We start from the raw sequence: 288,358 nt of genomic DNA, 5'->3' as shown, positions 1-288,358 counted from the left end.
TGATTTAGACTAAAATTATGTGACCTGTTCAATGTTAACAAAAGGTGGAGAGGAATTCTACTGACTTCTCAAATGTTCAGAAATGATTAAATGGTTAAGATGTAGACAAATTCATTTAGAGTGGTTTGATGTGAAATGCGCTGTTCTAGAGTCTGATTTGTTCAGTGGTGGTGATCCAGACATCTGAAGAGTTTAATGCCTCTAAAAGCTCCCTCAAAGAAAGTTATACTGTGGCATTGTTTTACAATCATTTTGGGAATATTTTGGTCTAAAATGCAATATTTCAAATTCATTGATGACAGAGAGGGATATGCAGGGCAAAACAACCTCGTTTTCTGGGATTTACCACCATTTTCACTATTTTGGATCGTAAATAAAATGGCTAGATTTGTGTTGTGGATTTCACCTTTAACTACATCTCACCAGAGTTAAAATCTCCTCTGCCTGATCAGGACTGTGTGGGTGTTTTGGGGCCGCGTGGTGACTGAGAGTGGTTTAGTTTTGGCAATGTAAGCAAACCTGCCACAAGCAAATCTCAATCTGTGCGAGATGTTGAATTATGCAGGTCAAGTAACATTCAGCCAGGAGTGATCAGTGTTAGTGGCTAATGCATGGATTTGGCCAACATGTGATGCAGACACTGTTAGTGTTTGTTAACCCTCTGGGCTCTGAGGGCATTTTCTTGATTTTTTGCATATCTTCTTAAATAATTCGCCTTAAAGCTCTTCCATATAACATGATGCCCATATGTTTCATATCAAAATGCTTCATTATCTTCATCGCTACTCTCCAAAGATGCTGCAGCAACTTCAGCAGCTGTCAACTCTTTCCTGTTCATATATGTGTGTACATATATATATACATACATGTGTGTATATATATATGAAATGAACACTCAGCAGACTCTGTCTTGTTTTGAGGTTAAGTTTAGGGTTAGGATTAGGTTTTGGGTTGAGGTTGGTAAGGTTAGGTTTTGTGTAATGGAAATAACATACTAACAACACATTTACTTAATGTAAATAATGTATCAACAGAACATCTACAAGATATTTGCTTCAGTGTATTCAGATGCTTCACTACTGCTACTCCACTGATATGTTGTTGATGTGTTACTGATAGTCTGTTAAGAGTTTATTATCATCTATAAAGGACCACTCCAAATAAAGTGTTACCATATCCCTATTGTTGGAAGAAAACCCTCGTATCTCCAAAATGGTAGCTTTACAGGAGAAGGAAAAAAACCTACTTTACTTTGAATGTAAGTAAATGAAACCATATTTTTTTCTAAGTCATTTTGGCCCTGTTTCTTTTGGTCCATTCATCATGCAATTTAGATACAATGTAAAGGTCAACAGGTATTTTCAAATAATGTCAAAAACGGAGAAACAACAAAAATGGAGTTTTCTTCCAAAAGCAGATATACATAATATACAATTATATATATATATATATATATATATATATATATATATATATATATATATATGAAACAAGTTAATTTGTTGAGACGTTAATTATCTTGTATTAAGTTTGTAGAATTGAGTAGAATTAAGTTTGAAAGAAATAAGAGGTTTACTTACATTTTTATCCTGAATTCCATAATGGAACATAACCACACAATGTGTCTCAATCCGCATGCTACTGTACTAAATAGTATGTGATAGAATGTGTGCTGAAAAAGAGAGAGACCTAGAGAGAGAGAGAGAGAAAGAGAGAGAGAGAGAGAGAGAGAGAGAGAGAGAGAGAGAGAGAGAGAGACCGAGAGAGAGAGAGAGAGAGAGAAACACAACATGGCTAAAATGGCACCTTACCTACTTCAACAAATATGCATTTAAAGTGAAACCCAACCAGACGTTGTAATATCTGGATGCTGGAGAACAGCACTCAAAACTTGAGTGTCCTATCCAACACTGACCACCTGGCAACCTTACCAACTTTAAGAGCTGGTGTGAGATAGTGTGAAAGTGTGCAGACATGAGTTTTCTTATTAACCGTTTCACCACAGCTCACTAAACAATACTGTTTTTGAGCACAATCTCAGAAAGGCAGTAGAAATATCAGCACTGATCTCAGCACTAAATGCACATTCATGAATTCCAGAAAAACAAAAGATGACTGCTTGATAATATAAAGAAATCTGACCTTTTTCACTTTGTCTTGCTCTAATAATGAACAGCTGAGAGCTGCTCAGAGCAAATTATCTATGTGACAAAGGCTTGTTCTCTTAGTTCACATTGATGTAATTGATTTAACATGAGCAAGTAGGTTGTTTAATGGCATTAATGACGGAGACCAGTCAGTTACCCACGTGAATCTGGACCGTCGAATTAGAAAGATTGGATCTGAGCAAAAAACTGGAGCAATGAGGCTTGTAATGTGACTGTAGCCTGAGAGAGAGCAGGCAAGCTCCCTGTCTTCAACAGAAATATCCTTTCTGTTTAATTAATGCATATACATACATAGTAAATGCATGTTCACCTTATGTTGTCATCGGTTTGTGACTGAACATGTCACTTTGAGTGTGCCTATAGAGTAAGAGCTAAATAATGCATCTCCCCCTTCACTTGTGAAAGGCCCACCCTCGGTCAGCGGGAAATAACCAGCGACGAGGCACTGCGCACACACATAACACATTTGTGCCCAGCTGGCGTTCTCCATGATGAATTGGAGGGATATTTTCGGCCTCGGCTCCCAGCAGAAGCACCTGGCTCAAGGCCAGCGGCAGGTCATATTGGCACCTCCAGATCGGGCCAGGCCTGGACAAAGCAGGACTGCCTGGATGAGTCCGGAAATGCCTGGATGCCACGCAAGAAGCTTCATCCCACGCCCTGCAGCACTGCATCCAGCTCAGAACGGGACTTATATTTCATAACTGGTTATTTTGCACTTTTGTTGAACTCCTGACTCGTGATATTTGTAGATTTTGCACATTTTGTACAGCACATCATCTCCAACAGCTGCACCTGTTAGTCATATCTCATCTGATCTGTACTTTAAATGGCCTGTACACTTTTCATGCACTGCATTTTCTAAAATCTCATCTTTGTGTTTGTTTATATTATTTTTACTACCTGTAATCAGCACATTTATGTACAGACCACTCTTCATTTATTTAATTTCCATTCAAAACAGCTATTAAGGCCATTAAGGCAAGTACGTTATTCATTTTTTGGGAGATATTTCTGAGGAGATCAGATATACTGTAAGATAATCAGCTTTAATAGGTCAGTCCAAGAGGAGCTTCCAAAACTGTTCAAAAAATGATTAAAAGCTACAGAGAAAATGGGGCTCCTAACAGCCACCTGGAAGACCTGGTAGACACCAAAACTGCCCCCATCAGATAAACAGCACTTAAAGCTTGCATCTTTGAGAGAAGGGTTCCCGTTGTGAAGAAAATGGTTCTATATAGAACTATGAACACTCAAAGAACCCTTTGCATAATTAAATCATGCAGGAAAATGATCATTAAAGGGTTCTTTAGATTGATTGAAAATGTGCATGAATGTGCTATAGATGGTTCTATATAGCACCTTTTTTAAAAAGGGTTCTATAAAGCACCCAAAAGTCTTTGGTGCTATATAGAACCCTTTTTGTTTTAAAAATGTTCTATGTAGAACTATCTACTGCACATTCTCCATCAATCTGAAGAACATTTTCATGATACAAAGAAACCTTTAATCATGCAAAGGGTTCTTTGAGTCTTCATGGTTCTACATAGAACCATTTTCTTTACTAAAGAACCTTTAAAGAACCATCTTTTTAAGTGTGTGTGGAAAAATTATCTTTGCATTTTGTGGAAACTGTTTAATTCTTTACTTTAAACATCTCGTTTGCGATAATCTCCCTTTAAAGAACCGCCCACTGAAAAGTTCTTCATGGCAATGCTCCTCAAAACCAGACCTCACAGACCCCAAGATGGTTCCATTTTCGTTCAATCCCAGTGGGCCGTCTGGGATCTCTGAGGACTGGTTTGAGAACCTCTGCGTTATGGAGCCACAAGTGGTTCTTCTTTGGTACAGCTTCACAGGAACCTTTCTAACATAGTTATTTTTAAGATTGTACATAGAGGTCAACATAAAAAAGGTAATAAAGGGATCGTGATTCTGGACAATGCTGGACTGCCAGGGCTTGGGCTATTCTCAAAGAGCAGACGGAAAGTTGTGGAGGTTCATGTTCTCAGGCTGTTTGACTGCCTGGGAGGATAGATGGATCAAATCCAGTTGGTGGAGACAAATCACAAAGCATGAAAGATGCTTGGGAGGCTTGGGGGGGGCATCGCTCCGCACCAGCACCACCTCAGGGAGAGCATGTGGTCTAAGGAGCTTTGAACAGCACACACAGAGGGTGAATGATTTGCTGATTAACATACACTCTTACCCCCATGCGTGCAGAGATACACACTGTTCGGTGTCTTCTACCCAGCTGTGGCGTCTGTCACCACCGACTCACTGACGGGGTGTGATGGCACACTTCTGAAAAACAGCTATTTATGTGGTGTTGGTGGTGTGTGTGTGTGTGTGTGTGTGTGTGTGTGTGTGTGTGTGTGTGTGTGCTCGCTGTGTTCCTGACAGCGGGCCCAGATTTAACGAGGCACACCTGGCCCTCATTCATAATGGAAGGCATATTTCATATTAATTTGGTGGCACTTCTCTGTGTCCTGGGTGATGTTCAACAGCTGCAGGACCGCTCTCACCGCTGCATAATGCATGGCCCTTCACTTTCATTCAACCCACAGATAAGGTCTTTATTGTTAATACACCCAGCCTATTAAAGCCTGTCTATGCCCCCCCCAGCCTCGGTCAGTCAGCCAGAAAGATGCATCACTTCATGAGGATAAAAATAATAATAATAATAATAATAATAATAATAATAATAATAATAGTGATAATAATGATAGTAATGATGGCACCTTTGGGTTCTGCGCCCTAAATCTGGAGGTACTGCTGTGCAAAGACAATAAACATATTCTATTTTATTCTATTCTATTCTATAATCATGGATCGTTTGAATGTTTTTCATGAGACAAAATATGAAACACTTAAAGAAGATATGAAAGTGGAATTCCACCAATTTTTCAAAATTGCTACACCATTAAAAGGTACATATGTGAACAAAGTCTTTCAGAGTGGTTTGGGTTGAAATGCTCCTTTGTAGAGAAACTTACTAAGAATTGTTCACAGTGGTGGTGATAGGAACCAGACGTCTGAAGCCTCTAAAAGCTCCTTCACAGACAGTTATTACGGAAAATAGTGACGTTATGGTGGAGAGTTATTTGCAGGTTGTTGTGAAGCAAAATAATCCCCAAATAAAATGTCTTTTTTCAGATTTATCACTGTTTTACCATCTTCAAAACTCATAAGACAGATTCACAGGTGGTACATATTTGCATCTTAGAATTGCATTTTTTTTTCTATGAGCAAGACTGTAAAGAAATCTGAGTCAGTAAAGTTTCTCAAGAATGAAGAATTTCACATCAAACCACTCTGAATGACTTTGTTTACATTTGAATGATTAAATCATTCAGGAGTTTTAAAAAAAAATGGTGGAATTCCCCTTTAATATGTTCTTTAAACATTGCTGCATGTGTTGTTTTAATTATTATTATTGTTATTATTATTATTATTATTATTATTATTAATGCTGTAAATATCACTTCCAAGCTCAATTTGGATCAATTGTAGGGCTACTTGGATTGTTTATAGGGCAGTGTTATCCAATCCTTGTCCTAGATTGGAAAAAACACTTGAATGAACAATGTCATGTTTCTCTCACACTTGAATGAGCAGTTTGATGTTTTCCCCACTCCAGCACACCTGACTCAACTCATCATCTAATTATCCAGCCCTCCATGAATGAATGAGAGGCTTCAGAGCAGGAAAACACAAAACCATGCATCAAACCATCTTCTCTGCATCCAGGCCTGGGATGCACTGCTATAATAGAAGCTTTTGTGTTGAATCTTTTTGTAGAACTTCTGACATCAAGACCTCCATACAACATCATCTCTTTAAAGCATGAAGGAATTTAAACCTAGAACTCATCATACCTTCTTCACCATCACTACCCGTCCCACCAGGATCTCTTTTGTTATTGTTGAAGGCTAAAATGCTGCATACAGAACTGTAGGAATGTGTGATCATAATGATACCTGATATACTTCCTGATAAAAAAAAACAAGAAAATAAGTGTAGAGTTTTAATCATTTAATCATCATTATTCATAGTTAAATTACAATCATTTGCAAAAGTTTGAACACTCCTAGTTAAATTCCATGTTATTTGTTGATTTTCTAAGTGAAAATAGGTAAACATTCTTTACAGAGAACATATTTTAATGTGGCATTTTCTCTTCATACTGTAGTGAAAAATGTATATTTATTTGCTGAGATTAACGTATTATAAAATATAAAATGTGCCATAACCTTCGCACAATCCACATTTTATTATTATTTTTTCAATATGTTAAATTCAGCAAATGAACAGTAATTGTACAGTAAAATGTTCTGAAGTGTGGATGGCCAATGGAAATTGGCCAGGGGCGCCCAAACTTTTGCATATGACTGTATGATCTTGAATTTTAATCAATAATCTTTTGTGATCAAGTGCTTGTAGAGGGTAACCAAACCATCCGTGTGACAAATCAAGGCAGAACAGGCAAGGTATGTAAATATAGTACAACTGTAAATAAAATGAAGTGGAAACAAATAAACAAACAAATAAACAATGACTGCTCATGCAAACCGTCTACATGTGCATGAAAATTGCATATATAGACTGAAAGATTCCAGATTCTGAATTTCATTCCATATTAATTTGTACATAGTTTGTATGTTTAATGCGTAAATAATGTGGCGATAGGACAAAATTGTAAACGCTTGCAAATATTGCAAGGGTTCGTTTCATTTGCAAGAATTCTGAAACCGTATAGACATATTTAAACTGTCCAGGAGACCAAAGGATTTTCAATCAGCAGCCCAAACCCATAATAATTGTTATTGGTTCAGACTGAGGCCATCTGCCCGTTCTCATAAATAAAAACTCCCCATAACTGCACAAATAAGCAAACGCTGCAGATCCAGTAGTCTCTGATATGCCTGCAGCCTCCAAAATGTGAAAGCTATACCTCAAAGGCTTTAACTGGCCAAAGCCTTTGAGCCATTTTCTGCTGGACCCTAAACAAAGATGGCCAAAGATGCACATTCTGCATAGGAAAATATGCAGACATCTTTCCTTTCATGTGCTGTGTTGCTATAATCTTGTTTTTAATTTCTATCATAGACGGCCTTGAGTTCTCTCAGATGGAGACCGCACAGATGCACCGTTATCTGACCAAAGCACTGTGAGTCTTTCAATGGGGAAAAAAAGCTTATGGAAATAGAAGATTTGGTCTATTGTGTGGGACTTAATGATGTGAGGCCTGCCTGAGAGGATGAATCATAAGAACAAGGACTTTAGAATTTTTTCTTTTGTAACCCATTTAGCCATATAAACACACACTTGTGTGAGCAAGCACACACACACACACACACTCACAGACACAGCCTTGAATACATTATATTCCCGATTAATTAATTATTTTTCATTAAGCTATTCTACAGCAGTCCAGCCTGTCCAGGCCTATCTGAGTTCTGCCCATTAGACTGAAATACGTCTGACCTAGCACTTTTAGCAAAGCCAATCGATGAGCTCTTAACCATTAATCAATCAAAAGCCCTAGTCATCCTCTCGCACAAAGCCAAGAACAATACCCATGATGCAAACACTTAGCCTGCTGATTGTGCAGGCTAATCTCCACGACTTTAAACAGCACTTTAAATTCTAAATACAAAAAGGCCCCACTAAAAGCTAATTGAATTGCTAGGTACAATGCACATTTACAACCCATGTGGTTAGAGACCCCCACTTTAGACTGTCTGTTAGTGTACACACATACAGTGGATCTATGAGGTAGGTGTTTCTAATAAACTGGCCGGTGAGTGGGAGCACAAAGTTGGTGTTTCTAATAAAATGGTCAATTAGTGGAAGTATAAGGCAGGTGTTTTTAATAAGGTGGCCATTAAGCAGAAGCACAAGGTGGGTGTTTCTAATAAAGTGGCCAACAAGTGGATGCACAAGGTTGTTGTTTCTAATAAAGTGGCCAATAAGTGGAAGTACAAGATAGGTGTTTCTAAGAAAGTGGCCAGTGAGCAGAATCACAAAGTTGGTGTTTCTAATAAAGTGGTCACTGACCACAAGGACAAGGTTGATGTTTCTAATAAAGTGGCATGTGAGTCGAAGCACAAGGTAGGTGTTTCTAATAAAGTGGCCAGTGAGTGGAAGCACAAGGTAGGTGTTTCTAATAATGTGGCCAGTGAGCGGAAGCACAAAGTAGGTGTTTCTAATAAAATGGCCAGTGGGTGGAAATACAAGGTAGGTGTTTCTAATAAAGCGGCCATTGAGTCCAAGGACGAGGTTGATGTTTCCAAGAAAATGGCTATTGAGTAGAAGTACAATGTTGTTCTAATAAAGTGGCCAATAAGTGGAAGTACAAAGTAGGTGTTTCTTATAAAGTGGCCAGTGAGTAGAAGCACAAGATATGTGTTACAAATTCCCAAACCACTACACCAAATCAAACTTTGCTATAAAAGAGTTCAGTGCTGAGAATGATCAAACATAAATAAAAATGACTAGAGAATAAATTATAAACATTTTCCAGAAAACATAAAAACAGTGTAATGTATACCTCAGACATATAATGGACACTGAAATGTGTTCAATGAATCTACGCCAAATTGTTGTTGTATTGTGATTATGTAAGAGAAGCAGGTGTTCGTTTTTTCCCCATGCTGAGTTCAGCTCTTGCGAGGGACTCCGTGTCTGCCAGCAGCAGCCGTGGAGCAAACAAGGCCAGGAAGCAATTCAGGATCTCATCAGAAGCCCTCTGTTACCAAGTCGTGAGAAAGAGAGAGGGAGTGGATTCTGTCAGCGGTGGGTAATTATATACATGCCGGTCACCCCACAGCTATCACAATGAGTGCTATAGAGCCCTGCTTTCACATTAACGAGGAACGTGTGATATTGATTCTGATAGGAGAACAGTGAAATTGAGCACAGTCTTTTTTTCCACTTTGGGTCTGCGATTGTCAGTCAAGTGCAGATGTGATTCATAGTGAAATCTACGAGCCTTTCTTCAGAGCTTGCACAGAAATCCTACCGTATAGTTCAGAAGCTTTCCTGAAACCTTTTTTTTCTCTTCCAAATTGCTTGAAATTTAGCCCAATCAAGTCACCTTGCTGCGCTCAAAAGTGGTGCCCTTTGATTTTATTTTGGATACTCAGCTGTCAGTGCTTTGTGCAGTGCTGTGGTGTAACAATACACATTTTCAGGTTTTATGCTATTTTTGATTCTGCAGGTTAAGACATTTGATTTTCTCTATTTTGTGTGGGTTAAAAATCTCTTAATTTTACAGAGCTATATTTATATATTACTCCACTGGGTTTGGCCCAGAAAATACATTTTTTAAGATCCAGTATATTTAAGATCCAGTATAGTGATCTTATAAAACAGTAAGTTGAACAGGAAACCTCACTAGCATGTGTCTTACCTTCCTGATGCAATCAGAAGCCTTCAGCCTTAGCTAGGAGGCTGTTGGTACAGGTCAGGGGTTGGCAACATGCGGCTCTGGAGCGGGTCTTTTACTGTCCTGTTGTGGCTCCACAGCAGAATTAGATTGTTAGGTAAAAATAAAATAATCCTCCTTTGCAGTAAAATAAAGCTCTGCTGATCGTTCAACACAGTTTAACAATAAATGGTCTTAAACTCTGGAGTTAATGTGTAACTGCTAATTCACCCTTTGACCCTGAAGATTGGCACACAGACTGCTGGTACCATAGCAACACAGACAACAATCCCACCTAGCTAGTAGCTTCAAAAGACAAAGAGAGAGAACATCGATAATTTGGTGATAACTTGACTTATTTGCATTTATAATCACTCCAGCTGGTTTCCTGATATGTTTAATCTGCAGCGAGAAACTGTCAAACACTAAAAAGTTGTGGGGCTGAAGTCGCTTCTCATTCACCAACTTCTTGTTCGAATTCTCCCGTTCCACCTTAAATGGTGCAGCAGTTACATTCTGGCGCTCAGGCACCATTTAAGGTGGAACGGGAAAATTCGAACAAGAAGCTGGCAAATGAGAAGCGACTTCAGCCTCGTAAAAAACCCAACATTGAGAAACATTTTACAAGAAACTGTTCTACTTTTGCGGAAAGGTTTCCTGCTGGAGATGCGATAGTTAGGTCTCCTGGATAGTATTTTTTTGAGATCACAACATTCTCGCCTTGTGTTCTTAAGATAACAAAAGTCGTTTTCTCAAAAAACTTGATCATCTTGATATTCTTGAGATCATGTGAAATGATCTTGAGAAAACAACATTTGTTATCTTGAGATCAAGATAGTCCAGAAAAGTCCAGAAAGTTAGAACTGCCTCATGGCCTCTCTGAACTTCCATACCCTTACCATATAAACTCTTCAAAATAAAGATTTCTGAACGGTTCTTTTCTTAGATGTGTGGTTCTAGATGAAAAAAAAAACCTTTTAACTGATGAACCTTTATGTTACGCTTCACACAACTCATTTACGAGAACAGTTCCATATGAAACGATCCATTGAAAGGTTCCAAAGCTGGTTCTTCAATTGCATTTGTCCAAAGAAACGCTTTCTGGCATTTTTTAGAGTGTATGAACCTGCCATTACGGAGGCCCAATCAGGGATATTTCACAGGGCTGTTATTTAGCCAGCGGAGCGCAGTAATCCCCGACCCCCGCTTGCACAGGCCCCATAATGACAGCGAAAGCCCCTCGTTCCAAGTGCTCGGTGAAATCCCCCGGTTTTGTCCTGAAATTGTACTTACAAGAGGCTTACGGCAAGCCAGGCATCAGCGAGGCGCTGAAGACAGCCCCTTTGTCTCTATACAGGATTACACAAGCCAGTGATCTCGGCCCAGAATGTTCTTCCAAACACTTGGAAGAAGCCTCGTTCCCTACCGGAACCAATGGCTGAGCCTTTTAAATCCAGCAGCTATTTTTTGCACATATATACATATGAGACATACACGTTTTTTCATTTGGGCTCTTCGTTCTGATGCACTGGAATTATGATCGAAAGGTTAAATCCTCTCCACGGAGGTTTGATTTACGTTTCACAGGATCGACGTACGTCACTGAGTGACACACTCCGGAGGCCCCCTACACATGAATCATCTCTGAACGCTGCTTAATTCACGAATGCTCCAAGCTGTACCTGCAGGCTCGCCATAAAAAAGTCCCACAGTTTACAGCATGTTAAGCAAAGTCTTTCCAACTTCTCCGTTGCTACAGAACCGATGATCGGATAGAGTCCTCGGAAGCAGACAGCATTACTCACACTTTGTCATCAAAGGGATTTAGCGCGTGCCGTATCTGGGGACAAAACCGGCCTGACCTTTATTAAAGAATCTCTCCCTCTCCGCCCGAGCTAAGCCGAATTAGAGTGCGAAACGATCAGACTAATTGCAACAGAGGGATGAAGGTCCCCTTCCTCATTATTTACACTGATAGCATGGGAGTTTACTCTGATGTCCAGGGTATAAAAGAAGATGAGCCAGGGACTCCATTTACATTCACTCAAGTACAAACGGGAACTTGGCATGCAGAGTTTTCCACACAAATACAAAGAACAGTAGAACTCAGCTCAGTGCTGCACTTCATATGAGTCACTCCAGCACTGGAGGATATTTTTGAACGTTTACCAAAATGGCTTTGTCTTCTGTTATTACTGCCAATACACTGAATAAGAGACACATTAAACTACCAGAAGAACCTGTCACACTTTTAGCACAATGTTATTCTTTTAAATGTTTATATGTTTGTTGTGTGTGAATTATGGTCTGTCTGTGTGGAATAAAGTTTTGTGAAAAAACAAGTAGATCTTAATATAAAAAACATATCTCATGTAAGTGGGCACTTAAGTCCTCTTACACTTTAGCATTGCTGGTGTACAGTTAGAGACTTACACCATCTGTTGTGATGAGAAATGCGCATTAGTCACCGTCTAGCCCTTCAACAATGGTCAGTTTTTGACCAGAAAGCCACTCTGTATATTTATGTTATATATTTTTGTTGGAAACTCTTGTACGCTCAGTATTTGGTCCACCACCAAAATGATATCTGGTCAACAGCGGACCAGCTGACCAATAATGGACGGGGTAGAGGAGTGCTGACAAATTGTGCAGCAACAGATGGGCTACAGACTGTAGACACCTATTGTAGACTTACAATGTACACCCTTGTAAAAAGGAAGCATATTTAAGTATATTGAATGTGTACTTGAAATACATAGTAAATTATTGTATTATTACATAGTAAAGTATTGTATGTAAATGCATATATAATATACTCTTTTGGATTTTTTTGAAAATGAAATACATGTTTTAAAAATACATGTTTTATTTCTTCTGAATGTATTCAAGAGTATTTAATGATATTTAGTGATAATCCATTTTAAAATGCATTTTAAAGTGCATTTTAGTTGCAGTGTAATTCAATAAATTACACTGTATAATAATGTACCTATATATTAACTAGTATGTTTACAATACATTCCAAGGGTAATAAGTTCTATTGATAAATACCTTCTTACATTCATAAATCTACTTAAGTGCAACTTAAGTTGTTTAAAAAAACTTGAAAGCACAATTAAATGTATTTTATGTATAACTTATCGTAGCTTAATTATGATTAAAATACGCTTAGGTTGTTAAAAATTATTCATAATCATACATTTAGTATGTATTAAGGTATGTTAGAAGTTGTACTTTTTATATTAAATACACTTTTGGAAAGTACACTTGCATTATGCAAAAGTCTGAGATTGCCCTTATTTTTTTAAATTTCCAGTCAAAACAACCATTTAAATATTTTTCAGTATTCAGTGAGTCACTCTTTCCCTTTATTCCAGCTTCCATTCTTTTCAGGAGACTCACTTTCAGTTCCTCAAAGAATCTGCAGACACACCTCCAAAGTTCAGTCTTAGAAGCTGGTTGATCATTTTCTGAAGTAATCTAACACATTCAGTGGTGTTGAGGTCTGGACTCTGGGGTGGTCAGTCCATCGTTCAGCTTCTTTGTTTGACGTGTCCGTCTCCTTTTCTCAGTGAGGTTCTTCTTGACAGCTACACATCCTTTCAGACCCACAGCGCTGAGTCGTCTTCTCACAGTGGAAGGATGGACAGAAACACCTGTGGATGTTTTCAGATCTGAAGCAGCTTGATTTTCTCCTCTCTCTCAGAGATGAAAGCTTTAAGTGCTGTTAATCTGATGGGGGCAGTTTTTGTGTTTACCAGGTCTTCCAGGTGGTTGTTAGGAGCCCCATTTTCTCTGTAGCTTTTAATCTTTTTTCAACCTTAGTTTTGAAGACTTCTATTTTGCATTTTCTCTTTCCGTATGCAAATTTTAGATCTAAGACCTAAGATCTCAGAAATATCTCCTGAAAAATGAACAACATGTACTTATGACTAGAAATTAAATTCCTGAAGGCTGGTCTCTGACTTTTGCACAGCACTGTATAAGGTAGGTGGAGCTTATTAAGTGGCCAGTGAGTGAAAATTAGCTTTCTAACATGGATGGCGAATGCAGCAACACAGCAACATGCTAAAAACATCTGGACTGTACTGGGCATTTCCATTCATAATACATGAAAAAAACAACTATTCCAACAGCATTTCAACGCTGACCTCATTACTCGCATTTCAATTATGCATTTATCAGCAAATATTCACACATACACTCTCTCTTTTGCTTTTAAAGCGTTCCCTCGCTCGTCCCCTGGGTGATCAATATTGAATGGCTGCTTTGGGAAATGCTTCCTGTGTGTTTAAAAGCATGAAGTCACTAAAGTTCGAACATAGAATGACTTTGCCTTTCTAAATTGCTTTGGTTGCAGGTTTTTTCCAGAGCTCCTCTGCAGTGAGCAGGGTTACTTTTAAAGCATCCGAGTGGGTGTTTAGAAGTGCGTGATTTAGGAGAAAACTTTCAGCCTTTTGCATACCATTCAGACACTTTTAGCACTTCCTCTCCCGTGGATAAAAAAAGGTTCCGCAAATTTACTTGGTTCAAATATGTGTATATTTCATCCACATGTACTACCGGAACACAATCATTACCAAATGTATGGAAAAAAAAAAACAATTGTGTTGGTTTGTAGACAGCTGCTCAATAGTTCTTCTGAAATGAAGGGTATTAATAGGGAGTTTGTTCCCCTTTGCTGCAGTAACAGCCTCTACTCTTCTGGGAGAGATTTACACTAGATGTTGGAACATTGCTGTGAGGATGTGATTGCACTCAGCCACAAGAGCATTGGTGAGGTCAAGTATTGACGTTGGATGAGCAGTTCTGGAACTCCAACTCATCCCAAAGGTATTGGATGGAGCTCCATCTCTCCAGAGAACACAGTTTCACTGCTCAACAGCCCAATGCTGGGGGGCTTTATTGAGCATGGTGACCTTAGTCTCATGTGCGGTTGCTCCAGAGCGTCCCATTCTATTGGTCCATAATTTTCGATGGAGATTATACAGGTGCTTGTGCAACTGAACACCTGTTCCAGTAATAAGTGACCTTAAAGTAGCTGAATTCACTAATTAAAAGGGCTGTCTATATACTTTTGGACATATATTGTGATTTATTGATGCGCAACAAGGATACACGTTTTAACCCGATTAAATCAAAGTGAAGTCATTTTTTAAGGCTTCAGCTGCTATTCAACATCAACAAGACTGACAGAATAACTTTCTCATGGCTTCTAAACAGGGCCTCTTGTTTGTAACACATAGAAAAGTGTTATTAGAGTGTTATTTCGCTGTTATTAGAGTGTTATTACAGCTGGACTGAGAACAGTCACCTTTCAAAAATATCCAGCCAAACAGCTTCCTGTGGGCAGAAACAGACCAGTGATGAAGTGCTAGCAGATAACAAACACAAACTGGGTAGAAGAAAATGAACTATCATCTGTTATTTCTGCAAAGTGGGCCAACAAAGTAGTTGTGTCACACATCAACTGATCATGTCGAATGACACACTGTCAAACGACTGATTACACCAGATCAATGGACAAGATAATAAAACAGAAGGTGGTTTATTTGGGCGGTTGAAAATAAAGACCCCCTGACTGACTCAAGGTTGGTAGTTTTTCATTTTGTCAGTTTCCAGAGTCATGACAACAACAGTGACGGTTAACATTTCTGTAAACAGCTGGATAGTTAGCTCCCATTAACAGCTGTTTAGTCTGCTTATGCCACCTTTTATTCTTCTTTGTTAGCCTGCTGTTATCGTGATCTAAGTAGTTTTATTCATTTTCTCCTCTTTCGACAGCCCCTATTTTTACACAGAACTCATTCACTTGAAAGCCAAAGGGTGAAAAATATTCCGGAAGAGAAATCAAGATGCACTTCATGATGAGCTTGTTGTGCTTCTAGGACAGGATGAGTGAGGCATGAGCTATAACTGTAACAGCCGCTTAAACTTTCATTTTCAAAAGCGTAACACACTCAATATATAAAAAATCAGACATGTAGTAAAGAACCCTCGGTAGACAGATAAAAGAAAAATATATAGAAAAGAAACGACAATCACAGCTGGAAAAAGTATGAAGATAATAAAAATGCTGCAAATATGTAAATCACACTTCGTGGAAGACTTTATGGCGAGAATGATATGGTGTTTCAAAAAATACCAGCTGCTTATTTGGCTAACTAGTGGAGTAACTGAATATGTTGCATGCAGTAAGCATGTAGATTACATACAGTAAAATTAAACATTATCTCTTGCAAGGTAAACAGTTCTGTTAGCTAACAGTAGCGTTTTGCTAGCATGCGTGTTTTGCTTGTGTGATTGGTGGGTTTAAAAGGGGACGTATGTAAGTTTTGGGTATTTGGAGACCTCCCTGGTGGAAATGTGGAATTGCATGTAACATGCAAATGTTATGACCCCCGGTCGTAATAATAGCCTTTCTTTGTGTTTGTCTATGTATTTCCGTTGTTGTTGTTCCTGTGCAGGTACATGATTGGCCACTTGGGGGCGCCCTCCTGTATAAAAGGTCACCAAGCTTCCACCTGGAAGATGTTCCGGGCTCTCTCCCATTTGACATGACCTGGAAGAACACCTGTCCAGACCAGCCCAGCACTCTTCACGACACTCTTCACGAGACTCTTCGCTTCGCTTATAAAATTCATGAAAGCTTTGTTAGATTCTGTGAAACTTTCTGTGACAATTGGAAAGTAGGGGACGAGTCCTACTTTGTTTTGGTTACTGTTTCTCCTGGTTTTGAAGCAAGGAGATTGGGTAGCCCTTCGTATTTTTGTTTTGTTTTTAGGTTTAGTTAGTTAGATTTGTAATCATTAGTTATTTTGTTTGTTATTTTGGCGTACACTCATCCCTGAAGCCATCGCCCAACTTACGAGCTTTTAAAGTAAATAAACCTGCCATTTTCTGGTTTCCATGCTGTCTGGTGTCTGGTCTGGCAGCAGGTCTGAGGAGAGGGCCCACTCTCATTCTCTGTTATGGCCTGACCCCAAACCAGGTCATAACACAAAAGAACATTTTATAGCGTGAGTTGTGTTTCGGACCCCTTCCCTGAGTGGATGAATCTCATAATTGAAAGAGAACTCAGTCAAAACTTTGTGAAGGACGCTTCTTTTGAGGATGTGAGTGGATTATCTATTATTGTCATCATATCTTCATCAGTATAATGCTGATTTTGCATTTGAGACCTAAACATCGAGCCGGACCTTCTTTTTCAGCCTGTGCATGTAAAAAAAATTGTTTAAATGATTTTTTTCAGATTTTACAGTGTGACTTACAGCAGCGCAACACATCACATTTTAGCCAGTTTTAATTCTCCTGACACTCATCCTACTTCAATCAGTTTTAACAAAAACATCTGATTAGTGCAGTTTAAATTAGGCAGTGATAAGTTAGAGATAATGAGTGAAACCAATGTGTTGTTACGCCTCCCGCTGGCTTAGCAGAGACTAATACGCCTCACTCTGTTCAGAACTCCAACTCCCAGAATCCTCTGGGGGAACACATGACCACAGACTCTCAACCATCCACCTATCCACGCTCCCGTTCACCTGATTATTGATTGTTGACACCTGTTCTAGTGCCTATATAACCTGTTTCTGTCCGTGGCCTCATTGTGAAGTGTTGTATCAGCCTACTGTGCATCACCGAGCCATTATGTCTGTGTTTGACTTCCTGGTTTTGTTTTCTTGCTCATTTTTCTCGTTCTCAGTTCTAGCCTGACCCCTTTTTGACTCTGTTTTCTTTTTTGTGTAGTGACCTCTAGCTCGTGTTCTCTCATTCTGATTTAGCTTTGCCTGCATTGCCCCGTTTGCCCATGTTTAGACGCTTGCCTATTTTTACTACATATCTGGATTAGCCCTTATTAAACATTTTAACCACAGCCTGCTCTGCGCACGTCTGACTCTTTCAAAGCCATCACATACACACATGCATACATACATACACCAATCAGGCATAACATTATGACCACCTCTTTGTTTCTACGCTCATTGTCCATTTTATCAGCTCCACTTACTATATAGGTGCACTTTGTAGTTCTACAGTTACAGACTGTAGTCCATCTGTTTCTCTGCATACTTTGTTAGCCCCCTTTTGCCCTGTTCTTCAGTGGTCAGGGCCCTCATTGACCCTCACAGAGCAGGTACTCTTTGGGTGGTGGATCATTCTCAGCAATGCAGTAACACTGACATGGTGGTGGTGTGTTAGTGTGTGTTGTGCTGGTCAGAGTGGATCAGACACAGCAGTGCTGCTGGAGTTTTTAAACACTGTGTCCACTCACTGTCCACTCTATTAGACACTCCTACCTTGTCAGTCCACCTTGTAAATGTAAGGTCAGAGACGATAGCTCATCTGCTGCTGCACAGTTTGTGTTGGTCATTCTCTAGTCCTTCATCAGTGGTCACAGGACGCTGCCCACAGGACGCTGTTGGCTGGATATTTTTGGTGGGTGGACTATTCTCAGTCCAGCAGTGACAATGAGGTGTTTAAAATCTCCAGCAGCACTGCTGTGTCTGATCCACTCAGACCAGCGCAACACACACTAACACACGACCACCACGTCAGTGTTACTGCAGTGCTGAGAATGACTCACCACCCAAATAGTACCTGCTCTGTGAGGGTCCATGGGGGTCCTGACCACTGAAGAACAGGGCAAAAGGGGGCTAAGAAAGTATATATATACATACACACAGCAAATTCCAAGGTCAAAATTGTGGCATTTATTTTTTTTTACATTGAATATAGATTTTGCCAAAAGCCTCTGCACAAAGCGGGAAAACATCAATTAGCTCAGGCTCTTTTATTATCACTGCTGTACGTCTGAGTCATTTCATATATGTGTTTTGATCATAAGAGAGCAGACCTTGATCTTGTTTTCCTCAGTATAGACTTACATTCGTTCACAGTTTACGGTGAGGCTTATAGAGGCGAGGCTCTCTGAAGTCTTTAAAGACAGATGGATCCATGCGCACATCACCCTCCTCATCATCATTACCATCATCTCACGTTTCATAAAACATGCCTCTTGCGTTTAAAGCAAATTTGCAACCCTAGCTCAGTCCATCTGGAGCAATTATGCTGGAGAGTGCCGTGTAGGTGGATATCGTTTAAGCGTACAGAATGAGAGAGACATATTACTGTATCGTACCCTTGGGCAAACATGGTGTTCTCATGGAACAATAAATCTTCCAAGACCATAAAAGAGAAAAGAAAACAAAAAAAACAAAAAAGATATTGTTGAACAGTTTTTGAAGCATCATGTTCGCTGTCAATAAGAGAATTCTGCCTTCGGGTGAGAGGATCGCACTTTTTTAATTTTTCATACATCGTGTATACCTCAAAGCATAATGTGGCTAGCCAACCCTGACTGCCAAAAAACGTTGAAGTCGGAGAGAGTTTGTGTTAGATTTTTCAGCCTCTGAAGCAGGAGGGTTTTGTTTTGGGTGGTATTTTATTGCTTTTCTTGTGTGGTTGCTTGTGTTGTAATCCTGTGAGTAAAGGGTCTAATTTTTCCAATTTAGCATCCACATGTTCTTTCACAATCGTCCCCCATGTACTTGTCACCGCAGAGAAGGAGAGAAAAGAGGCTCGAAATGGAGCGTGATAGTAGGGCTGTGGGAGTGAGTAATAGAGGCAGAGAAAGCTTGTATGTGTGAGAGAGAGAGAGAGAGATAGAGAGAGAGAGAGAGAGAGAGAGAGAGAGAGAGAGAGAGAGAGAGAGAGAGAGAGAGAGAGGCTGGAGAGAAGAGTTACACTCGTGAGACAGAGATAAAACCAAAGTAAATGGCTAAACAAGTTCACAGCGTTGATCCAGAAGTTTCTGGTCAGGATAATAATGAGGTCCCCCTGCTCTGGCCACTCTCAGAGCCGGGCTGATTGGAGCTCAGGTCTGTCTCAGCTTCTGTCCTCCAAATCTGCTGCTCCATCATGCTTACAGAGCAGGTGAGGGACTCCAGACGATGCCTCTCTTCAAAGATTGGCTGTGCGTGGTGGGATCAGAATACTAAAGCAGGCTGATGTGATTCCACACAAGCAATCAAACTTCGAAAGATTGCTGGATGGGCACTTCGCGGCATGAGAATGTGCAGTCTCATTGTGAAGACAAAGTGAATGAAACAACAACAGTCCTGACTGGGGAGACATTTTGCTGGTTGGAGATTTTTCCATTTTAAATAAAAATGCATGCATAGCCTACAATTACATTTACTTTTTCACCTCAGGTCCACTTTTGTGACATTTGTGTAGAGTTTTGTACCAAAACAAATTTGATTTGACCATTTTCCTCTCTTCATCCATCAGAATTAACCCTTGTGTTCTAACTTTACTGCTTTGTTGTTTGGGGTAATACAGACTCCTATCGAGCCCCTGAAGGGATGTGGTGTATTTTTGTTTTAGATACATATCTGGTGCACACCACATACTATCAGGTTAGCACCCAATACTATGTGGTGAGCACCAGATACTATGTGGTAAGCACTTAATGGTATGAAGTGAGTACCCAATACTATGTGGTGAGCACCAGATACTATGTGGTGAGCACTCAATGCTATGAAGTGAGCACCAGATACTATGAGGTGAGCACTCAATGCTATGAAGTGAGCACCAGATACTATGTGGTAAGCACTTAATGGTATGAAGTGAGTACCCAATACTATGTGGTAAGCACCAGATACTATGTGGTGAGCACTTAATGCTATGAAGTGAGCACCCGATACTATGTGGTAAGCACCCAATACTATGTCATGAGCGCCCGATACTATGTGGTAAGCACCCAATACTATGTCATGAGCGCCCGATACTATGTGGTAAGCACCCAATACTATGTCATGAGCGCCCGATACTATGTGGTGAGCACCAGATACTATGTGGTGAGCACGAGATACTATGTGATGAGCACCCGATACTATGTGGTGAGCACTAGATACTATGTGGTAAGCACCAAATACTATGTCATGAGCGCCCGATACTATGTGGTAAGCACCCAATACTTTGTCATGAGCGCCCGATACTATGAAGTGAGCACCAGAGACTGTGTGGTGAGCACTCAATGCTATGAAGTGAGTACCCAATACTATGTGGTGAGCACTCAATACTATGATGTGAGCACCCAATACTATGTGGTGAGCACCTAATACTATAAGGTTAGCACCCGATACTATCAGGTGAGCACCCTACTAAATGTAGGCTGCCTTTGCTAGATATCGTTAGCTATAAACAATGTGAAAACTCACAGAAAGTCCCAGATGTGTAAAAAAAAACTTCTAAATTAACCATTTTTCTTTCAAATACTGTTACATCAGTCTATACCACAGATGTTTTAAGTCAGTACACATAAAATAAGTGTATTTTTCACCCTCTTTTTAAACAACATATTGGGCTTTCGAATTTCAGAAGGTAAATCCATATGTAAATTACTGTAATAATGTATTAGAAGGGCAAATGGGGGGTATATCTAATATTTTTTTCACACTTAAACATATTTCAGATTTCTTTTCATTAGTAAAACTCATTTACAGATTAGGAAAATTATGTTGTTTTATGTGAGAAACAGAAAATGCATCTGGTTAAAGTAACATCAGGTTCCACGTCATATTTTGTGAGGTTAGACTATACACCAACATGGTGGTGGTAGTATGAGGGACGACTGAGTGAGGGAGGGGGAGAACTCTGAGAACTTGGGCTGGAGTTCTGGGCAGCTTCTGCCGGTAGCTAGAAGGCCAGATCCCCCTCATAGCTCTGGTAGGACTGAGGAACAGGGAGGAGATGGGGTGGTGGTGGGGATTGCACACCCTACGTCATGGGAACGGAAGGTGAGGATGTGAATTTATGGGGCATTAGATTAGAAGAAGGAGGGCTTTCAGGCATGGTCCTCCCCCCAAACAACAGTTATAACGCAACGACATTAAATGACCAGATGTAAACGGGGTCTTTGTTTACTTCTCTACAATTTATTATGCAGAAATAAAGGTTTGATTTTGGTTTGGAAAGAAATAGAACCAATAAAATCACTAAGCCTACTAAAAAAATACAACTGATATTGGGTTAGAAATCTTTCCAGTACTGTTTATAGACAAACATAATTCGACAGTATGTAGTTGTAACATGTTGCTTATGGTTTTTAATACATTATTCAGCCCTTTTATACATTTCATAATTGAGCAATCTCATTTTTGGACACAGCTACCCACAAATTAAGCCCAGTTTGTGTCTGGTAAACACGGTTGCAGTGCATTTACATCCTCAGCCTCCACTTTCTGGCTTGCTAGTCATGACAGAGTCGTCTCCGCACGTACTGTATCTATGTGAACTCTTCTCTCGCCTCAGCAGTTGGCGAACGTGTCTGGGGCGAAGCTCATCTTCAGCCTGGTCGAGCAAGAGATGGCGGCAGCTTGCCGTTGGCGTGCCAGAGGCACAGCGGCTCTGTGCGAGCTCTCCCATGCGTGAACGTTGTGGCAAGGGGCAACCTTCACACCCTATTGACTAGCACAGAGGGACCAAGTCTGTAAGTGAGCTTAATTAAGCCCAAAGTGACAGACACTAAGGAGAACTGGAGCGCTGGTTGCTTTTGTTCAGATGATGCCATTTTGTCATGATCATTGCTGTGTTGGTGGACGGTGGGACAGGAGAGCTCTCTGTATGGACGGAGTGTCACTTTAGATCATAGCTTGGGCGTTGTCTCCGAGACGAGTCCTGAAGCTAATGGCTTCGTACTACACTATGAAATATTAATCATGATCCAAACCAAATATTCATGCTTGTCATTCATATTTCAGCACCCCATCAACCTATGTTAAGTCGCCTCCGCCCAACCCAAGGGTGTAGATGCACGAACTGTACACTTCAAAACATCTCCATCCATCCACATCAAGGCACCTGTCCTTAAGTAAGAGGCCATCGTTTGGTTTTGCAAAGCCACTTTTAAAACGCTGATGCATTCGGGAAATGTTTTCCACAAGACTTGATAACATACAGATTTACCTTCTCGGTACTATGAACAGCTTGTGTCCTATCATTCATATTCAATATCCTCTTACCGCAATCAGGAGTACATGGAGAAGGTAGGGCGACGCTGGGGAGCCATGCCAAAGCTCAGCCTGATAGACGCGAAACCTGATTGATTGTGTTGTTATTGCTGAGGACTCTTACTCTTTGTGCCTGAGGGACTCTCGCCTCTCTCCATTCATCCATCCCCTCTTCTATTCGTTCCTCCTCTCATAAACTTAGCAGGCAAGAGCCGGGCTCTGCTGGGAGCTTAACTGTTTTATTGATGTATGCTCATGTGTGAGGGAAAAGAGCACCAATGGTGAATATGCAGGAGCTTCCTGCTCTTGCTGCATCCGTGCACTGCAAAAATTAGTATCTTGTCAAGTAAAAGTATCTTAATTCTAGTGGATTTATCTAATATTTCTTATACTGGCAGATAATTTAGCTGGTTTCAAGCACAGAGATAATTTTACTTAATAACACTACTTAAAACAAGTCAACAAATGTTTGCAAATAAGTTAAATAATCTTAAAAAAAATGCTTTACAACAATCTCAACAGGAGAAATATTGGATATATTGACTAGACTTAAGATAATTTCACTTGACAAGATAGTATTTTTTGCGGTTTGGCCTTGCTCTTCTTCTTTCTGTAGGATAGTGGAGAATAAAACTCATTTCTGTTATGCTACGCCAGAACTTAATCACAAGTGGGGCATCCAAAAGCCGCAAAAGGGCTTGCAGGAGGAATTAGTTTATCTTCTCACAACATACATCTCTAAAATGCAGCCAATACAGAATGATGAATTCAAACCCTAATGTGTTACTCGATGTAGTCTTGTGTATATGAAGGCACTTTTACTCTCACTTTGATTGTTTTCTGCCACCTGTTGCTATAAAAGCATGTATAAAAATACAACCTCATTTTCCAAAAAGCTGGGAATTTGGCAAAATGTAAAAAAAATGTAGTGCAATGATATGCAAAACATGTAAACCCTGTATTTAATTGGAAAGAGTACAAAGACAACATATTAAATGGCAAAACTGTCATTGTTTTTTGAAAAATATATGCCCATTTTGAATTTGATACCAGCAACATGTTTCAAAAAAGTTCGGACGGGTCCATGTTTACCACTGTGTTTCATCACCACTTACACTCTGTAAGCATTTGAGAACTGAGGAGACACTGCCCTAGTTTTGAAAGTGAAATGTTTTCCCATTCTTGCTTGACCTAGGATTTCAGCTGCTCAAGAGTTTGAGGTCTCCTGTGCTATATTTTTATATCATAATGCACCAAATGTTTTCAGTGGTGACAGGTCTGGACTGCAGGCAGGCCAGTTTAGCACCCGGACTCTTTTAATACAGAGCCATGCTGTTGTAATACATGCAGAATGTGGTTTGACATCATCTTGCTCTAATAAGTAAGGCCTTCCCTGAAAAAGACGTCGTCTGGATGGCAGCATATGTTGCTAAAACCTGTATATATCAGTCAGCATTGAAAGTGCCCCCACAGATGTGCACGTCACCCATGTTCAGTAGATGATGAGATCCCCAATTTTTTTCTTTTGCTATTTTTACAATGAGAAATGTTATTCTTGAATTGTTGCACAATTTGCCGCAGCAATCTTTTACGGAGTGGTGAACTCCTCCCCATCTTTACTTCTGAAAGACTCTGAGATTGTGATTCTGAGATGCTCTTTTTATACCCAAGCATGTTACTGTCTAGCTGCCAATTAACCACCAGTTATTTCTTTTTTTTTTGTTAAGTGTCAACTTTACCAGTGTTTTGTTGCCCCTTTCTCAACTTTATGGAACATATTGCTGGCATTAAATAAAAATGGCCATACATTTTTAAAAAGACAAGAAAATTTCTCTGTTTCAACATTTATATCAAGTCAAGTCAAGTCAGCTTTATTGTCAATACTACAATATGTACAGGACATACAGAGTATTGAAATTGCGTTACTCTCAGACCCCATGGTGTAGCAATAACATTAAATAGAAAGTAAACAGGAAAAGTGTGAATTTAAATAGACACTAAATAAACACTAAACATTAATCGTTAAAATAAGCACAAAATATATATATATATATATATATATATATATATATATATATATAAAATAAAATAAAATTTGAATAATAAATATATATGTATATATATATATATGTTGTCTTTGTAATATTTTCAATTAAACTTAAGGTTTAAATAATCCACACATTATTGCATTCTGTTTTTATTTACATTTTGCACAGTGTTCCAACTTGGGAATGGGGTTGCAGTTGGTTTAGTGTTGGTGCAGCATTGCCCAACTAAATGACCCCCTGGTACTAGGAATGATCTAGAATGACAGCAGAATAATATGGAGCCCCATAAGGCACCGTGAACCATCCTCCTCACGGTGCCTGGATGGTTCAGGTGGCAAAAATCTTCTCCAAAGATCTACAGAGTGTTGAAGACATCAGTTGCATTTTTTTTTAAATATTGATGCTGTTTAAATAAATAGGCGAGAGACTGCACCCCGGAACCGGGGGGGGAAAAAAAGAAAAGAAACAAAGCGTGACGTCAGAGAGAGGCCGTAACGCCACTGACTGACTATGCAGATGCAATGGGGTCTGGGCAGGACGGCTCCAGCTCTTTGAGTCAGATCTACAGTACTGTGCAAAAGTCAGAGACCACCTTTTGATTTAGTTCGTTTCCAGTCGAAACAAATACACAGATGCCATGTTGTCTGTTGTCAATAATCCACACATTATTGCATTCTGTTTTTATTTACATTTTGCACAGTGTTCCAACTTGGGAATGGGGTTGCAGTTGGTTTAGTGTTGGTGCAGCATTGCCCAACTAAATGACCCCCTGGTACTAGGAATGATCTAGAATGACAGCAGAATAATATGGAGCCCCATAAGGCACCATGAGGAGGATGGTTCAGGTGGCAAAAATCTTCTCTAAAGATCTACAGAGTGTTGAAGACATCAGTTGCATTTTCATATATCTTCTGAGATATAAGATAAACAGTAGTGTGTAAAGTTTCAACTACTCTTTCCCTTTATTCCAGCTTCCATTCTTTTCAGGAGACTCACTTTCAGTTTCTCAAGTAAATTTGCAGACACACCTCCAAAGTTCAGTCTTAGAAGCTGGTTGATCATTTTCTGAACTAATCAAACACATTCAGTGGTGTTGAGGTCTGGACTCTGGGGTGGTCAGTCCATTGTTCAGCTTCTTTGTCTGATGTGTCCGTCTCCTTTTCTCAGTGAGGTTCTTCTTGACAGCTACACATCCTTTCAGACCCACAGCGCTGAGTCGTCTTCTCACAGTGGAAGGATGGACAGAAACACCTGTGGATGTTTTCAGATCTGAAGCAGCTTGATTTTCTCCTCTCTCTCAGAGATGAAAGCTTTAAGTGCTGTTTATCTGATTATTTTTAAACTCCAATTTCCCCATCATACCAAACCTCCTCAGAAATATCCCCTGGAAAATGAATATCAACTACTTAAGTCAAACACAGGTGCACACGTTGTTTATGTCACTCTTTTTCCAACATAAGATGCTTTAAGCTGTTCTCTTTAGGCCTAGATTGCATGTAATATTCTGTACTGCTGATTTCTAGCAGGTTAATAACAAAACTGTGCTGTGAGTTCTGCCTATTATTCAATCAAGACAGTTCAAGATAGTTCAGCAACCCTCCCCCATCCACACTTGTTCCATTATCATCAGATTTATACATGTGTGGTGAAAAGTGTTCAGCGTATGGAAGCACTGTCGAGTAATGGCCTCAGGTTTTACAGTGAAGTGCTCAAAATATTGGAGGGTTAATTGGGTAATTGTGCTGAATGTGTGATGAGAGGGAGGTGAGCTGAAGAGATTATGCATGTGAATGGGAGGATTACATGTTATTAAGTGAGTTAAAGGCACCGGATATCAGCATGTGTCTGCCTGCCTTTATGTGTGTGTGTTTCTTAATAATATCACCATTATCACAGAAAGCCTAAATAAGCCTTGTGGCATGCTGCTCCAGCAACCACCCCTGCAATGTCCTGTCTGCTTTTTTTTTACGAAACAGAATAAATACTGCAAGCAAACATGTTTAATTCTTGCACAGATCAGCTCGAAGGCACACGGCGAGCCGGTGGGGATGCTGGCGCAATGGAGCGCTTGAAATATTTATCAGAGCCTTGCATATTCAGTCGAGGGTCCCTTTGTGAGTGCTCGTGTGATCTCCGGCAACACGTTCGGCAATAAAATATTGATGCTGTTTAAATAAATAGGCGAGAGACTGCACCCCGGAACCGGGGGGGGGAAAAAGAAAAGAAACAAAGCGTGACGTCAGAGAGAGGCCGTAACGCCACTGACTGACTATGCAGATGCAATGGGGTCTGGGCAGGACGGCGCCAGCTCTTTGAGTCAGATCTACAGTACTGTGCAAAAGTCAGAGACCACCTTTTGATTTAGTTCGTTTCCAGTCGAAACAAATACACAGATGCCATGTTGTCTGTTGTCTCTATCTGAGGTGATATGTCTGTGCGTCTGCCATGCTGGAGCAGTCAAGAGCCACTTGTAAACGAGTACAAATGTACTGAGATATGATGAGTTTTCATGATTAAATTATAAATTAATTACATAACTTCCTTATTACCCATCTGATAGACATTTCTTCATGTTGCTAATTATTTAAAAATATGGTTTATATGGCGCAATACCTCTAGTGCATCTCGGTATCCAACACTTGTGGGAACACCTTTTGTTGGAAGGCGCACACAGCTGTAACTCTTTGTTTTTTAGATTTGGAAGAGTTTATGTGGCAGTAGAGTGCAGAAGAGTAAAGAGCGGACAAATGAAATACAGATAGATTTGATGTTATATTCAGTTCAGGACCTGAGACACTATGGCCCAATCCCATTTCACCCCTACCACTTAGCCCTTAGCCCTCCATTTTCTGTGTTCATGCCTAGGGGTGGGGTGTCCCAATTCTTGTTGAGATAGAGGGGTATGGTGAAGTGTTAGGGCTACATGGCCCTCCAAACAGAGGTTTTTCAGAGACTCCAAACAGAGAGATATGGGGAAAAAAAGAAGAAAAACAGGCAAGATGGCTGAACAAGAGACCAAAGAAACCCACAAATGTGAGAATTTTCTCTGTTAAAAATAAATGATAACTACTGTATTATTTTAGTTTGTTGTTCTAATGTATTGTGGTCCTTTTCTTCATGATAAACATAAAAAAATCACTTCTATTATGCTGATATCTCAATAGCTAGCCAGCTAAATTTCCTGTTCCACCTTAAATAGTCCAGCAGTTCTGACACCTGAAGTGCCAGAATGTAACTGCTGCTCCATTTAAGGTGGAACAGGAAAATTTGAACGAGAAGCTGGTGAATATCTGACTTCAGCTTCATATCACTGAAGAATCAGGGGTGGGTGATAATAAATAATTGTCCCTCTTTGAAGGCATTTGATGCCCTAAATGTAACTAAAGCCCAGCAGTGAGGAGCTGAACTTTACCCTCCTCTGCTGTCACTGCAGACTGGCAGGGTCGCCTACAGAGCAGCGCTGGTAGCTGTTAATGAAGTAATGCTCTTTTTATTTGAGGGTCCCATTTCAGAGGGAAGATTTCAACCACTACCCCCTGTAACTCAGTTCCAAGGCACAAGGTGACACTCAGAAAAAAACGAGGGGTAAGGGGTAAAAATAAGAAATGGGATGTGGCCTATGTCTCAAATCTGAGGATGCTAGAGTTCGGGTTTTTCTGACATCATTTGCTTTGTTTGGTTTTACAAATCTAGGGGCTAAAATGCAGCTGTGATTTTTGCTGCACCTGAGTTCAGGTGGATTGTTCACACCTGTCAAAATGAACTGAACTAAAGAAAAAGTTTGATTAGTATGCATCTAACAAAGTATGTGTGAAAGCTCGCTATGGGAATTAAATAAAGGAGCAAGAGTGAAATAGAGAGAAAACTGAAGCAAATGCAGGACAAATTCTGACAATGAGAAAATTAAATCTGAAATCTGACCTGAAATTATGCCAAACATGATCAAATCTCACATGAACAGTTGGATTCCGTTGAGTTCAGACAAATATTTGAAGCTTTAACAACAGTAATCCAGGACAAGCATTGGAAACCTCTAGTCTAGACATTGAGGATGAGTAGTAGCAGTGACCAAGACCACTATAAAAGCAGATTAAGGGTTTGGACTGTTAGAGGTACAGAGCTAAAAGCTGCTGTTGGACTGTTTGAGTTCATATTCAGGCCCAGTGTGTAGAAGAGAGGCTAGCTGCGTGTGGGACAGGTTCCCAGCGAATGATCCTTCCTGCTGTGGAAGACGTATCAAAAAGGAGCCAGACGTGGGCCGTAATTAGAAGTGTCAGCATGGGGGAGGAGGTAATGGATAGAGAGATCAAACTTTATATGTTCCCCCCTCTTTTCAAGGCTAGTCAGGTTGCCTTCTTACAGCATCAAGAGAGGAAACAGCAAATTAAAGTCTGAACACAGACATGCTCAGCTGAGAGTTTAATCTTTTTTGTGTTGTCTGGAGAACCTTTGTGCTCTCAGTACACCCTTGCTGTTGTTCTAGCAGTATATCATCGCTGTCAGAACAAAACCTCCCCATTTTTATTGTTTTTTGATATAATTTGAAAGTGCCTGTTGATTTTTACATTGTGCCAAAATTTCGTGAAGAATGAACCAAAATAAACGGCCAAAAATTACTTGGAAAAAGTCTGGTTCCATTGACTTACTTTAAAAGTAAAGTGTGTTTTTTCATCCTGTAAAGTTCTCGTTTTGGAAATACGAGGTTTTGTTCCAACAACAGTGATACGTTGGTCTGCTAATTGTTCTGCAGCATCTCTTGAGCCTGAGCAGAGGTTTAGCCCAAATAAGAGAAAGACATAGGAGTCCGACAGCTTGCTGGCTTCCTGCTCCACTGTAGAAAAAGAAAAGTCAGGTCAACTTGAGAATTTAAGTCAATCATCTGCACAGCTGTCTTTAATTTTCTCAATCTAGACAGTCTCAGTCAAAAGTTCTCTTAACTTAGATCCAAGGCTTTGTCCACACATATCCAGATGTGTTTAATGTACACTGCACAAAGCAGAGCATGTCATGAAGCTAAAGAGATTTTCTAACAAACTGATGGCTTTGTGGTACAAACACAGTAGACTTTGGGTTGCAGACCAGAAATCATCTTGAATTTAGTTGATATATCTATTATTTATTATGTTGAGATTGTTGAAAGCTTGTTATAAGATTATTTACTTTATTTCTTACTTTATTATTATTATTATTGTCTTTACTTTAAGATTATTTAGCATATTTCTTAAAAAACCCACAGAAATGTAAAAAACCTTAGTGGTGCATCATTGAGTGCATCTACATGCACTCAATAATCCAATCATAATCAGATTTCTGCAGTCATCTGATTATTCAAATGGGCATTGTAAACAGCACAATCTCTGATCTAAGAAATCAGAGTAAGGTCTAGATATCTGATTAAGAAATCCAATAGCTGGATTTTAGCTCAGGATTAGTAATCAGATTTCTCAGTGCATGTGAACTCTTACTCTGATTTCTTTCGGGTTTCTCAGTCCACACATGTGCGAAAACAGACGGCAGTACTGGAAATAAGCGAGCAGCAAAACACTTTTGGAGCGACGCTGAAACCAAATATATGTTTAACGAAATGAAGGATTGAAATATTCTTCATCTTCTAGATGATGTATGTTCATATTTTCAGGTAGGGTGGTGTGATGTTTACTAAAAAAAGCTCCTGTGTGAAGTTTGAGTTTTACATTATGTTTACATCACGTCTTCTTCTGTGAGTTTATTGGCTGGTTGCAAAGCATAAATCCAATTACTGTCTGACTCATGTAGACCTGGAGATTTTCCATTATCTGATTACTTAAGTGCACGTAAATGCATTGATTGGATTACTGACAAAATCTGATTTTCTGCAGTTATCGGATTATTAAGGGGACCTTCCATTAAACTAAGTTCTCCATTGTTCTCCAACCTCATCATCTAAGATGCTTATCCTCCTGGGTGTGTGTGTGGGGGGGTGGGTAGCTGAAGCCAATCCCAGTGCACATTGGACAGAAGGCAGGATACTCCCTGGACAGGTCGCCAGTCCATCACAGGGCAAATTTAAACTAATTTGAGAAATTTAAACAAAGCTTTGTTGATTTAAAATTCTAAATTGATGTGGCTTTTCATTTCATACAGTGCCAAAAACAACATTAATGTGAACTTAGCATGGCTTACCACTATTTTCTTATTCATTACAATGGAAACCAGTCCAGATGACTTCATTAAGACAACACAAGCTCTACATTTCAGTGTTGCTTTGGTGTGTACACATGCTGTTTGTCACTGAGGGTATAAATAGTGACCCTTTGGCTGTCAGACACAGGCTAGCGGGGCTCTCTGGGGATATGAACTAGATTTAAAGATCCCCCTGAGGAATGAAGCATCCCGGGCTACATTATACACACTATAAATAAGCAAGTGTCATGAAATCAAAGCCGATCTGGTAGTGACCTATACAGGAAAACGTCTCTTTGAAAAATTCTTTCCTATTCCGGAAGTGTACTGGGTTGTCTGTCTGTCTGTCTGTCTGTCTGTCTGTCTGTCAGCTTGGCAACATTTGAAGACTCTATTAGCTGAAAGTGTCTAACATGAATAGATTTAAAGTCCTTTATCATGTATACTTCTTAGTTAGTATGTACTGTAATTAGAGTCTGAACTGTTTTTTCAATGCAGCAGAGCTTAAAAATATATATTTATTTATACATTCACGTTTCATGTTCAATTCAAAGGCTGTTTTATATGTAGATGGGGAGGGAAGTTCTGGGTTGAAAAGCGGCTCAGAGCTTTAAGTACCTGTCGTGGTAAGTTGTCTCTGCTCAGTCAAGAACAGAACTCTTTTTTCCACCAAAGAGTAGCTCATACGCAGACAGAGGGAAATTCAGACAGTTTAGAGAAGCAGGTGATGTATTGACAGCTCTGACTTTCAAAGAAAAGTTTGACGGGTTTCATCTTTCCATGAGAGCTGAAGTTCAGTAAAAGCTTTGTATTTTTTGTAAATATCTCCTTATTGTAACCGTAGGCTTACTGTATTTCAAGGTGGGGGTCACCAACCAGGCCTATTGAGCATGTATCTAGGACCCCCAGCCACAAAGGGGCCCTTGATCAGGGAATATTCAAAGTAAATCGTTAAGATAAACAACATCATTCAGAGTGATTTGGTCTGAAATGCTTCAACTTAGAGTCGAAATTGTTCACAGTGGTGTTGATAGGAACCAGACGTCCACCTCTAAAAGTTCCCCTACTGAAAGTTATTACAGGAAATGGTTATGAATTCACTGCCTGATGTCTTAGACTGTTTTACCAGAGTTTGAGAGGTATTTTTTTAATACATTCATGGTAAAGAGGTACATGTAGGGTGTTGATTCCTATATAAATTCCTATATTTCTTTATCCCTATAAAATATTTCTTTAGAATTAAAGAGGTTGTTCACATGACTGTCTTTAAGACTGAAATATGTAAATGAACTATGTTCTGATTGGCTGCTTTGTATTGTCTATCTCATTCAAGAAGCAGTCTGAGCTAAAGCACTTACCATGACTTTAGCTCAAATGGGCCCAGCTAAACTGCTGTAGGATGAATAGACAAATAAATGTAAATGTGTTGCTTTTAATGACATTACAAACATAATGAATTCAAAACCAGCTGTTTTGGCAGCTTAGTTTCCCATTGGGACTGTATGGTTTTGAGAGTGACTGGCACATTTTAAAAGGTTAACAATGTTTACATGAAGCTCTTTCATTTCAAAAAAGCAGGTTTCCATGATGTGGGAAGGCACGCCAGAAAAGACAGAATAGGAGATGTAACAAAAGACATGTCAGATGCTTGCTTAACATATCTGAACCACCCAAGGCCCCGGTCCCATCCAGGTTTGCCATAGCTGAAATCTGGCAGCCCTTGCTTGTGTCTGCATGTTGGGGTTGTATCTCTGCAGACGTTCATGCCCAGGGGGGAATTTATTAATCCATCCCTGAGCAAAGGCAACATGAAGACTACGTTTAGTGCAGTGAGTCACAGTGATGAAGACATTTCACAGCAACCAGCTAAAAAAGTTATTACTCATCTGACAGCTTGCACATTCCGTTAAATCCAGCAGCAGTGGCCTAAATGCTGAAGAGTAAGTTAAGAAACACTTGATCTTCACTCTGGTTGTCACACGGGGAGTCATGCAGCCCTGCATTCACGGTGCCGGCATCAGTAGCAGGCCTCACATCATCTCTCAGAAAAACTGTGCTGCCTGGAAAACCTCCGAGAAAGTGACTCTGGGAGATCGGCTAATTGGCAAGGATGCGATGTAGCAGGTCAGGGCTGCGCCAGGAAGATCTTTCTCTTTTTAATTAGTACCAGTGGGCCGAACGAAGCCTCCGAATGAGAAGCCCTGAAAGACGAGGCGTTCAGTCAACCGTACCGCTGGCCGGCTGAGAGAGAGGGCATTTGCATCCCTCGGTGTGTTTGTGTTGATTTCTGGCTCGATGCGTGCGTATCACTCTCAACGTACATGGCCCACGTGGGTCAAAACAGGCAGCGTCAAAAAGCTCGTAGTAAAATCTACAGTTAATTCCCACAGAGTTCAATTTAACCAGCTGAATTATGAACATGTTTGGCATGTTTATCTACCACAAACATTCCAGGAGTGTTCTATAGTGTAACATTTCCAGCCGTGCGCATTCATGTGAAGATAATGTGGTGTTCTTGTAATGGATATGCTATGGCACAATCATGGAAATATGTAATAATATGTAATAATGAAACTATTAGTGAATGAGTTTCACTAATTAAAGCAGGCGAATGCACAAACTGCATGTTTACTCTTTATTCTATACAGTCCATATGTGGAAACTAAGCTGCAGAAACAGCTTGTCACATTTGTGATTTGTGATGACAACCTATTACATATATCTCCCTAATTAGGCTACTGCAATTTAGCCCCGCCCACTCATGCTGAAGTTATAAGGAGTGTTTCACCTCCTACTGCTTTTTGAATGAGGCACAGCCAATCAAAACAGAGATCTTTTGCATAAGTCAGTCTTAAAGGTACAGCAATGACTGTTTTTGGTAAATAAAATGACATAAATGTTAAAAATATTGCCAAGTGAGTAGTAATTTTATCCTGAAGATATACACTGATAAGGCATAACATGATGACCACCTTCTTGTTTCTACGCTCATTGTCCATTTTATCATCTCCACTTACTATATAGGTGCACTTTGTAGTTCTACAGTTACAGACTGTAGTCCATCTGTTTCTCTGCATACTTTGTTAGCCCCCTTTTACCCTGTTCTTCAGTGGTCAGAACCCCCATGGACCCTCACAGAGCAGGTACTATTTGGGTGGTGGATCATTCTCAGCACTGCAGTGACACTGACGTGGTGGTGGTGTGTTAGTGTGTGTTGTGCTGGTATGAGTGGATCAGACACAGCAGTGCTGCTGGAGTTTTTAAACACTGTGTCCACTCACTGTCCACTCTATTAGACACTCCTGCCTTGTCTGTCCACCTTGTAGATGTAAAGTCAGAGACGATAGCTCATCTGCTGCTGCACAGTTTGTGTTGGTCAACCTCTAGTCCTTCATCAGTGGTCACAGGACGCTGTTGGCTGGATATTTTGGTTGGTGGACTATTCTCAGTCCAGCAGTGACACTAAGGTGTTTAAAAACTCCAGCAGCACTGCTGTGTCTGATCCACTCAGACCAGCGCAACACACACTAACACACCACCACCGCGTCAGCGTTACTGCAGTGCTGAGAATGATCCACCACCCAAATAGTACCTGCTCTGTGAGGGTCCATGGGGTTCCTGACCACTGAAGAACAGGGTAAAAGGGGGCTAACAAAGTATGCAGAGAAACAGATGGACTACAGTCTGTAACTGTAGAACTACAAAGTGCACCTATATAGTAAGTGGAGCTGATAAAATGGACAATGAGCGTAGAAACAAGGAGGTGGTCAGAATGTTATGCCTGATCGGTGTATATCTAAATGTAAACTAACTAATTTTATTCAGTGTGTCATTAGCAGTGTTGAAACTCCAGTTCTGAGCATGAAAATGCACCACATGAAACACAGAAGCTTTGATAATGACGTAATTAGTTAGTAAGACAGCCCTCTTTGTCTCTGCGTGCGTGTTTATCCTGTCTCTTAATACTTGTCTTTATGCATACATTAATTAAGGAGACGCTTAATTGCGGTATTAAAAACGTGAACTGCTGCGCTTCATTGTGAGTTCACTCAGAGTTCATCAGCGCGCAGTGACTCCACTTTAACTGTCACGAGGATGTAATTTGGCAGCCGAAGAAAACGTAAGTGGCTTCTGTTTCAATCCATCCTCCATTGTCTGTAATTACTTTCACAAAGGATATGACATCTCAATTTACTGATTGCAGCGTTGTAGTAGTAATGACACACCTGAGCGCGAGCTCTTCACTGGAGATCCACTGTTTGGCTCCAGCACACCTGCTTCTAATATTCAGAAACCACTGAAGGCCTTGATTAACAGGGTCAGGTATGTTAGATTAGGGCTGGAAGGAAACTCTTCTGAGCTGTACATCTTGTTGTAAATCTTTTTCGGTGCCAAATTTGAGAGTCAGGAGACTGAAGCGCAGAGATGAAGATTTTATTAAGAGCGTGGTGTCCATCAGTCTGCAGTAGCCCAGTCTGACGACAGACCTATCATACAGGCTTTTATACTGTGCATCTCCCCTGGAGCTTTTGGTACGTCTGCTAAGGATTACATCAGGACAATGGATATAAATGAATGTGAACACATACAAATAAGATGTTTGTGCAAATACTAGGGACAATAGACATTCTATTCTCAGGAAACCCAAGAACAGCTATGTGTGAATCTATTGGAGATGCAGATAATCAGTAGTTGTGGTAGACATCTGCTAGGCATCCGATGAGTCATTGATGAGCTCTGCAATTTAAATTAAGCATAAATATAAAGGAAATAACTAAAACTAAAGAAAGAAAAAAAAATGATTTACACAGCCTTTGAAAAGAGGGTCAAACAGCCATGCCTGGGCCCAACTGCTATATCGGCTGGCTGATAATATTGACTGATATTGATAATATTTATATAGTGGTGGTAAAAACAATCTTTTGGAACTCTTGCATGCAAGGAAGAGGTTTTAAAACAGTTTAAAGTGTACATTCTCTGCATCATCACATGTAGGATTCAGCTCTCCCCAGTCAAGTCTTATTATGTGTGTCTTAGTCTTGCGCATAGTTGATGAAGAGGTTAAACAAAAAGATATGAATTAAAGTTTTAAACCAAGAGATTTCACGTTTTTAAATGAGAGAGAGAGAGACTTAGAGAGAGAGAGAGAGAGAGAGAGAGAGAGAGAGAGACAGATCTTTTTTAGACTTTTCAAACACCTTCATTTTCCATCAGACACAAAAATAAAAAAAAACTAAAAAATTCATCGTGAATGCAACAAAAACGATACACAAGTCACAGAAATCCCCCTTTACAAAGTTACTACAAACCCACCCTGATCATCCGGTTGACAGATGATTCCCCGATCCCCCACACATCAGAGAGAGACAGAGAGAGAGAGAGAGAGAGAGAGAGAGAGAGAGAGAGAGAGAGAGAGAGGCTGTTTATTTGTTCAGCTTTTAGCATTACAACCCTTTTTTGGCCTCAAACCCACTGAGGTTTCACCTTTTTAGAGTTTTCAGTAGCAGCAGAATGATGTGAATAAATAAGCTAATCTTAGTATAATACATTATTTATACTCTGCAGATTCACATTAATCAAATGTATGAAGGGGCTTTATTCCAGGCACAGAACATATACACCAGTCAGCCATAGCATTAAAACTATCTCCTTGTTTCTACGCTCATCGTCCATTTGATCGGCTTCACTTACTATATAGGAGCACTTTGTAGTTCTACAGTTACAGACTGTAGTCCATCTGTTTCTCTACATACTTTGTTATCCTGTTCTTCAATAGTCAGGACCCCCACAGGACCACCACAGAGCAGGTAATATTTGAGTGGTGGGTCATTCTCAGCACTGCAGTAACACTGACGTGGTGGTGGTGTGTCAGTGTGTGTTGCGCTGGTCTGAGTGGATCAGACACAGCAGTGCTGCTGGAGTTTTTAAACACCTCAGTGTAACTGCTGGACTGAGAACCGAAAACATCCAGCCAACAGCGTCCCTGTGACCACTGATGAAGGACTAGAGGATGACCAACTCAAACTGTGCAGCAGCAGATGAGCTATCGTCTCTGACTTTACATCTACAAGGTGGACTGACAAGGTAGGAGTGTCTAATAGAGTGGACAGTGAGTGGACACAGTGTTTAAAAACTCCAGCAGCACTGCTGTGTCTGATCCACTCGAACCAGCACAACACACACTAACACACCACCACCACGTCAGCGTTGCTGCAGTGCTGAGAATGATCCACCACCCAAACAGTACCTGCTCTGTGAGGGTCCATGGGGGCTCCTGATCGGTGTATATCTAAATGTAACTTAACTAATTTTATTCAGTGTGTCATTAGCAGTGCTGAAACTCCGGTTCTGAGCATGAAAATGCACCACATTTACTTTATGCAAACACACCATCACCACGTCATAACATGTTATAACACAAATGACTTTTTACTATGAAAAGGACTAGTGAGAAATAAAAAAATATAAAAGGTTATTTCACAGAAATCAAACCTGCAAAGAATTCTGGGCAGCTCCACCTGTGGTGCTACAATATATAATTCAATATTTTTAATATGTTAATTTGTTGATTTGACTGACATTCATATCTGACAGTAAAGCATTCTAACTGAAAGGATTGGAGAATAAAACATTTTATAACATACAATAACTTTTTTTTAATTGATGTATAATGTGTGTATATATATATATATATATATATATATATATATATATATATATATATATATATATATATATGTGCACACACACACACAGACATGCAGACAGACAGAGGGTGGCACAGTGGGTAGCGCTGTCACCTCACAGCAAGAAGGGTCTGGGTTTGATTCCCGGCCGGGCGACCAGGGTCATTTCTGTGTGGAGTTTGCATGTTCTCCCCGTGTCTGCGTGGGTTTCCTCCGGGTACTCCGGTTTCCTCCCACAGTCCAAAAACATGCAGTCAGGCCAATTGGACATGCTAAATTGCCCCTAGGTGTGTGTGAATGTGTGTGTATGTCTGTCTGTCTGCCCTGCGATGGACTAGCAACCTGTCCAGGGTGTATCCTGTCTTCCACCCATTGACAGCTGGAATAGGCTTCAGCACCCCACCGCGACCCAGAAGGATAAGCGGTTTAGATGATGTATGTATGTATTTATATATATGTAAGCTTATTTGGACTTTGGACTCTTATTTGTATAGTGCACTTAGCAGAACGCCTAACTAATGGCTGTGTGACTTGGCTGTGACTTGGCTGTGTGACCTAACTAATGGCTGTGTATTAGTTTTAAATGTGGAGATTTTACGTGAATGTGGACAAGATTCATAATTTTAATGCAGTATGAATCAGAGCTCCTTCAGTAACCCTGGTCCTATTCCAACTGCCCTTACAGTGATGTATCAACAACACCAGGCAACAGGGCTGTGTTGTTATTGTTACTGAAGGTGGCATCTGACACATAACACTGACATGTACGTCTGAGCTTTCAGTTTGGAGAAATGACCCAGATATTATAACCCATATACTTCAAACAGTCACACCCCTTAAATATTATAAATTATTGATTTCACCCTGATAAAACAATCCCAGCTCAAACTGTTTTTCTGCGGTTCACGTTGTCAGAACTGTGTTAGCCAACCAGAAGATCTTTGGCTCCATTTGATTTTATTTACTTTATAGAAGCACTTTGTAACTTCTTAGTCCATCCAGCATCTTTTACCATAGGAACTAAAGTTTTTCAGGCTTTATTATCCTCTTTTCAAGCACTTTTGGTTTGAAATAAAATAATAATGCTTAAAAGTCAGAGGTGTGACCAATCAGCAGTAACGATGCTCTCACCCACATGACCAAAAAAAATTACAAAAAATGAATTAGGAACTAAAATGGAAATAATAAGACAAATATTGCACAGTGAATGTAACTAGTTGGTATCCGTCTTTGGTTGGATTGCTGATCTAGGTTTAAGTGTTTCTTGTATATAAATGCAGATACGTGACCAGAGGGAGGCTAATCCCACATCATTCTGATGAACATGGCCCAGGCTCTGTACAAAGAAACTATTTTGGGCTCCATCTAAGCATGTATTGAAGCGCTTCAGACTGAACGTCACTCAAGCCTAACCTACACAATGCACAAATGGAGACACTTTGACAAGATCGAGGGCGTTGGAATTACCACTTGTGTAACGAATGCATTGCGGTGCTGGAAAATGAACAGCTTTGAAATATACAGCCGTATCGCTATAAAGACGTCATTCAGCCTCGAGTGAGAGCGATATTTCTCAGGATGTAGGCAGCTCAAGAGAGTCAGAGGGACACAATGGAAAGAAGCGCCTCAAAACTGATTACCACGCGTTTGTCTCAGACGGACCCTGATAAGATGTGCGGGACCTTCGTATGTGTACAGCGCCAGAGAACCCCAAAGCTCAACGGGAGGCAAAAGTAGCGCGATGCCCTCGACCTCCTGAAGATGCAGATGGACTGAGAGACTCTTCACCTGCCTCGCTTTTGAAGTTCCAAAACCACAGCAGGAGGCCCACCAAATAAGGGGATCAAATTCTGTTTGATGCCATTTTTCCTCCACACACACTGCAACAGCAGATAAAGCAGTGTTCTGAGAGCTAGCTACGTGGGATCAGGAATAAGGAACCCGCAAAGTGTGAGCTTTTTACAGAACCTGTTGGCATAAATGTTTCGTTTAAAGGCTGGAAAAACTATACTTGCTTTAATTACTCGAACAAAGGACCCTAGGGATTCTACACTCTCAAAAAGGATGGTTCTTCAAGAACTATGAACACTTTGCATGCTTAAATGGTTCTTTTCATGGTCAAATGGTTCTATATAGCACTGAAAAAGGTTTTGCTGTTGTTATAAGTTTGACATCGTAATAATAGAGGAACCCCCATTTTGTGATGCAAAGGATCCTAAAGCATGCAAATGGTTCTTGGTAACAGTTCTATAGAGAGTCATTATCCTTACTAAAGAAACTTTGAAGAACCATCTTTTTTAAATTGTAGGTATTAACCAGTATAACTCCGAAGTACTAGATAATTATTTTGGGTAACATGATGGTACGTTTCAGGACTGCTGCTCATCTAAATTACAATGAAATTCCCTAAATGTTCTAGATATTAACTGAGCAAGTGTGGGGTACAGTGTTCTACGTGCTGGCTGTGTATTTTCAGTTAAATGGGGAAATGGTTCTATATAGCACCTTTTGGTTTAGCTGTTGTTTCAAGCTTGACATCGTAGTAATAGAGGAACCCCTTTTGGTGCTACATAGAACACTTTTCAAAAAGTTCTATACAGAACCATACACAACACATCCTCCATCAATCTGAAGGACCATTTTGTGATGCAAAGGATCCTAAAGCATGCCAACGGTTCTTGGTAATAGTTCTATAGAGAACCATTGTCCTTACTAAAGAACCTTTAAAGAACCATCTTTTTAAATTGTAGGTATTAACCAGGTAAATGTGAAGCATAACTCTGAAGTACTAGATAATTATTTTGGGTAACATGATGGTACGTTCCAGGACTGCTGTTTGTCTAAATTACAATGAAATTCTCTAAATGTTCTAGATATTAACTGAGCGAGTGTGGGGTACAGTGTTTTAAGTGCTGGCTATATATTTTCAGTTAATGGGGAAATGGTTCTATGTAGCACCGAAAAGGTTTTAGCTGTTGTTTCAAGCTTGACATCGTAGTAATAGAGGAAGCCCCTTTTGGTGCTATATAGAACCCTTTTCAAAAATGTTCTATATAGAACCAGACACAACACGTTCTCCATCAATCTGAAGAACCATTCACAATGCAAAGAACCCTTTAAGCATGCAAATGGTTCTTTGAGTGTTTACATTTATACATAGAAACCATTGTCGTAACTAAAGAACCCTTGAAGAACCATCTATTTTAAATTGTAGGTATTAACCAGGTACAAGTCTACAGTACTAGATAATTATTTTGAGTAACATGATGGTATGTGTGAAGATTCCTGTTTATCTAAATTGCAGTGAAGATATTAGGTTCTAGATATTAACTGAGTGAGTGTGGGGTACAATGTTCTTAATGCTGTCTATGTATTTTGAGTTTAATGGGGAAATGGTTCTATACAGCACCAAAAAGGTTTTAGCTGTTGTTTCAAGCTTGACATTGTAATAATAGAACAACCCCTTTTGGTGCTACATAGAACACTTTTCAAAAATGTTCTATACAGAACCATACACAACACATCCTCCATCAATCTGGAGGACATTTTGTGATGCAAAGGATCCTAAAGCATGTCAATGGTTCTTGGTAATAGTTCGATATAGAACCATTGTGTTTACTAAAGAACACTTGAAGAACCATCTTTTTTTAAATTGTAGGTATTAACCAGTATAACTCCGAAGTACTAGATAATTATTTTGGGTAACATGATGGTATGTTCCAAGACTGCTGTTTATCTAAATTATAATGAAATTCCCAACAGGTTCTAGATATTGACTGAGCAAGTGTGGAGTACAATGTTAAAAGTGCTGTATATGCATTTTCAAATGAGTATACGTGCCAAGGCAGTCTAACTAACAGTCGGACTAACACGTTCTAGATAGTAAGCTGACAAAGGACATAGACAAATATCTTATAATTTGAAGCAACATGAAGTGATATGAAGTAACGAGGTGATCAGCAGAAACATACATTAAATGTTGCTGTGATGTCACATGTTTATACAGAAGAAATACGAGAAATAGAAGAAATACAAAGACGGTTTTCTGCAGGAAAAAGTAGGAACCCAGTAAAACCACAGAATCATTGCATTCTTTTAGTAACCCAGATTCAGTTTCAGTTCTAGGTGATATATAGATTCATATCTAAGAGTTTTGTACTTTATTCATGTACAGTCTTTTTACATCATATAACTACTTGCTACTTTTTATCCCTTAATTAAGCTGTTTTTGTTACCGTGCCTTTAAGACTGACATATGTAAATGAGCTCTGTTCTGATTGCATGCCCTGTATTCTGCCTCATTTAAAAAAAAGTCCAGGCTGAAACACTCCATATAACTTCAGCGTGGGTGGGCGGAGCTAAACTGCTGTAGGCTGAACAGGTGAATACGTCTAAATAAGTTAGTTTTTTTTTGTGTCATGAAAAGAATTTGAAATTTGAAAACTGCTGTTTCGGCAGTTTTGTTTTCTCATATGGACTGTTTGGAGTGTGGAACAGTATACTCTTAAATAAGATGGTTCCCCAAGAGTTCTTTAGTAAAGAAAATGGTTCTATAAAGAACCATGAACACTCATAGAACCCTTTGCATGATTAAAGGGTTCTTTGAATCATGAAATGGTTCTTCAGAATGTGCTGTAGATGTAGACGTCCAGCTTGTAACAACAGAAGAACGCTTTTGGGTCCTACATAGAACCCTGTTCAAAAAGGTCCTATATAGAACCCTCTGTAGCACATTCTCCATCAATCTGAAGAACCTTTCATGATGCACAGAACCCTTTAATCATGCAAAGAGTTCTTTGAGCGTTTGTTGTTCTTTATAGAACCATTGTCTTTGCTAAAGAACCCTTGAAGAACCATCCTTTTTTTAAGAGTGCACATTTTGAAACTTGAACAATGTACTATATTAAATTTATTTCTTATCTTATTTCAAAAAGCAAGGAAATTCAGTTTAACATGATATGAGCCCTTTAAAAAAGGCAACAATAGAACAATGTCTGTACATGAGATGTGTGAGTGTGCAGAACCTTTTAAAGGTTTAAAGAACCTTCCCATAATGTAAGTGTTCTTAACCAGTTTAAAGGTTTTTCCTTGAACCTTTACATTATATGGAAGTTCTTGAAAGGGCCCATAGCCTACATTTTTCTTCCACAGAATTCATTTCTACAAAACATTTTCTCTAACAATTAATCCAGCTGCTTTTGTTACTGTGCCTGTAAGACTAACATATCGCTGTTGTAGGAAGAAAACCTCGTATCTCCAAAATGGTAACTTTATAGGAGAAGGAAAAAACCTACTTTACTTTTAATGTAAGTCAATGGAACCAGACTTTTTTCCAAGTCATTTTGGGTCATTTCTTTTCATCCAATCATCATGAAATTACAGACAATGGCTATGTTTACATGCAAAGATTTTTGCCAATCCGATTGAATACAATCCGATTACAGATTCAGACTGAGGTGTTTATATGCACACTCTACTCAACAATCTGATGGAAAATCTTCGTTTATATGCTCACTACAAGTAATCCGATGCAAAATGACGCGCATGCGTGGAGTAGCGTTTAGAGTAAACGTTACCATGACAGCGAACATCACGTGAGGTCCAGTCCGCGTGAGATGAGTTTCCAGTTGGCGTGCTTGTGTTTTAATTGCTTTAAAATGACGTCAGACTCAGGAAAACGTCCTTCACATGTCCTTATTAAAGAAGGCCGAGAGGAAGACGTCGTGTTCTGAGACACATAAGCTGGACGTCCGTCCCACCGCCGTCTTTTAAAGCTCAGAGCACAAACCTCGTCTCCTCTGCAGACCAGTTTCTGCTCCGCCATGCTGAACGGTATAAACTTTCGCCTCGACGCGACGCACATGCGCAGAACATACTTACACGTTCCGATTGGAATGTAATCGGATTCAGGCGTTTACATGGCTATTATTCTTCTATTTAACGGATTATTTAGAAGTTTACCCACCTCGATCAATCGGATAGAAATTGTATTCCGAATGGCCTCAATCGGACTAGACTATTCCGATTGAGGTGTTTACATGGACGTGTTCTATTCCGAATGAGCTATTAGTCGGATTATTAACGGATTATCAGGCTGCACGTAAACGTGGCTAATGTAAAGGGCAAGATGTACTTTCAAATTATATCAAAAACCAAAAAATGATGTTTTTGATATTATAAAGGTTTTTCTTCCAACAGCAGCGATATGCAAATGAGCTCTGTTCTGGCTGCCCTGTATTCTGCCTTGTTTGAAAAGCAGTCCGGGGCTGAAACACTCCCTATAACTTCAGTGTGAGTGGGCGGGGCTAAACTGCTGTAGGCTGAGTAAGTGGATATTTGTAACAACACAAAAATGCAAACAATGAATTCAAAATGGGCTCTTTTTACAGCTTATATAAGCTGTGTGGACTATGGAGAGAATGCCTTTGGAGACTTTTGTTATGTTTACATACTACATCAAACTTTTATTTCAAGAAAGGGAGGAAACACTCAGTCTTCCATAATACGGGTCCTTTAATAGTGCCGTTTCTTATATGGACTCATTTCTTTTCATGCACCTTCCATCCAGACCTGCTTGGAAGCTTTTTACTGCTTCGTTGCATACACCCCATAATATTCTCGCTGTCTTTGTGTGTTTTTAGGTCTCACTATTATACTGCTTGTTTAGAGAACAGTTAGCCTCCAGCTAGACGAAACAGTTGATAATACTGCCCACCGAAGTGAACCGTCTCAGTGCTCTCGGTGTTCTGCAGGGAGGCGCGGACATGCCGCTGACCTGGAAAATGATTTCTTCCCCGGATTAAGGGAGACTACCTCAGGACACTGTGTACACAGCGCTAGGCCTGCCAAATATAAGGAATTATTCACCAGACACTTTTCAGGCACCCTTTTGCTCTTTTTTTCCGGTGTGTGCACCATCTCTCGCCCTGTTTCTCAGAAAGAACACCATGTTTCGACATGAGGTCAAAGAGAGGCCCGCACCCTGAGGCCTCGGCGCTCCGCCGTGGATCTCGCCTGTAAATGCATTTCTTGTGGATTTATAAAGTTGCTGTTCTTTTTTAATGGTATGTCTTGTACTAGTTTAGAGAAACACATTATAGAAGATATTGCAGGATTAGTAATTACACAGAGTAAGACGAGGGGTCTTGGGAGTGGAATAAAAGAAGAAATAAGTCCCCTTTGTGTCAGTGTGGAACCTTGTTTGACAGAGCAGCATAGCATGGCGATGAAAGCTACGTTCCCATTTGAAGAATGTTTTGTAAAAATGCTTTAAAAAGTTTGACGATGTGGGCTATGGCAAAAATATTTTACGAATAAAACTTTTTTGCCCTTGGAACCACCGGTGGTTCCAAAACGCACTTCGTCATATTCTTCATAACTTTCATATTTCATAAGCTACATTCAGAAGGTGGGGGTCGTATGAGAGCTGTAACTGTCTTCTTTCCAGTCAAATAGATGGGTGATGTAATTTTAAACCCTTATAATAAAAGAAGCTGAACTCACAATTTTTTTTCTACTGAAAGTCGACCCATTTTTCCACAAATCTGGGCTATAAACTGTAAACAGATGGCGTCTCTTCAGTGATCTGCTCTGTAAAAGTTATTTTTATAAAATAATACAAAGAGCGTCTAAGATTTTTGGCAATATTGCATTGTGTGTATGATCATAAACCACATTTTCTGTTAATTTGAAGGGAGCTTTTACAAAAAAAAATACATAAATAAATAAAATAAACTTTTACATTTATTTCATGCAGTTACTGAATAATTTGCTCTACGATTTGGGCGTATAAATTCAGATGGAAAAAATAAAATATACCCTGGGGTACATAAGAGGTTTTGTTTACTGATACCTGAAACGGTGCATAAACCTCAGGCATGCATCATTAAGCTATCGGGCCCTGGGCACAAATATTTGGTGGGCCCCTTTTTGACTACTTTTTTGGGTAGTCAGTGAATGTGTAATGTGTAATCCATGTTAGGTTCAGCTCTAGCTTTACCTCCAGTGCTGTTTGCTATGTAAGCTAAAACAGTAACCTACTAGTAGCTAATAGTAACTTCACACATTAACACAAAAATATAGCCATATATAGTAATAATGTAGTCATCCATATAACAGCAGGATGCTTGTTCATGACATCCTTTACTGCCATTTATGTGGTAAACTGGTACTACGCTACCAAAAATGGCATCTTGTCAAGTGAAATGGTCTTGAATCCAGTCGATATATATCTAATATTTCCCATTCTGAGATGGTTGTGCACTTATTATAAGATTATCTATCTTATTTCTGTACATTTTTCACTTGTTTTAAGTAATTTTATCAAGTAAAATGATTTCACTATAGTGGCAGATAAGATTGCTGGTTTCAAGCTCATTTCTTACAACAAGCAAAACTATCTGCCAATATAGTGAGATAATTTTACTTAATGAAATTACTTAACCCCTTAAAATCTCAGGCTTATTACATACTACGCTCTTTAAAAAGGTGGTTCTTCAAGAGTTCTTTAGTAGAGAAAATAGTTCCACATAGAACCATAAACACTCAAAGAACCCTTTGCATGTTTAAAGAGTTCTTTGCATGGTAAAAAGCACCAAAAAGGGCTCTTCCACTGTTACAAGCTTGACAGTGTAACAGTAGAAGAACCCTTTGGGGTGCTATATAGAACCATTTTCAAAAACAGGCTATATAGAACGGTCTATAGCACATTCATGCATATTTTCCATGAATGTGAAGAACCCTTTCATGATGCAAAGAACCCTTTAATCATGCAAAAGGTTCTTTGAGTGTTCATGGTTCTATATAGAACCATTTCATTTACTAAAAAACCTTGAAGCACCTTTTTTTAGGAGTGTAAGGCTTATTATTCAGTAACTACAGTACTAACTGGCTGAGTTATTCTTAAGTTATAGAACATTTACATTTACAGCATTTAGCAGACGCTCTTATCCAGAGCAACTTACAAAAAGTGCTTTGTCTATCCAGAGAAGTGTGTAATAAACCTTTGGGCCCACTGATGGGGCCATTTAAGGGGTTAAAACAAGTAAAAATGTCTAGAAACAAGGTAAATAATCTTAAATTACACTTATAACAATCTCACCAGGACAAATATTAGATTTATTGACTATATATGAGATAATTTTACTTCACGAGATACCATTTTGTGCAGTGTAATTTTCCCAAATAAATGGGGGCAACATATGTTTAAAAACAAACTCTCAGGCCGTTCCTCCAAACTGGCTCTGCTCCTTTATCGTAGGAGCTTGCGATGCAGAGGCTCACAGGAACTCAGGGGTGAGAAGGACACATCATTGCATCCTCAGAATTCTGTCGAAAGAAGGCCGAATTCACGGCCGCATTTCAAGGATCCTCCACGTTCGTTTGAAATTGGACAGTGCTTATGACATATGTGGCTGAGAAATGGAACCTCCGAAGGTTGTAGCCTCGTAAATGAGACACAGCAGATATCATAGCAGGTTACATGAGACCTATGCAGCACCACCAGGGCAGCACACTAATTACAGCGTTGGGCACATCACCACTATAAGCACATACACCGATCAGGCATAACATTATGATCACCTCCTTGTTTCTACACTCATTGTCCATTTTATCAGCTCCACTTACTATATAGGTGCACTTTGTAGTTCTACAGTTACAGACTGTAGTCCATCTGTTTCTCTGCATCCTTTGTTAGCGCCCTTTTACCCTGATCTTCAGTGGTCAGGACCCCCATGGACCCTCACAGAGCAGGTACTATTTGGGTGGTGGATCATTCTCAGCACTGCAGTAACACTGACGTGGTGGTGGTGTGTTAGTGTGTGTTGCGCTGGTTCGAGTGGATCAGACACAGCAGAGCTGTCCACTCTATTAAACACTCCTATTTTGTCAGTCCACCTTGTAGATGTAAAGTCAGAGACGATGGCTCATGTGTGTCAGCACAGTTTGTGTTGGTCACCCTCTAGTCCTTCATCAGTGGTCACAGGAAGCTGCCCACAGGACGCTGTTGGCTGGATATTTTTGGTTGGTGGACTATTCTCAGTCCAGCAGCGACACTGAGGTGTTTAAAAACTCCAGCAGCACTGCTGAGTCTGATCCACTCAGACCAGCACAACACACACTAACACACCACCACCATGTCAGTGTTACTGCAGTGCTGAGAATGATCCACCACCCAAATAGTACCTGCTCTGTGAGGGTCCATGGGGGTCCTGACCACTGAAGATCAGGGTAAAAGGGCGCTAACAAAGGATGCAGAGAAACAGATGGACTACAGTCTGTAACTGTAGAACTACAAAGTGCACCTATATAGTAAGTGGAGCTGATGAAATGGACAATGAGCGTAGAAACAAGGAGGTGGTCATCATGTTATGCCTGATCAGTGTATTTTTTCCAATTCAGAGAGAACAGTAGCAAGATTACACACACATTAACGACAGCGGGGGTTAACACAAACCCAAAAACCAATGCAACATTTCTTTATAAAGCATGCCTCTGCTTGAGAAGCAGCACATTCACCTCAATGAAGATGACCAATTCAAATCAGACAGCTGAAACGCAGATATAGATGGAGAAAAGCAGCAAACTTAAAAAACCCAAACCACCCGGCATCCAAGCCAAAGCATACTGTCGCCACAGATGGGGATAGTGTGGTTTTTTTTGTTGTTTACATATAATCTCTGATGACAATTCACAGATCAGTGTTGACAAGGATGATGAGATTTTCTATTTGGCTTTGGAAACTGGCTTCCTCTACTAGTAACGGGTCTTGCTGTTACAGACCCCCCTAAGCACATCTTTTGAATATCTGGGGCTTCAAATTCAAAGTACATTCAAAGGAACTAATGATAGCTCACTACTAAACACCTGATAGCTTGACCGAGGTAATAACGGTAGTTAAACAGTTGCTAAGCACAGATTGAAGGAGAAAATGAAGTGGACGTTTAGGAAAGATGTGGAAAGCGGCTAGATCTGAGGTGGGGATCCCTGACCCTAAATGTCCAGATTCCTGCACAGACTTATTTTCCTGCCCAAACACACCTGATTCAACGCACCAGTTAATTGTTACATTTGATGGAATGTTCGAGCAGGGAAATCAACAAACTGTGCTGGACTTTAGGCCTCGGTTCCTGACCCCTGGCCTAGATTATGATCGTCTGTAACACAATGACAAAGTAATTTTTTCTGCTGTGCTCTAGTAAATTTTCCACCACTACTGGCACTGCAAGTTAAAACAGTTGTGTAAATTTTCTCATAATTGTTCGAGGGGGCCCCCTGGTGGCTCCTGTATGTGCATGTGCCCATAAAACCCATAGGATGATCCGAGCCTGAACCTCGTTGGAAATAACACTCTGAAATATGTACGATTTGTAAAACCAGAACTGGATTTTCGTCCTCATAGGTGAGCAAGCACGTCAACATTAAAAAGTGTTGTTATTGTGTTTGTTGTACAGGATTGTTTGTTATGAAGAAAGCTGCGGTTGTCCATTTTATCTCAGCGAAGCCATCTTTGTGGAGAGGTGTGAATTGTTTTGCACAGCAGGGGGTTTTCACTCATCATTGCTCACTAGCAGCTCAACACTAGGTCATAACATTTCACACACAGAGAGACAACAGAGTGCTAACTGATCTCATAACAGAGATATTTTATTCGGTTATATTCATTTTAAATTTCCAGTCAATTTCCATTCTACTGCTAGAATGATCACTAGGGGGAGCTGCAGGGGTTAAAGGGAATGCTGCCACTTTGCAGCTCTTACAGAGAGAGCTGTCCAGAAAAGACTACAGCCTTTCTAAAAGGAAAGAGCTCAGAAAGCTCTGTATGGCATGGAAATATGATTTCTCGCCTCTTACCAAAAAGTTGCCTAATAATAATAAAACAAAATAAAAATTAAAATAAGCTAAAATAAACAGAATGTCTTTTTCAGGAGGTTATAGGGGAAGCAAAGGTGCACAATTGTGACATATATTGATACAGAGACCAAAACATGCCAAATACAACTTATTTGATCTATAAACCCGTATTAACATGATTGTGTAAAGCATTTTATCACTAAAAGTGAGTGTGATTTAAAACAACCTGCTGCATTTTCTTTCTTGTTTTCAGTTTATTGTGTGCAATTTATGCAGAAAGTGGATGGAAACATGACTAATAATTATGAAAACTAATGGAAATGGGTGACCAGAAATAAGCAAATTTTATTTTAATACTCCACAGCACCCTCACAGTAATAAATAGCCCCCTTTTCCATTTTTTTGTAGTCTACGAATCTACATAGCAAACAGGCCAAATCTCCAATAATTCCAACCAATTACGATGAGTCATGCTGAACTGCACTTTTATACTGACAATGTAATAAAGGACAGCAGTAGAACTTCCCCAGTGAACTAAATATAAAGTCCTGCTTCTCGCACTTAAAGCACAACATGAGCTTTAAAGTGCCACACATTGTCTTGACTGACATCAGTACGGGACAGATCATTCCCTTTAAAACACTTACAGTCTCCCGTTTTCCTTTCAATTGTAAATGTAAAGTTACCTTGAATGTGAGAAAGGTGCCATATAAATGAAAGGTATAGTAATAATAATAACGATTATAATGATAATAATTGCAATAATTAACTTTTCTCCTTTGCCCTTATGATGAAGGCCCTTCTGGAAATTATCTGCAGTTATTCTACAGAATTCTTTAGTAATTGTATAGTTAATATGGATAATTACTATAGTAAACTGCAGGATATGAGACAAGTATTACAGATTACTACAAGAGAGCACTACAGGTGAAAAAAAACTATTTTTCTCCCCAGTTTTTCTCCAAAGCAGCCTTTATGACAGATGATGCCTTTTGGACTATAAATAGTAATATATGTTTATGTCAGTTGTCATGACAACCTTATGTAGGGGTCATGTAACCTCATGAAAACAGGCCTACAGTAAAGTGTCACAGAAATCTTATTGTTTCTTATAGTTTCTTTTCTTTCTCCTTTTATAATGTGTGTGTGTGTGTGTGTGTGTGTGTGTGTGTGTGTGTGTGGATTTATATACCATAAAAATTAATCTTTCATATTCATTTTCCAACTTCTACTTTTTAGAATTAAACAGACTGTTTTTGTTGCTGTGATATCATACAAACGAGCTCTGTTTTGAGTGGCTGCCTTGTATTGAGCCACATTCAAAAAGCTGTCCGGCCTGAAACACTCCTTATAACTTCAGCGTGAATGGGCAGGCTAAACTGCTGTAGGCTGAACAGCCGAATGTATGTAAATGTTTTGGTTTTTGTGACATCGCAAAAAAAAGTAAAAGACAGAAATTTTAAATGGGCTGTTTTTGCAGCGTAGGCCCAATTCTATTTCACCCTTTGTCCTTACCACTTAGCCCTAGCCCCTCATTCATGTGTGGGGGTAGGGTGTCCTGATTCTTGTTGAGATAGAGGGGTAGGGTGAAGTGTGACGGCTACATGACCCTCCAAACGGAGGTTTTTCAGAGACTCCAAACAGAGAGTTATGACAAAAAAAAAGAAAAAACTGGCAAGATGGAGCACAAGCGACCAAAGAAACCCACAAATGTGAGAATTAATAACACATAATCACAATGTGAGAATTAATAACAACTGTATTATCTTAGTTTAATGTTGTTTCAGTGTATTATGGTTCTTTTCTTCATAACAAGCATAAAAAAATCACCAATAGTAGCTCGGTAGCTAGCCAGCTAAATTTTTCCGTTCCACCTTAAATAGTCTAGCAGTACCGATGCCTAGAGCAGCGGAATGTAACTGCTGCTCCATTTAAGGTGGAACAGGAAAATTCAAACAAGAATCTGGTGAAGATCTGACTTCAGCTTCAGAACACAAAAGAATTGGGGTGGGCGTTAATAAATAATTGCCCCCCTCTTTGAAGGCATATGATTCCCTAAATGTAACTAAAGCCCAGCAGTGAGGAGCTGAACTGTACCCTCCTCTGCTGTCACTGCAGACTGGCAGGGTCGCCTACAGAGCAGCGCTAGTAGCTGTTAATGAAGTGATGCTCTTTTTATTTGAGGGTCCCATTTTAGAGGGAAGATTTCAACCACTACCACTCATAACTCAGTTCCGAGGGGCAAAGGGGCAAAGTGACAGTTGAAAACAAGGGGTTGGGGTAAAATAGGAAATGGGGTTGGGCCTTAGTTTTCATATGTGGACAAAGGAGTTTGAAACTAATGTTTACATACTACATAACACTTATTTAAAAGCCAAAGAAGCTGATTCAGTTTTCACTGACATGGACACTTCAAAGCTGTGTGATTATAACTGATAACACACGGCAATTTTGGACATAATGTAAGCAGGGATGAACTGTGGTAGTTATCATTTTGGACAGTAGGGGGTGCTGTTCTGCAACTTGGAGATTTGATCTGGAGCCTAAAATGAATCAGATGTATCAATACAACTTGCTGTTAACCTAATACACAGTTCTCCATCCTCCTACTTTTAAGGATGATAAAGCATTTACACCATGTTACGTTTAAATGTTCCACGAATATGTTTGCAGTGCAAGTAGTGCCCAGTACTGGTCAGCAGCTCCTCCTTCCCTAATGAAATGCAAATAATCGTCAGCACTGCACGGAAAAATGTGGCCAAGCAGTTTGATGGTGCCTTTATCCACCTAAGGAGCCCGTGCGTAACGCCTCTCGAGAGCTGAAGGCTGAGCGAGGCGAATAAACATCGCCACCCTATTAAACCCCGGACTTCTGCACTTGGAAAGTGGGGCGCGCGCCGGAGATTATCAGACCCACGACACATTGGTGGTGCATTGGCAGTCCGTGTGCGCGCGCGTATGTGCGTGCGCGTGTCAAGTCATCGCCACTGGCGCTTTGCTCTCTCTCTCTCTCTCTCTCTCTCTACAGCGCGGCCACGGAGAAGGAGGCGCAGAATCCACAATCTGCTCTCTGAGGCGCCGCGCGCTCTGCTCGTCCTCAGATACGCACTCTCTCCTGAGCTCAGAGTGAGTGAGTGAGTGAGTGAGAGAGAGAGAGAGAGAGAGGCGTGATTCCTGGACTTAATCCGGAGCAGCATCTCCTGCAGAAGGGATAGGCGTGATTTTAGTGCATGTGCGCGTGTGAGGAGAGGGATCTTCGCTCCAGCGCGTGCACATCCTTGGAGAAACTGGAGAAATGGTAGAGAAGAGCACGAGGGCTCCGTCCCGCACCTAAAGTGGAATTAAGAAAGACGAGGCGAGCCTCTGCGCGTAAATTGATGAAGAGGAGGAAAACGTGAACGGAGCACGAAGACCTCGCTGATACATCTGGGTACGTAGATACCGAAGTTGCATTGAAGCTCTTGCAGCTCTGTGATAATGCATTGCAGGGGACATGCATCTTCTAAGTTTCCCGTTATGACCTGTCGAGGTTTTGCTGCACATTAAGCTGTCTCCTCTTCCAAAATGTGCTGGATATTCTACTCAGTGTAAGATGTGACTTGGTGAGCATCGTATGCGCATCATAGCCGTATGTTTTGGCCAATTTCCTACGTTCTTTGGGGCAGCTGGCTGGTACATGCTTTAGTATTCTGAGGAATAGGCTACCCTGCTAAACTTTAAGCATCTGCTTCCATTGGACATAAACGCTTTTCAGCAGGGTTGGGAAAGTGAGGGCACCAGGCAGCACCTCTCATGCATCAGTGCCCTCCTTAATGCTCTGACAGTAGGGCTGAATCAGGGGCCCCCAGGCGGGCCACATTTGGCTGACATGCGGGCTCGTTTCAGTCATCCAGGGATGAAGTCCGGCCCATTTCAGTCATCCAGGGATAAGGTCTGGGCTCTTTTCGATCATTCTGGGGTATAATTAGACTCGTTTGAGTCATCCAGGGATGAAGTCCGGCTCATTTCAGCCAGCCAGGGAGGAAGTCAAAGCTTATTTCGGTCATCCAGGGCTATACTCAGCCTTATTATGGTCATTCAGGGCTATAGTCAGGCTTATTATGGTCATTCAGGGCTATAGTCAGCCTTATTTTGGTCATCCAGGGCTATAGTCAGGCTTATTTTGGTCATCCAGGGCTATAGTCAGGATTATTTTGGTCATCCATGGATGAAGTCCAGACTTATTTAGTTAATCCAGGCTTAGGTTAGGCTTGGTTTAGGCATCCAAGGACAAAGTTTGGCTCATTTCAGCCATCCAGGGATGAAGTCTCGGCTTATTTTAGTCATTCTGTGGTATAATTAGACTCGTGTGACTCATCCAGGGATGAGGTCCAGGCTTATTTCGGTGATCCAGGGCTATAATCACCTCATTTCAGCCACCCAAGAATAAAGTCCATGCTTATTTTGGTCATCCGGGGTTATAGTAAGGCTTATTTCAGTCATCCATGGATGAAGTTCAGACTTATTTAGTTAATCTAGGTTGAAGTCAGGCATGGTTTAGTCATCCAGGGATGAAGTTTTGCTCATTTCAGCCATCCAGGAATGAAATCCAGGCTTACTTCGGTCATCCAGGGCTGTAATCGGCTCATTTCAGCCATACAGGGATGAAGTCTCATCTTATTCCTGTTATTCTGTGGTGTAATTAGACTCGTGTGACGCAGGCTTATTTAGTTCATCCAAGTTGAGGTCAGGCATGGTTTAGTTATCCAGGAATGAAGTTTGGCTCATTTCAACCACCCAAGGATGAACTACAGGCTTATTTTGGTCAATCAGGGCTATAGTCAGGCTCATTCTGCCACTCAGCATTGAAGCCTGGGCTTGTTTCGGTCATCCCGGGCTATATTCCGCCTCATTTCAGCCACCCAAGGATTACATCCATGCTTATTGTGGTCATGCAGAGCTGCATTTCGGTTCATTTCAGCCTCCTAGGATTGAAGTCCATGCTTATTTCGGTCATCCGGGACTAAAGCCAGGCTCATTTCAGCCATCCAGGCTCATTTTGGTCATCCAGCGCTGCCTTTGGGCTCATTTTGGCCATCCAGTGCTAACGTCTGGGCTCATTTCTCTCATCTCAGGTTCATTTGGGGGCTACAACATCACTCTTGCTTCATATTTACTCCCACTCGCTGCACATTTCGAGGTATATGTGAAGAAAGACATTAAAAATAAGTCTGGACAGGTGCTGCCTGTAGTTCATTAGCCCTTGAGTTCCTCTGTAGGTCTCCCTGGACATCCGTAACGTAACTGTGTTATAATGCTCCTGTTTTAGCGCGCCCTGAGGGCAGAGGAGCCGAGATAGGAGGCAGGCCGAGCAAGAGAGGCGGGAGGAGAAGGGAGAGTCTTAGAAGAAAGAAGAGAAGTGTAGTACGAGATAGCGATCATCTTTTATTCCATGTTGGCTGTACTTTTTTACACTTGCTGAGCTGTGCGGTGTGACCCTTGTCGAAGATATGTCCAGCCTGGGTTTGTTTAATCTGATTTAGACCTTCATACAGGCGAACGGGCTGGATCAATATGCTGTCAGTCTCCTGACTCCAGCTCGTAGAGTTATGTGGAAAGAGAAAGAGAGAGAGAGAGAGAGAGAGAGAGAGAGAGGGAGGGAGGGAGGGAGGGAGGGAGTGTCAGCCAGACACACTCAGAAAGCAAGAAGAGACAGAAAGTGAGTGAAATAGAGAGAGAGATGGAGAAAGCGAGGGAGAAACAAAGAGAGAGACCGAGAACTGGGGGGGGCTGTAAGATGCCTCTGGAATGTTTAGTTCTCTACACAGCGCATCTCCCATCATGCGCTATTCAGAAGGGAACGGGTTCGTTTCTCTTGTGTTCATGTTTATTTATAGGTGCATCTGGGATGCTTGGCTCATCTCATTTTGTAGCTAACAAGCACAGCCAAATTAGAGGTGAGAACACTGGGAAACAGCAGTGTTGCAGAATCCTGCTAAAACGCACCCCTATCCTGCCGGAGCCTCGTCTTCTGAGGCCCTTTAGGGCTGCATCCTTCATCTGCTCCGCTAACACGAGGGCTGAATGAATAGCGTGTTTGATTACGTGATTAAGGGTATTAATCTGTCAATGTCACTTCTCTCTGAATCGTTCTTTATATTTGCTCAATTTCCGTCTTTGGATAAATCCCTGTCTTTCTTATCTGTGCATTAGGGCTGCGTGACGTAGATTATATGTGATTATACTGCTGCGTGTCACAATACAGCTTACGAGATGTTAAAAACACTGAGGATGGAATCAGAGCAGTGTCAGAAGATTTCGCTGTTGTCGGAAGAAAATCTTGGATCTCCAAAATGGTAACTTTACAGGAGAAGGAAAAAACCTACTTTACTTTTAATGTAAGTCTATGGAACCAGAATTTTTTCCAAGTCATTTTGGGTCGTTTCTTTGGGTCCATTCTTCGTGAAATTTACACACAAGGTAAAGGGCAACAGGCATTTTCAAATTATGTTAAAAACTGAAAAACGACAAAAATGGAGATACGAGGTTTTCTTCCGACAGCAGCGATAAGCAGCTTTATATGATTTATGAGGTTCTGTTTGTTGAACTCCAGAAGAGCAGAATGTTCAGTTCTACATTTATTCATTTTACTGCACTTAAAATCCTGCAGAAATAAAAGTTTCTCTCTAATGTCAGTCCAGCCAGTCCCACATTCTACACTCTTAAAGAAAGATGGTTCTTCAAGGGTTCTTTAATAAAGGATTAGTTCTTTTTAGAACCATTTCATGCTTAAATGGTTCTTTGCGTGGTGTTGTGTATGGCTTTTAGAGAACCTTTTTGAAAATGATTCTGTATAGCATCAAAAAGGTTCTTCTGTTGTTACACACTTAAAAAAAAGATGGTTCTTCCAGGGTTCTTTAATAAAGGGAGTGGTTCTATTTAGAACCATTTCATACTTACATGGTTCTTTGCATGGTGTTGTATATGGTTTTTAGAGAACCTTTGTGAAAATGATTCTATGTAGCATCAAACAGTTTCTTTTATTGTTAAACACTCTTAAAAAAGATGGTTCTTCAAGGGTTCTTTAATAAATGGAGTGGTTCTGTTTAGAACCATGAGTTCTATATGGAATCATTTCATGCTTAAATTGTTCTTTAGATTGTTGGAAAATGTGTTGTATATGTTTTTATAGAGAACCATTTTGAAAATGGTTCTATATAGCGTCAAATGGGTTCTTCTATTGTTAAACCCTCTTAAAAAAAGATGGTTCTTCAAGGGTTCTTCAGTAAAGGGAATGGTTCTATTTAGAACTATGAGTTCTGTAAAGAATTGTTTCATTCTTTAATGGTTCTTTGCATGGTGGAGTGGTTCTTCAGATTGATGGAGAGTGTGCTGTATATGGTTTTTAGAGAACCTTTTTGAAAATGGTTCTATATAGCATCAAAAAGGGGTTCTTCAAGGGTTCTTTAATAAAGGAAATGGTTCTATTTAGAACCATGAGGTCTGTCTAGAACCATTTCATGCTTAAATGGTTCTTTGTATGGTGAAGTGGTTCTTCAAATTGATGGAGAATGTGTTATATTAGTTTTTTAGAGAACCTTTTTGAAAATGGTTCCATATAGCATCAAAAAGGGTTCTTCTATTAAACACTTAAAAAAAAGATGGTTCTTAAAGGATTCTTTAGTAAAGGGACTGGTTCTATTTAGAACTATGAGTTCTGTATAAAACCGTTTCATGTTTAAATGGTTCTTTGCTTGGTAAAATGGTTCTTCAGATTGATAGAGGGTGTGTTATATACGGTTTCAAAGAGAAACATTTTAAAAATGGTTCTATATAGCATCAAAAAGGGATTTACACACAGAACCGTTTTTGTGCCTAAATGATTCTTTGCATGGTGAAGTGGTTCTTCAGACTGAAGGAGAATGTGCTGTATAAGGTTTTATGTAGAACCTTGTTGAAAATGATTCCAGAAAGTGTTCTTCTACTGTTACAACGAACACTCAAAGAACCCTTTGCATGATTAAAGGGTTCTTTGCATTGTATAAAAATGTTCTTCAGATTAATATAGAATGTGCTGTAGATGGTTCTATGTAGCACCTTTTTGAAAAGAGTTCTATAGAGCACCCAGAAGGGTTCTAATGATGAAAAAGGTGCTATATAGAACCATCCACAGCACATTTTCCATCACTCTGAAGAACATTTTCACAATGTAAAGAACTCTTTAATCATGCAAAGTCTTCTTTGAGAACCATTTTTACTAAAGAACCCTTAAAGAACCATCTTTTTTATTAAGAGTGAAGACACCTGAGTGCGGCCTGTCTAGTTATGTATTGGTTATAGCTCAGTTGCAATATTTTATAAACATAATACTCTGAAAACTTTTGTTCTGAAATAAAATGATTGCGTTTCTAAGCCAGACCAGTCTGTGTAGTATAATTATAATCAGAGTAAATTAGAGATCTAGATAATAGAGTATACTTAGGGCTCTGTAGACTCAGAATACAGAAGGTATTGGAAGAATTTTGACCTCAGAATCATCACCTCAAACCTAAACAGATGTCAGAAGGCTGGATACTGAAATTCGATACTTTTATGGTACAGACCGAATTATTTCAGTACAACTGAGTATTAAAGTATTCTGCGTCATTCACCACCAGACTTCAACACCTTAAGTACTTGGTCTGTCACTAATCAGCCAATAACCCTGCTTGTTCCAAAATCTAGACTGCTGATTGGCCGTCCAAATTACAGTCTGCGTGCTTCTTATTGAAGTCAGAGGTTTGTTATTAATCTCTAATACAGTGCAGGTATTGAGAAAAGTACTGTCCAGTAATCAGTATCGAAGTCAAGGTACCTATATTACTATCAATATTGTCCTAGCCTTAATATACCACCCCAGGTCATTTGCATATTGCAGCCAGAGGTGGGAAACACGACAATATTTATTGTTGTGACGTAATTTGTCACAACATTATGTCACAATATACCTCTTTGAGCAGACTGTAGGTGTAACACTTTATTTGAAGTGGTCCTTTGTAGATGATTAATAAACCCTTAATAAACCTAAACAGATGTGTGCTGCAACAGAAGGCTGGGTGCTGAAATTTAATACTTTTAAGGTACAGACCGAATTACTTTAGTACAACTGAGTATCAAAATATTCTGCGTCATTCACCACCCAACTTCGGTCTAATCACCATTAGTGAGCCAATAAGCCTGCTTGTTCCAAAATCTAGACTGCTGATTGGCTGTCTAAATTACAGTCTGTGTGCTTCTTATTAAATTCAGCGCTTTGTTATTAGTCTGTAATACATTGCAGGAATTGCAGTAAGTACTGTTCAGGAATCGGTATCGAAGTCAAGTTATTGGTTGTAATATCGACATTGATCTAGCCCTAATATAATCAACGTAAAGTCAATAATATACCAAAAGTCATTTGCATATTGCAGCTAGGGCGGGGCAGTATGAGGACATTTATTGTTGTGATAAATTATGTTACAGTATACTTTTCCGTGCATATTGTGGTATTTTCATGACTTAATGAACCAGCTGCATGTTTCTTTACAGTATAATTGGTGCTGCTTAATTACTAGTCTTTGATAGTATTTTTTGAAGATGGCTCTACTGATTCTTTTGTCTTTTCCAGCTATGAAACCTCAGAAAACATAATGTTGTATTGCAGTATTTCTTTATCATGGATAAAGAAAATGTTTTGAATTGTGGTTATATTTTTGCCATTTTGCCCACCATTAATTGCAGCTTTTGTCCAATATTACAATAACTAGAGATTCAGTGATATAGGAATCGTGGGCCGATGCCAGTGTCCAGTATTTTTCATGTACAGTTGTATGCAAAGGTTTGGTTACCCTTGGTCAAATTCCATAATATAAGATCAGAGAACAGAGAACACATTTCTGCACATTTTAATGCACATTTACTGTTTATTTGCAGAATCTAACATACTCTTGAAAATGTGAAACATTAAATGTAGTCTGTGCAAAAGTTACAGCACAGTTTATATTTTACATCGTTTAAAAATGTTAAACTGTACAAAAAAATAGAAATTCTGCACTAAAATTTGCTGAATAAAATGCCATATTTAAGTTTGTTCCTTCTAGAAGGTGTGTTAACTTAATATTACCTAGAAAACAAACAATAAATATTTTTCCTGTAGGTTTATAATGTATTTAATGTATTAAAATGAATGGAGGTCTATCACTTCAGCTCTGAATTTCATTATTTGTGATTACAATAGATAATTTAAAAATGTTCTAATTAAAATATAAGTATATTTTGAATGAAACAATTTATTCGAATATATTAATGAAATATCTGATGAGTCAGTTTCCATTCTGCCAACAGAATCCAATGTTTTGTATTAATAGAATTAAAATATTTCAATTCAAAATATAACTAAAATATTTTACAGATTTCTATATGAATTAATAATCTTAAAATTACCCTCTGCAGGGAACAAACTAAAGGCCACTAGGACGCCTGCAGAAAGGGTTAAAGCAGTTATCGGCCGATAACAATACGATTCCAGTATCATCGTCCATCCTGAGCAATAATAATTAAAGAATTATTTATTGTGTGACTCCACTACACATCTATTCCTCCTCCTCTCTCTCTCTCTCTCTCTCTCTAGCACTCACTGTCTTCTCCCTCCTCTCTCTTTATCGCCGTCTCTTACTCTCCTCTCCCCTCCTTTCTCTTTCTCTTCTTCTCTGCTCTCTCTTCCTGTTTTTTCTCGCTTTCTTTATTAGTCTCTTTCTCTATCTCTCTCTCTCCACTGCTCTCTCTCTCTCTCTCCTCTCTTTCTTTCTTGCTCTCCCTCTCTCTTCTTCCTCTCTCATCTCTGTCTTGTTCTCTCTCTCTCCCCCTTCTCTTCTCTTTCTCTGTCTCTCTCTCCTCTCTCTATTGCTCTCTCTTTTCCCTCTCTTTCTCTCTCTCTACCGCTCTCTCTCTCTCTTTCTTTCTCTGCCTCTCTGTTCTCTCTCTGTACCACTCTCTTTCTCTCTCTCTCTCCTCTCTCTCCTCTCTCTCTTTTTTCTCTGCCTCTCTGTTCTCTCTCTGTACTACTCTTTCTCTCTCTTTCTCTCTTTGTTTCTCTGCCTCTCTGTTCTCTCTCCCTTTCTCTCTCACCTCTCTCTATCATTCTGTCTCGCTCTCTCTCTCCCAATCTCTTCTCTCTGTCTTTCTCTCCCCCCTCTCTGTCTTCTCCCCCTTCCCCCAATCTCTCTGTCTCCCCCTTCTCTCTCCCCTTTCTCTTTCTTTTCTCTTTCTTCTCTCTCTCTTGTTCTCTCTGTTTCTCTGTCTTCTCTCTCTCCCTCTCCCCCTTTCTCCCTCTCTCTCTCTGGGTGTGGAGCTGAAGGGAGGGGTCTGGTTTTGGAGTACTGTGGGGAGTGGGTCAGTGTGATGATGGGTTGTGGAGCGGATCACTGGCCGCCGCCTCCCCTCTCTGTTAAGTGCACTTACTCCCCTGGCCCTGCCACTTATCCCTGGGATTCACCCTAACATTTTGCGTGCACTGAAAAACGAGCAAGCCTCCAGGAATTTCTCTCACTCTGCACTCCGCCGTGCCTCCTCAGAGCTTTTGTCGAGCGCAGTGTAGAAAAGAAAGGGGGGAAAAACACACACAGCTAAACAGACAAGAGGTTGGCGAACATGGGGAACGCATTTTGATCGTCTGATGCTCTCTGTTCGCTTTACGTTTGGGCTTATTTTCAAGCTTTTGTTGAGCTCAGTGCAGGAAAAAGGAAAATCAAAAAAGTGATAAAAGCGATCCCATTACAGTGATTGTATACACCCCTTTTGTCCAAGGCTCTTGGCAAAGACCACGCAATCTGTTGCTATTTGCTTTAGACTTGGCTTTTCTCTCAGTTAGCGACGCAAATAGCCTGCCAGTTAACTGTGTTCAACGTCCGACCATCTGAAGCAGTTGGACGCATTCTGCTTACTGTGTGTCGTTCACAGAGTTGAGCGGGTGCAGTTCTGAGTATACAGGTGCAGAGGGCTGAAAAGCAGCACTAGAACTCATTATTAAGGGTTTTACCCTTTAGTAGGGGGGAGAAAAGTGAGCACTGGTGGGCTAATGACGTTCGGCTCGTCTGGTTCTGATATTCGTCTAAGAAAGCTTTGATGTATCAGGAAAGGATGGGAATGAAAGAGATGCTGAGTCATTTTCTCCTTTGCTGGGCGGCCTGATGAACTCTGAGGATGTTGCAGCGACGCACTATTGCTTGCTTATTTCCTTTAAGGAATATAGGCTCATTAACATGGTCGAGTGTCAAATGCATGCAAATTAGATGTGCTGCGATGCCAGGCGCCCTCACTCATACACGTTCCATATGGCAGTCGAGGGAATGCAAATATTCTCCTGCTAGTAAGTTTCGCTGCCAAAGCAGGACGGCCTATCAGAGACAATGACAACTCCTGGACTCCTTTATGTGTTGGCAGGAGATGCAATTTCATGCTGCGTTCTACAGAATATATAGAAACCAGTGCTGGGTAGGGCTGAACGATTTGGAGAAAATACCTAATTGCGATTTTTTGGACTAATATTGCGACTGCGATTTAAACTGTGATTGTCTTCTATAAAGCTTCAGGCTTTTTTTGCCAAAAAGACCAGAATATCTGGTCTTTTTCTAGCTTGAGATTTGACCCCGAATGTGGTGTGCCAAACAGCTAGTAAGTCATGGTTGTGATGTCACAACGCATGGAGGTTTGGTTGCCTCTGACTGATCTAACTGATCTACAGGCAGTTCACAAGCTCTGTGTTATCAGGTTAAATTTCCCCTCTTTAAACTTAAGACAACTATATATAATCTAAGCTATAATCTTAAAAAAAAATTGGTGCTGGGTGACGTATTGTCTATAAGTATCCAAATCGCCCCCTGCTGTTTACATTGAAAATATAGGTTATAAGCCAAGCAGTAAACTGGAGGTGGTGCACATTGCAGGCTGTATCACACAACGTGTCATATCTTCCCCATATTCATTATATTTAACCCTATCGATGATAATTAAGAGGTACTGGCACTGATGTGCTGCGGACGTTCAGCCTCATGCCGTAGATCAGCACAGCAGTGCCAATATCTCATGCTGTAGCATTGTCTCAAAGGTATTTTGCAATTATGCCACTGATTATGCCACAGTTTTGTTATTAATATTTAGTTAATATTAGTTTATTATTGAGACATTTATGAATAATGAATAAGAAAGTGAACAAAGTGTCGTTTTGCAAAAACATCTGGATGTCTACGCTGGGAACGTCAAGACTTCTCATCAAGGCTGAATGTAAACAAACTATGAACTTATTAGGTAATAGGTGAGAAACTTACCTACGCATTTCATAACACATTCAGTAGAAATATCAGTGCCTCACAGCACATTAAAAAACATGATACTGCTAACAGACAGGCTAGCAGTGAGTTTATGGCTAGTATTACTGTGTTTTGACAAAATATGGTGGGCTTAATTGCAGTACTTAAGGTGGAACATCAGCGCAGTGTCGCAGTGTGTCAGCTCTGCCATATACGTCTTGGTGCAAACAGCTTTACGGCTTGTTACTGTAATAAACTTGTGACTGTTGCTTTTGTAATGGCTGGTTGTCATTGCTACATTGCTATAATATGTATCACCAAATTAAGCCCATAAGTACTGTCCTACCTCAAAAGTACGACTACAAACATTAAAGCATGTAAAAAGAGACTAAAAAGTGTTTTGTTTTTTTTTGTGGCAATGTTGACACATCGCTTTCACTCAAACCTTTATGGTACACAAACTCACTCGTACATCACATTTTATGTTTCTATATCTGTTTCTGTGTCTTTGTGATGATCCAGCGCAGAAATACGGTTCAAACTTTTCCTGAATCTGTAGAGTCGCCCTTTCCATTCCATCTTATCATGAGATCATACGACTCACATTCGGAGTTATGAGGCTGTGAAGAGGGGCTGAGATACACGTCATCTACCTCTCACCGTGTGTAATTGGTGGGTTTGTGTGTCCGTCTGTGTGAAAATGACCAATGGACACCCAGGAACAGTAAAAGAACCCTTTGCATGATTAAAGGGTTCTTTGCATCATGAAAGCGTTCTTCAAATTGATGGAAAATGTGCATGAATGTGCTGTAGATGGTTCTATATAGAACCTTTTTGAAAAGGGTTCTATATTGCACCCAGAAGGGTTCTCTTATTGTTAGAAGCTTGACACCATAACAATAGAAGATCGCTTTTGGTTGATATATAGAACCATTCCCAAAAAGGCCCTATAGAACCATGTAAAGCAAGTTTTCCATCAGTCTGAAGAACGCTTTCATGATGCAAAGAACCCTTTAATCATGCAAAGGGTTCTTTAAGTGTTCATGGTTCTATATATAACCATTTTCTTTCAAGCTCGACACCATAACAACAGAAAAACCCCTTTGAGTGCTATATAGAACTATTTTCAAAACAAGTTCTATATAGAACCATCTATAGCACAATTTTCATTAGTCTGAAGAACCCTTTCATGATTCAGAGAGCTTTTAATCATGCAAAAGGTTCTTTGAGTGTTCATAGTTCTATATAGAACCATTTTCTTTACTAAAGAACCCTTAAAGCACCATCATTTTAAGAGTGTAGCTTTCTTGGAGTTTCAGCATCATATTATCTCTGGTATGGTTCTCTTGCTCCCTTGAGGTTCCCTTCTTTTTTTAGATGCTATGATCAGTCGGTCATCCACAGAGCCTGATAGAGGATCGATTTCTTAAACAATGACTACAAGGCCGCCTCGCAAAGCAACATGGCTGACAAGAACATGGAATCCATTGTGAGAGCATGAAATCCATTGCAATCGTTATAGTGGGCTTTTAGTGTCAAACGCCAACCATCACTACCACGCAATTTATCTCCACTGTTTTCATCCCATGAGTTCATGCGTTTATCATTCGGAGTATTAGAGCGTAAAGTACCATTTACACACAAACAAGGGAATCTGTCAAGTCCCATCTCGCAGAAAGCAACTTTTACCATAACATTGGAGCTGAAAACCTCACAATACAGACAGGAATCCTCTTCAGTCTGAGCCGTGTAGATTTTGGAGAGAGTTTTGGAATGTAGGCTTTGTCAGTATCTGGCCACTAATGCTCAAGCATCTGGTCCATTAACTGTGACAGCAAGTGACAACCATATAAATTCCCCCTTCATATGTTTGCTGGGTTTGGAACGCATTTGGTGATTAAGTTGCATTAAATGTAGCACATCATGCATCAGCGCATTTACAGTGGAGGCGATTCCAGCAATGTACACATGACTGTGTCTGACTGTAACTGGGCAGTTCAGTAATGTGTCGTTTGAGAATGAGTTCGCTCTTTAAGAGCTTTTAGGTGAACGTTGGGAGCCGAATTCAGCTCTAAACATAAACCTGTTTGTCAGAACATTGCCAAACATTTTATCCCTTTAGCTCTTCACAATTACAAGCCACATTTAAGCTAATAAGATCATTCTATTACCACTGACAAGCCGTGACTATTACAGCTAGGTCTTCAGTTAAGGCCATGGATGTGAACTGTAAAATGTTTAAAAAATCACCAGACAAAAAATCATTCATATTTTTATCTGAAGATTGTATCCACATTGTTATTGTGGCATCAGCCTAGAAGACGACGCAGGAAACATGGTGCTTCAGATGAGTGCTCTTTTATTTACACAGCAGCAGGAAAGACCCACCGAACCTCCCTACAACCCACCGACAATATGTGCACACACACTTTAAACCCAGCAATACAACTATGTATGTATCAGGTTTACAGTGACTCAGTGAAGAGTCCTGGCATAGAGCTGCCCTCTTGTTTGCATGTTTAAATGGTTCTTTACATTATGAAATCTTTCTTCAGATTGATGGAGAATGTACCATGTTCTTCTATTGTTATGATGTCAGCTTGTAACAATAGAAGAACCATTTTTGGTGCTATGTAGAACCCTTTTCAAAAACCATACACAACACGTTCTTCATCAGTCTGAGAACCATTTAAGCTTGCAAACGGTTCTTTGAGTGTTCATGGTTCTATAAAGCACCACTGTCTTTGCTAAGCAGGTTTCAGTTAGATGTTAGGAATGGAAAACAGCGGCGGCAGCTCTACGGCAGGACTCTTTACTGAATCACTGTAAACCTGATACATATATAGTAAAACATATTTTATTTTCTGACCATGGACACACGGGAGAAGTGGCCAGGCGGAGCTGCGAGCACGAAGCACCACAGTTATCACCGAGACGGTGGTGAGAGACTTAAATCCTGTAAAGAAGTTGTGTTGCTGGGTTTGAAGTGTGTGTACATATTGTTGGTGGGCTGTGGGGAGGTTAGGTGGGTCTTTGTAGCTACCAGGGACTAAAGTTGTGTGGCTAATGGTCACTTGCCTGCTTCCCCTCTGTTTCAGCCAGCGCTGGCAGACGGTCTTCCTGCTGCTGTGCAAATAAAGAGCACTTGCTTGAAGCACCATGTTTCCCGCGTCTTCATCTACACTGACGGCACAATAACAATGGACCTCATTCGCCAATATCTTCCTAAGTATTTCTTAAATTTATTCTTGAGAAACGTCCTGCGAAAAAGTCAACATCAGATTCGTGACGTGTTCTTAAAGCGCAGAACTGTTCTCACCTTTGTGCTCTTGATTGTGTGTAGATTCTGTTCCTACTTAAAAACGAATCCCAAATCAGAAAAACGTAGGTAAATCTTTGTGAAAACTGCGTAAGTGGCTTTTAAGAAGAAATTTCTTAGTAAGAATGGTTGGTGAATGGTTTTTTGACATTTTACATTTTACATTCGTGGCCTTTACTGAAGACCTAGTCACGGTTCACCGCAGGTAACCGAATAATCAGCTTAAATGTGGCCTGTAAATGTGAAGAGCTAAAAGAATAAAACGTTTGCCAATGTTCTGAGGTTCTGTTCACCAAGAGCTGAATTCTCACCACAGTAAAACAAAAACTTTTACAGCATTTGTCAGACGCTCTTATCCAGAGCGACTTTCCATTTGATCATTTTTTACACAGGTAGGTGAAGGTAGTGTTAGGAGTCTTGCCCAAGGACTCTTATTGGTGTAGTATAGGGTGCTTACCCAGGTGGGGGACTGAACCCCAGTCTACAGTGTAGAAGGCAGAGGTGTTACACACTACACTACACCAACCACTCAAATGTGCTGCTTTGTTTAAGCCGGAATATCATTTTGAGCTGCAGTCAATGATAAGCAGTAGCAGAAAGTAAGTGATATAATAAATATGTAGATTAATGTTATAGCTCTACAGGCTGCAGCATCATTTAACTAGTTTAACTGGTTTACTAGACGAGCTCTGTGTGAATGGCACGATCCCAGTTTTCTCATGTGAAAATCATGTTTAGAAAATGAGCTGTATTTAAGTGCGCAGCTGTACGTAGTTAGCTGGCTAACACTGTGAGGAGGAGCTGCGGCATGTTCAGTAGTTTTTTGAAGTAGCTGTGAAAGATTTCTAATGAACAGAAACTGATACAGCTCAGAATATTCCAGTGACTAACGTTAATAATGTAACATAATGAGCTTTAGTGAAGTTTGTAGCTCCTCATGTGCAGTGTGAACTGCGATAGTAGTTCAGTTCATCAGAACACCACATTGAGTCCACAACATGTTATTTATTTATTTATTTTTTTTTGTGGTCAAAGGTAACATTATGCTTCTGTTAAAGCTATATCAGGCCTAATTTTAAAATGGCATCTGCTCTTTGTGTTGTGTCAGATTTCATGATGAATTGACCAATAGAAACACTACAAAATAAAATTTTGTTGCATTAACTTATTTGAAATTTAATTTTTTTTTCTTCTTATGTAAAGTTACTTTGTCTGAGATCTGAGGTTTTGTTCTTATAGTGACAGTAGGTTGAATGTGACTCCCTGACTGTACTTACTTTAAAATTTCATCCATAATTGTTCTAGTTCTGCCCACATATATAACATTATAAGTAAACCTCTTCAGGTTAAGGTGCTAGCGTTAGGTTGGACGTCTTTTTGAAAAAGTACATCAAAAATTGACAAGATGATGTCTATTAATAGTTTCAGCCCTAACATCTAGCAAGAACAGTGAGATTTGTGTTTGACACTCACATGTGTGTAGTCTAATCAACATTAGCAGACTGCAGTGCTGCTTTCATGATACTGTGTATTGTATTGGGCATCTGTGCAATAAACAGCCAAAGCCTAGAATATGTGGGCTATTTGAGGGAATACCGAAATCATAAACACCTGCCTTCCTTCATGTTAGCTTTGCTGTAAATGCTGTACATGTAAAACGAGGTCCAGAAGGAATAAACAACTAAAATATTTCAGTGATCTTGAAATTATATATGTGTTGATCACTTTAAGATTCATGTCACAAATGCATTCAGAAAGGAAGAGAAAGAAACTGAGATTTCATACACTGTAAAAAAATAGAAAAATGGAAAAAAATCCAGTAGCAGGGTTTCCAGACAAAACCTGTTAACTAACAGTAAAAAAATGTTTCTCAATGATGGTAAAAATCTGTAAAATTACAATCATTTAATTTCTTTTACTGTAATTCAATAGTTCACTAGTTCAGTAAGTTATTCTGATATCATGTTTACCATAATATGAGTAACAGCCAGTGCAAATGTCTGTAAAATAAAGGTGCTCAACTGTTTTTGTAAATTTACCTTGTTTCTGTAAATTAACAGCAGTGTTAAAATACAGTATATGCATGGTTTAATTACATGCATTTAACTTTTTTTCCAAAAAAGGGGTATTTATCATTAAATTCTACAGTACTTTGATGGTGAACATATTTTTTTACAGTGTACATGGCCTCAATTAGTTTTTATAAGAAAATAACATGCAATATGATGCTTTTTTATTCATTAGGAGTTCGCAGAAGATTATTAATGAAAAAAAAATGGTGTAATAGGTTGCTAACTTTGGCTGAGCTTGAAAAAAACTGGCAGTGCGAGTGAGCAAAGAGCTGTTGGGGAGCTGACAGAGCCTCTTCTATTGGGTAGCTAAGTCAGTTGATACGACTCACTGAAAAGAGCTGGGATGCCTGTCCTTAGTGCAGCTACAGTGCATCCCCTGCACCGCAGAGGGTCCTTTTCTCCAGATTTTATCAGATATTTTTGCGGTTGGACGTCTTTAACCGTCCCAAGCATGTGCCAGAACAACTAAGCAAGAAGTCCCCTCATTTGCCAGAGAAATAAGCTCGGTCAGTGGATTTCATTATACAGCGCTAGTGTGGAGGTGAGGTTGCAGCGGCTCATTACGTTTGGCAGTGCAATCTTGAGCTTATCGTTCTGCTTCTCGCCCTCAATGGATAATAATAGCACACTGTCCTTATGGGGACACATGAGAGATTGGTTGTAATTACAATGCATGCCGGTGTCTTTCGCGCGGGCTGGGCCTTTTAGAAGCTGCCACAAACAGTTAGGAAGCAGGAGGCCGCAGTTTGCCGTTTTGTCAGCTCATTATCATTTCGATCCCAGTCGAAAATGTACTCTCAGAATATAGACTCGCTCGGCTCTCCTGGCGGAGTGAAGACGTGAGTTCAAATTAAAAGGTGCCATGGAGTGACATCACCACCGGCGATCGGAGGATTGTGCCCGTTAATTCTCTCGTTTCTGTGTTTGGGTGAAAGCGGAGCCGTGTAATCTAATCTGACGGACCAAACGCAGTGAAAGGCTGCTTCCCCAAAAACTTAAGTCGGCAGGCAAATCCTCCCAGAGGCCCCCCCCCCATCCTCACCATCGCTACAGACGCCCACCGATTATTCACACCAGCACTGCCAAGGCCTTCGCCGAAGATTATGCAACCCCTAACCAAAGCAACAGCAGCTCATCCTCGCTCCAGATCTCTATTTATGGGGTTAGGAGGCATAACTAGTGGAAGGCAAGAGAAATCTTAGCTTGAGCCAAAGCCCAAGAACAGACTGTGTGTACAAATAATTCTGAACCTCGGGGGTGACATCTTTAAATGCTTTGGGACTATTCATCTCATGTTTGGAGAAGATGAGCTTGTCTGGTAGGCTGAATGCAATGAAAAGATTCTGCATTTTCTCAGAGTTGCAGCGCTGGCACGATGACAGTTCTTGGCTTCCAAAGAAAAAGTGGGATACAATGGAGAGAAATAATGTTCAGTATTGCAAAGAACATTTTCAAATGGTGCCAAGTGGCAGTCTTGAATAGTCAGTTTTGGTATTGTAGAAACAATTGAAACAGTCTTGCTTTGCTGGGACGCTCTTAAAAATAAAGATGCCAAAATGGGTTCTTTGCTGTGATGCCAAAGAACAGCCACTTTTGGTCCCCTAAAGAACCTTTCAATTGAATTAAATTTCAATTATTTTTTAACCATCCATCAGTAGTAAGATTGGGCCCGGCAGGCTTAGGCCCACCCACTTTTGTCCTTGGCCAACCCAAAAACAAATCCCAAAACCACAAAAAATATGAATATGAAATCCTCTTCCCACCACAAATGCACACAATTAACCAAGCAGATCTACATCTCATTAACACAATAACAGTTAGTAGTGCGCGGTATGCAAGTTCACCTGGTATTCTGGTTGAAATCCAGTTCAAATTATGCTAATTTTATTCTGTTTAGCTGAGTGGCTGAATCAGGGATGTTTCACTCACGTTTCAAATGAAAACAAAAACAAAGCAGACCCTCGATCACCCTGTCAAGTCTGTTACATCTGAAGTTGTTTTCGAGGCAGCAGACATAAAGGAATGGGTCAGCCAAGGGGTCGGCAACATGCAGCTCTTTTACTGTCCTGTTGCAGCTCCACAGCAGAATCAGATTTGTAGGTAAAAATAAAATAATCCTCCTTTACAGTAAAATAAAGCTCTGCTGATCGTTCAACACAGTTTAACAATAAATGGTCTTAAACTCTGGAGTTAATGTAGAACTGCTGATTCACCCTTTAACCCTGAAGATCAGCACAGACTGCTGGTCACCATAGCAATGCAGACAACAATCTCGTCTGGCTAGTAGCTAACGAAAAGGCGAAGAGAGAGATTTAAGACAGACATCAATAATTAGGAGATGAATGGACTTACTTGCGTTTATAATCACTCCAGCTGGTGTCCTGATACTTTTAATCTGCAATGAGAAACTGTCAAACGCTATAAAGTCGTGAAGCTAAGTCAGTTTCTCATTCGCCAGCTTCTTGTTCGAATTTTCCCGTTCCACCTTAAATGGTGCAGCAGTTACATTCTGGAACCTCAGGCACCATTTAAAGTTGAACGAGAAGCTGGCGAATGAGAAGCGACTTCAGCCTCATAAAAAACTGAACGCTGAGAGACATTTTACAAGACACTGTTCTACTTTCGAGGAAAAGTTTCCTGCCAGAGATGTGAGAAAAGTGGCTATAACTGAGAGCAAAGTAAGTCTTTGTTTTCTTTTTTTTTTTATTCTTTAGCCTGTACTAGTACATTAGCACACACTGAGACATATTTACAGCCATGATGGTAAAATGGACATTAAATGTTGTGGCACCCCGGGATTAGCCTCTTGTACCGCCTGAGAACTCGGTCAGCTGAATCAGACGATGCTGCGCTTGAAACAAGCACAAAACAAGCCATAGATCAGCTGATACTGAAGTATGAATGCATGTAGTATTTTCCTAATTCCAGCAGTGTCTGATGGTTGAAAAGACGAGTGAAATTAGACAAATGACTTCGAGAATTTCTGCATTGCTGAAGTTTGTTTTTTATTCAAATTTCCTGTTCCACCTTAAATGATAGCAATTATATTCAGGCGCCTGTACAGGTGTCAGAAAGTAACTGCTGCTTCATTTAGCGTGGAACTGAAAATTTGAACAAAACGCTGCTAAGAAGCTTCAGCCTTTAATAACACATTCTCTACAGGGAACTTAAATATGGCATTTTCTGCAAATTTTAGTGCACAAGCTGCATTTATTTGGTATATTGGAAAAAAATAAAACCTCAAATATAAGATGTGTCATTTTTTCCCAATGTGCAGAAAATAAGCAGTATTTGTGCATTAAAATGAGCAGAAGTGTGTTCTCTGTAGAGGATGTGTTAACTTGCTTTAAATAAACAAAACAATGTAATTTAACCAGGATACCCAAATTTTTGGATTCAACTGTACATGACATAAATACAGTACCTGTAATTCAAAATAAATCCATTTTCCAGGCAGTATAATATCTTAATATCTTTTTGTCAGCACTGTATTGCTCCTCAGTGAAATCAAGAACTTCTTTGCAGGTGGAACCCTTCAACGCTACGGCAGAACATCCTGCCATACAACTGCTAAACATGCTCGCTACAGTATGACATCAAAGGGCTAGATCAGGGGCCCTGAGAGCAGCCGTCAGTGACCATGATGTTGAGCTTTGTTGAAGGCGGGTCCAGCTTTGTACCGGCTTGGCACAGATCCAGGCTTCCCGGGAAGCGTAACGTTCCTGGAAGCTCTGCAGAAAACAGGTAGCTGGTAGAAAGTATAGAATGATCAGGCTTAGCACAGCTCTGCATGGAGTTTTGATGGAAAAGCAGCAATATTTAGGCCGAGGGTGTCTATTAATGGGTGAGGGAAAGCAACTGTTGAGGTCAGCAGATTTCAATCTCTCGATTTTTGTGAAAAAGCAAGTTTCTGTTTGTTTTTTGGGCTCGACAAGCAGCGCATAATTTAGATGGCGCTGAGCTTCTTAACCTTCCGAACTACAAGGCATATATTTTCTAAGAGGCTGAGGTTAAGGGGTTCCAATTACAGAGCACTTTAAAAGGACACGGCTCCGGCTCTTTCCTACGGTTCATAATCAAAATGTCATCTCGCTGTTACAGCTGGCGCTTTCCGTCTCCATCTACATACAGCCTTTTCAGCCAGAGCGGAGTGTGCTGAAGGTCTCTTGAACGTTTGAGACGTCGCTCTCTCTCTGGTGAAAGGAGGAGAAGCTGATATTTCCACTTTTTTTTTTATTTATTTACCCTTTTTTCTTTGATCCCAACCATTTTTAACAGCTTTTGTCTCTGGAGTGAAGGTGATCACTCCTACAAAAGTGTAATCATTGCTGTGTCTGTAAAGCTCAAAAGACAGAGAAAGCCTGTCACATTTGGCCCAAAATGTCTCATTTTAATTATTTCTGTAATTACTTTTCCCACAGATTATACATCTTGCATTCAAGGGAAAAATCGTTCCATTCACAAGCAATTGGATGAGAGTCATATTCGCCCTTGGCAACTGAAGATGACGTTACTATGGAAACGGCTACTGCTGCTATCAATCATAGGCTGCCTCGCAGGTAAAACGTCTTATTCAGAAACGTTGCTTTTTTTCCTTTTTCCTTGTTGTTTTTCATTTTCATTTCATGTTAAATGCACACTCACAATCCGGTAATGCCATGTTTGCTGTAATTGAGGGGAGAAAATTGAACTGTGTGGATGTATCCCACTTTTTGAGGATGCTGAGAGAGGGTTTAAGATGAAGAGGTGCAGAGACTGGATACGCATTCATAGCAAAACGTGTTTGAATTGTTTTGAATAATTGTCTCGGCAAATATAGCACTGTGTAAAAGTCAAAGACCGCCCTCCGTTTATCTCATTCCCAGTCAAAATGACTAAAAGTGTGAGCTACTCATTTTTCTGGAGATATTTCTGAGATGATTAGATTCATGTGCATAAGGAAGGAGAAAGTTAAAGAAAGGTAAATGAAAAAAAAACAGTTTCCAAAACTGAACAAGAACTGACTACAAAGCTACACAGAAAATGGGCTCCTGACAACCACCTGGAAGACTTGGTAGACAACAAAACTGCCCCCATCTGAAAAACAGCACTTAAAGGCTTTGTTCACACAGCAGGTAAAAGTGGCCCAAATCTGATCTTTTTCTTCATATGTGACACAGATGTGTGTCTGTGTGTCTGTGTGAACAGATAAATACACTGAATCTGACATTTTCAGTTCAGATTTGAGACGCTTTCATATGTGGTGCTGAAATCTGATACGTATCCGATCTGCGGCAGTGAGTCTGAACAGCCAGATCGGAATTCATGAGACTTTTACATCAGTCCAACTCAACATTTATCATAATTTCGCGCTGCTGAGACTCAAAAACATTTGGGGTGATATTTCTGTAGAAAAATTAGAGGAGACTCTGTGTTCGGAGAGATTTAGAAAGAAATGCCGAACGCGGCCACAGGAGACCAACCACAGCGTCAAAGAACAGTTAAAAGTCTGAAAGCAAAGTTTAAAGAATCTGAGGACACAAACCAAAGAAGTGACCGCGCCCTTTTTACGGCTCAAACACATTCTGGGCGATGAGCCCAGCTGTCGGCCATTGAAGCTTCATGATGGCTCCTGTGATGCTGGCGAAGATGAAGCTAAACTGGCGCTCGTTGGCAGTTATGATTGTTTACCTCTGGATGAGCCGCATGAAGCAACATGAAGCTCTTTTCTTTTGCACTTGCAGGTCAGTTTCGGAGCTGATCTGTTCAGACTGATGTCGAATACAGATCACATTTAAAGATATTATGAACAGACAAACCAAAAAATCAGATTTGGTGAGAAAATCAGATTTGGGCCACTTTTCCCTGCTGTGTGAACGCAGCCAAAGCTTTCATCTTTAAGAGAGAGGAGAAAATCAAGCTGCTTCAGATCTGAAAACATCCACAGGTGTTTCTGTCCATCCTTCCACTGTGAGAAGACGACTCAGCGCTGTGGGTCTGAAAGGATGTGTAGCTGTCAAGAAGAACCTCACTGAGAAAAGGAGACGGACACATCAAACAAAGAAGCTGAACGATGGACTGACCACCCCAGAGTCCAGACCTCAACATCACTGAATGTGTTTGATTACTTCAGAAAATGATCAACCAGCTTCTAAGACTGAACTTTGGAGGTGTGTCTGCAGATTCTTTGAGGAACTGAAAGTGAGTCTCCTGAAAAGAATGGAAGCTGGAATAAAGGTGAAGAGCGACTCACTGAATAATAAAACCAATGATATCATAAATAGTTGTTGAGGCTTCTGTTAAATACATGCTTCCTGTTTTTCCCTGATGCTGAAAACATTATATCTTGTACGTAATGGCAGTTTAATTAGAAATTAAATCAATAAAAAGGTCTGACTGATGTTTGCTCAGTAATGTAAGTACCTTTCAGATAATCTGAATATTCAATGTGGGATTGAAGTGAATCAGGCCGCTCACACCAGTCATTATCACTTACCATGTCTTTAAGGGTTTTTACTGCCGCTTATTTTATACGTTTGACATTATCTACTTTAGCTATAATTAGCCGCCTTACTCACACATATTTTCCCAGAGAACAAAGTAAATATCACGCCTGCCATACTATTGTTACAGCACCGCAGCCCTTTTTGATCGTCGCCGTGTTCATGCGGCCTGCATGATTTAGATTCCTGGCCCTGAGTAGAGCTTTGAACGTGGTCTTTGAAACTGATTAGAAAAGCACTTTTTCAAGCGCTGCCCTTCACCCGTTCGTTCTGGGGCCTTTTACATTCAGGCTCCTGCGGCTCCGCTGGCACTCGAATCCTATCTATGGCTATGGACATGTCAGAGATGATTATCTGGAACTTTGGGATGGAACTGTGTCTGCATCTCCCCAGAAATCACTGCCTCTCTACGCCCTTCTGCACTCATGGGATTAACAGTGAATTTCATTCTCTCTTTATTTTTGCGTCGGCTGAGCTCAACACTTGAAAGGGAAGGTTGAGGCCAGTGTGAATCAAATGGGCCATTCACTGTACCCGAGTGACGAAGCCCCTCACCCAGCATTTAGGCCAGAAACTATGGTCTTGGAATGAACAGACCCCATGCAAAAAAAATACTTTCAATGAATTAAACAAAAATGACAACGTAATTTGTAGAGCTGCAATAAAAAGAATTTATAAACATGGTCATTAAAATATTTGGAAATGGAAAAGCTATTTAAATAAGCAACTTTATTAGCACTGTTGTGAAACTGCACACTTCTACGGGGAAACGAACATTTGTTTATCAAGCTAAATGCTAACTCATCACCAGTAGCATGCATTTGCCAGCTCTGCACACCAGACTCTTTGGCACTAAGTGTCTGATTTGAGGCGATAATTGTTTTTGCATTCCAAATCAATTTCCTGCTGCTCTGGATTGCTAAATAATGTGCGCTCAGTTGTATTTGTTTCTGAGGATAAATGAGAGCACTCTGGTTAGCTGGCTGTCCAGAGCTGTTGAAAACATTTGGCCAATGTGGTGAATAATATTACTACTACTACTACTAATAAACTACTACTACTACTACTACTAAACTCCTCATCCTCCTACTACTACTACTACTAAACTCCTCGTCCTCCTCCTCCTACTACTACTAAACTCCTACTACTACTACTAATAAACTACTACTACTACTACTACTAAACTCCTCCTACTACTACTACTACTAAACTCCTACTACTACTACTAATAAACTACTACTACTACTACTAAACTCCTCCTCCACTTCCTCCTCCTCCTACTACTACTTAATACCTACTACTACTACTACTACTAAACTCCTACTACTACTACTACTAATAAACTACTACTACTACTACTACTACTAAACTCCTCCTCCTCCTCCTCCTACTACTACTACTACTAATAAACTACTACTACTACTACTACTACTACTAAACTCCTCCTCCTCCTACTACTACTACTACTACTAAACTCCTACTTCTACTACTACTAATAAACTACTACTACTACTACTAAACTCCTCCTCCTCCTCCTACTACTACTAATAAACTACTACTACTACTAATAAACTCCTCCTCCTCCTCCTCCTCCTACTACTACTAAACTCCTACTACTACTACTAATACACTACTACTGCTACTACTACTACTAAACTACTACTACTACTACAAATACACTACTACTACTAAACTACTACTACTACAACTAATAAACTACTACTACTACTACTACTTCTTAACTCCTACTACTACTACTAAACTCCTACTACTACTACTACTACTACTAAACTCCTCCTCCTCCTCCTACTACTACTAATTAACTACTGCTACTACTACTACTAAACTCCTACTACTTGTACTACTAATAATTAACTACTACTACTACTACTACTAATAATAATAATAATAATAAACTACTACTAATAATAATAATAATAATAATAATAAACTACTACTACTAATAATAATAATAAACTACTACTAATAATAATAATAATAAACTACTACTACTACTACTACTAATAATAATAATAATAATAATAAACTACTACTACTACTACTAATAATAATAATAATAATAATAATAAACTACTACTAATAATAATAATAATAAAAAACTACTACTACTACTACTAATAATAATAAACTACTACTACTAATAATAATAATAATAATAAACTACTACTACTACTAATAATAATAATAATAAACTACTACTACTAATAATAATAATAATAAAAAACTACTACTACTACTAATAATAATAATAATAAACTACTACTACTAATAATAATAATAATAAACTACTACTACTACTACTACTACTAATAATAATAATAATAATAATAATAATAAACTACTACTAATAATAATAATATTAGTGATTGTTATCTGATTTATGTTCTTCCTCTTACAGTTTTCACACAATCTTCGTTAAATTACAATTTTTTTCCCATAGTAATAAATGAATGGGGTAAACAAAAGTGCACACCCATCTACTGCTCTTCTGCTCGACCGAAAGACACCATTTCGCATGTACTATCTCAGGGCAGGGCCCCGAGCACGGATTCAGTGCTGTTGTGACCCGCACTCACCATTTTTTTCTCATCCCTCGTTTCTCGCATGCACTCCCATTCATTTTTTCCCTCACACAAGCCCAATTGTTTATTGTCCTGACAGCCACCAAACTGCATGTACTCACTCAGGGCAGGTCTAGTGCACAGCGGTACTGACCCGCACCCTTCTCTGTCTCATTTTTTCATCCCTCGTTTCTCCCATAGAGTCCCATTCGTTTTCGACCCTAACAAAGCCTTGATCTTTCTTTTTCCCGACAGCCACCAAAGTACATGTACTCACTCAGGGCAGGTCCCCAAAGCTCTAATCCACAGTCACACTGACCCGCACTCCTCTATGTGTCATTTTTTCATCCTTCGTTTCTCCCATAGACTCCCATTCATTTTCAACAACAGCTAGCGTCCACTTGACAATTTTCTAACAACCACACACCTAATGCCATAGCAACCGTCTAGCAACATCTTAGTAAACACCTAGCATTAAGCTTAAGCTGCGCAATCACTCTGCATTTTCTTCAGGAAATGTTCTATTATTATTAGTAGTAGTAGTAGCAGTAGTAGTAGTAGTGGCCGTAGTATTTAATTATTATTATTATTATTATTATTATTAATCAGATATTCACAAAATTTTCAATATTCAATAGTTGCAGCCTTAGTAATTTCCATGTTTACTCCCTATTAGAGGTGGGCAGCATGCCAGCATGTTATCATTAATATGAGATTATATTATATTATGGCTTTATATTATATTATATCTTATATAATTATATTATATCTTTATTGGGATAAATTATATCCCAGTACACTTGTGTGAGAACATGATGGGTCTAGTCAGCATTTACAGAACATTGAACAACTGCATAGATGAAGACTAGCGTTGTGCATTCTGGTTAAATAAAACTAGGGGGTCTAAAAAATTTAGTCAAAAAGACATTTTGTAGGATGCAGAGAAATATCATTATTCAAAAATAGCCAAGAAAAATCGAGGCTGCTTCTTCAGATGAGCTAATGCTAACACTAGAGCTACAGCGCTGGATGCTGATGAGGACATGTCGTCTTCTACACAAGGTCTTTTTTCCTCTGCGAATGATGTTCCAACATGTTAGTTTGCCAGGGAAATATATCTTCTGTGTTTCTGGACCAGCTAACATCAGCTAGAGTAGGTAGCCTAGTTAGTGATAAAGCTGCGCTGTCTCTGGCTTCTGAGTCACATCCTTAACAAAGCCTTTTTGGCAGCGTGCTCACATTCAGGCACATCCCTAATCTAAACTGATTACAGACAGCAGGCAAACAATAACCAGTGTATTATAGCTACATGAACTGCGTAGTAACAAGTAGCTGATTGGATGTCAGTCCATATACAGTTATTATATTTTATTCATTCATTTTTTATGTATTTGATCTATGAGCTCATTGCCAATTTGCCCTCTTTTACTCACTGTTGTTTTGTCTCAACCAACTTGGTGCTCTAATGTTTGCTAATGGTTGCAGTATCTTGTGTCTGTTGTGCAAAAACCTCATATCTCCACTTTTGCTGTTTTTTACTTTTTGCATAATTTTTAAACACCAGTTCCCCTTTGCATGGTGATGAATTTTAAGATGAATGGACAAACAGAAACGGTCCAAAATTACTACAACCCCGTTACAGTGAGTGTATTTACATGCACTCAACAATCAGATCATAATCAGATTTCTGCAGTGATCTGATTATTCAAGTGGTTGTGTAAACAGCACACTCTGATTTCTTAGATCAGAGTAAGGTCTAGAAATCTGATAAAGAGAGCTGGATTTTAGCTTAGTAATCAGATTTCTCAGCGCATGTAAACTCTTACTTTCAGATTTCTCAGTCTGTGCATGTGAAAAAACAGATGGTGGTACCGGAAATAAGTGAGCAGCATTTAACACCGCACCCGCGAGATGCAGCAAAACACTTTTGGAGCGATTCTGAAACTGACTAAACACTTGACAAATGAAGGATTTAAATGTTCTCCATCTTCTAGATGATATATGTTCATATTTTCAGGTAAAGTGGTGCAATGTTTTTTTTTTAAAAGCCACGGCATGAAGTTTGAGTTTTACATTACGCCATCTTCTGTGAGTTTATTGGCTGGTTGTAAAGCAGAAATCTGATTACTGTCTGACTCATGTAGACCTGGACTTTCCCCGTTATCTGATTACTCAAGTGCATGTAAACGTGTTGATCGGATTACTGACAAAATCTGATTTTCTGCAGTTATCAGATTATTAAGTGCATGTGAACACACTCACTGACAACTGCTACAAGTTAAGTTTTTCCTTCTCTTTTAAAGTTTCATTTTGGAGATATGAGGTTTTGTTCAGACAGTAGCGAAATTGTATTCTTATCATAGCTACCCATGAGTCATGGGTGACATAAGCTCTACAGGCGCCAGTGCAATTGCCCCCGCCTGTACTTTAAGCAGTGACCCTTGACTGAGGCCATTCAAATCTGAAGAATTTTTCCGACGGCCTGCCAGACTAGCTGAAAAAAAAAACAGCAAGAAAGTGCAAGAAAATCAAAATTGCTACAGCAAAGCAGTGCTGAGGCAAACATGCCTCACAGATGGGGCTTGACAACTGAGTTGGAAGATAAGGTTTCAGAAACAAAGTCCCGTCAGTGGATGTCGTGCCTCCGAACTGCGCCGAAGCTGATCTGCACAGTGCTGTATCAAACATTTTTCAGCATGAGCAAGATCCCTTGATTTTTACAAAAAGCTCTGAAATGATATTCTCCCAGCTCAAACTGTGTCGCTAAAGACTCAGGGTCCCTCATTCTTCCCTCTGCTCGTCAATAAAAAATCTGCTGAGCAAATAGTTCAGTTTGCAAGTCCTTACATAACTCAGTGTGGTACTGTCAGGATATTCAGTTCGTTATCTATAAAGTGTAGCATAAGATGTGGCCTGTGCTAAAGTTATATTTTTTTCCAATATGATAACAGCAAATAAATAGAATTTTTTAAATAGAAATTGTTAGATAAGATAATCCTTTATTAGTCCAACAACTGGGAAATTCACAGTGCTACAGCAGCAAAGGGACAGCAAGGCACTCAAGAATTATTTAACATGGTTACAGTTTTTTACTGATTACTGTGTAGACAATATATTTAACACTACAGATAAAAAATATAAACTCTATCCTTAACAAAATTAACAATAAACATCATAAATAGAGAAGCAAAAAAAAAAATCTTTACACTATAAGAATATTTTGCACACCAAGTATTGCACATGCAGTATTGATTATATTTCACAAGGGTTTCTTGCATAAAAATATGCATAAAAATGCCACATTTAAGGTTTCAGAGGACGTGGGGCTGAAAGCCAGGACTGAGTAATTATGGCTGAGCAGTAGCAGCTGTGGGTACCCTATTTAAGGAGTGCTCACACGCTGCTAGCTGCTCAGTCTTGAGTTCCCTCTGCCACATGCAGGATTCTCTGACTCAACCAGTAAATTTGGCAGCTCTTTCTTGAGTTTTGAGTCCTTCCAGTGTAAGTATTTAAAACAAAAACAAAAAAAAACAACAACAATTGTCTCTTGAGTGTTCTCTTGCCCTCAATGTTCAGGAAGAAGCGAAGGAGAGGTTAAGAAGGGGGGTTTACGTTCAGTTTTGGGGCATCCTCAGTTTATTTTATCCTTGTAAGCCTTTTGAGTGAGCACGGCCATCACCCCTCAGTGGTATGGTGTGTTGTGTGTTAGTCTGGGATCACAGTGTTGGAGGGTTCGGTTCCTGTGACCAGTCACTTTTGTTTATTGCATTTTCCCCCTTTATATATTCTCTCCTCATTCAACTCTTTCCCCCTGCTCTTAGCCTTTTCATCATCTTTTGAAGTTTGTTTCCTGGACCCTCAGCTGCTTTGCGCTTGAGCCTGCTCCCCATTGTCCACCAGGTGGTTCGTCCCTTAGCACTCCTGGTTTTGAACATAAGGGTTGTGAGTTTGAGTCTCACTCAGAGCGAATCCCCTTATAACGCCTTATAACACCTTCCATGTGCAGGTCTGGCCACCGTTATTGGCACACCTGGATTTTAAGTACATAATATCTCCTGAAATGAATGTGTTGTGAAATATCATTGGTCAATATACACATGAATAAAACACAACAGCTAAATAATAATTTACAAAGTGATGGAAAAAAGCATTAAAACAAATATAAATGTGCTACAATTGCTGGCACCCTTTTGATGAATTCCAGTGGACTACATTAGACTCACCAGTGATAAAGTAGCATTTAGAATCACCTGTGATAAATGAGGGCTCACATGACTTGAATTAGCCAATGAATGATGGCTTTAATGCTTAAAAAGGCCACTTTACCTTCCCTGATCCCTCTTCACAATGCTGAAGATGAGAGCTGTCTAAGAGCATCTGAAGTGCTTTTATCTCCAAAACACAAGAATGGTAAAGGGTGCAATTCCATCTCCAAAGCCCTTGAAAACATACCTAGACAAACCACAATCATTTTGGGCAAATGTTTTGTGGACAGATGGAAAAAAAATGAGCTGTTTGGGAATGCAGGCCAGTAATTTGTTTATGGAAGATGAAATAAAGCTTATAAGCACAAGAACAACCTACTTACAGTGAAACATGGTGGTGGTTGCATAATGTTATGGGGCTGCTTTACTGCCTCAGGTGCTGGAGGCCTCAACTGAATTGAAGGACTAATCTACCAGCAGACAGGTGCAAGAAGCTTGTACATGGCTACTAAAAACATTTAAAGGCTGTTATTGCTGCTGAAGGGTGTACAACTAAATATTAGAAATGGTTGCCATTAATACTGTCCATGCAATATTTGGTTTATTTTTAAATCGCTTCCTACAAGTTTCTTTTTTTTTTGTTTTGTTTAATCACTTTAGACACCCATTAAAATAATCATAAGTTATATAATTTCTGTATATTTCTGTTTATTTATATTGTAAATTATATGTAAAAAAGGAAAAGGTTGCCAATAATGGTGGCCAGAACTGTATTTCCTCATTGTGAATTTATTTTGTCAAAAAATAGTGTCCAAAAGTCCACATTGGCCATCTGTTTTTTTTTGTTTTTTTTTGTTTTTTTAAACTTGGAAATAAACAAAGTTTTTGAATCTTGAACATTTTGAAATCAAAGAAAAGTTATCACCTTTAAAATGAAGAAGAAATGTTTGAAATTCTGTACCATTTCTTGGTCACTACTCAAACTGAAGCAAATTTATGAAGTTGACCATGTTGAGGCCTTTTTGTGCAAAAAGGCCAGATTGTTTGTTTTTATTCCTTCCATTAAAGCTTGTGCTCAGATGACTCTCAGGAGGGTTTTATCTGCTGATAAGAGGCTTTCACACTCGTGAAGTCCGTGCCAGCTCAAGTCCACAGTGTCATTAAGGCAAAAGGGAAACACATCACCAAATACTGAGAAATTCTGAAATTCACGTAAACATTCAAAGATTGTTTTGCTGATAATAATTTGTATTGAAAAACTTTGTATTCAATTATAAAGTAATGCAAAACAAAAGCATTCTAACCAGTGCCTTCAGACTTTTGGACCCCACTGTATGTTTAGGCCAAAAAGTTATCACAAAAGTACCGGTAAACTATGTCTCACTCATCAGGCAGCATTTACATGCTTGTCTATTAAAAAGTTCTAGTAGCTGGGACAATGTTCGATCTTGGTTGTTGCCGTGCCAACGGCAGAGACAACAGTGATTGGTTGAGTGAGTTCCTGTCGCTTGCAAAATAAACATAAAGCCAGAGAACTTGTAGAGAGAAGAATTTCCACTCTGTAATGTCTTCTGGGTTTCTCAAACGCTAGAGGGCGCTCCAGAGCGAGTCTAAAATGAATGGGTTAAGTTGGATCATTTGAGCAAAATCATAGTTTATAAATACTCAGACATTTTAAATATAAAATAATACATTCATTTCCTGAACACAGAACAGCATAAAACATTTTAACACTGCTGTTATATTTTTAAGAGTTTTTAAACTCGAGTTATAGGAGTTTAAAACGGCGCCTCATGTACATTCATGACGTCAGTGAGCGCAAATAGCCAATGAGCTGTTCTGCTCGCCAACCAATCAGCACTCAGTTCCCGTAATATTAGCGTCCTGCTGCCCAAAACCCATTAGCCATAGAAAAAAGGAAACATACAGGTCAGTTTTCTTTGCTTTTTTACTGAAATACATTCTTCTGCTTTCTAAAATTAAAGGAAGGTTCAGGGCGAGTGATTAGAAACTATTGTAACTTTTCATTTTTAGCTGTTTAGCTCAATTTACCCCCATTCTTTGAGGACTCGCTCGCAGGCGCCCTCTAGCGTTTTGCAGTCCTGTTTTTGATACAACGGGTGAAATAGGAAGAGGCCAGTCTCCTCATAAACCGGCTCTGATAAAGCTACTATTTGGTTGCTTTATAAATTTCTAAAGCACTTTAAGCTGTTCCAGCTGTAAAGTGCTATATGAGTAAAGTATTATTGTTCATAATAATAATAATAATAATAATAGAGACAAGGAATTAGCCATTATAAACATTCTGTATTCGAGAGCTCACATATGTGAATGAGCACCCACAACCAGAGCGGCCCACACGCGCACAAGAAGACAGGAAATGCATTTGTTGAAACTTACATAAGCTTTTATATTTTGACAGCCACCATCCATAGAAGTAGTGCAATACTTTAGACTTTTCTATGAAGGTAGTGATTAGAAAAATGTCACTCTGGCAGTTAAATGAAATGAGAGGAGATGATCTGATTGGATATCACTGTTGCATATTTAACCACACCTGTATTAATGTGTTCGTTGTAATCCAGCACCTTTTACAGCTCAGCCTTGAGTCACGTTAGCGCCTGCGCCACTCGGCTTGTAAAAATCAAAAGGCAGCACTGTGATTTCGTGCCTTATTTTTGATCACAAAAAGAAGGCCCTGAGCATCCCTCAAGGGTTCTTAAGGGGAAACTTTAGCCTTAAGATGTTTTACGTAACAGGCCTCATTGTGTTGATTCACAGCCATGTTTCACAGCTCCAGTCCTGCACTGCACTCCAGGGCAAGTGTGGATAATCTCGCCATACAGAAGGACATTTGTCTAGTAAAGTAGTAGCTGCTTATATTATATCCACATGATTTACCTGATGAAATAGTCCAAAATACATTTTTAAGTTTTGTTATTTTTGGTTACTGAATGGTATGATATGCATAATATTTAACAATATACAGAAGAGGTTGTTCTAGCCTTACAGCAATGGTTTAATAATCAATGAAATCAGAAAGTATGTGAGGACTTGGGTTGGGTGAAAAGGGAATTCCACCACTTATTAAAAATTTCAGCATAATTCAATGGTTGAGGAGATATAAAGAGTTTGGTGTGAAATGGTTCAGATTTCTTTACAGTGGTGGTGATAGGAACCAGGGGTCACCATGACTACAACATGAATATAGACATTTTATTTACTATCCAAAACCACCAGTGAACCTACATGCGACTTCTGAGTTTCTGTACATTATGTTGATGATTTGAGTAGCAATCTTTTTGTTATAGGGGGGGATTTTAGCCTAATAACGCCCTCCATGTGTCTCTCTATTGTGATTTTATTTTTGAAAATAAGTTTAGGCCAAAACCTTATTGCAAAAGTACCATTAAACGGCGTCTCAGACAGCAGGCAATGTATTAATAAATAATTCACAGAATACCTTTCTGTGAGGGAGCTTTTAGAGGTGGATGTCTGGTTCCTGTCACCACCACTGTAAACGATTCTAACACTAAGATTCTCGAGAATAGAGCATTTCACACTAAACCACCCTGAATGACTGTGTTTCACATCTAAATGGTCTAATAACAGAGACAATTTGATAGTCAGTTCACCATTCAGTGATGTGAATATCCATCCCTGTGTGCTTCTGAGGACTGACACCATACCTGCCATTATGAAAGGACATACATCTACATTGAAAAGTCTTTATATAATGACTCTATTATGATGCTACTGCTCTACAGCTTTGTAGGTTTCAACTAATTAGCATGAATCAATAAATAATGAAGAAATGTTAGATATGTCCAGAATGATGAACAGAGCTGTGCAGGATTCGAAAATGACTGACTGAGAAAGCTGTAAAGCCCATTTTAACCCGAGATATACTACAGTCCCCAGCATGCACTGCAACATAGTGTGCATTCTGACCCCCTTGTTCCAACAACAATCTGTGGGCCAGCGGTTACACAAAAAGAAAAGATGCCTGGTGTCTAGTTTAAGCAAATAAGCGGTTAAAGAAAACTACTAAAATCAAATTATTTTTATTTAGAATTATTTTTTAATACATATTCAGTGCTGCCCTGCGATGGACTGGCAACCTGTCCAGGGTGTATCCTGCCTTCCACCAATGACAGCTGGGATAGGCTCCAGCACCCCACCGCGACCCAGAAGGATAAGCGGTTTAGATGATGTATGTATGTATGTATGTATGTATGTATGTATGTATGTATGTATGTATTCAGTGCCTATTTTGCTGTTGCAGTTTTGGCGTATTTTGAATAAACAGTGTCCTGTTGGGGTCAAGGCAAAATGTCAAGTAAAAATGAAATAAAAAGGCTTACAGAATCACACTGTTTTACTCTAGCCAGCATGGACACGCATGTCGTCACTGTCAAAAGAAAAACCTATATATTCAAAATGATAACTTTACAGGAGAGTTCAAAAATGATCTTCAATTTTAATGTAACTTGATGTAAAGAGATTTTTTTCCCAATAGTTTTGGAGCATTTCTACTGATCCATTCATCATCACATTTTCACACAATGTAAGGAACAGCTTCTGTGCTCAAATGATGTAACTCCTCGGGCGGAGTTACATCATATTTAATTGGCCTAAACGGGCCATTGACATTTTCAGAATGGAAAAACTCTCCCCACAAATACTGAGTAAAACATCTCAAAGTACCTTCTGGTGTCTAGCTTATAGTATTTCAATGTACACCCTAATTTTTTATGGCATAACAGTAATTATTAATGACAAGCTTTCTATCATTAGTGTATTTTTAAGCAGATGGCTAATTGGCCACATTATAAAGAAAAGTAGCTCAGTTCTTTTTCTATTATTATACACAGATCAGCCACTTCATTAAGTCCACCTCCTTGTTTCTACACTTTGTCCATTTTATCAGCTCCACTGACCGTATAGAAGCACTTTGTAGTTCTACAGTTACAGACTGTAGTCCATCTGTTTCTCTGCGTACTTTGTTACTGTGTTCAATGGTCAGGACCCCCACAGAGCAGGGACTATGTGGGTGGTGGATCATTCTCAGCACTGTAGTAACACTGTCATGGTGGTGGAGTGTTAGTGTGTGTTGCGCTGGTACGAGTGGATCAGACACAGCAGTGCTGCTGGAATTCTTAAACACTGTGTCCACTCACTGTCCACTCTATTAGACACTCCTACCTTGTCAGTCCACTTTGTAGATCAGAGACGATAGCTCATCGGCTGCTGCACAGTTTGTGTTGGTCAACCTCTAGTCCTTCATGAGTGGTCACAGGACGCTGTTGGCTGGATATTTTTGGTTCCTATATGATCAGTGGAGCTGATAAAATTGACAATGAGTGTAGAAACGAGGAGGTATACTTAATGAAGTGGCTGGACAGTGTAAATGTCCTGTCATTGATCGCTTTATGTTTGTTAGACTACTGGACCACAAAAATGACTCAGAATGGCCGTCAGTGATGGTAGCTCTCTTGGTCAGTGACTCTAGTCTGCTCTTCCACTGTATTGTGATTGTGCTGAAGCCTGTGCCCAGTAGTAGGTTTAGGGTCACAGAACCTTTAATCAATGCTAAAAAGGTGGACAACCTTGCAGTGATTCGGCAGTGAATGTGGTCTTTTGATGGAGGAGATTCAGTGGCACTCTTTTTCCAGCTGTGCTGACCATGGTGTCCATGTGAGCAGAACTAGCATAATTTTTATGTCCCTGTTTATTTCAGAGAAATGTCGACCAATCAAAAGTGTCTCCTACGTAAAGAGTACAGACATTAATCATGACGTCTATCTGAATGTAGGCTTAGCATCAGTTCAGAATGTATTCACTAAGCTTTAATCTGTTTCTGACCATCGTTCCTGAAGACGCTCCTGATACACAAACACTATTTCTTGCGTAGCTCCTGAGATATAACCCTGTAACCTTATATATTTTGTGCCAAAGTCTTTGGCCATCTGAGAAAATGACACACAAATCCATCATGAATTTATTTGTTTTAAAAAATAATAATAACATTAAAATAGATAGAATAAACTGCCTGGACAAGCAGACCATGCTACACCAATAAAATGATCTGGGTAAGGCTTCTTATGCTACTTTTGCCAGTGTCTGTAACATGATTAGGTAGTAAGTCACTGTGATGAGGTCAGATAGCCCTGATACATGACTGTTTTCATGCACCTCGCCTTAAAGAGACTGTTAAATACTACAATAGTAACATGCATTAGAAGAATGGACATTGTGAAGACCAAATGTTGCTCACCTAGGCCGCTGAAGGAGTGGGAGCCCAGGTGAGCCCATTCTTTTCTGGATCCGGAAGGGCCCATTGTGATCCAGAGGAGGGGGGAACCTTTAAGAGAAACGTGTGTAAAGATAAAAGCATGCTGACTTAGATGTACAATCGAATGGTACCATGGCATCTGTGTGTACTCTTATATATGTAAGAAGGATGAATGTGAACGTGATGGTGATGTTGTATTATTATGATAATACCTTTGACTCTATGCTCTTGTCATCCAGAGTATAGACATGGGTTGGCCTAGATCCTTGGTGGGAGGGGCCAATTATTTATAAAGGGATAGAAGATCATGTCAGGAGTTTTTTTTTTTTCTTTTCTCTGATGGAGAGAGTTCTGTGTGGCTTCACAGCCCCAGACTTGGAGATTTTGGATGTGTTCCTTTGTCCAAGAGCACAGAATAACCATCTAAAGCTGACCTTGTATCAAAGATCTTGTATCTTCAACTGTTTAAGTTCTTTTAATGATTGTTTTTTGTCTTCGGGAGTGTAAATATTTGTGTGTAGCTTAACTGAGCGCTTTTGGGGATATGAAGATGGACATGTTGTGGTACTGCTCCTGGGGCCTCTGATACACTCGACCCCTTAACTGCCTATGAGTGTTTCTGCTTTTGCAAGTGGTAACACCGTAACAGTCACTCTGGATAAGAGTGTGTTCCGAATGCATACATGTAAATATTATGTGTGTGTGTGCTTTAGCTGTATTTCAAATATCCTTAACCATTTTCCAATAGTAAGCAAATATCGTATCTGCATTTAATAGTGTATATATCAGTGCTGAGGCTAGCAGACAGGTTTTCTTTGGATGTGCTCCGTTCACCTGTGCCAACTCGTCACTTTTTATGTAGCGGCGAGAGCAGAGAAACCTGTTTAAGCCCTACCTGCAGTCACTATAGTGGCCATTCCGCAATTAACTGAGATATTCTTGAATTAATTAATGTAATCAGATATTTCCCCCATAATCTGTTATCAGATGGACTGGGACAGTGTTGTCTCTCTGTGTGTGAAATGTTGTGACTGTGTTGAGCTGCTAGTGAGCAATAAGGGGTGAAAGGGGATGGGGGAAAAACTCCCTGCTGTGAAAAATAATTCACACCTTCCCACAAAGACAGCCATGCCGACATAAAACAGACAACTGGAGCTTTCTTTATATCAAACAATCCTGTACAGCCCTTACAAAAACAAAGCATGTTTAAAGTTTATTTTATTAAGTAAATGTAAGTAAAGTTCAAGTATATTTCCCAAGTATGTTATGTAGTAAGTATATTAATATCACTATGCTAGTAGTATACTTATGGGTGTACTCTTCAGACTAAATTGGCCCACTTTTTAGTTTATAAAAGTATACTTTAGGTGTAAGAGTTGTAAACTTTTAGAATTGAAACTTTGTACTACAACTATACTGTGAACTATACTATAAGTGAACTTATATGTACTAGTTATAAACTTTTAGTCCACTTTTTAGTTTATGAAAATATACTTTAACGTATACTGCAAGTAAACTTATATATATTTACTGTTACTTTACTACCTATGTAGTACTAGCCCACTTTTTAGTTTAGAAAATTCACTTAAGTATATTTTACGTGTAAGATTTGTAAACTTTGAGTATACAACTACTTTACATCTGTTTTATTTTGTACTGCAACTACACTATAAAGTACGCTATAAGTGAACTTATAAGTATACTTTTAGTTTACTAATTATATACTTATATCCCACTTTTTAGTTTATGAAAGTACACTTTATAAAGCATAACTACAATTACAGGCCACAAGTATAAGTATAGACAAGTATATGTATATATACATATATATGTAAGTACACACACAGACCACGTTTTCTAAGAAAACACCCTGGACAGGTTATGTAAGTACAATTATAGCAAAATTAGCTTAAACTTTCCTGTATGTATGCTTCTATATGCTTGTCAGTATAACAAGTATACTTAAGTATAAGTTTATTTAGTATATCTAAAAAATACATAAAAAGACAACTAAAAGCATACTTCATTTTATTAAGCTTAAAAGAAGTATACTAATAGCACACTTGAATAAACTTTTTAAGGGAACTGATATGATGTAACATTATTTAAGAAAAATGTGTCGCTTCAAAACTGGATGAAATGGTGTTATATGGCTACTGTGAAAGGGGTAAACTGGAGTGTCGGTGGCACTTATACAGACCCCTACATAAATTGTTGTGTAAACTACACAGCAATCTACAATTAAAAATATCACCAGAAACTGTTCTTGCTGTCTTGATTGAGGACGAGTGGTCACTTCAGAAAGAACATTTTACTGTACGGCCCATGTGGCATTTGTTATGATACGTTTGAAACTTCACCAACTGAGCTGGAGCTTTCGGGCAGCAAAAGCACCACTGTATCATGGCTTTTATAGGAGCAGAAGCTACAACCACATAGCACAGCCAGCAAATGTGCTGGGCGGATATAAGAGCACACCCTTTATCCCATTACGGGAGGTTTCCCAGCAGCTGCATGACGTGTTTATGTATTGCTTGCTGGGTATTGTAGTGAGAGAAAATTGACGTATGAAAACACAAAAAGGATACTAAACTGAATTCTTTCACACTGATGAGGCTGAGGAATACAATACTGCGCTACAGAGTACTGCATAACATTTTTAATAAACTAGTTTTTAATAAAATACTAGTTCAAGGCCAGAATGGCCCTATTAAATAACAATGTAACCTCTGAAGTGATTCGCTTTAATGCTTAGCGTATTTGTGTCAGTTTGCTCTCACTGGTAACTCCTTTTTTCCCATTTTTCTCACCAGCTTATGCTCAAAATACACTTTTCCACGGTCCGAGCTGGAGAGCAGAACCCTCTGACCTGATTCTACCCATCCACTCCCCAAATCAGGAAGCTGTTCTAACATGCGAGGCGTCTGGTGTCCCCTCTCCGCAGTACAGGTAAGAGTCAGCCATACTACTCAAGACCATTTGTGACCGTTCAGTGCTTCTGTGGTGCAGTTGAGCGGTTTGGTTTTGGCAGTGCTTCCCTCAGGGGGATCAAATGGGAGACTAATAGTGCTGATTGCTATTGATTTTCCGGGGCAGTGGTGATTTGTTTGTCCCATCAGTTTAGTGCTGTAGAAATACGGTAACCTACTGTATTTCCAAGTGCTTCTTCTGCGCCGCATCTACCATGACCCAGTTTCTGTGAGCTTCTACCGGCGCTGCGCTGAATGCCAAGATCAACATTTTCTTTTCCTATAGTACATCGACCTCATACGCTAAACGGCTTAATCTGAATATTATAAAAGTGGCAAGTTCAATACAGCAGCCATGCTACAGCTATAGACTCATTATTTTCCTGGTGTGTGCAGATCTCAGCGTGAGCTTTGGGTATTAGCAGGCTTGATGTATTAGCTTTACCCGGAGAGTAATGTACACTTTCATCGCAGTGGGAAAGAAAAAATGGCTTTGAATATAGGAAGGATCTAAATGACTTATTTGTGCTCAAGATTCCCAGATACTGCCCTGCTTGGTCCCCGGAGGGACGTCTGGCCTGAAAATAGCAGCCGGCAGTGCCTCTGTGGTAGATTGTGTTTCGGAGCTTGGGTCAGCATCATGCAAATCCTCATGTGAGTGCTCGGTGGAAAGGGGGTTGGGGGTTGCGAGGCTGGTGGGGAAGGTGGGGGGAGTGCGACAACCTTGCGAGTGACATTCCATTAAATGCATGCATTTTGCTTTCTTCAGTGGAGAACACAGGCCTGGCTCAACCGTGGGGTGCACGATTATACTCGCTGTGCAAGATGAGGGGGTTTAGGAGAGGAGCTAAACCATTACACTAACAGGCACTGAGCGAAACAAAGGAAAACAAGTGCAAGGCTCAGCGCTGCTCTTCAAACAGACGAAATGACTTGGATTTTGCACTCTAATTAAAACGCTCAGCTCTTGGTTTATTTATGAAGACTTTGGTAAACACAGAGATGGAATAGGATACTGCCGCTTGTGTGCGTTCAATACACACAACAGCCTATTGCAGACACAGAAACAGACCTGGCTACTGTGCACTACACCTGTTTAATGCTCTTCATTGTGATCACAAAAAAACTCATTTTACAGGAGAAGAAAAAGACATTCTTAACTTTATCATTCTTCATATCATTTTTACATGACCATTTTGCAACCTCTCTTTATCCGTTAGAATTAAATAGGCTTTTTATACATCACTGCTGTTTGAACAAAACCTTGTATTTTTCAGTTTTTGACATAATTACAAAATGCATGTTGCTCTTTACACTGTGTGTAAATTTTGTGATGAATGGACCAAAAGAAACGGCCCAAAATGACTTGGGAAAAACTCTGGTTCTATTGACTTACATTTAAAGTAAAGTATGTTGTTTGCTTCTCCTGTAAAGTTATTTTGGACGTTTTGTTCTGACAGCAGCGATATGTAAATATGTGTGATATATGTAAATGAGCTTTGTTCTGATTGGCCACTCTGCATTGTGCCTCATACAGAAAGCAGTCTGAGCCGAAACATTGCTTACAACTTTAGCATCAGTGGGCGAATTTTGACTGCTGTAGGTTGAATGGGTGGATATATGTAAAAGCAGTTTTTATGACATCACAAAACCAAAAAATTTTAAACAGGCTGCTATTGTAGCTTAGCTTCCACGTATGGACAGTATGGACTGAGTATATTTTGAAATGTAATCAGTGTTTACATGCTACATGGAACTCTTATTTCTAAAAAGTGAGGGAAATTTGGTTTTCACCATTTTAAGGATGCTAAGTAGCTCTTGGCTTGGACGCACGGTTCTAAGGAAATACCCTTAATGAGTATAGAACCTTTACTTTATGTTGCATTCTTTATTATGAAGATCCTTTTTTAAAGTTTAATCACCTATAAAAATTACTAGAAGTTTAGCGACACATATTTTATTACATATTTTCATGATATTTTGAGCAACATATGAATTAAGCAAGTAATGACTGTATCCATGTTTTCGCACAATGAGATTGAGTGGCGCATGATTGCGTGATTGACGATGAGCAAGGTTTGGTCTGGTCTGGTTCAACAAACAGCTGAACCAGTCCAGTAAAACCTGCAGGTCTCGGGCTGCTTCCAAACGAACTCTGTTCAGTTCACTGCTGGTGGAAATGGGTTTCATGATGAAACAAGGGAATTCATCAATAGAGCTTGCCTTTCTCCTCTTTTATCAGCTTGTCGGTGCTGTACCGTCAGCATAATCTGCCTGTTTAACGTCCGACTCTTTACAGACTCTCATTTGCTCCTATATCATTCCTGCAGCATGAGCTGCTGTTAAAAATGACAGACAAGCCATAAAATAATAGCGAAGTTCCACGTTTGATTTCCGCCGATGGATCACAGAGCGTATTTTTGGCCGAGCATCACCGACCTGAGTGGTTAAACTCAAAAAGATAAACCAATCACAAAGAAGCAGATATAAATGAGGGTTTATTACTATTGTTGATTGTGACAACTCTAATCCAGAAGCCTAGCGAGTGAGTGAGGTTTGGCTTTTTAGAATAAATCATAAAAAACCCTCAAAACTAAGGAGAGAGCTCAAGAGCAAACACTCTTGTGGGAAAGCCAGTGGAGTATTTTCAGTGACAGTGCGCTCCAAATCACAGTCCACATTTACCTTATTTCTATTCTTTTTTTTCTTTTTTTCTCCCTTTTTTAACATCATCGCTACCACATGTTTTTAACATGATATGTTTTAACATAAATGCAAATTTTGGTTTCTGTCATTGAACCGAAATGGATGATCTGATCTTTTTCAGGCCCTGATTCTCAGGTTTTTAGTGTCGGCACCCAAGAACAGAAAAAGAAAATTGTATTTAAAAAAGTTTATTTTAATTTTCTCGTGGGCCGCTATGCTTTGTAGTTATAAACGAGTGGGCCGTGGAGTGGAAAAGGTTGAGAAACCCTGTTCTAGAGTGAGGTATTGATTTGTGGTCGTTGCTTGCAAACTGTAATGTTCAAACAATGCAGTGATATTAGCTAAAATAATAAATAGAATGCCTATTCTTTGCAAGGCAGGTTGTCACATATTTGCATCACAGTGTCATGATCTAAAAACTAGATATAGTACCGATACAGAAAGCAGGAAACGTAGGATCGGATGTCACAGAAAAAAAGAATAAATCTCATCCGTCTAGCTTAGAGGTCGGCAACCCAAACGTTAAGAAGAGCCGTTTTGTCCTTTCAACAAAAACCAAACCACCTTGAGAGCCACAACATTTTATGTCCATTTTACCATCTTGGCTGTAAATATGTCTCAGCATGTGCTGATGTACTAGTATAGGCTAAAAATATAATATCAACGAAAAACGAAGACTTACTTTGCTCTGCTTTAAGCTTTAGCTCAGTTATAGCCGCTTTTCTCGCATCTCTGGCAGGAAACCTTTCCGCAAAAGTAGAACAGTTTCTTGTAAAATGTCTCTCAGCGTTAAATTTTTACGAGGCTGAAGTCGCTTCTCATTCGCCAGCTTCTTGTTCGAATTTTCCCGTTCCACCTTAAATGGTGCCTGAGGACGGCAGAATGTAACTGCTACACCATTTAAGGTGGAATGGGAAAATTCTAACAAGAATCTGGTGAGCAAGAAAATTACAGCTTCACAACTTTTTGGTGTTTGACAGTTTCTCATTGCAGATTAAATGTATCAGGAAACCAGCTGGAGTGATTATAATCACAAATAAGTAGTTTGTCTCCAAATTATCGATCTTCATCTTTCTCTTTGCCATTTCTTTAGCTCCTAGCTAGGCAAGATTGTCTGCGCACCAATCTTCAGGGGTTAAAGGGTGAATTAGCAGTTCTCCAGCGTTTAAGACCATTTATTGTTAAACTGTGTTGAACGATCAGCAGAGCTTTATTTTACTGTAAAGGAGGATTATTTTATTTTTACCTACAAATCTAATTCTGCTGTGGAGCCACAACAGGGACAGTAAAAGAGCCGCATGCTGCTGACCCCTGATCTAGCTGATGTGGCCTGAAATCTCACAGAATTGCTTGCGGTGCCGCAAAACCTTAAGTAAAGTAAAAGTAGGTCACATGATAACATCAGTAACTACATGATAACAGTACACAATGTTCTTTAGTAAAGTCAGTGATTATATATAGAACCGTGCAAACTCAAAGAACCATATGGATGCTTAAATGATTCTTCGACAGGTTAAATGGTTCTTCTCTATGATGAAGAGCATCTTGTAGATGGTTCTTTTGAAGAAAAAAAAATATTTTTTTTAATTTATCTGTAAAGCTTACAAGTTTTTAAAGAAAAAATGATTAGATTGGTATTGGTCAGTGCTGAAGATTTCAGTACCAGAAAAGAAAAAGTGGTAGGTTGTGCCATCTCTAATAAAAACAGTTCTCTTAAAGAACCACCCACTAAAAGGTTATTTAGGAAACCGAAAGTGGTTTTTCCATGGCATCATTCCAAGGAACACTTCCTGGCCCCTTTATTTATTTTTAATAGTGCATGTACGGGGCAGCTGGCAGCTTCACAAGTTAGTTACATGGTTTTGATATGAAAGCGACAGCTTGCATCGCACTTGCATGTATCCTGTCAGTTTTCACTGGTCTGGTACATGTAACGCATTTACGACGTTGGCTTTTCTTTGTTGTGAAAGTACAAATTGCAGTGTCAACACTGATAGCTCTCTGCAGCTGCTGAATCCGTTCAAGTTAGGATTGATTTGAACGTTAAAAGAAAGATAAAAGGAGGAGCAAATCAGGGGAAATGTGTCATGGCATGGCTTACTTTGAAGTCAGCAAATATTTGAAAGGATCCACCTTTTTTTGAAGATCCTTAATCTTTTTGATTTGACTGAAAAGCCTCACACCTACAGTACCGTCCCAGCTATGACTTTGACACGACGTTCAGACGCTCAAACATAAAATCTGCACTTCTTAAACAATTATTACGGTGGTGTCAGGAAAAAAATTGATCATCTGATAAGTTTTTACCAGATCTGCCATTTTGAAGAATCGCGCATGGCAGCGAAATCTCCACACGTCGTTCATCTCGGCACACGGCCCAACAGGTGAAGCCTCCTACATCCGTCTCCCTAATGCGCAGCGCTTCCCACGGAGCAGGGGAGGCAGCTAAATGTTGACTCAAGGACATCATCTCCGGTCCAACTGCAGCCAGCGAGAAAGCAGCCCGGTCCCTGAAGAAGATTCTGTTACTTTCTCGTTTCAGAGTTGTTTGGGAGTCTGGTCCTATTCCAGCGAGGCCTGCGTAAAGCATGGAGAATTACACAGCGCCAGGCGTTTTTTGTTTCTCCGTCTCAGATTCCCACAGAGCTGCAAGAACAGTGTTGAGTCAAAGAGGAGCGTTTTGGCATGCTTTACATCTTTTCACAAAGGCTGCTTCAAGAAACTTGGAATATTTATGCTCGTTTGTAGCGACAAAACTAGCTTTAATAGGATAAAACAGGGCTTTTGTGAGTAATTAATACAGCTCCTTTGGGCAAAAGCTGCTTGCATTATTTGTGTAGGTAATTTGACAAGGACTCGGCATTGTTGGATTTGATTGCTGTCCAGAATTTCTATAAGAAAAAATTCAGTAACTGTGAGTTCATAAGGCACACATAAACTCACAGAGCAGGGCCTGATAAGTACTGAAGCATACAGCCTGGAAAAATGCCTATTTTCTGTTGTGTCAGTTCTAAACTGCCTCTGGATGCAACATAAGCGCAAAGACTTTGTGGGTTTCCATGACCGAGCAGCTGCACACAAGCCTATGATCACTATTTGCAATGCCAAGTGTCGGCTGGAGTGGTGTAAAGCACACCACCACTGGACTCTGGAGCAGTGGAAACGTGTTCTCTGGATTGATGAATCACGCTTCACTATCTGGCAGTCTGATGATGAATCTGGGTTTGTTGAATGTCAGGAAAATGTTTCCTACCGGAATACATAGTGCAACAGTAAAGTTTGGTGGAGGAGGGATGATGGGGGGATGAGGAGGGTTTGGGCCCCTCAGTTCCACTGAAGGGTGATGTTAATGCTACAGCATACAAAGACATTTTAGACAGTTGTATGCTTCAAATTTTGTGTCAGCAGTTCGGGGAAAAGCCTTTCCTGTTCCAGCATGACTGAGGCCCTGTGTACAAAGCAGCTCCATACAGACACAGTTTGACGAGTTTGGTGTGGAGGGACTCCAGTGGCCTGCATTTTAAATTATGAGCATAAAACCACACAAATATAGGATATCAGCCCTTTAAGTTTGATCCATGTTCATCCAAGTTCTGTTAAAGCACGTTTTTGCACACAGGCCTCAAGTTTAGGTCAACTGTTCCACTTGCCAGTGTTTGAATACTAAAATCACATGAGAGAATTCATTTTCTCCTGACGCAATTTAATATGTAGACAATTTGGTGCAAAAAATTTGGTTGTTTAATTTTAAGGTCAGAGATAGCTTAAGAGATTAAAGATTGTGTAAGTATATTACATTATAATTTACTACATTGCCGTTTGAGTATCTTATTGTGAGCACATTACCAAGGATGTGTTGTTAAAGACATGATTAGGAAGGTTGTAACTAGACTAACTACTCTAGCTGGTGTTAGCTAGAACCAAAAACAATGAAAAGATATGTCTCTATTTTCAGTGTTACTGCATACTGACAGGTTGTCCACTGAGGAGAAAAAAACACTGTAAAGGCCACCATCTACTGCTGCACTGGTTAGCTCTAATGTTAACATGATCTAATTAGCTCATTCAAAGGGAGAACGCTTATTATTCAAGCACAGTAACCAGAATATTACTGGCTATTTTATTAATAATAAGACCTTTGCAAATGTACACTGAAAAAAGTTTGTGAATTATTATCATGCTAGCACATGTGCACAGGTTTAGATGTATTATGATTTGTTAATATCTGATAAAAAGCCCATTTTTCCACCAGGGTTAATCAAATATCTGGGGCTGGACCCGAACATTCAACTGTTCGGATATTTGTTCGTTGGGTAGGTGTTCGGTTTTTAATTTTGGGATTCGGATTTTCTTTCTTTGGCTAAATGTAGGTTATCAGTAATGATGAACAGCAAATACTCTAACGTTTTGGGTTCTTGTAGACGAAATGTAGACGTCTCAAGGTTCAGCACTAACAGCTGAAAACACAGCCCTCTGCTCTACTCTGGAAAACCCACCACTCCACCCGTATTCAGGCTCTTCAACGTAAAAGTCTTTGTGTGAATGAACCTAAAACAGCCCAACATAAACATTTCTTCTCTTTAAAAACTGAACTCTTGGCTCCCGAGTGGCACAACAGTCTAAGCGTTGGCCCTCATCAGGAGATCGCGAGTTCGATCCCTGGTGATGCTAGAGCCGTCCGTAGCCGGGAGTCCGAGAGAGCACAATTGGCCTCGCTCTCTCTGGGTGGGTGGGATGGCCCCTCTTTCTCCCCCCGTCACTCAGCGCGATGCTAGTCAGCGCAGGGCTTCTGTTAGCTGACGTAACAGATCTGGCGGTTGGCGCTTTCCTCCGAGCGCGTTCAGCTGTCCAGTGACGTTGCGTGAGTGGCAGTTCGAAAAGAAGCGGTGGTTGGCTTCACAGGTCTCGGAGGAAGCCTGTGTTAGCCTTCAGCCTCCTAGCGTTGATAGCATCGTGTGATTGGGGGAGTCCTAACTAGCGGGTGGAATTGGAGACGACTAAATTGGGGAGAAAATCGGGTAAAAATAAATAAATAAAATGAATTTAAAAAAAAACTGAACTACTTACAACACAGCGTAGCAATATCACAATACGTTTTGGCAGCTTCATACCTCAAGTTAGACAATGTCCATGAAGCACTGGTTAACCTGTGCATACGCTGTGCTATTACTCCCTAGCCCACTGCTAAGAGAGGCTAGCAGGCCTGGTAGATGGAGTGAAGCTGTGCTGCGAGGAAAGAAGCTAGCCTGGAGATACGGAATTTACATCAGATGAAGCTGCAGATGTGCTTTCAACACTGACATCAGACTCAGATTTTCTCAACAACTATCTCAGCACCTTTCCCCCCAAACAATGGGCAAAACTTCAAATATTCGCTTACTCGATTATTTGATTACTGCTGAAACTCTAGAGCCCCAAAAATAGCATTTGCGACAGTCCTACAAATATCCATTCATTAACTAACATGGAGACTCAGAACAAACATCCCTGCTAACAATACCACTAAAACCTGAACTGAATGTTGTTGTGTGACTCCAACACCGGCAATATATAAGCCATATATCAGTCAGCTGTAATTGTTGTGCCGTAGAGTGAATCCTCAGGATGTAAGCAGGTTGGCGATTCGGCCGAGGCCGCTCGGGCAGTGGCTGGTAAGCAGGAAGGGAGGTTGAGGGCAAGCCTCTTGCAAAATTGATGCCGCCCTGAAGGTCGGCCAGAGTTCATTCAGACCAGGCCAGGAGCCGCAGCATTCCTTGCCACACTGTCCCCTGAGGCAGAGCAGTTTAAAACACAAGAGCCATCATCCCTGCCCCAAAACCGCTGCGGCCTGCATGTGGCTATAAAAGCATGGAGGCAATATGAGTGAACTAAAGGGGAAAATAGAGAAGCAATACCAAGCAACAGCACTTAACACTTTACCTTGATGGAGTTTCCTCCATGAAAGATCTCGAGTGTCAGATAAAGAACATTTTCTTCTCCATAGATACTTTAATAGTGATGGATTGGTGAAAAATCTGTGGGCACAATGTTCCCTTTACCCCAGCCATTATATGTTTTGCCAAGTTTGATTCTTTAGTTTTGTACTGGAGCAGTGAAGCCAGTTCAACTTAGTATTTTTTTTCTGTGTCTTACAGGTAACACTGTGTTATACAATGTCGGAAACCGCATAAGCAAGTTTGTTTGAGATTTTTATTTAAGCTTTCCTTAACAACTTGATGGTGATCTAAGCATGTAGGTAGTGCAGTGCTAATTGGTGGGGCATAAGCTATGGCTGTTTATCTGCTATGGCAGATTTCCAACACTAAGGTATTTGGGTGCATTACCACTGTGATATGAGATACCACTGACGAGGTGGACGCATATATGCAATAATTTGAATATTTGTTTAATACTGACAAAAAACAGGCCTAGACTCTATATCTAATTAAAGTGTAACTAGGTCACTTCCTGCTGTGTATCTTAGAATATAAAACAATAAACAACACAAATGAGGCTAATGCTAGCTTGTTTTCTACCAGAAGTCACACGGCACATCAGGAAAGCGTAATGCTTCTGCAGTGCTTTAGATGTTCATATCATTCGCAAGTGGCGTCACATTTAAATTTAGCCTATATGCTTTTTAAATGAAAAGCACCTTGTGGACCTGGCTTGTAACTTGCTCATTCACTCACTCAGGCTGAAAATTCTCCACAAGGGGTGGAATTAGCGGTGAAATATTGTTTGATGCTTCATAAGAGCAGTGCTTCGCCTCAGTGACACTGTGTGGCCTTGTTTAACATTGAATGATTTAATGAAGTATTGATATCGAGTAATTCATTTTTTTGGTAATAGCTCTTTCACATTGTGTTTCTAAAATTGCAAACCTGTGCATTTGTGAGCTCCTGCTGGTGTGGGTTTCATCTCTAAGTGGCCCACAAAAAAAAGCGGTTTGCATGGTAATAGTGCCCCCTTGTGAAGAAGATCCAGATTGCTACACCTGCTCAGGTAAATGACTGAGTTACTTTAAATTAACGTGCTTTACAATTTTGAAAAAAAAACAAGGTGTTTCCTGTCATTATCACAGAGGCACTCTGGAATTCACCTATAGATACGAGGCTGTACAGAAATAGCTCAGAATTTTCTTCAGACTATGTCAAACTTAGGGAACTGTGCAGCAGAGTGGCCTAATGGCTTATTAAAGCCCCAGAATAATCCATTGATTTAACCATGCATGACAGTGAAACAGTGCATTATTATAAATAATTATTATAAACGAAGACCTCTATCAGTTCTTTTCCAACATGGCTTATGAAGTATTGTCATTGGGATACTTGTCAATTATCACCCATATCTGATTACATCACCCTATTGCGGCCTAGTTGTAATGTGCCTAGCTGTGTGGTTAACATTCTACACTTACAGTGTTGTGGGGATCATTGCAGCTCTTACTTAGCTACATTACTCCAATGCTCCAATGCAAAACTGAAGAAGTAGCTTCACACGCCAAACATATCTTGGCTGCTTCACGATATTTGGGGTAAAAAGGGTTAAGGTTGATCTCTTCAATGCAGCAAGGGCTGCAGTTTTTAACCTTAGAATCAGAGACATTGTGTCTGGACCGTTTGAACGGAGTCGGAGTCGAGCGCAGGTCTGTTCATCAGAGGGCTGAGAGCAGAGCTGTTTAAAATGCAGAGACAATATGCACACAGAGTCGGAGGTGTGTTTGCACTGGTCCTCATTAGCCCTGCTCTGCTCTGATCTTTGTGAGCATGGGTTGCTCTCCTCGTGGACGGCTTTGCTGGCCTCCACCAAGTATTTTTTGGAAAGATAATTGGAGCTGCTTTGTAAAACACATTATTTTCTGTCTGTGGCCAGTAGGTACATTTTTCATGTATGCTTTAGTTTTCTTTTAGCTAATTAGCAGGTTTATACAGTGGAACTTTGGAGATACAGGCAGTGTTGTGACACAAGAGCGTACAATGACTGTGATGAAGATAGTTATGAAGTAATGCTTTGAGTTTGGATAGGGATGTTCTGATCCAGGTTTTTTGCTCCCCAGTCTGATCTGATTACTAGCTGATACCGAGTATAACATTTTAGGTAGGATAAAAATTTTCTCAAAGTTGTGAATGGTTATCTGTAGTGGTGTATCTGTACGATCAGATTAAATCTGAGTGCAGTAGTTTAACAACCTGAAAAAATGCTTGATTTGTGGTTACATAACCAAAACTATTATCGGTATAGTCTATAATTCCAATATTAAGAATAAAAACAAAAAATCACAGTAATACTAAATGGCACGTACTTATTTGACATGCGCATCGGTACAAACAAATGCACTAAACAAACTATTCCATGTTCTCATGCCCACAAAATAAACAACACAAAACAAAGCTTGTGCAGAAGTAGGAGTGGGAATCTCTAGGCATCTCATGATTCGATTCGATTATGATTCAGAGGCTGCGATGCGATTATAAAATGATTATCGATGCATCTTTTTTTTCTATACAGGATTTCTTTTTTTTCTCTGTGTGAGGACTTGGAACTTTTAAAGCAAAGTTTTGGTCTCGTTGTAGAGAGTGGGGGAGTCGCTGTGTCAGTAAAACATCTTCAAGATGGGACGTGTGCAACATAGCACGAAAGCCCTGTTTCTCAACGACTGAGAACTGACGTTCAGACTGCAGGTCACATAGCAACGAAGTCTCGCCTTGCTAGTAGCGAGCGAAAAGGCAAAGAGAGAGATTTAAGATGAACATTTGGAGACGAATGGACTTATTAGCAATTATAAGCAGTGCAGTTGGTTTCCTGCAAAGTTAAATCTGCAACAAGAGACTGTCAAACACTAAAAAGTTGCGAAGATGAAGTCAGCTTCTCTTTCTCATTTACATTCGGCGCCTCAGTCAGAATTTAAGGTGGAGCTGGCAAATGAGAAGCTGACTTCAGCCTCGTAAAAAAGTCGAACGATGAGAGACATTTTACAAGAAACTGTTCAACTTTTGAGGAAAAGTGTCCTGGCGAAAATGAGAGGAAGGCAGCTATAGCTAAAGCTTAAAGCAGAGTAAAGTAAGTCTGAGTTTTCGTTTAGATTTTTTGCCTATATTAGGACATTAGCACATACTGAGACATACTACTTTTGTTATGTGCCGTCGCAGACTGTCCAGACGCTGCACTTCCGCACTTCCAAGTTCCACCCTTTACGTTCCGTCAACATTACGTTATAAATAAAAATTTAGAAAATTGATTTTTGACATTTGTGAATCGATTCAGAATCATTCACGTCCGCATCGCGATGCATCTAAGAATCGATTTTTTCCCCACCCCCGTGCAGAAGCATCTCATACACTGCAGTAATGCAGCATTTAAATATGTTATTTAAGTAAAACAATCACACTTCACGATCATATCCTTAGCTTAACTTAGTCGTGGGCTCAAGGTTAGGGAAACCAGCCTTGTGACCGGAAGATCACCGATTCGATCCCCTGAACTGACAGGACATGACTGAAGGCACGTAACCCCCAACTGCTTCCCGGGCGCTGTGGATAGGGCCGTCCACTGCTCTGGGCAAGTGTGCTCACTGCCCCCTAGTTTGTGTTCACTAGAGTGTATGTGGGTGTTTCACTGCACAGATGGGTTAATAAAGGTTAAAAAAAAATATTTTTTTAATAAAGGGTAACTTAACTTAGGGGAAGCCATGCCTCCCATGTGGTCTTAAAGCAGCCACTTGTAATGGATTCGCTCTGATCCTTTGGAGCAGATTGGGCATCTCTGATACAGGACTATACCTACAGTGAAATTGATGCTAAATGCCATGAAATCTGTGACTAGCATCAAATCGTGGACAAGGGTACGTCAGCCTGCTCTTGGCACACTGCTCATTACCTGAAAATAGCTTAATTAAGTAACCTCCTGTAGGCTCTATTACCAAATCTACGTCATCTATTCTCTTTCAGCTCCCCTGAAATGAATGGAGGAATGAATAAACAGGCACCGCAACTGTTTACTGTTTACTCATTTAACTATTGAGCGGTGCAGCTATGGCAGTGGTGGGTTTATTTCTGTGTGCGCATGTAAGTGAGCACGTTCCTCCTGCTGAACGGTCTGTAAAGCTTTTCTCAGCCTGCAGAGAGGACTCAGCCACCCTATCAGCTCAGTCTGCTTCCTGTCCTCCTCTATTACTTTCAGTGAAGCTCCACTGGTCCTCCTCTCAGCACTCGCATCCAGACAGAGCCTACAAGAATGGGCTCTTCTATTTCCGAACTAACAGGCGCAAAAGACAGCGATGCATTGTGAATGTATAACAGTGGACATTCGGTTAAGCATGGTCACAGTTAGGCCTGAGGAGGAGCGAGCTGTTAGAAAACAGCTGCCACATTTAGAAATGTAAGAGTTCTTTCACAGCCTGATGTGAAGAGAAACATTTCAGTGCAGCAGCATCATTAGAAATAAGTTTTAAAGTGATATTTGGCAAAAAAAGTCAAGTTAACAGATTTTTTTTTTTTGGACCTATAGTCAGACAAAGCATGTTTGCTGTCCAAAGTTTGTTTCTTTAGATTTGCACTGGAGCTACAGTTAATGAATAATGGATGCTGTATGATATACTGTTACCTAAGGCTGTCACTGTCCATTAGCAATAGATGATTGATTATTTTGACAGTTAATTGAGTAATCAATGGTGAAAATAGACTCAAGTGAAGAATAATAAACCTTGCAAAGATTACAAAATAACTTTTGGGTAAGTATAAGCTAGGAAGGCTTTAAAAACACTTAAAAACCAAAGAAAATAAACCAGCATGTGGCAAAAATGTGTACAAATGTCCATCAGGCTATTCATTATCATCATGGAAATTACTAATATATCAAGAAGGTTCATTTTAATCAATGATTGTTTTGTAATTTGAGTTATCACTGTTACTTGAGTAATGTGACAGTCCTGCTGTTAACTACGAAGACGGACAAAAAAGGCTGGATGACATCAAATTCATCATGATGATGATATCTAAATATATCACAGTATCACAGTATCAGACACCATTCTTCATGCATATTTGTGCTCTGTGCTAACAAAATGTCTCACAAACCTAACACGTACAGTGCTGTGATTTTTCCCAGTTTCTTCTATTTTCAGCCCTACCTGGCCCTATCTGAAAACGTAATCACCCACCTTAATAAATCGACCAGTTAACTAAATTCACCTGACTATTGGGCTCAATTTCACAAGCCACACCCAGGAATGATTACTGCCAGACCTGTTGTATCTAAACATCACTTAAATAGAACCTGTCTGGCAATGTGAAGCAGACTAGAAGGTCTTAAAAAGCAGCACATGGTGCCATGTTCTAAAAAAAAAAATCAAATACAGATGTGTGACAAAGTCATTAATTTTTGTAACAGAGAGTTACAAAGCCATTGCTAAGGTGAACCACAGTCATTATCCATAAATGGAAAAAAACTTAGAATAGTGGTGAATCTTCTCAGGAATGGCCGGCCTACCAAAATTTCACCAAGAGCGCATCGACAACTAGTCCAGGAGATCACAAAAGAGCCAAGATGAACATCTAAATAACTGCAGGCCTCACTTGCCTTAGATAAAGTTCAGTGTGCTTGATTCCTAAATAAGAAAAACACTGGGCAAAAATGGCATCAATGGGAGAGCCGAAAGGCGCAAATCTCTGCGGATCAAAAAGAATAAAGAGCCTTGTCTCACATTTGCCAAAAAACTTGACTTTTTGGAAGACATGGGTCTTGTTATCTGTGTAAAGCTAACACCACATTCCACCATAAGGACGTCATACCAACAGTTAAACATGATGGAGGTAGTGTGATGATCTGGGGCTGCTCTACAGGACCTGGACGACTTGTCAAAATTGATGGAACCATGAATTCTGCTATCTGTCAGAAAGTCCTGAAGGAGAATATCCGCCTGTCAGTGAGTGACCTAAAGCTGACGCGCAGTTGGGTTTTGCAGCAGAATCACATGATCCGAAGCACCTCTGAATGGCTCAAAAGAACCAAATTTAAGGTTTTGGAGTGGCTGAGCCAAAATTTTGACCTGAATCCTATTGAGATGCTGTGGCAAGACCTAAAAAGGGCACTTTATGCTTGAAAACCCCCCAATGTAGCCAAATTAAAACAATTCTGCAAAGAGTGGGCCAAAATTCCTCCACAGCGATGTGAAAGACTCATCACACTTATCACAAACGTCCGATTGCGATTCTTACTGCCGAGGGTGGCACAACCAGTTATTAGGTTTAGGGGGGGCAATAACTTTTGTACATGGGTGATACAGGTTTTTAATTATTCTTTATTTTTTTAATAAATGGAATGGTCATTTAAATGCGTTGTTCTAAGTTCCCTCTTGTTGTCTTTTATCTTATTTAAAAATTAGTTAGATGATCTGAAACATTTAAATGTGACAAATTAGCAAAAACAGAGGAAATTGGGTGGAGACAAATACTTTTTCACAGCACTGTAGCTTTTAAGTCTCAAAGTTCACATTTCTTATGGCAGTGAATGTAAATCTTAGAGGTTTTTACATCCTAAAGAAAAGTTTACACAAAACTCTATTGAGCGCTATCAGAGTCACAGCCATCACTGGTGTCTTGAATGCAGCATTTAGTCAAATCTAGGGCAAAATGGAGAGTGTGCATCTGCAGTCTTGATCATTCAAGCATTAAAGTTTATGCGCATATATATATATATATATATATAGTTTACACATCCCTTACAACACGCGCACTTCTGCACATTTTAATGCACAATCACTGTTGTACAGCTGTTTTGCTGCTGTTACTACTGAATTTTAACATATTGAAAAATAAAAAGTTATGTGCAAAATTTATGGCATCTTCATGATGTTAAATAAATAGAAATTGTGCACGAAAATTTGCAGGAAGATGCCATATTGAAGTGTGTTCCCTGTAAAGGATGTGTGAATTTATTTTCACTTAGAAAATCAACTAAACATGTAATATGACCATGTGTTTAAGCTTAGTCATTGAACTTCAGCTTGTTTGGATTTGACTGTTTTGTTCCAATTACACTAAAGGTAACCAGACAACAAGCATATTTCCATAAAGGAGACCACTATATATTACTCAAAGGATCTCTAAACCTGAAAAGCAGTATCACTGTCTGTCAGGATCACAGTATGCCAGTATAGACACTATATCACCCAGCCATAGACAGAAGTGCGTTATATAGCAACAAACAGTAGCAGTAGCAGCGCTAAAGTCTGTGCTTTAGTGTATGATGGTTTAAACGTACAATTCACATAATACTAATTGGTATACTTAAGCTTCTGGTACTTGTTAGCTACATTAGCTACATAAATGTGTCTTGGCTGAATGACTACATTTGTAGTACGAGAAAAATTCTTGGATAACTTTACATGCATAATTATGTACAGTTAGAACTGAGGACTTGACAGTTTGAGTCGAAGCCATTGCAGACTGTAGTTTGTGTAAATGGAGCTGAAGCACAGTTGTCTAAAACACACTTGCGAGTTCAGAGTTAAGTTCTTGGGCGCATGTCTCGGTGTCAATTAAAGCGAATGTAACATCTGTCTCTCAAACGGTGATTAAAGAAGTCAGATTAGCTGAAAGCCGTGCTGCGGAAAATAAAATAATAATGAGGAGAGAATCAGCATGAGAGACAGCTACAGCATTGCTTTTGTAGTCTGTCGGGAGCCTGGGCACAGTCATGGCTGCTTTTTATAAGAAAGCAGCACTGTCTTCCCCACTCATTAGATTTCCATGGCAGAAGAATAATATTGATTTTTTTTTTCCTCCTTCTTTCCCTTTTTTCCTCCTCTAAAATCAGCATTTCACACATTCTCTGAGCTGTAACACCAGCAGCCTCACACTAATAACCAATCTTGTCTTTTCTTGAATTCTAAAGAGAGGGATTATTAGCGCCCACCATGCTTTTGAGCCATTCTTTATGCAAGCGTGTTCCTGATGATTCAACGTTATCTTTGCGGCTCTAGAGGATTTATGAACATTCTGAATGTCCGAACTGACACATGTCTGGACTGATGATGGCAGGAACTCCCTGATTGCATCATTAGGTTTCTTTATGATTTTAAATTTTCTATTTTTTTTTTTGTTCTTATTATTCAGAACTGGACCAGAGCAGCCGTGCTGAGTCCAAGATCAAATTAAAATCAAATCAAAAGTCAAATCAAAGTCAATACTTACTGGTCAGAATAGCTCATGACAGCAGTGATTGAAACAGCACGGAGTGCTGGACAGCAAGACGAATGATGGATTGGTATCCTGCTCATCAGCCTTCAGAGCCTCTCTGACAGCGTGCTACTGTCTACAGAGAAAATACATTCACACCTTCAATCAGAAAGCCTGTTTTGTTCTAAACGCAGCCAGACGCCTGTCAAAATCAATCAATGTCAGTTTATGGCAAATTATCATCCTCAAGACACTGGATGACTTTCAGTGCTTTATCAGTCCTCATGATGGTTTTTAAGCATTTCTTATTTTTTTAAATTAGTAGCCTAAACTCTAGTCTCACAGCCCAGGCTTCTTCATGTTCCAAGTCTGGTTCATTTAGAGTTGCCACCTGTCCAGGATTTCCATTGGATTTTCATTTTTATTCAAAACGCCCCAAAAACCTATGTATTTACATTTGATTGTATTTTTTATAAAGTTTAAATGTTTTTTTTTTCCTCTAGTCAAACTTTGTATACACAAAATGGGTTTCGTTGGTTTAGATAAAGACAATTGTTTTAGATGCACTGTTGGTGACACAGGCACTAGGCAGCACTTGATCCCCGAGAAGATTAGGTTCTGTAGCAGAACTGACGTCTATCTACCATCATGAGCACAGCTACTTCTCTGCTGATTAAAAAGTCAAGCCACTAATCGGGTGTCCAGATATTTCACAGGGATGAGTTGGTAACATCAGATGTGTTTACTGTCTTACCATGGCAAAGAACCGCCTACTTTGACAGGAGTGGGCCGTCTAACTGATTTGCAAAGTAACTAACCAAAGACCGTTTGTTTTTGTGTCAGGCGATTTTCAAAAACAGTGGCACAACAAAAAAAGATGTGCAATAAACTGATATAAACATCAGCAAACACATAAGGATATCTACTAAATGCTTCAGTGAAAGAAGTAAAAGTGTCTTTAAAAAATGATTAACATTATAAAAATATGACATCCAAAAAGTGCTTTTGTGCTGATTAACTTCTAGAACTGCAGACTGCAGTTAAACTTCTTAGTACGTACAGCATTTATCAGCATAGGAACTGAAGACTGTGTTGTGCTCTTTTTGATGCGCTCTCGGTCTAAAACAAAATGATAAACTTTGAAGGTCAGAGCTGTGACCAATCACAAAGCAGTACAAATGAAGTCATCTATTTAAACAAATTAAATGTAAAAAGGGAATTAATAACTTCATGACTAAAAGGTAGCAAGTGAATTACTTTTCCCACAAATATACTTGAGTAGAAATAAAAATATTATTTGAAAATGTTTAAAGATATACAGATTCATCATAGGTGTGCTAACGTCTGACCTATCGCCTTTAGAGGGCAGCGGTGAGTAACATTTGTTTATTTGATGTTAATGACTCCTTAGGGGGCGGCAGTGAGCGGCATTTGTTTGTTTGATGTTTGTTAATGACGCCTTTAGAGGGCGGTGATGAGTAACTTTTTTAATGTGATGTTTGTTAATGATGCCATTAAAGGGCGGCGGTGAGCGACGTTTGTTTGTTTGATGTTTGTTAATGAGGCCTTTAGAGGGTGATGTTTGTTTATTTGATAGTATTGACAATTAGGAAGTGAGATTGCTAGTCAGCCAATCTGGGCACTTGACCTGTAATAGTTACACAAAATAAGCAGAAAAAGATGAAATAACTGTGAATAAATCTTTAATTGCAATTATTCATATGCTGATTAATTGTGACAAGCTTAACTCTACCTTCATACTTCCTCCATGTCAAGTCAAGTCAAGTCAAGTCAAGTCAAATTTATTTCTATAGCGCTTTTTACAACAGATGTTGTCACAAAGCAGCTTTACAGAGAATCCGGGTCCACGCCCCCAGTGAGCAAGCCTTGGCGACAGTGGCAAGGAAAAACTCCCTCAACAGGAGGAAGAAACCTCGAGAGGAACCAGACTCAAAAGGGGAACCCATCCTCCTCTGGTCGACACCGGATAACAGCTCAGACACAAAACAGTATAAGTGGATACAGTTTAACACGCATCTCAGGTCAGACCCTCTTTGGACAGGCAGCCGCTCAGCTCAGGGAAAGAGGGGGCGGGGCGAGGGCGGGGTTGGGGGGGGATAAGGGGGACAGATAGTTAGGAAAGCAAATTAACCAAAGGCTCGACTAAACAGGTAAGTTTTTAGCCTAGACTTGTGTCCCAGATGAAGTGATAGACCTTGATACTTAAGCTTTAGTCATCAGCTTTTTATTTTTTTGTCCATCACACTGGTACATGTCCACTCATAAGTCTTGAACTGAACAGGCTTGTGTTGTACTTTCCTAGAAAAGTGAACCAGACTGTTCTGTTCCAGAGGCTACTAGTGCTCCTTACCTTCTTCTGCCCCTTTTAGATTCTGTAATTGTTGTGCAGGAGTTTTCAGAAAATGGGTTTTTAACTAATTGCAGCTGGACCACTCCATTCTGGAGTGTGCATTTTCCAGTGTTCGCTGCAGCTGAAGTGTCCTGTATGAGCTGTATGGTCTTTTACACAGCCTGTATTCTTGAGAGCGCTCCTTATCTGTTGGTCCATGCTTTGTGGCTTTTTCTTCACAGCTGAAGAGATTAGTTGGCAGTTATTCTGGTCAGGAAGTGCTCAGATGGCAAGTTTAGCTTTTTTTTTTGACATTGCAGCCACTGAAACTTTAAAACAGCCGTTACACAAAACTACAAAGCACTGTGTAAAATAACCTTTGTGCTTTTAAGATGCTCTTTCAGTCGGATTCCCTAACCCTAAACCCTAAGGGTGTCATTTAAACCATTAAAAAATCATCTATGTTAAATAATTAATTCGTTAAACATTTTACATAATTTTATGCCAAGGAAAAATGGCCTTGGAGCATCTTTACACCTTTACCCTCATAAAGATTGCAGAGAACCATGAATATGCATGATTATGCAAATTAGAAACACTCATATGTTCTCCCGACATCCCAGCTAAAGCCCTTCTCCACCGCCCTGGTGGCATAAGCTTCTGTGTCCTAGCACATAGGAGAAACCAGAGAACCCCAACCAGAGGTGTGGTCTCAAGTCATGTGAGTCAGACTCGAGTTACAAATTCGATGACTTGACTCAACAAAATTGGAAAAACATTTGCGACTTGACTTTGACTTGAACTGTGACTCGGTAAGACTTCCAAAGTGGAGGAAACGCACTGAAGCGTCTGTCTGCAGACGGAACTCTCTGCAGTCGCTTACTGTCCATGTGAATGCATTCATTTCTCGGTGCAGACGTGCTAGGACTGCATCGAATGTAAATTTGATATACAGCACCATCCTCAAATGTCTGTTACTATAGTTACGCTTGGATTATTTTATTTCAGAAGACGAGTGAAGCGTGAGAATTCAAATTCGCCCCATAAGCTGAAAACAAGCGAAGCATCAACAGCATCAGTAAGCCCTCGCTCAGGACTTAAACTCCAGTCTTACTGGAGAATCTCACCAGCCGAACTTACAGTTTCCCTCAAAAGAACCAGAGCGCTCTCTCTCTCTCTCTCTCTCTCTCTCTCTCTCTCTCTCTCTCTCTCTCTCTCTCTCTCTCTCTTATTCCCTCTCTCTCTCTCTCTCTCTCTCTCTCTCTCTCTCTCTCTCTCTCTGTGAATGATTTCTACTTCTGCAGTTAAAACAAGCACAGGGTTCACCACAAAGTTGAAGTTGACTTTTTGTTTGCCTGCTTCGTTATTACATTTTCCGCTCCACCTTAAACGGTGCAGCAGTTAAGGACGGAAAATTCGAATAAGAAGCCAAGTGCAGCCTCGAACACTGACCAGCAGTTTGTCAGCTTGTCTTTCACAGTCTTTTCTGTAAGCTTTCTTCAGCTCGGTTGTTTCGGTTTGTCATTTGTCGCCTTAATTCGGTTCAAACTAGAGGTTTGTTTAGTTTGCTGAGCTAGTTTTTATTTTAATCCTATGCTCCCAAAAATTATATTTAACCAGAAACCTTTTTGTCAATAGTGCTTTTCTGTGTATTAGGGCTACACAATAAATTGCACTGTTCACGATAAACAAAACGTTAAGAGCTGCATTGACATAACAGATGAAGTTGCTGGCACAAACCGTTGTCTTGTGTGGTAAAAAAAGTAACTTAACCATCAGGCTAAACAGCCAATCATAAAACACAAAGAGCACTGCTCAAACACTACTTTATCCTGAGTTACAAGCCTGTAAGAATGTCTTTATATGTAAAGTGTATGTGTACTTTGTGGTGAAATTTGTTTCGGTAGTGAAAATTATTAACGTTCTCCACAGACTTTCAGACTTTGAAACACGGTTACTTGGGATCTGACTGCTCACCATGTGGCCATGAGGGACAGGGATGCAGTCTCACTTCCTGCTCTAAAATGCAGGGGTGTGGCTAAAATAAGGCTCTGCCTACAGACTAAACCTCTTTGTGTTTTGGTAACGACATGACAACATGGGGCAGCTTTGACTAATTTTCACTTTAAAAGAAGAAATAAAAAAGAAATCTTGACAAAAAAAAAAAGAAAATACTGAAAATCTTATTTTCACAACTGTTATTTAGGGGTTGGGGTTTGGAACAGACTCCACAGAAAGTAACCAATAAATGATGATTTTGTATATATTTATTATCTCAGTAAGTGCCTTGGGTTTAAATAGATCATGACATAATCCTTATAAACATCTAAAGTTTGAATACTTCATTTTTATATTTATTTTACTGTGGGACTGCAGTTTGAACCAATTCAGTAAAATGGTCCATTTAATCATAATAAGCCATGATCATTTGAAAAGCACATTTTTGAGTCTAAATGTGGGTCTATAATGCTAAATATTGCTGTGATGATCATGTTACTGGTTTTGGCAAAAATTTAGGACATTAATAATGTACAAAACAGTCGAGTTTGGCATTCATACTTTGGCTGAACTGCAGTTTCAGCCCCATGACCTGCTTTTATTGCATTCACTCTTGTTTGGTCCTGATGCTGTGAGATACAGAGATATGAAAATCAAATGTAGATGTAGAACAGATGCTACACTTTACACTTTTTTTGCATGCATTGTGGATGCACTAACAATGAACACACCTTGCTAATAACAAACAGCTGCAGAGTCACTTGTCAGAATACATTTGCTGCTATTAAAAGAGAGCTTGTTTAATTATGCAGTGATTTTTGAAAATGGAATTTTTCAAAATTGCCGCATAATTAAACTTTTGAGGTGTCAAGAGTGCTTTGATGTGAAATGGGCCATTGTAGAAAAACTTACCAATATCTGTAACACAAATATAGCCACTGTATTTACTATCTAAACCACCAGTAAACCTGCATGTATCCTCTGAGTTTTATATGGAGTGTTGATGATGGTAAAATAGTGGTCAATCTGACTGATTTTAGGCCAGTGGTTAATGGAATGAATATTCATAACCATTTGATATATTACGTTTCTGTGAGGGAGCTTTTAGAGGCATTAAACACTTCAGACGTCTGGTTCCTATCACCACCACTGTAAACTGTTCTGACTCTAAGTTTCTCTAGAATAGTGCATTTCACATCTTAATAATGTAATTAGGCAGAAACTGTGAAAAGAATGGAATGAATTCTTCTTTAAAGGTAATAATAGATCCAAACATGCCATTGTTTCTTCATCTGCTTCAAGTAAAGAAAATTATTTTAAAATAAAAGCTGACTGTAAACACTCATTGTGTGTCACTCAGCATGCAGGCCTACACACGGAAGACAGCAGAATTACCATTTAAATACCTCTGGAACGTATTCCGAACTCAGTGTGAATACTTGGAATCTTATTGAAATAGAAACAATGTGAAGCTCTGAGCTCATCTTTACAAATCCGTTTCTAAAACCATTACTGTTCATTACAGACGGTTATTTGTATGCTTCCCTCATCAGGTCCTACTTTTATGTAAATCCTGTCATACAATGTTAAAGAACAGGCTCAAGTGTGATGTGTGAGCTTTGATTCATTCTTTGTTCTGCCAGCATAATGAAGGTGGGTTGATGGGATCGATGCGGGTGATGAATGCCAGCGGTCGCGACTCTCGTGAGACGGGAACTGATTGTGTTTGCGTCTCTTGCAGATGGTCTCTAAACGGGACGCTCATTGATCTTCGTGGTGACGAGAGGCGTCGCATGTCTGGAGGGAACCTGATCATTAAAGGGCTGGACCGGGACCAAGACACCGGGGTGTACCAGTGCTCTGCCTCCAACACCCGCGGAACCATCCTGAGCCAGAGAGCCAGTCTGCAGTTTGCATGTGAGTTGGAAGGGTTTAATGTTTCCCCAACTCAGCCCTGGAGCTTTGTGTCCAAGCACTGCATGGTGCAGCGCTGCTGTTCCAAATCCTGGCCCTGCGCACAAACTTCAACAAAGGACCGCCTTGTTAAAGTGATAGTCCGGCAAAAAATCGAATTTACTCAGTTTTCCCCCAAATGTAGTTGGTTGGCCAAAATATGTTTGGTGTCTGAAGTTTGCACCTTACGTTTTACACTGAAACTATGAAGGTAATATGGCTACCAAGTAATGCCTATGGCCATCAGTTAGCATGCATGCAAATTCGTGCACAGGTGAAAGTTGTTAAATGAAAATTCAACTGAATTTTAAAAATCTTGGCATAATTCTTTCATTAATATGTAAACAAAGGTCACATCCTATTTCTTATTTTTATCCCTACCCCTTGTTTTCGAGTGTCACTTTGCCCCTTGGAACTGAGTTACAAGGGGTAGTGGTTGAAATCTTCCCTCTAAAATGGGGACCCTCAAATAAAAAGAGCATCACTTCATTAACAGCTACCAGCGCTGCTCTGTAGGCGACCCTGCCAGTCTGCAGTGACAGCAGAGGAGGGTAAAGTTCAGCTCCTCACTGCTGGGCTTTAGTTACATTTTAGGGAATCGTGTGCCTTCAAAGAGGGGGACAATTATTTATTATCGTCCACCCCTAAATCTGTGTAGCCCTAACACTTCACCTCACCCCTCAGCCTCAACCAAAATTGGGACGCACTACTTCTTAGGCATGAATGGAGGGGTAGGGCTAAGTGGTAGGGATAAGGGCCAAGGTCATTCAGAGTGGTTTCATGTGAAATGGTTTATTGTAAAGAAACTTTACAGTGGTGGTGATATGAACCAGAAGCTGCCATGTCTACCACACAAATATAGCCATTTTACTATCCAAAACCACTAGTGGACCTACATGAGTCTGTACTCTCCACTATGAATGGAGTAAAATAAACATATTTCAATATGTTGTCAATTCAATATGTCTCAGGGATCAGGCAGCATATTCATAACTGTTTCATTTAATAACTTTCTGTGAGGGAGCTTGTAGAGGCGTTAACCTCTTCAGATGTCTGGTTCCTATCACCACCACTGTGACTAAGTTTCACTAGAACAGGGCATTTCACACCAAAGAACTCTGAATGACTTTGTTTACATCTTAACCATTTATTTATGTGGAAATTTTGAAAAATTGGTGGAATTCCTTTTCAAGGAACCTCAAACAGACTTGTTTATTTGGTTTCTGACACTGTGTGACAAACAGTTATACCGAAACCTCACTTAAACTTGCAGGTTATGCAGTGCTAACTGGACATAAGCTTCCATTACTTGTTAGTTCAGCCTTGGAGCACCAGTGCAAAACTACTGAAGAAACTTCACACCTTCACTACGTAAGCAAGAGCAAAATTATGTACATTTGACTTTTTAATTTTTTTTCACTGAACTATCGCTTTAATTAAAGCTGATTAGTGGGATCAGCTTTCTTAGAGCAGGAAGACACACGGGACTGGAAGAACATTCATAGAGTGGGGAAAGTATTAACACAGCTCTGAAGAGGTGCTGGGATTGGAGATGTATTGGGGTATATGTTAGACGTATGTGTGGGTGTTCATTTGCCTGTATTTCGGTGTATAAGCCGTTTCTCGCTCATCTCTCGTGGCTGTTCGGTTTATAAGGCAGCAAATGAGATTTCTCAGCAAAAGAAAGCGGAATCGAGCTGGATGTCAAATGCAACAAGCTCAGAAGGGTGGAGCGGCGTTTGATTAGCTTCAGACTCCACCATCGATTCCCATTAGTCAGTGCATTGCCAGCTTTAACAGAATCTTTGAACAATCAATTGACTCATGCTGCCATGCTCCTAAGATGGTGTTTCCCAGACTGCAGGGCCCACCACCCACGGGACTGTCAGAAAGCCACTGAAGCATAGAGGTATTCAAAGGAAATTTATATATATATTTTCTAAATGGGGCTGTCAAAGCTTGTGTTTTTTTCCTCGGGAAACCAGTTTCCACCAGAAGTCGAAGCGCTCACCTCGAACACTCGGTGAGACGATAAATCAAATGAGTCAAGACAATTTTCCTACTTGACTCATCGGAACAGGTTTTACTCGTAGCTGCTCTTAACCTTTTGAGCTCATGAGCTTGCGCTGAGGCTCACGCCTCATCTCAGAGGCGAGAGGAGATAAGAGCCGTCCTTGCTGAGGGCCGTTTCCTGCCGGAGAGCGCAGGTCCTGTAGGTTTCTCTGCCCTCTCTCGCTTTCTCCACGTCATGTCTCCTCGCTATCGATCGGCTCTCTGGCCGAAGAGAGCATCCCACTCTCCCCTTAGGAGACAGGCTGCCACTATCCTCATGGGTAGGATAATGAATCTCGCTTGAGAGGATTGGTTAAAAGGAGCCGCTTGACATTTATTTCCCTTATTGATCACTGGGCAGTTGAAGGGGAGTGGTGGTTTTAATAGGGCGCTATTGCTGCCAGCTTTCATTACCTGCCATTAAGGTGAGACCTTGTTATTTTGGACGACTTTGAATAAATCAGCGGTCATGTCAAAGCGTCTGATCTCTTTTTCTTATTAGCAAATTGCTTAGCCAGCAGTTTGGATTGTGCTTTGTTAACGAGGCATATAGAAACTCTGTACGTCTTTCTTTATGCTTTCAACTATATGAGCGCACATCGTTATGGACCGCAGATGGTGAGAACCTGAATGGAAAAGCTGAACTCGCTACTTTCGATGCCCACTTCATAACTTCATACCAAATCAATACAAGAAACAGAGATAGAATCCCGCAGCATCAGCTTCCAGCTCCTGGCCTCACCTGTTTGACCTCCGTATCTGGACTGATATTAATGTTCTTCATTACAAAGCACCCAGACACACGCCGCCACTGTGGAGGTGCCTGGCCTCTCTGCAAACTTTGCGCCGCATGGGCCGAGCAGTATAGATTCCAGGCCGAGAGCTCATTAATCAGCCCCGGAGCCTCAGCCTCTGTGACTCTGCTCCCTTTTCCTCCTCCGTTACGGTCTAGGACGTCTCTTTCTTTCAGCAGGGAATCTCTCATTAGGCCGAGGCAGACCGAGTCCCTCCACCACCCTCAAACTAATCCCGCTGTTTTCTTTGCTTTTTGAGTCCACCATCGCACCGCCTCCCGTCCAATTTGTCTTATCGGTCACATTGACTTCCTTTTGTTTGGCTTGGGGAGCTCCAGGCTCGGCTGTTTGCTCGAGGATGCGAGGCTGGCAAGCGTAAGCCACGGTCACTATCAGCTTTACTGCCATGATTAGAGAGCATGCTTTATATCAGGCCAGGTTAAGGAGTGTGTCATGGGTATTGTCAGTGCTTCTAGAACACCTAAAGGGGAATTCCACTCATTTTACAGGATTTCTGCGGAGTTAAATGGTTAAAGTGTGTGCAAAGTCATTCAGAGTGGTTTGGTATGGAGAACTGTTCACAGTGGTGGTGATAGGAACCAGACGTCCACCTCTAAAAGCTCCCTCACAGAAAGTTATTACGAAGTGTTTACGAATAGAATCGGAGAAATCTGAATCATTTTATTTCGCCAAGCATGTTGTACATGCGGGGAATTTATCATGGTGAGCGCACACTTATAAGCAGACTAGACAGGCTATTTATAAATATTAATAGAAAATAAGATATTAACCAAAAGAAATAACAATGAAATAAATATACTGTCGTTATTGTGTTAAATTACCTCACAGTGTTGCTGAGTCTGATGTCTGAGTCATTGTTTTAGTGGGAGGTGTTGATAAGGTTTTGGCCTAAAATGTGCATTTTAAAACCTATACATAGTGGAGGGATACATGCAGGGTGTTGTGAGGCAAAATAGTTCCCATATATATATATATATATATATATATATATATATATATATATATATATATATATATATATATATATATATAATATACACATTTATTTATTTATTTATTTATTTATTTATTTGTTTATTATACAGTTCTCAGGGTTTGTATTTTGGTCTAAAGCACTAATCGAATGCCTCTAAGTGATATTTGTGAGCCAGCAGAGTATTAAACATACCCTACTTGTACAATGTTAATGCAAAGTTTATGCATAATAATACCTTTATAAACCACATATGGTATACGACAGTAGTGCACCACATATGCTGAATCACGTGACCCTCACTATTCAATCTGTTTGTGTAATTTAGTTTATATTATTAAATATATCACGAACAGTCCGAGTTCCTTTGCTTGCATTGCACACCAGAGAAATCCAGGAACTAGAGAAGTGCAGAACAGCAACAACTGCACTGTTATTTTGAATAGATTTTGTATTTTGAGTTCTCTGTTCAGTAGAGATGTAACCAGATGTGAATAGGCTGCATTAGTCAGAACGAAGAGATGCATTCTCCTGCATTCAAAACAGATACAGATACAGATCTGAATACATGGAACATTTTTGTTATTGTTGTTGACGCTTTAACTGCAGAGATATTTTTATCTGCAGAAAACAACTGAGAGCTTACTTGTACTTTTATACTCACTCCAGAGACTCGCTTTTCATACTCATTACTCATTATACCATGTTAAGAGAAGATAAACCCGCTGTCCTTCTACAAAGATGACATTTTTCTCACAAACTACCTCCTGTTCAAGGATGTCATTCATTTTACATAGTTAGCAGGTCTGACTAGTTACAACCAGCGAGGAGATATTAAAAATGCAGTAAACATCAAAGCAGTCTCAGGAGGTGAATAGAGGTATGATGTAGAGGTCTTATCTGAGCTTTGTGATGATGGCAACTATGATGGTTAGATGGTTGTAGCTGTGGAATTTCTCACTAAATAAAAATAAAATACATATACTTTTGTTGTGTTAAATTATATCACAGTGTGCTGAGCCTGATGTCTGACACATTGTTTTAGTTATGAGTTTGGGGAAGGTTTTGGCCTAAAATGTGCATTTTTAAATCTGTTCATAGTGGAGGGGTACATGCAGGGTGTTGTGGGTGTTTTTTCAGATTTATTACTATTTTTCTATTTTTAAAGAATCCATATAAAACTCAGACAGGTATAGGTTCACTGGTGGTTTTGGATAGTAAATAAAATGGCTATATTTGTGTTGTGGACATTGTAACCTCTGGTTCCTGTCGCTCTGAATGAAGATTTAATTATGCAGAGCACTAAAAAATGGTGGAATTCCCCTTTAACGATTGCATATATCATTAAAAGCTTTAGACTACTTACAGAGAGCCTCTGACCAACAGCACCCAGTTTATGCATAAGCTGAAAAGCACTGTCAGCCCATTATGCTTATCCAGTTTTACTAATGCATTTTATATTTATTAAGAAATAGTTTACTGTTTAATTTGAATGAAAAAAATAATTATACTCAGTTTTAACATAGGCTTTTTTAGATGTAGCACTGCTGTTTTGTTGATGCATTTTGTTTATTCCAGCTTCTGGGAAACAAAGTATCCTGATAGATACAGAACTGCGAAAGTCATTTATTTAATTTCCAGTAAAATCAGCCATTAAGTACAAGTTACTCATTTTTCAGCATCAGGGAAAAACAGAGAACATGTATTTAATGGGAAATTATGCAGAAGCCTCAACAACTAAATATAATATCATTTTTGTTAGTATTAGTTTGTCCACTCTTTATCTTTATTACAGTTTCCATTCTTTTCAGGAGACTCACTTTCAGTTTCCTCAAAGAATCTGCAGACACACCTCCAAAGTTCAGTCTTAGAAGCTGGTTGATCATTTTCTGAATAATCAAACACATTCAGTGGTGTTGAGGTCTGGACTCTGGGGTGGTCAGTCCACTGTTCAGCTTCTTTGTTTGATGTGTCCGTCTCCTTTTCTCAGTGAGGTTCTTCTTGACAGCTACACATCCTTTCAGACCCACAGCGCTGAGTCGTCTTCTCACAGTGGAAGGATGGACAGAAACACCTGTGGATGTTTTCAGATCTGAAGCAGCTTGATTTTCTCCCCTCTCTCAGAGATGAAAGCTTTAAGTGCTGTTTATCTGATGGGGGCAGTTTTGGTGTCTACCAGGTCTTCCAGGTGGTTGTTAGGAGTCCTATTTTCTCTGTAGCTTCTAATCATTTTCTGAACTCATGTTTTGGAATCTGCGACTTTCTCCTTCCTTATGCCGGTGGATTATCCTGTATCTAATCTCCTGAAAATGAATGTGTTGCCATTTTGACTGGATATTTAAATAAATGGTGGTCTCTGAATTTTGCACCATGCTGTAAATTGCATTGTTAAAATGCCCTCCAGAATCACAGTGTTGTATTTTTGCCATATCGCCCACTCAGACTACCAGCTCTCTCTCTCTCTCTCTTTTTCTCAACTCATTAATTTGAAGGTGGTGAACAGGCCGGAACCTCGTTGACAAGGAGGATAATGCTTCCAGAGTGTAAAGATTAGGGCTTATTTGATAATAATGCTGGTATATCTCTCTGGCATAGAGGGAGAGCAGTTGCTGTTCTCTCCGCTCCCTCCATCCCGCCCTCTGCTTTATCCGTCCCTAGGAGCTAATCCTGCAGTCGGCACGGCGGGCTGCATTCTGACACACCCACCATATGCTGAAGTCCATTTCACATTACAAAAGCAGCAATCAGCCGTCAGATAGAGGGTGACTCAGTGGAGCTAAAGAGTCGACCTGGCTCCGGCAGTCTGAAATTACTGCTGTCGCCACCCCTGCCTCCCAAATGATGATGGTGCTCTACCTGCAACTGTGTTAAAATCTACCTATTACAGTATCTGATGTCTAGGTTTGTGTTTATTGTTTTGTAGATCTAGAGAACTTCAAAACCCAGCCCAGAAGTGCGGTGAACGTGAGGGAAGGCCAAGGTGTTGTGCTGTTATGTGGTACCCCTTTGCATTCTGGAGGTAAGACTGGGCTTTATTACAGATGCTGTTACAGCTGTCTGTCTGCATATAACACTTGATCACGTGATCATTACTGCATTGCTCAGAACGAAGGTGCATTCTGTTGCATTCAAAACAGATACAGATACAGATCTGAATACATGGTACATTTTTGTTGTTGTTGTTGTTGTTGTTGTTGTTGTTGTTGTTGTTGTTTTAACCGCACTGATATTTTTATCTGCAGAAAACAACTGAGAGCTTACTTGTACTTTTTATACTCACTCCAGAGACTCGCTTGTCATTCATTTTACATAGTTAGCAGGTCTGACTAGTTACAACCAGCGAGGAGACATTAAAAATGCAGTAAACATCAAAGCAGTCTCAGGAGGTGAATAGAGGTATGATGTAGAGTTCAGAGACCCTCCCTGATACAGAGTTTCATGGTATGGGAATTGAAAATTAGTTATGATTTCCAGGATTCAATATATACCGTTCACTCCCCAGTCCATAGTCTATATATGCAAACAAAGCTACAAAAACAGCCCATTTTGAATTCATTGTTTTTGTGATGTCAATGCATAGATATGCCCACCTATTCAGCCAACAACAGTTTAGCCCCGCCTATTCACACTGAAGTTATAAGGAGTGTTTTAGCTTGGACTGCTTACCGATTGAGGCACAATATAGGGCAGCCAGTCAGGACAGAGCTCATTTACATGTGTTGATCTTAAAAGCACAGTGACTGTTTAATTCTAAAGGTGAAAGAGGTGAAAATGGTCAGTTTTGCCTATATTTGGCTTATAAAACCACACAAACGTCATAAGTGGTTAATATGCTGGAGCCCAAATAGGAGCTCAGAACCCACAACATTAGCTGACCGGTGTGAAACAAAAGGAACCCTTACTTTCCATCTTGGCATGTTAGCTGTGCATAATCAAGGCACAGGTCAGGGTCCCAGCTGTTCTACTCTGAGCATGTTCCGCATCTCACTGGGCAGCAGACGCAGCTCAAAAACTGGCAGCGCTGTTCAGGCTTTGGTAATTAGAGAGGAGTTGCAATGAATGAAGGACCAACAGTGTGAAACATTCATTTCATTCTGAGATCGTGACAATTACGGCAACAGATGAGACGTCAGAAACGAGAAGACGTGGGATTTGTTTCATATGCCGGCAATTAGGATTTGTGGAGATAATTAATCTGTGATTAATCATTTGTGTAGTTAGAGGACATGAACCCCGGTTTGGAGTAGAAAAATCGCCTTCATATTTTCACTCTTTCAAAAGCTTACTGCAGACTAACCACGATAGTAGGACATAAACTATACTGTCAGTTGTTTAGTCACTTGTCTACAAAGTATTTTAGAGCATAAGTAATTACTTTTTCAGTGCTACTGTGCCGGTAAGCTGTGGACCTCCTAAAGAAACTCATTGGAATGGATTTTTGCAAACGAAGCCCTCGCCCTTCTCACCTGCCTGGCCCCCATTTATTGTTTCATTTGAATCATTTTGTTTTCAATTAGACTCAAATCTGCCGGCTAATGGAAATATACTCTACGAATTGGAGTCTCAATCCAGTCGGAAAGCAATATATTTCTCAGCAAAATGCATTCTCTGCTCCAAGCAAGCAATCGATAGTATGTTTATCATGTTTAAAATGCAATGGAGAACATTTAGCTGGACGCATTGTCACTGGCTACTTTGCATTCTTAGCCAGAAGAAAGCTTTCCAGTTTACAGCAAAATGATGCAAAAGTTGGAATAAGAGAAATGTGGTGTTCAGGGAGCTCAAAGGCTTTCCAAAGCATTCCAAAGCATTCTAAGCAATTGCTTAAAATCTTGTCAGCTTTATGGATGGCTAGAATGTAAAACAGTACTTATCAGTATTCAAAAATAGCTTTTACAGTGTAGATTGAAATGTTACAAACTAGAGTAGACACGCTCATGAAATTTTAGCTAACGTTTAATCATTATAAGTAGTTGTGATCTGTCTTTTCCTGTTCATTGTGCTACTATAAATGTACGTATAAAGTAGTATAAAGTGGCTAAACTAGCTGATAAGCTATCTTGCTTCCTAGCTAAGTTTTTTGGATGCTAACACTGGTTGTACTGTTGAAATGATCCACTACACTGTTGTTTACAGTTACGTTGAATCATGTGTAAAGTCAAGAAATGCTACAAAAAATCTACATAGCTAACAAATAACAAAACGTATGCAAACATTACCGTCAGCTTTTGAGCTGAACAACACTAAAAATTGTCATGTGTCATCACAGCTGACCAAAATTGAAAGAAGTAGCATTACTGAGTCAAAAAGTACATCAATAAATAAAAATAAATAAGCAGGAGACTAACATATGGTGAGTGTGCATGGCTGCGAGTCGCCATGTAAAGCTTGAAATAATCATTTAAAAGTTGGAGCTGTTGGGTCGGGAGTTTTTCACACCACGTCATACGTTTTTATGTATTAATGCTACACGCGCAGACTCAAAAAGAAGGTCTGGCTTGATGTTTAGATCTCAAATACAAAATCAATGTTATGCTGATGAAGATATGATGACAGTAGTAGATAATTCACTACATTTTCTTAAGACGCATCTTTCACCAAGTTTTGACTGAGTTCTCTTTGAATTCTCTTTCAATCATTAGATTCATCTGATAGGGGAAAGGGGTCCGAAGCACAACCCATGTTACAAATTGGTCTACAGCAGGTTATATGCAATTACACATTTTTACCAGAGAGGTCTCCAAATCCCCATTTCTTATAGAGTGCAGCTTTAACGTTCATTACGCAAGTACATCATACGGCCGTTATGAAACGCTCCACCGAGCGAGAAATCCTAACTGCTTGTGTACCCACTGATGTAGCAGCTAATAAAGACAGATGTGATTTCTTTCTACATTCACAAGCTAAACTTTTTGGCAACACTTTATTTGGGCAACACATCAACAACATATCAGTGAAGTAGCAGCAGTGAAGCATCTGAATACATTGAAGTAAATATCTTGTAGATGTTCTGTTGATACATTACTTACATTAAGTAGATGTGTTGTTAAAACCTAACCATACCAACCTTACCCAACACCTAACCCTCACCCTGGCCCTAATCCTAACCCTAACCTTAGCCTCAACACAAAACCTAATCCTAATCCTAACCCTAACCTTAGCCTGAACACAAAACCTAATCCTAACCCTAACCCTGACCCTAATCCTAACCCTAACTTTAACTTTAACCTCAACCCAAAACCTAATCCTAACCCTCACCCTGACCCTAATCCTAACCCTAACTTTAACCTCAACCCAAAACCTAATCCTAACCCTCAAATGTTTTTGACATGTTATTGAGAGTCCATTGAGTGTTTGTTTCATTTTAAAAGGACGGTTCAGAATAAAATCACTAAATTTTAAATTCCTTCACGATACATCAGAAGAAGTCTTTTCTAGTCTTTCAATGGGAAAATCTCTTCACTAGAGGTTACTGTGGAGCCACTATAGGACATGAGTAGTTGTTTATGACACATAAGGCAATGGTTGCATTTTTCATTTTGGCTGGAGTGTCCCTTTAATATGCTCTAATCATTTATTTGAGGTATTTGTTCCGGTCATTATCACTAATCTTCAAAAATGAGGCATTCTTGATATATTTAGTATCATTAGCTTCCTATAAACATTTTGAACTTATGACGTCATAGAGTGCTATCATTTCAGAATCAATGTATTCCTGTATCTGCAGCAAAATTATTGTATTATTTGAGGCTTTTGCTGAACGTTCCATAAACATAGACAGAAATAACTGAGTGCTTTTTACCGAAGCTGCTGCCTTTTTGCAGGAAACCACAGTAGCCTTTCAGACTAAGGACCACTAATGCCCTTTCACTTAATAATAGAAATGTGAAGTGGTCAGATGTGTTGCTGTAGTGACCTGTTTATTATATTTTATTTTTTTTTTTGCCTTTAAGCAGAGCGAGCAAGAAGGACTTGCTGTGCTCAGTAGCTTCCGAAACACGAACGCCATGAATAACCGCGACCTTGAAGCGTCCATTGTTATTCACAGACTTCGGGCCGTGCTTGTAGCCTTCGCTGTTGCCTCACTTCCTTGAAACCGCGGATGGCAAACGCAGTCACCGTATGCCGTATTGTGAATCCAGCAGACGTGCGTGCTTAAAGAACACTTTCTGAGAGCTCATTCTGAACACTCGTTTACTGTGGAGGGCTGTATTCACCCCGGCTTTATAAACACATGCATCTCGGAATGATCTTCTCTGCTCATCTTCCTGTTATGGGAAGCCACTATGTAAAGCATTTTCCAGCAAAGGTGGTCCCAACTGGGGCTTTTTCTTTTCCTCCACTTTCTCTCTCTTGACTTTCTGTGTGGTTGACGAATACAAGCGCTGCTCATTAGGCTAGCTTAGCTCTGAGTCAGGGATGGCCGGTCGGTCTTGGCGGCTGGCTTAATCAGAACGAATCGCTTTTGGCTGCAGCACATCCGGAGCTCAGGTTCCACAGGCATCTTCTCCGGGGACACGGGATGAGTGACAGGAGTGTCACACACACTTACAGCACTGTTACACCTGAGATGATATTTAACCTCTCGAATAGTCAGGTCGAAACTTTTATTACACATTTCTGTAACTTAAAGGTGAATTACACTTTTTCACATTTACACACTTTTACACATTTTTCAAAATTTCCGCTGTGGTTCAGATGTAAACAGAGTCAACCAGAGTGCTTTTGATGTGAGCTGTTAATTTCTGGACATACAGATTCATATTTCTTTACAATCGTGGTGAAAGAGCAAGGGGTCACAATATCTACAACACAGATATAGCCATTTTACTTAGTATCCAAGACCACCAGTGAACCTATGCATGCCTTTTATATGCCATTTACATTTACGGCGTTTAGCAGACGCTCTTATCCAGAGCGACTTACAAAAAGTGCTTTGTCTATCTAGAGAAAGTATCTTTGCTAGTTACAAATATGAGTTGCTAGTTACAGATATGTAATGTAAGTGAAGGTAAAATAGTAGTACATCTGAATAAAGGAGTCTTCTTTAGGGGCTTTTGCCTTATTTTTTATGGTTAGGTGAGGTAATGCCAATTTACCCCTGGACATTTACATACATACATACATACATCATCTAAACCGCTTATCCTTCTGGGTCGTGGTGGGGTGCTGGAGCCTATCCCAGCTGTCAATGGGCGGAAGGCAGGATGCACCCTGGACAGGTCGCCAGTCCATCGCAGGGCAGACAGACAGACATACACAATCACAATCACACCTAGGGGCAATTTAGCATGTCCAATTAGCTTAACTACATGTTTTTGGACCGTGGGAGGAAACCCACGCAGACACAGGGAGAACATGCAAACTCCACACAGAAATGACCCTGGTCGCCCGGCTGGGAATCGAACCCAGGCCATTCTCGCTGTGAGGCACTAAGGCTAGCCACTTCGCCACCGTGCCGCCCGCCTGGACATTTGTAATGTTTAAAATATTGAATTGTTTTATTTATATTAACCATTTGCTCTCTCTGATGTAAATACACTGCGTCATTAGCGTCACTGTTAGCTTGGGAATTTGCTGCAAACAGTCAACTTTACCGCATAAAATCAACATTTTGTCTGTAATTTTTACATGTTCTAAGTTGTAAATGTACATGAAGAGTAATGTGACATATATGATTTTAGCCACAGAGAACAATGAGACTGAAGTCGGCTTCTTATTCATCAGCTTCTTGTTCGAACGCCCTTTCCCGTCCCACCTTAAATGGTGCGGCAGTTAGCGCCAGAATGTAACTCCCATATCATTTAAGGTGGAACGGGAAAATTTAAATAAGAAACTGGCAAAATAGAACTTCAGCTTCGTCAGAGAAGACAAGTAAGTGCTTCTGCATCATCTCCATACTGTTCAATGCCAGTTTCAATAAACAGAAATAATACAGTTATCATAAGCCTGTTGAGTCCCTTTTAGAATTGTTTTCGAGAAGCTATTCAGCTCTGTCACTCTGTGCACCCCCCCATGTCAAACTCACTCCTACGCCCTTGTTTCTCACTACGCTATTCTCTGATTCTAACAAGGGTATTAATTAAATGTAGCTTAAGCAACAGCTCCACACACTAAAGCACAGGTTTACCACGGGTCTCTAAACCTGTGTCAGTGAGGCTTAACTGAGCCAGAATGAAGCTGTGTGTTTGTGTGTAAAGCTGTGTATGCCTTCATGCTAAGCTAACACTAGCTTCTAGTGCTTACTAGGATACTGAAGCAAAAGCAGCTTAAGCCAACAGCCTCAGACACAAAAAATATAGATGTACCTGCTCAGGTCTGAGTCTTTATTCTCTAAACTTGTGTCTGTGAAGCTTCAGTGTGTTATAATGACCCCATGTTGTGGCCAGTGGAGCTGTAGCATGCTAAGCTGCTGCAGTAAAATGCTACCTGCTTCTAGAACAGCTCTATTCTCATTATTTGACAGGTTTATTAAGTAGATGTGGAGCATAAAATTGATGCAAATTTAAGCACCACCGTGATTTATCCATTTTAGTTCATGGCAAGCTGCAAACATTTCAAACAAGACTCAAAATTACATCTGGTACAAATAAATTAATCAATAAATAATTGTAAATACACATTTTTGAGTGCAGGGGGTCTTTAAAAGTGTACGCCTACTGAATTAATAGTTTTTAAACAAAATTCTTGTCCGGATTAAGACTTTTGCCCAGTGCTGTAGTTGTAGTTCTGACACTCGCATCCACTATAAAAGACCTCGCTCTCCTGTCCTCTGTTGTTTTTCTCCTTTTGTCTTCTTCAACCGCCCCCATCCACACTTCTCCTGTGGATGACACGCTAATGCAGCATGGCAGGCTGCTCCGTCCTTCCCGCCTCTGCCTTTTCCAGCGGGGAGGGGGGTGAGGAGGGGTTTAGCCAGGCATGAACGAGGCCAGCCGAGGAGGCCTCATCCCCAGTGCCGAGCCGGACAGGGCATGTGTCATGAGAGTGGCAGTGAGGCGCTTTTAATCTAGTTTGTTTCGCTCCCTTTCCTGGTGCCTTGTGAAGCACGAGCTGCTCTGTTTACCAGCCCCCCGCTGCCCACCTTTGAGGGGAGGGGAGCCCAAGGCGAAAGCGAGAGTGGGATGATACGGCCACTGTGCGCCTGTCCTCACAGGTTTGCCCCAACACAGTGGTAACTCTGAAGGTGTGAGGGACTGAGCTAACCCCTTAAACCCGAAGGACTCGACACTTCAGTTCCTCACTCTAATAACTGCAGAAACTGCATATTAGCTTAATAGCAGATGCTGAATAATAAGCAGTCTCCACTGGCATATCCTTCAAACACATTTACTCACAGTTGAATTATTTATCACTCTGAACAAGCAGAAATTTTTCGGAAAAGTGCAGATTCTGAATTTTTGGTTCATGTCATATTTGTCATGGTAAGTAGATGAGGAGATATTTTGTTATGATTAGAACTTGAAAAGTTTTTGAGTATATTTTTTTTACATTTTGTCATGTTTTTGTCATTTTTTGACTGAAATAAATGGAAGACAATGAGAGCATTAGAGAATATTAATATTAAGCTTCACTAAGTTTCACAAAATGCTTTATTTAAAAAATTAAAATTGCACATATAAACAATAAAAAAAACAAAAAGAGATGACAAACATTAAAAATGTAAAAAACAATAAAAGCAGACAAAAAAACAAAACATTTTCAAAGTGAATGTAAATTGAAAATTAATTACACAGCGTAAATAATTACGTACTTGGTTATTACGCAATTTCATTTCAGCTCTAATCATGCCTGAAATTCTGGTCCAAACCCAAATACAGCTTGAGAACTTTCTGTCCGAGCCTGAGCTGACTCAAGTTTTGAGTCTGAAGTCAGCCAGATTTGTCTGAGCCTGATCGAAACCACATCATTGAGTCCAAATGTGAGTCCAACATGCTTCTGTCTAAAACTGATGCGAACCAGCCCACCATGACCCAAACTGCCAAATAGAAGCTCATATTTCCTTTTAAAATTAAGTTTAATTTTCACTTTAATGATTTTAAGCTGTGCTTTCGAACAACATCCTAAACCTTTCTTAGTCTGGATAAACTTTGCACAAAGCACTGTTCTCACACTGTGTGGTCAAATGCAGTGTAACATCTGTACAAGTATGAGGAGGGTTAGAGAACCTAAATGTGAAGTGTGAACCCGACCCAAACCCAAACCCAGTGGGAACAGTTCAGACTTTTATTTTAAACTCTATTATTTAAAGCCACACTCTTAGCAAAAAAAGGGTTCTATATAGTACCAAAAAACGTTCTTTGGCGCATAACAACAGTTGAACCCTTTTTAGTGGTACATGGAACCCTTTTCCAAAAGGTTCTATATAGAACCATCTTTAGCACATTCTCCATTAATCTGAACAACGATTTCATGATACAAAGAACCCTTTAGCTATGCAAAGGGCTCTTTGAGTGTTCATGGTTCTATATAAAGCCATTTTCTTGACTAAAGCACCTTTGAAGAACCATCTTTTTAAGGGTACATTTATCATAACAACAAGTGTTTTTCCTTATAAAATCTCCATATATCGTCAGAATAAATGCAAGTAAACATAATAAAAGCAATAAGAACTTCTTTTTTTCATAAAAGTAGTTGATGTCTTCGTAAACTAGGTTGATGAACAAAATTTGGTTCCAATTTTTTCCTCGGTGCCTCAGCAGCGCTCCTGATTTAACACAATACAGTACTGATTAGCCAATCCGGGTATGATAACTACAAATAATGCTAGGCTGCCACGTGGAGAGGTCTGGAAATGTTAAATTAATACACTGTCATTCATAAAACCACTGCTTATTACAATTAAATGATTTGTTTTTACCAGATAAACAGCTTTCAGTGCTATTTTTACTATCTCTATATTTTAGCTATCTCAGTACTGTACAAGTGATGTAGTATACAAATATTGTTAATTATGAAATATAACCAGTAGGTTGCAGGTTCAAATCCCAGGACTGACTGGCTACATCTAGAAGGGCCCTTGGGCAGGTCACTTACCTCCCCCACTGTTCCAGGCAGCATGGTTAGGCAAACTAATGGCCACTGATAATAATGTGTAACGTAAGTAACGTAAATGAAATGAAGAGTTAAGAACTAATTATTCGCCTCTGTTTCATATTCCAGAGCTCACTTTCACCTGGGTCTTCAACGAGTACCCTTACTTCGTCCAGCAGGACAGCCGGCGCTTCGTGTCCCAGGAGACGGGGAACCTATACATTGCTAAAGTGGAGCCGTCCGACGTGGGCAACTACACATGTGTTGTGAACAACAGCATCACCAAGGACAAAGTGCTCAGTTCCCCCACCCCTCTGGTACTGAGAAACGACGGTGAGGCACCCATCTTAATACCACATGGTCCTTTATCCACAATGACCTACTCTAAATGGGATGGAATCTGAGATTTGAAGGGAGATGCCTTTTTAAGAAAGGTCCCTTTTTTAAAGGCTATTTTAGAGATGCTTTCGGTAAATGCCATTCCTTTGAAGTCTGAACTGTTGCCTTTTAAAAAAAGCTAACCTGTAGCCTTGACAATGCCACAAAGAGGCCACATTTCCATTTGAGATGGATCCTGGTTTTACAGAGTGAATGCTTTAAATCTTTCATGGGGTGTTCTCTGTATTTTTTATGGATCTTCTCGGCGCAGTTCTTTGTGATTGCCCTCTTGTTGTTTTACCTGTATACAGGAGTATAAAGTGCGTATGGCATACATCATTGATTAAAAACATGGTTGTCTGCCCATCACAGGGGCGATGGGGGAGTACGAGCCCAAAATAGAAGTTCATTTCCCCGACACCGTGCCTGCTGCTAAAGGATCCTCTGTGAAACTGGAATGCTTCGCCTTGGGGAAGTGAGTCGTGCATGTGCATATTTCTGTGTCCTCTACCAGTAATGTTGATCTGGAGTTCACAGCCTCGCCTAGACATCATGCAGTTTTATTCCTTTTTGATACGCTGTTGTGGGAGACATGAAAGTCAAGATGATTCCTTTAGGTACCCTTTTAAACGCGATTAGCCTTCTGCAATGGTGATTTTTTTTTTTACAGGAGGCTCCTTACCGTAATGGTCCTCTTTTCACAGGGCAATAACCCAAAAAGATTTACTTCTTAAATAGTGTGGAAAACGGGCCGGATGCGCCTTTTAAGAGGCCAAGAAGGAGAGGCCTCATTTAGTACGGTGAAAAGCACGTTTTCAAAGAAGCGGAGATTACAGTCTTCGAGAGACCAAGTAGCAATATCACACCAGACTCGAGTGTGAATCAGATACGTTCACACTCGAGCTTCTTAATGCAGGCACATCCATCAAAGGAATCGACGAGGTAATAGAGCTGTGCCCTGCCTCACGTTTCCCCCTGTCATACTGTGAAAATTTCACCCTACTTCTCAGAGATATCTGCAGAGTTTTTCTGTGAAACGTTGGAGATGAAGTGGGAGAAGGTTCTTAGAAGCTGATAGGTTCTAGATGCACACTGGCTCTAGGAGCACATGGTTTTAGGAAAGCTCATGGGTTCTGGATGCATATTATGTTTAGAAACACATGGATTCTAGGAAGCACATGGGTTTCAGAAGCACATGGATTCTACGAAACAAATGGGATCTAGAAAGCACATGGGTTCTAGGAGGACATGGACTCTAGAAAGCATAGGTTCTAGGATGCACATTGGCTCTAGAAGCACATGGTTTTAGGAAAGCTCATGGATTCTGGATGCATATCATTTTTAGAAACATGGATTCAAGGAAGCACATGGGTTTCAGAAGCACATGGATTCTAGGAAACAAATGGGCTCTAGGAAGCGCATGGGTTCTAGAAGCATGTAAAGTCTAGAAAGCATAGGTTATAGGAGGCACATTGGCTCTAGAAGCACATGGTTTTAAGAAATTTTATGCATTCTAGAAGCATTTAATTTTTAGAAACATGGGTTCTAGGAGACGCATGGGTTCTAGAAGCACATGGGCTCTATGAAGTGTGTGAATTCTAGAAATACATGGGTTCTAGGAAGCACATGGGTTTCAGGAGCACATGGGTTTTAGTAAACACGTAGGCTCTAGGAAGCGCATGTGTTTTAGAAGCATGTGGACTCTAGAAAGCATAGGTTCTAGGATGCACATGGTCTCTAAAAGCACATGGTTTTAAGAAAGCTCATGGGTTCTAGAAGCATATAATTTTTAGAAACATGTGGGTTCTTGGAAGCGCATGGGTTCCAGAACCATATGGGCTCTAGGAAGTGCATGAGTTCTAAAAGTATGTGGGTTCTAGGAAGTACATAGGTTTCAGGAGCACATGGGTTCTAGGAAACAGGCTCTAAGAAGTGCATTAGTTCTAGAAGCATGTGGACTCTAGAAAGCATAGGTTCTAGGATGCACATGGGCTCTAGAAGCTCATGGGCTCTAGAAACACAGGTACTCTTGAAACATGTGGAAGCATGTGGGCTCCCGGAGCAAAAGTCCCAGGAAGCACGTGGGTTATAGAAGCATATGAGTTCTAGGAAGCATGCAGCCTCTAAAAAGCACATGGAGGAAGCATGTAGGTTCTGGGAAACACACTGTTCTAGAAGCATGTGGGCTCTAGGAAGCACATTATTTCCAGAAGCACATGCATTCTAGAAGCACATAGGTTCTTGGAAGGAAATGGACTCTAGGAAGCATGTAGGTTCTAGGAAGCACATGGGTTCTAGAAGCATGTGGGCTCTAGGTAGCACATACATTTTAGAAGCACATAGGTTCTAGGAATCACAGAAGTTCTAGAAAGCAAGTGTATTCTGAATGTACATGACTTCTAGGAAGCACTTATGTTCTAGAAGCACATATGCTCTATTCAGCACACAGGTTCTAGAATACATGATTTTTAGGAGCAGTTGGGTTTCAGGAAACACATGGGTTTCTAGCTGGCTGTGCTCTTCCCATCTCCCCACAGTCCAGTTCCTAGGATCAGCTGGAGAAGAACCAATGATGTGCCATTCCCCAGTAAAGTCAAACTGAGAAACTCCAACGCCATTCTGGAGATCCCTCGCTTCCAGCAGGAGGACACGGGAACCTACGAGTGCGTGGCGGAGAACAGTCGAGGGAAGAACGCAGCGCGAGGCCGCCTCTCTTTCCATGGTAAGCTATTCTTTTATAATGACTAAGTAATCACTGTGGCTGCCATGCAAGACTTTTTATAGCACTATCAGTATATAATGCACTTCATGTTAGTATGGAGAAAATGTTTGCCATGTTCTCTGCTAGTGAATTCATTGCTGATGGCAGGGTGGCTGTTGTGTGTGTGTATGATTTTTGCAGTACTTTTCAAATCCTGAATATTAGTCCATATAGCAAGCATTCCTCTACATTAGTTGGTGACATGCTGGGAAATGTAGTGTGTTTTGTAATGGTCTTAAAGCGATAGTTCAGCAATAAATCTGATTTACGTATTTAGATAGATAGATAGATAGATTTAGATTTAACATGCAAAGTTATTTCTGCTTTTACGCATGAAAACAGCCTCCATCTCCTCCATACACACAAAAACAGTCACTAAAATAGCGATATAAGCGTACAGAAAAAGAAAAAGTAAGGAAAAAGTGCCAAAAACAGTACACAAAGACAGAGCTACTGGAAAGGCTGCCACTCACAGTGGAAGTGAGAGGATTTACACACGTTTGCTACCACAAGGCTAATACAGCAAACGAGTAAATGAAGCTTATGTACACCAATTAGCACCATGGAAACTGCATGCCTAAATCATCACAATTGGCATGTTATTGTGATGATTTAATCTATTCAAGCCCACCAGTCATAACTGTGTAAGAAATTTTATTTTGTGTTCATAAAGCTCTAAATGGGTTGCTAATGTGTTGTCTTGTGGGTGATATAATTGATCATATGACCAAAGCCATTTTCCTCAAGCATGTGGTTTGTCATATGTGGTCCCTACACTCAGATCCATAAATATTTGGACATTGACACAGTTATTGGTATTTTAGCCATCTAACACAGCATAATGGAGTTGGAGTTAAATATTAATTTAATTTGAGGGTATTTACATCAAAATTCAGTGAATGGTGTAGGAATTACCATTTTCATACATAACCTTACATTTTGCACAGGTACTCTTGGGTCTGTAGTTTATTCTGTATTTATTGTATATTTATTGTTTTTGTATGTGTGTATTTATATTATCTGTTATCCCTTTTATACATGTGCACTCATGTCCTTGTCTTAATGTTTATGCAAAAGAGAAGTAGCCCGAAAGTGTTTTGTTATTATGTACCCGTGTATATGTATAATGGGAATAGTTTAATTAAATTTTAGGGGCTCAAAAGTAATTGGACCAACTACCATTAAATTAAATGAAATTAAATTTTCATTTTCAATATTTGCAAATCCTTTGCAGTCAGTGACTGCCTGAAGTCTGGAACCCATAGACATCACCAGATGCTGGGTTTCATTGCCAGTTCTTTAATGCAGCTGCTTTCAGTTCCTTCTTGCTCTTGGGGCTTTTAACCTTCAGTTTTGCCTTCAGTAAGTGAAGTACATGGTTGATTGGATTGAGGTCAGGTGCTTGATCTGGACTGTGCAGAACATTCTACTTCTTTGCCTTAAAAAGTCTGCTTCTGCAATATGTCTCGGGTCATGGTCCTTCTGTGCTACGAAGCACTGTCCATTGAGCTTTGAAGCATTTGAGTAGATACTATAGGCCTATACATTTTAGAATTCCTCATGGCGCTTTTTGTCAACAGTCACATCAATATATACAAGGTAACCAGTTCCAATGGCAGCCATACATGTGCACACTGTAAAACTACCTCCACCATGTTTTACAGATGAAGTGATTATGCTTTAGATGACAAGCAGCTCCTTCTCTTCATGATACACTTCTCTTCCCATCATTCTGGTACAAGCTGATCTCTATGTCCATAAGATGTTGTTGGAGAACTGAACAAGCTTTTTCAGATTTTTTCAGTATTTTGGCAAACTCTGATTTTGAGGCGTACCAGTGGTTTACGTCTTGTGGTAAACCCTCTGCGTTTACTCTGCTGAAGTCTGACTTTGACACAAATACACTGACGTCTTGGAGGGTGTTCTTGATCTGACCAACTGTTGTGAATGGAACCAGGAATAGGACTCTTCTGTTGCCCACCACAGTTGTTTTCCGTGGTCCTCCGGGCCTTTTGGTGGTGCACTGAGGTGATTTTACTCTCTCTCTCTCTGATGGGTGTGTTTTGATTTTTAAGCCTAATGATGGCTTGCAATAATGAGGGAATAACACACACCTGGCCATGCAACAGCTGAGCAGCTTATCGGTCAATTACTTTTGAGCTCTTAAAAATGTGTGGCTATGTATAAAAATGGTTGTAATTCCTTCACCATTCACCTGATTTGGTTGTAAATACCTTCAAATACTTTGAGCTCATATTCATTATTTAATTTCAGCTACAATATGCTGTGGTAGACGGTTGAAATGACAGAAACTTTATTGACTGTAAATATTTACAGACCTGACTGTATAAGCATTCATACATGCTACACTACGAATATACCATCGTTAAATCAACACTGTGCATGTTAAATTTAACACTTACTCAGTGCAAACATCCACACCAATTCAGATTAAATTTAGATTTTATGTAGTGTTGGCATCTTGTAAAACAACATATAACTGTCAGTATTGTTGTTGCACCACTCAGCTGCTGCACATTAACCCAAAAACCTATACACGGTTCACAGCACTGGAGTTAATTTCATGCTGCACTGAAGTTATTTGTTCACTTAATTTGTGTGAATTTCACTAAATAGTTATTGGTTCTATATAATAGAGTTAATTACACCAATTTCTATCACTTATCATTGTAACAATCTGTCCGTTCTTAAATGGAGAACCACTCTGTTAGGAGAACGTGGTGTAGTCATGTACATTTATCTCAGTCTTCATGAAGTCAGTGAACAAGCAGAGTGCTAGTTACAGTCATATGCATGTGCCCCTGGTTAAATGACATGGTTTTTGATATTCTAAATGAAAATAAGTTGTCACATCCTCCACAGAGAGCTTCTGCACACTTTAATGCAAAATTACTGTTTATTTTGCCGAATTTCACATTTTGGGGGGGACATAAAATGGAGATTTATGATGTATTTAATATTTTATATTTTTACAATATGTTAAACTCAGTAAATAAATAGAAATTGTGCACTAAAATTGGCAAAAAAATGGCACATTTAAGTTTGTTCTCTGTACAGTATGTCACCTTATTTTCACTTAGAAAATCAACTAAACGTGTAATCTGACAGGGGGCGTTCAAACAAATGAACAATAAACATCATCATGGTTGAGATAAAAAAAAAAAACCCTGTAACCTATATTTAATGCAATCTTTAAGGTAAGAATAACATGTTACCATGAAAAGACTTGAACTGTAGGTGGAAAAATAAAATCTAATTGACAGAAATGAACCAAGCCGCCCACAGCGACTGACATCAGTGATGAGTGGAAGCTTAAACAACACGCAGGCTGTCAAAACAACTCCAGCAACTCATCACTAACATTTTAACCCTGAAAAATCCACACTTTTAACTGTGGACAATTTGCTGTGTAGAGCACGATGACCCAATTAAGACTACATCCAGCATTGCATCATTATTATATCAGTATTCTGTATAATCATTTTTTTTTAACATGGTTCTCTGATTATTATTTCAATTATTTTTATTTTTTTGTCTCTTGTGTATTCGGGTCTAACTGATTACCAGTATTCACAATTGTGACAAGGTCTGAAAGATTAATCACTTTTATTTTGAAATCACAATCAGAGAGAGTGCGATTTTCAAATCGCAAGAGCTGCAATTTTCATTATAGTCTATATAAAGCGTTCTCAATGCTGATTCTGGAGTACCACTGACCTGCATGTTGTGGTGTGTTCCTGCTCTAACACACCTAGTTCACCTCAGGAAGGGCTTGTTAATTAATTCAGCTGCAGCAGGTGTGTTGGGAGCAGGAGAAACTCAAAGGCTGTGTTCAGACTGCCAGCCCAAATTCGATATTTGGCCTATCCAGATTGATTTTTGATCCTCTGCACAGCTAAAAACCACATGAAATACAAATTGAAATGCAAACCGGATCCAAACCACATTTGGAAGTGGTATGAAATGTGATTCTAGCCAGATTTTTACAGATGCATCTCAGTCTGGCCGCTCTGGCCACTCAGATCGGTGTCTTTTGCATCAAAGTATCTTTTGTGTCACTCGCAATGCAGCAAACAATGACAATGACAAATCCAGAGGGACGGAAGTGCTGAGACTCAAGAAGGTCACAAAGGATTCATGCTAATACCAGAGAATTAGAGTTTGGAGGGCGAGATGATGCACCTCCATCTCTCCTGCATCCGAGTTTGAAATCCACGTCACCAGCATAGTTACTGATGCATATGTCGTTACCACGGCAACCCATGCAGATAGGCTAGTGATGTCTTGACACACAAATCCAATCTGATTACTTGCAAATAACAGTGTGGACAGTCATCTCAAAAGATCTGATTTGAGAAACAAATCTGATTTGTCTGCAATCTGAACACAGCCAAAAATGTGCAGGGCTATGGTACTTCAGAACCAGCACTGTGAACCACTGGTCTATTTTGTCAACTTGTCAACACTGTTGGGGAAATTTAATGTAATAACAGTGAGCTTGTGAACTGCCTGTGGATGATTCAGACCTACCAGAAACAACCAAACACCAAATGCTTCATATATCACACCCACAACTAACTGGCAGTCTGGCGCCCTACATTCTGCGTTTTAACTTGAATCCAGAAAAAGTAGATATGCTAAACTTCCAAAATAACAGGCCTTTGATCTTTAATTCAAAAAAGGTCAAAGGCCTTTTGTTTCATTTATAGAAAATATAAATCTTCTATGAATAAAATATATATTTTTTAATTTATAGAGAATAATACAATACTCACAATCAAAATATCACAGTCATGATTTGTTCAGAAACAGATTTTTCCCCAAATCGTTTAGCCCTAATTGTGACTAAGAATTATACTTACATTTTCACTACTTTGTCCAAGGCATATAGTCTGTATTATGGCTACCCAAAGAGTAAAATAATACTAAAATAGCTGATAAAACTTTGCTTAATCTCTCTCAGCTCCCACAGTTCTATACACCTTTTTACCCTCTAAGGTTAATCAGTGCTGTTCTAGTTTAGTTAGACCACATTGACGTCAATGGGAGCAGATCATTTAGTCTCCAGACTTTGGAGCACTTTCCCCCCTGGGGCCTTCAGGACTCTTCTTACTTTTCCCACTTTAAGACCTTAAAAGATACTTTTTCTCCCAAAACTTTCACCTCTCATGCTTCTAGTCCTCTTTCTTTCTTTCAAACTGTACTTGTAAAGTGACCTTAAGAGTGAGAAAGGCACAATGTAAATGAAAGGTCAACATAGTTTGAGGCAAGTGTATGATGACTTAAGCATTTTGCACCTAATTTGTTGAGGCATAAGTTACTTATCAAACTTTTTTTTTTTTTATTGCTTTTTAAACGTCTTACAACACAAAATCAAAGGAAAAACATATACAGACCAAAGTACTAGAACAACAATTACAACATCAGACTGTATAAGCATGAGTCAATACGCAAATAAAATAACATGACTAGATAAGTGATTAACATAAATAAATAAATAAATAAATTAATTAAAAAAAGCCCCTAAAGGTTGGGGGGAGCGGTTGGGAGACTGGCGTTATAGTGCCTTCAAGAGGGGGAATTACCCAAGTCCTCTGCAAGAAGCTGCGGAAGGGACCTGAAAAAGGTGATGAAAGGTGACCAGCATCTATAAAAGCTATCCACAGAACCCCTCAAACTAAACTTGATCTTCTCGAGGTGCAAAAAGAAAACAACATCTCTCAACCAAAGGGAATGAGAGGGAGGAGAGCGAGACTTCCAGCCGATAAGAATTCTACACCTTGCTAGTAACAGAGCAAAGGCAATAGAGTCTAATTCTTGGGAATTCAACTGGGTAGTGCCGATGTAAATATTAAAAATAGCTAGTAAAGGGCAGAGACTCAGATGTTTATTAAAGACAGTAGAAAGAGTATACAAAGTCCCAAAATCTCCGGCAAGACCAAAACATATGAAAGATGGTCGCTTGATCTTCGTCACAGTGAGGGCAGGCTGGCTTAACCTCGGCATAGATTTGTGCTAGTTTAGCATTGCACAGATGAGCTTTATGGACAACCTTCAGCTGCATTATGTTTAGTCTTGCACAAGAGGATGAAGAGTTAACTGTAGCTAAAGCTTCAGTCCACCATCTCTCCCCCAACCTAAGACCCAGCTCCGCCTCCCATTCAACCCTGGCCTCTTTGCCTTATTAAAAGACAAAATGGAAATAAGCCGTCCCTCAGTTTGCACAGTAAAAAAGTCCTCCCAAGGACGAGTTGGGGGGCAGAAGAAGCAAACTTTAGACATGTTTCAGACATGTTTGGCTGGTTGGACTACATTTGTGGTAAAGAGGAAAACTGGGTTAATGTTATTTTTTCTCTAAACTGTACTTTAAGCATGTTTTAAGTAGAAGTGAAGACTGGAAGGCAAAAACTTTCACTTGGCTTTACGAAGTGTTTGGTCCCCGTTTCCTCACTCGTACAGTGCTGTGCTTGTTATGACATGCATCCATTTTCATTGCGATGATTTATGATATGTGTGATGAGTGTTCTCCTCGCTGTGTCGTTTGCGTTGTAACTCAAAGTGAGGTCACGTCACAACAAGTGTGTCAGCGGAGTTTTTGTGGTCAAGCGGTGCTGAAGCATCACCTGACACATATGATGCCACGCTACCATGAAAGACATCACATTGACCGTCTTTCTGAAGCTTCAGAAATAGCATTAGCAATGATCAGGTTTTAAGTTTACAGCATACGGCCTAAAGGGATCGTAAGTTTCTCCAAATAGATTCTCCTAAATCTTACACACTGCACCTTTAAATGTTAAACACAGACATCTCCCAGTAGAAAGTACCCTTTAAATAATGATTTTTCATGTATTTAGCTTGTTACTATCTCTATTAATGCACTGTGTTTAAATAGATCATAAAATAATCGCTGTAAATGTCTAAGGTCTGGGTACTTATTTTATTTATTTATTTATTTGCTCTTGGACCACAGTTTGAACTAATTCAGTAGAGTTGTCCACACATATTACACATTTTGTAAAACTTAGATGGCAGATTGGCTGAGCATTCACCATGGGGGATGTCTTGCCTTAGGAGTGGGACAGTATTTCCCTTTTAAACACTTTATTTTTTGCAATAAAAACAAAACTATGTACTCTTTCAGTTTATTTCCGCTGTGTTATAGATTTGTACATCATCATACTGTACGTGCTGAATTTGTACAGATGGCTTTACGGTATGTGAACATTGGGCCTTATTTTCCAATATCTTCTTTTCTTAAATGAGTTCCTGAGAAAAGTCTACATCAGATTCATGACGTGTTCTTAAAGCGCAGAACTGTTCTCACCTTTGTGCTCTTGAGTGTGTAGCTTCTGTTCTTACCTAAGAACAAATACCAAATAAGAAAACACTGGTGAATCAGAATCTTCATGAAAACTACGCAAGTGGGTTTTAAGAAGAAATTATTTCTTAAGAATGGTTGGTGAAGGAGGCCCAATGTCCTTAACGGGAAATTCCTCTCCTGTTTTTTCAGTATTTAGTTCAATAAGGTAAAGAAAACAAACTTTTATACTGTGAAAAAATGACCAAGAACATTGCAACCTTCAGTCATTTACCCTACACAGTCTAGTTAATAAGTGTGTCCCCTGCTGTGGTCAGCTTTCAGCTGGTATAGTTATAAGTAAGCACTGAAATGCAAGTGGTTTTGTGTTTAACATTGTGTAATATAAAACTTTTTTTTTTTCATTGGGCAATGGTAATTGACTGGTCATTTTCTAATGATTTAGCTAACTTACAGTGACATAGGCTGGTGGTAGTTGTAATGTCCCCCCACTTAAATCCCCCCAAAAACACACCAAGACCCCCTAATTAAAATGAAAAAAGTCTGGCTGCTCCGCTGGTATACAGTAGAGCATAAGCAGATCTTTTCCTGCTTGCAGTAACCTCACTATTGCTCTAATTGCATGTTTGCAGATACAGCAGCACAATGTATCCTCCTGATTTGTCTTTTCTCAACTAGTTCACTTTCCTCCTAAACTCGGGGTGTGCAAATAGCAGCCTCGTTTCATAAGGGAGTCTCTCTCTCGTCTTATTCGGGTTCTTCATAATAGGAGATTATTTTTGAAATGCAATTATACCACAGCATTAATTGAACTCACACTTGGTACACAGGCATCGGGGGGTGTCTGCCAGGCAACCGGATAATAAGGCTGTGGAACGAGGTCAGAGGATTTATTTGTGTTGAGCGGAGAGAGCGTGCCTTCGGTGTGATAGAATTGTCACATTCTCAGAGGGTTGGGGGGTGTGAGGGTCTCTTTTCAGCAGTCCGTTTCATACTGTATGCTACTGTGAAAGGAAGAGTCTTTGTTGGTTTTTCATTCCGATCCCACCCTGCTGCGCGTTATCCACACAGAGTAGAGAATGGCAAAGCATTGTGGGGGAAGAAAGAAACCACCTGGGTGAAGTCCTTGTTGCTCATAAAGGGGCTTTTATGTAGATGATGCATTTTTCACAGCGAGAGCAAGACCCTGAATTGCCTGAATTGCTAGTTATTAATAGTTTTCAGGATTTCATTGAATTGAATCATGTGAAGAGCTGAAGAGGCTTATTTTTGGGAGTGGATTTGTGAAAATGAATTCCCATATTTCATTGCAGGGTCAAAATTAATTTGCAGTCTCTAATGTACAAGCCTGATATTAATCTGTAGATGTCATAGCAAAAGCATGGTGTAATTTGTTATTATTTCTCACTTGTAGCTCGGATAAATTCTACCAGAAGTTTGGAATTTTAACTTTTGGTCTGTACAGTGTTTGAGTTTGTAAGTAGAAGAGAATACATTATATAAAAGCTATACTATGTAAGAATTTTGTTGTCAAAATTGAAAGAAATAGCATTACTGAATCAGCAGAAGAAAACATGCTAAAATATGGTGTTGGTATAGTCGCCCTGCAAAGCCTGAAATCATTTAAAGCCAGAGTTGTCAGGTCTGGAGTTTTTGAACCATGTCTTAAACGTTGCACGTACAGGCTCTAAAAGAAGGTCCGGCTCAATGTTTAGGTCTCAAATGCAAAATCAACATTATATTGATGAAGATATGATGAAAATAGTAGATAATTCACTCACATCCTCTGAAGACACGTCCTTCACCAAGTTTAGACTGAGTTTACTTTGAATTCTCTTTCAACGCCCTCACAATCATCAGATACACTCACTCAGGGAAGAAATGTTGGTGATGAAAACTGGAAATTGTGTTCCCCCTGGGGACATGGGGACAATAGACTTTTGACAGGCCTAACAATTACACTTACACGTAGAGCAAAATGAAAGTACTAAGTCTCAACTAACCCTGTGTGTGTATTTTCCCACTTCAGTTTATCCAGTTGAAATCTATTGTCAATTTCCATGTAGTGCCTTTGTTACTTTCACACTAACCTATAGTTGTATCTCCTTAGCCAAACCTCACTGGCTGCAGACTATGACGGACACGGCCTTGTCCATTGAGGAGAACTTGTTCTGGGAGTGCAAAGCCAGTGGGAAGCCCAAGCCCTCCTACAGCTGGCTGAAGAACGGAGAACCACTCATGTCAGAGGTAGAGTGGAACAAAACTGAGAAGCTCTTTTTCTTTTCTGACAGAAGTTCGAGGTCAGTGGGAGCAGCTGGCTGGAGAATGGCGAAGTTCTTACAGCTCAAGTAAAAAGGATCAATAATGATTATGAGAAAGCAATGAATCAAAATGAATTGTACTGACAGTAAGAGAGCCAGAAATACAATAGGAAATAGCCATTAGAAGAAAAGACAGCCAGCTGGCCTCATACCCAGCCCAGCACAATGGTCATTCGTGCATTCCTGCTCCATTTATGTCTGTTTGCAGTACCTTCTCTATAGCTCTTATTCACTAAGACCTCAGGATGTACACTTCATTTTAAATGTGTTTTCCTATTTCTGTCATTTTAGTGAAAACACTACTGCTTTATTTTTACTTTCCCCTCATTTCAGAATAACCGTGATGAAATAACACATACAGAATTAATAACCTTCTTGCACAATAGAGGAAAAAAGCAATTTTCTGCCTATTTTGGAGGTCCCTCAGTTAAACTGTGCACTTTTTTCCTTTCAGTAACACTGTTAGAATATATTTCCGTAGAAATGTGTATGACTTACAAAACTGGAAGTGAACTTTAGTGAGCGAGTCAAAGTTTTTAAAAGCGTTGGGTTGTTTGATATGAAGAAAGCCAGAAGTCTTTGTGGAGAGGTGTGAATTGTTTTCACTGCAGAGTTTTTTTTTACCCCTCCTCTTTCACTCCTCATTGGTCACTAGCAACCCAACATAGAGACAACAGAGTTACAAGGAATTTATACTTTATTTGATTATATTAATTGAAAATATTGAAATCCTGCCAATATTGATCACAATACTGACCTTTTACTATATCTCATGTCTACTACTAAGGCTTATTTAGACCTTTTCCATTTTGTTGCAAAACAACCGATTAACAAGGATGCATTAACAATGAATTAACAAGGACAGACATTAAATGATTCACCTTTTAAGGAAGTGATGATTATAGTATTTTCAAGCTATACAGTTCAACTTTAACCCAGATTTTGTGAATTAGAAAATGCATCAAGCATCAATTTCACTATTTTATATTTGCCTTAAAAACGAAATTCAACCATTCACACTTAAGCATTCAGTTCAAAATATCTTTGAAATTATGAACATTCAACCAGGCGTGTCCAAACATTTGGCCAATACTGTGCATATATTTTTGCCTCACAATTTTATGAGCAGTCTCTGTAATTCCACTGTTTACAGCAAAGTATAACTTGCGAATGGAGTGAGTAATATTCATCGTTGTTATGATAAATTCACAGTATGCTTTTCTGATCATATTGTGGGTATCATCGATGTTTAAGGAGCACTGAGTAACTGCATCTTAGTCCTGTTTAACTGGATTTTGTACAGCACAGTGTGAACATTTAATTAAAATATTTTTTGTGGTAATTTTAAAATATGGTTGTACTGCAGCTTTTTTCTTGGTCCAGCATATCAAACTTCAGAAGAACTAAATATTGTGTAAAAAGTCTTCAGTATGGAGCCCTGCTGGTGACATCCGGTATAAAGAAAAATAATGCGTGGCCACATCGTATTAACGTGTTGGAACAAGAGCCTAATGCATGGCTAACACTATCAGTAAGGTGTGGGAACGAGATAATTAAGTTGTGGCCATGATTTAGCAAGGCATGGGAATGAGATCATGCCTTATAAAGCTGTGGTCAAGGCTTAATTATTTAATTCCTATGCCTTACAAAGTCATGGCCACACATTAGGATCTCGTTTCCACGCCTTACTGCCTTACTAAGTGGTGGCCCCACTTAATTATCTCATTCCCACACCTTACTACATGATGGCCACGCATTATTTTTATTTATACAGGATGTCATCAGCAGGGCTCCATACTTCTCCTTACTTTCATTTTTATTTTTGCCATGTTGCCCACCTATCACCAAAAAAAAAAAATATATATATATATGTACTGTTATTTTTTACACTCAGCAATAGTGGAACCCTTTTTGGTGCAATCTAGAACCATTTTTAAAAGGGTTCTTAAAAAAAAAAATATGCAACTGGTTTCCCAACATAAAGAAGAACCAAAGCTATCTATGCATTCAAATGGTTCTTTGGGTGTTCATGGTTCTATGTAGAACCATTGCCTTTACCAAAGAACCCTTGATTAACTGTGTACACACTACATGTTCCCTCAGCCATCAGCCTCAACCTCTTTATTCAGCCTTACTGCAGCTGCAGTGAGTGGGCTGGCAGTGTTTGACTCTAAAATGTGGCTATTAAGCAGTGACTGGTGTTGCTGTATCTCATCAAAATCCACAGGAAATAAATGAAAGCTGACTCCTGGTTATCTCTGATTGGGTCTCATTGTTAGGTCTTATGAAAGACAGTTGCAGCAAAGTGACCGTGCTGTCCTAAAAAATAATCCAAACTTTCTCAGACTAGTCAATAGGCTGATTCTGCTAGGCTTGCTGAGCCATAACGAGGCAACAGAGCGATAGTGGCATTAGCTGTAGCCTGTTTTTAGACCAATCAGAACCGTATGACCTCTCGCTCTCTCTCTTTTTCTCTCATACACATCAGTGCGCCCAACGCATTGTGCTGAGCTTTGGCTTTAAGAACAGCTGATGGGCTTAAAGCTCAGCCGCGCCATTAGCCGAGCCTTCAGCTCAACACTTCTCGACCTGTCTCTCTCGTTTTTCCGACCGGTCGCTCGCGGCGAATGAGTTGTGTATTAGTGCGCCGCCGCTATTGTCAACACTGCTTTTCTGTCCGCCGAAGCTGAAGGGTCAGCGTTTTTTGTCCTGCAGCACCTTCCATCCACCCCTTAAATCCAGCACTGCCCCTCCAACATCCTTCCCTCAGGCAGATCCATACAACATTATCATGGAACAGTAATTGAAAAGCATCTCTCTAAGTCTCTCTATTGCTATTGTCACATAGTGGCCCGTGCAAGTAATTGCATCTGTGAGCAGTAAAGTAGTAAGTAATAGCCTGGTCTGGGAGATGCATATGGAGTATACATGTATTAAAACCCGTTAAAAGACCATCGATGGGTCCAAACTTTTATTACACAAAGATTTTTCAGAATTTCTGCATAAATCAGTGTTTGAGATGTAAACAAAGTCATTCAGAGTTGTTTGAAATGGGTAATTCTGATTTCTTTACAGTGGTGGTGATAGGAACCAGGGGTCGCCATGACTACAACACAAATATGGCTATTTTAATTATTATCCAAAACCACCAGTGAACTTTTTTTTTTTTAATATTCTTTGGGGACTATTTTGCCTTACAACACCTTTCATGCACCCCCTGTCATAAACGTTTTTAAAAAATATGCTTAGTCTGATCTCATAACTATCATAAAACAATGTCTCAGGCATTCAAGTAATAGCTTTCTGTAAGGGAGCTTTTAGGGACATTATACTCAGACGTCTGATTCCCACCACCATTGTGGATAATTCTGAATTGGTAAGAACGGCGCATTTCACACAGATCCATTCTGAATTGACCTTGTTTACACCTTGACTATGTAATTATGCAGCCATTTTAAAAAATAAGAATTCCCATTGAAGAACAACTCAGTTTGCATCGTAGTCCACGTACTGAATAATAAGCTTTGGGATGTACTGAGGCGAGGACTTTAAGGGGACAGAAGTGGGAAATATGGCAAAAATATCTCATCATGATTCTTTTCACACAATAATGATATGAATCATGATATTTAGTTTTTCTGAGATTTGCAAATATGTTGGCACCAGCAAGTACAATTGTACCCATAAAAAGGGTTATTTTATATTTTCTAAAATGCTTCAATACATTTTAAAGTTGAGCATTTGCAAAAACAAACTCAGGGATGAACACAAAGGGAAAAAAGTAATGGCAGAATGGCTGTCATCTAGTCAGCTGCTTATTTATTCAGTTAGTAGGGAAGAGTGGGGCCAAGACATTTTGGTTTTTGTTGAATACTTTTAAAAATATTTAAGTTGGAATAATCATATTTGTATTTAAGCAACATCTACATCTCTGCCACAAACAAACACTTAAACTTTCTTTCCATCGCTATCGTTCATGTACAATTCTAGCCATAATGAGGGGAAGTGAGTTGTTACAGTTTAGCCCATGGGTGGGTTCACTGTAACAGATAGAGGGTCAGTTTAACACCTGCTAGAAAAGTCTGATCAATCAGTGCAAACAAAGTTAATTCAATATGATTCTATGTTGTAAGAAACACATACATTTTTCAACCGTACTGCTTTATATATTATCATCTATAAGAAAGACAGACAGCTCAACTAATACATACACACACATCAAAATATATATGAACACTGACATGAGTCTGTGTGTCAAACAATGACAGGCTTATATTTTGTCCATTGAAGGACAGCAAATAAAAACATCACACATCAGTAAAATATGGAACATTATTTCTGAATAACTACAGCTTTACCAACTAATAACGTGACTTTCATTAATATACTTATTTAAAACCAAAATACTGACATCTGAAAGATACTAATAAAGCAGAAGAAAATCCTTGTTTTAAGATTTTTCTCTTTTTCATTTTAAAATCTGTGTAAACTCGAACAAAAAAGACAGATTACTTTTTATTTGTCTTTGTTTACTAAAGGAGGCTTAGTTGTAAAGCTGTGTAAGAACTAACCCCACAGTCCGGAGGCTGTACTTAAGCCTAACTAGCACTTGCTGTGAGCTTGTCAGCTGCTTCAAAACTTGGCTGCGTTGTAGAAAACAAGATGCTGATTGCAGTGATATAAGGTTGGGTTTTGTAATTTACACAAACAGCTCAGTAACCAAAAACTGTGTTGACAAAATTACTTACATGCCCTGAAAACGCTCTTTGGCACAGATCTCTTTAAAACGCTGACGAATCACTCTGAATTTAGGTGGGAGATAGTGGCTAGGAAAAGCTGTAATGTGACCAGAAGCTCACTCTGCTTAACCTTTTTTAACAACATAAAAGGTCTATGTCAATTGGTGCCCTGTATTAGGTTCCCAGTGCTCCCCTATACACTGGTTGTTGTTTACAGCCTGTTTATTTTTGATCTAAATCTGTACATGCAGTTGTTCTGTACATACTGACGATTCCCACAATCTCTGAGAAAAGCATATTGTGATGTAGTTTACAATGATAGCGATAACCTATCGTCAAACTGCCCGCACTCAGTCGTACGTGTATGTGTTCTACACAGAGTCGAGTGCTGATAGAGAACGGCGCCCTCACCATCTCCTCGCTGACCCTATCTGATGGAGGGATGTATCAGTGTGTGGCTGAGAACAAGCACGGTATCGTTTATGCCAGCGCTGAACTGATGGTTCTGGGTAAGAAATGCTCTGTTTCTTTCTGTCCCCTCGCTGCCATCTGTTAGCCTGATAAGAAAGCATCCTGAATCTCACAAGCTTTCCCATTTCTTCTCCTTGGATACAAACGGTAGTGAGTGAATAGTAAATCACTGTTGTCAGAAGAAAATCCCATATATCCATTTTTGACGTTTTTCAGCTTTTGACATAATTTGAAAATACCTGTTGTCCTTTATATTGTGAATAAATTTCATGATGAATGGATTAAAAGAAACGGCCCAAAATGACTTGACTTACATTAAAAGTAAAGTAGGTTTTTTCCTTCTCCTGTAAAGTTACCATTTTGGAGATACGAGGTTTTCTTCTGACAACAAACAAATGCTTGTGCATAAGGGTGATATTAAAATGAACAAAAGTATGGACAGAATTTTGCAAATACCACTTTTTTCCAAATGGCTGCTACTACTTTCTTAGCTATGTGACACAGAGTTGACCAGGATGATAGAAAACAGTGCACTTTCATGCAAAGAAAAAAAAAATGGGCCAAGCCCAAAATGAGAAAACATAAGCTTTCAATAGTCTTTACAACAAATTATTAGTCAGTAAATTAGCAAGAATAAAACCAATAGATGCAGTAAGTTGGCATGAGAGAGCTTTTCCCTTCGATTTCTTTAAATGTTGAAATCTTATGTGTAAACTTGCAGACAGCCTTTCACAGAAAGATGAGTCGATATTGCTCCACTCAGCATTGACGGCTTCCAACAGCTAGTTTGTGTTTAACGTGAGAAAAAATATTTTCTATAAGGTTTAAATCTGGACTCTGCCCAGTCCAAAAACATCAGTAAAAATATTAAAAAACATTAGTATGTTGGCCTTGGCACTCTTTTTTTTCCACATGAGTCTGTCATACAGTGTCACGGGCAAGTCTAATTGAGATTACTTAACAACTTGTCACAGCTTCAGGCAAGTGTGATGATTTAGGCATTAAGAATTATGCTAATTATTGGGGTAAAAGCTTTCATTACTGGCGAGCCACATTAGCCTTGTAGCTCTAAGGCAAAACTAAAGAAGCAAACCTCAGACACTGAACCATAGCTGTCAACTGTCATATTTTTTGCCTTTGCCATAGTGTCACATTCGTGAATGCAAAACTTTGGATTTTCATACTTCAACGCGTGAGTGTAATTTTTTGCCAAACTACTGCTTTAATGAGGCAGATTGGTAAATCACACTCTTGTTTAATTATGCTCTTTTCAAAAAGAGCAAAAACACCCTCTGTTTTGATTTAGTTAAGCCTTTCAGTTCTGCTATAATGGATCATTTCCAAGGGAGGGGCCATGAAGGGCACTGGCCCCAGAAGAAATCTAATTGACCCTTTAAGTTCCTCCCTTCAGTCACCACCTCCAAGCATGATTGCTACACAAACTCATCGCCGTTCAGTAAAATTCTCAGTGTTTGAGGGGTGACACTCACGTGAATCCTGGACAGTATTAACTAACAGGAGATACTGCAAATGATGGTACTGATAAATGGAACATTTGTGCAACAGATGTTTGTTGAGCTGTTGGTTTCATTTCACATATGAGGTCTTTCTTCAGTAGCTTTACAACAGTGGGTGCAAAAAGGCTACAATGTCATTTTTTATCATTGGGCCTCATTCAGAATGTCTTCTTAAATGTGTTTTTGAGAAAGGTCCTAAGAAAAAAGGGTTATTTTATATTTTCTAAAATGTTTCAAAAAAAATTAAATTGAGCATTTGCAAAAACAAACTCAGGAGTGAACATAAAGGGAAAAAAGTAATGGTATAATTGCTGTCATCTAGTCAGCTGCTTTTTTATTCAGTTAGTAGGGAAGAGTGGAGCCAACACATTTTGGTTTTTGTTGAATACTTTTAAAAATTTTAAGTTGGAATAATCATATTTTTATACAAGCAAAATCTACATCTTTGCCACAAAAAACACTTAAACTTTGTTTCTAGCACCTACTGTTCATGTTCAATTCTAGCCAAAATGAGGAGAAGTGCAGTGTTACAGTTTAGCCCATGGGTGGGTTCACTGTAACAGATAGAGGGTCAGTTTAACACCTGCTAGAAAAAGTCTGATCAATCAGTGCAAACAAAGTTAATTCAATATAATTCTATGTTGTAAGAAATACATACATTTTTCAACCATACTGCTTTATATATTATCATGTATAAGACAGACAGACAGATCAACTGACAGATACACACACATCAAATTACATATGAGACTGAGTGTCAAACAATGACAGCTTTATATTTTGTCCAGTGAAGGACAGCAAATAAAAAACATCACAGATCAGTAAAAAACATTTCTTCTGAATAACTACAGCTTTACCAACTGATAATGTTACTTTCATTAATATACTTATTTAAAACCAAAATACTGACATCTGAAAGATACTAATAAAGTAAAATAAGTTTTTTCTTAAGTGTGTTCTTGAGAAATGTCTGCAGCAGTGTGTAGATTTTGTTCTTACCTAAGACCAAATCCCAAATAAGAAAACCCCAAAAAATTTTAGAATCTTCATGAAAACTGCATTTTAAAAAGAAATTTCTTCTTAAGCATAGTTGGTGAATAAGGCCCAACGTTTGCAACCGACTTTTGAGTACCACATTATCTTTGACTGAAATTGATGTAAAACACACTGATTTCTATGGACTGTTGTAGCCACAATGAGAAGTACGCGATCGTCTGCAAATTACGTCCCAAGTGGTGATCCCAGGGGTCCAAGCACCCCACACCTTGTGGAGCCAGTATAGGCCTTTCAGCAGATATAACATAGACAGTAGGTAGAGATTTTAGAATGACCCCTATTTAACTGTTGTGGAAGGATCTCAAAGGAGATGTCTGCCAAAGCACTAACGTTTTGACCTTGGTATGGTAAGCAATAGCTTATTTTAAACAAATAATTCAAAATACCTGGAAAGCAGTTTGACATTTCACATGACTTGTGTTGGCATAGTTGTTGAACTACAGTAGGGTGCCCAATCCTAAAACTTTCTTTAGAAGACCAAGCCTGTGGAACTTGTGTAAGGAGTTGGTTTCTGAACTTTGTTTCTTAAACTTTGTCACCTAAAAAAAAACCCAGAATCACCACTGGATGTAGTGTTCAATATTTAGAGTATTGAGTTCAACAAGAATGTATTAAATGATACATCATGTACTGCAATACTTGTCAGATTTGTCAGTGTCCACTAGTCCCGCCTGCGGTGCAGTCTGTCGGTCAGTTGCATCACGCAGTGCCGTGGACTCGCGGCATTTTGCTTCAACAGAGCTGAGAAATCCGTGGCTCAATCTCTGCTACTGACAGCGTGAATGACTGTGAGATTTACTAAACTCTGGCAGAGTCTGACGCTCGGAGATGTAAGTGCGAATGAACGGTACACACGTATGAGACAAATGACTTGAGAAATTGGAATGTGAAACAACATTCAGCAACGTTTTTGCCGAGCCAGAGAAACTGCTGAGTGATGTTCACAGCACAGGCTGATCTATTTATTGTTCGCTTCTGTTTTTAACTGGTTTTCAAATTGAAAATATTTTGCATTTACTTCTGTAGTAAAATATTGTTTTAATGACTAATTGTGATAAAATATATTATAATATATTATAATAAATTATAATAAAGTAAATGGTAAATACATATAGTAAATAAATAAATATATATAAATACATATATACATGCATACAATTTTCTATCCCCTGTAAACCCTGCTTCTCATTTATCTTCCTCAGACTCACAAATTGCATATGATGTCAAATCACGTTCACATCACATTAACACAGATGCGTAGCTCCCTTGTAGTAGTTCCATACAAAATATATAAAAAATATATTTTAAAATAATATATACACATATGATATATATACACATATGATATACACCAGTATTGCACCATTCCCAATGTGCAGTTTTGTAACAGTAATATAGTTATAGTTAATAGTATATGATATGTATATATGATATACACACACACACACACACACACATCATCTAAACCGCTTATCCTTCTGGGTCGCGGTGGGGTGCTGGAGCCTATCCCAGCTGTCATCGGGCGGAAGGCAGGATACACCCTGGACGGGTCGCCAATCTATCGCAGGGCTATATGATATACACATTTCTATATATGCAATTTGTGATATATATATATATATATATATATATATATATATATATATATATATATATATATATAGATAGATAGATAGATAGATAGATAGATAAATAGATAGATATAGTGCCAAATACAGTAGTATTAACATATAACGTGCAGGAAAGTAACTGTGGTAAGTGATGCTGTGGTTACATTGTGTACAAATACTAAAAAAATTACAGTACATATACATATTCCAAAAGCAAATGCCATTCAGCTTCATATGTTTCATTGATGACAAGGCATTTATGAAAATACAATTATTAAAAAGTGGAAATATATAAATATCAGGACTGCTTATGGGTAAATTAGAGTTAGTATCATTATCGGTGCTCGGTATCAGCCAATACCTAAGGGTCAAGTATCTGTATTGGTATCAGAAGGGAAAAAGTGGTATCAGTGCATCCTTAATTGAAACAGTTCCAAACTCTGGGGCTGGGAAGACCCTGCTAGCAGATACAATCCATGGAGGGAAAGTAAAGTGAAGGCTTGTGAGATTCAGAATGCTACCATATATTTTTTTCTACTTCTCTATCTCTCAATCCTGCCATTTTTATCCTGTTCCGTGATAAAACCACAGCCCTCCCAGTTTCACCTAAGGCCAAATCAGATCTTTATCCCACAAAATGTCACTCTGAGCTACAGTGTGACAGTATCCATCTGACAGAGTGTCTCATTTCAAACTCCAGTTTCTGCTTCAGATTGGCTTTGACTTGGACTTGACAAGCCGAGCGCAATAACTACGTTCTTTCTGGACTTCATGCATGTAAATTGCGACATATTGATCAAGGCGCTCTCCCTCGCGGCTGCCTATGTAACCGAATTCCTCCTACATGGCATGCTGAGAGGATGACTGATGCGAGACAGTGAGGTTGCAGCCCGAGACCAAAAAGATCCGCCTCGGCGCCAGCCTGCGCGATCCACGGCTGCGTTTGTTAAGGTCTTAAATCTCGGAGATTTCCCTTAAAGGCAGGGCGCCTCTTTTGCCGCAGGCTGTAAGAAAGTCGATCGCATTTTTTCTGTCAAGGCGGCATTAAACGTTGTCTGGGGGCCAAATCTCTCTTTCTCGTGCAGCTTCGCCGCCCAGTTTCTCTCAGAGCCCTTTGAGGAGCGTGCTGAAAGCCCGCACTGGCACCGAGGTGACCCTGGAGTGCAGGCCACAAGCCTCGCCAAGAGCCATCAGCCTGTGGAAGCGAGGGAGTGAGATGCTCCAGAAGAATGAAAGGTGAAATAGACTGCATAATCTATAGTGGCTCTCCTCTGCACACATATGTACTGTCGAACATGCACTCAATAGGTTTGCACCACCGCTTACTCTAAACATACACAGCACCAGTTTGAAGACGCCTACTCGTTTTTACTGTTTTCCACATTTTAGATCAATATCAAAACCCTCAAAACTGTACATTAAGTAGGGCTGGTAAGGTTAACGCAACAAAATGATTGACCTCATTTAATTTTTTAACACTGGTGACCCTTCAAACCACCCGTAGAAGTGAAGCTGAAGTCCGCTGTATGTTGCTCTGATAGAATCCGTGATTGTAGTGCTCTCATTTAAAAACAACTTTTAAAGAGAGACTTTCGGTGTTCATCTCGTGGCAAGGGTGCCCAAACTTTTTGTCTTGTGTATCTGTGTATCTGTACAATGTACAGACAAAGAAGGCAGGTGGGTTTCAAATCAACCTTTTAAAAATGTGTTTTAGAACATTACATTATCTTTTGTTATCAAAATACTTTAAAAATACATACAGAGTCTTATTTAATATAAAAATATGTTAGGGTAAGTTTTGGGTGGGAATCACTTGATTTTTGTGTTCTGGTTCATGTGAACTCATTATTTACGCAATGAAAATAATATTATTAAATCATTGAAAGTATGCCTAAACCTTTTTTCTTGGGGGTTTGGTTTGTGGTGGGCAAAGGGCTAAAAATACAACACGATGTACACATAAAGTAAAACGATTATGAAATGCTTTTAAAAATGTGTTTTAGAACATTATCTTTTGTTATCAAAATAGTTTAAAAATACATGCAGAGTTATAGATAGTATAAAATATGTTAGAGTAAATTCTGAGTGGAAATCATATGATTTCTGTGTTCTGGTTTACCTGAACTCTATATTTACAAAATGAAAATAATGTTATTAAATTATTGAAAGTAATGATGCTTATTTTGTCCATTCAATGCAAAAAAAAAACGTATTTAAATCTTCGTTTATGGTCAGATTAGCAAATAAGACAAATAATTAGTCGTGATTAGCTACACGAAATAAAGTGATTCATTATTTTAATAATTTGACAGTCCCAGAAATAACACATGGAATTAGAATTATGCAGTGACCAAAAAGTCAAAATGAGAATTATATTTTTCATTTTTTGCACATTCTTAGCCGTCTCTCATCCAGCTTGATGAGGAACCACTGGGGATGTTTTCCCAACAGACCTGAAGAAGTTTCACATACAGTCATATGAAAAGTTTTGACGCCTGTGGTCAAATGACATGTTGTTGATTTTTTAAGAGAAAATAAGTTAACACCTCCTCTACCACTCTACTACACATTTTAATAAACAGTTACTGTTTATCTGCTTGATTTACCATATTGGAAAAAATATAAAACATAAAATGTGGCCTGTACAAAAATTGACACGTTTTCCCACCAAATATGTTAAACTCTAAAAAATAAATAATAAATTCTGCATTTAAATGTGCAGAAGAGTGTTCTCTGCGAGGATGTGTTAACTTATTATCACTTAGAAAATCAACAGCAGAGCTAATTTGACAGGGTGTGTTCAAACTTTTGTGTACAACTGAACACTGAGGGCTTAAAAAGTATTAGCAATTTTATTTATATCCATCTTATAAACTAATTTTAAACACTTCAGCATAAGTCAGTCAGGTGCGGCCAAACGTGTTTGAGTGCTACTGTACTTCTAAACTAGTGCTTAGACTTGTGCTTTATTGGTTTTCTTCTCCAGGTTATCTCTCTTCCCCAATGGAACGCTGAAGATTGCCAATGTGACTAAGCGAGACGGAGGCATTTACACGTGCATCGCCAAAAACCAGTTTGGCAGTGCGAGCACGGCAGGCCGGCTGTTGATCACAGGTTAGTCGCTCAAATTTTTCACTATAGTGCTGAAGTTTAAGTGTGGAGTTTAGAGTTTCAGATAGTTGCTGCTGTTGTTGTTGTTGTTTGTGTTAATCTCAGCACCAAAAAGCTCTGTCATGCATTTTAATGCATGCATGGACAGTGTCTGCTCTTGCTTTTGAAGTATTAATTTTCCAGTATAGTACACTTACAGAGAATGTCTGCTCAGCAGAAAGTGTGAGCGTTGATGATAAAGGATGGCCTGTATTATAGATACAGGAAACGGGAAAAATAGCTTTCATTCACATGTGCACATCCCTAACATATCATCACTGTAATAAAAAAAAATTATATTTGTGAAATGTTGGGGTTGACCGATATGAAAACTGAGTGATACTGATTTTAAGGGGCTAAAAATTCCGATAACCAAATATATCAGCTGATATAGTTTGGCTTTTAATTTTATACTCCAATAGTTTTAGTTTTAATGTGTTATAACATTTTTCCCCATACTAAATGTAAGATTTGTAAACATGTGACCAGTTTTTTGTTTATTTTGTCATTTCAGTTTAGTCTTTTTTTGCGGTCATGTAGTTAAAGTTGGTGTTCTTTATATCGGCCTCCTCAGCCACACAGCTTTCTTAGGTTATACTATCATCAAGAGGTTGTGAGTTCAAATCCCAGTAATGCTCCAACTGGGGGCTGCTCATTTTTGGGAGTTCAGGAGTCAGTTCCAGTTTCAGTTGATGGGTTGATTCTCCACAACATATTATCATATTAACTTTTACATGGGAATTCAGCTGTAAATAACAAGATGGAGTTAGTGTGAACTCAAGCCAGAATACCAGCAAGATTGCTACAGCAGTTTACCTGCACGAACCCTAACTGTTATAATTCTTGCAAATGTATCTGTTCTAGGAGGGCAAACATGACCAGAAACCGATACGTTAAAATGATGTCTTGATTAAAATCAGCAAAGCTCAATGTATCTGCAGGGTTTTTGTTTTTACAGTGTTGAGTTTTCAGGATTTCAGTAAAGAAAACCATCACTGGAGTATATTTTATACACAATTCTAATCAAATGCCTCTTGAGAGAGGCAGCAAAATCTGCCCCTTGAGCCTGAGAGGCTGCTACTGCCTCAAAACATGATGGAAAACTTCCATAAGACTTCTGTGTTTACCACATATAAACATATCAAATGTAGACAAATTCTAGTTACAAACATGTTTTTACACTTTGTTTAAAGTAAAATGCAGCCAATCTAGAGATGTATGTGTTGTAGAAGGATGCGTTTTTCAGACAAGGTGCCTAGATAGTGTGCAGAGTTGTAGCAACCAAAAAAGTCACTAATTGTCAGCACATTATTGGCGATAGATTCGCCGGTACACCGTTAGAAATAAAGATTCTGTGCAGGTACGTTTTTGTTTCATTAAGGTACAAACAATGTAAATGTTTCCTAAAAGGTTCAACAGTGGTTTTAAGGTCTGATTGTGAACCTTAAATAAGTGTTTCCAGGTGAAAAGTTCGTATTTGTACCTTTTCATAACCGAATGTTTTAAATAGAACAGTAAAATAAAAGCCTGGAGACGAGACGGGGTGTGTGGAGTCAGTACAGCTTAGAACATAGCATTTCAGTGGATTATGGTACAGTTATGTTCCCTGACTAAAGGTACTGAGATGGACCCTTGAGGGTCCCACCCCAGTGACAAGAGGGGGACTGCCCCAGTGACAGTGGCGTACCTTTATTTCTGAGAGTGTAGCGATAAAATTGTGGGTTATCACTATTGATCATTATTATAAACTGGCTCTACGTTACAGGAGAAAGAAAAAGTTCTTGTTATTTAAAGTAAGTCAATGTAATGTATTTCTATTTGTCCATTCATCATGAAATGTTGACACAATGTAAATTATGGAAATGTCAGCACAATACTTAACCCATTTTAAGCCCTATATACTGCAGTATGCTTAATCTTTCCCTACCACATTGAGGGAATTAGCTAATTGTGCAATCCTAAGAGACTCCCTGTCTATTCCATTCTCAAAGCCACGGCTCACTTATGAGAAAACTCAATAAAGTTCACATCCTTTTCCTTCCTATATACTCATCTGTGCCTAATGGTGCTGTAATCATACTGTTAATGTCAGCCAAGATTAGTGTGCCTATTGCTACTACTCTTAAATGCTATATTGTTATCTCCTCATTAAACTGCATGATGGATCTAGTGTTTTCTTACTTTTTGTCCCCCATTAAGCAGGATATGTGTTTAATTGGTACGTTTGTTGTGTTAAAGCAGAAAGTGTGTGTATGTGAGCGAGCCAGTCTCTTTTATGAATGTCCTGTCAGCTGTTTTTTTTTGGTCATTAGCTTTTTTGTTATGAGCCACAAGCTGACCCTTTTAATCTAGTGTAATTTAATTAGCATGACCTTTCCCTCAGAAGACATCCACACACCACTGCATCCCGTTCACTCCAGACGCCCTGCACAATGTATTTCCCCCTATTAAATCCCACTTAACTTTTCCTCGTGCCGACAGTCACCATAGCACACAGCAGTGCCTCTTAACCTTTTCACAAGTGTACAGCAGTTTTTAAAAAATGCAGGTGCTGTATTGCCAGATTAGATGCATGTGAAGTAGATCGGATCTCGGTTGGTTAACCCACCTGTTAGCTTCATCCCTCCATCGAAATGCAAGTTTGCCACGTTGCAGTGCATTAGCACCAAGGATAAACCACTTCACTGGATTGTAAACACTTCATTCACTTTCATAATATTCTAATATGATTAAGTACATCAGCTGCTCCCGAAGGTCTTTTGTGTAGCTTTTCAATATGCCTCTTAAAGGGCTCATATCCATCATATTCCCCTGAGGTCCACTTATGATGTTTGTGTGGTTTTATGGATCAAAAACAGTCATTATTCCTTCATACATGACCAGTTTTTAACCTTTCTATATCACTTGGTATCATACAGACTGTTTTTGGTACTGTGCCTTTAAGAGTGATATATGCAAATGATGTAAATGATTGACTGTGCCTCATTCAAAAAACAGTCTGGGCTGAAACACTCCTTATAACTTCAGTGTGAGTGGCTGAGGCTAAACTGCTTAATTGATTCAATATTATTATTTGATATAATTGAGTTTTTTCTTGACATCAAAGAAGCAAAGAATTCAAAACAGGCTTCACAGCTTAGTTTCCATAGATGTCCAGTGTGGACCGGGGAATGGACAGTACATTTTGAAACTTTAGCAATGTTTAGTATGGGTATCATACTCTTTAATTCCAAAAAGACGTGAAAAAATTGGTCTTCCATGATATGGGTTCTCAAAGCCAAATACTGACCATGCTTTATTGGTTCTTGGTCCTCTAAGACATCACTCAAACCACCCTGATTGACCATGCGTCAACTAAAACCAAAAATACTGGTTGAAATTCTTGTGAACTTATGAGTTTTGTCCTTACCGTCATACTGATATGTCACAAAATAAATGCAGAAGACGCAGCATACAAACAGTGTGAAACGCCCGTACTGTGCATGTAGTGAGTTGCAGTCAGAAATTAGGATGTAATGAGTAAATGAGTGAAAGGGAGAAAAGAAACTGGAAGCCAGTCTCTTGGGGTTAGCCATTAGCTGGTAGCCTAGCATGAGGATTAGACAGCTTTCCATCCATACCACCTACAGTGGTTCTCGCTCGTCCAGCTGCTTCAGGCCTGGTCCTCTCTACAAGCTGAGAGTCTCCAAAGCTTCTCGGTTAATACTGGTAGCGTGAATGGCTTGTGACATTTACCTCTCAGTCATAGATGAAACATGTGAGACAAACATAAAATGATATTTTTAGCACTGTTTTTGAAGAGCTCAGAGAAGCCACTGTGTGCTTTGCATGCACTCACATCCATCTTGTTTAGATGGTTTAGAAAGCAGTCTTGACTTCTGTCTATATATTGTCAATTTCCATTTTTACTATTTCACCAAATAAAAATTATTTAGATTTACTTCAGTTGTTAAATAGGGAAATTGGTAGGTTTTGTGTCGGATGAGCAACTGCCTCTTCAGATGAGCTAATAGGCTAACAGCTAATCTGTACAGCATTGGACGCTAATGGGGGCCGGTTATCTTCTGCACAAGATCTTTTCTCCTCAGTGGACGATGCACCAACATGTTATTTGTCAGAGAAATATCTTTTCATTGTTTCTGGACCTAGATAACATCAGCTAAGCAGTTAGCCTACTTAGCAATAAAGCCATGCTATTTCTGCCTAGTCATTTCCTGAACAGTGCATCCTTGGCTACATGCTTATGTTAAAGCACTTGTGTTTTGTAGCCCAGTGTAATAAAATATACATACTAATACAAAACTGTCACATTTTACAGACCTGTCAAAACATAAAAATGCCATTTCCCTGAACTGTTGGTTTGTGTATTTTCTGTCTTCCCATAATGATTCATAAAAAGTACTTGAAATAAGATTTCAGTATTTAAATACTAATACCTGGGATGGTTAACTGGGGTCTAAATAATATCTTTAAAATGATCATTTTATATTTGTATATTGGAGCAGTGTGTCACAGTGTTTCAGTAGATTTTCTGTAGCTTTCTGAGCAGAATAAAGCTGACGGATCTATGTTGGCACTGTGTTCAGAGCCGACCAGGATCACGCAGGGCCCCAGCAGTCTGGAGATCATAGTGGGCGAGAGTATTGTGCTGCCCTGCCAGGTGGCCTTGGATCCAGCCCTCGATGTGACCTTCTCCTGGGCCTTTAACGGCCAGCTCATTGACTTCCACCAGGACTCGGACCACTTTGAGAGAGTCGGCGGGGTAAGTAGAATGCAAGACTGGTCCCTGCCAGATTGTGCCATGTACTTCTGCCCTTTGTGACGGGAGCCAAAAGCACTGAAATGTCATGAACAAGGACTCAGATGACATCCACACAATGTAGCTCTACTTTGTGTTTCACCTTGTTATTGTAGCATGATTAGAAATGAATGTGCCAGTTAGCATAGCTCAAAATTCTGGGGCCTGTATGTATAGATGAGTCTGTAGTGCCCTGCTGAAAAACACAGCCTGAATTCAGTGCTGGTCTGTGCTGGTCTAATACTGGTCTGCTGGTTTAGCTGGTTACCCAGCATGGTCATGCTTGCTGACCAGAATACCAGCAAACAAAACACAACATATGCTGGTTTGACCAGCTATGCTGGTTGATGCTGTTTTTTTCTAGCAGAGTGATTGTTGGGCTAATTGTCGATAGTCAGTGAATGTGTTTCATGAAGGTATGCTAAGTCATGTTAAGGGATGCCCAGTGATGTCGTATCAGTATCGTTATGATTATTTATAGAGCACCTTTCATACCATGCCGTCATTCAAAGTGCTGTACAAATGAGAAAATACACAATTGAGAACAGAAATGAAAAACATAATTAAAACATGATTAAAACAATAGATTTAAAAGAGAAAAGCATTAAATTAAAAATCAAATTAGAAATTAAGTGAGGATAGTTCAAAAATCAAATTAAAATTTTAAAGTTAGATTAGGATTTAAAAAAGGTGCCATTACAGAGCAAAAAGGGCTAGAAATGCTAACAGTTGTCTGATGAGATTTGACCTATATTTAAGCAGAACTTTTAGATGATGCTGTCTTATATAATAAAATATCTACATTTTATTCATTTTACTGTATTTATAACCCTGTAGTAGTCCATCTGTTTCTCTGCATACTTTGTTAGCCCCCTTTTACTGTCCTCTTCAGTGGTCAGGACCCCCATGGACCCTCACAGAGCAGGTGCTATTTGGGTGGTGGATCATTCTCAGCACTGCAGTAACACTGATGTGGTGGTGGTGTGTTAGCGTGTGTGGTGCTGGTATGAGTGGGTTAGACACAGCAGTGCTGCTGGAGTCCTGACCACTGAAGAACAGGGTAAAAGGGGGCTAACAAAGTATGCAGAGAAACAGATGGACTACAGTCTGTAACTGTAGAACTACAAAGTGCACCTATATAGTAAGTGGAGCTGATAAAATGGACAATGAGCGTAGAAACAAGGATAATCATAGTCATAATGTTATGCCTGATCGGTGTACATATATATATATATATATATATATAAGATATGACTAATTGTGTTGTGCTCATTAGACAGTACTCCTCAGACTTTTATTCTGTACATCCCTCCCCTTTGGTCTCTCTTACCTCTTCTTTATTTTGCCTATTTTTTCTCTGTTATGCTCAAAGCAAAAAAGCACTATTTACACTAGGCTGGTTCCAAATTGCCTAATTAAACAAGCTTAAACAACTAACTTAAACTGCTCTAGAATCATTACCAACTTGAGCTCACCTTTCCCCTGAAAGAAACTAGCCCTCTTCACTTCTTTCCTTCGTTTTCTTTCTGTCTTTGATATCGCACTTTAGTTTTCTTGGGAAAACGCGTGATTGTGTTTCAGCTCCATCTTTGATTAGCCACATTTTAAGGCTGAATCTCTGTGTGGGCCAGAGTGAACCGTTTGGGTGTTTTTTATGTCTTGCTATCTCCCTGCTTATTTTTTACGGTTGGAAAGTTCTGTTTCTCATCCTATTTATTCTGCCAATATTAGTTTATTTAGCACTGTAATTGCCTAAAAACTGTAAATTGGACATCAAAACAAACTTTATGTTCCTTTTTGTAACCTCTGCCCACTTCTGTTCCAACTTCAATGCTCCGTATTCTGTCGTTTGTTCGTTCATGTATATATTTATTAAGTTTAGCATTTTCATTTTTGTATTTTTAACTTCTTCTTAAAGGGGAATTCCACCAATTTTTCAAAATGTCTGCCTTCAGTTATTTAAGCAATTGTACAGACTGCCAGCCCAAATCCGATTTTTGGCATATCCACATTGAATCCAGATTGATTTTTGATAGTCTGGAAAGCAAAAAACCCTGAAAAAAATCTGATGTAAAACGCATTTGAAGGTGGTTTGAAATGCATCTCAGTCTGGACGCTCGGACGCTCAAATCAGATTTCAAAGTGTTCACTGTTCTTGAATCCCAGCACAGTGTTGTTGTCGTAGCGAGCAACACAATAACAACACTGTGCTGGGATTCAAGAACAGCACCAAAGATTCATGCTGATTCCAGGCTCTTTTGAAGAGTTTGGAGGGTGAGATGATGCACCTCCATCTCTCCTGCATCTGTTTTTGAAATCCACGTCACCAGCGTAGCTACATAGTTACTGATGCCTACACTGTAAATAATGATTGTGTGTAAACTTAAAAAGTCAGCAGCCTAGTTGCCTTAAACATTTTCACGGAACTTCAAATAATAAGCTAACAGAATGTGAAACAAATTTCTGGTAACTTGCAATTAGAAGTTCAGTAAACTCAAAATTTTAACCAAGTTACTTACTTTTTGAACTTTTCTGAAACACAATCAATTTTTACAGAGTACGTCATCAGCACAGCAGCCCATGCAGGTCGGCTGGTGATGTCTACACACACAAATCCAATCTGATCACTTGAAAATAACAGTGCAGACAGATCTGACTTGAGAAACTAATCCGATTTGCCTGCAGTCTGAACAGAGCCTTTGATGTGACTATTCAGAGTAGTCTGATGTGAAGAGCTCCATTCTGAAGAAACTGAAAGAATTGTTCACAGTGGTGGTGAAAAGAACCAGACGTCTGAAGAGTTCAATGCCCCTAAAAGCTCCCTCACAGAAAATGATTACATGAAATGGTCATGAATACATAACTCATGCTCAAGCTACAATGCGTGAGACATTGACTTATGACAGTTTTGAGAAGATTTTGGTTTAAAATGCAGTATTTAACATTGATTCGTAGCGGAGAGGTAAATGCAGTGTATTGTAAGGCAAAGGTGTGCTCAAAGAAATTGGGTTTCCACTATTTTACCATCATAAAAGCCCAGAAGACAGTGTTTGCAGGATTGTTTGGATTGTAAAGAAAATGTCTATATTGGCAGTTTTGACATTGTGATGGTAAGTGAACCACTTCACATCAAACCACTTGGAATGACATTGTTAACATCTCAACCATTGAACTATGCAGACATTTTTAATAATGATAAGAATTCCCCTTTGACATCCACTGCTTTTGACCTCGCTAACTGACACACATGGCAGTATGTAAAACTGAACCTTCTCCTTCAGAGAGTTCTGGTCCTCATTACTGCCGTAGTTGAAAAAGAACATTCCGGACGATTTCCATTCACTTGTTCTGGGTCACTCCATTGATGACCTACATTGACAGTGAATGAATTGCCATGATTGGAGAACAGTCTGTGCGATACAGTTTGCAAAAGAGAAAGGGGCCACATCAATTAAAACTGTGTTTTTTCCCTATTTTTCTTCCTCCCAACATCTAATTTTTGCACCTCAAGGGGGAACATTCCTTATCGTCAGTCTTTGCTGTAATTGAATTTGCATACCTATTTGTGTAGCTAGAGCCCTGAAATAATTTCATAATGAGTTTGCTGGCATGAACCAAGGGCAAGGCTGGCACAAGTCAAATGATGATTTGAAATCCTGCCTCGAATTGCCAGATAAGACACTGGGCTTTGTTGAATGTGTTCCTTTTTTAATGTAGGACTCAACCGTTTGTTCTCAGCTTGTCCCTGGCAAATTATTTAAATGAGGAAAAAACAATGTCAGAAGAAAGCGATTATTTATCAAGTTACAGATTCCCAGAGTGCTCATGGAAAAACATTCAAGGCAGTGCGCTGGGGTTTTGTCACATTGACGTGGTCACACCTCGGGCTCTCCTCTCGGTGGTGGTTACAGCCGACAACGACATATGCTGACACGGGATGTAATGAGATGCTGGTTTTTCACGGCCTCCCGTTTGTGGAGATTACCGCTTCCCATCTCGGCTGCTTGGGATGAATACATTAGCATAATTAAACAGCACCCAACCTCCCCGGCCTCCCTCCCCGACTGTCAGAGCTGGAGTTTTCTCGCTGCCAGCTGCTTGACGTCCTCAGAGACAGAGGCCTTTTGTCTGGGACAGTGACTTGTCAGAGAAGGGGAAGCCTCCCGATGCAGCAGCAGTTCCAGCCCTCTTTGCAACCTGCGGCCCACCGGCCTTCTTGCATGAGTTGACATGTGGGCTGGGTTCTCCAGAAAAAAACTTGAGGGAATGTTCTGTGACTCGTGTCTTGGTAACCTAGATTACCCCTGAGTGAATCATCCCTCCACGCGCTTCATCTTAGGAGCTGAAAGCTGCATGTTGACAGGGACTTTTGGGAATTAATTCCATGTGGATTGTGCATACATATAATATATATATATATATATAGTCATTGTCCATTTTATCAGCTCCACTTACTATATAGGTGCACTTTGTAGTTCTACAGTTACAGACTGTAGTCCATCTGTTTCTCTGCATACTCTGTTAGCCCCCTTTTACCCTGTTCTTCGGTGGTCAGGACCCCCATGGACCCCCACAGAGCAGGTACTATTTGGGTGGTGGATCATTCTCAGCACTGCAGTGACACTGACGTGGTGGTGGTGTGTTAGTGTGTGTTGCGCTGGTCTGAGTGGATCAGACACAGCAGTGCTGCTGGAGTTTGTAAACACCTCAGTGTCTGGACCGAGAATAGTCCACCAAAAATATCCAGCCAACAGCGTCCTGTGACCACTGATGAAGGACTAGAGGATGACCAACACAAACTGTGCAGCAGCAGATGAGCTATCGTCTCTGACTTTACATCTACAAGGTGGACTGACAAGATAGGAGTGTCTAATAGAGTGGACAGTGAGTAGTCAGGACTCCAGCAGCACTGCTGTGTCTGATCCACTTGTACCAGCGCAACACACACTAACACACCACCATCACGTCAGTGTTACTGCAGTGCTGAGAATGATCCACCATCCAAACAGTACCTGCTCTGTGAGGGTCCATGGGGGTCCTGAGCACTGAAGAACAGGGTAAAAGGGGGCTAACAAAGTATCAGAGAAACAGATGGACTGCAGTCTGTAACTGTAGAACTACGAAGTGCACCTATATAGTAAGTGGAGCTGATAAAATGGACAATGAGCGTAGAAACAAGAAGGTGGTCATAATGTTATGTCTGATCGCTGTATGTATGTATATATATAAATTGATACGTTTGTACACAGTTGTCCACTTTCACAGCAGACGTTGTCGTGAAACACAGCCGCAGACAGTCAATACAGTCAATATCAGTTAGGCAGTCGATTTGATCTGTACTCCTCTGAAATCCGCATTCGTTTTACATCTCACGCCGCTGTGACTGCAGCTTTTGATGAAAGACGCTTTCAAATACCAACATCTACCGACTTGTGCCTCCCCTGTACCGACAGTTATTTATTCCCCATGGTGTCAGCGTGCTTTGTATTTTATTTAGAACAATATTAGCTCTCGTTATGTGTGTCTTGCTGCTCCCCAACCCGCCCCCCTCCCCCCCGCTTATGTAATTACGGAATAATTAGTATCTTGCCAATTAGCCGGAGCGTGTTTGTTTTAGCGGGCTCTTGTGTGCGTCTGGGAGAGCCGGATAGGAGCACAGCCCGGAGGCTAGTCGGCAGCGCGGTCTGTTCTGTCTCGCCAGGGACATTTTAAGCGGGGAGGGTGAGTGTCCCAGAGGACGCGGAGACCTTAGGGCCTCGACGAGATGCAGACAGTTTTGGCTTCAGTCGCGGCCACATGTCACAATTCCTCATTGCTCAGTGTCGAACCACTTCGCAAGGTCAAAGACAAACTCCCTGACACTCTGAATGTTCACCCTTTGTTATCATCAGCTGCTTGAGACACTCAAAGTACTGACTCACTGCCTGTGGTTGAGATAATAGTTTAGCATAAAGGCAAATGAATACATTTTTCCCAGTAGCCTAAACGTATCCTTTGCATGGTGAAAGCGTTCTTCAGATTGATGGAGAACGTGCTGTAGATAGTTCTATATAGAACCTTTTTGAAAAAGGGTTCTACGTTGCACCAAATAGGGTTCTGCTATTGTTATGATGTCAAGCTTCTGACAATAGAAGAACCCTTTTTAAAAAGATTCTATATAGAACCATTTATAGCACATTCTACATCAATCTCAGGAACGCTTTCACGATGCGAAGAACCCTTTAATCATGCAAGGGGTTCTTTGAGTGTTCATGGTTCTAAGTGGAACCATTTTCTTTATTACATGACCCTTGAAGAACCATCATTTTAACCCTTGTGTGGTGTTCAGGTCTGTGGGACCCATTTTCAGTGTTTACCAAAAGAAAAAATGATGTGATTTATTATTATTTCAACCTCAGATTCTTGTCCTTTGCTCATTTTCTGTGAAGAACATATAAAATAACCCATTTTCAGTGTCTTCACTCTGTTCACCCCCCACACATTTATATTACACGTGTGGTGTTGGGTGAACCTGCAGGGGAGTAAAAGTGTGGAGGTGCTGTGTCCTTCACTCTGTTCTCCTCCTACATGGCCTGCTGTTCGTGTGTGTGTGTCTATGTGTGTATGTGTTTGTATATGTGTGTGTGTGTGTGTGTGTGTGTGTGTGAGGGTGGACAACATGGACAGGCTGCTGACTGGCTACAGCTGCTAAAGGAGAACCCTACGCTGGACACTTGTGATATTTTAAACATCTGGTATTTTCACATAAATTGTTATGGCTATATTGATTTAAAAAACAATAATGTGGTGGGTCCAGCAGACCACTGAGTAACACACACATCAACACCACACAAGGGTTAAGTGTGCACTGTAAATTCTACTGTATACATTTACAATTATTGTTTTTGTCAAGTTATCTACCTCATAACATTTGATCACCACTTTTCAAACATATTGAGTTCTAGATGTGAATTTTATTTAAACCTTATTCTCATGTTCTCCAGCTTCTTTTCAGAATCATCCACAGCTCTGTTCATCAATTTGGATATGTCTAACGCTTCCTAGCTTGCTATGGTAACACTTTACTGTAGAACAGTGTTCTTAAGGCTACATGACACCTATATAAACCCTTCATAACTGACAGAGAGCCACACAAATAAATAAGTATATAGATTTTGCTTTGAGTGACTTTAATTTTGTTTATTTTATTAAAACAAATGATTAAACGTTCCATTTTGAAACTAATAAAACAATCATAATCAACATTTGGTGAAGTTTCAATAGAGACTGTTTCGGTAGTGACAATTCTTAATGTTCCACACTGATTTTCAGACTTTGGGACTTATTTATTCCAAAACAATGGGATCTAACTGCTCAACATGTGGCCATGAGGGACAGGGATGCAGCCTCACCTCCTGCTCTAAAATGCAGAGGAGTGGCTAAAATAAGGCTCCGCCTGCAAATCTAAAACTCTTTTTTAAATTTATTTTTAATCTGTAATTCAACTTCACTTAAAAAGAAATCAAAAATATCTACAAATGAACAGTAATGCCATATCTGGAATGGTATCCTAATCACTATATCCTGCACTTGAAAATCTGGATCACTATACATACATACATACATCATCTAAACCGCTGATCCTTCTGGGTCGCGGTGGGGTGCTGGAGCCTATCCCAGCTGTCATTGGGCGGAAGGCAGGACACACCCTGGACAGGTCGCCAGTCCATCGCAGGGCAGGATCACTATACAGAACAACCCTATTATGAGAAACAGAAATCTGTGATGGTAGTAAACGATTTCGGACACTACGTCATACAGGTAGCTCGTTACTGTGCGACAGCAAATTTCATCGCGTAAACTCTACAAACGTCGTGCTATAACTGCTGAGTCTGACTGCACACGTGAGAGGAGCTCACATCTGTAGCAGGTCTGAGGAGAGCTCTGTGGAGAAGCTGCTGTTGTAGCTGGGTTCGCTAATTCTCCTCAGAGAAGCTGCGTGTGAATCTTCAAACTAAACAACGCAGTGCATTATGGGTATCTCCTATCCCCTAGGGTACATCAGTTGTACGCTACTTATTGCAGTGCACTGTGGGTCTGTTTGAGTGCAGTGGATCTTCTGCATGTTGTTTTCAGACACCACAACAAAATGCAGAACCCCCCAAAAAAGTGCATTAGATGTGTAAAGTGTAAATGTAGGAGTTAGGGTTTGGGACAGACACCTCACTATAGAAAGCACCCTATAAATGATGATTTGGTTAATATTTTGATTATTACTCTCTCAATGAATGCCTTGAGTTTTAATAGATCATAACATAATCTTTGTAAATATCTATGGTCTGAATATTTCATTGTTTCTTTTTTTTAAATCGCTTGTGTTTGCTGTGGGAACGCAGTTAGAGCAGACTAAATAGAATGGTCCATATAAATTCTTATTCCAATCAGCTTCGTTTGTAATAAAGTTTGCATTTATTCCAGCTTTGTTGACACGTTGACATAACACATATGTCAGATGACACTGATCTTTTTTCTGTCATTAAGCTGTGGCATAACACTTTCTGTGGTGAAGTGACATTATTACAACAACTGATTTCGCAGCTCAGTGTATGTCACACTGACATAATGCTGATAATGTGACAGCTTGCAAAGTCAGACTGGTTGAACAAAAGTGAGCATTTTCTGAGGCTCCTAGATAAAGTGAGCTTTGTTTTAACAATTATATGACTTTTATGAATCCATATTTCAGTGTTATGTATTTTCTCTGGACATTTGGTAAAATGGGTTTGCTGTATAATGACCTATGAAATAGGACTAGTGTACATTCTTCATATTATACATTTATCTGAAACCAATTTGAGCAGTAGTGCATGTGCTGATTTAGACACAATGCTAACCGATATGGTAAAGATTCCCTTACTTGTTAGCTATATAAGCTTCATAAGCTTAGCTGTGGTGCAGAAATACAGACAGACATTTTAGACGGTAAACGTGTCATGGCCGAACTACATTTGGATCAAAGGGGGGAAATTGCTGGCACTCTTGGGAAAAATTAGCTGACAGTGAAAAATATGAAAGGTAGCATTAACCAAAGATGAAAAGAAATCAATAGAAGAATCTGTGTTTTTTTTTTTCTCAAAAAAGAACATGCATTGAACATGCGTGTGATTCAGGCCTCTGATTTCTTGTCTGTAAGATGAAGAATCATAATCAGACCCCATTTGAACACATGTGCCTTGGTAGAGCGGCAGGGGATGTTGAGTTTGTACATTAGCAGTGGATTTTCACGAACTGTGCTGAAATTTTATTTTGATATTTCCCACAGAGGAATGCCGGCGACCTGATGATTCGAAACATCCAGTTACACCATGGTGGGAAGTACGTCTGTATTATTGACACTGATGTGGAGAGCTTGTCTGTGGATGCAGTTTTGATTGTGAAAGGTAAGAAAACCTGCTGTTAAATGTAGTTTTCCTCTGTAAATCTTCTATTTCTTGAAAGAAGCCTGTATCACATATGTGTCTTGTTCAGTTCTAAGGCTCAGAAGCCATTTGTAATGCTCCGAGAACTGGTCAGAAGCGAAAGTGTGAGCTTTGGTTAGCCAAAGACGTAATCCAGAAACAGGCCAAGGTCAAAACCAGGATAGACAGTCCAAAACGCACGGGGATAAAAGAAGTAATCAAAGCCAAAACAGAGATTTCCAAATGAGCCAAAACACCAAACAGGGAAATCCAAAGACAAGGTCGAACAAACAATGCAGGTAGGTACACAGTGAGAACAGACAGGTGAATAACGCTCAGTATGCTCTGTAAACAGTGCCAATACTTCACAAAGACAATGTAAGACAAACAGGTGTTTATACAGAGACGTGAAATGAGGAACAGGTGTAAACTGTTAGTATTCAGATGACTTGGAGTGAGGAAGTGGATTGTGATTGGTGGAGGTAGTATGTGCAGGTGTCATGTAATGTCCCCTGAGATCCTGGGAGATGTAGTTCATGGACTAGATGGAGTGAGGAGCACTACAGGGCATGTAGACAGGAAGCGTGACACTATTAACCCCTTAACGTTTCGGGATTTATTACATACTAAGGATTATTCAGTAATTACAGGGACTTCAGTATAAACTAACAGAGCTATTCTTATGTTATAGAAGTGTGTAATAAACCTTTGGACCTGCTTATTAAGGAGTTAAAAGGGCAAAGTTCTCCCAGAAACGTTTAACTGTATTAAGTGACATTTTGATATTTTTGACAATAATTACATATTGATAAAAATCAGCATGAGAATACCTGAGGATGATGAGGTGGATCATATGGCAAAATGATCACTTCAGACATGCACTTAATAATCCAATAACTGCAGGAAATCGGATTTTGTCAGTTATCCGATCAACGCATTTACATGCTCTTGAGGTCGACATGAATCGGACAGCAGATTTCTGCTTTGCAACCAGCCAATAAACTCATAGAAGAAGACGTGACGTAAACATAATGTAAAACTCAAACGTCTTGCTGCAGCTTTTAAAAAAACATCGCACCACTTTACCTGAAAATATAAACTTACATCATCTAGAAGATGAAGAACATTTAAATCCTTTATTTCATCAAGCATGTATTTGGTTTCAGAGTTGCTCCAAATGTGTTTTGCTGCGTCTCGCGCCGATGCTGCTCGCTTATTTCCGGTACTGCAGTCTGTTTTCGCACATGCTCAGACTGAGAAATCCGAAAGAAATCAGAGTAAGAGTTTACGTGCACTGAGAAATCGGATAACTGAGCTAAAATCCAGCCTCTTAATCAGATTTGAAAATCGGAGTATGCTGTTTACATGACCATTTGAATAATCAAATAACTGCAGAAATTTTGATCGGATTATTGACTGCATGCAAACACACTCATTATCACGTTATACAGTATTTATCACAATATTTAGTTTTTCTAAAGTTTATTAAGTTGGTACATCAAAACAATATTGTCAAAAACTATAAATACAATGATTTCTATTTAGCAATTCACACACTGAACTGAACTAAATCTGGTTGAACAGGTCTAATGATGCTCTCTAATTTCAGTGTTCTTTAAGTACTAGCTATGTGCACTATATGCTCAACAAAGCAAATTGTGGAGTAACGATAAATATCATCACACTGTCCACACCTGAAGTGAAATAAGGAACAATTTAGCTTTTAAAAAGTTCTGATGATAGTTGTGCTTGTTATGTACCTGTGATAAGGTTAAAACCTGAGGGCTCCATCCTACATTTTTTGTATTTGATTTTGTTGTTGTGGTTTTATGTATCAAAAACTGATGACTTCAGTATGAATGGGCGGAGATTAACTGCTGTAGCCTGGATGGTTATGAAGTGGATTATTTGCCTTTTGTGACATCAAAAATTAAGCAACGAATTATGTGTGGCGTGGGAATGAGATCCTAATGTATGGCCACGACTTAGTAAGGTGTGGGAATGAGATCCTAATGTATGGCCATGACTTAGTAAGGTGTCGGAATGAGATCCTAATGTATGGCCATGACTTAGTAAGGCGTGGGAACGAGATAATTAAGTCATGGCCACAACTTACTCAGGCGTGGGAACGCGATCCTAATGCATGGCTACGACTTAGTAAGGCGTGGGAACGAGATAATTAAGTCATGACCACACCTAAGTAAGGCATGGGAATGAGATCCTAATGCGTGGCCACAACTTAGTATGGTGTGGGAATGAGATCCTAATGCATGGCCACAGCTAAGTAAGGTGTGGGAACAAGATCCTAATGTGTGGCCATGACTTAGTATGGTGTGAGAATGAGATCCTAATGCGTGGCCACAGCTAAGTAAGGTGTGGGTACAAGATCCTCATGTGTGGCCATGACTTAGTAAGGCGTGGGAATGAGATAATTAAGTCATGGCCACAGCTTAGTCAGGCATGGGAACGAGATCCTTATGTGTGGCCATGACTTAGTAAGGCGTGGGAACGAGATAATTAAGTCATGGCCATAACTTACTAAGGTGTGGGAATGAGGTCCTAATGCATGGCCATGACTTAGTAAGGCATGGGAACGAGATCCTAATGTGTGGCCATGACTTAGTAAGGTATGGGAATGAGATAATTAAGTCGTGGCCGCAACTTAGTAAGGCATTGGAACGAGATCATGCCTTGTTAAAGCTGCGGTCAAAGCTTAATTATCTCATTCCCACGACTTACTAAGTCGTGGCCATGCATTAGGATCTCATTCCCACACCTTCTAAGTCGTGGCCATGCATTAGGATCTCATTCCCACGCCTTCTAAGTCATGGTCATGATTTATTTATCTCTTTCCCACGCATTATTTTTATTTATACAGGATGTCACCAGCAAGGCTCCGTACATAATTCATTTTTATCCATTAGATTTAAACAGGCTGTTTTGTTACCATGCGCTGAAGACTGATATATGTAAAAGAGCTCTGTTCTGATTGGATGTCCAGTATTGCGCTTCATTCAAACAGCAGTTCAGGCTGAAACACACCTTATAACTTCAGTGTGAGTGGGTGGGGCTAAACCGCTGCAGGCTGAATATGTGGATAGATATAAACGTGTGTTTTTTTGTGACCTCACAAATTGAAAATGGGCTGTTTTTGCAGCTTAAATTTGTGGGCTAAAGAGTTCTTGGCACATTTAGAAACTGTCAGTGTCTACTTAATACGTCAAACACTTTAATTTCATCAAAAGCAAAAGAAATTCAGTTTTCCATGGTATGGACCCTTTATTATTTCTAATTTTCTTATATCAAGTAATATGCTAAAACACTTTTTCTTTGCACCCTATTAGCACCAGCTGCTGTTAGCATCCAGCAGGCCCTAACACACATACACGTTAGACGTGTTAGAAACATACACACACATACAAGATGTTGCACACCGTAGAAGGTGTCAGCATCACTGAATATTTTAATAAAGGCCCGTTTTGCCACGCAGACAGGAATAAATGTGTCACTGGAGCTGTTTTATAGTGCACATCACCAGCGCAGGTTTCCTAGCGGCCAACATTGGTATTCTTGCCCATTACACATTATGATAGTTGTCCCAGGTGTTTAACAGTGGAGCTGTTTGTCATAGAGAATGTCTTTAATTGGCTCATTTACACATCAGCTGAGCAGCACGGTAGTCCCAGAATGCAGTGCAATTGGGGAAGAAGGAGGGAGGGGGGGTCATTTAACTGGCACAGAACTGGGCTATCTGGAGCAGAAATGCCCGCCATTTAGTAGCGTACGGGGAGGATACACAGGTGTACACAAGCCCATTTAAATTCACAGGGAGAGCGTTTCTCATTCTTTCCCCAATCATGTGAATAAGCTCCAGGCGAGGTTCAGCTATGCCGATGCAATATCTGATTGATTTGAATATTTATAGACTCTGATCAGGCGTCACCTCCACATTTAGCAGGTCCTGTGTTTGTTGGTGGACACAGAAATGTCCAGACTTGAGAGTAAAACAGCCATAACAGACCTCATCAGGACCAACAAAGTGATCCTGACTTAAGTGTTTCATTTTAAGGGTGAAACTATTAGCATCGACTTGCTAAGGTTGAAGGGGAATTCCACCAGATTTTCAAAATGTCTCTATAATTCACTGTTTGAGATGTAAACAAAGTCATCTACAGTGGTTTGATGTGAAATGGTTCATTTGGAGAGAAACTTACTGGCTTAGATGTCTTTACAGTGGTGGTGATAGGAACCAGTCCTGATGTCTGCAACACAAATACAGACTTTTTTTAAAATTCGGTATTTAAATGTAATATTGATGATGGTAAAATAGTGGTAAATCTGAAAAAAAGAGTTTTCTTTGGGGACTTTTTTGCCTTAGGACACCTTTCGTGTATCCCTCCACCCTAGATAAAAATAAATTGATTCAAATATGTTTAACTTTATCACAAAACTATCATGAAATGTTAATATTCAAAAGCATTTCATGTAATAACTGTCTGTGTGTAGCTTTTAGAGGCATTAAACACTTAAGACGTCTGGTTCCCATCACCACTACATGAACAATTCTGATTCAGTAAGTTTCCCTAGAACAAAGCATTTTACACCAAACCACTCAGAATGACTTTTACATCTTAACGATGAAATTTTGAAAAATCAGTGGAGTTCCACTTTAAGATTAGTGTTAGGTTTAGAGTTAGGTAATAGTTTGTGGTATACTGGTTGAAATTCTTCCACAGGTATGAGTTTTGTCATAACCGTTACACTGGTATGCCACAAATAAACACAAATAAAGAGATGTACAAACAGAGCTAACCACGTAAAGTTAGCCTGTTTAGCTGAGTGGCTGAGTCCGGGATGTTTGAGTCACGTTTTAAGTGAAAATGGAGATGCTCTGCACCCTCGATCACTTCCTGCTGTCTAGGTTTTTACATCTGAGGTAGTCCAATTTTTTCGAAGCAGCAGACATAAAGGAATAGCCAGTGCTTTGAGGTTAGCCTTAGCCTAACATGGACACCAGATCAATATGTATAGGACACACATGAGACAAATGACTTTAGAACTTCGATGAACCTGAGGTTGGCTTCTTATTTGTATTTCTCATTCCACCTTAAATAATGCTGCTGTTATATTCAGGCGCTTGTACAGCAGTCAGAACGGCTGCTTCCTTTAAGGAGGAGCGAAACATTCAAATAAAAAGCTGCCGGAAATTCAGAAAAACAACATTTAGCACCGTTCTGGCCGCCATACCCATGGGACTGGTGCTAGAAATGAAATACTGATATGCATTTTATATATTTTTTGTTTTGTTTTACACAATAAAAATATTTTAGAATCACTTTTGTGGTTCACTGGTTGTTAAAATGGTTCTTATTAAAAAGTGAAAGGACATCCCAGAAAAATAGGCCACTGTTAACCTAAAAAAATGGTTTATTTAAACATCTTAAACAGTTTTATTTGAAAATAAATATACATTGAGATATAAATACCAAATCTGTAAGAACATTTAATTATACCGTGATACAAGTCGTGATACAAATATATAAACTATTATTATATATTTGTAGTTACATATTGTCACCGTCATAAGAAAACCTTGTGGTTATTTTTTTACCACAGCTTATATGTTTTTATACTATTTGAAAAATCTGGCTGTGCTTTACACTGTGTGAACATTTTATGATTAATGGACCAATAGAAATAGTCCAAAATTACTTAAATAAAATCTACTTACATTAACATACATTAATGTTGAGAATGTTTTAGCTTCTTTATAGAATGAACATTTCTGAAGGTTTTGGAGTTTTGTTATGACAGCAGTGGTGTACAGCACTGTGCAAAAGTCAGAGACCACCCTTTCATTTATTTAATTTCCAATCAAAACAGCCATAAAGTTATTCATTTTTCAACTGGAAATAAGTAGAAAACATATATTTACGATAAAATTACACAGGCAAACAATGTAATATTACATATTAATACATTTTTTGTAGTATTTAATGTGTCCAATCTTTACATGATTACAGCTTCTTACAGATTCTTTTAAGGAGACTTGCTTTAAGTTCAGTCTTAGAAGTTGGTTTAGCATTTCCTGCTTCTCACAACACAATTAATCTCAATTACAAATTTAAACTCATCAGTCCATTAAACCTTCCTCCACATCTAAGATGTCTAGGTTCAGAGTTGTAGTGCAAATGTTTTTCTTTTTCTTGTCCGTCTCCTTTTCTCAGTGAGGTTCTTCTTGACATCTACACATCCTTTCAGACCCACAGCGCTGAGTCGTCTTCTCACAGTGGAAGGATGGACAGAAACACCTGTGGATGTTTTCAGATCTGAAGCAGCTTGATTTTCTCCTCTCTCTCGAAGATGAAAGCTTTAAGTGCTGTTTATCTGATAGGGGCAGTTTTGGTGTCGACCAGGTCTTCCAGGTGGTTGTTAGGAGCCACATTATCTCTGTAGCTCTTAATCACTTTTTGAGCTGCAGTTTTGGAAATTTCTGGTTTTTCACTTCTCTCTTTTGACGTCCTCTTTCCTTAGTTGGATTATGCAGGTGGATTATCTTGTCTCCTCAGAATTATCTCCTTAAAAATGAATAACTTGTACTTAATGGTCGCTTGACTGCAAATGAAATAAAACGTGGTCTCTGACTTTTGTGCAGTGCTGTATGTATGACCTCATGTCCTGACATTGTATGAAAACATGCATGTATGTGTGTGTCAGGTCCCCCTGGCCCCCCAGACACAGTGCTGGTGGAGGAAATCACAGACAGCACGGCTCAGCTGACCTGGAGCCCCGGCAGGGACAATGGAAGCCCCATCACCGGCTACATCATTCAGGCCAGGACGCCCTTCACTGTGGGCTGGCAGGCGGTCGACACAGGTAATTTATGACGCTTCGCTGAGAGCCGGTGACGCTGTGTTGTCATTGCACGGCAGAGGAGGATGTTTTATGCGGTGTAGGGAGTCATTGTAATCACACTAAACATCCTATAATGTGCCACGTTGCTCTGTGTGCTTAGTTCCAGAGGTGATCAATGGCAACACTCTGACTGCTACAGTGGTGGATCTAAATGCCTGGGTGGAGTACGAGTTCAGAGTGGTGGCCAGCAACAGTGTGGGCATGGGGGAACCAAGCCCACCATCTGCAAAGACCAGGACAGAAGATGCAAGTGAGTGTTACCCATACATACACTCATAAATACAAACCTCAGTTCCAAAAAATTGGGACAATATGTGAAATGCTAATAAAACGCAGAAAGCAGTGATTCTGTTTGACCTGTATTAAATTGAAGTATTTGGTATTTGTCCTCATGAATTTTTGTTTTTCATTTCAAATTTGATGCCTGCAACAGTTATGACAGGAGCATGTTCATCACTGGATTACATCATCCTTTTTTAATCTTTTAATCTTTTTAATAATCATTTGTTGACTGAAGACACCAATTGATCTAATTCTGAAAGCGAAATAAGTCACGTTATACAGCGTTCAGCTGAGCCACTGTATGGGGCCTTTTTTTGCTGTATTTTGTTCATCATAATGCGCCCCATTTTTTTTAATAGGAGACAGGCAGGCCAGTCTAGCACCTGCACTGTCTGGTTATGAAGCCCTGCTGTTGTAACGTGTAGAATGTGGCTTGACTTTGTCACATTAAAATAAGCGTGGATTTCCGTGAAAAAGACGTCGTCTAGAGGACAGCGTATCATCAACCTTCCTATCTCCAAAATACTAACTTAACAAGAGAAGAAAAATACCTTCTTAACTTTTAATAAAAGTTATTCTAACTGTACTTTTTAGAGTAATTTTGGACAATTTCTGTTGGTATGGCATGAAGGTTTTTGCATAACAGCAGAAATATATTGCTGTAAAATGCATATATGTGTGTGTATGTGTGTTTGTGTGTGTGTTTGTGTGTGTGTGTTTGTGTGTGTGTGTGTGTATACAAATACATATATACAGATATCTTTAAGTGTCAGTGGTGCCTTCACAGATGTGCAGGTTACCCATACCATGAGCAGCAACACACCCCATAACATGACAGGCCCTGGCTTTTGAACTTTACACTGGTAACAGTCTGGAGGGTCCCATTTCTTCTATGACAAAGAGAGTATGGGGTCATATTCTACATTTTGTTTAATCATATGGGATTAATATAATCTTGGGTGATTATTTCTGTGTTCAGAATTAAAATAACCTGGGGTTATTTATACGGTCTGTTTTTTAGTACGGGATTAAAAAAATGGAGTTATTTGTATTTGTTATGTTCATTTTATAGTATGAGATTAGTATAACCTGGGGTTATTTCTGCGGTTTATTTTATAGTACGGGTTTAATATAATCTGGGGTTATTTCTACAGTCCATTTTATAGTGCAGGATTAACATAACCTGAGGCTATTTCTACAGTCTATTTTATACTATGGAATTAAAATAATATGGGATTATTTTAGTGGTCTATTTATAGTATGGGATTAACATAGTCTGGGGTTATTTCTACAGTCTGCTTTATAGTATGGGATAAAAATAATCTGGGATTATTTCTACCGCCTATTTTATAGTATGGGATCAAAATAATCTTGAGTTATTTCTGTGGTCCGTTTTATAGCACTGGATTAATGTAACCTGGGGTTATTTCTATGTTTTTCTTTTCTAGCACAGGATTCATATATCCTGGGCTGATTTCTACAGTCCATTTTATATTGTAGGATTAGAGTAAATGGGGTTATTTCTACAGTACGTTTTACAGTACTGGATTACTATAATATGGAGTTATTTCTGCAGTCTGTTTTCTAGTGTAGGATTACTGTAACCTGGGGTTATTTCTACAGTCTTTTTGTGGTAAGAGATTAAGATAATCTGAAGTTATTTCTAAGGTCCGTTTTATAGTATGGGATTAATACAATCTGGGGTTATTTTCTGGGGTCTGTTTTGTAATACAGGATTAATATAACCTCAGTTATTTCTACTGTTTGTTTTACTTTAGAAACAAACCTTTAGATCTAAAGATTCAGTATGTGTCCACACTTTAGACTGTTACTGTACGTAGAGTGTAGAACACATTCAAGCTCTCTCTCTCCACCAACACCACACACAAAACTGACAAACAGAAGCTGATGCAACAGATTAAACATGACGGATCTTTTCCCCCAGAGCTGCAAACGCATAATGCTGTTGCGTCCTCAGCTCTGCCTCCGTCCGCTGAACAACCCCCGTTCAGCGTGTTCCACTTTACACTCACACATTTCCCAAGACAAACCTTTATTCACGCACCGGGAGCGTTTGACAATTCAATCTCTCTGCCGTTGTTCTGAGTGTCATCCGTGTGAATGGAAACAGGTTGGACTGTCTTAAAGCATACACTGATCTCTCACCACTGTAATTTCCTCCGCAGTTCCTGATACAGCCCCCACCGATGTGGGGGGAGGGGGTGGCACCAAGTCGGAATTAGTGATAACATGGGAGGTAAGTCATTTGTCAGATTTTACTGTCCTCTCCGCTCTTCCCACACTAACACGCACACTCCTTGCTTAATTGTGCGGAATTGAACGAAGCCGTTTTTTACGAGCTCCGCTGCTCTCCTGGTCCGCCTTTTCCGGGCAGCACTTTCAGCTCCATTTCTTCCACTTCAAATAGGATTCAGCTCGGGACCTGAATGTTCCTTTGAAGTCTGGTTCACCCGTAAATGGTTGCCAGTGCACCCCGCCACAGAGGGAATGGGAAGGGGTTTCGGGAGCGGAGAAAAGTCCTCTGTTTCATGACTGCGGGGCATGGGGGAAAAGCTGCAGTAATGCTTTGGCCTAAGGGCAGTGCCTAAAGAATCTCTGTAACACAGGCTTGATTGAAAATGTGAAACTTTTATGTGTAACACAATTAAAGCACAATTAAAATCATGCTGACCTAGGAAACTGCAGACTGACATGGGCTAATGGTTCACTTAATTCAGTGAGGGGACGCTTTATGGCACAATGGACCCCTACTTAAAGATTTTCTATATACACTATGTGGCCAAAAGTATGTGGACACGCCTCCTAATGATTGAGTTCAGATGTTTCAGCCACACCCATTGCTAACAGAGATATAAAATCAAGCACATAACCATGCAGTCTCCATAGACAGACATTGGTAGTAGAATGGGTCGTACTGAAGAGCTCAATGACTTTAAATATGCCAGTGTTATAGGATTACACCTCTGCCATGAGTCAGTTTGTGAAATTTCAGCCCTGCTAGATCTGCCCCAGCCAACTGTAAGTGCTATTATTATGAAATGGAAGTGTCTAAGAGCAACAACAGCTCAGCGGTAGACTATGCATCTCACAGAGTGGAGCCGCAGAGTGCTGAAGAGAAATTGCCTGCAGTCTGTTGCATCACTCAGCACAAACTGCCTCTGGAAACACCATCAGCACAAGAGCTGTGCATCAGGAGCTTCATGAAATGGGTTCCCATGGCTGAGCAGCTGCACACAAGCCTAAGATCACTATGCACAATGCCCAGCATCGGTGTAAAGCATGCTGACGCCAGACTCTGGAGCAGTGGGAACGTGTTCTCTGGAGTGATGAATTATGCTTCACTATCTGGCAGTTTGATGGATGAATCTGGGTTTGACAGATGAGAGGAGAACGCTACCTACCAGAATTCATAGTACCAGCAGTGAAGTTTGGTGGAGGAGGGATAATAGGCTGGGGCTGTTTCTCAGGGTTTGGGCCCCTTAGTGTATTACTGCCCACGCTTTTGGAATGGGATGTCCAAGAAGCTCATATAGGTATGATGGCCAGGTGTCGACATACTTTTGGCCAAATAGTGTGTATTTTGTTTATAGAGAGTCACACTGAATGAGTTTTGATATCATAGTAGACTTTCAGAGTATGATGCTTTCAGTCAGTCAGAAATTCCTTATTCCTTAAAATTACTTATAACCGATGGAAAATAGCATCATCATTGAGTGCCATTAAATGGATAAATGTTTTTATTCTTTAACATTTTGGTCAGCACGAGCCAATCAACAGTGGTCAACACTTTGACAGGCATGTAAAGTTTTGAAAACTGAATTCTACGGAAGTATTTTACAAAGCGAGATTTTTTAATTAACCAGATAACTTAAGCTCAGAGTCAAGCCTGTCCAACAGGGGAGGTCAGGGATGTTCCTGTTGCTCACCTTGAGATCATGTTATCTGGCCAACTGAGAAATTATGTTAAAAATTAATACTATTTAAAGAGGGATCCCAACAATTTTTATAAAATTTTTTTGCATGATTAAATAATTAAACAAAGCAGTTTGTTGTGAAATGTGACATTGTAGAGAAACTTGCTGAGTCACAGTGGTGGTGATAGGAACCAGATGTCTGAAGCGTTTAGTGCCTTTAAAAGCCCCTTTACTGAAAGTTATTATATGAAATGGTTATGAATATGCTGTGTAATGCCTAAAACATGGTTTTACCATAGTTTTGAGAAGGTTTTGGCCTAAAATTAGTTTTCGTGGCAGATAACATTACCAACATTACATATATAAACTCCCTGGTGGTTCACTGGTGCTTTCATTGTAGAAATTGTGACCCCTGGTTCCTATCACCATGTTACATATTAAAACTGAGCGTTGTTCTTCTGTGTGGGACATGCGGTGTGCTGGTCTCGATGTGTTTTAATATCACTATAGTCTTGTGTTCCACTCTCAGCCCGTCCCAGAGGAGCTGCAAAACGGAGAGGGTTTTGGCTACATCATCGCCTTCCGGCCGATGGGCACGGTCACTTGGACCCGAGCGGTGATTTCTGCCCCCAGCGTGGCCAGATATGTGTTTCGCAACGACACACTACCACCCTTCTCACCCTTTGATGTCAAAGTGGGTGCTTTTAATAAACGAGGAGAGGGACCCTTCAGCTCTATCGCCACTGTGTTCTCAGCTGAAGAAGGTCAGCATCAGCCTGCATATACACACATACACACGCAGTCCGAACCCAAATACGGGTCATTAACTTTCTGTCCAATCCCATCTGTACTTTCACATATAAATTGACATCTTGTACATCTTCTATCGATATCTTGTATAATCTGGAATATATATATGTATATATATATATATATATTCTATTCCCTGTGTACCCTCCATCTCATTTCTCTACCTCAGACTCACTTATTGCATATATGGAAATGTGTACAACTGTGCATATCATAGCTTTTATTTCATAACATATTAATTAAGTTACAGAAAAACTGTACACTAGAAATAGTGCAATACTGGTGTAACTTAATGTGTGTATATAGACTCTAATATAGTATATAATATAGTAGAATTCTTTATATAATTTTTGTATTTCAGTACTACAAGGGGGCTATGCACATAAGGCTTTCACTCACCTTTGCACCTGTGTAAATGTGATATGACAATAAATGTGATTTGTTTTGATTTGATTTGATCATTAACTTTTGATAATGAAACTGACCTGAATATAACAAAATTCTGTTCAAAACTGACCCAAACTAGCGCATAATCACCCAGAGTGTCGAATAAAAACTGATCGAATAGGATATCATGGATAATGATAATGATGTAGTGGGATATTAGCTTTGACCTGTTTAATCCTAAAACCCTATTTCTTTACATAGAATTTATAACATATTGAACATACAGCATACAAATAATTTGTGGCAAACAAATTGCCCGCGCTAAATTGTACTTTCCTGAATCAGTTGGCCACTCTTTTAAATCTGCCACCATCATGTTGATGTGTTTTCTATTACTGTATGAAATACACTAAAAGAGGATCAGTGAGCTCTTTGTTCCATTTAATCAAAATAACAATAAAGCATCAGTGATGATTGATATTCCTTCCTATTAATATGTTCAATTCCTAGTTATATTTTTATTAATGCTTATTCAAAATAGTAGTTTGTGAGACAGACTGACTAAATATCTGGGCTTTGTTAGATCTTCTTTCTTCTTCTTCTGTTAGATTCAATGGCAGAAATAGCTGCTTTTAAGGTTAAGGTAATGGAAGTAGGAAGGAAGAATAAAGTAAGGAGAAAGACTTTTAAACCGAAAGCTAAAAAAGTGGGAGGCCAGCTGTAAGAACCCGACTATGAAATTTGAACCCGACCCGAGACATATTTGGAAAATGACATCCAAATTCTACATGAGGCGTCGGGTCCCATCAGGTTCGGACACTTTATCCACGCACAAACATACACATGCTCCTCACTGCGCCTCACACACAGGCATGACCTTGAATAGTAATGAAATAAGTTGATTCAGACAGCCTCAGCACCCTCCCTCTCCAGCCCCCCCATGCACACTCACTCCTGCACCACGAATGTCAACCCGATATTAGTTATTACGGCAATAGATTACCGCAAATCCTGCTAGACACTTACGGGCCTATCGGCGAGCTACAGTGTTAATTGAATTTGCCCAGCAGACTGTCCTCCTCCGTCACTCACAGATCCCATTAAAATGAAGTAGGGGGGTTTCTCTCAGGTGAGGATAGGGGTCTTATTCTCAGGCTTTAATCCAATTCTGCCTCTTTGTGCATGTGAAGTTGCTGAATGAAAAGAGTGAAAGCCTTACTGCTTCTCTGTCATCCGCAGTGCCTAGTGTAGCGCCCGAGAGAGTCATGGCTAGGAGCCTGTCAGCCTCTGACATCGAAGTGAACTGGGATGCCGTACAGTCGAGTCCTGAGAGAGTGCTCGGCTACGAGGTAAGAGTTATTAAACTCGCTTTCTGGCCATTTTCTTTCTTACCAATTCTTACCCAATTTTCTCTCAGTTGAATCAATGCCAGTTAGGTCTACCACCTGCTAGCACCCCTATCACATAATAGCTACCAGCAAGGGGATATTAAGGTTCTGCATATTTATCAGCATTAGTGAAAATCCCACCCTGATATTTGTAAGAAGCTTGTTTTATATACACCGATCAGGCATAACATTATGACCCCCTCCTTGTTTCTATGCTCACTGTCCATTTTATCAGCTCCACTAACTATATAGGTGCACTTTGTAGTTCTACAGTTACAGACTGTAGTCCATCTGTTTCTCTGCATCCTTTGTTAGCCCCCTTTTACCCTGTTCTCCAGTGGTCCGGACCCCCATGGACCCTCAGAGAGCAGGTACTACTTGGGGGGTGGATCATTCTCAGCACTGCAGTAACACTGATGTGGTGGTGGTGTGTTAGTGTGTGTTGTGCTGGTACAAGTGGATCAGACACAGCAGTGCTGCTGGTGTTTTTGATCCTGCAAAGGGTTCTTTAAGTGTTCTTGGTTCTATGTAGAATTTAAGAACGTTTTAAGAGTGTAGTTACTGAATGATAAGCTTTAGTATGTAATAAGCCTGAAATTTTAAGGTGTTAATTTAGAGAGGATGGAGGATAAAGAGGATAATGTGTCACAAAAACTTGCGAAATTATGCAAAATTAAATTAGAGATACCAACTAAACTGGATAACACTTTCTTTTACAGTTTCTTAAGTATTAGCCGAATTAGTGTGAGGTACAAATTCCAGAGTGCTAGGGTGACATGATGGAAGTTCCAAGACAGCCTGATTAAATTACACTGAAATGTCCAACTGGTTCTAGATATTAACTCAGTAATATGTAGTACAAACTTACAAAGTACTTTGGAGGTTGTATCCCACATGTGCTCAGTTATCCAGAACCTGTTTGGCATTTTAATGTAGTTTAACTGTTATGGAATATACCATCATGTTACCCAAAATAATTATCGAGTACTTTGGAGTTTGCGTCTCACACTTTCTTAGTTGATATCTAGAATTTTGGGGACTGTAAAAGAAGGCTTTAGCCAAAACAGCTAAGAATTCCGAGAAGCTCTGGCCTCTATAATTTTTTATATTAATTAACACTCTGAGGTATTCAAATTTATGATTTGCAAATTTGACAGTTCACAAACTTTGGTTGTAATATTTGGCCACATAAAATCATATCAGCCAATATTTACATTTATACAACAGTTAGTTCCGGCCACGCAAGCTGATTGGTTGAGAAGTGTTCTAACTAGTGTTCTAACGGCATAACATCACAGGTTTTTCACAAACACTGTATCACTCCGTTGCTAGGTAACGACTTTGACAGCTGTAGGAGACACTCAAGCCATTTGAATGTTTTTACTTTGCCACAAACAGAAAATGGACACTTATAAGATCATATTTGACCGACAGCTGATTTGTTCAGACTCTGAAGATGAGACTACACTAAATTCCCAAACGGTCAGTTGGTCTTTGTGGAGCTGGAGAACGAACTGCCGGCTGTGCAGCGAGTGGGCGGAGCTCGTTATTCTGACGTAGCAACAAGCTGCTCATTAAGGAACTATAATTTGGTGAAGGAACTGCGAACATTAAAACATATTAAACGCCGCGTTCACGACCCAGTTTACTAATTTATTACTTTACTTATTTAACTGTTGTATAAAAGCAATAGAACACTGGAGGAGTGTGTTATCGCCAATAACATCACGGCTGTGATGATCTACGGCGACCAAATCACAGCCGTGATGTTATTTCATGATAACACTCCCTCTGTGTTCTACTGCTTAATTAGGGCATTTGGCAGATGCTTTTATTCAGGGCAACTTACAGTTTTAATCACGTTACAAATGTAGGCAAATGCAGTGTTACCTGTCTTGCCCAAGGACACTGACTGGTGTAGTGCAGTGTGGTTGCTAGGGTGGGGAGTCGAACCCTAGTCTGCCACATGGAGGGCAGCAGTGCTGCCAAGCATACTATACTAATTGCTGTTATTGTTTGTGAGAACGTTTGAATCTTAAAATCAGTATTGAGATCAATGACAAAATTGTCATATTGTCCCAGTCTGGGAGAGTGAGGGCTAATGTGCTTCTTCCAAGACTTGAGAAGCCAGACATCTTTTTAAGCTACCACTTACACAATATCATAGGGTGCACTTAAAGGACAGCGCTGTTCTGCCAGTTCCACCCACAGTTGGCTGGCATCACAATGAACGATAGTGGGAGAAGAAACAAGGCGACAGAGAGCAGCACACTAAATAATGAAGGCAGAGGGAAAGCAGGGCAGTAGTGTTCTTGGACTCCTGGCCATGGACAGCTGTGGCACCAGCTAGCAGTCTCCCACTCTCTTACACCAGCTTTAACCAGTTCTCCATCACACACATGGCCCGGGCTCTCCTGCATGACCTTGAGAGTTTGCAGAGATGGTATCGTTCATCTTCTATCACTGGTTTTTAAACGTCCCAAGCTTTTAGCAGAGAGATGAAAATGCTCCAGGCTAGGCTTTTAAGAAGGCAGAAGAGAGTGTTTTCTCGCCCGGGCGCTCTTTTCTTCTCTGTCACCCCTGCCCCATGGCAAAAAACAAAAAAAAATGTCCACATCGCCATGGCAACAGCCATTTGGACTGGAAAGAATGCAGCTATCATGGAAGGTGCTTTGGGGTGACAAATTGAATGTAGAACGTTATGGATATATTTGCTATTCTTTGGTGAGCAGTGTCAGGTCAAACACTGGACAAGTGTTATGGTTATGTCTATCCACAAAATATACCTTACAGGCATCGAGTATTTCAGCAGTTTGGTAGCATCTTCTTTCACACACTTTAAAATGGTGGTTGTTGCCACCAATAATAAACACATTTTGTCATTTTCAGGGCTGTGATTAATGAAGGTGATTAATGAAGTATAGTTGGTGTAGTTAACCGTGATTATTTGCATTTGTCCTAAACAAAGCTTTATTACATTTAGAAAGCAGTGCATTTCAATGTAGCAATATGAGTGGACTGAATAAGCTTTATTCAAATGTATGTAGTACTTTCAATATTTCAGTAACATTATTTGATCTGAATACAGTACCAGAATAAGAAAATCACACTTTCCATAGAGTGAGAGTTTTTCCAGTTTTTATTACTGATGTCCAGTGAGAGTGACAGAGGCTACATGGTGGCTGCATGGCACGTGGTGGTGGTGTGTTAGTGTGTGTTGTGCTGGTACGAGTGGATCAGACACAGCAGTGCTGCTGGAGTTTGTAAACACTGTGTCCACTCACTGTCCACTCTATTAGACACTCCTACCTTGTCAGTCCACCTTGTAGATGTAAAGTCAGAGACGATAGCTCATCTGCTGCCGCACAGTTTGTGTTGGTCATCCTCTAGCCCTTCATCCGTGGTCACAGGATGCTGCCCACAGGACGCTGTTGGCTGGATATTTTTGGTTGGTGGACGATTCTCAGTCCAGCAGTGACACTGAGGTGTTTAAAAACTCCAGCAGCACTGCTGTGTCTGATCCACTCGTACCAGCACTACACACACTAACACACCACCACCACATCAGTGTTACTGCAGCGCTGAGAATGATCCACCACCCAAATAGCACCTGCTCTGTGAGGGTCCATGGGGGTCCTGACCACTGAAGAACAGGGTAAAAGGGGGCTAACAAAGTATCAGAGAAACAGATGGACTACAGTCTGTAACTGTAGAACTACAAAGTGCACCTATATAGTAAGTGGAGCTGATAAAATGGACAATGAGCATAGAAACAAGGAGGTGCTCATAATGTTATGCCTGATTGGTGTATATTGTCTGTTTCTTTTTTCTAAACCCCACCCCCGTGCCACATCCTTTTCTTTTGTGTTGTTGGTGTACAGACACTAATGATTGTATGCTAACTATGAAAAATGAATAAAAAAGTTATTAACAAAAATGCAAAGCAAATGTAATTGTTACTATGTAACTAAATATGTAATGAATTATGTAGCTATGTAAAAGTGTTATATGGTATAGCTCAAATAGTATAGTGATTGACAGTATGTAGTTAATAAGCATTGCCACTGCAATATCTCGGCCCACTGTGTGGAGAAAAAATACAGACACCAAACCCATCTAGTGAACGTGTTGGGATTCTGCGTGCTCAGTTCAGTCCATCGTGATTTGTCACACTGCTTTAAGCCTTGTACGGAAGAAAATGTACCAGACATTTCCAAACTTTGTAGCCCAGGATAGAGCTGTCTGGAAACAAAGCTTAGCGGTTGTGGGAAGAAAAAAAAAAGAGTCTCTTTTTTAGGTGAGTCTGTTCAAGAGAGTGAAGAACCAAGTCAGGCTAAAACTGTTCCTTTTGAGCCTTAAGAAGTTTGCTTATATCACATAGCACTTTGGACTTGTAAAGACCAAAGTGCTGCGTGACATAAAAGACGTCTCTACCTGCGTCGAAGGCAGCAGCTTGCTGTCTGAAGCGAAAGTTCTGTGTTTGCACTGCATTTCTCCTACGCTGCAACTTTTCAGTACAGATGCACAATCCAGCGCAGCCAAAAACGCTGCGGAAATACTGACGTAGGTGAATATTTCAACACTGAGAATTCAGTAAGAAATAGATTAATTTGGGCGAAAAGAGCAAACATGAGTACAAGCAGGACATGGTCTCCAGATTATACAGGACGAAAGGAAACCTGTGAGTTTGCACAGCTTTGTTGTAGAAAATCTTCCTGAAGTTCTTGCACATGCTGCTCTGAGATAAAGAGGGCACCGGATTGGAAAATACATCGCTGATGAGCTAAAACTCAGAGCTGTGGACTCAAGTCATATGACTTGGAGTCACGAATTTGATGACTTTAGACTCTTAGACTTGACTCAAGAAAATCAAGAAAGACTTGGGACATGACTTGAGCGTCATGACTCGAGACTCAAAGTGGACTCTAGGGGGACTCTACACAGTCAGTTATTGTTCATGTGAATGAATTTGTTTCCTGCTGTAAATTGAATAAACAGCAACGTCATCAAATGCCTGTTACTGTGTTAATACTTGGCTTATTTAATCTCAGAAGACAAGTGAAGCATTAGAGCTCAAGTTCGCCTGCAAAAGCTGGAAACAAGCAAAGCATCAACAGCATCAATTCGCCCTTCGCTCAGCACTCAAACTCCTGCCTTACTAGAGAAACTCACCAGGCGAACTGCCCGTTTTCCTCATGGTAGCAAAACTAAAGACACACAGCTCTCCCTGTTTAAATGATTTGAACTGCTTCTGCAGGTAAAGCCAGCGCAGCATTCACCACAAGGCTGAAGTTGACTTTTTATTCGCCAGCTTCATATTCAAATTTGACGTTCCACCTTAAATAATGCAGCAGTGAGGCGCCGGAATGTAACTGCTGTACCATTTAAGGTGGAACGGTAAAATTTAAATTAGAATCTGCCGGAAAAAAGTCAACTACAGCTTGTCTGTCAACTTCACCACTGTTTTGTTGCCTTTCTGTAAACTTTGTTCAGCTTAGTCGTCTAAATTCAATTCAAACTAGTGGTTATTTTATTTGGCTGAGCTAGTTTTTATTTTAATCCTGTGCACCCAATCATCCCAAAAATATAGAGAAATAGAAATTATCTTCAGATATAAAGTTTTTTTTTTCTTTAATTAAGTACTTTTAAAATTCTTTTCATGTGTAGTTACACTGCTCTTTGTGTAAACAGCACGCCTGTCGAGGCTGTCTGTACCATGGATTTTGTATTTTAGTTGGAATGGTATAAAAATAATAATAATAAAAAATTTAAATATAGCCGTACACTACTAACGTGCTGTCATCGAAAGGCTGTATTACAGTTACCATTATTCAGTGGCCTTAAATTAGCTGAAGAATGCAGACTGACTTGTTTAGGACTCAAAGATTAGGACCATCGACTTGGGACTCGCTTACTACTCTGAGATAAAGTGGGCGTGAGATTGATCAGCTAAACCTCAGAGGTGTGGACTCAAGTCATATGACTTGGAGTCACAAATTTGATGACTTTAGATTCAACTTGAGAAAATCGAGAAAAACTTGTGACTCGACTTTGACTTCAACACCACAGACTCGGACTCTGACTCGGACTTGAGCATCATGCCTCGAGACTCAAAGTGCAATGTTTATGACCTTAAATTAGCTGAAGAATGCAGACTGACTTGTTTAGGACTCAAAGATTAGGACTATTACTTGGGACTCGACTTGAGACTCGCCTTCACTGACTCTGGACTCAACTGTCTTGACTTGGGACTTGACTCGGGACTTGAGTGTGAAGACTTGAGACTTACTTGTTACTTGCAACTTACTGACTTGTTCTGTCTTAATCCAGTGGTCACCTCCAAGCCAAATCTAGCACAATTCGTTCACGATGACATTTTACTACAACTGAATCCCGGTCACCCTGCGATGGACTGGCGACCTGTCCAGGGTGTGTCCTGCCTTCCGCCCAATGACAGCTGGGATAGGCTCCAGCACCCCACCGCGACCCAGAAGGATAAGCGGTTTAGATGATGGATGGATGGATGGATGAATCCCGGTCACTGTCGTAAACCCCTCAGCATTTTGCCTTAGCTAAGAGAAACGTGTGAGGGATTTTATGCTTACCGAATCCCCTTGGATAGAGGAAAAGCCTCCCTTAAGGTTCATACTTAGGGGAAAAGCACAAGGTGTTTCATGCAGCCGGGCCTTATGTCTGTTTCTTCTTTTGGTGGTGATAAAAAGTGCTGCAGTCGTGTTTTTGAGCTGGGAATAGAGAACAGAGCAGCTCTGTTTTCCTTCAACTAAACATCTTGTTTATTTTAAACCTTGAAATAGTTTAAATGAGATAGTCTAGAGCTCCAGTCATGCGGAATATGTGGCAGTCTGGACAGCTGCACTTGAACGTTCCACTATTAGCAGATTTTGGTCAGATACTGCAGCTGTCTGAGGATGTGATATCAGGATTTCTTCCAGCCTCCTTCTTTTGAGTGATGACTCTGTCTCTCAGTTTTCTGCCATTCTTCTTGTTTTCTTACTGCAGCGAACACCTAATGTACCGTTAAGGAACGCTTAGACGTGTTGATCGTAGCCGCTAAAGGAAGCAAGAAGAAAAACCATCAGCTCAAGATTAAACACAAAATACAAAACCATTCCAAAAATGCTCAGTGAGTAAAGAAGCTGGGAGTAAAGTCCTCTGGGCAAATATTGTTATTGTCTAATTATTCATTGACTTAACTCTTGTGACACTTAATATCCAAACACTGGTATTATGTATGACCTAGAGGTTAATAATTGATTATTTCATTTCCTCTTAAAAATGATTTCTCACCCGAGCACAGCTAAGTGTTAAGCGAAATTTTATATCCTCAAAAAAAAATCAATTAGACCACATTTCAGCAGGAAACCACATCCCCTGCAGCTATTGATATACTGTAATGCGTTCGCCCGTCTGCACGCTGTAGGAGATGATGTCAATGATAATTCAATTGATTATCGATAGTGTTGAGGTGATTTAATGTAATTAGAATGGTGCCATGTGAACTGAGCAATCTGCTATTGATTCGCTTCAGTGAGATACAATAAGCAGAGATCCTTTAACATCCATTAGTGACAGAAACCAATGGCAGATCTTAACAGAATGGCTTACAATGAGACAGAAGGAAGTCCTACATCAATGCTGTCTTTGGCACTGTATTAATTAGAAAGTTTTATTTGTGGATTGTTCTTTTGCAATTCTAGAGAAACTTGCAGAGGCAGAACTGTTCACAGTGGTGGTGATAGGAACCAGACGTCCACCTCTAAAAGCTCCCTCACAGAAAGTCACTACATGAAATTGTTGTGAATACACTGCCTGATGTCTGAGACAATGTTTTATGATAGTTTTTGGTCTAAAAAACGGGTGGACGGGTACATTCAGGGCGCTGTAAGACAAAATAGCCCTTCATTTATATGTATTTTTTTTATATTTGCCACTATTTCACCATTATATACGTTCCGTTTAAAACTCTGGTGGTTTTGAATAGTAAATAAAATGGCTACATTTGTCATTGTGACCCCTGGTTCCTATCACCACCACTGTAAAGAAACCAAGAGTCTACAATGAACTTTTCCATCACACACCACTCTGAATTTACATCTCAAGCACTGAAGTGTACAGAAACTTTGAAAAGTCAGTGTAATTCTTTAACAAGCCAGTAGTTGATCAGTAACTGGCTGCTCATTACTGCTTTATTAAACAATAAATAAGCTGTTCTACTTGTGTTTTATACATAAACTTTTTCACCTTTTAGGTGTCCTTTATTGTGCCCTTATTAAACCTATACGTATTAAGCCTGGTAACTAGTGATTAATCGGCTGCTTATTACTACGTTATTAAGCAGTAACTATGGTGAATTAAGCACTTCTCCAGTCATTTTTATTTGTGTTTATTTGTGTTTACTTTGTGGATGGGTGTGTCCCAATTCAGGGGCTGCATCCTTTGAAGGACACTGTCTATGAAGGCATGTCCTTCGAAGGCTGCGTAGACCCGCTGAAGGCTGAACTGAAATAATAAGACGGTCTGCTTTACGGTGGATTTCCTGTGTGTATCGTAGCACCACCGTTCCCACCCTTACTGCTGCATCACGAAACGCCGCTCCTGTCAAGTTCTTTTAAAGTTCTTTAAAGACGGAGCCAAAAACTTTGATTTCAATTTTTTATTTTTTCATTTATTGCTCTTTGCTCCCTAAAACAAAATTAAATGTTAGTGTAAGTTTTGCTTCAGACCACATTGGCTTTATTTAATATTGGTATCATTAGCTATTTCACTCAGTTTTAACCCAATGCTTACATTTATAAGTGTCTCCTCAGCCGCCGTTCGCTCCTCTCCTGACGCCGCCGTGTTCTCGAATCCTCGCCGGCACACAGTGAACCTCGGGATATATCTGGGTCCACTCGTCAGGTTCATCGTTGCCACGCAAAAGAAGGAAACATTTCTTGGCTGCATATGAAGGAGACTTCAAAATAGGATAGCCTAGTCGTGCCGCTGTGACGCAGTCGGCCTTCAAATGCAGCCTCCGAAGGATGCAGCCCCTGAATTGGGACACGGCTTATAAGTTGTTGTTTTAAAATGTACTTCAGGTTACATAGCTGTGTTCTAATGGGACTCTAAAGCTGGTCTCGAGAAAAAGATACAGGTCCTCTTCATCCAGAGACCGAGATAAGACAGAGACCATTTATTGGTGCTGTTGAGTCTCGAGAAATAAAACATTATATAATACATAAATAAACCTGTTCTGGAAAATGCTTAGATCACCCAAGGTGTTGCGTAATTAAGCAGTAATAAGCAGCATTTTTAATAACTACCTATTGGCTTGTTAAAGCTGAAGCCTTAAGGCCATTAAAAGGTCCCCCTAGTGTAAAGTGGTGTGTTTTTGTGTTTAACATGGTTTGTATTGACAGAGAACCACTTGTCTCTGAGCTGTGGTCAATTACAGATGTGTGTTTCCCTGTTGTGCATCCCTGTTGTGTCCAGGTGGTGTATTGGGAAGATGACACCAAGCCGGACACTGTAGGCAGAGTGAGAATCAGTGGGAACTCCACCGCCGCCAACGTTAGCGGTCTAGAGGGAAACACTCTATACTTTCTGGCTGTGTGTGCCTTCAACACTGCTGGGACTGGCCCTCAATCTGTTCCCGTTAATGCTACCACTAAGAAACCACGTGAGTATCCTGCAAAGTGGGGGGGGGGTGGTTAGGGTTAGTTCTGGATGTTTCTGAGAACAGTTTTGAGTTCCTGTGAGTCTTAATGGTGAGAGTTAACAGTGTAACACTGAACCTCTCGAACGTCCAGCTTAGTATTCAGTAACTGCTGTGAATTATTCCATAGCTATTGTTAAACTAATGTGTAAGTTATGTAGTTATGATAGTGAGGAATGGAAGTTCATACGGTCCCTTATAGTTTAAATTCACAAGGAACCCTTTTAAAAAAGGGTTCTACAGTGGTGTGAAAAAGTGTTTGCCCCCTTCCTGATTTCTTATTCTTTTGCATGTTTGTCACACTTAAATGTTTCAGATCACCAAACAAATTTAAATATTAGACAAAGATAACAAAATGCAGTTTATAAATGAAGATCTTTATTATTAATGAAAAAGAAATCCAAACCTACAAGGGCCCTGTGTGAAAAAGTGATTGCCCCCTAAACCTAATAACAGGTTGGGCCACCCTTAGCAGCAACAACTGCAATCAAGCGTTTGCGATAACTGGCAATGAGTCTTTTACAGCGCTGTGGAGGAATTTTGGCCACTCATCTTTGCAGAATTGTTGTAATTCAGCCACATTGGAGGGTTTCTGAGCATGAGCCGCCTTTTTAAGGACATGCCACAGCATCTCAATCGGATTCAGGTCAGGACTTTGACTAGGCCACTCCAAAGTCTTAATTTTGTTTTTCTTAAGCCATTCAGAGGTGGACTTGCTGGTGTGTTTTGGATCATTGTCCTGCTGCAGAACCCAAGTGCGCTTCAGCTTGAGGTCACAAACAGATGGCTGGACATTCTCCTTCAGGATTTTTTGGTAGACAGCAGAATTTATGGTTCCATTTACCACAGCAAGTCTTCCAGGTCCTGAAGCAGCAAAACAGCCCCAGACCATCACACTACCACCACCATATTTTACTGTTGGTAAGATGTAATGGGACATACACCTTCCAAAAAGTTCAACTTTTATCTCGTCAGTCCACAGAGTATTCACAAAGTCTTCAAGATCAAGATGTTTTCTGGCAAAACTGAGATGAGCCTTTATGTTCTTTTGGCTCAGCAGTGGTTTTCGTCTGGGAACTCTGCCATGCAGGCCATTTTTGCCCAGTCTCTTTCTTATGGTGGAGTCATGAACACTGACCTTAACTGAGGCAAGTGAGGCCTGCAGTTCTTTGGATGTTGTTGTGGGTTCTTTTGTGACCTCTTGGATGAGTGGAATTTTGGTCGGCCAGCCACTCCAGGGAACACCACTGTTCCATGTTTTCACCATTTGTGGATAATGGCTCTCACTGTGGTTCGCTGGAGTCCCAAAGCTTTAGAAATGGCTTTATAACCTTTTCCAGACTGATAGATCTCAATTACTTTGTTTCTCATTTGTTCCTGAATTTCTTTGGATCGCAGCATGACGTCTAGCTTTTGAGGATTTTTGGTCTACTTCACTTTGTCAGGCAGGTCCTATTTAAGTGATTTCTTGATTGAGAACAGGTGTGGCAGTAATCAGGCCTGGGTGTGGCTAGGGAAATTGAACTCAGCTTTCCAAAGATGTGATAAACCACAGTTAATTTATGTTTTAATGGGGGGGCAATCACTTTTTCACACAGGGCCCTTTAGGTTTAGATTTCTTTTTTCCCTTAATAATAAAGATCTTCATTTATAAACTGCATTTTGTGTTAACTTGTGTTATCTTTGTCTAATATTAAAATTTGTTTGGTGATCTGAAACATTTAAGTGTGACAAACATGCAAAAGAATAAGAAATCAGGAAGGGGGCAAATACTTTTTCACACCACTGTATATAGCACCAAAGGGGTTCTTCTATTGTTACAGTGTCAAGCTTTTAACAATAGAAGAATCCTTTTGGGTGCTGTATGGACCCCATTTCAAAAAGGTTCTGTATAGAACCATCTGCAGTACATTCTCCATCAATCTGAAGAGTTTTTTCATGATGCAAAGAACCCTTTAATCACACAAAGCATTCCTTGAGAGTTGATGGTTCTATAGAACCAATTTCTTTACTAAAAAACCCTTGAAGAACCATCTTTTTTGAGAGTGTAATGTGCTGTTGATGTTGACCTTTTTGAAAAAGGGTTCTATATAGCACCCAGGGGGTTCTTCTATTGTTACAAGGTCAACCATTGACAGCACATTCTCCATCAATCTAAAGAATGTTTTCATGATGCAAAGAACCCCTGAAGCATGCAAATGGTTCTTTGAGAGTTTATGATTCTATATAGAATAATTTTTCTTTACTAAAGAACCCTTAAAGAACCACCTTTTTTAAGTGTGTAGTTTACAGTGGAAAGGGAGAATGTTGGTCTTTTAAAATTCATGGGGCGTTTATACATGCATGTTGTGCCCTCAAGAGCAGGTTTACCCAGATTGGAAATAAAACATGGATTTAGGTTCCCTTAGGCTTTAAAGCAGGGCTTCCCAAAGTGGGGCCTGTGGGCTAAAGTTGGCCTGCAAGGACATTTGACATGACCCACCAGAAACCTACCCAATGAGAGAACAAATGTATTTTTATACAAATAATTTTCTTTTAACATTTTAAATACTTTTAATGATAAAACTCACAGCCTGAAGTTACAAAAAATAAAAAAACCTTAAAAAATTGAACACCGGGCAATCATCACTGCACAGACTACACTGTTACTGTACCAAAAAAATGACATAAAACTAAATTGTCATATTAAAAAATGAATTAGTATGATGCACTCATACCGCGACCCTAGCTGGACTAAGCGGTTAACGACGATGATGATGATGATGATGCACTCATAATTCAAATTAAAACCCAGTTGTCTTTTTGGCCCTTTTTGACCACAAACGTTTGAGCACCCCTGGTTTAAGGGGTTAACAGTATAATATGGAAATACAGCACAGAAAGCTAAACTCATCAGAATGCTGATGTGTTTCTGTCCGTCTTTCTCCCTTTCATTCATTTATTCATTCGTTCTTTCTTTCAGCTCCAGGGCAGCCTCCTCAGAATGTGGAGTGGAGTCTGATTGGCTCCCAGCTCACACTGCAGTGGGATCCAGTCATAGCTCTGGATACTGAGTCTGAGGTCACTGGATATGTAGTAAGTGGCATTATGCTTCATATTGTGCTTCACTTATGTAGAGCACTTTGTATTGTGGGTATTAGTTAATAGGTGGGTATATCTAAATCAGTCCTCTCTTTATTTCTTATGCAGTTTCAGAAACAGTAGGACAAACGAAAGGATTTCTTAGATGACAGTGTAGATGACATACTTTTGTCCATTTTGTGGCAAATCAGTGATGCAGGTCAGGCATGCAGTTTCCACAGTGATAATTGATGGGTGTAAGCTTCAATTACTTGTTAACTGCATTACTGTGCAAAAATCTTAGTCAGCCAAGAACATTAGCCACTTTTACACGCAGCCTGATAATCTGTTAATAATCTGACTAATGGCTCAATTGGAATAGAATACGTCCATGTATACTCCTCAATCAGAATAGTCTAGTCTGATTGAGGCCATTCAGAATACAATTTCTATCTGATTGATCGAGGTGGGTAATCCTGTAAATAATCCGTTAAATAGAAGAATAATATCCGTGTAAACACCTGTATCTGATTACATTCCCTATCGGAAAGTTTAAGTCCGTTCTAATCATGTTCGTCGCGTCACAGTGAAAGATTATGCCGTTCAGCGTGGCGGAGCAGAAACTGGTCTGCAGAGGAGACGAAGTTTATGCTCTGATCTTTAAAAGACGGCGGTGGGACGGACGTCCAGCTTATGTGTCTCAGAACACGACGTCTTCCTCTCGGCCTTCTTTAATAAGGACATGTGAAGGACGTTTTCCTGAGTCTGACATCATTTTAAAGCAATTAAAAACACAAGCGCTGCTCACTGCTGCTCATCTCACTCTGACTGGACTCACGTGATGCTTGTTTTCATGGTAACATCTACACTAAGTGGTGCTCTATGTGTAATTTTGAATCGGATTACATGTAGTGAGCATGTAAACGGAGATTTTCCATCAGATTGTTGAGTAGAGTGAGAATAAACACCTCAGTCTGAACGTGCGCAGAACATACTTAAACTTTCAGATAGGGAATGTAATCAGATACAGGCGTTTACACAGTTATTATTCTTCTATTTAATGGATTATTTAGAGGATTACCCACCTCGTTCAATCAGATACAAATTGTATTCTGAATGGCCTCAATCGGACTAGACTATTCCGGTTGAGGTGTTTACATGGACGTATTCTGTTCCAATTAAGCTATTAGTTGGATTATTAATGGATTATTAGGCTGCATGTAAACGTGGCTAGTGTTATATGTGATCTCATAACAGCATGACATCTGCTATAACATGTTTGTGGCAGGTTTGTGTCTATGTTATGTAACAGAGCTCAAGAAAGTGTGCAAAAAATGAATTAATATGTATTCAAATATTGGTTAGAATAATACAGGTTTGGTTCCTGACTCCAGCCGTCGCAAGGATTTGTTCAATTCCATTAGCAGCACCTGATCGGATTGATTAGACAAAGTAGGTATTGGATGGTAACTGTAAATACTGTGCTTCCTGTGGAAAGATTTGGAAACATCTTTCCTGATAAACTGTGTTAAATCACATTTGTCTCCACACCACATTTGAAATGTTTACAAAGGAATCAATACGTGAAGAAATAATATTTAAACAGTTGACCATCTAATTAAAGATGGCACATTTTCGTACTACAGGTGCTGTACAGGCGACACCGGAACAACGACATGTACACCATCACCACCACCAAAACCACGGTGGAGCTGACCCTCTCCCCCAACGACAACTACGTCATTCAGATCAAGAGCCTGAGCGAGGGGGGGCTGGGAGAAGGAAGCGAGCCCATCCACATCCACCAACTCAGTGAGCATCTTCCTTACTAACTCACCCACTCCACCCCCACACATCCCCTCCTTTTTATTTCTCCCTTCTGCCACCATTCATAGGCTTCTGATGGCGATTCAATCATCTGGCAAGCGCGTTTATTTTGGCCTGGCCACGTTCCCCTCCATCCGTGTATAATAGACTTCTTTTTTTTTTCTTTCTCGAGCCGCGCCGGAGCATCCGACCTTTTTAGAAATTCACGTTTTCGCGGCTATCCATCTCTGTCAGACGCTTATTATTCCTTGTTGACTGCCGAGCGAAGCGGCATATAAAACAGCGGAACCGGCTCTCTCTCTGCTAAACCCCCCACCACCCCCCAACCCATTCAAGCAGACAGAAATTGAAGCACGCCTTTTTCTCTCTCCCTCTCCATCCCCTCCTCTTCTGAAAGCGATCGGCTTTCTGACGCACCCCCAGCCTTATCACCGCTGGATTCTTCTAATGGTCTTTCGTGTTGAAAGCTATTAATAATGTAGATCTAGAGACCATGTTTGCGCGGGTTTTTCTTAATGAGTTGTCAGAAAGCTGAGCGTGTAAACGGTCCTTATTTGTCATGTTTTTTTTTCTCCTCCAGGCTTTTAGGTCTTGGTTCTAAAAGGTTTGTTTTGGTCTGTTTTTTCAGGCATGGGCGCCCAAGGCTCTGGAGTGGCTAGGCCAGGCTGTCTCACTCTCTCTCCTGTCCTCTTTACTGCACTGGCGGCCCTCAATGCCTCCTGAGGGCTTTCTGCTGTGAACGCTGCCTCCACACCTTCGGCCTCTCTCTCTTTTACACATACATACACTGCCTGGCGAAAATTGGGAACACCTTGCCTTCTTTTTAACTTTTCAGACTATTGTTTGATTTCTGTTATTACTTTTCAATTAATTTTTCATTTTTAGTTATAGATATTTAGCTTTGACACAGCTTCACGTTCATCAAAGTGTCTTCCTTGGTATGAAGAGCAGCTTTGGCAGGTTTTCTTTTCCGAACTATTGTTAAAAACACATAGTGAAACTCTTTTGGCCCAAAGCTGGTTTAAACACCTGAAAGGTTTGAGTGTTGATGAGTGCTGACATCACAAGGAGGGGATCAAATGCATAGGCTTTGGCTTTATTCCCAAAGTAGCACTGTCGCTAATGTTGGCACAAACATTTCCACATATGATATTGTTTTTCTCCTGATTACACTGCAAAAAAGATATCTTGGCAGTTAAAATAATCCAAAATCTAGTCAGTATGTCTAATATTTCTCAATCTGAGACTGTTGTATAGGTATACGGTTATTCAGCCACAATATATGTTTTACATGTTTTAAATCGTTTTGGCGAAACCATCTGTAGCCTCAGGCTACAAAAAATTCTCAATCAGTGCAAAGGGGCAAAATATAACTAAAAACAATGAAATAACCCAAAATCTAGTCGATATGTCTAATATTTCCAAATTGGAGACTCTTGTAAGTAAAGGATTATTCAATTTCTATATGTTTTACATGTTTTAAATCATTTTTTGTAGTGAAATTGTCTTATTTTAATGTCAGACGCTTGTTTCAAGAAATTATGCTGCCATTGCTGCCAATCTGCATAAGATTAAGACCATTTCAGTAAATAAAATGACTAAAAATATCTGGAATAATCTTATAATATTCTTTCAACAATGTATGATTAATGAAGATTAGATGCGAGGCACAGTCCGATACCTACTTTCTCGTATTACACAAAAATCAATGGAACTGCACTAATACAGGCTATATATATATATGTATATATATATATATATATATATATATATACATAAATAGAGAGAAGAATTTTGTGTAATTATGAAATTAGAACATTAGAACATATATTGATTTTATTTATATATTAATATTCATAATAACTTGATTTTATGTAAACTCTTTATTTATTGCCAGCTTTTCCGGTTATCGGTTTTGATTTCCAGTGTGTCCTAAATTTTGGCTTTAGTTTCAGTGCATCACTATTTTAGATGATTTCACTTGCCAAGATATCATTTTTTGCGCTGTAGTCTTTAACATGTTTTTGCAAACTAACAAATAAAAAATGCTCATTTGTTTAAAACCAAAAGCTGGTTGTCCCCAAACCTTGACAGGCAGTGTACAGACATACACCATGCTCTTAACTCATCCCTGGCCATCGCTGCCCATCTCTGTCTGGCTTGATGGGATTGCCCCCGCATCCGTGTCAGTCACTTTCGGGGATATTGGAATGTCAAACAGACACACGAGACAACTCTTCATGAAGGAAACATGCAGAAGAGCGATTACCACGGCTGGAACGGTTACTGAATTAGTGGGCTTGATCATCAAGGAAATGAGTTTTAGTACCTTGCACAAAGAAACTCTCTTTTTTTCTCTCCTTTTTTAAATTTAGCTCCTTCTGAAGTACACTTCCATGTCTGGAGTGCACATGTCGGCTTCTTTCATGTTTTGCATCTGGTTCTCCAAAACAATCAATGCCTTAAATTCATTTACATACCAAAGCAGACAGCATAATTGATGAAAAAGCATAAGAACAGCCTCTAATTCAATAGAGTTCGTTTCCAGACTTCGGGGTCACCTGCAGTTATGGGTTCTGCTGTGAGTAATCAGATCCATCGCTCTCCTCAGCGGAATTTCTTTTGAAATTGTGAAGCTTGAATGCAGTTCTGATATTTATGTCGGTGGTTTTGTTCCAAAAACGCTAGAAATGTGACATTTATTGGGCTTTTTTTGTAAGACAATGGAAATCCAGTAGAAAAACAACACAAATCTATATTTAAGTGACACCAATCTGTGTGCGGAAGCTCCAAGTAACTCCTGTCTTGTTCCTATTTTACTCCTGAGCTTGCAAGTCAATCTTAACCAAGACACGCCGTTGAATTGAAGTCACGCACCCAAATGGAGCCTGTCGGAAGCAGTGGTGATTGAAGTTTTCCCCTTAGATCGCTTTTCCATTCTCTTTCTTTGAGGTTAGGGCTTGAGTAGATGGTTCTAGATCCTGGTAAGTGGGCAGCTCCTACCAGTATCTCAGCAACCAGTCCTATTACCTTCGCTCTATCACTTTTATCTAACTTCCCCCACATTCCCATTACTCCAGACTGGATCGCTATTAGGCCTCTAACAGAACTGTCAGTTCCTGAGCAAGAGAAACCACTTCTCTGTCCCTTTGATGGGATATAGCGTTTTGTTCCCTTCCTAGCACCTCTTAAATAATGAATGGCTTGTGCATTAGGCATTCTGCACAATTAAGGCTGGCGTTTCAATAGAATATGTGCTATACTTGTTAAATGGCAGAGCAGGCTTGGCATGCAATTTTTCCCCCTACGTTTCCACTTCTGCAAGCAGCCCCCAGAATCTAGAAGTGGGTTAATAAAGTCGGCAAACATTCACCTGTTAGATTCCACTCCGTATGAAAGCTTTGAATAAAACTAGTGCCTTGATGAGAGCTGAGTACCAACGTACCAAATTCTTGCAAGAAGGAGAAGCATCAGCAGGTTCTTTGTTCGCTCTGTATTTGGTAAACCGGTAAATACGCTTGCGAAGATTGGTACCGACTAAGTGGTGAGACGTGGAGCACTTCAGTGCAAATTGGCTTCATGTTAAAAATTTTATAGCACTTTTGACAGACGTCAGGAAGCTGAAAGCCTCACAAAGGCAGAGATGGGGAGAAAAGCCTACACCTTGATTTGCTGCACATTATGAGGTTGCCTGAGGTTGCGAGAACAGGCCTGGCCTCAAAGATCACTGCAGCTCCGTACGTGGTGTAAGTGCACGGGGCTATAAGAGGATTCGGTTTGTGAGAGGAGATTAGCAGATATCAGCCATGATGTGGGCCAGATTTTATTTGGTGATAATTTGGTGGCAAAACGGAAAAGTTCACCTATTTCATTATTCTGCATTTACCTGCTTGCTCTAAAAAAGAAGGTGGGAGTGAACATATTTCCGAAGGTTCAGGATGTTAACATAACATAGAATTGTAGAATTGTTGAATTGGACCTGCAGGTCCAAATACTGGACTGGACAGATGTTAGAGAGGTGACCATGTTTGAGAATTTTGTTCCAGTTCTGACACCAAGTAACATTGAGTGTTAATAGGAAGGGTTCACCAGTTTGTGTTTACATATAAAAATATTACATAAAAATCATTTTTACACACACGTGTACCATTTGAATTGGAAAACAATGAATAATAATAATAATAATGGGATATTACATATGACATAAAGATATGTAAAACATTGGAAAGAAAAAATATCATGCCCTAAATAAAATAACAACACAGTTACAAACACTTGGAGAAAATGAGCCACAATCTAGGCATGTTTCATCCTTTTACATTTTGTGAATATTTAATAATGAGGACCAATAGAAATGATCCAATTGTTTTTTTAGTGGTGCATTAACGTACATTATATTTATGTAATTACAAAAAAGTATTGATTTATTTAAACTGTTAAACAGTAATTACACATCAGTGTTCTTTTCTTTATATACAAAGTTACCACTTCAGAGAAGTTTTTTTTTTTTTGTTACATATCGTGTGCAAAAGTTTAGGCACCCCTGGTCCAGTGACATGATTTTCTGTTTATTTTCTAAGTGAATTAACACATCCGCTACAGAGAACACACTTCTGCACATTTTAATACACGATTATTATTCATTTACTGAATTTAATATATTGGGAAAAAATATTAAATGTGTGCAGAAGGTTATGGCACATTTTATATTTTAGGTGTTTTTTTCCAATATCTGTCCAAAACAAAAGAAATATCTCCATTTTTTTGCAATTTTTAGTTTTCTATATCATTTGAACACTAGAGCTGCCCATTACATTGTGTAAAACGTCTTATGACGAATAGACCAATAGAAATGCTCCAAAACGACTTGGAATAAAATCTCTTTACATTATTTTACATTAAAAGTTGAGAATGTTTTTGCTTCTCCAGTAAAATGACCATTTTGGAGATTTTTTTTTTGGGACAGTGACGTTATGTTCTCAATTCATTCAGCAAATGAGTAGAAATTGTGCACAAAAATGCTGCGTAAAGGACGTGTTCACTTATTTTCACTTAGAAAAACAACAAAACTTGTAAATTGACCAAACTTTTGCATATGCCTGTGTATGGGTTAAGGGCGTGTTGGTCAGTCTGTAAGGAACCATGCCTTTGCCAGGTATCTGCTCTGCTGACTCTGTGACGTGCACGCTCTTTTTAAAAGTCTCGAGCGAGCACAAAGAAATGAACCAAGGTGACACGGACCTCGGCTTACTCAACGAGAGCAGGTGCGGAGCGGCCTGCGGTGGCCTGACAGAAAGAGCTCCAATCTGGCCAGCCTATCTGTTCCCTCCCACACTTTCGTGAACGTCTGGAGCTCCTTGATTAGGCTGCACTGGCCCAGTCAATGAGATATTGATTTTTGTGCTCTATTATTGAGGCTGTCACAATGCAGACTGCTGATTGACTGATGCCAGTTCTCCTGCTGCCATCTTTTCCCAGTGCTAGCTCTAAGGCTGTTCGAGATGTCCTTGCACCCATCCTGCCCCGCCAAGTGCTTCGCTAGTCTTTAAGCAATTCAGAGTAATATCAGGTGGTGGAAAACATGGAGGCTCTCAAAGAAAAGAGCAGGAATGGTTTATTCCTCTGCTGCGCCGGCCTCGATGCTAATGTGTTCATTTAAGTGAATGACGGCCCCCCGTTTGTGGTATAAAAGGCTGTCTGGACACATTATGAGTATGACAGAGAAGTTTGTATATGAATATTATGTGATTTATGCCTCAAAAGTAGTAATAGAAGTAGGCGCAACTTTTTCTTTCTTTTTTCTTTTCCGAAGGTTATTTATAATCCCGGGAAAGAGTTATCGATTTTGCTTTTCTGAAACCATCAGAAAACTGTCGCCTTGATCATTACACTTCCTTTGTTGCTATTTATTTTCTTTTATTTATTTATTTTGCATCTTTTTACAGTTGATTTCTTGAGCCGTAAGCACAGTAATTTTATGAATAACTCCCTCGTGTCTTTGTTCTTTACTGAGCCCATTTACCTCTGCGGTTCTCGAATTCTGTTTCTCTTATTAATACAGCATCTGCGTCTGGACACATCAATTCAGAATTGTCGCTGTTTTGATTTTTTTTTTTTATTCCTAGATTTCTTTCAGAGCTCTGCAATCTATTCTAAACACACTTTTCGTGTAAATGGTCTATGATAATCTTATGTCCCTGGGTTTCTTGGTAAAATTGGATGTTCTGTTTCAAGTTTGAACCTTTAACAACAAGTGTGCTCAAAACACAGCTGAGTATTCGTTGATAATCTTCTTATTTCCAGATGTAAATAGTGACTATATTTTTAAATTTGGCCAGAATAGATAGACCGACTAATGTTTTCTACAGCATCTGGCCATGAGTTTTAATACTGATGTATTGATGCATAATCTCTGTGAGATGACCTGCCTATAGCATTGCCTATATGTTTTCATATTGAAAAGCAACCGTTTTTGTCTTGTATACTTAAACTGTGCATGTGGAAGAAACTGTTTGGTGCATATGTGTTGAATTTTATAAACTTGTAACTTAATAAAAATATTAAAAGGCTGATGTTTCCGACTCATCTCATTGTGCTCATTGAGTTTGGGCATAAAAATGAAAAGAGAAAGCCGAGTTCTGTGGCGCAACGAATCTGTATTCATCAGTGGAAATTGGTTTTAGCTCACAAGTTGACCCTTTGACCCTCAGAGAATCAGAAGCATGTTCTGGGCATCAGTAGCGGAGATAGGGTGCTGAAGTGGCTAATTGGGGCGAAGCCAGTTCCTTAGCTGTAATCTAATGTGAGCTTGTGAAGTTCAATAAGACTTTAGAAGGCCCAGCTCCAGGGATTCACACATGAACGATATGCAAGGCCTTTTTAGACCGCGAGATCTAAGAGGATTATGGTTTGCCACGGCCGCATGTAGAACAAAGTGCTATGGTGGGATATAATCATTTCTTTTTTTTTTCTAAAGGAATGTCAGCAGCATTCAGACACTCTAATACATCCTATCTGAAGTGATATTAGCATGATAATAGCTGTGTGCTTATTTAATTAGCAAGGCACACTTAGTATTTTTGCTAATATCTAAGAGACTGAAGCAGAAAAGGAAACTGATTCCACTTTAAAGCTCTGGTAAACACCATAGCCGAGGGTCCGGTTCACCCCCACACACCCTAATTATGTGTATGCATGTTAGCTATGGCATCTAGTTAGCTTTGGTTAATCTGAAAAAATGTTAATTAGACAGCAAGAATGTTGAAATTCTTCAGGGCTCCACGTAGCTTGCAAATGACCGCAGGCGAATAGCCTCTGATTTGACAGCTAAAATCAGACAGCTCGTCACAGCAGAGGGCTTTTCTCTTTAATTTTTTGCAGTGCTCTCCTAAAGCTCACGCACCACGTCGCTGCTTTTCGAGGAAATATGCATGTGTGGATCTGAAGTATGAGCGTTAAAAGCATAGCACTTGTACTTAGTGATGCAAAAGCACATCCCAAGCAAGCTCTCGAAGGCCATGTTACGTTGCCAGTGGAGCGTGGGCCAAAAGACATCAAACACAGCCTCGCTGGCTTTTAGCGCTCCCTGAGCCACTAATTCTGACCAGTGCTTAAAGCTAATAGTAGAATTAGTGGAAAAACTAGCAATCCTCACAGTTTAGGATATAAATAATGCAGTAAAAGTGGCCGATCACATAAGAAAGCACTACTGTTCAAACGTTTGCAATCAGTGTTTTTAACAATGTAGAAGCAGTTTGGTTTCAGATGAATGTAGACAGTGAATTCAGTATTTTATAATGGAGTCATAGTTAGAATGAACAACCAGAATGCCTAATTTTGAAAAGCGGTGATAAAATTTCAAGACAGACAGCCTGATGAAAATGACTGTAAATAGATGACTAAAGCATAAAATGATGCAGCTTTTAAACTTAAGAAAGTTAGTGACTGGGTTGACTTGAAATATTGAGGTCATTGAGCTCCAAAGTGGAAGTAAAACACAAAGTATTCTTCTGTTATCTCAATATTAATTCAATGAACTCAAAATTTTAAGTTCACCTAGTTACTTCTTTAAAAGCTGCATGATATTTAGTATAAATTTTTGTGCAAATTGCATGTAATTTATAGGATATAAGCACATTTACACAGTTTTCCACTGTACCTAGATGTAGTTGTCAGCTGCTAACAAACACCACAAGTCAATAGTCACCCAAATCTTTTCTGTTAATACAGCCCTAAAACGTATCTCAACCCACTCAAACTGCATCTACATCTTTATTATAGTCATACTGACATTGATATTTTGTTTCAACTGTGAGCTATAAATGTGAACAAAAGGTCAATGTGGAGCTGAATGCTGCATTTTAGACAACAGGTGTTGTGCCAGACTCCCCTCCAGAATCCAACACCCCTTCCCCTTCCCCCATGCAGTCTGCCTTTACAAACATTTGTCTCGTTCTAAAGAGCTCAGTGAATTCAAACGTGGTGCTGTAATAGGAGGCCACTGTTGCAACAAGTCAGTTTGTGAAATTTCTTCCCTCCTAGATGTTCCATGATCAACTGTGAGTGGTATTATTGAAACGTGGAAGCATTGAGGAACCACAGCAACTCAGCCACGAAGAATCAGACCACGTAAAGTTACAGAGCGGGTCGCCGAATGGTGAGGAGCTTAGAGCATAAAAGTCACCAAAACTCTGATCAATAACTGCAGAGATCCAAACCTCCTCTGGCATCAACATCAGCGCAAAAACTGCACAGGGAACTTCATGGCAGGGTTTCCATGGCCGACCAGCTGAATGCAAGCATTACATCACTAAGCAAAATGCCAAGAGTCGGATGGAGTGGAGTAAAGCGCCGCCGCTGGACTCTGGAGGAGTGGAAACGTGTTCTGTGGAGTGATGAATCACGCTTCACTATCTGGAAGTCTGATGGACGAGTCTGGGTTTACCTGCCTCACTGCACTGTACTAACTGTAAAGTTTGGTGGAGGAGGGATGATGATATGGGGTTGTTTTTCAGGGGTTGGTCTAGAACCCTTAGGGAAATCTTAATGCTTCAGCAGAACAAGACATTTTGGACAATTGTTTGCTTCCAACTATGTGGGAACAGTTTGGGGAAGAACCTTTCCTGTTCCAGCATGACTGAGCCCCAGTGCACAAAGCAAGGTCCATAAAGGCCTGGCTGGGTGAGTTTGGTGTGGAAGAACTTGGCTGGCCCTCACAGAGCCCTGACCTCAACCATCAAACACCTCGGGATGAACTAGAACATTGATTGTTAGCCAGACCCTCTCATCCAACATCAGTGTCTGACCTCACAAATGCTCTTCTGGATTAACGGACAAAAATTCCTCTCCAAAATCTTGTAGAAAGCTATATATATATATATATATATATATATATATATATATATACAAATATATATGTATAGCTTTCTATATAGTTTATATAAACTATCCATGAGACGTTTTATAGCGTGTTAGTTTGTGCACCTCTCTCTGACCTTCAGCTAAGTGTCCCCAAACTTTTGCCAGGCAGCGTAGCCACCGCAGCTGGTAAATGAGCGTTATTGTATGAGTGAAGAGCCACTCATAGGAGCCACTGTGAGTCTTTCTGATACACTGCACCTCTAATGGCAGTGATATCAGATCGGTGGTAAAGGCCGCGCTGGGTCATGCTTATTGGCAAGCTGAAAAGTGAGTAATTAGAAGTTCAGTAGAGCTGAGTGTTTTCCTAATTAAGTATAAATGCCAGGCTTGTCAGGAAGAGGCCCTGGCTCCATCTGAATGCCAACCGGAGATTTTATTAGTAAACAACATGCCAGGAAGTCATTCTCTCCTTCCTAATCACTGAAACACACTTACACACACTCTTCTGAGCTATACAAACAGAGAACGCAATCAAAGCTCGGGCCAATAAATCATCATATTAATATTGTTTTGTGATGCTGGCATTATATAGATTACATTGCAGCTGTTTATTTTAACAGGTAGGTTGCTGTAGCTTCATCCTCATGCATTCACTAAGAATAAAAGGAACTTCAGCTTTGTTGGAAGCTTCTGTCACAGATTAATAATTGTGCTGACACTTTATTTTAATGAACACTTATTAGGGTTTTTAAGCACGAATAAAACTCTTCGATAACACTTAAACCCTTCTGTATAACACTTAAGTAACCACGCTGTAAAGATGGATAAATTGAACACCTGCATGGAAAAATTTTTAGTCTATTTTTGCAGTCAACATATCATGAATAATACCAAACTTGTTTATGCAAATTGACTTGTTTGGCACTTTCTAATCTACCAATGATGAATTAATAAAATGTGAATTTAGATGATAATTTGTGCTCAATAATTTGCATAACACTGCCTTTATAAAGTGCTTGCTGTGCATTGTTACCACAAGCCATTTAAAGTAAAGTAAAATAGCAAGAACTTGGGGATTTCATAATATCATCAAAAGATTCAGAGGACCCAGAGAAATCTCTGTATGCAAGGGACAAGGCCGAAAACCAATAATGTCTGGCCATAATCCTCAGGGCCTCATGTAGCACAGCCTTAAAAACAGTCATAATTCTTCCAGATTTTTCCGAAAACCACTGTCTGTGAACACAGTTTGTCGCTGAATCCACAAACGCAAGTTAAAACTCTACCATGCAAAGAAGAAACCATATATAAAAAGGATCCAGAAACGCCACCACCTTCTCTGGGCTTGAGCTCATTTAAGATGAACTGAGACGAAGTTAAAAAGTGTCCTGTTGTCTGACGAATCAAAATTTAAAATTCTTTTTGGAAATCATGGACGCTGTGTCCTCCGAGCTAAAGACCACCTGGCTTCGTATGCATGGGGGTGCATGAGTGAACACAGCATGGGTGACTTGCACATCTGTGTAGGCACCATTAATGCTGAACGTTATATACAGGCTTTGGAGCAACATATGCTGCCATCCAGATGACGTCTTTTTCAGGGAAGACCTTACTTATTACAGCAAGACAATGTCAAACCACATTCTGCACATATTACAACAGCATGGCTCCATAATAAAAGATTCCGGGTGCTAAACTGACCTGCCTGCAGTCCAGACCTGTCACTTATTGAAAACATTTGGTGCATAACGAAATAAAAAATATGACAAAGGAGATGTCAAACTGTTGAGCAGCTGAAATCCTATATCAAACAAGAATGGGAAAACATTTAACTTTCAGAACTACTGCAGTGTCTCCTCAGTTCCCAAACGCTTACAGAGTGTTGAAGAGGTGATGCAGCACAACATTCCCCTGTGCCAACTTTTTTTGGAATGTGTTGCTGGCATCAAATTGAAAAAATGAACGTATATTATTTAAAACAAACAGTTCAATTTCTCAGTTTCAGCTTTTGATATGTTGTCTTTGTACTATTTTCAATTAAATACAAGGTTAAAATTATATTAATATCATTTTGTTTGGTTTTTATTTACATTTTGCACCATGGCCCAACTTCTTTGGAAATAAAGTTGTACTAATAATGCAATAATTTGTGAATTACACTTAATGGACCTCCAATTATGCACCAATACAAGTCATAATGAAGAAAGCTTAATATATGATGAATAAACCATTTAAAAGTGTCTATCCTGAACAAAGAACAAGACCTTAATAAAGCCCCAATATGTGTTCCTTAAATAATGTTACAATAAAAAAGAATAGCTTAGTTCAAAATGCTTTGAAACAAAAGAGTGAAATAAAATTAAAGGAACACATCCATGCATGTCATGAATGAATCATAACCTGTAGGATGGAATAAGCCTGGAATTTTAAGCGGTTAATAAAAGTTAAGAGGTAAAAGGAATAAAGAAAGCAGGAAAGCTTTAAACCATGAAGCATTTGATGCAGCTATAAGAGCAAAATAAAAGGAGAAGGCCAGAAACATAAAGAACTCTATTTTCTCTCTTACTTTACTTTAAAGAAACACTATAAAACTTAGCCTTTGCTTTCAGTCTCACACTTTGAGCATCGTGCATTGTAACTTGACCCATAAGGCTTCTCATAAACAGCCCACAACTGTGCATTATTGATTTCTTGTCTGCATTATATTCCTACTCAACCTAGATTCTTGACGCCCGATGCTAATTCCTGACAGCTAATCTACCACGACGCCTATGGCTCAGATGTTAATCTTCGCTTTAGGCGCATGTCTTCTAACATCGTCCTGCATTTTGCATCGGTGAACTTTCAATATGCATAACAGGGATTCTTTTGGACGGGAGCTGAGGCGGTGCACCGAGTGCATTGAGTGTGATGGGACTCCCTACCAGGGTAATTATGTTGGAGATTGCCTCCCACTACACATCCTCGCTGCCTCCCTGTCAGCATGCCGGCGTCATTAAATCAATGCGGCACAATGTTCACTCACGCCACACTCCCACTGACACGGCTGACAAATACCCCGACAGATATAAACGATATTCCTATGTGTTAATGCATAGCTCGTAGGCAATACAAAATAAGACCAGTGTCAAAGGAGCCATCCGCAAAATTGCAATAAAAACATCTTCTTTGAGATCCGGGAGATTTGCTGGCACATTCGCTTCAAAAGCAGGATGCAGTTTCAAAGACGAAGGTCACGGTGGAACTTCTGCATGCCGCAGTCTATGCATTTTAGAGAGCTGCGGGAGGCCAGAGGAGCCAAAGTATTGTAATTCTTTGGAAATAACACGCCTTTCAGCCTTCGTCTGAACTAAACGAGGCTGGGGCAGCAGAGAAAAGAAGCGTTTTGTGGCACTTTGGAACAAGGGCAAAAAAGTGGATTGCCTTGAATTTCCTGTCCTTAGCAATGACATGCTAATCCGTAACTCAATAAAACAGTCCAAGGACGTTTCCAGCGGAATAAGTGGCTCAGCCCAAGGTATTGCACAGCATCTCACATTGTCGTCTGGACATGATTTGGAATATCTTTATTCCGCTCCTCATTAGGCTGCCTCGTTTTGCCAAGGTACGCCAGTGGATGCCCTGTGAAACAGTATGCAAGGCGAAGTGGGGTGTCAGGATTTTAATGCCTCAGTTAATCTGTTGGCAAAGAGCAGGCCTTTTTGTGTGTTTGCCCTTGGTGGAAAGGTTGAGTTAAGGCTTCACTGTGATCCAGCTTGTCTGTAAACTTTAGGTTTTAGTATTCCATGCAAGGCCTATGAGCAAATCTTGCCAACAATGCACGAAAGTTTCACAGCCAGTTTCATAGCATGTTGACCTCTGATATGTATGTATGTCCAACAAATAACTGTGCAACATGATTTGAACATTTTGCTGTCAGACAGGCCATCAGACAATATCAAGTTATCTGCCCCTGGGCACAAATGTATGACATGGCTAGTGCAGGTTAAAATAAACCCAACTGAGGCAACATTTGCCTTTAAAGCATGCGTCCATGCAACAAGCAAACATTTACACCAATAAAGATGGCAAATTAAAATCAGAGAGCTAAAATGTACGTAATAAAGAAGGAACAAAGCAGAAAACTTAAAAACCTGGACCATCAAGCATTCTAAGCCAAAGCACACTGCCACAGTGACCATGGAAAACGTTTTTTATATCTTACCTCTGATGACTTTATGTGTGTAAGTACAGAGTTTGGCAATCACGAATGACAAAGACAATGCAACTTTCTTCTGTAAATTGGGTGGGTGACAGCTTCAGCAGGGTTCTATGGTATGTGTTTAAGTGGGATTCTATGGGCTGAGCTTCTGTACAGTTCTATGGGCTGAGCTTTAGCAGTGTTTTTCCATTTATATCTACATTTGATAACTTTATGTGTGGAAGTAGAGAGTTTGCTGATCTTGAATGACAAAGAAGATGCAACTTTTTTCTTTCAGTTGTGTGGGTGACAGGGCGGCACGGTGGCGCAGTGGGTAGCGCTGTCGCCTCACAGCAAGAATGGCCTGGGTTTGATCACCGGCTGGGCGGCCAGGGTCATTTCTGTGTGGAGTTTGCCTGTTCTCCCTGTGTCTGCATGGGTTTACTCTGGGTACTCTGGTTTCCTCCCACAGTCCAAAAACATGCAGTCAGGCTGATTGGACATGCTGAATTGCCCCTAGGTGTGAGTGTGTGACTGTGGTTGTCTGTCTGCCCTGTGATAGACTGGTGACCTGTCCAGGGTATATCCTGCCTTCTGCCCAATGACAGCTGGGATAGGCTCCAGCACCCCACTGTGACCCAGAAGGATTAGTGGTTTAGATGTATGTATGTCTGTATGTCAGTCATTTTGTATTTGGCTTTGGAAATAGGCTTAGTATTAGGTCTTGCTTTTACAGATCCGTCAGACACATCTTTTGAATATCTGGAGCTTCAAATTACAGGTGCACTCAAAGTTACCTCACTGCTTAAAAAAAGCTTGAGCAAAGTAATAGTGGATAGCTGAATGCTTGCTAAGCAGTGAGTGGAAGGGAGAATGAAGCTGACGCTCAGGAAAGACATGGAGAATATCAGGATTACAGTCAGACTCAAAACAATGACAAATTTAAAATCAGTTTGTTGCAATTAGTTGTTTTTTCTAATGTGCTGCTAAAGTTACAACCACTTTGTTTAGATGTTGTCATAATTGTGATGAACTTCAGTAGGGTTCTATAAGCTGAGGATCTGTATGGTTCTATAGGCTGAGCTTCAGCAGGGATCTATGAGATATGTTTCAGTAGGGTTCTATGGGCTGAGTTTAAGCAGGGTTTTATGGGATGCTGAGCGTCAGTTGGTACATTTTCCCCCTTCTGAAAAGTTACCATTTTGGAAAGAGGACTATTCATTAGCAAATATATATGTTGGCTTGGTGCATAAACAGTTCTTTTTTCTCCCACCATCTACACTAGATTGAAATTAAATCAAAGTTTAAATTAAATCTAAACTTTACTGCTTCAATAACATTATATTATCAGATCCAGGAGACTGGACATCTTCAGCATAATGATATAATATTAATGTGCACTAAGAGTCAGGGATAAAATGTCTCCATCGTCCATCCTAGTAAAAAATTCTATGGCGCCTGTTTATGGCACCAGAGGATTTTTCATCATTTGCAAGGCCAGTGCTCCCCAGACGACTGTTGTCTTGGGTCATTTTTGTTAAACAAGACATAAGAGAACCAAAGACATTGGATTTTTGGCTAAGGGTCAGGACGCACCAATATTTTATGGGGCTCTGACCTCAGAGGAACCGCCTCAGATACTGGATCAATAAAAGGGAAGGCTTTCTGCTGGGGATGGACGGAAGTGTCAATAAGAAACAAATTGAATCTGCCTCATAAATTCAGGCTCCCTGTGCACTGATCTCATATTTGCCTCTTATTTATTCATTCACAGGGAGACAGAGTTATGGACAAATGCATAGTTTCCTCCTCCACTGCGGTGCCAGTAATGATGCTGATGGAAAGACGAGAGGGTCAAACATGTGGAAAGAAAAGTAGTGCTGCTAACCTGCTAACAATTAGTGAAGTTTTGCTGGTGACCAGTTAGCATGATAGAAATTGCTTAATGCTAATTGTCTTATAATAGCTTTCATCCATTGTTAGAAACATTAGGATGTTATGTGATATGCATCATGGGATCAGTGCAGTGGCTCGGCCCTGTACTGGTTTGGCGCCTCCCTGGCTCCGCCCAATGTACACGGTCAGTAAGTTTCACCTGTGTCCAGTTCTGCTGTTGTGTATTAAACCTTGCATTAAACCTCATTGTGAAGTCTTATATGCACTCTTTGAAAAAGATGGTGCTTCGTAAAGATAATGGTTCTATATAGAACCACGAACACTCAAAGAACCCTTTGCATGATTAAAGACTTCTTTGCATCATGAAAGTGTTCTTCAGACTGATGGAGAATGTGCTGTAGATAGTTTTATATAAAACCTTTTTGAAAATGGTTCTATACAGCACCCAAAAGGGTTCTTCTATTGTTACAGTGTAATAAGGTTCTATATAGAGCCGTCTACAGCACATTCATGCACATTTTCCATCAGTCTGAAGAACGCTTTCATAATGCAAAGAACTCTTTAATCATGCAAAGGGTTCTTTGGGTGTTCATGGTTCTATATAGAACCACTTTCTTTACTAAAGAACCCTTGAAGAACCATTTTTTTAAGAGTGTGTATTTACCCCTGTGTTACTTTACACCACTCCAGCCGACACTTGGCATTGAGCATAGTGATCTTAGGCTTGTGTGCAGCTGTGTCCCAGTTTGGCACTCTGTAGTGAGCGATGCAACTGAGGATGGGTGATTTTTACATGCTACACACTTCAGCACTCAGCAGCCCCATTCTGTGAGTTTGTGTGGTCCACTGCTTCGTGGCTGAGATGTTGTTGCTACTGGACACTTCCATTTCATAAGAACAGTACCAGGGCAGAACTGACTTGTGACAGTGGTGGCATCTTATGACAGTGGCACATTCAAAGTCACAGAGCTCTTCAGTGTGACCCATTCTACTGCCAGTGTTTGTTATTGGAGTTTGCATGGCTATGTGCTTGATATTATACACCTGTCAGCAACAGGTATGGCTGAAACACCTGTACTCAATAATTGGGAGCGTTTGTCCACATACTTTAGGCCATATGGTGTATATTATTATCATAGCTACCCATTAGTCATAGGCTGAAACACCTGTACTCAATAATTGGGAGCGTTTGTCCACATACTTTTGGCCATATGGTGTATATTGTTATCATAGCTACCCATTAGTCATAGGCATATAATTACATAAAGAGTGATATAAGGGTTCCAATTAAAAGTGGGACCCCATCACCAGTTACGCCCCACACTACAGCCCCAGTGTGAATGCCCTGCCAGCACTGCCAGTGGTTATGCCATGTAATCGTGATACATTAGGAAGTTCAATTTAACACCCCTGAGATTGCTTAAAAGAAGAAAAACACTGCTAGCTCGGTGTGGCAGTAACACAATAGTGCAATAGTTGTAGCTCCATGAGCAATACATCACTGAGATTCTCCTGTAAGGGTTTAAAATAGAGTAAAATATGAGGGGAAATGTGTTTGTAGACTTTGCAAGTTGGAAAAAGAACTTTTTAATCTCATTGATAGCTCTTCCTGACCCACGCAGACGAGGGTTTTAAGAAGAGAATTTGAAATAAGTTGTGGAGGAGGTTAGCTCTTTAAGTAGAAGTACATAACAGAAATGGGCTTAAATGTGATTATGCAAATCGTTGCCCATAGCTTTCTGCATTACGGCAGCAATAAATAAGAGTGCCGTTATCAAATGGATGGAATGCAGGGTACTTATGCGTTTGTTTCATTCCCTGCCTCCTTTACATAACGTCAATTATTTAGTTGTTTTTGAGTCGCGGGATGCCGGCGCCGGTACCTTTCACACAGTTGGTGGGGCGTTTCTGCACTCTTGAAGTTTCACTTGTGGGTTAGTTCTGTCTGAACACATTCAAAAGTAATGACAACATCTCCTAAGCTATGTTGGCATGTAAATGCAAAATGTAATTGGTAGGGGTTGTAACATTAACATCAAAGAATGTTGTTCTGCTCAACAAAACCAACGCGCAGACAAAGCAGGTGCAGCTCCGAGACAGACGCTTCCTGACAGATTAAAGATTTACTGCCAACAGTGAGTCAATGGAGGAAGCAGTTTTAAGACTTCAACAAATATAGTTTTCTTTTGGCATTTGATTATGATTCTTCTAGGGAAACATCTAGGAATAATGGTCAAAATGATGATGATGATGATGACAGCCTTATAGAGTATAGAAATGCTCTCACTAAAGCTCGCTCAGCATATCTGGCCTCGCTGATCGAGAACAATAAAAATAATCCTAGAGTACTGTTTAGTGTGATCTCTAGAATTACAAAAAATCAGGCAGGTACTGAACCACAAATTCCGGCGACTCTCACCAGTGAAGTTTTTATGGACTTTTTTAATAATAAAATCGAAAATATTAGACAACAAATTCAACCCACAGTATTAAATCCAACTTGGCTGTCATCTGACATGGCTGATATAAAACATAACATAGCTGCAGAAGAAAGGCTTGAAAATTTCTACCCACTCCCACAGCTAGAACTAGAGAAGATTATCTACTCTGCAAATTGTACAACCTGCACACTTGATGCAATCCCCTCAAAATTACTCAAAGAAGTACTACCAGTTATCATTAATCCTCTTTTAACTATAGTAAACTCATCCCTTAGCCTGGGCCATGTACCCAGAGCTTTTAAACTAGCAGTTATTAAACCTCTGATCAAGAAACCAAACCTTGATGCTAGTGTATTGTCTAATTACAGGCCTCTTTCTAACCTACCATTTATATCTAAGATCTTAGAAAAAGCTGTAGCCCAACAACATAGTTCATATCTACATAAGAACTACATATTTGAGAAATTCCAATCTGGATTCAGGCCACATCACAGCACTGAGACAGCTCTAGTTAAGATAACAAATGATCTTCTTCTTGCCTCTGATCAAGGCTACATATCCCTGTTAGTGCTACTTGACCTCAGCGCAGCTTTCTATACGATAGACCACAATATTCTCCTAGAAAGGTTAGAAAACATGGTTGGAATCACAGGGGCAGCCCTATCATGGTTCAAATCTTACTTAACGGTACGTTATCAGTTCGTAAAGGTAAATGACTTATCTTCCAATTATTCACAAGTAAGATCTGGAATTCCACAAGGCTCTATTTTAGGACCATTATTATTTACATTATACATGTTACCGTTAGGCACAGTTATAAGTAGCCATGGCATTAACTTTCATTGTTACGCAGACGATACGCAATTATACATATCAGCCAAGCCTGATGACAAATACAGGCTAAAGAAAATAGAGGACTGTGTAAAAGATGTGAAGGGTTGGATGTCGCGTAACTTCCTCCTCCTAAACAGTAACAAAACAGAGGTTCTCCTTCTGGGTCCAAAAGTGGCAAGAAATAAATTATCAGATTTAACTTTAAATCTCGCTGACTTTCCAGTTATACCAGGTTCAGCAGCAAAAAATCTTGGTGTAATACTCGATCCAGATTTATCATTTGATCAACACATAGGCAGCATCACTAGGACAGCTTTTGTACATCTTCGCAATATCGCCAGAATAAGAAATGCCTTATCACTGCACGATGCAGAAACATTAGTACATGCCTTTATTACCTCACGGCTAGATTACTGTAACGCACTACTGTCAGGATGCACCAGCAGGAATTTAAGTAAACTTCAACTAGTTCAAAATGCTGCAGCCAGGGTTCTCACTAAAACTAGAAAGTTTGATCATATCAGTCCAGTTCTATCATCACTCCATTGGCTGCCTGTTAAATTCCGTATTTGATTACAAAATTCTTTTATTGACGTATAAAGCCCTACATGGGCTCCTGAGTACCTGCAAGACCTTATTTCCCATTACGAGCCACAACGATTACTCAGATCTCAGAGTGCTGGCTTTTTAATAGTTCCCAGAATTCAGAAGGTTTCATCTGGGGGAAGAGCCTTTTCTTATAAAGCCCCCAAACTCTGGAATGATCTTCCAGAAAATGTTCGGGACTCAGACTCAGTCGCAATATTCAAATCTAGGCTGAAAACTCATTTGTTTAGTTTAGCTTTTGGTAGCTAATGTTTCCCCTTGGATAAAGGCAGCAGAACCGGGGGTCCATGGACGCAGGGAATTATAGTAAACTGAGACTGGTGCTGTCGTCCCGCCGCTCACACGCGAACACTCAGGTTTGTGGACGGTGGAGCGGAGGGATGCCAGATTGTTTCAGGGTGCTCCCGTGTCTGTGTGTCCTTTTGGTTCGCTCCTTTTAGTTAAGCTGTTGTGGTCAGATCTGCCGGAGTCGTTAGCCACACTCTGGAAATGTTTTACATACTACTATACATACACCCATACAGAACTAAACTCCATTTCCCTACCTTTCTTCTGAAAAAACGACTCCCCGCCTGTTCCGGCCGGACACTGCTGGATGATTGTCCACTGCTGGATGACTGCCCACCTGTCCGGCCGGACACTGCTGGATGATTGTTTGTAGAGCTCTCCGGCTACCCGCTTCAGACCAGTTACCCACAACCCAGTCACCGCCACCTGCCTTGGACTGGCTGCCCACTCTACACTGAAGTCTCCTAACTATTACTACCTCGTAACTATTACTACTACTACTATTAATATTAGTAGAATAATAATTTTGTACGTAGTTTGACCAGAGGAGGATGGGTCCCCCCATGTGAGCCTTGGTTCCTCCCAAGGTTTCTTCCTCAGCTCTGAGGGAGTTTTTCCTTGCCACTGTCGCCCCTGGCTTGCTCACCTGGAGGATTTACATTTCATGTTGAAACTTTGTTCTAAACGGATTTCTGTGAAGCTGCTTTGTGACAACATCAGTTGTAAAAAGCGCTAAACAAATAAATTTGATTTGATTTGATTTGATGATGATGGTGGTGGTGGTGGTGCTGGTGGTGGTGGAGGATTTTCCACTTACCCCAGATGGAGTCAATCAGCCAAGATATGTTTGGTTTCAAATGTTGCTTTTTTAGTTTAGCACTGAAGCTGCAACACTGCTACACTTAAAGTCAATAGTCACCCAAATTCCTTCTGTAAATACATCACCCAAACTTCTCTCAACCCATTCAACCACATGCAGGTCTTTATTAAAGTGGCGCAGACTTGTTGACGTGGTTTAGGACACAGTCTGACTTACTGTGAGCTATAAACATTAGCAAAATTTGTTAAATCAAATTCCAATACTCTAATTTATAAATTACTGTTAACATATATTTAAAAGTAGACATAACCAAGCAGTTGTACTAAGATATAGTTTGGACATTTGGAATCAATATTTTCAAAAATATAAAACTAATGAAATGAAGAGTCACCCAAATCTTTTCCATATAAATACATCCCCAAAAATTCTCCCAACTCACTCAAACTGCTTCCAGGTCTTCATTAAGGTTATGCAGTAAGGTTGATGTGGTTTAGGACACATTGTGACTTATTATGGGCTATAAAAATGAACAAAACTCCAAATTTTGGCTCCATTTTGCATGCACAATGTTACACAGGCATATGGATGCTCAAGATTATGTTCACAATTTCTGTTGTTTCTATTTATAAATAACTGTTAATAACTTGTAACAAACTGTTAAGAATTTTGAAGTAAAAATATGTATTTTATAATAGAAACACCTGGAATCTCAAACCTAGAGTCCGTGTGTCTGTGTGTCATGTATGCACATGAAGGGGAGTCTGATTTTGCAAGGAGTCAGAATCAGAACACGCTTGTTTTCTAAAGTGGATTCATAGTTCAGCTACACGGTTAAGTTTTATTGATTGTTGTAGTTTAGAGCTGGTGTTCTTAACCACTTCGACACATCTGTTCAACCTTAAAGCAGACCTGGATGCGGTTTGAGCAGGTTGAGATTGGTTTTGTGGATGTGTTTGCAGAAAAGATTTGGGTGACTATTGACTTCTAGTGTTTTTGTTAGCCTTGTAGCCTTAGTGCCAAACTGAAAAAAGTGTCCTTACTAATATAAAAAAAAGAGCCAGATCAGAACCAACTTAATTGGCTTTAGTTAATTGGATCCATCTATTGGCTCGGTTCCAGTGGGACTGTCTCAGCAGTTCTGAATTCAAAGTGCAAGCAAACAGCAGCTGTGATCCCCCTAATAGAGACGGAAAGCTCAGAAAAGACACTGCCCTTCTACAGAAACTATTTTGAGAACGAGCAACAAGGGATGTATTTTAATACTGGATGGCATTTCGGCAGATCTCTTTGATTAATATTTTCTCACCCTCCCTTATTGTGCTAGCCCTCATGGCGCTGATGGAAGCTAATTAGGGAGACAGTGAATCATATGGGTGTCCAAGGCCTTGATTGTAGGCCAGGGTTTTAAACTCACTGTCATTATTTTTTGGATAAGCTCAACCTCAAGATGTGATAATAAAGAGTAAAAGGTGTACAAATTCTAGGGAGTTCTGGCCTGAGGTTCCAATAAAGCTGTGATATCTTTGTTTCTGAAATAATATCAATCACATAAGCTGGTTGTTTGCTTTCTGTACAGGTGATTTAACTCTGTAAAACTAGTCATCTGAAACTAGACATCAAAACAGCCACCAGTGGATAATATTCAGATATACAATGTAAGATTAGAATAACACTCTTCAGTAAAGCACTACAGTTTTGATGGCTGTTGTTTTAGGCTGTGTTTGAATATGAGTTCACATTTTTGTGTATTGCTACTACTTTAGTTAAGGTGCTGTGCAAAATGATACGTAAACCTATTTATCTGGCCAGCCAGCTTTTGTTTGTTAAAGAACAACATTAATTGTACAGTAAATACAAATAAACAAATAAACTATCCATTGTGATTGTTCTCAAGAAAGTCAATGCCTAGTTTATGTAATCAATCCTTTGTTTAATCAAATCAGGTGCTGCTGATCTAATTGAACGAATCTGTGTGATGGCTGGAGAGCAGAGAGAAGTTAGGAACCAAACCTGTGATCTTCAAAATCTATTCTTCCAATCAACACGTCAATAACTATGAATAGTTTAACACAGTATTTATGACGTTTGCACAGCACAAACCTCACATTAAGCCAGTTGCAGGTTGGACAGTGCGTATACCTGAAAGCATCAACAGGCACAACAAGGTAGTAAGCTTTATTCACTGGACAATGTCCAAACATCTGGTGCCTGGCAAATACACCAATCAGGCATAACATTATGACCACCTCCTTGTTTCTACACTCGTTGTCCATTTTATCAGCTCCACTTACTATATAGGTGCACTTTGTAGTTCTACAGTTACAGACTGTAGTCCATCTGTTTCTCTGCATACTTTGTTAGCCCCCTTTTACCCTGTTCTTCAGTGGTCAGGACCCCCATGGACCCTCACAGAGCAGATACTGTTTGGGTGGTGGATCATTCTCAGCACTGCAGTAACACTGACGTGGTGGTGGTGTGTTAGTGTGTGTTGTGCTGGTACGAGTGGATCAGACACAGCAGTGCTGCTGGAGTTTTTAAACACTGTGTCCACTCACTGTCCACTCTATTAGACACACCTGCGTTGTAGGTTCACCTTGTAGATGTAAAGTCAGAGACGATAGCTCATCTCTTGCTGTACAGTATGAGCTGATCGTCCTCTAGTCCTTCATCAGTGGTCACAGGACGCTGACCACAGGACGCTGTTGCCTGGATGTTTTTGGTTGGTGGACTATTCTCAGTCCAGCAGTGACACTGAGGTGTTTAAAAACTCCAGCTGCACAGCTTCATAGGATTAAGATCATCTTAAATGCTAGAGAGAGTTAAAAAAAAAATCCCAGGCTTATTATATATTAAGGCTTATTATTCAATAACTACAGGGACTTCAGTGCAAACTGGCTGAGCTATTATTAGGTTATCGAAGTGTGTAATAAAACTTTGGGCCTACTAGCCTTTTAGTGGGTTAACAGGATGCCTGCACTATCATTTAATGAGGACCTTGATACTAAGATGTTTTAGGAAAACCCAGCCCAGGTTGTCAATAACACCATCATCTGGGATGTTGCCTTAATCTTAGATGATGCCAACCTTGCATTTCGCTGCTGTCAGAACAAAACCTCCAATCTCCATTTATGCCATTTGGTACTTTTTTTACAGAATTTGAAAATGCTAGCTGACCTTTACAATGTGGCAACATTTCATGATGAACGAAACAATATAAATGGTCCAAAAATGTTTGGAAAAAAAATACAGTTCTATTAACTTCCATTCACAAGTAACAATGTTTTTTCTGTCTCCTGTAAAGTTACCATTTTGGATATACAAGGTTCTGACCGCAGCAATATGCTGTGGCAGCGGTCCAATGATAAAATGCCTCACGTGTATGATCAAAAGAAGCTGTAGCAGGTGAAGCTTCCTTCAGTGGGAAGAAATAGGGCTAATATTGGAAAGTTATGAGTTCTAAAGCTGTATGGGCATCGTTGAATTATGCATGCACTTTAGAAAAGGTCTTCCAGCGCAAAGGTTCTCGCCTCAGGGTTTACACCAGCCCAGCACAGCCTCTTCCTGATGGTTCCTTGCAGATCTATGATGAAGAAGCCTGAGCTGATACCAAACTGAAGCTTTTCTATGAAGAGTGACGTCAAGCTAAGTTCACCTGTAGGTTCACACATTTTCAGTCTAAAATGCAGTTAGTGAATTCAGGCCTCACAACCAAGGAGGTGACTAGTATGGCCACCTGCATCTTCATGGTGCTGTTCTTCTGTGAGCTCTATGGGTTTAGCGATTGAGGGTTCTTTTGCAGGCTGAATGTTCTTTGTTTCCTTTCTTCTCTTTTCGTTAGTCGTTTCAGAAAAGCACAAGCGTGACAGTCTGCTCCAGCTTTGTAAGTACACAGCCTACAGAGGCCAAATATTACTCACAGATTCACCAGCATGCCTTCTTACAAACACAGCATCTTGGAAGGCTAATGAATGCCAAGTACAAGCATACATTCTTGCCTTCTGTCTGAAGGATCTCAGATTTGGCTCTGGTTCCATGTCTGTGGAGTTCAAACACATGAGCTGAAATGGATTAGCGACCAAAACAATTTGTACAGCAGAGTTTTGCCTGTATTTGGTCATGAGGCACTAGAATGCGCACAGCTTCAGTGTTTTTGTGTCTCTCCTGCATCTTAGACCATCAGGTCACGTTGTTTTTTTACTGGGGCTTCCAGAGCTTCTAAGAGTAGTTTTAAAGTGTTAAGCTGTAATTTTACTGCAATTTACTATTACAATATTAATTTACAATAACATTGTTTTCTTAAAATACCATAAGCTGTTGTATTTTTAGGATAATGTCAATTCTTAACAGTTTCGGTAACACTTTCTATGAATGTCACCTTTGTAAGCATCTATAAACACATTTATAACATGTTATAATGTATTTCATAAGGCATTATAAACATGGTTATAAATATTTATAAAAAAGAATTACACTGAATTACATTTTATAGCCATGTTTATTATACATTATGAATTGTTAATATAATGCATTATAAAGTAGTGTTAATAACATGTTATAATGTCAGTGCCAAAGAAGTCAGTCCCAGCTTGGAGAGTGTAAAGTAAAGACAAATACCAAGCTAACGGTGGTGAACATTACCTTTCCCACATTGAGTAAAACACTGATGGCAGCTCTAGTTTAAACTCTGACATTTGAAGCCTGTAATGTGCTTTACTGTGAATGTTTTAATGTTTCAGTAAATCCTTCAGTAAATACTTCAACTTGAAGCCTCACTCTTAACACTGGAGGAGGCTTTAGTACAGTACGCTTCACTTTACTTAGAGCGGACAAATACAACTTATGAGCTCTTATAACTTGTTATGATCAGTACTTATAATGTATTATGTTAAAAAATTCATAATGCATAATAAACATGACTATAGCGTATAGTGCATTTTTATAAATATTTATAGCTATGTTTATAATGTCTTATGAATGCATTATAACGTTATGAATGTGTTTATAGATGCTTACAAAGGTGACATTCATATAAAATGTTACCACAGTTTCTAATAGAATTTACAGTAAATTCCCATGAATTTTTTCAAAATTAACACAAACAAAAATGATTAAAAGTAACAGAGAAAATGGGACTCCTAACAACCACCTGCAAGACCTGGTAGACCAACGAAACTGTCCCCACCAGGCAGAAAGTAATTCCACTGATTTTTCATTTCTGTGCAGGTCAGTGGTTGAGATCCTTCACCATGATTTGATGTGGTGGTGATAGGAACCAGGAGTCATGTTGCACACAACACACAGATATAGCCATTTTATTTACCATCTAAAACCACCAGTGAACCTACACATGTCTTCGAGTTTTTTATATGGAATGTTGATGATAAAATGGTGGTAAATCTGAAACAAATAAAAACAAAAACATGTTTTAGACCAAAATTATATCTGAAAACTTTAGTAAAACCATATCACAGTTATAAGGCAGCGCATTTGTAAGCATTTCAAGCAATACATTTCTGTGAGGTGGACGTCTGGTTCCTATCACCACCACTGTGAACAGTTCTGACTCACTAAGTTTCTCTAGAACAGAGCATTTCACACCAAACCACTCTGAATGACTATGTTTACATCTCAGCAATTGAATCATACCTTTATTTTGAAAGTCAGTGGAATTCCCCTTTAGAGCTTTTTCTACAGGTGTTTCTGTCCATCCTTCCACTGTGAGAAGACGACTCAGCGCTGTGGGTCTGAAAGGATGTGTAGCTGTCAAGAAGAACCTCACTGAGAAAAGGAGACGGACACACCAAACAAAGAAGCTGAACAATGGACTGACCACCCCAGAGTCCAGACCTCAACTCCACTGAATGTGTTTGATTACTTCAGAAAATGATCAACCAGCTTCTAAGACTGAACTTTGGAGGTGTGTCTGCAGATTCTTTGAGGAACTGAAAGTGAGTCTCCTGAAAAGAATGGAAGCTGGATTAAAGGTAAAGAGCGACTCACTGAATACTGAAAAATATTATATTTAGTTGTTGAGGCCTTTGTGTAACTTTCTATTAAATATGCGTTATGCTTTTTTGCTGAATACTGATGCTGAAAAATTAATGGCTGTTTTGACTGGAAATGAAATAAATGAATGTTTCATCTCTGCCGTTTGTCCTGTACTGTATGTCTGAACATCTTGTAAAGCCTATTTATTTTTCAATAATAAATAGTTTTCAAAGGCACTTCTTTATATGCTTCTAGATGTTCCTCTGCCAGTTTTTCTATTGGTACATTTGGTGGAGATGGTTTAAACTTTCTATTTCTTTAAAGAACCATCCATGTTAATCTTCTGTAGGCAACCAAAAGCAGTTTTTCTATGGCATCAACCCAAAAACCCCTTTTGACACCTTTATTTTTAAGAGTGTAGCGCATTAATAGGGGGCAATGCCCCACCAAAGCTAATTTTCCCTGTAAAATGTTTATGACCTATAAAATGAGAACACACCTACCTTGGACCAAAAGCATTCCACTGACTGTTCCATTTGCCTGTTTTAGTGCCTACATATTCAGCTCTGGGACTGGAGATACATTTCAATATGGAACCAACAACATCGCCAGTCAATTGCAGTGTACGTTAATTGAACTGAATTCAGTCTGTGAGCCCTCTGTGCGAGTTTATTTATAAGCTATTTATGTTGTATGAAATGGAAGCAGGCATGTCAGTAAACATGTTGATAAACGAGCATATCTAAACTCCAATTATGTGAATTACACAGGCCCAACATAATCTCACGTGTTGTGTTTATGTTCACGGGCCTCCAGAATGAAATTGCTGGAGCTGTGAATTGAAAAGCCATTTACCGTGCAGGGGAAGGGGGCTGTAAAGAGCTCGCACAGAAAAAAAGAATGGTACAAGCCCAGAGCCAAGGGGGCTGACATATGTTAATATGTTCTTTGGCTACACTCTAATTTTCCCGTCCGCACACACGCCTGGGGCGGCTGAAACTCGTACGTTAATTATACATGTGCATTAGCAACAAAATAAAGCAATGAATCGTGAAGTTCCTAGCATTCGAGGGGTGGCCACGGAATTACAGCGGACTCCCGCGTTTCTGAAGCACGGAAATAATGCCAGGCTTTTATTGGAATGATCCTTAAAGGTCATACATGTCCAGTACAAAATACCATCCCACCATAATGGCATGTACTTCATTATGCTCAGTTATGGGACATTTTCACAGTTTGACATGATCAGCTGGGAATCAAGTTCAGTGCAAAGACCCTGATGTTTTTTGTAATTGGGAGGCTTACAGATATTTGTGCTTACTTCCAGATTATTAACCCTTTAAGCCATACGCATTTGCATATGGCTCCACACTCCAGTTCCTCAACTACTGAACTGACATTTGTTTCAATAGCATTTACCAGATTGTTAACTGTAGGTACTGAATAACACATCTTGCACTAATGGCTTACGTCCTCCATAATTCAATGGTAGAGAAACGTACTGACCGACTCTGGTGCAAACAAACTCACACAAAATGTCACATGTTTAAGCAGGAAAGTCAGAAAAATCTCTTAGTGAATGGAAAAGTAAAAAACATGGCAAGATTAATTACTTTATTCTATGATCCAGATACATTTTAATGTCAGGTTAATAGACAGATACATACTACGTAAGACTCTTAAGGGGGGAATTCCACAGATTTTTCAAAAGTTCTGCATTATTCAGTCATTAAGATGTAAAGAAAGTCATTCAGAGTGGTTTGGTGTGAAATGGTTGATTGTAGAGACTGTGGTAGTGATAGGAACCAGACCTCACAATGTCTACAACACAAATATTGCCATTTTATTTACTATCCAAAACCACACTCTCAGAAATAAAGGTACTATACTGTCACTGGGGCAGTTCCCCTCTTGTCACTGGGGTTGAACCCTCAGGGGTCCATCTCAGTACCTTTAGTCAGGGAACATAGCTGTACCAAAATCCATTAAAATGATGTTGTATTGACTCCACACACTCCGTCTCGTCTCCAGGCTTTTTATTGTACTGTTCTGTTTTAAAACATTTGATTATGAAAAGGTACAAATTTGTACTTTTCACCTGGAGAAACTTATTTAAGGTTCACAATCAGACCTTAAAACCACTGTAGTACCTTTGAGGGAACATTTAGATTGTTTGTATCTTGATGAACAAAAAATGTACCTGCACAGAACCTTTATTTCTAATGGTGTACCAGTGAACCTACACATATTTTTGTATGTAAAATAGTGATAAATCTGAGAAAATTAGTTTTCTTTGGGCCTTACAACATCTTGCTTGTACTCCTCCACCATGTATTCATAAAGTTTTTATTGTGTTGCTGTTTTTTAACGGTAACAGTTTTACAGGATTGTATGACATGAAGAAAGCTGCAGTTTTCCATTTTATTGCTGCACAGCCATCTTTGTGGAGAGGTGTTTAGGGGTCTCCCCTTACACCCATCATTGCCTGCTAGCAGCTCAACACAGAGTCACAACATTTCACACACAAAGAGACAAAGAGAGACCTGGTTCATCTGAGAACAGAGGTACAGGTGAACAATGTTTCATCATATAAATTACTAATCTAAAAAACGGCTCATCGATGTTTCCTCCGTCCCTGTCTTCATCTGTTTTCTTGCCCTGTGTTATAGCCATGTGCTTTTAAGCCATATGCTTGTGTTTTTGTTTTGGTTCTTGTGCTCCACCCTTTCCCCCCACCTTCCCTATTAGTATCCTCACCTGTCTGTAGTCTCTGTCTCCTCCCTCTCCCAGGTGTTCCCCATTTGTTGTAGCCTTTATCAAGCCCTTTGTTTCGGTCAGTGTTGGTCTGGTCTACTTGTCACTTTGTTAGATGTAGTTGCTGTGTGATTAGCTCATGTTTGGTTTACTCAGTGTTTCTTTGTTAAGCTTAGTAGTTTGTAATTTGTTTTCAATGTTTCTACTAGTCTGTTTTGTTTGTGGGTGACACAGTGGTGCAGTGGGTAGTGTTGTCACTTCACAGCAACAAGGGCCGGTTCGATTCCCCATCCAGGCAACCAGGGTCCTTTCTGTGTGGAGTTTGCATGTTGTCTTTGTGGGTTTCCTCCCATGCAGTCAATTGGACATGCTAAACTGACCCTAGGTGTGAGTGTATATGTCTGTCTGTCTGATGGACTGGTGACCTGTCCAGGGTGTATCCTGCCTTCCACCCAATGATCCCTGGGATAGGCTCAAGCTCCCCCCTGCGACCCGGTGTAACAATCTGATCAACTCAGCAGTTACTAATAAAATCCGATCACTAATTTGGTGAGAGAAAAAAAAAAGTGAGCACCAGAATACAACAGAGCTTGCACAAGTTAGCTTTTACTTATTCTTATTCCCCAGAACAGACAACACTAACAGCATCTGCGACAGCAACAGCACCAGCAAACAAGCAGAGAAGCAGTAGAATATAAGATCTGAAGCAGAAGTCCATTAGATGGGATAGAGTTATTAAAGATTGTCTCTATTGAATCCAAAAAAAGAAGTCGTCCAAAAAATGTCCAACTGCCACCATAGTCCAAGCAAACAGTGTCCCAAAAATACCCAACAATCAAAAATCAAAAAAGGGCCCAGCAATGCAAAAAACAAAAAACAGGAATGAGCTCACCCAGTTCCTTGAGGTAACTCCACAGTTAGAGAGGGATCCACTCTTCAAGGACAGAGATGAGTAAAAAAAGGAGTAAAAATTAGTTAGGGCTTGAACAGCAAGGCTCCACCAGGCCTGTCTTCCCCAAACTTGATCCTCCAAGAAAATGGCTGCCACACTTCCCTTTCCTGTTCCCAAACCAGGGTTTATATTCAAAATAAGAGTCCCCGTTGGAATGCCCAGGAAACATTTTCAAACAAAAAATATGGAAAACATAATAAAAATACCAGACATAAGATGAGGCCACAACTTCTATCAGACCATCCCAGTGAGAAGTCATAAAGGAAATTAGAGACTTTATTTTCTGTGGGGTAACCTAAATAACACTACCTGAAATCTATGTTAGTGTTGATCATTAAAAATAGGTACTCCACAGGTCCCCTTATGTGGTGGTGTCACACCGGAACAATAAGCAGCTTATCCTAAGCAGTGTGTGCTTTGTTCATTAAAGTATACATCCAGCCTCCTTGCTCTCTACACAGATGACAGAAGGCCAGACCAACACTGACTGAAACAAAGGGCTTGATAAAGGCTACAACCTACAATGGGGAACACCTGGGAGAGGGAGGAGACAGAGACTACAGACAGGTGAGGATACTAATAGGGAAGGTGGGGGGAAAGGGTGGAGCACAAAAACACAAGTACATGGCAACAACACAGGGCAAGAAAAAGGATGAAGACAGGGACAGAGAAGACCATGACACTAAAAATCATGTGTTAACAAGTAAAAACTAGTTTTATTCAACCTAAATCAATACTTAGAATGAACGATTTATTGAGTAATTAAGTAATTTTTTGAGTAATGAGTATTTTTTTAGGCTGATCTGACGAGCCATTGTCAATTCAACCTAAAAATTACTTCATGTGGTAAAAAGTAAATGAACTAGTTTTATTCAACATAAATAAATACTTTGAATGAACGATTCTTTGAATAAGTGAAATGTTTTGGGTTGAATAAAACTAGTTCATTTGCTTGCTACTGAACTAGAAACTGCCATTTTTTTTACAGCGCAAAAGCTTCTCAAAGCTGCCGTAACAACATTCTGTGAGGGAGCTTTTAGATGCATTAAACTCTGCAGACATCTGCATCCCCCTCAGCACCACGGTGAACAATTTTGGTTTGGTTACTTTCTCTAAAATGAAGCATTTCACACCAAACTACTCTGAAGGCCTTTATTTACATCATAACCATTTAAGTTATGCAAAAAATTTGATTTCTTATTAAGAGTAATTGAAGCCTAAAGTTTAAGGGCTAATTAAAAGCAGACACATAGTTGAACTGATGACCGACACAGACAGGCAATCCAGCACTATGCTTGTGATGTTTGTGTTTCCATGTTGGCAGTGATGTAACAGTGTGCTCTGTGTATGTAACACCCTCCAAAATTATTGCCACCCATAGTAAAGATGAGGAAAATAAAATGACTTTATTGCTTAGGATGAAAACATGAGAGCAGTTAAACCTTATAATGAGGTAACATTATTCAAAGAGTAAAAACCCTTTTTTCCAAAAGACAAACATTTTTCTTCTCTGTCTAAAAGACCCAGCATGTAAACATACTTTGAAAAGGAGTAAAGTAGCTTTTCATCCACAAGCAAAGAGATGCTGTACCTGATCAGGGAAATGTATTATGTGCATTATCTCCTTTGTTTGAACTTCTCTGCAGCTTCTTGTTCTTGTTATTGCGTTAGTATATCTGCACTGCGAGCCACAATAAAACCACAGTGCTTGTGTTCTTTGCATCTATGCCTTCTACTTCTAAGAGACACTCTGGCCAAAAGTTTGTAGACACCCAAGCATCTTTTGAAATGAAGGGTATTAATAGGGAGTTTGTCCCCCTTTGCTGCAGTAACAGCCTCTACTCTTCTGGGAAGGCTGTACACTAGATGTTGGAACATTGCTGTGAGGATTTGATTGCATTCAGCCACAAGAGCATTAGTGAGCATTTGCTAGATACTGATGTTGGATGATCAGTTGTGGAACTTCAACTCATCCTGAAGGTATTGGTAGGAGTTCCATCACTCCAGAGAACACAGTTCCAGTGCTTTAATGTATAATATAGATTTAAACAAACGGTTTGGTGAAAATATATATATATATATATAGGATGAAGCAATCCCCTATAAATACCCTACATACCTTAAAGTATGTGTGTTCGATTGCATTACATGCAAAGCTGGAAGTGATATCGCTGCTGTTGGAACAAAACCTTGTGTCTCTAAAATAGTAACTTTCAGCAAAAAACATACTTTATTTTTAACGTAAGTCAATGGAACCACAATTCTTTGCCGTCCAAATTTTGGTTCTTTGGTTTTTCAACTGGAGCTACAAGGCTAACATTGCTAACAAACACTGAAATTCAATAGTCACCCAAATCTTTTCTGGAAATACATCCCTAAAACTCTTCTCAACCCACTCAAACTGCACCCAGGTCTTCATTAGGATCATTAAAACATCCAGCAAAAATTCAGCAAAAACAACTGTTGCCTAAAATTGCCTGTAGCATTCAGTCACATGGTGAAGTTTTATTTTTCTATCTCACATATAAGTTATTCGTTGTCCTTAACCACATCTACAAGTCTGTGTGACCTTAATGAAGATCTTAATAAAAGGTTTGTATGCACTGATTCGATCTTAAAATGGTGAAAATTCACATTAAAGTAATGATTTATTTCTTCCTTCCCTCCATCCATCCAACCACACACACACACACACACACATATATAGTTAGTGGGTTTGCTCAGCACTGCAGAGAACAAGCTTTCAAGGCCCAGCTGATTTCTTAATACATGATAATGATAATCTCATGACTCCTCTAGTATATCTAAACTTACACACACATTTTTTTGGCATTTAAAAAATGTAATAAATAAATAAAACACACCATTTAAGAAAGCCAGTTAAACCGGCGAGCACATGCTGCACTACCCTCTTTTCTCGCCTTTGGAGCATTTTTGCTGGAAACATTAATATGCAAATCAGTTAAAAGATGGGCAGAGTTGAAAAGCTCATTCATGGGCGCACATTTCTACAAATGTTAGTGATTTATAAGTTGACTCAGCTGCACTTCACAGCTGCATGCTTATATTCAAGTGTACACTCTTTTTCATAACTCACTGGCATGCAGACTTTTCTTAAGAATTAATTCAGTATGAAATTCACCACATTTTCTAAAAAAAAACAAAAACCCTGGATATGGTTTGAGCAGGCCGAAAGAACTTTTGGAGTTTTATTTACAAAAAATGATTTGGGTGACTACTGACTTTTATTAGCTACATTAGCCTCATAGCTTCAGTGCTAAAAAAGCCAACTACGGACACCAAACATGCCATCTTAGGTAAGTAAAAATTTGTATTAATTAGATTTACTTTCTATGAGTGTCAGCATCTATAAACACATTCATAACATGTTATAACGCATTCATAAGGCATCATAAACATGGCTATAAATATTTATAAAAATGCATTACACTTTAAAGCCATGCTTATTATGCATTATGAATTGTTAACATAATGCATTATAAGTACCGTTCATAACAAATTATAAGAGCTCATAAGTCGTATGTGTCTGCTCTAAGTGAAGCATACTGTACTAAAGCCTCCTCCAGTGTTAAGAGTGAAGTATTTGCTGAAGAATTTACTGAAACACTAAAACATACATAATAAAGCAAATTACAGGCTTAAAATAACAGATTTTAAACTAGAGCTGCCATCAGTGTTTTACCCAATGTGGGAAAGTCAATGTACACCACCGTTAGCCTGACACTAACTTAACACTGTATATCCAATAGAATGCTAGCAGAAATTAGCATTACTATAGTGATGTGTAGTGTTACAATGACAGCACTTTACTATCTCGCCTGTCCCTCTCCAGGCCTTCACTCCACAGTGACTTCACATTCAGTGTGATGTCAGAGGGGGTTCTGGGGAGGGGCTGATGGGTACTTGATTTGCTCTGATGTAATGTAACATTTAAAGTGAGAGCGCTGGGTAAGAAAAGCACATTGTAGCAGTAACTCTAGGCTGGACAGCCTGTTTGGAGCATCTGAATATTCAGGACTGAAGCCCTGAAGATGCAGCTCTAACAGCACCAGCACTGAGAAATAAAATAAGGGAAATCTCAGGGCATAAATAAACCTTGTATTTGTCTTTACGCTCTCCAAGCTGGGACTGACATCTTTGGTACTGACAGTATAACATGTTATTAACACTATTTATTATGCATTATATTAACAATTCATAATGTACAATAAACATGGCTATAAAGTGTAATTCAGTGTAATTCATTTTTATATTTATAACCATGTTTATAATGCCTTATGAATGCATTATAACATGTTATAAATGTCTTCATAGATGCTTACAAACGTGACATTCACAGAAAGTGTTACTGATTTTTCCTTTAAAGTAATTAGATGAAGTGTCTGGATACATAGTGTAGCTCTCTATTATCAAAAGAATAACTTTATAGGTGTGAACATGTCTCTAGAAACAGGTGCCCTAAGTGGTATCAGTCTCGCGTAAACCGCGAGGCGTTCTGGGAGCAGAGGTGGCTGTCAGGATCCACTGCCTCGTGGCGCAGAAGTGAGTCAGAACAGAGAAAGTGCCCTAAGCTCGAGCCCGTTCATTTCAGCCTAATTAATCCACTCCAGGCTGCTGTGTATGCGAATGCTGATAATGAGGAACCGCGCGCCACCGTTCACACACTTTTTTTTCCTTTTTTTTCTCCCATGTTCTGCATGGCTTGAGGGGATGCGCCGCTGCATTACTCCAGCAGCTGAGACATCATTACAGTCAATCTACACTGCCACACATGCCAAGGTCATAATGACCTAGATGTGAGATATGTACACAAGCGCGTGAGCCGTGATATCTTGAGGTCTAATCTCGCCGTGCGATTGGTGTGACTAAAATATTGAACGACATTAATTACAGCATCAGGCCTCAGCGCCAAACCCATCTATATGGAGAGTGCTAAGTCATGCTCTGAATCTCGTGCTCCTCATTACTCTAGCTTGGAGCTGACCAGTTCCCACTTCTGACCATGCAGAGGGGTCTAGATGGCACGATTAGGGGCTCAGACCACTCATCTCGGTGAGATGAAAACTAAAAATTATGAATACAGCCTTATTAGCTATGTATACTGCCAACAAAGAAGTTTTACACAGTGAAAAGTAAAAGAATACTTCGGTCAAATCAAACACTTTTCCCCCCAAATGTGGTCAGTCAATGAGGACATGTATGGTGTGTAAGGTCCGAGGCTACCAGCAGCAACCCTAGTGACCCAGCATGGTCATACTCATTGACCAGCATCCCAGCATGCAAAACATAACATAGCACTGCTGTCAGAACAAAACCTTGTACCTCCATTTTTGTCATTTTTCAGTTTTTGACATAATTTGAAAAGGCCTGTTGCCCTTTATGCCATTGTGCGTAAATTAATGATGATTGGACCAAAAGAAACAACCCAAAATTACTTACAGTGGAGGAAATAAGCATTTGATCCCCCACTGATTTTGAAAGTTTGTACTCTGACAAATAATAAACAGTCTATGATTTTTATGGTAGTTTCATTTCAACAGTGAGAGATGGAATATCAAAAAGAAAATCTAGAAAATTAAATAATATTTAAATAAAAAATAATTTGCATTTCATTGAGGGAAATAAGTATTTGATCCCCTAAAAACCATGACTAATGTTGGCTCCCACAGACCACTGACACACCCTAATCTCAGTGAAGTCGTTACCTGCATGAGAGACACCTGTCCCAAATTGTCACCTGTATAAAAGGCCACCTGCCAACAGACTCAGTGACACTCCAACATCTCCACCATGGGCAAGACTAAAGAGCTGTCTAAAGATGTCAGGGACAAAATTGTTGACCTATACAAGGCTGGAATGGGCTACAAAGCCATAAGTAAGAAGCTGGATGAGAAGGTGACACCTGTTGGTGCAATTATTTGGAAGTGGAAGAAGTACAACATTACTGTCAATCGACCTCGGCCTGGAGCTCCATGCAAGATATCACCTCGTGGAGTCTCACTGATCATGAGAAAGGCTAAAAATCAGTCAAGAACTACACGGGAGGAGCTGGTTAATGATCTCAAGGCAGCTGGGACCACAGTCTCCAGAAAAACCATTGGTAATACACTGAGACGTAATGGTTTAAAATCCTGCAGTGCACGCCAGGTTCCTCTGCTCAAGAAGGCTCACGTCCAGGCCCGCCTCAAGTTTGCCAATGAACATATTAATGACTCTGAGAGAGACTGGGAGAAGGTGCTGTGGTCAGATGAGACCAAAATTGAGCTCTTTGGCCTCAACTCAACTCGACGTGTTTGGAGGAAGAAAAATACAGAATATGACCCTAAGAACACCATCCCCACCGTCAAGCATGGTGGTGGAAGTATTATGTTTTGGGGGTGTTTTTCTTCTAAGGGCACAGGCCAACTTCACCGCATCGACGGGAAGATGAACGGGGCCATGTATTAGGTTAGGATTAGGTTTTGGGTTGAGGTTAAGGTTAGGGTTAGGATTAGGGCCACAACACATCTACTTAATGTAAGTAATGTATCAACAGAGCATCTACAAGATATTTACTTCAATGTATTCAGATGCTTCACTGCTGCTACTTCACTGATATGTTGTTGATGTTTATTGTTTATACAGTTTATTAATCATCTACAAATGACCCCTCCAAATAAAGTGTTACCTAAATTTACATATGGAGAAAAATGGAAAATTCCATTCCCATTTCCATACCGGTGTATCCCTAATTCTATTACAGGACTAAGGTAGCCAGAAGTAGAGTAACTTTGTAGGCTGCCTCTCCCACTGTTTTCACATTTTAACATGGCCTTTTCATCTCAGACACCTAATCACATATTTGTTATCTCGGCGTCATCTTCGTGCGAGAGCCGCTCCGCTCCGCTCTGGGATTCGGCTGCGGCTCTTTGACTTTCATGTCGCCTCAGTGAAGCGGCGTCTGGGCCTGGATGTTCCTCGACAGGCCTGCGCTGGTGGATTCATTCCTGCTGACAGGTGTTTGATTGTGGGCTATGATGAGAGACGGCTCTGGCTTGACAGTGGCACCGCTTCCCGAGCTGACAATCTGAATTAGGCGAGTCCGGTGCCTCTGAGCCCGGAGCGCACACCGGGCCCCGTACACACATGCGTACACACACGCGTACACACACTTCAGAGTCACTTCCTGAGCTCTCAAACTCCCGTCACAACTAGCCGCCAGACTCGCTGATGCAACTAGAGGACCAGAGACCTTATCGCTGGGCGAGGCTGCCTCTGACACGAGCGCAGTACTGCAGTAATGGAAGGCTGAGATAAGTTTCATGGTTGGCGTTGCTGGGTTGCTGCGGCCTCACTCTACTGCATGCTCACAGCATATTAAAGATGAATATAAATAACTTATGGCTGGTTCAGGGTGGATTTAGAATGCAAAATGAGCACGATTGGTTTAGGCATTTGGCACATTCTAATTACAGTACTGAAGTTACGGTAAAAGCTAAACTCATGTTGGAATTTGTTTTTATATAATCTTAATATTATGGAATATTTTAGCCATAAATGAAATGTACACAAATTTTGTCTATTACCCCAACATAGTCGATCAGTCAAGGCATGTTAGCTAGAAAGTAATTGAAACTTCCCAGCAGCTGACCATTGGCAAAATTCTTACTATTACTACTAATAATAAGAATAATAATAAGAATAATAATAATAATAATAATAAAATCTTTATTTATATAGCACTTGCCATTTTACTTACAAAATCTCAGTGATAAAACTCTTGTAAAAACCTTGTATTTCCATTTCTTTCTTAGTTTTTTCTTCTGTTTTTTTTTTCCTTTTTTTGTAATTTGAAAACTCAATTTTCCTTTTACATTGTATTAACATTTCACGATAAATGGACCAACAGAAATGGTCCAAAATTGTACATCCAGTGGACTGAGACCTGCCCAATTATGGTTCTTGTCCAGCGTACCAGAATTTAGATTCCATGTTCTACATTGGAATCATCTTGTGAACTGGCCATCTGCAAAATAATGATGGTCTTCAATAATGCAGAACAATGTTAGAATCAGCTGGTTAGCTATGTTAGCTTTTCTCAGCTGCTGACATTACTGACAGTTCTATAAATCAGTCAGATTAAACAGGACTGCATGCATTTCACTGCAAAAAAATAGTCTTCTGTCAAGTAATATTATCTTAAATAAAGTAATATCAATAAATCAATAAACCTAATATTTCTCTTATATGATTGTTGTAAGCTTATATTAAGATTATTTAACTTATTTCCAAATTTACCTGGTTTAAGTAATTTAATTAAGTAAAATTATCTCACTATATCGGTAGATTATTTTACTTGTTTTAAGAAATGTGCTTGAAACCAGCAAAATTATCTGCCAGTATTATGAGAATTTTACTTGATAAAATTACCTAAATCCATTAAAATGTCTAGAAATAAGTTAGATAATCTTATAATAACTGCACAACCACCTTAACATAAGAAATATTAGATATATCAACTAGATTTAAGATCATTTCACTTGACCAGATACGATTTTTGCAGTGTTGTGATTAATGTTCCGTTTGATGATAAATATTAATGCACTTGTATTTATGCAGTCCTTTTCTGAAAGACTTGTGTGTAAAAGATGACACATCCTCAGCATATAATGTTGCACTGACTAACTTTAGTCTGGTCATCTAATAAGTTTTTTAGCTGATGTTTGTTTTATCAGTTTATTCATGCACCTTTCAGATAAAATAAACACATTTTGGAGGGCTTGTTGATGTGTTGTTGGCCTACTAAATAGTTTTTTTTTGACCCATTAGCTAAGTGAGTTCAACACTGTGCTCTAAATGAAAATAACAACACAATTGCAGACCACAGGAAAAAAAAAGCAAAAACACATTTGCTAGCCTAAAAAATATACGGTAACACTTTCTATGAATGTCACCTTTGTAAGCATCTATAAACACATTCATAACATGTTATAATGCATTCATAAGGCATTATAAACATGGCTATAAATATTTATAAAAATGCATTACATGTTATAGCCATGTAATGTACGCCACCGTTAGCTTGGTATTTGTCTTTACTTTGCACTCTCCAAGCTGGGACTGACTTCTTTGGCACTGTTATAACATGTTATACTGTCAGTGCCAAAGAAGTCAGTCCCAGCTTGGAGAGCGTAAAGTAAAGACAAATACCAAGCTAACGGTGGTGTACATTACCTTTCCCACATTGGGTAAAACACTGATGGCAGCACTAGTTTAAACTCTGACATTTGAAGCCTGTAATAAGCTTTATTGTGCATGTTTTAGTGTTTCAGTAAATCCTTCAGTAAATACTTCAACTTGAAGCCTCACTCTGAACACTGGAGGAGGCTTTAGTACAGTACGCTTCACTTTACTTAGAGCGGACAAATACAACTTATGAGCTTTTATAATTTGTTATGATCAGTACTTATAATGTATTATGTTAACAATTCATAATGCATAATAAGCATGGCTATAACATGTAATGCATTTTAATAAATATTTATAGCGAAGTTTATAATGCCTTATGAATGCATTATAACATGTTATGAATGTGTTTATAGATGCTTATAAAGGTGACATTCATAGAAAGTGTTACCAAATATACTATTATAGCTTTCAAGCTTGCAAACCTAATATTCTCTGTAGTGTTGTAGAAACCCAGTGTAGACTGAATAAGAGCAGGGTAACAGGCTCAAACTCTCCTGGTGAGCACAGACTGCTGTACTGGCTAGGTGGCGCTGATTTAGAGAGACAGCAGGACAACCAGCCAATAACATATTACTGCAACACATGAATGAACTAATTTATTAATATCTTGTATGGAGAGCATATATCTTATTCTGTATGTATTTCTCAAATCCTAAAAGTCCTAAAATCCTATCCAGTCTTAAAGATATACTGATAGAGTTATTACTGATAAGGGACCCAATGATAAACTAGCACCCAGTGTTACAACAAGGCCTTTAACTGTAGCTTTTGGTTGCATTGAGTAATCATTTATCAAAATTTAGCAGGAGGAAAGTTTCTGATCATGTAGTTGTTTCTTCTTTAAATAATATTCCATTATGTGTACCTGCATCAATCCAGCTTCTTTCTTGTTCCTGATGCTATGTCTATCAAGCTTCCAGCTCAGCCCATCTGCTAGAACCTGTAGCACTTTGTTTAAACAGATTAAAAAGTTCAGTAGCACAAAGGAAAATGTAGATGCACCTTTGGCATATTTTATCATTTATAAATAAAAACCTGGCTCTACAAGATGTTCAGTGCACAAACACATGTTTGAGAGCTTGCAAAATCTTTTGATAATCTGGTAGATTTTATGTCTAATAATGAGCAGATTTGAGCAAAAACACCACCACTTCACAAGAGTAAATACTAACGCTAATGCCAAAGCTAACACTGGAGATAGTTGGTGCAATGTTGTACTCTGAGGAGGTCTCATCTTCTTCTACACCGGGTGGTGCTAATCCCAGTCCAGGTGACCCAACACTATGCACATTTTCATACTTTGTCTCTTAAAGCAAACCTGATTCACCCCATCACTCATTAACAAGCACCACATTGGCTGGGTCAGGTGTGCAGAGTAACCATAAAAATTTGCAGAGCAAAGGGTTGCAAGGACTGACACTGCATTCCATCCACAGGGTCCCTAAGCAGCATCGTTATGTTCCCTACACACTTGAGTACGGATGTCAGTTAAGGGAACTGCAACCTTAAAATGTCTGAATACTTTTGCTTTACACTTTGCAGGGAACTACGAAGGTGATTGGAATGCACCTTGGGACTGGGAACCCCTGTTCTACAAGTCTCGTGAGATCTCACTGCAGGTTTGATCTGAGGAGTTTTGTTAGTATTTCTTCTCCACTTGAGGGCAGAAGCAGTGCTTGGTGATGGCAGTGATTGGCTACATTACCCTGTAGCTCTACTGCAAACCTGACACCAAACCTGACTTTGCTGGTCAGCTACCTTTGGGCTAAGGGGAACTTTTTTGTAAATTAAAAAAGAAGATATTTTGATCTTATCCTTGAAATTTTGAAGAATCTAAAATAGTAGTTTTAAGCCCCATTCACGTGTCCAGATCATTTTGAAAACAGTTTTTTTTCTCTGCCTTTTCTCCTCCCATCCACACATGGGACATGCTGAAAACTGAGGTTTTTGAAAATGCTCTCTATTGTGGAGATATTTTGAAAACTTTCATTTTTTGTCACATGGAGGGGTAAAAATGCAGGTTCATCACTGTGTTAACTTGCGCGTGCCTGTAGCTGATTTATTAAGCATTCTCAGAATTCTTTCTGAGTCGACTGACTGAGATAGTTCCATGTAATCTGCAATTTGGGAGTGATTTGAAAGTAGATAACGTTTATAATTGAATTTAGCTTTACATTTTCATTAAACTGCAGTGCGGATGTGTCAGAGTGTGCTGCACTCAGTCCTCTAAATGGGGCATCATTTAAAATGAAAAACATCTGTGTTCTCGAGATATATGACTTGATGATCATTAACAAAAGTTAAATTTTAATTGTAATTCCACAATTAAAATGGGTTGGAAATCTAGAAAAACACAGCTTCTCTGCCTGACCAGGATTCTGTGGACTTTCCGAGACAGTAGCATTGCCATGGCAACAAAAATAACTCCAAGCAAGCGCTAGGTCCTCTTTGGCTTTTAAAGTTTTATTTTTTGGCAGAAATCGGACTTTGAATCTGTGTGAAATAGAGAATTCTGCAGGTCAAAGTCTACAGTGTTTGTAAAAGGCTTCACTTTGTAAAAAAAACTCGGCTCTGTATTTTGGGCAGTTCGTATGATCACACTGTTCTCCTTAAAGTGTTATCTCCCCCTACTGGGCTGGCAGGCTCATGCAAGCATTTCTGATTTATGTATTTTCTTTGCATTCTAATGTAGATGGAGAGAATTTCGAAAATGCTGCTGGTTTGGATGAAGATATTATTTCTTACAACTTTTTTTTTATTTTTAATTTTTTTTTTTTTTAATATGTGGAATTGAGACTTACATTTAAGACTTTGGGCACACAATTCCATGTATTATTTAAACAGTTCTTTTTCATTTTAATATCTTCAATATTCTAAAAATGAAAACAGGAAAACAAAAAAAAGAACAAAAGCGAAGCCTGAAACTGCATAGAGGGCCTTTTTTATCTCACTACAAAAACCACAATGCAAATGCTTCAGTGCTAATCTGTTCACCGCGCAGCCCAACGTTAACATTAATGTTCAGCAGTTATTAAAAAAACATCAAAACAAATGACAAAAGTTAAAGTGAAACATGCAGCGTCGGCCTCCGCGAAAGCTCTCGAGGCGCCCTCGATTTGTTCCGGAGCGAGCTGATGAGTTTTGACATTTTTTTTTTTTACTCTTTGTGATTCAGTCTCAGGTAGACAGCGATTTGCCTTCGCTAGACAGTGTTGCATCAACCCCCCCCCAACACCCGCCCACCCCTGCCCCCACCTCTGAGCTAGACTGCCGGTGCTTCAGTGGGAGACGTTGTTCTATCAAAAATTGAACATCATCCTGGATGCTTGAATGAAAACGTCAGCTGCACTCAGTGCGCTCTTGATATGCTACCGAGGTGCGTAGAGAGCCAACCTGGATAGTTTTTAGCTGCATTAGTGTTCAGTGCTCATTTTGCTGCCGATTTTAGTCTTCATCTCATGACTGAAATACAGAATTTCAGTTTTAGTCATGATTTAGTCTCATAATATTTAATATTTGTAGTCAGAACAGAAAATTGGGACAAAGAAATGCATTTTATTCCACAATTCCTAAACGAAAATGAATAAAATGCATTTAATTTGACCTATTTTTGGTTAAAATACTGTATGTACATACTGTACTGTATGTATAATATGGTTGACTAATATATTAAATTCATTTACTACATTACATAAAATGTAAAATGCTTTGATGACTGATGCCTCAGCAAGACTTCATTTGGTACTAATTTACCCTACCCTGTTAGAAATAAACAGTTCTATTCAGGTACATTTTTCATTTATCAAGGTACAAACAGTGTAAATGTTCCCTCAAAGGTACAACAGTGGTTCTAAGGTCTGATTGTGAACCTTAAATAAGTTTTTCCAGGTGAAAAGTTCGTATTTGTACCTTTTCATAACCGAATGTTTTAAAACAGAACAGTAAAATAAAAGTCCTGGAGACGAGACGGGGTGTGTGGAGTCAGTACAGCTTAGAGAATATCATTTCAATGGACTATGGTACAGTTATGTTCCCTGACTAAAGGTACTGAGATATGCAGCCTTGAGGGTCCCACCCCAGTGACAAGAGGGTCACTGCCTCAGTTCAGTTTACTACCTTTATTTCTGAGTCCAATGTCGACACTATTCCAATGTGTATCTCCTCTATGAATGGATTTGAAAAATTATCGACGTTTTAGGCCAAAATCTTCTCCAAACAATCATAAAACAACATCACAGACACCAGGCAGTGTATCAATAACCATCTCATGTAATAACTGTCTGTGAGGGACAGGGGCGTCACTAGAGATTTATGGACAGGGATGCTAAGTCTTTACCAAGGGGCCTGCAGTCATGCTCCCCCAGGAGGATGTTTTATAATTGCCCCAAAATGTCAGTTCATCGTGAACATTTAGAGTAGCAATAAGCAGAAAACTGATGAAAAATGGCTGTTTGGTCAAGGTGACACACAGAAGGTCTGTTTCTTCATTGTGTATTAAGTACAAATCTTTCAGAACTTAACCACTGTATCTGTCCGCCTACACAGATCACAGATCAAACAGAGGTATTAAAGTCAGGCAGTGCTGTCTCTTCTCTCTTATAAGCTGCAGCTCCTAAATATGTCATTCAAACACAAAGATTATAGATCAGTTCAGTCTCAGATAGAGTGTGAGTTTGGTCTGTAGCTGTGCTGACATGTTTAATAGTCTAGATGACATGATCATAGTGACATATGAAAGTTTTATTTAGTCTCACGAATGAGGATATATTAAGGGAATAACATTTCCACAAATCCAGTATTAATTTGAACTGAAAGCTTAATCAACATTCACTCGCTTTCTTCTAGATCACTAAACTTTTTCAGACCTGCTTCTTCAATCTCCTTCCTTCTCTCCATCTCCTTGTAACATTTTGTGAGGACGACCGATTGAGGGAGGGGGAGAACTCTGAGAACTTGGGCTGGAGTTCTGGGCAGCTTCTGCCTGTAGCTAGAAGGCCAGACCCCCTCATAGCTCTAGTAGGACTGAGGAACAGGGAGGAGATGGGGTGGTGGTGGGGATTGCACACCCTACGTCATGGGAATGGAAGGTGAGGATGTGAATTTATAAGGTGTTAGATTGGAAGAAGGAGGGGTTTCAGGCATGCTCCTCCCCCCAAACTTCAGTTCTAACATAACTACATGTTATTTTTATTAAACTCAGATGTACAAGAACTCAATGAGTTCATTTTTTTTATTTGAACTGGCAAAAATCATCCCACCTGATTGGCATTCTGGGGTGATGCCACCTCTTAATCCATCTACAAACTGAAGAATCCAGAGATATAAAACTGTTACAATCGACACAACTTCAGTTTTAGCCATGCATATAGTAAAAACAATATTGTGTGATGTTTAGTGCTTAAATACTTAATAAAAATATTAAAACAAATCATCTGTAAAGTTCAGTAAATTGTAATGTTTTGAGGAAACTTATTGCCTTAAACTATTTAGGTGTATCTCAAATCACTTGACCATAATTAATTTCCTGAACTGAGTATGAACAAAGCACATTTTTATTATTGTACACTTTCAAACAAAATCTTGCTACTTCTTGCGACCCTAGTTGTGATCATTTAGCAGATCTGCTGCATGTGTTTTCTCTGTGTTTGTTCCAGGTGTAGTCACTCTCGCAGGTGTTGTTGCCATACTTGATAACCTGAATCCACCCCCTCTTCCTGACTGGCTCGTTCCCATACTCTACTTCCTATAAAAGCAGGGTCAAGTCCACCAGCTGGTGGACTCTGCTGTCTTGTTACTTGTTTGTGTGCTTTGTGCTTTAACCCTGTTGATTGTTATTAGTGTGCCTAACCTTTTGTCTGTTTGACTAGAATTTTTTGCGTAATTATTGGGATTTGTTAGAATGTCTGTAAATAATCTGTACATAGCATACACTGTGGGTAGTTGTGAAGTAGGGAGTTCAATGCTGTTGTGTTTACACTCACTTTTCTCCTGCTTATCACTAGTTAGTGAAAGTTTGTGTGTGGGTGGGTTTGGGGTGGGTCAGTGGGTTGGTTGGTGGGTCTGTGGGTTGGTTGGTCAATCAGTCAGTCGTTGGGTTGGTCATACAAACATAAAACAAGTTAGGCAATAAAGCTGTTTGACCTCTCTTTTCTTTTATGATTGGACCCTAGACCTGGCTGTAACACTCTCAACAATTTAACATAATATTTCTCTGAATCAACTTGCCAAATAATGACCATTCAGCCAAGAGTGCAAGTAGTCACTGCAGTGTCCAGCCACCATAGAACCAATACTCATCAGGTGGGAACATGGTAACTCAGCTTGCCCAACACTGTTTTTAATCAATCAAAATCAATGTCCATTTAGACTTGATGAGTTACTACCGCATGAAAACTGATAGACAACAAAGGGAAGGTTTGGGGAGAATGAGAACATACAGACTTCAGGTAAAACAAAGTGGAAAGACACACCCCATATGCAAATATAAGCTGCCAAGAGCAAATAGGAATCATGTGAGTTTGAAGGCTGCATTGACTAAACAGTCATCAAATAAAACTGAAGTCTTAACAGACTAAACTGAATTGCAATAAGTTGATTCAATGCAAAGATCCATTTTGAATGTCTGTAATCATCAAAAAAGTAAAGAAAAAAGTCCAAAACATGTAAAAGTAACATTTATGCAGATTAATTCACCAATTCAGAACACTTCATCAGCTCAACCGCTGAATCAACTGATGCTGAAAGCTAAAAGCATTAGAAAAGCAACCCTTGTCTTGGAGATCTACCTTCCTGCAGAGTTTGGTTCCAAACCCAATCTTCTCCAAACGTCTTCACAAGTATATGATTGGCTGGATCAGATGCATTATGGTGCTTTTCTACTAAACGACTTGACTCATGTTTGATACCAGCTACTTTGTTTTCCACTGCAGCTATAGTACCCCCCTCAGTGTAACTGGTCATCATAGTGATGCCACATGAAACTGCCATGACATGAAGGAGACAAATTGTGTTCAGAAGAGGCTGATGGTAGCAAGAAGATTCTAACTGCTCAATGATGATGCAAAAGTGTTTAGGTTAATAGTGTCGATTTTCTCCAACCAATCAGTAGTCTGCAGTTTCTCCATGTTACCTTTTGGTATCAGCTCAGCTCACTTTGAACCTCAATAGAGGTGATTCCAAAAATACTATCAGGCACCAGGTTTGCCTAATGCACAACCAAAAAAGGCGAATAGTGTCGAGTTGAGCCAGTACCATGGTGTGGTAAGTGAGGTGGTGTACATGTTTGATGCAGGTAGGAACTAAAGTCTACATGAAAGTGGACGGTTGGTGACTGATGCATTAGAACATATCCTGAATTCAGTATATTCTATAACATATCACTGTCGGAAGAAAACCTTTCCAAAATGTTAACTTTACAGGAGAAGGAAAAAACCTACTTTACTTTTAATGTAAGTCAATGGAAACAGACTTTTTTCCAAGTCATTTTGGGCCATTTGTTTTGGTCCTTTCATCATGAAATTTACATACAATGTAAAGGGACAACAGGCCTTTTCAAATGCCAAAAACTGAAAAGCTAAAAAATGGAGATACAAGGTTTTCTTCTGACAGCTGCGATATTCTGCTTGTGCTTACAAGACCGTCTACTCCTTACAGGCATCAAGACTACTTCAGGCACTTGGCAACCATCACTTAATGTTGGTAATTCATAACAAGTTAAAATTAACTTGGAGTAAACGGTCTATTGTCTGTTGCAAATATGCATATGTAGCTGGAAAAGGGGAAAATAATCCAGCCATGCTAAAAACAAAGATCACTGGCCTGTTTGTATTTGTCTGTAAAGTCAACTTAAAGACAACCAGTGATTATAGTTTGAATAAAGTTACCTTAACTCAAAATATGCTTTAAAAATGTTGCTCAAAATGACTGAGTTACTGTCCTAGCAATTCATTTGAGTTGGTTTGATTTTTCAAGCTGAGCTCCACCTTTCTGTAGTATTTAATTTGGGTTAAACTTAATTCCTTAAGTTCTGCAGTTAGCTTTTGAAGTGCAAGAAGACTCCTTTAGACATATTTCATTTTTAATAATGTAATATTTTCCAAACATCTTTTTCTTGTTTGCTTCATACATGCAGCAGTGTCTAATACTTCAAATACAGTCAGACATCTGCACAGCTCCAAAGCACTGCTGCCAAAGCTTTCAACAGAGCGCTGAGCTCCAGCGCTGAGCTCGGTGAGCAGTATGAGTTAATTGTTCCATTGATGTGAGAGGTTGGGAGAAGTGTGCCATTAATTATAAGAGTAATGTCACTCCAGTGGCTCTGATCACCCTGCTATTAATGAACAATTAGTTCCAACAATATTTCTGAACATTAAGCCTAAAGGCAGTCACAGTCAGTTAATATCAATTTGAGTTTTGGCTGCTTTCCTTGTTTTTCAGAAGTCATCAGGAAAGCTCATTCATTCTGATTTACACTTATATGAGTAATCGGGGAGATAATGAGGAATACTGAGGGATCGTTTGATTAAAACTTTCAAATCTAGTCTTTATAAGTGTAACTGTGTTGTGCAAAATGAATGAATTTGAATGAATCAGGTTTGGCTGATTACAGATGGAAACTGTCCTCAAATAGGATGGAATACATAAGATAGACAATCATTATTGAAAAGAAGAAAGATATGAGCTGTATGCTAACCATATAGCCAACTAAATAAAGGTACCACAAGGGTTCCCTCCCTAAAGAACCTTCTCTTCTTTAGAGAACCTTTTTGTAAATTAAATGTGTGAGTAGGAAGAACTTCTTAAGGTTAAATTGGTTGAGACCCTTTACATTACGTGAAGGTTCTCTAAAAGGCTCTTCAAACTCACCGATTTTATTGTCAGACATGGTTCTTTACAGAAACAAATGTGGTTCTTCTTTAGCATCACTCAAAGAACCCTTTGTGGCACTTATTTTTAAGAGTATGGCAAATTCTTTTAACAAAAAAATAAAAAATGGCAATGAAAATGTTACATAATTTTCATATCTTGTAAAGAAATAAGGTAACACTTCACTAGCAGGCAGCACTCAAAAGGCCACGACACCTACGTAAGCCTTTCACGATAACTGACATAAACCTACATGAATATTCATAAAGGCTTATTCCAAGAAGTGCTAGCTGTCAGTGGCTGCTTTTCCCAAGTTTTATTTAATCTTTGAAGTTCAGTAGCAATTTCGTTGTTAGTTCATTGTTAACTTATGGTTGGAGGGTTAAACACTTAAAAAGCCCAACAGAAAGTAATCCAGTCAGGATTTTTTTCTTTGTAGTATCTAAGTGGATGCATCTAAGCGAGCTCTCTTATTGGCTAGGACCTCAGGAGCTGAACGAAATGCTTTACATGTTAGATTAACTACCAACATAGTCAACCGACAGTGGAATAAACCAATCATCTTTGATTTACAGAGTGTGAGGCTCATTTTGTGAGAACAACAACTCGTGTCCTTCTGGAAGCTCTAGATACGACACTGACTGTGAATACCTAAGGATCTGTAGCCTATAGCGACAGCTCCATGCCAGGACTCTTTACTGAAAAAGTCCCAGTAAACTGATACCAGGTAAACATGTATGTTAATTTCTGTTACACACTTCAAATAATAATACAGAATGTATTTTCAAGCTTCAAGTGTCCATGTTTACTCTTGAAATTGAAAGAAATGTCCATGTGAATAGCCATTAGCTTAGCACTAATATACTATTAGAATCCAATAGGGGCTGCTAACAGAAATTAGCATTAGTGCAGAGGTGTTTTTCTGACAGAGTTTAGACATTTGTGTCTCAAACTAAAGGCCCAGCTCTGATAGTCGTGATGTACAGTGATGGGAAGTCGATTCCAAAAGAGTCCGTTTCTAGACTCCCACACGTCTGGGAGTCGAGGTCAGTTTGTTTTTCCACCATAATCGGCACCTGCAATGGGAGAGAGCGTAATACATGGAAGAGTTTGAGTAGTGTGAGTTTGTGTCATTACCGCTTTATGATTGCCAGCACAGCTCACTGTGAGCGCAAAACCTGGTCATAAAAACAGTTTTGATACATCTGCCTTTACACCGAACTGCTCTGCAACCTAACTCTGCTACTGAAAACCAAACTCTTCATTCTTCATGATTATAGTTTCAAAATGGCAAATGGAACAAAAACGTAAATGGAAAAAACAAACAATATTTTTTAGAGAACATTATTACGATAAGGCTAAATCTGGCTTATCTGCTTCTTATTCGAATTTCCCATTCCACCTTAAATGGTGCTGCACATTCTGGCAATTACACGCCATTTTCTGGTAACTGCTGCATCATTTAAGGTGGAACGGAAAGGTTGAAAAAAGAAGCTGGCGAATACGAAGCCAACTTCAGCCTCATGAAAAGAAGAACAAGATGACATCCAACTGCTCTGGAATGAAAACTTGACTTTAGATCTGATTAATGTATTAACAACAGTTAAGAATTATGGCTACGCTTAAAAAAACGGTTCTTTAAGCGTTCTCTAATAAAGAAAATGGTTCTATAAAGAACCACAAACACTCAAAGAAGTCTTTGCATGAATAAAGGGTTCTTGGCATCATGAAAGAGTTCTTCAGAATCTTCTGTAGATGGTTCTATATGTAGAACCTTTTTGAAAAGGTTACAATGTCACCCTTTTGGTGCTCTATAGAATGCTTTTCAAAAAGACTCTGTATAGAACCATCCATAGCACATTCTCCATCAACCTGAAGAACCCTTTTATGATGCAAAGAACCCTTTAATCATTCTTTGAGTGTTCATGTTTCTTTATAGAACCATTTTCTTGAACCCTTGAAGAACCATCTTTTTCGAGAGTGTAATATGCTATAGATGGTTCTATATGTAGAACCTTTTTCAATTCTTCTATGTGTCACAATGTTAAACTTCTAGCAGTGGAGCCCTTTTGGGTGCTAAATAGACCCCTTATTAAAAAGGTTCTAAATATAGGACCATCTACAGCACAATCTGAAGATCCTTTTCATGATGCAAGGAACTCTAAAGTCATGCAAAGGCTTCTTTGAGTGTTCATAGTTGTTTATAGAACAATTTTCTTTACTAAAGAACCCTTGGAGAACCATCTTGACATTCCTCTGAGTTTCCCTTCGTCCTGTGGCCTGCTCGAGCTCAAGCTCTCTTCAGCAGCCTCATTATGTGAAATCTGATGGTAAGTGTTAAAACATTAGTCAGCTCTAATCCTTTGTCAAGCTACCTGATAATACAGCGTATAATCTACGGATGAATTTTCATCATATCACTGTAATCTGTAGGTTCTCAATAAAACAGAGTAAACTACATTTAGGATGGTTTAATCTCTGCTGTATCCCTTTACCACTCTGACACTGTCTCGGTTCAAATTAAGTAGAGTTGAGAAAACCCTTGAGTCGTGCATCACAGCTGATGTACAGTGTGTCTGACTTACAAGTGGAATTAATCACTTTTACATAGGAAGTTACAGAAGCTAACCAAAAAATACCTGCGTATTTGTTGCAGCCGTTGTATTATCTGGAGCAGGAGGCAGCAGCCCCTGCGGCAAAACAGTCAAATCTCACTGCGAACAAACGGCAGACATCACCCCGCGTTACAGCATGAGGCTCGATTGATTAGCCGTTACAAGAGATCGAAGCGGGCGCCGCTTTCAGGATGGATGCTGCTGCTCGTTTCCATATAATCCAGCTTTTTTGTATGACATGCTGTTTGAAAAGCTTAGAACCGTGTATCACCCAAGCTGAGCATTTCATTCTTTCTCACACCGTCTTTCTCTCTCTCTCACATTGCTCCCTTGGCTAAGAAGACAACACGGATGAATGATATCGGTGCAAGCATCCCCACGCTCACCGTGTTGGCAGCCTTGCATGCCAACACACACACACACACACACACACACACACACACACACACACACACAAAAACAACACCCTGGTGTCAGCAGAGGCCTGAAATCGCCCCTGACACGCAGACCCTGAGGCAGCTTTCAATTGAGGACCACACGAGGCAAGAAACGCAAAAATCCATACCCAGCAGACACAATACAGAGGCTGTTTACTGTATTGCTACGGGGCCTGATAAACCTCGTCAACTTGAAGGGCCACGGTTGCATCAAGCGCAGAGGAGACAACGCTGGCTGTCCGAGATAAAGACGAGAAAAACAACGGCGGATGACATCCCTGAACCGTTCCAAAAGCTGGAGGCCTGCATGAGAAAAATCCAACACATAAAAGAGAATATAAGTCAGAAAGGGATCCTAAAATACCACAAGGGTGAGGACAGAGAGAAGAAAGGAAAGAGAGATAGCGAGAGAGGAAGTGAGATGGCTATCTGAGCAGCTACAGATCAAGTTAGCTACCGCACAGCTAATCTCATTACGCTAAAAAACGAGGGCCCCGTTATTGGCATGTTGTCAGGCGTAACTCATTCCCGTGTAGATAAAGGAAGAAGCTTGGTCGCGTCTTCGTCAGATTCAATAAGGAAGGCACGGAGCTACGACCTGTTAATGAATGTCAGCTGTGGGTTTGTAATATTCTCATCTGGTTCTCATTCGGTGTCATTTGTAGTTGCTTAACCTGCCTCACTTCTATTAAAATTCATAATTAACATGAGCGATTTAGCCAATGAACCATTTAAACCCAGCCAGACAATAGAAGAGAATGAAGCCGCTAAGCCGATAGATCATATAGCACTGAGTACCCACTGGCCATGTTACATTACATATTGTTTTATTAAAGGTTGTTCTTCAAAAATTGTGCATAATTAAACAGTTATGGTGTAAACTAAGTCATTCAGAGTGGTTTGGTGTGAAATGGTCTGTTCTAGAGAAACTTAGAGTCAGAATTGTTCACAGTGGTGGTGATAGGAACCAGACGTCCACCTCACAGAAAGTTATTAGGTAACACTTTCTATGAATGTCACCTTTGTAAGCATCTATAAACACATTCATAACATGTTATAATGCATTCATAAGGCATTATAAACATGGATATAAATATTTATTAAAATGCATTACACGTTATAGCCATGCTTATTACGCATTATGAATTGTTAACATAATACATTATAAGTACTGATCATAACAAATTATAAGAGCTCATAAGTTGTATTTGTCCGCTCTAAGTAAAGTGAAGTGTACTGTACTAAAGCCTCCTCCAGTGTTCAGAGTGAGGCTTCAAGTTGAAGTATTTACTGAAGGATTTACTGAAACACTAAAACATTCACAATAAAGCACATTACAGGCTTCAAATGTCAGAGTTTAAACTAGAGCTGCCATCAGTGTTTTACCCAACGTGGGAAAGGTAATGTACACCACCGTTAGCTTGGTATTTGTCTTTACTTTACGCTCTCCAAGCTGGGACTGACTTCTTTGGCGCTGACAGTATAACATGTTATCAACACTACTTATAATGCATTATATTAACAATACATAATGTATAATAAACATGGCTATAAAGTATAATTCATTTTTATAAATGTTTATAATCATGTTTATAATGCCGTATGAATGCATTATAACATGTTATAAATGTGTTTATAGATGCTTACAAACGTGACATTCATAGAAAGTGTTACCAGTTATTACATGAAATGGTTATGAATTCACTGCCTGATGTCTGAGATATGTTTATGTTCATATGTTCTTGTTAAGTTTTGAGAAGATTTTGACCCTAAAATCCATCCATTGTGGAGGATGGACATGCAGGGTGTTGTGAGGCAAAATAGTCCCCAAAGAAAACTTATCATTTGAGATCTTCCACTATTTTCCCATCATCAACATTCCATATAAACTCAGAAGACTCGTGTAGGTTCACTGGTGGTTTTGGACAGTAAATAAAATGTCTATATTTGTGTTGTAGTCATGGCGACCCCTGGTTCCTATCACCACCACTGTAAAGAAATCTGAACCATGTCACACCAAACCACTCTGCATGACTCTAGCATGGGCTGGGGGGTATAAAGCCCCCCAGCATTGGACTGTGGAGCAGAGAAACTGTGGTCTAATGTCTGAGACATTGGCTTTGTGATAGCTTTAAGAAGATTTTGGCCTAAAACATTTTTTTTTTATTCATTCATGGCAGAGAGGTTAATGTGGGTGTTGTAAGGTTAAATAGTCTCCAGAAAAAGTGGATTTAACACTTTTGCCATCATCAACATTACATCTAAAAACTATATAAAAACTCAAGACGTAGATTCGCTGATTATTTGGATAGTAAATAAAATGGATAAATTTGTGTTTGTGACTCCTGGTTCCTATCACCACCACAGTAAAGAAATCTGAGTTTGTAAAGTTTCTCTAGAGTGAACCATTTCATATTAAACCACTCTGAATGACTTTGTTTACATCTCAGAAATGAAATATGCAAAAATTGCAAGAATTAGGACATTTTTGGCATTGGGATTATTTCATCATTTAATAGTCTTTTCTTCTATTTGTGAGTAGATGTATTATTCAATGTAATTTAGATATCTATTTATTTATATCTATTTTAAAACTAGTGTTGTCATTCTCTACATCAGTTGTTCAGACTGTAAGTCTAAATGGTGGAAACCAAGCGTAGGTTTGCGGTTCTTAAATATTTGTATATACTATTCTTAAAATGTCTAAAAGGATACAAATTCTCATCACCGTGCCACCCAGGGAAAAGTCCCAGGGCTGCTAGATGTGTTAGCGCTTGGTAATTGAACTGCCCCACTGTTTCTCAAAAATATTTGGTCATTATCAGAGTTATCAGTGACTGAAGCTCCTATAGCCAGTAGGCTAGCGTAATGAGGCAGAGCTAATGCTGTATTGACTATCCAATAATAGATAGCAAGGACTTATCTCGGGCCAGCAAGCTTGGGTGGTAGACTGCATCGTGTCAGTTTGTGTGTTTACAAGAACCGCAGGAGCTGATGTTGCTTTGGCTTGGTTTTGATGAGGTTGGCACTTTCGTGTTGATGTAAAGCAGTGAAGCAAGAGAGCTGACAGTCTGCTGTTTGCTGCGTTTGTGTTTAGTAGCCAAGTAAATGTAAAAAGGTTTAAGCTGCTCTTCATCATGGATTACTGGACACACATACAAATGAAGTTAAGCATACTTATCTATAGAATACAGGAGAAAGATACTAGCTAATACTTCAGCTGGACAAGAGCTCAACTCTGTTCAACCCTGTTTCATTTATGTTACATAGTTAGCTGGTCAAAACTGGCTAGGTAAACCAAAACAGGAAGGCTTTACACTAGATGTTGGAACATTGTTGTGAAGATTTGATTGTATTTGGCCACAAGAGCTCTAGTGAGGTCATGTTGGATGATCAGCCCTGGATCACAAATGTCTCTCCAACTCACCCCAAAGATATTGGTTGGAACTCTATCACTCTAGAAAACGCCAGTCTACTGCTCCAAAGCCCAGTGCTGGGGGGATTTATACCCCTTTAGCCAATGCTTGGCATTGTGCAAGGCGATCTTAGGCTCATTTGAGGCTGCTCCAGAGCATCTCATTCTATTGGCAGTGCTTTTCTATGGAGGTTATGCAAGCTGTGCACGGTTGAACACCTATGTCAGCAATTGTCAGCAAAGGTTGCTCCCTAAAGTAACTACAGTTCACTAATTAGAAGGGGTGTCTGAATACTTTTGTGTATTTATATACACACAAAGTTGACTTCATTGGAGCTGCCAAACTGTTGCCTTGTTTATTTTATTTTTGATTAACTTTGATTATTATTATGTTTTGGCCTGCTGTAAATCATAGTAATGGGCTACCTTTTATTTCTGAATTTATTTTAATTTAAGGCTGGGTGATAAGGTAAAAATACATCAGGATACTTGTATACATACACAATATGCAATACCTATCACAATATTTTGACACTCCATACAAACATAGGTGAAGTATCTTTATCATCTGAATTTGAAAATGTATGGAAATGGCCAAAAATGTATTTTTGCTTAGCGTACTTCAGTGTTTGGAATACATTTTGGAATGAATATTTCTTTGCTGTCTAAAAATAAGTAGCTCCAAAATAGGAACTTAACAGGAGAAATGTTCTTAATTGTAAAATGTTTTAAAGAACTGCCTCTTGAATACTCTGGAGCTTTTATATTGGTCCATTTACCATGAAAATTCAAATGATGTAGAAAATTAAAATACACAACAACTAATACATATGTTTTTTTGTTTGTTTGTTTTGTTTTTTGTTTGTTTTTGGGGGGGGCAGCAACAATATTTTAAATGCACGTCCATATGATTCTTTTCCATATGGGACATAGACATAATTCACATTCACTAATAGTGTCATATTTAAAAACCCACTAATATGAGAATGGTGACATTTTCCATCCTGTGCTGCACTTAATCCATTTAAACAGGACCAATGATGCTCTTTTTGTAATGAAACATGCAGTTGGGAGGTATTCTTTATGTACTGAGAATATCCACAATATACTCAAAAAATGTAATTGTGGCATCATTTATCACGATAAATATCGTCATATTACCCACCCACATTGCTTTTTATTGCCTCCTTAAGGGTCGACTCTCTATCTATTAAAAAATAAGACAGATTTAACAGTTCAGTCTCCAGATTTACTTGTCATCCCATCCTGTGGCTGTTTAGAATGAGTCACTGTCTTAGGACCTTAGGACACAACACAGTTGTGCCAGTCCATCAGTACAGTAATGTCCAACTATCTAACATGCTCTCTGCTCACTGGGTCAGTGCAAATGTTTTTATTTCATCTGCTCGCAGTCTCTAAATGTGTCGGCCGGATCCGTCAGTTAACTAGTGCACTTCATGAGCTATGATTTTGTGTAACTTCGAGTGAGGTTATCAAATATTTATGAATATCTCTGTTGACAAAACAGACAGTAATTTGAGTCCGTGTTGAGATTCTCAGTTGCATGTTCTGCACTGCACAGCCTTACTGAGCAAAGTAAACACTTACAGCTCAGTTTGTGAATTTTCTGATTCCGAACTGAAAAATTATGTTTGCAATTTGCTCATTTCTAAAACTTAATTTTGCTGAATCGACAAGCACATGAAAGCATGCAGACAGCCACGGCATGTTTCAGTGTTTATTTTAACCATTAGGGTGTGAATTTTGGTTGTGGGTACTGTTGCATTTCACAACAACATGAACTAAACACCATCCTTCCACAAAATGTGGTGTGTGATATATGATATTGACTACTCTGCATCTGCTGGCATGCCTTTGGGCATATATAAAGTCCGTACCAAAGAGCAGAGCATATTCTTTAAAAGTTTTAAAGTGAAGTGAACAGCCTGAATCAAAAGAATTTCCTCCAACTATAAAGGTGCTACTCCAGCAGAAAAAGAGTTTTAGTGCTTTCAGTAGTAGAGTACTTTTGTGGTTTGGGTGTTTTCTCAACTGTGGTATCCTTAAGTGCTTCTCCTTATTTGTATATGTTTGAACAGTTTGAACAGTTTTGAACACACATACAATCATAATATATTTATTAAAATACAGCACCGTTTACTTAACTCCAGAAGATATGATTCAGTATTGACAATTCTTAATGTTCTGATTTTCGGACTTTGGGACAGATTTACTTCAAAACAATGAGATCTAACTAACTGATCACCATGTGGCCATGAGGGACAGGGATGCAGCCTCAATCCCTGCTCTAAAATGTGGCTAAAAAGTATTATTTTTATTATGTACTAGTGTAAATTTTGGGGTTAGGGTTTGAGACGGGCATCTCCCAACAGAAAGTACTTTATAAATGATGATTTTGTATATATTTACATACATACATACATTATCTAAGCCAGTCATCCTTCTGGGTTGCAGAGGGTGCTGGAGCCTATCCCAGTGATCACTGGGAGGTAGGCATGAACACTCTGGACAGGTCGCCAATCCATCATAGAGCAGCAATGCACCATCTCCAGTTGGTCTGACTGCGTGTCTTTGGACTGTGGGAGGAAACCTATGAAACCTATGGAGAACATGAAAACTCCACAGAGAAAGGGAATCGAACCCATAAATGCAGTTTCAATAGATAATAACTTAATCCTTGTGATTATCTAAGATTTCATGAAATCCACAAACACTCTAAAGGCATATATATATATATATATATATATTATATATACCAAAAGGGTTTTTTCTATCATTTCAAGCTTGACATCATAACAATAGAAGAACACATTTTGCTGCTATATAGAACCCTTTTTAAAAAGCTTATGTATTAAACCATCTACAGCACATTCTTTATCAATCTGAAGAACACTTTCATGATGCTGAGATCCCTTTAATCATGCAAAGGGTACTTTGAATGTTCATGGTTCTATATAGAACCAGTTTCTTTACTAAAGGACCCTTTAAGAAACATCTTTTTTAAGATCGTACCACTGTTCATCAAGGGGAAGGGGTCAAGCATTCTACCTCAAAGCTTTAGCGGACCAGAGCTCCAACCCCAGTTCTCAGAGTTTCCTTACACAGCCTCTTCACATACAGCAACCACATATTGAAGGTGTGTCCAAATTCTGAAAAAAATCCTCTGGAAAAACCACCGTCCACTTCCTTTCTTCCCTTGATGTTGTCGCTCTGGCCCCACAGACACATGGGTGATGTGGTCAGGAGCGAGGAGAGATGAGTCATGAGCGCAGTAAGCCCAGTGGACCCGCAGCCATGCATCTGCCTCGCCTTCAGCCCAGCCTGGCCTTTCTCACACGGCCAGCAGCTGTGGCTAGCATGCGTCTGCATTATTAACAATGAAAGGCCATCGAGCTGTAGGTCATGGATGTAGGTTCTGGCAGCTCGCTAAAGCCAACACAACCTCGGCTTTGGACTTCAGTCAAGCAGCACATATCAATATTGCACGTTGTTTTGTGGAGAAGGGGGCAAGATGATTTGCATTCTTTTGAACAAAACGTGACGGCAGATGTGCATTTAGCTCTGAGGAATTCCCCGAAAACTTTGAAATCCTGCGATACTGTACATGGGCAATGGAAGCAACAGACTTCTGGAGAATGCTCAATGAGGCATGACCTGGTCTTAAATTATTCATGCTGCACCCTCTGTCTCCGTCAAAGGCTTGGAAGAGATACAGACAACAAACAGCAACATGCACTTGTACCATACGTTTCCTATTTTACAGCTTTGGGCCTTAATTGTGAAGAGTTTTACTTTGGCAAGAACTCTGATACTATAATGCTAAGAGCTTTCACAAACAAACAGATGCATCAAGGCTGATTTACATGCTGCATTTCCACTATAAAAGGACTTTATGATTGTTTCAACCATTTTTCTTTAAGTGTAGTAACTTGCAAAAACAGTATCAGTAAGAATATCCACAGCTCCTCTGATCGTTGGCACAGTGCTGGAATTTAATAACCATAGCAGATTGAGTTGCCAGACATTCCGTAAAAGATTCATTAGTGGTTTTCACAAAACCTTGTACCCTCATTTTTGCTGTTTTAATTTTTTTATGTAGAATTTAAAAAATCCCAGCTGCTCAATGAATGGACTGGTAGAAACAGTCCAAAATTGCTCAGAATAAAATTTTGTTGCAATTACTTCCATTCAAAGCTGAGAATGTTTTACCTCCTTTAAAGTGAATGTTTAATTTTCTGTAAAGCTTCTTTTTTGGAAATACAAAGTTTTGTTCTGATATGTTTATTGCATATTAACTCTGCAAGTATTGTAGCTGTACTCTTATCTCAGTGTTTAGTTTAGATTGGAAACAAAAGAGCTAAATTATTAAAAAAGCCTCACAGAAAATCACCCAATTACATTTTTTTCTGTGTGGTATAGAGGTAGACGCAGCCCAACAAGCTGGTTAAGACTGAAAGACTCACTGTAAAACTGATACATACAAGCTCAAATGTACAGCCCTATGTCCAAAAAAGTTGAGATGCTGCGCAAAGTGTAAATAAAAACCAAATGCAATGACGTGCAAATCATTTAAACTCTATATTTAATTGAAAACAGTATAGAGACAAAATATCAAATGTATAAACTGAGAAATTTTATTGTTTTTTGATGCCAGCAACATTTTTCAAAAAAGTTGGAAAAGGGCAAGATAAGACTAGTAAATCACTAGTGAGCTGGTGGTTTACTGGCAACAGGTCAGTGACATAACTGGGTATAAAAAAACATCCCAGAGAGGCTGAGTCTGTCAGAAGTAAAGATGGGCAGGAGTTCACCACTTTGTGAAAGATTGCACGGGCAAATAGTGAAACAGTTCAATAATAACATTTCTCAACATAAAATGGCAAAGAACTTGGGGATTTCATTATCTATGGTACATAATATCATTAAAAGATTCATAGAATCCGGAGAAATCTCTGTATGCAAGGGACAAGGCCAAAAACCAGTATTAACTAGCTGTCTTTGGGCCCTCAGGCAGTACTGCATTAAAAACAGGCATAACTCAGTGGTGGAAATCACTGCATGGGCTCAGGAACACTTCTTAAAGCCACTGTCTGTGAATATAGTTTGTCACTGCATCCACAAATGCAAGTTAAAAGATGAAACCATGTAAACAGTATCCAGAAACACTGCCGCCTTCTCTGGGTCCAGAAAATCATGGACACCGACATGGACATGCGCCTCCGGTCTAAAGACCACCCAGCTTGTTATCAGCGTGCAATTCAAAAGCCAGCATCTGTGATGGTGTGGGGGTGCATTAGTGCACACAGCATGTGTGACGCACATCTATAAAGGCATCATCAATGCGAAACGATTTAGGGTTAGGGTTCAGTTTTAGAGCAACATACGCTGCGAAATGGGGTTGTATGCTAATGTTTGTTAAATGCTTCCAATAAAAATAATGGAATGTCTCTTACAAGCTCCAAATGTCCATGTTTATCTAGAATGGCCAAAAACATTTCTGGGAATTGTTGTTAGTTTAGCGTTGACATATTAGGCAAAGCTGGTGAGTTCCTTTATATAGCTCATTTCACACTGAGGTCATTCAATGTGCAAAAGAGAAAATACAAAGATAATTTAAATTCAAATTAAAATAAAAAAAAGATGTAGAACGATAGAAATGTAAAAACATGACTAAAACCTTAGAAAGAAATTATTGTTTATTATTATTATTATTATTATTATTAGTCATAGCAGTAGTAGTAGTAGTAGTATTAATTGTTATTATTATTATTTCCAAGTTTTGATGTCTATGGCTGGAACTAAAGGCATGGCTCTAATAGTCATGGTTTGCCACTACTTTCTTTCAATATCTTCTCCTACGATTGTGCATCCAAGACTGAAGCACTGGATTTCTGAAGCAGTGAATTTCTTAACCAGCCACTTCACAAAATGGATAACAAATGATGCAGTAAATGCAATTCCAAAAAAAAAAAGTATGAGTATAGAGTGAGCAATTACAGTCAATTGTGTCCTTTTGTGCCTCTGTGAAATGGGGTCACTCTTTCTGTAGTCTGACTGAAGTGGAATGGAGTGGAGGGCACCTGCATGCATGAAGGTATCAATGTACACATTTAGTTCTGAATGAGGCTGAGAAGTATCTGTCTGCTTGTATCCACCACCTCAGAGAGCTGTGTAGCTGGAGCTGACACAATGAGGCTACAGCACTGTCATTCTGCTCACACGTCTTTAATTAATACAGAAACACTGGCAGAACCTCCCTATCTCTCTCTCTCTCTCTCTCTCTCTCTCTCTCTCTCTCTCTGCTGCACTTAAACAAGAGAGAACCAAACTGTTCCCCAAGAAAAAAAAAAGATCCAAAATAGCAGAATTGGCATAGTTTGAATCCCTGCTTTAAACATTTTTCTAAGAGTTTTTTTCCAGAAGTGAAAATGCTTTGATTGTATTGTATGGTGCAAAGTTCAGAGACCACCCTATCTTTATTTAATCCCTTAAAATACCAGGCTTTTTACATACTAAGGCTTATTATTCAGGGACTTCAATGCAAATGGGTTGAGTTACAGGTGTAGAAGTGTTTAATGGCCAAGGGGTTAACTTCTTGTCAAAAGAGTCATTAAGTACAATATATTCATTTTTCAGAAAATATTTCTGAGGAGATTAGATATGAAATAATCCACTTGCACAAGGGGAAAGTAAAAGGAAAATAAGTGAAAAAAGAGGAGTTTCCTAAATTTGAGCTCAAAAACTCAAATTCTCTGATTACAGAGAAAATGGGGCTCCTAACAACCACCTGGAGGACCTGAGAGACACCAAAACCCCCCTCAGATAAACAGCACTTAAAGCTTTCATCTCTGAGAGAGAGGAGAAAATCAAGCTGCTTCAGATCTGAAAACATCCACAGGTGTTTCTGTCCATCCTTCCACTGTGAGAAGACGACTCAGCGCTGTGGGTCTGAAAGGATGTGTAGCTGTCAAGAAGAACATCACTGAGAAAAGGAGACAGACACACTGTCACACCTCCCTCTGACTCTGCTGCTACTCAGACTCTTGTACTCCCAAACTCCAACTCCCAGAATTCAGAGGAGGATCACATGACTATCAGGTATCAGCCTATCCCAGATCAGCTTTGCCCGATTACTGATTCTCCTCACCTGTGTTGAGCCCATATATATTGATTGTTTGTCCTTCCTGCTTCGTGAGGTATTGCCCCAGTTTCACTGAGTGTTGTTTAACTGCCTGTCCTGTTGTGGTTCTTGACCGGTTTCTGGACGTCCCTTCTGGCTTTTGTTAGCTATCTCTTGGTTTTAATTAAAACCTCAAAACTGTTCTTTTTATCTGCAAGCATCTGACTCGTTACACACATCAGGCAAAGAAGCTGGTGTTCACAGAACAAAGGACTGACCACCCCAGAGTCCACACCTCAACATCACTGAATGTGTTTGGGATCACTTGGATCATGAAAAGCTGAGATGCAAAATTAACTTCTAAGACTAAACTTAAGAAAAAAAATATCTGTGCATGTTTATTTAAAAACTTTGAGCAAGTCTTCAAAAAGACCTTTTAATTTACATTTACATTTACATCATTTAGCAGACGCTCTTATCCAGAACGACTTACAAAAAGTGCTTTGTCTATCCAGAGAAAGAATCTTCACTAGCTACCAATAGGTTAGAGAGAAAGACAGTTCTAAACTCAGATACTGCTAGAATCAGAAGGTCATTGACACCTAGTGAAAATTGACACCTAGTGAAAAGGGACAGAGTTAAACACAGAACAGTGCAATACAATACAATACATAAGTGCTGTACAATACATTACAATCAATACTTAAGTCAGTGCTCACTTAAGTGCTGTATAAAGAGACGTGTCTTCAGTCTGCGTTTGAAGACAGCGAGAGACTCTGCTGTTCGGACAGCCAGTGGGAGTTCGTTCCACCACCTGGGTGCCAGCACAGAGAACAGTCTAGACGCTTGCCTTCCGCGCGTTGAAGGATGGCGGGTCAAGCCGAGCTGTACTCGAAGCTCGAAGGGCTCGTGGTACAGTTCGAGATTTGACCATTGCCATCAAGTAGGGAGGGGCTGGTCCATTTTTGGCTTTGTAGGCAAGCATCAGGGTTTTAAATCTGATGCGTGCAGCTACAGGAAGCCAGTGAAGGGAGCGCAGCAGTGGGGTGACGTGGCTGAACTTTGGGAGATTGAAGACGAGCCGTGCTGCTGCATTCTGGATGAGTTGCAGAGGCTTGATGGCCTGCATAGGAAGACCAGCCAAGAGCGAGTTGCAGTAGTCAAGCCTTGAGATGACAAGAGACTGCACTAGTACCTGGGTGGCCTCTCGAGAGAGAAAGGGTTGGATCCTCCGGATGTTGAACAGGAGAAATCTGCATGACCGAGTTAGGTTTGCAATGTGAGTCGAGAACGATAACTGGCCATCCAGAACCACACCAAGACTTCTTGCCTCTGCTGACGGGACAATCAGAGAGTTCTCGAATGAGATGGCAAGATCAAGATCATTAACTCATCTGCTAAAACATTTACATCACTGAAAAATATCTCTAAGCAGTTTTAAGATTACTTGACTTCCAGACATTTTATAAAATAGTGAGGTCATTTCATTCTAGGTTCTCCAGGTCTGTAGTTGAGAATCATTGGGCTACAGGATTGGTAATAGATGGGCTAGGGCAGTGCTCACCTACCTTGGTGCCTTAAACTCAGCTCATTAAAAACCTTTGCTCCACACGTGAGTGACTTCTCCATTTTTCTTCATTTACGTGCTTTAATGTCTTCTTTTGCACTCTCAGTTGGCTGTTACAGAGGTCTGTTTAGATTGAGTCGTTGATCAGTTTACGCTAGATTGTGCTACGGGTCGAAAAAATCAAACATGTTTGATAAACTCCGACTGGTCTGAAACACGATCAGGAGGCCAAGAATCTACACCCCTCACACACGGCTCTATTCTCTCTCCAACTGTCGACCCTGACTGACCCAAAAATCTGCAGACTAGAGCCGACCAGCTCAGACTCAGCCAGACTGACAACAGGGGCTAAAATCAGAGTAAAGGTTGTGTAGTATAACTCCGGCTTAAGGAGAAGGCAGCATGTTAGATGCAGTTCGAAACACATCTATTCTGGAAAGTAGATTTCCAGGAGGAGGGTTGGTGACCACTGGGCTACACCAAGATAGAGCTACATAAAAGTTTTCTAGTAAAGTGGCTGATGAGAGTATAAATCCAGGCCTGTTTGTAGGGAAAGTTCCACTCACATTGCTTTCTGTTAATGAGTCAGGTGCAAATGCACTCGGAGCTCTGCGAATGGAACTTTAATGCATTTTCACCCTCACAGGGGTTTTCGATTTAAATGTAATAAAGGCAAGGAAGAACAGGCAAGTCCACCAAAACTAATCTCTGGTCATTTTAGTCCAGCTGGACAGAAAGGGAGAGTAGGTCACTTCTGTCTTGTGGCCATTTGTCACATTTAACCACCAAGCCACATTTTTACCCAAGGTCAAATGCAGCTTTGCTTTGTGAGCAACTTGACCTATGTCAGAGACATATGAAGATTCAGCCTCGGCCTTTTTCCCCAGATGTTATGGCTTAAATCTGATGTCCTTTTGCCTGCAAGACTTATTAAATTAGACCATCCACGGACAGGCAACGTGACTGAAAGCGTCTAAGAAAAATAGCCCAGACTGCCAGGGCATTTGCTCAAGTGACCTTATCTAACAGGCCGAATTTCCTCTCTTGTTTGTTGTCCTTGTCCCAGATCTGGAGCTTTGATTTAGGAGGAGCCTCGGCTCCGTGCTTTTCCGCTCTTGTGTGTTCACGGTGGAGTCGGGGGTTGTTTGCTTTTGCCCCTGGCAAACAGTGGCTCTCTCATACAAGGTCCCCTCCAATCTCCCTCGAGGCCTGGCCAAAGACGCGGCCTGAGCGGGTCAGCACTATTCCTGCAGCTGCACACAAACACGCACCAGTACGCATACGCTCGCTGCATTTCTCCTGACATGAGAGAGCGGTGTTGAAGATGTACTGACTATCAGGGTCTGCTGACCCAGTGCTCGAAGGCAAAACAAACAAAGTTTCAAAACAAACAAAGTTTAGGCAGCACTGCGAGGGGATGTTCTTGTGTATAGGCATTTTATTTATTTGTTTATTCTTTATTCATTTATGACCATATCCCAAATAATGATGGAGGAAATACTACACAGCTTCAGAAGACTGACTGGCAGGAAATCTCATAACATGTGCTATTATTAATAAACGTAAGCCCACATTTCTCACCAAAATCATGGGAATTTAGGCAAGGCTAGTTTGTTTACATACCACCTTTTATAAATTGCGGTCATTCAAAGTAATTATTAAATACTTTCATAGTATGGTGCAAAGATCAGAGACCACCCTTTCTTTATTTAACTTCCAATCAAAAGAGTCATTAAGCACAATATATTCATTTTTCAGGAGATATTTCTGAGGAGATTAGATAGAAAATAATCCACTTGCACAAAGAAGGAGAAAGTCAGAGGAAATTAAGTGAAAAAAGAAGTTTCCAAAACTGGAGTTCAAAAATTGCCTAAAAGCTACTGAGAAAATGGGGTTCATAACATGTGCTGTTATTAATGAACAAAAGCCCCCATTTCTCACCAAAATCATCAGTATTTAGGCAAGGCTAGTGTATTTACATGTCACCTTTCATACATTGAGGTCATTCGAAGTGCTACAGTTTTGTTTTTACACCAGTTGCTCATAAGTTTTAAAAATGCAGCAGTGTATTTAAACAAGTAATGAAAGAGTCTATTTAATTACCGTATATTCCAGGGGTCGGCAACATGCAGCTCTTTTACTGTCCTGTTGTGGATTTACGGCAGAATCTGATTTGTAGGTAAAAATAAAATAATCCTCCTTTACAATAAAATAAAGCTCTGCTGATCGTTCAACACAGTTTAACAGTAAATGGTCTTAAACACTGGAGTTGATGTAGAACTGCTAATTCACCCTTTAACCCAGCAACACAGACAACAGTCTCACCTAGCTGGTAGTTAATGAAAAGGAAAAGAGAACAACGATAATTTGGAGAAAAATTGACTTATTTGCATTTATAAGCTCTGAGCTGGTTTCCTGATACATTTAATCTGCAACGAGAACCTGTTAAACACTGGACGTCGCGAAACTGCAGTCAAATTCGCATTTGAATTCTCCTGCTCCACCTTAAACGGTGCAGCAATAATGTTCTGCTGCCTCACGCACCATTTAAGGTGGAACACGAAAATTTGAACTGAAATTTGAATTTGAAGAATTGAGAGAATGAGAAGCGACTTCAGCCTTATAAAAAGTCAAAGGTTCAGAGACATTTTACAAGAAACTGTTCTACTTTTGTTGAAAAGTTTCCTGCTGGAGATGTGAGAAAAGCAGCTATAGCTGAGCTAAAGCTTAAAGCAGAGCAAAGCAAGTCTGCATTTTTCTTTATATATATAAAGCACTTACTGACATATATTTTCATATTTAATTTTGTTGAAAGGACAAAATGGCTCTTCTTAACTTAACTTGGGTTGCTGACCTCTGGTATAGCCCAACCAGCTTTGTATTAACTGTATGCTTAAATCATCACATGCATCCCCCAGACATGTGAGTTATTCAGTAATCTCTATTAGACCTGATTATATGGTTTCTGACACTATATAACACACTGTTATCTATGAACATGGACTAAAGTAAGTCATAAATAGTAGCCAAAAATAGTAGCAGCCAGCATGAAGCCTGAATTCGGTCCACTGTTTTGTCAATTTTCAACACAGCTTAAGTGTGAAGTGCCAAATTAGCACATTGCTTATTGACAGGCTATTAGCTTTCATTACATATTAGCTACATTAGCCTTGTAGCTCCAGTGCAAAACTAACGAAGCAAACTTCAAGCATGTCTTGGATTATTGACTACATTTGGGGCAAAAGGAAAAATGGGTAAATTTGATTTTTCACCGCTTTAACCGCTGACTGCTCTGACAGCAGGATTGTCATCATTTAATACATCTCGCATCAGCAAAGAAGCGTTTTTCATATCGCAGGGAAGCCGCCATGACCTTGTCTGCCCAAGTTTCAAAGCAAAGGGAAGGAATCACAGGGACGGCAGTGATTTTCCTCAGACGGAGCGCTCGTAATGCTTGTGGAAGCAGCGAGCTCCGTCAGCTCTCAGAACAGCGCTTTGAATTAGAGCTCCGCTCCATCAGCAAGAAACACGCATTCAGATCAAAAAAACACACCGAAACGCAGGCAAAGCTTTCGCTCCCGCTCTGTTCGCCCCAGGCCTCGCACACCAGAGCTCAGGTAGTCAAATTAGATAGCAAATTATGCATTGAATGGACAAGGAGTCAGAGCCTCGGAAGGGGAAATAAAAAACAATACATATTTGTCAAAGTCTCCATTAGAAAACGTCAATCAGGGAAATATGTCATCCTTTGCTAGCATAATAATAGCAGATAAACAAGATGGATCATTAATTCGCTGTCTTGTAACATTTTGGCAGAATAATTTAAAAGCCTCCCTCCAGTCCAGATAATATCCTTGTGTATTTTGGGTAGTGTTTGCTTTTGCATAAACACAGGCCTTGTTTTTAATAGACCAGTCATATTAATCTAGCGTAGCCCTCTTCCATCCAGTTCGCATTTTACGCTAACAGCAAGCCACCAGCACTCCTGCATAATTCATGACCATGCAATTAGCACAATACTGTAAGTAGTGCAAATTCATCGATTAATGAAGGAACAAATAATGAAAGCTTTGGCAAAACAGGCTTCGGCAGAAAGGCCTCGCGTGGCCTTTTTAAAATCCTGTAAAATTCTTCTAAATATCTCTAGTTCTAGTAAATATTAAGTAAATATTTCACTGGTAGATACATTTACACAGTCTTGCACTGTGTTTATGTGCTGCCATTCTTTTACTGCCCTTGAATAATCTCCACATATGAAAGCATTCATCAGTACATCCTATGTTTAAGATTAAAATCTGATCTTTTGCTCCCAAATTCTACCATTTATATCACAACTTAAACAGGCTTTTCAGTTACAGATGGATTACTCCACTGGTGTAGTCTAGACCAGTGTCAGGCCTCCCGCCAGCTTAGCAGAGACTAACACTCCACACTCCATTCAGAACTCCAACTCCCAGAATCCTCTGGGGGATCACATGACCACACACTTTCAACTATCCACCTGTCCATGCTCCTGTTTACCTGATTAAGTGTCTATATAACCTGTTTGTGTCCGTAGCCTCATTGTGAAGTGTTGTATCAGCCTACTGTGCATCACTGACCCTTTATTTCTGTGTTTGACTTCCTGGTTTTGTTTTCTTGCTCGTTTTCTCATTCTCAATTCTAGCCTGACCCCTTTTTGACCCTGTTTTCTCTTTCATGTAGTGACCTCTAGCTCGTGTTCTTTCATTCTGATTTAGCTTAGCCTGCATTGCCCCATTTGCCCATGTGTAGACCCTTGGCTGTTTTTGTACTACCATTCTGGATTAGCCCTTATTAAACATTTTAGGTACAGATTACTCTGAGTGTCTGACTCTTTCACAACCAAGGCTTTGCAACCTATTTTTACCAGGGCCTACATGTAGTATCACCAAACACCCTGAGAAGGAAAACAGGAAATTCTCTAAAAAAGAGCTGAGGTTTCAGCCACATCCTCAGCATTACTGTTCTTCCCATCAACAGGCACAATATCATACCATGATGAAAGAATCAAATGTGCATAGACCTCCACTGGTGAGATTGTGGAACAGATGAATAATACAACAATGACAACACTTATTAGTTCTGTAATTAGATGTAATCTATTCAGCTCTTACCTTCAGTATGATCCCAGCACTACATCTCATTAACATTTAGTCAGACATCACACGCCTTTTTCAATTGTTTTGATCCATATTATCAGCCAACTTTGGTTAGCCAGCGCTGTACTCTGATCACATTTGAATAATTAGACTAAAGCAAGCTTGTTTTAGGTGGAATATATTTTGCGTGTTTTGTATATTTCTTTAGAGGCAACTATCTCACAGGACAAAATAATACTTGAGAGCTTTGAGAGCTTCTGCAGAGCAGTGCAAAAACAGCATTACACATCTAAAATGTGCTTCACTTAGCTCTGCTTTTGAGTAATAATCTATATACACATTGATGCAGCCTCCTCACAACTCACTTGTTTCAACACTGTGACCCACCACTAAACACCACAGGTCTAATCAGGGGTAATGAGTATACTGGGATAATTACAGAGGCTGAAAAGACCCAACAAACTGCAAATAAAAAATTAGCTGCAAACGTAAAAAAAATGCTTTCATCAAAACGACAACATGGTCCTGCATTTTACAAATGTGCTGCAAATTCATAGACACTCTGCAAATCCAAACACTTTCATCAAAACGACGACACAAACATGCTGCAAATACAGAAAACACACTTCAGAAAAGCTGATAAGCCAGTCACAACACAACTGAGGTGTTTCTGGAGGACAATCAGAGAGGATGGAGCCATTCAGACTTTTAAACTCAGCATAAGCATATAGCGGTAAAAGTAAGTTAACTTTCATTTGAGCAGATTACGACTATCACTGTATCGCAGTGGGAATTAGCTGTAGAGTGTAACTGCAAACGTTAAGCTAGCAACACCAGATTACTACCACAGTACAACAACAACATCTTCACTTACTTCGCAGCATCTGCCATGATGTACATGCTGGGAACACCAAGCTTCTTCTTATAGCTAGCAGAAGACCCATAGCTGTCAGTGTGTGATGTGGTGCTGTGAGAGATCTTGTGCCGCTCCTCCAAAGTTACATAGCACTATAGCAGGCTTTCTGACCCGGAGTGGCAACGACAGAGACGCTGTTCTCCCTGTTATAAACCAGTGTACCATCAAAGTGATTTTGAAGCTGTTATTTTAAGGTAAAATTGCTACATAATGTTGCTTTAAGGTAGAAGAATTCCTAACAGTAGCTCATAAATGCCTGTTTGTTTGGTATTTATAGAGGATCATAAGGTCATGAACCAGCTTGACAAGGACTGAGGGAGAGTTTTATTTCCTTGGCTGTTCAGAATTGGATTTCAGTGTTAATTCAACATTTACATGTATCAAAAATTCAAACGCAATGGTAGTAATGGCCAAATATGTACAGGTGTGCAAAGAGGTTTCCTCGTGGAGTATACAGTCGGTCTCTGTGTTCTCGTGTTTTTATGTGTGGGTTTGTGGAGGTGATCTTTGTGCTCCCCAGGTTCTTTATTAGGTCTTTCAAAAGTCCAGGAAACAGCACTGTGTTTTGTTAAGATCTTCAGGATCAGAAATTGCCCAGATATCAGATTCATTCTGTCTTTTACTTAATATTTCAAAACTATGGGATTTTATTGGTCAGCTAACTGAGGCATTCAACAACAGAAGTGCAGTCCAATTAAACACTTAAACCATACAAAGCAATTATTTAAATGGTATTCCTTTTTGTTAAATTGATTTTCGGATCTCTCTTAGCATTCAGACAGACACAGTATCCATCATTCCCACGAAACAGCTAAATTCACTCTAGTGGTTCAGGCTTTAACTAAATATTTAGTATGTATGCTGGTTAGGCACATTTTTCTTCGTATTCAGCCAGTTATTTTAGTCGAACACAAACACATACACAAAAAGGCCGGTCATTAAGTCCCCACATATCTCAAGCATTTTGTCTCTGCTTTCCACGATACAATAGAAGTCATTTTCAAAACTATGGGATTTTCTATGCCACTTGGCTTGAAGTAGTAATCTACTCCATCTATTATTAATTCTAGCTGGTGTATGTTTGTTATTTTACTCTGATAACTTTTAGTCAGCTGGCTGAGGCATACAGCAAAAAAATCCAGTCCACTTAAACCAGACAAAGCGATTTTTCAAAGGGTATGTGTATTCTACACTCTGACTTTGCAAAAAAATAAAAGTTTGTATTACATTTGCTCAGTAATTAGCTCACTAAGGCTATCCTATCCTTTTCCTATCGTAAATTCAGCTGCTCAGTGTTACCTGTATCACCTTTAGTGACTCCAGAACCCTTTTATAAGCTTCTGCCATGTGTCCTCCTGGAGTTTGACCTATCATATACAGAGCTGAAGGACCATAGAGCCATGAGAATGTAGGTATGCTCCCGGTTTATGTCAGCCACAGCAACTGGCCCAAAACTTTTAGCCAGCTGGGAATTCTCCTGATTCTCCCGATAGGCACCACCTACAAAGTGAAGCTGGCAGTATACTTCAAAAGACTAGAACTAAGTGTAATCAAACTGTCACCAAACACGCTCTTGTAAGTATACCTGAACAGATTTCAGTGTACATCTCAGCACCTAGAAGCCTGCTGCATGCAGTGGACCAATTAGAGTCAGGAGGAGGTCTCAAAACAAAGGAAAAGTTGATTAGGACCAATCACGGAGGCAAAAACCAATCACAGTCAGAGGGAGTTCTCAGAACAAAGAGGTATGATGATTAGGACCAATCACAGTCAAGGGGAGGTCTCACAATGAGCAATGCAGTAGTGAGGACCAATCACAGGTGGGGGAGGAGTCTCAGAACAAAGGATAGAGTGATTAGGACCAATCACAGTCAGGAGGTGGTCTCATAATGAGCAAGGCAGAAGTTAGGACCAATCACAAGTGGGGGAGGAGTCTCAGAACCAAGGACAGAGTGATAAGGACCAATCACAGTCAGGAGGAGGTCTCAGAATGAGCAAGGCAGTAGTTAGGACCAATCATAGGTGGGGGAGGAGTCTCAAAACAAAGGATAGAGTCAGCCACAGCAGTCACAGTCAAGGGGAGGTCTCACAATGAGCAATGCAGTAGTGAGGACCAATCACAGGTGGGGGAGGAGTCTCAGAACAAAGGATAGAGTGATTAGGACCAATCACAGTCAGGAGGAGGTCTCGGAATGAGCAAGGCAGAAGTTAGGACCAATCACGACTGGGGGAGGAGTCTCAGAACAAAGGATAGAGTGATTAGGACCAATCACAGTCAGGGGGGCCTCAAAATGAACAACACAGTAGTAAAGACCAATCATTGTCAGAGGGAGGTCTCAGAATGAACAAGGCTGTAGTTAGGGCCAATCACAGGTGGGGGAGGAGTCTCAGAACAAAGGATAGAGTGATTAGGATCAATCACAGTCAGGGGGGTCTCAAAATGAACAACACAGTAGTAAAGACCAATCATTGTCAGAGGGAGGTCTCACAATGAGCAATGCAGTAGTTAGGGCCAATCACAGGTGGGGGAGGAGTCTCAGAACAAAGGATAGAGTGATTAGGATCAATCACAGTCAGGGGGGTCTCAGAACGATCAACAAAGTGATTAAGATTTCTCTAAGCACTGTACATACTCAAACCACTGCATCATTTTGGCCCAAAAGATGTAGTTTTGCTTCAAAGGATTTTCGTTTGAAGTATTTTGCCAGCTTAAACCTTCTAAGGCAAAACATTTAGAGTGAGTTTATATCTTTTTTTCACTCAGAGCTGGACGTTCACTACCACATCTTATATAACGTCTGAAATCTCTCTTCAAACCACACTAATGAAGCTCACTGCGCATAAACATCTGCTGAATCATCACCATCACCTTTTCAAATCAATACTTACATTTATAGCTGAGCTGATTGAGGGCTGCGCACCCCCCACACCTGGCGATTGAAGGAGGCCTTAATTGCAGAAGGCTATTGGGTTTGATTAGTTAGCAGTGCCACTCGTTAATTCACGCCTAATTAAAGAAGTGAAATGAGAGACGGGGCCGGCTAATTAATTGAGCCAGACTGCCTCATACGCAGATAAAATCAATGACATCGTTGTCGACTCGAGCAACAATTGGAGAATATTTATGTGCACCATGGTAGATCTTTGAAGATGCTGCCTGCCAAGAGTTAGTGTTGGCTGTTAAGGAGACAAATGTTGGCATTTTTTTGCACGTTCCCTGCCAATTTTGGGCTGCATTCCTTTTTATCACATTGATTTTCGGATCTCTTCTGCACTCGTTTTAACATTCAGACAGACACAGTATCCGTCAATTCCCAGGAAACAGCAAAAAATCACTCTAGTGGTTCAGCCTTTGACTAAATATTTTGTATGTATGCTGGTTAGGCACATTTTTCTTCTTATTCAGCCGGTTATTTTAGTTGAATTACATGTAATAGCTGTTTGTGTGCTATTTGTTTTGTACAGCGTTGTGTACACCCACGCAAACGCATACACAAAAAGGCCGGTCATTAAGTCCCCACACATCTCAGGCATTTCGTCTCTGCTTCCCGCATTACAATAGAAGGCATTTTCTAAATATTAGCATTGGTGCGTATTTTCAGCCTGACTGCCTCCATTCATTCTCATTAAAAGGCAACAAGCAGGAGAAGGCAGCAGAGCTTGTCTGAAGCTACAAAGCATTTTTTCCCTTATCTGGAAAATATAATATTCTTTACTAACCGCCATCACCTTGACAAAATTAAAAATGAGAGTGCTGCAGTAATGCGTGTGCAGAGGGGATGGGAAAGTTGAGCAAGGAAAGGGAATGTTAAACCTTTAAACTGCAGGGTTATGTATGTACATCAGTTCCTCACTCCAACAATATATAAATATATAAGTCCTACACCACCATTTATTTATGTAATTTCCAGTCAAAACAGACTCTCATACTTTAATCTAAGTTATGTGTAATTTTTTATTTCTACCTGATTCATGTCTGTTTTTATTTCTGCCTAATATATGTAAGTTCATGTGCAATTATATGTCTATATCTATCCATCCATCCATCCATCCATCCTTCCATCCAAAACTGCCCCTATCAGATAAACAGCACTTAAAGCTTTCATCTCTGAGAGAGAGGAGAAAATCAAGCTGCTTCAGATCTGAAAACATCCACAGGTGTTTCTGTCCATCCTTCCACTGTGAGAAGACGACTCAGCGCTGTGGGTCTGAAAGGATGTGTAGCTGTCAAGAAGAACCTCACTGAGAAAAGGAGACGGACACATCAAACAAAGAAGCTGAATGGACTGACCACCCCAGAGTCCAGACCTCAACACCACTGAATGTGTTTGATTACTTCAGAAAATGATCAACCAGCTTCTAAGACTGAACTTTAGAGGTGTGTCTGCAGATTCTTTGAGGAACTGAAAGTGAGGCTCCTGAAAAGAATGGAAGCTGGAATAAAGGCAAAGCATGAACACACTAAAAATGGATCATTCCAACTGCTCTGAAGACCAATGCTGGGGGGCCTTATGCTCCTCTAGATGATGGACATGGTAACCTTTGACTCATGTGCAGCTGCTCCAGAGCTTCCCATTCCACTGATCAATGGAGATCAATGGAGAAACCACATTTCTGTAGAGAAAAGTGCCTGTGTGAGCTGAATTCACTCACATTAGATAGGGGTGTCTAAACAATTTTGGTGATATAGGGCATCAGGGTCAGGATCTGCATGTCTGATATGACACATCTTGAAGGAAATGCATTTTCAGTAATATATGCAAGGCCTTCGTTTACAGTAGTTACCAAATCATTCTTAGAGTAGTTACTGAATAACCTTAAACAAATAAGTCTTAAGACTAACCGAATAATAAGCCCGCAGCTTTAAGCATGGTGCTTATAAAGAGTGCATATCCATATATTTCTTTGACTTTATAACAACTTATAACATTGGTGAGGTTTTATGTACCAAAAAAGTCTTAATTTATTTTTACATGACCATTACATATCCTTACATTACCCTTTAATTAAATTAGAAGAAATTGACTGATTTCAAGACTTATATATGCAAATAATCTCTGTTTTAATTGGCTGTCTTGAACACACCTGTCAAAAATTTGAACATACCTGGTCAAATTATGTTTTGTTGATTTTCTAAGTGTGAGTAAGTTAACACACCTCTACAGTTCACCAGGGAAGTGCAGACTTTTGCGTACATTTTGCCTTTGTGACATCACAAAATTTAAAAAGCAGCATAGTTTTATTAAAGTGGACTGTATGGACCGGGCAGCGAACGGTGTGGTTATGAAACTTTAACAGTGCTTTAACTGCAAGTTCCCCTTCGGGATCTATCGATCTATCTATCTATCTATCTATCTATCTATCTATCTATCTATCTAACTACATACCTATCTATCTATCTATCTATCTATCTATCTATCTATCTATCTATCTAACTACATACCTATCTATCTATCTATCTATCTATCTATCTATCTATCTAACTACATACCTATCTATCTATCTATCTATCTATCTATCTATCTAACTACATACCTACCTATCTATCTATCTATCTATCTATCTATCTATCTATCTATCTATCTAACTACATACCTACCTATCTATCTATCTATCTATCTATCTATCTAACTACATACCTATCTATCTATCTATCTATCTATCTATCTATCTAACTACATACCTACCTATCTATCTATCTATCTATCTATCTATCTATCTATCTATCTATCTATCTAACTACATACCTATCTATCTATCTATCTATCTATCTATCTATCTATCTATCTATCTATCTATCTAACTACATACCTATCTATCTATCTATCTATCTATCTATCTATCTATCTATCTATCTAACTACATACCTATCTATCTATCTATCTATCTATCTATCTATCTATCTATCTAACTACATACCTATCTATCTATCTATCTATCTATCTATCTATCTATCTATCTATCTAACTACATACCTATCTATCTATCTATCTATCTATCTATCTATCTATCTATCTATCTAACTACATACCTATCTATCTATCTATCTATCTATCTATCTATCTATCTATCTATCTAACTACATACCTACCTACCTATCTATCTATCCATCCATCCATCCATCCAAGTTGTTCATTTAGATTAAAAGCTACAGAGAAAATGTGACTCCTAACAACCACCTGGAATACATGGTAGACACCAAAACTGCCCTCATCAGTGTCGTTACGAAATTTTAAGTGCTTTAACTGTACGTTCCGCTTCGGGATCTATCTATCTATCTATCCATCCATCCATCCATCACTACATCAAACTCTTTCATTTCAAAATAGTAAAGAAAATGCGCTTTACAGGTTTGGATCAGTCCATTTTGATTTGTTTGCAATGGCAAAATTCAGAATCAAGCGTTTTTTATGTCAGCATGAGGCCAGAAAACACAATCATGTACAGCCAATATAATCAGACAGCTGATGCCAAGTGTTCACATTAGCGCTCATGTTTCCAGCTCTTTCTTTTTCTGCCCTTTCTCCCCTGCAGACACTTCGTCCTGCATTCTTCAGGGCTGCTTTTTTTTTCTCATGAAAAATTAGTGAACAGATGTCTGATGAAAAAAAGAGAAATACACAGAGGGAGAGAGAGACAGAGAGAGTGTGAGAGAGGAATAAATAAGGAAAGGTGATAACAAAGGCCTGAACTGCAGTCGCATGTGCCACTATTTTTATTCCTCCAGAGAAGGACTGAGAGAGAGAGAGGGAGAGAGATAGAAAGGGAGAGAGAGTTCTCGCAGCGCTGGAGATGAACGTGCTCTATCGTACTCCTACGCCTCCTCCTCAGGCCTGTCAGTTGGGCCAAGGCGACTCATTTACGGGCGGCACGCTCAGAAGACAGCAGGCCCAGAGCGTAAACACACACACGGAGTTAGACCTGCTCGCACTCGCGTGACATTAACTCCACATGGCCCACCTCTTCCACTGTCATCATCATGTTGGGTGCAGCAGACTGTTTATCTAACCCTGTTCCTGTTTGTTTGAGGGTTTCGTGGCTCTGGTCTTCTGCTGAGTTCATGACTAAGTCAGAACTTCTAAGTAGAAAAAATCCATTTGAACAGCCCTGAAATCCATGATTCCAACTCAGAGCTGCAGCTCCACGAGAAATACTTTACTGATATAAGATCCAGAGCATTCTGTTTGAGTACGATATGCTTTAAAGTCAATGTCAAATTGAATGGGCAGATATAGAGTTGTGTGCAAAAGTTTTAGCACCCCTGGACAGATGACGGAGCAGGTCGGCCGTATACGCTCGCCACGTACATCGCATAGGGCCCTGCAAATTATGCACGGGCCCCGCCTCCCCCTCGTGTCAAAGCTTCTTGTTGTTTAAAATTTTGACGTCAGGTTGAAGCGGAACTATCCACCTGAAAAAAGAAAAAAAAAACACAATGAAAGAGAGAATTGTGGGAACAGCAAGCAGGTAAACTTGTGATTTTCGTCTCTCCAAGTTTGATGTCAACAGTAACGTTTAACAAAAAAGATGATATGCTAGCTGGGCAGTGCATCTCTGTCTGTCTGTCTGTCTGTCTGTCTTTCTGTCTGTTTAACCTAGCTGGACAGTGCATCTCTCTAGTCTCTCTGTCTGTCTGCCTAACCAACCTGAGCAGTGCATCTCTTTCTGTCTGTCAGTCTGTAAATTTGTCTAAACTACCTGGTCAGTGCATCTCTCTCTGTCTGTTTGTCTGGGCAGTGCTGCTCTGTCTGTCTGTCTGTCTTTCTGTCTGTCTTTCTGTCTGTTTAACCTAGCTGGACAGTGCATCTCTCTAGTCTCTCTGTCTGTCTGTCTAACCTACCTGGTCAGTGCATCTCTCTCTCTCTGTCTGTTTGTCTGGGCAGTGCATCTCTTTCTAGTCTGTCTGTCTGTCTGTGTCTCTGTCTAACCAACCTATGCAGTGCATTTCTCTCTGTCAGTCTGTCTGTTTGTCTGTCTGTCTAACATACCTTGTCATTGCATCTCTCTCTGTCTGTTTGTTTGGGCAGTGCTTCTCTGTCTGTCTGTCTGTCTCTCTAACCTACCTGGGCAGTGCATCTCTCTCTAGTCTGTCTGTCGGTTTAAACCTAGCTAGGCAGTGCATCTCTTTCTAGTCTGTCTGTCTGTCTGTGTCTCTGTCTAACCAACCTATGCAGTGCATTTCTCTCTGTCAGTCTGTCTGTTTGTCTGTCTGTCTAACATACCTTGTCATTGCATCTCTCTCTGTCTGTTTGTTTGGGCAGTGCATCTCTGTCTGTCTGTCTAACCTACCTGGGCAGTGCATCTCTCTCTAGTCTGTCTGTCTCTCTAACCTACCTGGGCAGTGCATCTCTCTCTAGTCTGTCTGTCTCTCTAACCTACCTGGGCAGTGCATCTCTCTCCACCCTGTCTTTCTGTTTAACCTAGCTGGTCAGTGCTTCTCTGTCTGTCTGTTTGTCTGTCTCGCTAACCGACCTGGGCAGTGCATCTCTTGGTCTGTCTGTGTCTTGCTTGCCAGCCACTTTCAGGGTTTTTCTGTGACTTTGTGCCTGACTAAATTCTGGAGCCCTGCTGGTGACATCCTATAGAAGTAGAAATAACATGTAGGAACGAGATCCTTAGACAAAAAATGCAAAATGGAAAGCGATGGATCAACACTGACTTTTGATTAAATATTGAATTTAATATGCTGATTAACTGGGCATACTGGGCAATATGGACACACATCTCTCAGTAAATAATAACCATCAAGCATCCAGTCAAGTCATAGTATAAATAGTATTTATTCTTAGACCAACAGAAGGGGGGGCAGTGGGGTGGAGTGGGGTTGTAATGGGAGCACTGGGGTGTCAGGAGTGACTGTGTGGCAACTGCAAATGGTTTACATGGCTCACAGTTCAAGTACAAGGGCCCCTTTGCAGAATTTAGCTTAGGGACACAAGGAGGTCACGACCAGCTCTGTTTCCAAGTGAAAATAAGTTAACATCCCCTGCAGATTAAAGGTACAGACTTCAGATTTTTATGCTTATACTTTTAGTAAAATTTGTGTTTGCTGTCCATGACGAAGACCAATCTACTCATGGCTGATTTATCTGTTTTTAATTGCTTTAAAATGATGTCAGTCTCAGTAAAACGTCCTTCACATGTTCTTATTAAAGAAGGCCGAGAGGAAGATGTCGTGTTCTGAGACACATAAGCTGGACGTCCGTCCCACCGCCGTCTTTTAAAGATCAGAGCATAAACTTCGTCTCCTCTGCAGACCAGTTTCTGCTCCGCCATGCTGAACGGTATAAACTTTCACCATGACGTGACGAACATGATCAGAACGGACTTAAACTTTCCGATAGGAAATGTAATCAGATACAGGTGTTTACACGGATATTATTTTTTTATTTAACAGATTATTTACAGGATTACCCACCTCGATCAATCGGATAGAAATTGTATTCCGAATGGCCTCAATCGGACTAGTCTATTCTGACTAAGATGTTTACATGGACGTATTCTATTCCAATTGAGCTACAAGTCGGATTATTAATGGATTATTAGGCTGCATGTAAACATGGCTACTGATGAGTAGAGCGTGTACAGCTCACTCAAGTGTTCGAGCTTGAAGCAAAAACAGCCTCATCTCAGTTTCAGTGGTTTGACCACTGACCATGAGGAAAATGGATTTGTGCAGTTAACAAAGGAATAAACTTTGTCATATGGAGGAAAAGAACCTCTGTGTCAACATTTCACTGCTGACTAATGTTACACTGAATGCAGTCTGTGGTTTAAAGTTGCTGCTTCAGCCGCTTTCAGAGAAACAGTTTTCATTTTCTCCCTCAAAAGCTGTCAGTATCTGAGAGAGCGAGTGCTCAGCGGGGAGCAGATGTTCGTTTACTGGAGCTGGTGTTTGTGTAAAACATCTACAGTGGACCATGATGACCCAGCGCGCCCCCTGCTGGTGTGTGTGAGTGTTTAGCTTTTTGCTAACTAGTTTAGTGTTAGCAAGCTGCTTCAACATCACCAGCTAACATGGCTAATCTAGTGTTTTGGTTATAGTTATTTTCACCTCTATCTATTTATCTCTCCATAGACGTTAGCTGACGTTACTGTGCTCTGATAGCTGTGAAGGAATTTTTCCACAAAGCATTTATATCCTTAATATTTAGTTTGGGCTCCCACATTGTTGTGTGTTTGGATCTTCAACAGTTCTGGACACATCCTTGAATTTCAATCTTGGCAACTACAACAAAGATAAAGTGACACACCTTGTGTCACCTTTTTGTGGTGAGCTAAAGTGATATGAACGCCGGTGTTTCTGAGGTTAATAACTGTCCGAAAGGCAATAACAGAACTTGTTTTACCCAGAGTTTACACACTTCCGTTTCTTGTGAAAAGGGTCTGTGGAAGTGTATAGTTTCAGGCAGAGTAGTTGGTGTGTATGCATGTCCACACTGTCCATAGTAAAATGAATCAGCATGTGGAATCAGAGCTGAAAGATTAATCATTTCTATATCACAACTGCAATCACCATCTCCTTTTCTCAGTGAGGTTCTTCTTGAACAGCTACACATCCTTTCAGACCCACAGCGCTGAGTCGTCTTCTCACAGTGGAAGGATGGACAGAAACGCCTGTGGATGTTTTCAGATCTGAAGCAGCTTGATTTTCTCCTCTCTCTCAGAGATGAAAGCTTTAAGTGCTGTTTATCTGATGGGGCAGTTTTGGTGTCTACCAGGTCTTCCAGGTGGTTGTTAGGAGCCACATGTTCTCCATAGTTTATCATTTAGTTTTTTGGAAAAACATGTTTTTCACTTATTTTCCTTTGAGTTTTTCTATGCTAATGCAAGTGAATTATCTTACATTTAATATTCCAAAAAAAAATAACGGTAACACTTTCTATGAATGTCACCTTTGTAAGCATCTATGAAACACATTCATAACATGTTATAATGCATTCATAAGACATTATAAACATAGCTATAAATATTTATAAAATACATTACACATTATGGCCATGCTTATTATGCATTATGAATTGTTAACATTATACATTATACGTACTGTTTATAACAAATTATAAGAGCTCATAAGTGGAGAGTGTTTGTCCTCTCTAAGTAAAGTGAAGCGTACTGTACTAAAGCCTCCTCCAGTGTTCAGAGTGAGGCTTCAAGTTGAAGTATTTACTGAAGGATTTACTGAAACAGTAAAACATACACAATAAAGCACATTACAGGCTTCAAATGTCAGAGTTTAAACTAGAGCTGCCATCAGTGTTTTACCCAATGTGGGAAAGGTAATGTACACCACCGTTAGCTTGGTATTTGTCTTTACTTTACGCTCTCCAAGCTGGGACTGACTTCTTTGGCACTGACATTATAACATGTTATTAACACTATTTATAATGTATTATGTTAACAATTCATAACGTATAATAAACATGGCTATAAAGTGTAATTCAGTGTAATTCTTTTTTAATAAATATTTATAACCACGTTTATAATGCCTTATGAATACATTATAACATGTTATAAATATGTTTATAGATGCTTACAAAGGTGACATTCATAGAAAGTGTTACCATAATAACTTAATGGCTGTTTTGCCTACAAAAAAAAATGGTTTAAAGAAATGATGTTGTCTGACTTTTGCACAGGACTGTACTTTAATGTCTCATTTTAAGTGACCATTTGGGAGATACAAGGTTGAGAAGGATGACAATGTTTTGGAGAAATAACTTTATTAACGGAGAAGATAACTTTGAGAGGCAGAAATAGACACTTCTTGCCTCGACATTTGAGGGTTCATAGCCTAGGTAAACATTGCAGGCCTTTAGCGCCCACTAAAGATCACTGAGTGAGCACGGCTGAAGCGGCTGCGAGAGAGATCGAACAGCCGCAGCAGTAATTAGCACTCCCTCGGCTACCGCTGACATCCAGCTGGCCTCCAGACATGTCACTGTATGACCTTTGCCACCACCTGAACTTTGCATTTCTCTCTTTTAATCTTTTTTACTCTTTTTTTTTCGTTCCCGTGAAGCATATGTGTTTATTTGGCTGTGTTTTGGCTGGCATTTGGCCGTGACTCACTGAGTTCTGTGTGTGTATGTGTGTGTGTGTGTGTGTGTGTGTGTGTGTGTCTGTGTGTGTGTGTGTGTGTGTGTCTGTGTCCTGACATTTTTACAGAAGGCTGAGAGTCCTCCCGGCTATTCACACACACACACATGCGTGGCTGTGTGAATCTGGGGGTCTCTGGTTCGAGGCGGGTGAATAAATCTTTGTGATAACAACCCTGTGCTCTGTGTTTTAACACTCACTGCTGGATGCTGGATCTGCGCCCTCCTGAGACGAGACCGCAAGAAGATTAGGATGATTCCAAGGCCCTAAAGAAACAGAGGCCTGAAAAGGTTAAGGATAGTCTGATTGTTTATGTTGTTTTGCATGTGATTTTGTGGTTACTTGAAAACTTCCTGACTCAAACACTTCAGTCATTAAATAATAATAAAAAAGGTTCACTCCAAAATGCTTTATGTTCATTTGCAAGAGTTCTGGATGTAACAAGTTTTTGGAAAGGGTAACAGCTGACACTTTGTGGAACACATTTTGGTTTCTGTCATAAAGGCAGACATATCAAAATATAGCGTTGATATATGGCACGATATCGTAAATCATTAAAAAAGTCTTGAAGGTGGTCTATGGTGTGAAACCCTTAAATAAAACACTAGTTTTAGAAACAGTGCCAACAGCAATGCATCTTCCAGTCTGTTACCCCTCTAGTCAGGCCTTTTGAGGGGCCGGGGCTCAGAGGGGAAAAAAGAACATGAATTAAACTTAATTTGTAGAGAAAGTGTAATCATGCTTCAGCATGCAAAGCTATGATATAACGCACTACTATATTTAATCACTACGTAGTATGTAGCCTCGCATAGTATGTTGTATATATCTCTATTTAAGAGCTCTACATAGTCATATGTGCATCCTGTTTTTTTTTTTTCTTTTTCAAAAATTAAAAGTCACTGTAGTTATTAATGGGGCAGCACGGTGGCGCAGTGGGTAGCGCTGTTGCCTCACAGCGAGAATGGCCTGGGTTTGATTCCCGGCCGGGTGACCAGGGTCCTTTCTGTGTGGAGTTTGCCTGTTCTCCCCGTGTCTGCGTGGGTTTCCTCCAGGTACTCCGGTTTCCTCCCACAGTTCAAAAACATGCAGTTAAGCTAATTGGACATGCTAAATTGCCCCTGTGAATGTGTACGTCTGTCTGTCTGTCTGCCCTGCGATGGACTGGCGACCTGGGTGTATCCTGCCTTTCGCCCAATGACAGCTGGGATAGGCTCCAGCACCCCACCGCGACCCAGAAGGATAAGCGGTTTAGATGATGTATGTATGTATGTATGTAGTTATTAACACCCCTTGTTGCTGACATCATGTTTGGTTGTTCTCAGGGAATGTGATATTTTCTTATTAGCATTTTATTGTTGGGATTTCCAGCATTGTAGAGATGTGTAACAGGTTGGAGTAACTGAGGAGAATCACAAGTGGTTGGTACTGCAGCAGAGGGGGGCGCCCGAGAGCATTATATCCCTAAGCCGACCCACAAGCTCTGTTTCTGTGGCGAGACTGAGCCTCGTCGCAGCAAAACAGATGTTGGTCACAATCTGTGAAGAATACAAGGTATTTAATTTGTAGTGTTTTGTAGCGCTGTCGCCTCACAGCAAGAAGGGCCTGGGTTCAATTCCCCGGCCGGGCAGCCAGGGTCCTTTCTGTGTGGAGTTCTCCCCGTGTCTGTGTGGGTCTCCTCCAGGTGCTCCGGTTTCCTCCCACAGTCCAAAGACATGCAGTCAGGCCAACTGGACACACTAAATTGCCCCTAGGTGTGTTTGTGTGTTTGTGAATGTACTATATCTCTGTGTGGACTGGCGACCTGTACTGGATAGGGTCCCCACAACCCAGAAGGATATTTGGCTTAGACAGTGTGTCTATGTGTGTGTGTGTGTGTTACTTAGAAGCCACAACAACTAAATATAATATCAAATGTTATGGTATTTGGCATTTTCTGCTTCTCACAATCCAAGTAATCCCAAACATATTCGGTGATTGTTGAGGTCTGGACTCTGGGGTGGTCAGTCCATCGTTCAGCTTCTTTGTTTGATGTGTCCGTCTCCTTTTCTCAGTGAGGTTCTTCTTGACAGCTACACATCCTTTCAGACCCACAGCGCTGAGCCTAATTTTCTGTGTAGCTTTTAAACATATTTTTTAACTTCAGTTTTGGATGGTCTTATATCTAATCTCCTCAGAAATATCTCCAGAAAAATTAAATAAAAAAAGAAAATTAACCCTGGCCATTTTGACTGAAAAATAAACGAACGGTGGTTTCTGTCTGTCCATAATACTGTACCTATGTACAAATTCTACCAAAATGTGCATGTGTGTCCATGTACATCTGTGTGAGGGTGATGGTGATGCTCGAGTAGTTGGCCAGCATACCCACTCACATGCTGTTTGTGTTAAGAGTCCAAGCTTTGACAAGCCACGTCAAATCACATCACATCTAATGAGACACCAGCAACCACTTGCAGACCAGCAGCCTCTCCCCCACCAGTCTGTATCAGCCTTCCCATCATTCTCCACCACTGCTACCCAATTGTTATCCTTACAAAAGATCTGCTGGCCATCGGAGTCAGGCAGTGTAAGGCTGAATGGACACACCAATTAGCGCTAATTCATTTGATTCATCTTGAAACAGTGCGCACGGTCCATCTGGCCTTGCAGAGACATATAGATGCTCGCTGACGTGAAGTAATTGACCCTAATCCATATTCATGCAGCACTGTATAGGCTACTATGTGCTCTAAATTACAAGCATCAGTAATCATTCGTATGAGGCACGGTTTTCGATTGAGCCGCTAAGTGGAAAGTGAATGAGATATCAGTGCATTAGTGTAATAGTTTCCTGTGTTATGCTTGTATGCTCCTCTGACTAACCCACCTCCTCCATCTCACTCGTTTAGACGCATGGAGTGGGAGCTGAGCGCGGAAAAGCTAGCCTTGCAAAGTGCATCACCTCTCCAAACCCCTTTGTCAAGCATGGTTTTCATGATGGAGCTCCAGAAATATTGCCCTGACCTCAGCCCACTCCACATAAACAAAGTTCAACTGGAACATCCACTTATGCAGCTGAGCACTCGCTTCTATTTACTGAGCCTCGCATATCTGTGGTATCATTCCTTAAAGAAATACCCTCACAGTTTTACAATCTAATCTCTATCTACTAAATCTGTAGCAAAGATGTCAGTAGCCACGTTTACATGCAGCCCAATAATCCGTTAATAATCTGACTAATAGCTCGATCAGAATAGAATACGTTCATGTCCGATTGAGGCTATTCAGAATGCAGTGAGGTGGGTAATCCTGTAAATAATTCATTAAATAGAAGAATAATAAAAGAAACTGGTCTGCAGAGGAGACAAAGTTTATGCTCTGATCTGAAAAGACGGCGGTGGGACGGACGTCCAGCTTATGTGTCTCAGAACACGACGTCTTCCTCTCGGCCTTCTTTAATAAGGACCTGTGAAGGACGTTTTCCTGAGTCTGATATCATTGTAAAGCAATTAAAAGCGCAAGCGCTGCTCACTGCTGCTCATCTCACTCTGACTGGACTCATGCTCGTGATGCTGGTTGTCATGGTATCGTCTACACTAAGTGGTGCTCTATGCATGCGCGTAATTTTGGATCGGATTACTTGTAGTGAACATGTAAACTTTTTTTTTTTTATCAGATTGTTGAGTAGAGTGAGCATAAACACCTCAGTCTTAATCTATAATCAGAATGTATTCAGTCAGATTGGCAAAAATCCTTGCATGTAAACACAGCCAATGGGGAGACACGGGCAGCCCTGGGAGGACATCATGCACCCCTACAGATGTTTGAAAAACATTAAAAAAGATGCAAGGGCAAAAGTAAAAAACTTGAAGAGACTGCATTCATTCCTTGCCCGTGATTGCAGTTCCCTACAGCTGTGGTTCAGTGGTTTTGCTGTACAATGAGCAGCAGGCAGTAAACATGTTAGTCTTTGTTTTAACTGTATAGAGCTGCTCATTTTTGTCTGATGTGTTTTGTTTGCAGTGTCGCAGCTGCCACTGTTAACATAATGTTTCTGTGTCTATTGCTTAGTAACAAGAGACTCGCGGTGCACTTTAGTATACATTCAGTTACTTATTAGAAAAATGCATACATTAATACGTGTTTACATACATTTTTTTTTTTCCATATGGGCAATGTTCACTACAATGATGGCATTTTAGGAGCCACTGTTAAAAAATAAAAATAAAAGACTTTGAGAATAAAGTCTTATCGGAATATTTTGAGAAAAAATATTTTAAAAATTGTTTTTTTTTAGAATAAAATCATAATATTTTGAGAATAAAGTTGTGAAGTTGCAAGAATAAACTTGTGATATTGTACTGCTGTAAAGATGCTCAGTGCACTGGAGTTCTGCTCCTTCGTGATCGATCATTTCGTTATCATTCTCATTGTCTCGTGTGAAACTTGATGTACAGAGATGTAACCACCAATAGCCTTGTAGACGACCCTGCCTGCGAGTTCTCCTTCAACAAAACAGACAATTTCCTCCGAGTCCGTCTGTTTCTGTCTTCTAAATAAACAGTTTCATGCACAGCCATTTCTTATACTAATAACATTCTGGTGCTGATGTGCCAGGAGACTGAGAATTTCTTTATTGGCGAAACTGAAACAAAAATATAACTTTACCAACTCCTTAACATCCCGCATTTTTGCATGAGGAAGTTGCTTCCTTCCTTGCCTAAAATGCTGCCATGCACTACAATTTACCAGTGCACTGTGGGAGATTGTGATGCCCTCAAAACTATACTGGAATTCCTTATGCCAAAATCCAAATAGGGATGCATTTAGGGCTGCTTTATTGTTATTGGCTGACTTTACACAGTGAAAACTTTCATGCAACTTTGGTTACTTGAAACCTTCATGACACCAAATTGCACTTGAGTTGCACAATGTATGTAATCCTACAACTTCTTTAAAACTCAGTTGGAAGAGTCTCAGCTTTGTGGAACAAATATCATGAAACCAGTAATGCATATCATGATGCCAATAATGCATCGTGATCATATTAAATGACTCATTTGAAATGATTGAGTTTACTGGCTCAGTGGGCATGACAATACAATAGAAGACGTTTTATTGGGCAACTGAAAAGGAGAACATCCTGACTTTGTTGTCATGGCTTAGGAAATTGACAATCATGAGCTTCTAAAAGCTAATTTTTGCTGCATTACTTAGCCAGCTATTGCTAAAGAGATGCTTAAATGGCTACTTCTGCCAGTATTTATTCTTGGTCAGTTTGCTGTTAATGTGATTTATCTAGCTAGATTTATTTTCTCTTTTCTTGCTGCCCCCTAATTTCACACAGAGTGGAGATTCCTTTGAGAACCAGATGGTAAAAATTATTATAGAAGAGAAAGAGATGCTCTCCTTGAAGAACCTGAAGTGCTTCTAGGACAGGATGAGCTAGACGTCAAGCAAGTTGCAACTGTAATGGGTACTAAAACACTAATTTACAAAGGCTTAAAAATCACAGAAGTTTAAAATAAATATATATTAGAAAAAACTCTCTATATAAATATCATAAATAAAGTAACATTACTGCAAATATGTAAACAGCACATCATAAATGGTGTATCAAAAAAATATGAGCTGCTAATATGGCTATCTAGTGAAGCAACTGAATGTATTGCATGCAACTTTTATTTTTTTAGTTGGTTTTTGTAACTGTCAAGGTGTATGAAAATTATATAGCATGCAACTACTTGCATGACAGCTTTACCACATAAAGCCAGCCTCAGTCCTCCAGCTGTTGCTTCTTGCCATTACCAGTTCTGTAGATACACACAGCCTTTCCACGGATTTATTTTGAATTTGAAGCTCCAGATATGGTCAAAAGATGTGACTGGGAGAGCTGTGATAGTGAGACCCAATACCCTGACAGAGTAAAGAGTTTTTGTTTCCAATTCTGAACCAAACACAAATAAAAGTTTAGCTTGTGTTATGTTAGTTTGTGCCATTGTCATTGTCAGTGTATTACTTAGAATGCTCTTTTTAAAATAGCTTTAAATAGTCTAAAGGTGTAATTAAAGTGTCTACTTCTGCACATCTAGTCATCAAAGGTAAGATATAAATGGTCCATAAACTTTTTTTTTTTCAATCCTGGTCCTGGAGCACAACCACCCTGCAGAGTTTAGCTCCAATCTTAATCTAACACACTTGATCCAGGTAATCAAGGGCATCTGACTACGTGAGCCAGGTGTGTTGGATCTGAACTCTCTAGGGTGGAAGATCTCCAGGACCAGGATTGAGCACCCCTGGTTTAGGGTTTTAAGTGTGCTGGTGTTGTTTTTCCTTGACTCTGCTGTATAAATGACATCTCAGCTCTCTGATTTGAACTCAGTTGTGCCTCTGTTATTGTTTGAAGCTTTAGGTATAATGAATAGCCTGTCTAACCAGTTCAGTCACTGTGGTTTGGCCTCTGCCACAAGTGCCCACCCAGGTTCAATCATTGAGTCTGCATTCGTTCTGGTGTGGGGCCTGCAGTAGCATATGGTCAATTACTGTGGAGAGTAATTTCAACATGTTTCTTTGTACTTAAAAAGAAAACCTGTTCACTCAAAATTCATTAATAATAGAAGTCAATGGGTGGATGCCTGAAGCAACTGCGTTGTGTTTCAAGAGAGCGGGTGTTCTGTTCTTCTCTAAGTACGAGAAATGCCTTGAACTTTTTGCCTGTGGTAATCGATCGTATACTACTGATGCGTCAGATACAGATTAGGTTTAGAAACTGCTGGAGTGTTCCTTTAAGCAGCATCAATTCAAAATGCATCCAAATGCCTCCTAGTTAACAAGAAGGAAACCAGCTCAGGAAGCTGCAGTGCCTCTTAATGTTCTGCTGTGCATTACTAGATTACAAATAAATTTCAGACATGCTGTAAGCAGATGTAGGGGAAGCAAATGAAAGCCTCAGGGTGAAGTGGCATGATCGATTGCATTAGGGCTGAAAATGAACAGCCGGCGCTTGCTATGCTTTACAGTGTTACAGTGTACATTTTCCTACATTTGATACTCGGCATCAATAAAGGTTGTTTCCAGCAAGACCACAGAGTTACGCTCACTGACCACTATATTAGAAACACCAGTAACACTTTGCTATAGGGAGACATTATAATGTCCTTATTAACCTTTTAAAGTCTCAGGTTTATTACATACTATGGTTTATTATTCAGTAGCTACAGGGACTTTAATGTAAACTTGTTGAGTTAGTCTTAGGCTATAAAACGTTGGGCCTGCTGGTGGGCTCTGGCTCTGGCTCTCTGCTTATTACTATTTTATTAAGCAATAACTAGATTGAATTAAGCATTTCCCAGAGCACTTGTAATGCTCTTGTTAAGGCTTATCAAGCCAGCACCTGGTAATTAACAGGGTGCTAATTACTACTTTATTAAGTGGTAATAAGAGCCTAGAAATGTGAGGTTCCACTTTAGGTGAGGGGGTATGTTTTTATTGAGAGCTAATTGGTGATTCACTTTTAAGGCACTGATAAAACTCAAAAAGAAACAATACATTAATGCTTTGAAAAGAATATTATAGACAGCATTCTAATGGGACTCAACATAACCAATTGGGTGTTTTATTACAGAGTTCAGTAGTTATCATTGGTTAGATACTACTGACTTGATAAGGGTTAATAAGGGCATAACAGTAGACATCAAAAATGTTGTGCAAAAGATGATACTGCATAATTCATCAACAAAAATGCTTATTTCACACTAGTTAATGTTTAATAAAGTAGTAACGTGCAGCCAGTTATTTACAAACTACTAGCTGAAGAGTTATAGCTCAACTTTGCTGGTATAGAGATAGTAGTTCATCTGTAGATGCACACTTTGTATAAGCCCTTCATCATTAGCGCTGAGCTCAGCATGGGGAAAAACGAACACTTGTTTCTCTTACATAATCAAAAGCAGCAGCAGTTTGCTGTAGATTCATTGAACACATTATGCAGCTGCTATGTACATCACACTTTTTTGAAAACATTCATCATTTATTTTCAGGTTCTATCATTCATTTTGATCATTCTCAGCTTTACACTACTTTATGGCAAACATAGATTTGCCCTGATAGTTTTAATGCTTAAAATCCTCACTTAAGGTGGCCACTTTATTAGAAACACCCACCTTTAGTTTCACTTTGCAGGTGTACAGTTAGAAATTGCAATCCATCTGTTGCCATTTGTAGGTTGCGTTAACTACACTCTATCCCTTCATCCTCTAACGGTCAGCTTCTGACCCAGAGCTACTCATGACTGGATATCTTTGGGTGGAGGACCACTCTCAACCAAGCAGTGATGCTGATTTAAGGAAAAACTGATGTGTGCTGAGAATCGTCCACCATTTAAATAGTATCTGGTCAGTAGGAGTCTTAAGAAACTGAATAGTAATGAATGGGATAGAATTGGGCTGACCTAATGTGCATGAGAACAGATGAGAACAGATATAATTGGACACCTATATAGTGGATATATTAAGTATTTGGAGCTTATAAAGTGGCCGTAGAGCAGAAGTGCAAGGCAGGTGTTTCTCATAAAGTGGACAGTGAAGGCAGTATGTCTGAGTCACACAGTGAAAATAATATCAGTTGTTAGTCAGTCAGAAGCAGGTCAGGCTCAAACAGCTTGTATAGTTGAATGGGGTGCTCTGGAGCATCTGCACAGGAACCTAAGGTCACTATGCCCAATGCCAAGCATGGGCTAGAGGGGTATAAAGCCCCCCAGCATTTGGCTGTGGAGCAGTGGAGCTGCATTCTCTGGAGTGATGGAGCTCCATCCAGTACCTTTGGGATGAGCTGGAGTTCCAGAACTGATCGTCCAACATCAGGACCCGTCCTCACTACTGCTCAATCAAATCCTCACAGCAATGTTCTAACATCTAGTCTAAAGTTTTCCCAGAAGAATAGAAGTTGTCACTGCAGGAAAGGGGGACAAACTCTCTATTAATACCCTTCATTTCAGAAGAAACGTTAGGATGAACATACAGTGTACTGACGAAAATGCATCAAAGATTTATTCCATAGAAAGATCTGAGCTCTGTGTCGGCCGACACAATGTCCATGTCCTAGAATTGTCCTCTCGCTCTCTCTTGTCCTCTGTCCTCTGCGCTGTGCTCTAGGCGGGTCTGCTGGGACTGAGACTCGGGCCGTTCACATGCAAGCTCGCTGCTCACCTCAGGCAGCTCTCACGTCTTCCTAATTTATAGCTCCAGTGGTGACATGGGCTAGATTACACTGCACGCTTTTTTTTGAACCCTCTTCAAAAGCCTGCTTCA

The 288,358-nt window shown here is 39.7% G+C and overlaps 1 protein-coding gene across 2 annotated transcripts; it reads left to right on the top strand.

Moving 5' to 3' along the window:
- Positions 1-72,561: 72,561 nt before the first annotated feature.
- On the top strand, positions 72,562-198,305 carry cntn3b (contactin 3b). Of its 2 annotated transcripts, none has more exons than XM_036571553.1 (22): positions 72,562-72,616; positions 90,435-90,570; positions 113,545-113,720; positions 120,520-120,615; positions 129,759-129,962; positions 130,380-130,482; positions 132,545-132,729; positions 142,221-142,357; positions 147,550-147,679; positions 152,910-153,060; positions 154,811-154,938; positions 159,561-159,736; positions 169,074-169,191; positions 175,927-176,085; positions 176,225-176,374; positions 178,593-178,663; positions 180,871-181,105; positions 182,778-182,887; positions 192,419-192,605; positions 195,604-195,716; positions 197,348-197,513; positions 198,157-198,305. In XM_036571553.1, the coding sequence occupies exons 1-22, from the start codon at positions 72,562-72,564 to the stop codon at positions 198,249-198,251; spliced, it is 3,081 nt and encodes a 1,026-aa protein (XP_036427446.1). In that variant the 3' UTR covers positions 198,252-198,305. The 2 variants fall into 2 exon arrangements, with proteins under 2 accessions (XP_036427446.1, XP_036427448.1); XM_036571555.1 differs by lacking the exon at positions 72,562-72,616 and adding an exon at positions 87,516-87,570 and having other exon boundaries at positions 90,426-90,570.
- The last annotated feature ends 90,053 nt before the right edge of the window (positions 198,306-288,358 follow it).

The sequence above is a fragment of the Colossoma macropomum genome, unplaced genomic scaffold, assembly GCF_904425465.1.
Source record: "Colossoma macropomum unplaced genomic scaffold, Colossoma_macropomum, whole genome shotgun sequence".
Lineage (NCBI taxonomy): Eukaryota > Metazoa > Chordata > Actinopteri > Characiformes > Serrasalmidae > Colossoma > Colossoma macropomum.
The sequence above is the reverse complement of the archived record's forward strand: the minus strand, read 5'-3'. Positions and strand labels throughout refer to the sequence as shown.

Excerpts from the sequence above, each read along its gene's own strand:
- cntn3b (XM_036571555.1), top strand. The coding sequence starts at position 87,516 with ATGCACCTCGCCTTAAAGAGACTGTTAAATACTACAATAGTAACATGC. Across the intron at positions 129,963-130,379 it reads TCTGGTACTGAGAAACGACG|GGGCGATGGGGGAGTACGAG; the intron begins GTGAGGCACCCA and ends TGCCCATCACAG. Across the intron at positions 195,717-197,347 it reads CTGAGGTCACTGGATATGTA|GTGCTGTACAGGCGACACCG; the intron begins GTAAGTGGCATT and ends TTCGTACTACAG.